This window comes from Artemia franciscana, chromosome 8, assembly GCF_032884065.1.
Source record: "Artemia franciscana chromosome 8, ASM3288406v1, whole genome shotgun sequence".
NCBI lineage: Eukaryota > Metazoa > Arthropoda > Branchiopoda > Anostraca > Artemiidae > Artemia > Artemia franciscana.
In genome coordinates this window covers 36,878,035-37,166,392 of record NC_088870.1, presented here as the reverse complement: position 1 = coordinate 37,166,392, position 288,358 = coordinate 36,878,035, and the positions used below count along the sequence as shown (strand labels likewise).

Here is a 288,358-nt window from a genome sequence, read left to right as displayed (position 1 = left end):
TCATCCCCAAGGGCTTAAGGAGTCCCTGGACCGTCTCCCTCTGGTTTCTGACTTCAATAGTTAGGATGCTCGGCATCCTCAAGAAGCTTAATACTAACTTACCGTTGTCCCTCCCTCTTTTGCGGAAAATAATTCCAGCTTCTCCCTACCTCCTTCATAAAGAGGTGTTCCCCCTCGTGGGAGCTGCTTGTCAGACTGAGAACAGTGTCACTATTTTGGATCACTCCCCTTCAACCCTCAACACCACCAACAAAAATTTATGCCCCCTGCTCATGAGAGGTATTACTTACTTGTCTGTTAAACGAAACACTCAAGAATTACGCTCTGTAAGATCTGTTAAATCTGCAAAAAACTGGTTTACTGTCTGTACTGACAATTAGCTTTGGCTCAGTGAAAAACGAAGATGTAGTATGATGATTCCAATGATTTTTTTTTTCGTCGTTTCCATAATTTTATTGATAAAGTATTATATTTTTCAACATATTTTGTATATTTCCGTAATATTTTGGTATATTTTATTAGGATTAAAAATGAGACAAATAGGTTTTGTCTTACAGACAAAACTCTTGCGTGTGTTTCGTTTAACAGACAATTACCATCATTTCCGGCCGAACCTTAATAATTTTTGTAAGAGACAACTTAACGTATCCAAATTCCTTTGTTAAAGACTTCGCATAACAGATGGAGATCTGATCTATGAAGCCTGAAATCCTCGAACCAGAGTCTGTACTGTGGCGTTTGGAATGAAAAAAAAAAAAAAAAACAAGCTAGAAGAGACTTTAAGCTAAATTCCGATAATTATTTTTAACCCCCTGTCTGTAATACAAAATCCTGATCTTCTTTTCCAGTTGGATATTTTTAGTATTTCTGATAGTCCTGATGACATTCCCTGTTCCTTTCACCTCGGTAAGCTGGATCCAAAAAATTGTGACGTCAATCCAGTGGAAGTTAGAGGTCCAGAAAGTACTCATCTGACTAAACAAACGATTGTTAAATTAGTGTAGCGGTAATGTTACTGAACGGATAAGCCGGAATAAAAATAATAACGGAATAAAATAAAAAATAACAATTATTTATAAACCGAAAGGCTAACATAGAACGTTTCTAATAATGACCAAAAGTGGATAAGCCCTGACCTTGGCAACAGTGACAGATCTCTAAAAGTTTGTACACAGTATTTAAGTCGGAAGTGTAAATCAGGGTCCTGGTATACGGATCAGCGATTAAATAATTCTTCCCTAGCATCTCAAAAGCCCCCTTTCTTTCACCAACTCAGACCCTCAGTGCCTAGACAAGAAGTATGTTCCCTGTTTGTGCGTTACAACCTGTGTCTTAGAAACCTTAATCCCCTTTCTACCTTCTCTTACCCATGGCTAACAATTCCCCTTCCTACCCCCCCACCTCTTCGTCCGTACAAAACTAATATGTTAATGCGAATACACAACATTCTTCACTGTCCCATTGTGTGTGCATATAAATAGATTGTCAGATTTACCGACTCTTGAACATGCAACATATAATTGTCCATGGGAAAAACAATCCGTATTCAGATATAGACCTCATGATTCTAATGATTGCCCTTGAGCTTTGTTGATGGTGATTGCTAATCGAACATTCCCTGTGTCGCCGCCGTTATTTATATATCCCCCTGTGCCCCCCGGCGTCCCCGTCGTAGTTGTGTCCCTGTGTCCCGGCCGTCATTTATATTCCCTGTGTCCCGGTCGTCATTTGTGTCCCGGTGTCCCAGTCTGTAATTTCTATTTTAGTGTCCCGGTCGTCATTTATATTCCCTGTGTCCCTGTGTCCCGGTCGTCATTTGTGTCCTGGTGTCCCGGTCTGTATATACATTCGTTTTTGAATTGGTCTTTTTTTTACTTTTTAGTTTTTTACCTTTTTTTTAGTTTTTTTTAGTTATATCTCGTGATTCTAATGATTGCCTTTGAGCTTTGTTGATGGTGATTGCTAATCGAACATTCCCTGCGTCCCTGTCGTCATTTATATACCCCCCTGTGCCCCCCGGCGTCCCCGTTGTAGTTGTTTCCCTGTATCCCGGTCGTCATTTATATTCCCTGTGTCCCGGTCGTCATTTGTGTCCCGGTCTGTATATACATTCGTTTTTGAATCGGTATATGATGAAATAAATTTTTGTGTTTTTCCCCTTTTTTTCTTTTTAGTTTTTTTTTGGTTTTTATCTTTTTTTAGTTTTTTTTTCTTTTTTCTTTTTAGTTTTTTTTTTGTGCTGCAGCTTCCTTTTTGGAAGCTTTTTTTTAGCAGTTTTTTTTTTAGCAGCTTCCTCGGCTTTTGCCATTGTAGGTTCTTCTGTCATTTTACAATTAAACATTTTTCCGTCACGATCTTCTTACAATTAAAAATTTGTCTTTGAACGATTTTCTTAAATACCTTTAATGACGTCATCGTCATAACAATGACGACAACTAACTTCATGACGACATGACATGATGACATGACGTCACTCGACAGACATACAGACAAACAACTTATTTTTATATATATAGATTTTTATTATGTATATCAGGGTGTTTGTCCCCTTGTTAATACCTCTCTCTTTTTCACTAAATCTTAAGTTTTATCCCAATTCTTTCATAATAACCCCTGAATAAGAATGCCGTAGAATAAATAGTTGAAATTACTATTACTTTATTATTATTTATTACTTTAGCATAAAGAGCGTGGTATTTATCTCCTCCTAAATACCTTGCTCTTTATGCTAAAGTATTTTTAGAACCTTTTATATGCGTAATAATCTCTGTTCGTTTTAAGTTTTAATGCTAATCCTTACTTTCAACTGAAAAAAACTATTTCATGTTTATTTTTTCATTGTTTTTTTTTATAGTAATGCTAGAAAATCCTGCGTCCTTTTCATTGAATTTCTCTTCCCCCATGACATATTCCTCCAAGGAAAGATCCTCCCACATAGCACCTCCCCTCAACCCCACCCCCACACTAAAAAAATCCCCCGGAGAACGTCTGTACACTTCCCAATAACCATTACTGTATGTAAACACTGGTCAAAGCTTGTAACTTCAGCCCCTCGCCCAGGGACTGTGGGGAGTAAGTCATCCCCAAAGACATAGTTATTATGGTTTTCGACTATGCGGAACAAAATGGCTATCTTAAAATTTTGATCCATTGACTTTGGGGAAAAATGAGCGTGGGAGGGGGCTAGGTGCCCTCAAATTTTTTGGTTACTTAAAAAGGGGACTAGAACTTTTCATTTCCGTTAGAATGAGCCCTCTTGCGACATTCTAGGACCACTTGATCGATGCGATGACCCCTGGGGAAAAAACAAACAAACACGCACCCGTAATCTGTCTTCTGGCCAAAAATACGAAATTCCACATTTTTGTATATAGGAGCTTGAAATTTTCGCTACATGGGTCTCTGATACGCTGAATGCGATGGTGTGACTTTCGCTAAGATTCTGTGACTTTTAGGAGGTGTTTACCCCTATTTTCCCAAATAAGGCAAATTTTCTCAGGCTCGTAACTTTTTGTGACAAAGACTAAATTTGATAAAACTTATATATTTAAAATCAGCATAAAAATTCAATTCTTTTGATGTATCTTTTAGCATCAAAATTCTCTTTTTTTTAGTTCTATTTACTATTGAGCCGGGTCGCTCCCTACTACAGTTCGTTACCACGAACTGTTTGAAAATAATTTACCGAAAGCTCTTAAGGGAACAATCAATGAATTTGATAATATAAGTGACTGAGGCGACTTAGTTCTTTCGTACTCAAAATTCGGCGACAACTTGATTTCATTTTTGAATTTGATAAGTGGAAAACAGAAGAGTAAAACAGAAACTCTATGCTTTAATAAACCAAATGGGTAAGCTCCCCAAAAAAGGAAGGTATAGCTTTGACCAAAGTTAGGGCCAAAAAGGGAACTCAAAAGATTTAATTGACAACTTAATTCAACACAGAAATAGGGCTTCTCGATTTAAACAAGTGACAAAAAGGTTTTACGTTAATATTTTAACTTTGTATTTAGAGATATTGATGCAAAGCAGGCGGTTGCCGTAGTTAGTTAAAGGAAGGTTAATTACTAAACTTCCTCTCTTTTCTAATCAGATCTCCTCACGAGACAACCCCAATCCCTTCACGATCTCTGTCTTTTAACTGTTTATCTTTTAATTGTGATCTGTTTAGAGATTGGTTTTTGGTCTATTCCTTCTATAAGTTTTAGCCAATCTCTAGCCTCTTGTTGAATAAGTAGGTTTTTTCCAGTATTTTGGGCCTTGCTTCTAAAAACTTGTAATGTCATAACATCTTACGATATTCAAATTATTCACTTAAAAAACTTGTCTGAACTGGGTCTTCAACTATTTATTACGGTTCAAATGTTTCAATAGTTTCTGTTCTCTGAAACAAGGAGAGGTCAAAACATTTTACGATTTGACAATTTATTATGGCCAATACAAAAAGAGAAGTTATATTCCAGCCAGGCTAATTTGAAATAGTCGGTTTATATCTGATTTATTGGAACAAAGGAAATTTCAACTTTTACCAAGAATTGAGTTACGAAAAAGAAGTAAAGTTATTAAGCATAATAATAAGGCATTCGTATAGTGCCAAATTAATAGTATATCAGAAAATTATTCGTTGCCCTCGTTTCTCTCAGGTCCTAAAAGTTGGGTCTTCTCCCCGAATCTCACGTTCCTCTCACTTGCAATTACCTCCTGCAAATAAAATAAATTAACCACTTATTTCAGTAATCACTTTGCTTTCTTAATGTCCTCCGTTACAAACAATGAAAGCCTTAGTTTTGACAAATTGCCTGAAATTGAGACCCACTCTCAGGTGCATAAAATTGACATAATTGCCATGACAGAGGTCCAAGCACAAAATCCTAGCCTACTGAAAATTAACAACCACTCCCCATTCATATAGCTTCGTCCTCGTGGCCATTGAGTGGGTAAAAAAGGTGGAGGAATATTTTTTTTTCTTGCACGCAATTATTTTTTTCCTAATTAAATTCGTGCTCACAACCTTTCAGATAACGAAGAAATCATTTGTGTAAGAATAGAACCCAAAGTCTTAACGAGTCCTTTGAATTTGATTGTGTTGTGCTGCTTCTATTGATTCCCAAATAAAAACACTGCACAAGGGCAGTAATACTACCAGCCATTACACAATGGTTCCAAATTTGTTGTCTGCAAATTCCCGAATGCCTGTATTTTTCTAGTAGATGATGCTAATGAATTTAAATTATTTATGCCATTCTCGTAAGCTAAAACTTATAATACCAGCAACCGTAAAAGAGGCAGGCCGACAATCAAATAAAACTCAGCCCTTGATGTGATTTGTGTAAAAATGTATGCTTCTTATAGCCCTCCAATTCCTTTGCTGTCTTTACGGGGAATGTATAATTTTTATTAATTATTAAAACTTCTTTCTGATTTTAATCAAACTTTTTTCTGTTACTGAATTCTCTTGTCTATCAATTTCCAATTATGGCCTCTCTGATTTGGGATCTTGGATTACAAGTGAAAAGTGGCTGACTCTCATAGAGAACAATGACGTTGATGATAAGGTCACTGGTTTTTGAAACCTGTTTTCCCTTAGAATAAAGCAAAAACATAATGGTAAACCTAATGGTAAACCATATATTAGTATTCAAATGAAAAAACTTCAAATTACTATTAAAATGATTCTTCTTAAATATGGTAAAACGTCTTAAGCTAATTCTCTGTGTAAAAAAAGAGATGCTTAAAGGTGCTTCTTTGTCTTGCAAAATAAGGTCAAGGATTTGTTTTCTACTAATCCAAATCAATGGTATAATGAAACATAAAAAAATGGGATAAAACCCAAGTAATCATTGATTTTTGTACTCAAGAAGAACCTTAACACAACAAATTATCAGAACAAATCCCTTTCCTCCATTTTAATTTCTACTCTTTCGTTTTTCCAGTCATTTTACCCTTGGGCGTAGAGGCCAGAATTGAGAACATGGAAAAGGGCAGATCTTGTCCACTAGACATTCCGATCGAGCTAATTAAAGGGTTCACTGACTTTACTTACTTACTTATAACATCATGCCAGAGTGACGTTGAGAGCTTTGGGGGGGGGGTTGCTACACATGGGATAGACTATCCCATGGGATTTAAACGAAACTTGTGTCATCCACTTGGACGCATCCAGTCTCTACTAGTTTGTTCAAAGTCGGGAAGAATCCAAGCCGGAGTGTCAGTAGGAAATCGCAAAAGATGTCCAAAGCAACGAAATGTCCGCTTGGTAACTAGGTGTGACAAAGGTGACTGGGAAGTCATACTACATAGGCGGTCATTGCTGACAAATTCCGTCCATCGTATTTCCTTGATTTTCCGAAGCCACTTAAATTGAAGAGTGTTGAGACGGTGCTGAACCCTTGCAGTTGTAGGCAAAGTTTCAGCTCCGTATAGCAGGAATGCTTAAACTGACCCTCCAAGACTTTCATTTTGGTGGCTGGTTTGATCATTGGCTTCTTCCAAATATGGTTCAGTCTACCAAAGACGGCAGAGACCTTGGCCGTGTGGGCAGCAACTTCTTGGTCGATGCAGCCATCCTATGATATTATAGAACCATGATAAGTGAAGTGGTTAACCACTTCGATTTGGTGTCTGGCGACCAAGTAATTAGAATTATCGGTCTCTGACTTTGGCAATACTACCATGCCTTTTGTATTCTTCCAGTTAATGAATAGTCCTGTCCTTGCAGCTTCACCCAAAGTCGTGTTTAAAACTATAAGCAGCTGTGACTTGAAGTTGGTGCTTAGTGCTATGTCATCAGCAAAGAATCTATCAGTGGCAACTCTATCCCATTGCTTGAGTTCAAAGCTCAACTTTCGGGTTGTACAAGTCATAACATGATCAATAATACACTTAAATAGTCTAGGAGCAACTGAACAACCCTGCCTGACTCCTGTTCTTACTGGAAAGAAAGCGCTACGGCTACCATTCACTTGCAAACAGCTTTCAGTCTCTCGATGCATGGCCCTGAGTAGGTGGACACATTTTGACGGGAGGCCAGTATTAGAAAGGATATTTCATAGAGAATCACGATCAACTGAGTCGAATACTACCTTGAAATTGACATAAGCAATGAAAGCGTGCTGGTAGAACTTATTTGCCTTCTCTATGATTTGCCTTATAGAAAATATCTGCTCTGTCATTAATTGGCCAGGCATACAACCAACCTGCTCTACTTTGTACTTTCGTCGGATGTTTTCAAATCATCGCTGCATCGAAACCAAGGAAAAGAGCTTGCCTGGTAGCGAAAGGAGCGTTATCTCTCTATAGTCCTTTCGCTCCCTCCTGGAAAATTTTCTTTTCCACAGTGCTAGGATAAATCCCGTACACCAGTCTTTCTAGAGGATCTCTGCGTCCTGTGTTTCATCGAATAGTATTTGGAGCCAAAGCAGGATAGTGCCACTGCCGATTTTAAGCAGCTCCAAGGAGATTCCACAGATGCCAGGAGATTTATGGTTTTTCAATTTTTTCACAGAATTTTGAGTTTCTACCACTGAGAACGGCTTATTGTTAATGTCAACATTAACGAGGTTATTATAAATAACAGGTTGGGTATGATAGGAGTTGCTACACATGGAGAGAGAGGGGACGTATTAAGCACGAAAAGTGCTTGTTCCACCTTGAAAGGTTTATGACTTCAAGGAGCACTCAGCCCACAGATAGTACGTTTTCTATTTGTTGAGCACACTGGCTCGAGAAATCACGTCAATGTTGTTACGCAGCTCCAACGTTCTTCCTCGTGACAGCTTCTTGTAGCTTTGGCTTTGGCGTCAACGAAAGACTATAGATCTCTACGTATCAATTTGTTCCTGGCGCAATTTACGTGTCGATATGTCTTTATATCCCCCCCCCCCGCAGTCTGGCCTGCCTTTGGAGTGTAATAATGTCCCCAGCCTCCTGTGACAGCCAAGGCTTTTTGACTTGAACTTGCAAGCTATGAGGTGTTCTAGCTAAGTCGGTGACTCCTATTTTTAAACGAGCTGACAGTCTTTGAAAAGTTTTATCCTTAATTTTAATGAAATTACTTCTACCAGTGAGTTCCCAATTTGTTCGGAATTAGGTTTTAATGCTCCTGCAAAAAAGGTAACAAGCAAGATTTTAATGGTCTTCGGCCATTTTAAAATAATAAAATACCTATTTGTCGAGTTCTAGGATAGAAGGAATATTTCGATGATCTAACCGTCGTAGAGACATGTTTCAGAAGTTTCAAGAGTAGCTTAATGTATATTACTTGGATTACTTGACTAAGTCCCATATATCCTCAATAGGTATTTATTGGGCACTTTTTCCACCAGTCTATTGAAGCAACTCGTATATGAACTTCTATCTTTTGTCAGGCTGAAAAGGAACGGCATTTTCAATGATGAAAAATAATCTTCCCATCACCTTGGGGGGGAGTGTGTTCTAAGGCAAGAATCATATGTAAGGCCTTCAAAGGCTATATTAGGGAGCCGAGTGCTTTCTACACGCTTGGTTCGTCTATCGTTTTATTCGGTTTCGATCAAATATTGTACGTTTCACTTTCAATTTGTTTAAATCTTGGTGTTGAATATTCTATCATGGTTAGTAGTCTCAGCAACAGGTCGCGGTGATTTTTTTTTTTCAAAGGTGTCAAGGTGACCCTGATCATCTGTTTCAAAATTCCAAGTTTCACACGCTGAAACTGCCTCGCTTTAAGCATTGTTGATACATTATTATTCATCCAGATTTGCATCAGAGTCTTAAAACTGGAGTTTGCAAGAGTCAAGTGTCTTTTGATGTTTTTGGAGTGGTTATTTTTAGATGTGAATAAGCTACCGAAATTGGTAAATTCATCAACCTACTCTATATAATCACCTCGAAGCGAGAGGCTGGGATTTCTTAGGGAAATGGATTTAGCAACCCATGGCTTTCAGTTTCAAGGTGTTGATGGTCATTCCGAAAAGGTTGGTGCTCGTGTGAACGATATCAGCATGAGATTGGAGATCAAGGAAAAACTAAGAAATTAGGTATATATCATCATAGTAAGCGAGTTTGTTTATCATTTTTCCTTCTAAAAGAGATCCAAACGAACTGTCTGTGAGTGAAAGGACTGCATTAAAAATGAGATTGAAGCGCTCCGGTGATCAAAGGCAGCTTTGCAGAACACCAGTCGACGTTTCAAAGCTTTCAGCAACTTCTTCTTTAATCATAACATTTGCTTCTGAGCCGAATGTACATGCCTCTAATTAAGGAAACCAAGCTGGTATGGATACCAAAGCGAATAAGAGTGTGCAATATAACTTATCTCCAGATGTGGTTGAACACCTGTTTTGAGTCTGCAAGGTGTTGGTAGATATTGTGGTAAAATTAATATTCCGCACTCTTATGATAACTTAGATATTTTAGATATTGGCATTCAAGGTTGTAGTTGAGATATTTGAACGATTATTGGTCTTTTAATCGCTGGCTGTCTCAAACGCAATAGCTTCTAACGTATGGCCTTACTTGGTTACCCCGGAGGCGGTAGGTCACGTCTCTCTTTCCCTAGCAGGGGCAATTATATCTACTGCCCGTAACATCAGTGATTTTATCCCTTACTGGGGAGGGTTTTATACTGGCTGGTTATTTCCATGCAACCATGGGTTCTTCCCAGTGCTAATTAGAGACACCTTTCACTTCCTCCATCTGAATTTAGGACCCCCAGATTAGGGTTCTTTTGCCATATTTCAAGAGCTGCAGACAATGGGTCTCCTATTGTTCCGTTCCTCTTTACCCCAGATTTAATCCACATATCTGCAGGACGTTCCACTATCCATCACCTTGGTGCTCGCTGAGTGGCCAGGATAGAGTGATTTTATTGCTAAATTTCTAGTATTGGTGCTTACTGTGTCTTGTAAACTTTGGCTGTACTGAGCCAAATTCATATATTTAATTTCTTATTTTCATTCATTTATTTTCAGCAGCTGAGCCAGTAATGCAAGTCTCTCCAATAGTTGGTACTATCATTGGGAGTGTTTTTGCCCTGGTTCTTCTAACACTAGGAATTGCCATCTCAATTCATGTCCGGCGTCAACAAGGTAATGAACTAGTTGACAGAGGTTCTGGAGATGCTACTAAAGTAGAATTAAAAGTGTCAAACTGTCAAAATAGTCCAGACCTGATAATTGGAAGCAATTACAGAAATATGGAAGGTACGTTCCACCGTAGCACCTTTCTTTCTGACAGCATACTTACTAAGGTAGTGCCTGGAGTGGGTTGGGGGGGGGAACTCAGTTTTTTATTTCATCTCCTTTGCAAACTTCCTGTAATTACAAGACTACTTTATATTTTTCTTTTCAGGTATTGTCATTTTTGTTCTGCAGGGTAATATCTAAACGAGCAATTATTAAAAATTCCTTCCGCCACCCTTTTCTTCTTCATCCCAGATGCTTCAACGAAACCTTTCTTTTTATGAACTAAGTTCCGATTTCTTCGGATATATTTGGAACATGTGAACATATGCTTAAATAGTATTAGAAAGCATTATGTGTAGCATTAGAAAGATGTGGCATCGGTTCATAAAAATTTATTTGCTTATCAGTTGAATATTTGGGTTTTTGCTCAAAATAGACAGAACACCAAATCAAGTAAGATGCACGCAAAATAATGAAAACTTGTGGACAGATAAAACAAATATTTGGATTTTTCAGAGGGGAAAGTGCAACTGATACTTAAAATAACCGTTTTCTCCAGTTTTGTAGCTGTTCAGTGAGTTTTTCTTCGATTTTAGGGATTACAAACCTCAAACTGATTATGGAGAACTTTAATATTAAAAAACAATGCGGTACATGGAATTTTAACACTATCGTATTTTAATTTGAAAGGCTAGTAAAAACTGTTTTCCCTTTAATTTTGAACATGTGCTAAGCCGAGATAGAGATACAGGAAAAGATATAGAGGAATATGAAAAAATCTGTGATGCCTTGGATATGAATGAAAATTTGTTTCGTGAGGAAGATTTAGCGACAGTACTAAACGGATTAAAAAATAATAAGGCTCCAGGTACTGTAGTAAAATAATTTCTTAAATATGGTGGCTATGGGGTAGAAATAAGTTTCTGAAGATTATGAATGTGATTTTGAAAAGGGGAAGTACCTAGCAAATTTAGAAAAAGGCTTAATTAAATCACCGTACAAGGAAGGTGATAAGAGTGAGTATGGTAATTATCGAGATATTAGTCTTGTCTCTATACATAGCAAATTACTTAGCAATATGATACTTTTTAGACCGAGAGATGCTGCAGACAAAATTATAAAAGAAGGACAGCGCGGTTTTAAATAAGGTAGAGGATGTATCGACCAAATTCCCACCCTTAGGTTAATGAATGGGAAGTGCCTGAGTTACCAAACACCTTTGGTCCTTGTTTTATAGATTGTGAGCAAGTGTTTGATTCTGTTGATAGAAGAGCTTTAGCAAAGGTCTTACCTTCGTATGGTATACCAGACAGATACATTAAAGTGATTAGTGCTATGAAGGAGAATAGCATTGCTGCTGTTAAGGTAGGAAATGAGGTTAGCAATTGGTTTCGTGTTAAATCAGGATTTAAGCAGAGTTGTGTTCTATCTTCCTTTATGTGGATCATTATGATGGACTTTGTCTTAAGGAATATACGAAAGGCAATCAGTTAAAAGAAAAGTTTTGGAAGAATAGAACTATGCTAACAAAGATTAGAATATTGGAACCCACATTGATGATAGTGGTCGAGTAAGGCTCTGAACCATGGGCACTCCTCAAAGTGGATGAAGATATGCTAGATGCTTTCCAGAGAAATTGGCTATAGATTATTCTTAGTACCCAGATAACTGGCCGTATTTCAAACAATAGGCTGTATGAAAAGTGTGGTTCAATCCCGCTTTCTAGGGCTATAGTGAGAGAAAGGTTGAGATGTCGTGGGCACGTTCTGTGGATTGAGTACGACAGCTTGCCAAAGATTGTCCTTTTCAGCTAGCCCTCCAGGGCTAACCTGGAAGCAGTTCTTCCGCAGTTAGGGTGGGAGGATCTCATAAAGAAACACTTAAAGGAAATGCTAACTTCCTGGGAGGGTTTGAAGAGAGAAACTCTGAATAGGCTGGGATGGAGGAGGAGCGTGCGTAGTTGTGTAAACCTCAGTGTCCTGGTGCTGCGGTAAGGCGTTAGTAGTACTTTTCATGAAAAATTTTATTTCAAGTGTTTTAACTTCCGCAGTAAGTTTTTTAGTCTCTAGTGGCGTCAATGATAGAAAAAGTTAAATTGACGGGAATTGTCTGGTTAATGCCTTCGTCCTTCCAGATGGACAAACGGCTATGAGTTCTGGCTAGGTAGCAGATTGTACTCGAGCCATCTAATTGCCACGACTTGGTACTTATTGCACAAGCAGTTTCCATCCAACTCTTTGACATTGCACAAGATATGTCGCACAAAATAAGATTTATTTTGATCATCTCCTCACGCTTGGTGAAAATTTACAATGACATTCGCAAGAAATTTCAGCCTTTAAAAGTGTCATTTAAAACTGATTGACGGGAAATGGAGTGCCACCTCTCTATTAAACTAAGTAAGCCACACCGTATCCCATGGATAGTGAAAAGATGATGAGAATTTAAGGAACCTCTCCCCTTAATAGAAGTTGGTTTGAGGCCGGACACCATAAAACACAGCTTTCACTGGTATCGAACTAGTTTATGTCATTTTGGGAATGTCATAGATGAACTCCAGCAGAAAATAAAGCACTTTTCTCCTCTGCTGGTATGGATATTGCTATCATCTTCAAGTCACCTTTATCATCGTTAAAATACACCCTGTCTCATCTATATAGGTTCCTCATTCATCTTGCAACTTTATGACGTAGATGACGATTGGTATGATCAGAGAGCTTGATCTAAGTTTCTATATAAGCCTTTACTACTCTCTAGGATCTTCATCACCAAACATATTACACTTTTGCAAAAAAAAATATCTCACCTTTTTATTTGTTTCTTTCACTATATGAAGCAGTGCATTTCCTTTAGACAAAACAGTAGCTATTGCTGTGAAGTCAAAATTAATTCGTTACTGCAACAAAACAAGGCCATGAATCTGTTGACTCGTCAATTTTCTCAGCTATATGATAGGATGAAAAGATCACATTCTAGGTTTTGCTACAAGTTGTTGACATTACATATTCATAATTTTGCCACTATTTGCAAAATCCACCTACAGAAGAGAGCCTGACAGGCAAATTCAGACTCTTCAATACAGTTTAGAGATAAAAATAACTCAAATCGTAAAATGGAATTACAGTCATGTCTTTTGACAGGAACCCTTCTGAGCTTATTAAACTTATTAAACTTTTTAAACTTTTTAGCTTATTAAACTCTACTCCCAACTAAATTTACCTGAGATACATCATACCGTTGTAAGCTATTGTTCTGATTGCGGGTGTTTAGAGAGATAACTTTGGTCTGATTCTTTTCCCAAAAGAGAGAAATAATACATTAGGTCTTAGTTAATACTAATTTTCATTAAGATGCAACATCCCCTTCTGGTAAACATACTTTTCCTACCTTACAAAGGTGGAACTTAGTTTGAATACCCAGAAAATATATTTTTAACCTATTTCTTACTTTTCACCAAGATTTTTCAATATGTAACAACTGTTTCTTGTAACAATCCTGGTGATTGGAATTTAGGGATTTTTTACCCATAGCCATGAACGGATATAAATTCCCAATAGACATAACCAGGATCCTTGCGTTGGATCACTGTTTCTACTAGATGGTTTAGTAATAATAATTCAGTGGCTTGTCCCCTTACCTCGTCTACAAACGTTTGATCAAATCCTCCAAAAGTATACAAGCGTTTGACTACAACATCAAATATTTGACTCCAAAAGTATAACTAATCCACTAATCTTTTTTTTTGTCCATTGAATTTCATCAAGATTCAGCAGCCCAATATAACAAAATCCTGTTTTTGCCCAACCGGTTTTTTTATTTGTCCAGCACCCTCGTCAATTTTCTACGATCAATGGTTTTGTATGATCACCCTGTCATAAAAAAGGACCTTCGTGAAATATACAAATGAGTTTTCACGACTGAATCAATTGACTAATGTGTTTTTGTGTGAAGTAAAAAAATTAACAGCATAAATTGTTGCAGCTACCTCTGCAACCACAATAGTTTCTGATATTTTAGAATTTCAGGTTGTTTAGGCTTTAAGCGTTGATGTGACTAGTTTCAATAAATATTTTCACTTTGACTCAATATTTTTTTTTAAACGAAAGTAATTTATGGCCCTATTTCAGGGATCCTACCTTTCTGTCGTTCAAATATTTTTTTATGTAACCAAACGATCTAGACGACCTTCCAAAAAATATACAAACTAAAGTTTATACGTGTTATTCGAAATTTTGGAATCCATCACCCTCTCCCACAAAAATGGGTCTTCTAAATGGGTTCAAGCATATTTAAATTTTTGAATAATCATTTTCATTTTTTGGGGGTATTTGGTAATGGAGTGCACCAAGTGACAGCTGCCGCTAGGAGTCGACAACTATAGGACCGTCACTGAGTTCATTATAAACAGTCAGATCCTACCAAAGAAATCTCACGTATTTTTCATTGGTCTGAGAAATAATTAACTCTAGAATGAAACAGAATTTATCTGAAAGTTAATGTTACCTCTGGAATGATTCAAATGGTCCTGTTTGTATATAAAGTGAATTAAACCTTTAGCTTATCTCACCAACAGATACAGACGTGACAAAATCAGTAAAGCACATGAGCTAGTCTCGCAGCAACAGAAAACGAAACCAGTGTCTGGAGCAGAATCGTGCTTGAACTTAAATGTTCCTACTGTTTATATGAATTTGTAGTCGCAGGCAACTGTCTGTCTTATGTTTGATAAATACTACTGAACACATAAATAGAAGAAACCAGAGGTTAAGTATATTTGCCTTATAAATATTAGTGATAGTTGTTTGCAATTCCTTTAGTATATAATATAAAAGAGGTTTTCCTTGGAAAAAAAGCTTAAAAAGAGAGAGATAACAATCAAAACACAAGAGTAAAAGGTCCACTGATTACAAGAGAGCATTACGAGTTTTTACTAATCATCACTGCTACTACTGATACTACAGCTACTACTAACAACTCTCTCCAGCACCAAGCCACTTGCGATCAATACAGCTGCGCATGCACTTTCTCTACCCCAATCTACACAAAGTCTCACTTTTTACCTCTTCGAATAAAATGCCGATTTCCTCTAAATCCTATCTTATGGCCTTTTCCCACCAAATTTGGGGCTCACCTGCTTTTGTTCGGTCCCGTATTGGTGTCTAAAAAGCACAATAGGATAGTGAAATCATGAGTGATGACTTATATAACAAAAAAAAAATCAAATTAAAAAAAAAATATGAAACAGATAAATTATTTCAGCTTTGCGCAATAACTGGTTGAAAAAAGAGGTAAAGATTAAAGGATACAGCATTAGACTTTACAGTCCCTACCGGCGGTGCTGATCTCCGTTTCTTGGCCCTTCAGCCAGGAAGTGCATCGGGGGGGGGCAGCCATCCTTTGCTTTCGCACACCCTTCCTGTTTACCTTCCTCAGATTTCTCCAGGTACCCAGATGGGTTGACTCTGGCTAAGCTTACAGAGTCACGCCACTGACCCCCGTCCCAATTTGAAGAATTGGGTACACCGGGATTTGAACCCGCGTCCTCCCAAACAAAGGATCCCCAATCCAGCGCACCAACCCACTCAGCCAGGACGGCTGAAATAACTGGTCACACAACTTAAAAGAAAACCAATAATTTCATTAGAAAAACAACATCTAAATATAATGCAAAGATTTTCTATACTTTCATTAATTTCGGAACTTTAGAATTCTACATCCAGTCCATATTTTAATTAGGGGAGAAACTTAAACAAGTGAAGATAGAGAGGGCAGATTTTCTTGGTGTTTCTTTGATGAGAAAAATTGCCAAAAAAGAGCCAATAAAAGAGCCAGAATTTTAGTGGGAGCGAATCGAATAGCAATAATAACGATCTTTTGAGATCAAAAACAAGAAATAGTATTTTCAAAGGGTGACTGAATGTACTATTTCATTTAACCTCATACTAGTGTTCAAAGAAATTCATCCTGTATGCAGATTGTCAGGCATCTGTAGAATGTCATCGAAGCAATAGCGTGACTTGAGTCTACGTCATGCCAGCATTACAGAGGTAAAATGTGTCAATAAAAGCAGAATTAATCACAATTTCAGGGCTATTTCTGCATTCCGTGTGTAATTTAGTGAGTTGGGCTATGTTCAATTTCCAAGCGTAATTTCTGTGATTGACCAATTGAAGTGAAAATTGAAGGAAAACATTTTTGAAATGAAAATAGGTGGGAGCTAAGAACAACAATTATTCTATATGCATTTGGGATACCGATAAAGAGCATACAAAGGGGCCCACCTACCGAGCCATCCTCATCATATGACTCCCAATGCCCCACAAAGTGGCACCTGATTTGTACACAATTGCATCAAACACTCAAGGGCTCTTCAAGGTAGGTTCAGCTTCAATAAACGTTCTTTCAATATAGTACTTCAAAGGGGTTGTAAAAACTTATAATGCTATATATCTCTTAAACACTTAGCCAAGCCCGAATATTCTAGTCCAGAAGGTGCAATTCAAACATCCAAGGACTGAGATGTGGTGTGATGTTGCTCATATGACGTTGATAAAACGACATAATCTAAAGTACTACCCTGTTTTACATCATGACCGTGGCGAATACTATTGCTAATCTGGCTCCCAGACACTATTCATCTCGATACCACTTCTATAAACATGAAAAAGTCGAGGAGTTTAATCCACTACTTAAAAAAGACAAATGTAGTTGTTCCAAACAGAGTCCATGGAAAGGGAGACTTGACAAATTGGGGAGGGATTTGAAATGCACTTTAAAGAAAGCCAAATCTTCTGGGAAAATATAGGCAACTCCAGGGAAAATCTTCAAAATTGTGAGTATGCAGGTGTGGATTCAACCTTTCTCCAGGTTCTTGAGAATGTTGAAGGGATCCAAACGTCTTTTAAATAAGAATGTGGAGGCTTTTTTTTATTGTTTTTGGTGATAAAGAAACAGACGAACAAAACCTTGCTGTAGTTTTGAATCCAGTGCTGCCACCATCATCAGAATTTCAACTTTTCCCATAGTGAAGACTCCTTTCAGAAAAATCCCTTATAACCTGCATGTAACATGTCTGAATTCCTACCAAAAAGGGTTTGTAAAAATTTTATTTAGATGCTATCAGCATTAATTATTTCGGTTCGAGGATCACATTTTAAAAGGGGAAAGGAGTTAGTAGCTCTGATTATATTACTATCAACTTCAGCTTTTTATATAAAAGTATTTGGTAGCTTGGAAAAAGTCAGCAGCTATTCTTTGGACAGTCCTGCAGAATTTGGAATACTTGACTATCATGCTCAATGTTTTATTTTAAACGTAATTTTGCTATTTGCTTTAGTTTTAGATCTATAGATTTTCGTTCATGGCCAAAAGGCTCATAAATACAATTTTATGATTATAATTTAGGATTGTTGCGTCAAATAGCTCGGGATTCTGTAGTTGTCTCTTTCGACATTTATTTTAACTTAATTATTAATCTTTTTAGAGATTTTCAAATGAATTTGTCATATTTATATATCTAGAATGTGTTTTATTGACATAATAGAAACCACCTAAAAAGTTTTGTTTGCTTTTACTAACATCCAAAAAGCCTTTCTATATTTCCATGTCCTAGGTTATGTTTTCCTTAACTAGTGAATTTATCCGCTAATATTTTATAAGGGCTAATCAGTCCCAGGACCATTTGCAAGTCTTTGCTTTCGATTAACTACTACTACTACTAACTACTAATAACTCACTGCAGCACCAAGCCGCCTGAGGCCAACACAGCTACGCACGCTCCTCCTCCAACCTAATCTATTTAAAGCCTCCCTCTTTACACCCTCCCAGGAAGTTCCCATTTCCTTTAAATCCTTATTTATGACATCCTCCCAACCCAGACAAGGACGACCTGCTTTCCGTGTAGCCCCAGACGGTTGGCCAAAAAGGACAATCTTCGGTAATCTGTCATCCTTCATCCGTAGAACGTGGCCTAGCCATCTCAACCTTTCTTTCATTATAGCCCCAGAAAGCGGGATTGAACCACACTTTTCGTACAACCTACTGTTTGAAATACGGTCAGTCAGCCGGGTACCCAGAACAATCCGTAGGCAATTTCTCTGGAAAACATCTAGTAAATTTTCATCTGCTTTTCGGAGTGTCCATGCTTCAGAGCCATATTTGACCACTGTCATCACTGTAGCTTCCAATATTCTAATCTTGGTTTGTAGGCTTATCTTTCTATTCTTCCAAACTTTTTTTAACTGTGAAAAAACACCCTGAGCTTTAGCTATTCTACTTTTAACATCTTCACTGCTCCCACCATCTTTACTAATAATACTACCAAGGTAACTGAAGCTCCCAACCCGATCAATCTTTTCGTTACCTAAGGTCACCTGTTCATCTTCACTTATTCCTAACCTTCATAATTCTTGTATTTTCCGAAAGAAATAGCTGATGCTTATCCTTGTGCTGGAACCTACAGTGTGTTATCTGGGGTATGAACTGGGATAAAAAAAATAATAAAAACTCCTCTGATTTCTTTAGTAATTAGAAAATATTTATGCAATACTGGAGACATCCAGAGAGAGCTTGAGACTCCTAGCATTCCCTTGATACGCCCCTGCTTCTTATACATCATTTTGGCTTAGAAAATCCATAAGGCCCTCTGAATTTCCAGTCACCCACTGACGAATTATTTGTGTTGCAGATAATCAAGGGTCCTCCAAGGACCTGAATTAGTTTCAGAAATACGAATTGTAAACGCATAATAACAATACTACTTATAATATGGCTTAATTGGGGTACTATTAACCGGCAAGAAGAGACAAATAACATTGGAAATAATCTCAATGCAATAATTTCCATTACTAATAATAAAAACGTTATAATTTATTTTCCGTAAAACGCATTTGAAGTATTCTCACTTGATGTTTGCCTATTAGGTTTTATTTAATTATCCATGGTTGCCAGCTTTTGCTAGAAAAGCTGCCATATTTCTACCAGACGTTACAGGATTTAGTACTGTATATAAGGCGTTAATTTTCTGCGAGGAAGTTTGATGAAACCCCTCCCCTTTATATCTGTTTCTCATTTGGGCCCATTTAACCTTATCCATTGTCAACTAGACGTAAATGAAATAGCGGAATAATTTATCCATCCATCTTGTTCATTTCAAGGAAGAGAAGAGCAGTACCCACACGGTATTTCTTTAGTTACTAATGAAATGGAAAGATGGGACTCTTCGCAGCTAAATAACCAACCAAATGCCAGTAAATATTTGAAACCGAAGCATGGTTGTGACACTGGAAAGTTACAAAAGGTAAGGATATACATTACATCATTCTTGAGTCATTTTTTTACCATAATTATGTATAAATTTAAATTACACACGATTGTGGCACCAGTAATGTATCCTATGCACAGCTTAGTGAGAGAGACAGTGTTCAAATTTCAATTGTAGTTCTAATGCTTGGCCAACTCACCTAGAATGAAGATTTAAGCCATAATTCTTTAACGTCAAGAAAGTGGAGAGCTTAGAACAGCTGTTTTTCTATCTATATGATGAATGTGACAAAATAAGCAAAGACCAGTAGTAGAGAATGGCGTGGGAACAAACTACTGACGATGTAAGCTTTTCAAGGCGAGTTCTTGTCATTCCAATTTTCTGCATCTTAGGGGTAAGAGTGGCGTGAAAATTAACGAACAAAACATGTTTTTGATAAATCTTGTCTTTTTCTATTAATTGTGACTCTATTAAGGATCCAATGTTTGGATCCTTTATACAAGCTTAAAAAATCTAAATTCAACGATATTTTTATTTGAACTGCGGGAGTTAGCATTTCATTGTTAGATTCTGATAGCACAAGGCAAATTACACCACTTAGAATTTAAAACTTTTCTTGAATGAACCTTCTCATTCTTGAATGATAAGTATTATCAGTCCTATGACATTTTTCAGATATTTTCTTAATAAAATTATGCTTAGAGTTCATTGATTCATTTCATTGTTAGATTGTGATAGCACAAGGCAAATTACACCACTTAGAATTTAAAACATTTCTTGAATGAACCTTCTCATTCTTGAATGATAAGTATTATCAGTCCTATGACATTTTTCAGATATTTTCTTAATAAAATTATGCTTAGAGTTCATTGATTTGTATTTTCGTAAGCAAACCCTTTCCTGGTGACCCCAAAACACTTCACAGCTCCAAGGCACTATGCAGCTGCCCCCATGGCACCTGTCATCATATCTAAGGCATTTTCATGCTTCTCCCACAAAAATAAGCTTATAAATCTAAAATTGAACACTGTTTTTATTTGAGCAGCGGGACTTAGCATTTCATTGTTAGATTCTGATAGTGTAAGGCAAATCACATCACTTAGAATTTAAAAAAATTTCTTGAATGAGCCTTCTCCTAATTTCCAAAGATTTTATAAAAAATTGGTTGCACGGTAACACCCTGTGCCACCCGTCATCGTCATATAAGCGTGACGCTTTAATACCCCAATAGATATATTTTTCAGTTTTTGCTGATATTATTTTCCAAAAATTCCCAACTTGTATCACACTTTGGATGGAACACGGCACTATCCGCCCCCTTCCCTACAACGTGATGGCCCAACACGCGAATTCATGCCACCATGCCAATATGTGGATGCCCCGTGACAAACCTATGATATGCATTATTATTCCTATGACATTTTCCAGATATTTTTTATTAAAACCATGTTTTGAGTCCATTGATTCGTGTTTTCACAAGCAAACCTTTAGTGATGCCCTAAAACTCTTCACGCCATCTTGGCATTACGCAGATGCCTTTATGGCTTCCGTCATCATGTCTTAGGCATTTTCAACCTTTTCCCCACAGAAAAAATAAGCTTAGAATTCTAAAATTTAACACTTTTTTTAATTGAAAAGTGGGATTTAGCATTTCGTTGTCTGAATGTGATAGTCCAAGGCACATTACACCACTAAGAATTAAAAAAATTTCTTGAACGAGCCTTCTCCTTATTCCCAGTGGTTTTATAAAAATTGGTTGCATGGTAACACCCTGCGGTACCCGTCATTTAAGCGTTTTCTGACGCTTGAATATCCCAATAGATATACTTCCTGTTTTTGCTGCTATTATTTTCCGACAATTCCCAACCCGTGTCACACTATGGATGGCACACAGCACCATCCGCCCCCCTCAATTTTGATAGCTTCAAATACCAATTCAAGGCACCATGGCAATACTTGGCTGCCTCGTGACAACTCTGTGATAGACATTATTATTCTTAAGAGTTTTTAAGATATTTTCTTAATAAGATTATGCTTAGAGTCCATTGATTCATGTTTTTGTAAACAAACCCTATCGTGATACCCCCAAAACTTTTTAGAACTGCACGAAATTACACAGCTATCCCCCGTGGCATCCGTCATCATCTTTAAGGCATTTTCAACCTTTTCCGACATAAAGGAGTTTATAAACTAATATGAGACACTGTTCTTTTTTATTTGAACAGCAGAACTTAGCACTTCGTTGTTATAATGTGATAGTCCAAGACCATTCATATCACTTAGAATTTAAAATATTTCTAGAATAAGTCTTCTCCTTATTTTCAATGGTTTTATAAAAATTGGTTGTATCGTGGCACCCGGTGGCACCTTTAATCATTATTTAAGCGTTTCTGACGCTTGAATACCCCAATAAATGTATTTTTTATTTTTGTTGCTTTTATTTTCTGACAAATCCCAACCTGTGTCACACTATGACTAGCCCCCGGCACCTCTTCATCATCTCTAAGACACTTTTAGACATTTCTCATAAAAAAAATGCATTAAAGCCAATGGCTCATATTTTCGCAAGCGAACACTCCATGATATCCCATGCCAATTTTCGTCACTGTACCACACTATTAATGTCCCCTCTATTTTCCTTTAACACCCCTCTTAACATTCCTAAGGCGGTTTCCAGGTATATTCTCGCTAAACATCATAAATTAAATCAAAAAGTTCATGTTTTTGTAAGCAAATACTCTGTAACACCCCATGTCAATTCTCGTCACCATGCCACACTACTACGGCCCACTCTAGCGCCCTCTAACACCCTCTCATCAATATTTAGACATTTTCCAGATATTTTCCTGTTGAAAATCTGATTTAAATCCAAGCCAGCTCTCCGCAAGCCAAAAAATCAAGTTAAAAATCACGCATTAACTCTAACGGTTCATGTTTTAGCAATCCACACCCAGACATGGTGACCCCATGATGATTCATGCCACTGTTGCAAACTACGAATAGTGGATAACACCATTTGGCGCACATTATCAAAAGTAAGGTATTTTTAGGTATTTTCCTGCAAAAAATCGTTTACACAAGAATCTATTGTTGAGACTTAATGAAAAGTCCCCAATAGAATTTTTTTCTGATATTCTTTGCATTTGAAGTCCGCGTGAGAAAAGTTACCACATCCAACGAAACCATCCTGGCGCATATTATCAGAGCTAAGGGTTTTTGAATATTTTCTCGCAAAATAAATGTATAAATTATAAAACGACCATTGTTTTTAATTTAACTGGTTGCATGTTGATTTTTTTTGTTCATTGAATTTGTTGCGTGCTGATTTTTTGTTCGTGGAACTTCTTGCATGTTGATTTTTATTTCCGTGAAACTTTTACATTGATTTGTTCTCCTCACAAAGCATATTTTATCCCTGGTACTTCTTGCGTATTGATTTCTTCGTAGAACTTATTGCGAGCTGATTTTTTTTTGTTCGTGAAACTTCTTGTATGTTGATTCTTTCTTTTCGCAAAACTTGTAAATTTTTTTTTCTCCTCACGAAACAGATTTTGTTTATGGAACCTCTAGTGTGTTTGATTTTTTTAATGTAGAACTTGTTGTGTGCTTATTTTTTTGTTCGTGAAACTTCTTGTATATTGATTTTGTCTTCGTGAAACCTTTACATTGATTTATTTTCTCATCGTGAAACTGATTATTGCTTATGGAACTTAATATATGCTGATTTCAGTTCATGGAACTTGTCATGTGCTGACTTTAATTCGTGAAACTTGTTGCATGTTGATTTTTCTGTACGTGAAACTTGTACATTTATTTTCTCCTCGTGACACTGGTTTTGCTCATGGAACTTGTTGTGTGCTGATTTATGTGCGTGAAACTTGTTGCATGTTGATTTTTATCTTCTTAAACTTGCACGTTGATTTTTCTCCTCATGAAACTGTTTTTGTTCAAGGAACTTGTTGCATGTTGATTTTGTTCATGGAATTTGTTGCGGGCTGATTTTTGTTTTTGAGAGTTGTTGCATGTAGATTTTTCTTCTCGTGAAATTCTCACATTTAATTTTTTCCTCGTAAAACCACTTTTGTTCATGGGTATATGCTGCTTGCTGATTTTTTGTTCGTAGAACTTGCAGCCTGCTGATTTTTTTTGTGTTCACGAAACTTGTTGCATATCAATTTTTTCTTTTTCGTGAAAAAAGTACATTGATTTTTTTTTACCTTCTGAAACTGATTTTATTAATGAAACAATTTACGTACTGATTTTTGTTCATGGACCTTGCGACGTGCTGGTTTTTGTTCGTAAAACTTGTTCTATGTACAAATTTCTATTCATGAATCTTTTATACTGATTTTTTCTCCTCGTGGAACTGATTTTTGTTTATAGAATTTACTGTAGGCTGATTTTTGTTCATGGAACATATTGTGTTTCTGCTTTTTTTCTTGAAACCTTTACATTGATTTTTATCCTCATGAAACTGATTTTGTTCATTGAACTTGAATTCGGTTAGACTAGGTTTTGGGGACTGTAACAAGTGTAACGGAACTATGCTAGGTTTTGGGGACTGTAACAAGTGTGACGGAACGTATATCTAACCTACCATGTGTCGGTTATGTGTAGGCTCCTTGACGCTTGGTACAGTCCCCCAAAACTTAGTAAAATTTCAATGAACAAAATCAGTTTCACGAGGAGAAACATCAATGTACAAGTTTCAGCAAGAGAAAAATTAACATGCAACAAATTTTACGAACAAAAATCAGGATGCAGCAAGTACCACGAACAAAAATTAGCATTTAATAAGCTTTACGAGCCGAGTGAGTTTTACGGGGTGAAAAAATCAAAGTACAATTTTTGTGAAAAGAAAAATCGATGTGCAACAATTTTCACGAACAAATAAACAGCAGGCAGCAAGTTTCACGATTAAAAAACCAGCACGCAAAATGTCCCGTGAACAAAATTTGTTTTACGAGGAGAAAGATCAGTGTGCGAGTTTTATGAGGAGAAAAATCAACATGCAACAAGTTTCACAAACAAAAATCAGCACGTAAGAAGTTCCATGAAAAAATTCAACATGCAACAAGTTCCATGAACAAAATCAGTTTCATTGAGAGAAAAAAACAGTTTCACGCGTAGAATCAGTATATAAGTTTCGCGAAGAGAAAAATCAACATACAGCAAGTTTCACGATCAAAAATCTGCATACAACAAGTTCCAAAAACAAAAATCAGCATGCAACAGGCTCCGTGAACAAACTCAGTTCCACGAGGAGTAAAAAAAAAAACTTAACACTTTCACGAAGAGAAAAATTAACATGCAACAAGTTTCAAGAGCAAAAATAAGCACGCAACAAGTTCAGTGAACAACAATCATCACGCAGCGACTTCCTTGCAGTTTCACGAGGAGAAAAACTAATGTACAAGTTACCTGAAGATAAAACTCAACATGCACTAAGTTTCACGAACAAAAATCAGCACGCAACGAGTTCCATGAGCAATCAGTTTCACGAGGAGAAAAATCAATATACAAGTTACAGGTTGAGAGAGTCAAGATGCAACAATTTTCACGAACAAAATCAGCCGCAACAAGTTCCACAAACAAAAATCAGCTTGCAAAAAATTCTATGAACAAACTCAACTTCACTAGGAGAAAAATCTATGTATAAGTTTTACGATGAGAGAAAATCAATATGCAAGAAGTTTCAAGAACAAAAACTAGCAAGCAGCAAGTCCTATGAACAAAAATCAACAAGCAAGAGTTTTATGAACAGAATCACTTTCACGAGGAGTGAAATTCAATCTAGAAGATTCATGAAAGAGAAAAATCAACATGCAATTAATTTCACGAACAAGAATCATAACACAGCAAGTTCAATGAATATAAAACCAACACGCGACAAGCTCCAAGAACAAAATCAGTCTCACGAGGAGAAAAATCAGTGTACAAGTTCTACGAAGAGAAAAATCAACATGTACAAAGTTTCACGAACAAAAATCAGCATTCAATGGGTTCCGTGAACAGAAATAATTTCACGAGGAGGAAAAATCAATGTACAAGTTTCACCAAGTGAAAAATCAACGTGTACTTAGTTTAACGAACAAGAAAAATCAGAGACTAATAAGTTCCAGGAAGAAAAATCAGCACGCAACATGTTCCATGAACAAAATTAGTTTCGTGACGAGAAAAATCAATGTAAAAGTTTCACTAGGAGAAATATCATTGTCCAAGTTTCAGGAAAAGGAAAATCAACATGCAACAAGTTTCATGAAAAAAAAAATTAGGACGCAGCAAGTTTCACGAACAAGAAAACTCGGCATGGAAAAAGCTTCAAAAAGAAAATCCCTTTCACGAAGAAGAAAAATCAATGTGCAAGTTTCACAAAGTGAAAAATGAATATGCAATTAGTTTCACGAACCAAAAAAGCGCACAATAAGCTCCACGAAGAGAAATCAGCCCGCAACAAGCTCCATAAGCAAATCAATTCAATGTAAACCAATAAAGCGCACAATAAGCTCCATGAAGAGAAATCAGCCCGCAACAAGCTCCATAAGCAAATCAATTCAATGTACAAATTTTAAAAGGAGAAAAATCAACATACAAGCTACAGGAAGAGAAAAATTAACATGCAGCAAGTTTCATGACCAAAAATTAGCACGAAACAAGTTCCTTGAATAAAAATCAGCCCGTAACAAGTTCCACGAGCAAAATCGGTTTCATGAAGAGAATAATCAACGCATAATTTTCACGAAGAGAAAAATCAACATGCAACAAGTTTCACGAATAAAAATTGGCACAAGACAAAATCCATGAGCAAAAATTAGCATGCAACAAATTCAATGGGCCAAAATCAGCTTAAGTAGAAGAAAAAATAAACGCACAAGTTTCACAAAGATGAAAATAAATATGCAGGAAGTTTCACGAACAAAAAAATCAGCAAAGACAAGTTCTTGGAAGAAAAAAGCAATACGCTAGAAGTTCCAAGAACAAAATCTGTTTTTCAAGCAGAAAAAATCAATTTACAAATTTTATGAAGAGAAAAAATCAACGTGCAAGAAGTTTCACGAAAAGATAAATGAGTACGCAATAAGCTCCAGGAAGTAAAAAATTTACACGCAACAAGTTCAAACAAAAACAATGTTGTATTTTATTTTATAAATTTATTTTTAGAGGAAAATGTGAAAACCATTAGGTGTGACAATCTGCGGAATAATGGTGTCAACGGCAGTTGTACATTGTGCCACACTGACTTCAAACGCTAGAAGGCATCAGAAGAGACGATATCAGGGATTTTTCATCAAGTTTAAAGGATCTATTCTAATGTATACGAATTGTTTTGCAGGAAAATGCCTGAAAATGCCATATGTGTAATAATAAGCGCCAGATGGTGTTGTGTGCCATTTTTAGTTTTCCACAGTGGCGTGAATTGTAGACTCTTAGCATAATTTCATTAAGAAAATATCTAAAAATGTCTTGGGAATGATAATGCTTATCATAGGCTTGTCACGGGGTAGGCACATATTGCCTTCGTGGCGTGAATTGACGTGTGAGGCCGTCACATTTACGTGGGGATACCGTTTACCATCCATATTAGTTACCCCAAGCCCCCCCGCGCGCTTAAGCCGTTACGCGCCATATTAGTTACGCGCCATTGTAGTTGTGTCCCTGTGTCCCACCTGTGAATATAGAGATGTATATATATATATATATATATATATATATATATATATATATATATATATATATATATATATATATGTGTGTGTGTGTGTGTGTGTGTGTGTGTGTGTGTGTGTGTGTGTGTTTTTAACTACGTAAAACTTGCGAATATACAACATTCTTCGCTGTCCCATTGTCTGTGCATATAAATAGATTGTCAGGTTTACCGACTCTTGAACATTCAACATATAATTGTCCATGGGAGAACAATCCGTATTCAGATCTATACCTCATGATTCTAATGATTGCCCTTGAGCTTTGTTGATGGTGATTGCTAATCGAACATTCCCTGCATCCCTGTCGTCATTTATATATCCCCCTGTGCCCCCCAGCGTCCCCGTTGTAGTTGTGTCCCTGTGTCCCGGTCGTCATTTATATTCCCTGTATCCTGGTCGTCATTTGTGTCCCGGTGTCCCTTTCTGTATATACATTCGTTTTTGAATTGGTATATGATGAAATAAATTTTTTCTTTTTCCCCTTTTTTCTTTTTAGTTTTTTTTTGGTTTTTGCTTTTTTTTAGTTTTTTTTTAGTTTTTTTCTTTTTTCTTTTTAGTTTTTTTTTGGTAGTTTTTACCTTTTTAGTTTGTTTTTATTTTATTTTTACTTTTCTAGTTTTGTTTTTCTCCTTTATTTTTTCAGTTTTTTCCTTTTTTTTTTTTAGTTATTTAGCTTTTTTAGTTTTTTTTATTAGTTTTTAGTTTTTTTCTTTTTAGTTTTTTTGTAGTTTTTACCTTTTTTGGTTTTTTAGTTTTTTTCACTTAAGTCCTGGTCGTCATTTATATTCCCTGTGTCCCGGTCGTCATTCGTGTCCCGGTGCTTTGTTGATGGTGATTGCTAATCGAACATATGACGTCACTCGACACACAGACAACTTATTTTTATATATATAGATGTCTAGAAATGTCTTAAGAGTAATAATTCGTATCATAGGGTTGTCACGTGGCATCCATATATTGCCACAGTGGCGTAAATTGCTTGGACTAAGATACTATACACCTTAAAGTTATGGTGTATAATGTTAAAGGAATTAATCTGCGATGGAGGGGGGGCTGAAATCTAACACTTAATTAAAAGAATTGACTGACTTATGAGGTCGTCTCAAAAACACCTCTTAATATTGCTTTAATCTATCTCTAATAGCATTGCTTCCCCTCTGTAATTGTTTGCTAAGGTTGTCTAGCCACATATTGTCACTATAGTTTGAATATCAATAGTCTTGGTCCAAAGAAACGCGGTATGTTCATTAAAAGGTCTCAGAAATGGCTCCTTATATGAATTAAATTTATCTTTAATAACAAAACAACCACCCTGTCACCCCTTTGGAATTTGTTGCTAGGACCACAACCGTTCTTTAATTCAATGTTGTTTTTGGTTACATCTTATCCTATGTCAGGTTTTTTTAGGTTTTATTTTTTCCGTTGTTGAATATTAACTGCTTTTTCTCCATTAATAAAATTTGAATGTACAAAAGATGCCCCCTCTGAAACTTGTCGCCACGACCCCCCCCCCCCCCGTTGGATTTTCTGGACATGGGTGTGTGTCAGCCATTGAGTGTCATAGGTTGAAAATTGAGAGAAAATGATACCAAGAAAAATTAATAAAATATAGAATTAAGTTAGATGTCTTGTGCCCCCATTTTCCTATATTTTGAGCAAACTTAGATCATTCTCTAAGAACACAGCTCTGAACATTTTCTAAGAGAGAGTATTTTCCTATGTTTTGAACGAATTAATATCGTTCTCCAAGAAAGCTCTCTAGTAATTGTCTAAGAAGGACCCTCCAAAGTGCTGGGATCATATCGATAAGAAGTGAAGAATCTCTTTTTGGGTTTGTAATATCCTTCTAAAGCACAACTCAGCAGGCAGGTGTACTTGAAATACAACCTAACACTAGCAGTCGACTTTTCATCCTGCATGTCAGTTATTGCAGTCATAGGAAACACATAGTGAATAGATTAATCGTTATAGTATGCGTAAACAGGGGATTCTTCTTGCGTGCAACAGGTTAGTTCGTAGAATCAAGCTCCTAAAACGTAATATTAGAAATGTTTTCGTAATCCAGCTGTCAAGGGCACTATTCCTTTGGATGGAAACGCCCTTTGGAATCCTAATGGTGGCAACAATCTTTAGAATATGAAGGTTGCCTGAGAAAACGCATTTAAAGAAAAAACACCTTGAATGAAAAGAAATCTTGAAGAAAAAACGCTTCCAAAGAAATCCTGAAGAAAATTTAACCTCTTAAAGTATTATGTAACATCCCACGTGTACATTGTCATTACTTAACATCCCACTTGTGCGTTGTCATTACGTAGCTTCCCATGTGTAAGATTGCGTCTCATCTTTGGTTTGCGCTGTTACTTCATAAAAACGACGTGTGCGCTGTCATTACGTAACACCCAAGCGTGCCCCCGGCATTATGTAAAACCCTTGTGTGCACCGTCATTATGTGACGCCCACGTGTGTGCCCTCCTCAGTTATAAGTGAAAATTGCTCAGTTACAAGCTAGTATGTCATGCGGGATTGCGTCATCTTTACCATAAGAAAACCTTTCCTTATTACATAAAAACTAAAGAAATCATAATAAAAAACGCCTTGAAGAAATAACGCTTTAATAAAAAGTCTTGAAATGTCTTGAAATTTCTTGAAACATTTCTTGTAGAAAAATGTCTTATAAACTCTTGAAATGTCTTGAAACGCCTTGAAAAACGTCTTTTATAAAAATGTCATAAAAAACTTCTTGAAATGACTTGAAAAAACCTCTTGAAGAAAAAGTGTCTTAAAAAACTTCCCTGCTTGACTAGCTGACTCTAACAAACCCTATTACGTAGCACCCTCATATTTACCGTGCTCAGTTACCGGTGGAGGTTCCCCGCGGGTCCCCTGAAGTCTAGCATGTCACGCAAGATTGAATCTCTCCCCATAAATCTACCAAGTCACACAAGATTAAGTGACCCTCAAATCCTATGACGAAAAAGACAGGTGTAGTATACAAGCGCGCTATTGCATTAGGTGTGTTGAGGCATAATAGCGTCTTGAGGGTCTAGTAGCTCTAATAGTTTACACCCTAAGGGCGTGCTCAAAACCATCTTGGGAATACTACTAACATATGTCAAATATTAATCTCTCCAGTATAATAACATACGCCAGCGTACTTATCACGTTTGAAAACAGTTGCTGATAGTAACTTCTATGCAATACCTGAGGATCCCAAGCTCTAAGAGGAAGGTCTATGTGTTTACTTATTTTTAAACCAGCGCCAGATTCAACATGAATAAGAGTGGTCGTAATGGTCTGTTTAATTAAAAACATTTTTTATAGTTATAAAGATGAACATAAAAACAAAATTTGAGATTCCCACCTCAGGACACTAAAAGGTCTCAGAACTACTCTAAATTCTTCAGACAAGTACGATTATTATTTCTTAGCTGGATTGTTAAATTAGGAGGTCACGTATCTAATCTCCTGAAGTTATTAAGATATGCTCCAAATACTATGCAGATCTAAGTTGTAAAAGAAGCTTAAAGCTCTTAGCATACAAAGATTACGCATATGGACAGAGTTGCTAGGGAATCACTGATCTGTCTACTTTCTTGAAAAACACTATTTAAATAATATTTTCCTAGAAAGTAAACATACGAAACAGCAAGGAAACATTTAGATTGAGACACAGTTTTCCTGGTTTATGGTTAAAACAAAAAACAAGTGGAAGGAATTGTACTTTTAGGATTGTAGTTGCACGTAGCCGTTTCCGTAGTAGTATATATATATATATATATATATATATATATATATATATATATATATATATATATATATATATATATATATATATATATATATATATATATATATATATATATATATATGTATATATATATATATATATATATATATTGATAATTTTTTGTTATCATAAAAAGTGACAATTTTTGATAATTTACTGAGGCCAAATAAAGTATGTCTCACCTCACCTAAGAGTTATGACCTATGTCCACCTGATTTGTCAGGTAAATCTAATGAACCGGAAAGGTCAAGGAGATTTGCTTCCGCTGTCGGATTGAAAAAAATAAGAGCAATAAACTATGTGTAATTAGTTTATTTGGTATAAATTTTGTTTGTTTTTATTTATGTCTTTTAGTTTTACTGCTGATGATGAACACTGCATATGTATTCGAAATATCCAGCTAAAAATTTTATATCTGTTCACTGTCGATTAAAAGGTTTCATCCCTATTTTGAACTGTTATACTAACTTCAATAAATTTTTCAAAGGTGTACTAGTGGCAGAGGTTTTTCTAGGGGGGGGTAGAGGGGCACACTTGCCCCGGGTGCAGACATTTTAGGGGCACAAAAACGTTCGAAATATCCAGTTAAAAATTTTTATATCTGTTCACTGTCAATTAAAAGTTTCCATCCCTATTTTGAACTGTTATTCTAACTTCAATAAATTTTTCAAAGGTTTGCTATCGGCAGAGGTTGTTTTAGGGGGGTAGAGGGGCACTTGCCCCGGGTGCAGATATTTGGGGGCACAAAATTTCAAATAAAAAGTCTAACAGTTATAATCATTCTGATCATTGAATTAAAATCAAGTAGTTGTGTGAATCAAGCCATGCCTAATTGTAGAAAAAGCCAAGTCAGATAGTCCGGTTGAGTGAGAGGCAAATTTGGCGGCATAAGCTCTTATTAGGATTGTATAAAAATGATGTCAGTTCATTTGTTAATAGGTAAGTTATATAGCATCCGTCCATGCATCATTCCTGGGGCAGAAGAACTAAGGTAGATAGTTATAGAAGTAAGACAGTCATAGAACCAATAGTTTCCCAAGTGTTTGGTTAATTGGCACGGGTAAATGGCGGGTTACGTATGACACTCTTTTTGGACCAATACTTGTTTGTTAGCTTTTAGAAAGGCGTGCCCGCCTAGAGTCTCAGACAGGTTGACCGAGAATTTATAATTGACACAGGGCCGTTAATTTTGCGTGTAATGACAGGCAAACAAGCGCCTAAAGTCAAATTGGGCCCATCCACAAACGAGTGTCAGGCAAGGCGATGGATTCAATTCATAAAATTAGAAATTTGCACTAAAAATAACTTATTTCAATGCTAGTTAACTAACAAGTTGACTGGACTTACAGGGGAATAAGCATTCAAAGCCTAAAAGGGCCTGTCTGCCTAGAGCGTTAGGCGAGTAAACCAATTTATAAACTAGAACAGTTGGGCTAACAAAAAAAAATGAATCAATTATTTGATGACCAATATTTAGTTGACTGCGATTGACTGTGATTTTAAAATTTTTATTATTATTTAAATACAGTTGAGGACATTGAAGTATAAGCATATTAAATAAAAAAAAATCATTTTTCCTTTATATTTGTCCCATATGAATAGTAAAATTCAGATTTAAATTAATGAAAATTTTATTAATGAATGAAAATCTTGTTAGTAAATGAAAACTGTATTAAATTTGACCTGAAATTTCTTGTCGACAGGAGGGGGGTTTCAATGTCGTCCTTGGTGCAAGAGAGACACAAACCGCTACTGACTGTTGGAAAAGTTACCACCAGCATATTAAAATAACACACGCACGAATAAACAGTTATTAGGATGCTAAGAATATAGTTTTATCTCCTCAAGGTGCTTTAGAGACTCTATGTCACGATGATTAAATTGAAATCGTGAACGTTCGAAAAAATTGTTTCCTAACTGGTATTTTCAGGTTTTATCACAGATATCAATTTCTGAAACATTTTCCTGGGAATCCTGTGACGGAAGAGTAAAGGCCTAAACAGATTGCCGTTCCTAACAGTGAAAACTATTTATTGGACTCGAGAATACAAAGGGATGCTGACAGAATACAAAGTAGGATGTAAAAGTAGATATCACCACTTCTTATTGAAGACAAGGCTAAATAACAGATTTAGCAAAAAGAAGACTACCATTCCCAATCGGAAGATTGACGTATCAAAGCCAAAAGCAGATGAGTATCCTTGAGTATTTGTCCTTGATATCTCGGACTGATTCACCGCCCTTAAAGAGACCTTCGAAGAGATGAGATTCACAATCCCCTAAAGCCAAGATTGAGAAGAATCGGAAAAAAAAAAATATCACATCAATGGAGCCGCCAGGAATATACTTGGGTTTGTCAAGCGGAAATAACCACTTTTTTTTTATCCTAGAAATAACCACTCAATCTCTCTATCAAGAAGAAAGATATAGCCAACAATAAGTACAGCACACAAAGTTCTGCGACAAGAATAACACGAATCACCAAGAGCCGACAAAAAAGTTTACTGGTCTAACATTGCCACTGATATTGAATGAGCTGCATTCCGAACGATACATGAAGTTTCAATTGAAAGTTCAAGAAGATAACGACTGTCCTCTTGCTTAGAAGGAATAACTGGAAAATGCTCTTAAGCACTGAGGAATGTATCGAGAGGTGGTAAGTGCGTCTCCTAGAGCTTTTAAGACCAGGAGGCACTAATAACTCAAACCAACCACCAAAAGCAATTGAAAATTCTTAAAACCAACAGGCTTATGAGAGTGTATGTAAGAACCCACCATGCATGGGTAAAATAACAAAGGCATTCTAAGTCATGTAAACCAAAATGTCTGGAAAACGTGGTCAAGCCACTGAAAGCTCTTCCCGAGTCGGCAGTTCATCAGCTTCACAGTTTGATGGTTGAAGTATGGGACATATTCGTTTCCTGAAGTACTCGTAACCGACACCAACCACCATGAAAATTCTCCAAACCAACAGCCTTACAAGAATGCATGTAAGGACCTACCTTCCAAGGATGAAATAGCCAAGGCAGATCTCGAAAACTAAAAAGTGTGGGAATCCCTGTCAAGCGAATGAAAGTTCCTCCCGAGTTGGCAGTTGACGAGCTTCGTAGTTTGACCGTCGATGAATGGGATAACGAACACATTGCTGGTGAGTAAAACACTTTTATAGTTGTCCCAGTCTTTAAAAAAGGAGATCGAATGGATTATGTAGACTACAAAGCTATATCCCATTGCCACTTAGCTGTTTACAATCGCATTTTGATCAGATTCAGAGACAACAGAAGCACCCGGACGTTGCCAAACAAAGCACTATTCAGGCTGGGTTTGGGCTGCTCTGACCAGATCCTTAGCTTGCGCTGGATTCTCGAACACCCTTTAAAAAGCAACAGGGTATTCTGGAACAAAGGCCCGTGAAAAAATTGATGGCCAATATCTTAGATCTGATGCTGATTGAGGATGGTGTACGTGAGGGCTGTCTCCCTACACCAATCTTGTTCAATTTTAACATCGATTGGATCCTGAATGTCCTTGACAAGTACTAAGGTGCCGTAGTCATTCCTTCACTTTCGGTCACGAATCTTGACTATACAGATGATTTCAATATTCTTTCTGGATCTGTTCCAGACACATCTGTTTTCATTGTCTAATAAAAGGACTTATCCCTATTTGAACTTAAATTTGTTCGCCATAGAAAGGCAGTGTGGTCTTCAGAAAAATACCTGCGTCATACAATATGGGGATGATGTGACCAAATAAGTGTAAAACTGTAAATTCAGCTACATTTCTGTTGCAATTGAACAAAGAAAATGATTGTGTCATCTTCATTAAAATTTCAACTAACATTTAGGCGATACTAAAGGAGAAAAGTTTACAACTCAAGATTTTTTAATGAGCCATGTTAATGAACCTTCTGAGACGAGTGTAGCCAATAAACTTAAAACTATTTGTGACCTGGAAGTAATTATTTTGTTCTGTATAAATATTGTTTGTTTTAATTGTAATGCTTAAATTTACCTGCTGATGACAATCACTGTTGTATGTGATCAAAATAGCCAGAATTTTTTATATCTGTTTTCACTTTCTAATGAGAGGACTTATCCCTATTTGAATTTCATTTGTTTATTTTTCTCCAACTATAGGAAGAGTCTGATTATTTGCTCCCAACCACATATTGCACTGCCGGCCAAAGGCAGAGAATCAGGAGATTGGTATCTGTACTACGCAGACCTTTTGGTCAGCATGCGAAAAAGTTTTTTTTTTCTTAACTACTGGGATCCCTCTGGAAGTGGAGCGAAAATATAAAATATATAAAGTCATTAAACATTTTGGACTACGATTTTACGTACCCAAGAAAACTCCTAGGAATCTTCCTCAAGAAGCCCTTAAGAATTTTACTTTGAAATTATTCCAAAAAAATTATGGTCAGTATTACATTTAAAGGTGATTTTTAAGATAATATTCATCCTGAGGATTCACTCATCTCTCTATTCATGTTTCCAATGGATACGAGCAAATTCAGCCTTTTGCCTTTTTTTTCTCATATATTTAGTGCTTGTCCTGACCTAAGTTTCTAAGTTCGAATCTTTTGTACTGGAATCTTTGTATGTAGATTGGCTTTTCCGGTGTATTTGAGAGGAAGAGAAGAAACTTCCTCAAGCCGCCCTTAAGAATTTCCTTTTAAATTACTTCAAATTTAAAATTAAAAAATGTTTTTTTTTTCTTGTAGAATTGGCAGCACCTTAACGTAGAAGAGCTTCCATCCTAATAGAATAAAATAAACTGGGCTTGAAATAATTGAAGACAGTATATTAAATAATAGTTTTAAACAGCATATTTGAAATAGAATAATTTAAAACAGTGGTAATTGATTGTTTTATATAAAGTAATTTTAAAAACAAGTCGTCTTCATTTTACTTAGCAGGACTGATAGAAAAATAATAATTTTGGTAAATTTTTGGTCTATGCTGATTCAAATTATTCCAAGAGTGGTAACTCTGTTCCGGCTGAACTGACAGAAAAAACAATTTACCTGTCTGTTAAAACATAATTGATAATCCAAATATTCATCAAGACTAAGTAATTTTACCGGCTTAATCAAGGAAAGACACCAAGGGAGAGAAACAAATTCCTATTTCCCTCTTGTCATCCTGTTATACTTGGTTGCATCCTATATTAATTTCCTCTACATTTAGAGTGCAAGTTTTCTTTTAGACTAGCGTGAAAATAAGGTTAGTTACTCTTGGGTAGGATCATCGAAAGGAAAGTCTTTTTATAAAGTCTTCTAGTGTTTTCATAATTGACATTCCATAAATGAGCGACTTGACGTATGAGTGTAAAACGGTGTATGATACATCAGCTAAAAATAATCCACCAGTCAGAGACAACTTTTGTTTTTGAGGACCAGCGTGCACCAGTCAGATACAAGTTTATATTTGTAAGTAGGCCTACCAGTGTACTGTGAGGCCGTGCGATAGATATACCTAGCCATGTTAAACTACTATTATGCAAGAAAGTATGATTTTGTGGCATGGTTTTGATAGTAGCTGTGTCTTAGTAGTGGCTGTGGAGGATAGTAGTTGTTACGGCTTATTTATGGATGATATTAGGTTATCTCAGGCTTAATAAGGTAGAAATTCTGAAGTTCCAATCACGGCTGAAACGTTATTGATGCTGTAGTCGTGCATAATTTTGTTTGTATCGACCAGTAGGACTACAATTTGACCCGGGCATATCATATAAGCACAACACAGACAATTGAATGCACATGCAAATATAAAGTTATGCTCCTACTGTACGTGAATTATGTGTGATATAGACAAAAATAAGAATACGAGCCCTTAAAAATCTCCGTATGCTTAAGCCAGATTTGAATTTATTGAGTCTAGTCACGCCTTTGCGAATTTTCCAGATGCTCGAGGGACTATATTTCTTCTAAACAAGCTAGAAAGTCCTTTAAGATAAATTATGCAAAAGCACAAACTAGTAACAAACTAGCAATTTCTAAAGCAAGATTGACTCACTTAACAGATTTGTTGATTTTAGCTAAAACATAAAAAAGGCTGTAAACACTGAAGGACGAATATTAAAAATCTTGTGAATATTTACCAATACTGAACAGTCTTCAGTCATTCGTAGGAGCAACCAATTTTGAGAAACGTGAGGGCAATAAATATGACAATATGATCAATAAAAATAATAATTAAAATGACAATTAAAAATATCATACAACAATAAAGTAGCGAGATATTAATAAAACGACACACGGGAATTTTATTTTACTTTCTTCATTTTTTCCTCTGTTCTTTTGTTTTAACCCTGGCTGTATTATCAAGGATTAACATCTACATGTGTTTTCTTAAATAAAAAGCTGTTTAAAGGTAACTCGTTTTACAGATTTGTTGACTATAGCTGTGCAATAAAAGTTTATAATCTCTGAACGACAAGTAAAGACGCTCTAAAATTAGTTCAGGCTCTTAATATGGATTTTGTATTATTTAACATAATTTCAAAATAGCAACTTTCCTATAAAAAAAAGTTGTTTTTTTCAAGACAATCCTTGAAATAGTTCTAATTTCGATCCATGAAATTAGTCGTTTCCACAAAACAAAGCAGAACAGCTTTAAAATCGTGGTTTTTGCCTGGATTACTAGTTTGCCGTTTTGTTTCACTCTCTCCCGTTTATCCTGCGTTTTGTAGCAATAAGTCTGGGTGTAGCCACAGAGAAAAGGAGATTTACATCTTGAATATTATGTGAGTCAAACAGGTGTTTGACTCACAAACATCCTTGAAAATTTGCGGAGAAGGGATTCTTTTTGAAATCTTAAAAAAAAAAAATTCTAAAGCTAAAGGATAGCATTTTTTTAAATTTGTTCATTGATTTAGTGAAAAAAAAAAATATATTTTTCGAAATCTAGAGAGGGCAATTACAAACTTCATCCCCCACCAACTCCAACCAAATCGGGTCTCCTGATCTCAGAAACTTCTCATTATTCTTATTAGCTGGAAATTTAGGATAACACCACTGGTTAATAAGGAAGGGGTCATTGGGCTTCCCTCTCTGACATACGCTTAAAAATTAAAGTGAGTGACTTATAAACATATGTCAAAAAATAAAATCTATGGAATTCGTGTACACTTTTATGACACAGAAGAATAGCCTACGGCAAAGGCTATTTAGTTAGGTATAGGTTATGTGTATGTATTGTTGTATTCTAACACACCCTCTCTTACTAATTAAGAACAACTAATACTTTCTTCACAATAAACTAATTGGCTTATGAGCTTAATTTTCCACTTATACAAATAGGCAAGGTCATATTCAGGTGAAATACCTTATTTGAACCTCACATCACCTCAAAATGATTGTTCGACTCTTAAATTGGTCTTGGAAGAGCAGGGAAAAAAGGGTTTGAAATGAGAATCCTAAAGCTGTTACTTTTCATAGGTCATAGGTTGCGTGACGTTTAATGAGATCACCACGAATATTACAGCATACAACTCACTGCAGCACGGAAACTGACTGAGGCCAATACAACTAGGCGAACTCCTCCTCCATCCCAACATATTTAAAGTATCCGTCACCACAGCCTCCCAAGAAGTTCCCAATTTCCTCAAATCTTTACTTACAACATCCTCGCACCCATTCAGGGACGACCTTTTATTCACTTGACCCAAGATCTTTGCTCAACAATACAATCTTGGGCAATCCGTCACCCTTCATCCACAGAACGTGTCCTAGCCATTTCAGTCTTATTCTCTTAATAGCCCTAGAAAGTGAGATTTACTCACATTTTTCGTACAGATTAGTACGTCAGTCTGGTCAGCTACGGTCAGCCAGTCTGGTACCCTAAATAATCCGTGGCTAATTTCTCTGGAAAATACGTAGCAAATCCTCCTCCGTTTTTTATAGTCCTCACACTTCAGAAACGTACTTGACCACTGCCATCACTGTAGCTTACAATATTGTAATCTTGATGCGCTGACTTATCTGTCTATTCTTCCAAACTTTTTTCAACGGTAGAAATGGCGCTTGAACACGTTAAATCAATGAAATCACACTTAATATACAATTGAAACGAGCAAAAACGAAGAGGTTACAACATTGGTTGTTCAGTCAGTTAAGTTAATGACTTTGTTAAGTGAGTATGAATAAAAGGAAATTGCGACATATCCCTTTTTTGTGCCCAAGCAAACCTAAATATCTGATGTTAACCTTAGGAAATCCTCTGCGGATTGTTTCTTAAGCCTCTATAAACATTTTACTTAACGTACATGTGTGATCTTCTTCTAAGGTTCTAAACGATATTTTTCGTGTTTTAAATAGACCTTCAGCACTTAACACAATTTTTTAACTATTCCTACTATAGAGGCCTTGAACTTTGAAAACCTCTTATCCTTTTTTTAAAAGATAGGAAGCACAATTGGAAATTTCAATTGAGTCTGCTGAGTTCTGCTTCTGAGATCACTGCTTTTTACAGATTCTGTGTTCTTTTTTCAATCCAAACAGCTTACAGAAGTAACCATCAAGACCTGTGTCGCCATGTCTGCAAGCCTTTGAAAACTGGGACGATGTAATCGGATGTTGTACAAGTCATCAGTAAACACAGCTTCATAAAACTACAAAGCTGCAGACAATGTCATTTTTATTTCAGTGGAGAGGAAGGATAGTATCGTCAATCAGTTAGACACGGCAAGGAAAATGCAAGTCGAGGAAAAATGTCAAAAACTGAATCCAGTGTTTGAAGTCATAACATTTTCTAGAAGTAAAAGCTTGGCCTTTGGATTGACAAAAGATTCTGATTCGATTTTAATCCAGGGACAGAGCCCTTTTGCAACAATGGCAACTTCCAAGCTCTTTTGTAGGTTAAGGAAGTTAATTTAACGAAATGTCTTCTTTTGGTGGCTGAAAATGCCATATATAGATGATAAGAATGTTCTTATTATGGAGTCCAACGAACTTCTTCAGGAATTGGTTGTCAAAAAAATAAACTCGGTTCTTGTATTTCGGTCCCGGTTGACGAAAAGATGAGTTTTTCGAGCAGTCATCTGTTTGCACCAGCGAGGTCTCCACTGGGACCCTCCATGAAATTTCTAGGTTTTGTGTCGGTCACTAACTTAACAACGCAGTTTCTTCCTTCCTCAGTTCTACAGTTTCCTGAAAAGTTTGAACTAGGTCTGAAAAAGATGGTTTTAGGGGTTATGGGGTAACCCCTCTATACTTAAACAGTGCCTCAAAGCACTTCATGTGCACTTTAGTAGTAAATATTTTTGAACTTTGTCATTTCTTTAATCTTTACAGCCTTTACGCCTTTCTTTAAATATGGTCACAAGTCTACATCTTTTACAGGGCTTCATCTTTCAGAACCCTGTCTTAACAAAAAAAAAATAATGATAATAAAATAAAATTAAAAAAAATGAAGAACGTCTACCGGATTTTAAAAAACGGAGTACGACTGGAATCTGTGTAATAAAATAGGTTGAGCGGTACAGATCAATTATGGGTTTTCCCAGCTCTATCAACCTTTCTGCGATCTCCTGGGCTGTGTCTTCTCTTTAAGCTTACAACTTCAGCTTTTCCAAATATATATTTCTTCTTGCTCATGTTCTTGCAACGTTACCTGCAACCATTGTTACTCCAGAAGGAAGCTTCTCTAGGCTCAAAAGGGTAAAAGCTTGTGCTATGAAGTTCAGCTGGATAAGAAGAGCTGGGTGGTATACTTTTATTTGCTATCCATAGAAAAATTTATTTCTACATCAAAAGGGTATTAGCCATTTTTACGGCAAAGAAGAATCATCGTTTAGACTCTCTTTTGTTAGCACTAATTATATTGAATTTGATGAAACATGACTTCGCAACACTCGCCTTTCAAAAGAAAAAAAATACCTAAATATTCAACAATAGGCCTAGTAGACATGTCCGCAAGAAATAGAAGTGACGGCTCGAGCTAAGAGCATACGTTTTAACTTATTTGAAGCCGTTTAACAAAGTCCATGAGCAAGAAACTCATTCTACTTCATTCTTATGCTGACAACCCCCCACACCCCCACCCCACACCCCCGAACGACAGTCCTGAGTGTGGACCTGCTTTTATCTTTTTCGAACTAAAAATATGCATTTAATGTATTCAGTAGCCTGTAACAGGAAAAGGGGGACACCAAGAATTTGAAAAAAATTGGACTCTCTTCAGAAAGAAAACTTTGAAAATGATCCCCTTCCTCCTGTTAAGAGAATTAGAAAGCCAGGGGATAAAATAAAACTTTTCTAGAGACTACCTTTTCTAAAAATAAACCTTTTTCTAGTACGTCTTCATAATAATTCTTACACAGATCCTCCCCACTTCTCTCCCTCTCCCAAACTTAAGCATTATGTCAGACCAGTGCAAAGCGTTACGTACATCTTGGAAAAGAGATTTAAGGAGAGTGGTCTAATCATAAGTTAAAGAATATTCACGTTATGTACATTTTATTGTTTGTAAGGGGAGTGGGGATGCACTCTGGGTGGCTACAAGATTTCTAACTTGAAATCTTTTTTGAAACATCACTCATTAATTTGAACCCAAATACTGCATATCTAAATACGTATTTAAATACGTGCCTTATTGCAGACATTTTGTTTCAGCTATGTATTTGAATGTATATTCTGAGTCCAGTAGATAAGCATGGTGGCTTTTAGATTACCCCTCTCCCAATGTCTGAAGATCCTTAGTAATTCTTTAGCACTTTTTAATATTTTTAATTTTTTCAAAATGTGTCGTATAATTCAGATGCTTTTTGTATTTTCCGTTATTTATTTACCTGTTCCTAGAATCTGGGTATTTGACAGGAACAGAAACTAATTAGAAGGAGTGTGGGAGAGAAGGAGTGTTGGAGGAATCTGGGTATTTGACACGAACAGAAACTAATTAGAAGAAGTGTTGGAGAGAAGGAGTGTTGGAGGAATCTGGATATTTGACACGAACAGAAACTAATTAGAAGGATTGTGGGAGAGAAGGAGTGTTGGAGGAATCTGGGTATTTGATACGAACAGAAACTAATTAGAAGGAGCATTAGAAGGAGTGTTGCAACCGTCATTACTCACTCTTTTAAGCCTCGAAGAATATAATTCACTCTTTACTTGAGACGCAAAGGGATTGAAAGCATTCAAAATGACTAAATTTTTATGCCGTAAATCCTTATCAACTTTTTTTTTTACTGTTGAGGTTTTCAGGAAATGGAAAAATATATCCCAGCATGATTAGTTAAAGCCAACAAATTTGAGCGTTTTAAGGTGTCTCAGCCTCTTGCATAAAATCGTTTTATACTTTTAACTTAAACTACTTGCATTGAAAAACTAAATTTTTCATCTATTTATTCTAGAGCCCCTGCTAGAGTTCTGCTATAGACTTACTCAAAATAAAAGCGAGAACACAAGGAAACTAGCAAGTTTTACCACCATTACCGTCAAAAACTTAATTAGAATTATATGCCCCAAGAACCTAAGACATCCCCCTAAAAATACTGGGAAAAAATAAGACTTTTGTGGAAATCCAACGCATCGAGACTTCTATTTATTTTTAAGAAAAGGAAAGCTGATAGCTCACTAATTCTTCTGAAAAACTACTCTTTTTCTTTTTTTTTAGGGGGGATCATTGGATTTGAAGCTACATTTTCCGAGAAACACTGCTTTTAAAAAATCAGCTTTATTTTCTTTTGAACTTCCATTCTTCCTTCTCTTACAGTACCTTGCAGAAATAAAAATAGGGAGAAAATGAGAATTTTTCATTTGACAGTTAACTTTTGTTGGAAAAGTCGAGCACTTCTGTTTTAGTTCCAATTTTTGTTTTATCATCATTTGAGGTTTTTTTGTGGTTAAAATAAATTAGTTCTAACACAAAAAGTAAGTGAGTTCTGACCCTTTTGGTTTTTCACTCTGCCTTTTCTAAATTCATTCGTTATCCTAGGATATTTTTTTCCTTGCTGCAGCGGTGATAGCTGTGTTGTTTTTTTTTTTTTTATTATTATTTTTTTTTTTACTGGCCGATGAATTGGAAGAATTAAAATTCAGAGAAATCAAAAACCATTATCATTGCACCATAGTCCATTTCAATCATAGGCGATGGAAGCATTATAAAAAAAACATGTTTTCACAGGCTTATCAATTAATAGAGACACTGGTAATGTAAACATTGATCCTATTTACGATATTATTTTAAAAAGGAACCCATATTCAAAAACGAAGCCTTGAAAAATGTCCAAGGGATTAGATCAAGTAACTGACCTAAACCACTGGCAACATCAACAAATTTTCATAAAATTATGTCGGAATAATATAATCTATTTTGTTTGTTATTTAAAATTTTTTAATCCAGATACTTTTCTGGTTTCATGAAGGTAGATGCCAATTGTAGATGTGAATATGTATATTATATATTTTATGCAAGTCTATTTTAGTTTTAAATATTTTTTCAGTTATTTTTTTCGTTTCAGTTTCTGTTTTTTTGTTCTTTTAAGTCGAAGACGCTTTGTTGTATACGGACGAAATATTCATTTGATTTTTTGCTCTCTTCTTTTTCATTCACTGGTCATAGACCCGTTTGTCATCTTTATATTCCTTTGTTTTTGTCATGGCTGGCCACTTCGGCTTTAGATCTTTTATTTTCACAAGACTTACCTTCAAGGCATAATAACTTGTAACACGGATGAACAGGTTATCAAACAGTTCACAAGAGTTATAGTTTGAAAAACTAATTTTTAAAGCAAACTCAGCTAAAAATGGTCAAATTCTTGGGCCCGGCCAAAAAATTAGCCTTTTGTAGCAGTAGTGTGCAACATCGCTGCCAAAGTAAAGAGTGACGTGAGCTCTATGTATTATGTATTTTTTTTTCTTTTCTTCAGAGAGCTGCGAATGGGAGAAGTTGTTTTAGAAACTTTGGAAGGGGCTTATTGGATGACAATTGAAAGCTCCATTTTTTTTTAACAGTCAAAAGTGATTGAAGTGAAATAAGCATTCCTCTAGCCTGTTTTCCTCCCAAAGTCCTTAGATCATAATTTTGAGACTGTCATTTTGTTCACCATAGTTGAAAGATTCAATAACTGTACCTTTGGGGATGAAAATCCCCCTACAACCCTTGTAGCGAGGGCTGTAAGCTGTTCAATGCTCCTATTGTCTACAATAGTATTTGTTATCAGGAAAGGGGGCTATGTTTGACCCTTTGTGTTGCATGGAGCCAAAGGTATTTAGATTAAGCTTTTAGCAAGTGTTTAGGGGAGTGTTGAACTAAATAAAATCAAAGTCTGTGTATAAAATTTGTCAAAAGGGTTTGTCTCCTGAATGACTTTCGATATTCAGTTGGAACTTTCAGGGAAGGATAAGGGAGATAACCAATTGACTAAAAGACCATATTTGTGTGCTACTTCTCCTTCTTCTACTGCTACTACTACTACTACAGTTACTACTGCTACTATTACTGCTTCTACTACTACTACTACTACTACTGCTACTACTACTGCTACTATTACTACTACTACTGCTACTACTACTACTACTACTACTGCTACTACTACTACTACTACTACTACTACTACTACTACTACTACTACTACTACTACTACTACTACTACTACTACTACACTACTGTTGCTGCTGCTATTCCCTCTGCTGCTTCAACTAGTACTAATGCTAAAGGCTTGGATATTAAGGTGCAAATTTTAGGGAATGTTGATGCGATGTTGAACTAAATCAAAACGTACTATATACAAGTAGATTCTCAAAAGGACGTATCAGCAAAATCCCAGGAACGTCTTAGGGTATCAAGTTCAAACATTCAGGGCATTTTGAGGGAGATGTTTAGCTAACTAAAAGGCACGATGTGCATATTACTACTACGGCTACTACGTTTATTGCTACTATTGATGTTAATAATATTAAGGTAAAACTTCCAGGGAATGCTTAGGGACAATCTGATCAAAATCAAAACATTCTGCATGCATTCCGGTTATCAAAAGGGCGTACCTCATAAATAGCTTAGGATATTAAGTAGGAGCTTTCAGGGAGCGGTGAAGGGGATGGTCAATTGACCAAAAGGCATAAGCAAACGTCACTACTACTACTGGTATCAATACTACTAATTTTTGTTGCTACTACTACTCCTACTACGACTACTACTGCTACTACTACTACAACTACTACTAGTACTATGGCTACTACCGCTACAGGTAAAACTAATACTACCACTACTACTTCTAATGCAAATACTACTACTACTACAACTATAAATACCACCTCCGCTACAACTAATACTAAAGCTAATGGTAATAAGGTGAAAATTTCCCAGAAGGCTAAAAGGAAAGTTAAACTCAATCAAAACACACTATGTGTACACAGATTGTCAAAAGAGCGTATGAGCAATATCTTAGGAACTGCTAAGATTATTGAAATAAAGCTCTAGAGATATGATGGAGAGGATTTTCAACTGACCAAAAGATAACATATGTATACTATTACTGCCACTACTACTACTTTTGTGACTGTTCAAAATATCAAATTCGCTTTACATACGTTAAGGCGCTAATCAGTATACGAGACAGGTTATCTTGCATTGTTATTCTTTCCAGATTTATACAGCTGATCCTCATCTTTTGAAGGAAGTTTCTTTTGGTGTTCTTATTGGAGAATCCGAATTTAGAAGTTCACAGACTCAAAAAAGCTTTTCTAATCGCAATCTTGGTAAAGAGAACTCACATCAGAACGAAAGTTCAGTCTGAAAATTAGTACGAAAAACTTTATTGAATCACAAAGTGCAATTAATCTGGAAGTTTGCTTTGATTTCCTGAGATACTTGAAGTGTTGAAGAAAATTGATTGTGTTTTTTTCTTATAAAGGGTCAATAAACTCGTTTTTGTTGTATCTACTTATTAACATTAGTCATAGATAGCTCAGAAGTTTGAAGTTCTGAGATTTGAAGTCAGAAGTTCTCATCACAGACGAGAAAAAAATCTTTTAAAATAGTACGAAAAATTGGACACATGCAATTTTTTTAAGCATTGAACGAATTTGGTTCCATTTTTGTTATTCGTTTTAAGTCATCAAAATTCTTCAGTCCCCACTTTTAAAAGAAACGGTTAGCTTTAGATATTGAAAAAAAATAATCGTTCTTGCAGTGCTAACTACACACTGAAAGACGAATACGTCCCGTAGTAACAAAAAAAGTCAAAAACCCCCTAGAAATTTTGCCCGAAGGATCCACAAGGTAAACCATTGGAACCATCTTGGCCGAAAACCCTATGGAGGAAACTTATTGTCGCACGTCTTCAACAACAAGATAAGATAAAGTATATTCATCCTGAAATATACATACAATATTACATTTTTCTACTCTCGCAAAGGCTCATTCGCCTGTAAAGAAGGGGGGAGACGAGTCACTTACTCAGAGAAAAAAATAATCACTTACTCAAGAGCAAAAGGAGAAAAAATAACACAAATAAAATAAAAACCACAGAATATAAAAGTAAACACATCGGATAGACTAAATTAATTAAGTAGGTTAAACAGACTCTGGTAAAATAATAACACATATGAAAAATAAGTAAGTAAATAGATAAAATAATTTTATTAAAAATAAGAAGCCAAAGTGTTTTTAACAATTTTTTGAACAACTTGAGGGAGTGGCACCATCGGCCTGATTCGGGTATCTTATTATTAACTATCATCTTAACCTGACCTTACAAAAGGAAGCTGAATATGATATTTAGCATGCCGAAGATTATAATTATTCTGATCAGAGATAAAAGCTGGCGGAACACTTAGGGGTTGGGGGAGGTTATTATGAAGCTGAAAAAAAAGTAAAACTTGCACACGAAAGAATATACAGTGATTCGAGATCGAGTAAAGGGGTAACTCCTGGACAATTAGTTTCTCGAATGAAGTTTTTGTATTTATTGTAAACCTTAGAAAGTGGTTTTATCAGAAAATGAAAGGTTGAAATCAACACTGTTGGACACTAAGAAACGTAAGATTGAATCGAGCAGTGAAAAAGGATTTTCAAGTTCAGTAAATGAACTTGAATAAAACGGTTCTCTCAACTGGGAATCATTTTCTTGCCTTAAGACAAACTCTTTTTCTTCTTCTTCTGGCCAATATAGTTTTGAGACATTTCAGTCATAAACAAATATAATTATCTTTGCTGCACCAGAAAATACGTGCAAAAAAATTAGTGACTGTCTTAGACGATATAATTTTACAAACTACATCATAACATCAAACAGTTCTTAGTAACTGACTGTAATTCAGGAGTATACGCTTAATAGGCGTTAAATAAAGCTTGAAATTTTGGATCAAGCCCTCTGTGCATAATCCTCCAGGAATCTCTAGATTTTTACAATTTTGTCATGGCTTTTTTTAATGTAATTTACCATTTTTCGCTGCTTTTTGTTTTTTCTAGTTTGAAAGGCAGGAAGTTCAGACAGATAATAACTAGTCTAAAAACCAGATTAAATGACGAATTTATTAAACTAGCCAGATCTGCAAAACCTTTAAACATTTTTATTTTTTAGTGTCGAATATTCAATTATTTACAGCAAATTTGACTTTAAACTTTAAAAAAGATTATTACCTCTCAGGCATTTATGGCGTTGGTAGACTTTAGCAAGAGATTTTTGGAATATTTTTTTAAGAATGGTTGAATGCGAAAATGGAGGTTTTATAACTTGATAATGCAAGTGATAAATAGAATAATTATATGAAAACAATGAAACAAAAAAGAATCTTTTAGAAAGAATGAGAAAATACTTTCAAATGAAATTAAAGAATAAAATTTAAAAAAAAAATAGAATTTACGTTACATATTAGGAGGGCTTTTTCACCTTGTTAATTACCTTTTTCCTATTAAATACAAAAAACACAAATGTCTGGATGGCTTATTCAAGGTCTCAGTCATTACATGCACCCATACAGTCTATCACCTCTGATAGAATTGTGTGTGCATAGTTGTCTGTCTGAATAAATAAGACTTTACTTAGATTTACTCTATGGTACTTCCTAAGAAGTTATACATGGAGAATTTCAAACCTTTTTTTTTTCCTAGAAGTTACACCACGTAATCCACACGTTTGCCTTTCTTTATGGGCCTGTATGGGTGTTTTCACTGTACCTCAATGTTGCTGCTTCCAAACAGTAAGAGACCCAGAGCTTCTTTTCCCACTTCAAACTCGCTCAGCTACCATTTGCAATCATACCAGGTCTTTTGCCGATCCTGATTTGACAATTAGTTTTGCTGTGAGTCTCAGTCCATTTGATAAGTCGTTCTCACATATTGTCCAGGTTTTGTCCATTGTTGATTCAGACGCACCTTACTTTGTCTACCCCCACAGTTCTCACAATACATCTAATGGTCTTCTGACATAATATCTGTAGATCAGCACAAATGGTAAGAAACCCTTTGAAGCCTCTTTTGTCTCCCTGTAAGTGAACAAAAGATATAGAAGATACAGATCTCAATTTTTGGTATAGCCTTTGACAAATTTTTTTAGTATAAGCACTATAGTTCCACTTAATTTATCAATTATTTATCTGTTTTTGGGTGAAAAACAATGGTGCGTAGGAGTTTAATGTCATGAGCCACTTAAATTTCCTGCAATGCTTGGTAAATAAGATTACTTATGTTAATGGTCAGGATCTTTGAAGGTATCCCCATTTGGGAGAAAAACTGCTTAATTGGTATGCTGCCTTCAGTGAATTGGTCGAGCGAAGTAGTAATGCCTCTGGATATCTGCATGGTCTCTTATCGCCAAGATTCATTTGAAAACTGTTTAACCATTCTCTAAAAGTCCCACCAGGTTAGTTATTATCTTATGGAAAGGAGTTTCAATTATTGGGAGTGGTTTCAATGCCACTTTCTCTGTGTGGTGTTTGCTGGGTGTGAAAACATTGTTGGACATACTTTGTCACGACTAAATAAATATTTGACCAGTAAAATCTTTCGAGAATCCTATCAGTAATTTGTTTTCTGTCCATATGCCCTCCCATAGATGACTTTTGGGTCAGTGTTAGTGCCTGTGTTCAATAGCTTGAAAGAAGCACTAAAAACTATTTCTGCTTGTTACGATTTTAGTCCTTGAAATCTGTAAGGGATTTCATCCTTTATCTTCTGCAACTAGGGAAAATCTTTTGCTCTCTGTACAGGCTCCATCAAAAACACCTCACCGTCTGACTTACTCTAAGACACAACTTATATTTCCATAGGTTTCTACTTCCGACTCTTCTGTGCTTTTCCTCCTCAAGAAAACATTGAGTCGTCGAAGTCAGACTGCGTTTCCTCCGAAATATCTGTTTGTGACTCAGCCTGCTTGTTTGCTTGGGCTTACGTTGTCATAAATATCTCAACTGGCCATTTCATCTTTATATCCGCTGTCACAGTAGGGTATCTGTGTGTCACCATATACGCATCTAATACTTCTAGACTATTCCCAGCACCACAACTCTTCTGATACTAACTCTGAGAGCAGGACTGTTTTGTCGGCTCCATTGTCCTAAAGCATCTTGACTTATCTTCCGTCTATACTACCATGAAACCCTACCACAGTCCTTGACAACTCCTGGTTATCTGACCTATTCAAGCACTATTCAGGGAAACCCTGTCGTATATTCTTCGGTTGCTGTTTTTTCTTAGGACAATTTTTCAGAAAGTGTAACGTGTAATCACACACAAAGAAAGTTCTTCTGTTTCCTGCTCGGTGACTCTCAAGCAAGGTTTCTTCCTTAGACTCAAGTCTCGCTTGAAAAGTGCGTTCTCCTTCTCCATGCTTGCCTTCAAAACTCCTCTCTACCATTACTTCCTTGCTCTGAAACTGAAATCGGTTTGCACCACTCTTCTTCAAACAAACTTTAGCTGTTTTATCTTTCTTGAGAGTTTTAAACTGTCTTTCATGAAAATTTACCTAAAGGTAGTACAGTGCTGCATTTGTAAACTGCTCCAGCCATAGAAGCTAAAAAATAATTTCTTGAATGGTAAAACCACTCTGGCTGGCCAGGTGTTTCTTGCTGACAGGCACTCTTCTTGTGCTCTCAACAAGGTCTTAGGACATCTAATGAAGTTGGTTGTCAGCTTCCGATTGAATTCCCCGTAGGACTAATTTTCTTTTTATTTCTTCAACTTAAAAAGCCTATACTAAGCTTTTCATTTGTGACAAAATATTTTTCAAGTAATTCCTCTCTTAACCATGTTCTAATAGAAAATATATCCAAAAATAGACTTGAAATCCTCTTCAATGCGGTATAAGAAAGAATTGTATAAAACTAAGTAGCCTGCTGTTCTCTAATCCGGTCACTTGACGGTCCAGTACTCTCAAAATTCTTAAAATTAGTTGTTGTTACTATCTGTAAGCTTCAAAAGCTTTTGCCTAATTGTGGCTTGTGCTACTGTAGGCTACTACTGATTTGCCAAGGGTTAGGCCACCAGACTTTTCGTCAGCACATTCGGTACTTTCGAAAGCTGGTCAAACTATGTTGTATCAATTGACATTGGGTGTGAGTCACAAAAGACTTAACTGCATACTGATACCTATGGTAATACTTCTATCGCTATATTTCCTTCTGCTTCCTCTGTCCTTGCCCTATTGTCTTCTGTGGAAGAAATAGCAACAAACAGAAACTTCAATTTCTGTCATCCTCGCTTTTTATCAAAATTTGTTGCATTATCTGCTGAGCTCCCAGCTCACTCTACCACCCCTGGTTAAATTTTAAATCTAAAGTTCTTAAAAGGGCTGATTTCACTTGTCCTAGTAGGAATCGCAGATACTCCGTAGTTTAGACTATTAGATAATTTTATATGAAATCGACCAATGAAATGAGCCTAGTCTGTCTCATAGGCTCAATAGGATTTTCGGGCATGCGACTTCACTCATATTTGGCTACAAAGATAAATTGTTCTAGGCTGAAAAATTTGCCAATAATCTCAACAAGATTCATGAAAATACTTTTTTCTTTATTACTTCAATTACCAGCGAAACTTCGCCCACATTTTTTCAAAGAAAAGAGAAACAGGAAAATTTGGTACTCGGGTTTGACAACTTAACCAACTGGAAAGCCTAGGTTTTTCTTAAAAGTCTAAGCACAACACTAAAATTAGCTACTGATACGAAAAAGTCACTGCAGCACCAAGCCACTTAAAGCCAAAACAGCTACGTGCACTCCTTTTCTATCCCAATATATTCAAAGCCATTCAAAATTACATATTCTAAGGAAGTTCTCATTTTCCTTAAACCTTTCTCAATTACATCCTCCAACCCCCAACCATGGACAACCTTCTTTCCGTTTAGCCCTTGACGGTTGACCAAAAAAGACAATCTTCGGCAATCTGCCATCCTTCATCCACAGCCATCTCAAACCTTCTATCATTATAGCCTTAGAAAGCATGATTGAACTGCTATTTTCCAACAAGGTATATGTTTGTGTAGACGATGTAGACATTTTGCCCCTTGACCACTGTTTGGCTTCCAAGCCAGATGTGTGTCTCGACACTAAGGAAAGTCTCATTGAGAGAAAAATTTTCAAAACTTTCCCCTGAGGGTAGGGTTAGGGTCTTGGGGGGACCTCGCTTCATGGAAAATTCCCTTCCTTGCGAAACATTTCTTAACAGAAAAATCCTCCCATGAGAAAACCATCCTCCACCAAAAAATCCATCATGAAAAATGTCTGCATACTTCCCAATAACAAATGCTACGCGTAAACAATGAGCAAAGTTAATAAGTAGTATATGACATTATACTTACTTTGCCCCTCTAAACCTTTGATATTAGTCCTTAGTCCCTCACTCCCAAGGTCAAGGTTATAGAGAAAACCCTTGGATGTTTTTGTCAAGAAAGGAAGACCTTGGGGAAACCCTAGTTACCTAACTATATTGTCAACAATGTAAGACTGTAAGACTTTGGGGAAAACACTTCTTTGAAACTTATTTAGTTATTTAGTTATTAAAACTTATTTAGTTATTGATTTAGAAGTGGGAAAATTGTAGAAAGGAACAATTGTAGAAAGGGACAATTGTAGCCTTGGAAGTGTCCTATATGAAGTGAGATATAGATATTGATGGATTATTTTAATAGAGTTTGACTAGTGTGGAATTGTGAGCCAAATAAATTCAGTTGATCAAACGTCCGAAAAAAGGAATTATAGTGATCTTTTGAGAATGTTGAGTTATATTTTATTTTTGCATTATTTTTAATGAATATAGAAGGAAGGAGATAACTTTTGTCTCAGTTTTGTTGTATTAAAACATATTTAAAAATCCTTTAGTTATTATGATGAATTTGTAAATATGTTTTATTTACAACTTCTTTGTATTACACGTTATTTATTTATTATGATGAATCCAAAAAAAACACTTCGTCGTACATACCAGCGGGACCTGAAGTTTATCAATTCGACAGTCCAACACCAATGGGCAGACGTCAGGGCAGCAACACATATGAGGGACGATTGACGGCTCTTTCTGGATGCCCTGGGTGGGTGCCTCTGGTGGCACAGGAGTAACTAAGGTCTAAGGTAAGGATTATGTTGAATTGCTAAGTTATAGACATTAAGATTACATAATATTTACTAGGGAAAAAAACCCCTCCCCGTTTGAATCATCTTTTTCATTAGCTTTTATTTTTGAAAATATAATTTCTGCCATTTCAGTTTTAATTTTAAGTCATATCAATAACTGGTCTTTTTCCACATTTTAGACTATCAAAGAAGCAATGAATTTTGTATTATTTTATTAAACTAGTAATTTAGTCTGGATAATAGAGTAAACTTAAAAGACAATTCAATGCACATATATAAGTCAGGATAAATATCTACACATTAAGAGAAGGGAGGGGGTGAGGGGTGTTGGGGTTCAGACATAAATAGATATTAAGCTTTAATTCTTACTCTTATATTAATTCCACGTGACAAAGATTTTTCTAACACTGATTTCACGGAAACAAATGAAAGGTAGGCCAAATTTAGCCGCCAAATAGAAGTACGTGAAAGAGACTCTTATGTGATAAACTCTGCAAAGTCAACAAGAGAGACACTCTAGCCCCTTGCAAAAAGAAATTATTCCACAGCCATTCCATCATGAATAACAAAGTTTTAATGCTTCAAAAGATGTAAAAGAGACCTTTCCTGAGACTGATAAAAATAAAAAACTGGGACAAAAAGACAAATAATTGGAGAAACAGCCAATCGTCGAGTAGTTTAAAATCTGTAATTTTTTTGTTTTGATTTTTGCTAAAAACTGCTTAGCAGATTTACATGGTTCCATGAAAAATGCGTTTTCTGCTCGACACTGTATTTTCCTTTGGACTGGAAGATTTGGCAAAAAATTTAAAAAATAAAAGCGTGGAAACTGAATCATAAATTAGGTAGTAAGTTATGAGCTTAATTCTGAACAAACGTGATAAGATCATAGTGCTTGACTCCTTTTGAAAAATATATTGATTTATTTTGTTTTAGCTTCTTATGACTGCTGTTTTAAGGCCTAGCATAAGCTAGCCTTGTAGGCCTAAGGATGGTGGATAGAGCAAAGATTTAGGCTAAGAAACAAAATGGCAATTCTTCAGGGCTTCTTTTGCAATTATAAATAGTTTCTAAGAATCAAAAGGTAAATTTAAACATAATAAAATTTTATTTTAGAGATTTCTTGTTAGCTCAGAAATTGGGCTAGTTGAATCAAGTTTTCAGGAATTTCTGTAATTTCAGCTGGAATTTAGGCCCTACAAAGGTTATTTCCATGGATTTTAGCAATAAGTTTGTAGATCATTTATACTTTACAAGTCAGGATTAAGCAACAGGATAAGCCTCAAAATGCTTTCCTTGTGCCTCATTTAAGGAGTAGGTCTATTTCTCAAGGTTTCAGTTTTACAATGTTAAGATTTTTAAAGGCTTGTGATCCTTTGATTAGAAATGGCTTGAGATATGTACTCCAAAAAATCTTTCTGAAGATCATTGATGTTCCTATTTCATTCCAGGAAGTTTTGTTTGCATGATTTGACTACAAATACTTGCACTACTAACAACTAATCACAACACCAAGTGGCCTGAGGCCAGAAAAGAAATGCTTGCTCCTCCCTCCATCCTATTCTATCTAAAGCCTTCCTCTTTTGGTTAATGTTCCTATTAAGCATATCATATATTAAATACAACAATGGTTAGGTTACATATTTAATATGTCCTATGCTTTACCCCCACCCCTCTGATGTGCAAATATATAGCCCAAATTTGTTTCTAAACTATTATAGATTTGTGATTTCAAATATCCAGTCAACAAAAATGGAAATGATTACAATTCTATATGTGTAAATACAGGATATTTGGGCTGGAGTAGCTCCACAATGGTGAGTTTATGGTAGTGTTGCAAGAGAGATAAGATGTTCAAAAAGTCAAAATGTGTCTATTAACAATAGTTTCAAGACCCTAAACAATTGTTCAGGTAATAGGAACATTGACCCCTCTTTATGCCCTGCTAGGAAGTTCCCATGCTCTTTAATTTTTTTTTGCAACATCCTACCACCTTAACCACAGATGACCTGCTTTCTGTTTAGCCCAGGACAGTTGGCCAAAAAGGACAATCTTTGGCAATTTCTCTGGAAAACATTTAGCAAATCATTGGCTATTTTTTGGTGCCCATGCTTAAGCACTATATATGGTGACTGTCATCACTGGAGCTTCTAATATTTTTCCAAACCTTTTTGACTGTGAAAAACACCTTGTGCTTTGACTATTCCACTTTTAATATTTTCACTGCTCCAACCATCTTAACTAATAATTCTACCAATGTAAGTGAAGCTGTCCACTTGATAAATCTTTTTGTTACTCAACATCACCTTTTCATCTTCACTGATTCCTAGACTCAGCAACTTAGTCTTCTAAACATTAATGTTCAAAACTAGGCTTGCACCTTGAACTTGTAAAACCTATAAAAGTCCATCCATTCTGCTCACACTTTCAATTAGGATGCTTAAATCATGAGCATAATAGAAGTCTAGGAAAGTTTTTCATCCCCATTTGATTCTGCATTCTCCCATTGCCTTTCCTGTGCTAAGACAAAGCCCATCAAAATGATCCATACAAATAGGGATAGAACACAACCTTTCTTAACTTCTGATTTAATACAAACCAGCTGCTAACCTCATTTCCTACCTTAAGTGCAGCAGTGTTATTCTTGTAGGGGTAAGTGGTCCATACTGAGTAGCTTTTTGAAAAATTGACTGTACTTGCAACCAGTTTCTATTTTGTAGCTTTGCTTGTACCTAACTGTAGCATATGGTTTTTATGAGAATATTTAAGAATTTTAACTGTTGCCCTAGCTGCCAAAAACTTCTCATGGATCACTACATACCAACTGATCAGGGGTAGTCCATATTGAGTCAGCCTATGGTCCATACTTGGCCACTGAAAGACATATACAAGTATAATTTGTTTAATTGGTTATAAGGCTGCAAAATTTCAAGTACAAATCAAAATATATAAACTGAGAGCCTCTTGCTGCATTACCAATCTTCAGAAGTAAAGAAAGAGGATGTTCTTGATGCTGTCCCTTTTGTTGGGGCTGGGTTTGAAATCTTCTTCAAAATATCCTTACAGGAATAGATTATGGAATCTTCCTTTTCAGGTCATTTCCACTTGTTTATTCCTGCTGTGCTTAACATGCATATTTTGGCTGAGTCATGGTTCTTTGCTTGGGCAACACTAGGGAAATATTCCCCTTGGTACACCACTTTCACAAAATCCCCCTTTGCAATAATGTCAAACACTCCTTCCTCTTCAAGCTGGTCATTTTCTTCTGGTCTTGGGTGAAGAGATGATTCATGACTATTGTCATTCAGTGAAAAACTATCATCACTCTCCTCATCATATTGCAGAATCTTTTTACCACTTCTTGCTGGACTGCTTTTGGCCTTGCAGCTTTCTCTCTGTTCCTGATTCTTGCTTTCTCCTCTGCTTCAATTTGTTGTTTAACTGGAGTATCTGTTGGTACCTTTGTTGAGCCACACTTCTTCCCCCTAGTAGATTGCTTTCAAGGAGTAGCTTTGGCAAAAGGTCTGACCTGCTCTGGAGTAACAATGAGAAGAGAAGGTTTTAACTGGGACTGTAGTACACTGTCAGTGAAGCATGTAGCTCCCACTTCCTGGCATGTATTCCTGTGCAGTCCTTGAGGTTCATCTTTATCACCTTCAGTTGGCATAGGATCAGGCAACATGTTTGGTCTGTCACTTACATATGAGGGCAAAAAATCTTCCTCAGTAAAGACATCAGGATTGAAAGGCCAAATGCCAGATTTGGCAAAACCACTCTGGATATTGGAAGGGGTGAAAGCACATGGGAAGGATGTACCAACCAATCCAGCTATATTGTAGATGGTAACTGTTTTTCCTGGATAGTTTAGCATCCAATTATCCATCACCCCATTGTAGTTAGCTTTGAATGGGAAAAAAATGCTGGCATCTAGTAGTTGTAGCCTGTGGCTATTATGAGGGGGGAATGGTAAGAAGGACAATGCCATTTTCCTTGGCTATGTTGACAGCATTTAGTGAAATGTGCAACTGATGATTATCCAGGATCAGCAGCTTCTTTTGCTCAGGCAAGGCACATGAATGCTTCACAAAATGCTGCAAGTACTCGCAGAACAAATCTTTTAATATCCATCCAGACAGGTTTGCTCCAGCAGCCAACCCATCAGGACTCCCATTTAACATGTGGGGCTTGCACTTCTTTCTCAGAAAGACAAAATAAGGCGTTAAGAAATTTGTACATACAGTTATGGCAACTCTTATCTTACCCACAAGAAGCTTTTGGTACAGAGCTCTGAGCTTGGCACCTCCTCCAAGCCCGCGCTCCAACGCGTAGATTGTGCTACAACACCAAAGGCAGGAACACAATTTTGTTTTGTTGCTTATACAGCTTAGATACCAATATTGGTTATCTAAGCTGTGCTGCCAGTTTCCTGTCTCCAGCCGCTAGCATTGCTAACTACCATGCACTGTGTCCCAAAAATAAATCAAGTTTTCATAACTGTATTGGTATCTAAGCTGTGTTCCAATCATTGTAACTAGAGTGCCTTTTTAGGCTGAAGTAACCTTGCCAACTATTTTTCTACCTTTTTCTGCAAAGACTTTAGGGGGCTTATGCACTGTTGCCTGTTTCATCTACATTATAGATATCAGATGCAGTGAAGTTGTTTTTTTCAAGAACAGAGGGCAAGTTTCCAAAAAAACTGGTTCACATTGTATGAATTGAAGCTGCTTGCCTGACTGAGGCTGGTTTCCTCTGGTTTCTTCAGCAATAATGTTGGGTTTCAATTGAAATTGATACATCCATTCTTTCTTAGCCTTTTCATATTCAATCCACACCTGAGTCACTTTTTTGCTGTTTGCCAAAACATATTGATAAACAAGTTTTCTTGCTTCCAGTTCAGTCAGACCATAGTACATGTTTGAAGCCATAATCAAGTAAATTGCCAAAGCAGCTTCTTCATTAGAAGAAAATGGCAATAAAGCCATGCTTTCTCTACAGGCGGGCTGAAAGCTTCTGATCATCACTCAAATTCTTGTAGTTATTATAACACTGGTGTAATGTTGCTCTGGGAATGCTGAACATAGCAGCAGTCTTCTTGACACTATGGCCTTCACACACTTTATTAAGGGCTTGTAGAGTACCCTCCTCCAATTCAGCTCTCTGCTCTACAGCATCTTTTCTATGCGCTTCCATCTGACTCCTAGGGACCCTTGGCATTTTGGGACTATCACTGATCTTTTCCTGGAAAAAATATAAGATTGAGAAGTGCACCAGCTTTTACAAGCGGTTACTTGAAAAATGCTATGGTACATAGTGAGCCAGTGGCCCACTATGTACCAGTTTATACTGGCTCAGTATGAACCACCTGGCTTCTAGTCACCAAAACAAAAATATGATGAAACTGGTGCGGTGAAAAAAAAAATGATGGCGCTACTTACAATGTCTTATCATCAAGGATTCGAACAAGCCAATAAGTATTTTCCTAGGGTTAATCAGCACAGAGATACATGAAAAAGTATGGGCACAAAATATTTTTCTGGGGTGTAGTAAAAACTTTCAAGAGAGTTTGGAAACAAACGAAGATTGTAACATACCTTTAAAAATGGATTAGGAAGTCGGCCACCTTGTAAACTATATCATATGGCTCATGGAACTTGTTTCCACTTAAATAGATGGCAGTTCAGTTCAATGGCTCACTATGTACCTATCCCAGTTTGGACTACTTACCCCTATATAGCACTAATTACTTTAATATCTTCATCTGGTATACTATACAAGGATAAGACCTTTGCTAAAGTTCTTCTATCAAGAGAATCAAATGCCTGCCAATACTCTAAGAAACTGAGGACTAAGGGTGTTTGATAACTCAGGCATTCTCTATTATTAACCTAAGAGTGATAATTTTCTCAACACACTCTCTACCCTTCCTAAAACTGTACTGTTCTCGTAAAACTTCGTTCACAACATCTCTCAGTCTAAAAAGTATCATATTACATTGTAATTTGCTACCTACAGAGACATGGCTAATGCTTCTATACTTAACACACTCTCTCTTATCACCTTTCTTATACGGTTGTTTAATTAGGGTTTTCCTAAAATTGATAGGTACTTCCCTTTTTTCAAAAATCGTATTTATAATCTTCAATAACTTATTTCTAACCTAAGAGCCATCAGATTTAAGAAACTTATTTAAGAACCACACTATGAGCAACTCGGCTGTCCTCCGACAAAACCTAGTTTCTACGTCTGATTAAGTTCCAAGAAAAACGCGAAAACGTTGTTTTTTAAAGCTGCTTCTTTATTTGTATGATTTTTAGAACTTTGTAGTCATTGAAAAATAGCAAATAATTCACTGATTTCAACTATACTAATTACAACGCCATAGTCTTTTTAAAACAAGTGAGAAGGCAGATACTAGGTTTTGTTGGCGTTTTTCCGGTGAGTTCAACTTGACTTCCCTCCAACAAAACCTAGTATGTACACTATTTGGAGTCTTAAAAAAATTGGTATTTAAAGTTCTTGCCTTAAGTAACATTACACATCCCTTTGAACTCAAGAACGATTGAACAACCATAAATCTGAAAATCTATTCTTCTTTGTATGGGTCATCTTCATTGATGGTCAAGTCAGGAACAGCTGGGACCGGAAGGTTTCGCTAAAATTGACGTCTGTTACATAGAATCATGGGGAATAGCTTTTTCACAGTGGTTTCCTTTTTCTTTAGAAATTCCCCTTGGTATCAAGTCGGGGTCTGGAATTTTTGTATGGTTGGATGACTTTTACAGAAAGTCTGAAAGCAGCACTTCATCACTGTCAAAGCTGGTGTTCTAAAACGTATTTCTTGATCCTTTCCGGAATCCAGCTTCAACAATAGCATTCAGGTGAGGTCGTGAGCATCAGGTCGATGTTCCCGTGAATTGAAGTCCAATTCCTGAAAGAATTGTCCATAGTGATGGTATTAACTCCTTTCCTGGATCCATTAACACAAGTTAAAAGAGCACCAAAGGCATGTATCTTGCCCATTTTTTTATTTTCACGTCGATGGTTCCGTGAATTCCGTCTGCTGTGTTATGGGTATGTCCTTTTGTGAGGTATCTCAGAATAATACGCTCCAGCCGAAAAACTTGGTTCACCATTTGTACAAGGTCTATGTATAAAACCCAGTTCTTGTTCTGGCCTGAACAATTGTCCATCCAGAATATGAATGACTTGACGTCTCTTTCACTTGTTGCACCGATCACTGAGAAGAGAGTCCACAATGCTTTCTGATCGTTCTGCCTTGCAACGCTTCATGCCATAGCACACAGAACGATTTTTCTGACCCAACAGATCCTGGATCTTTCGGGTGTACCTTTGCAAATGTCTCGTTAAATACTATCAAACGACTCAAGAAAATTGAGTCTTTATTCCCGGGAACACGGGAAGTAAGATCACCTTTTGAAGGTCAACTGCATACACTCTTTTGATCAGGACTGTCGTTTTCACTTGCATCTTCCTGATACTTGTGAGTAGCTTTCCTAGCCATGTCTATGTGCAGTAACCATTCGTCTCTCCATGAGCTGTCTAGTTCCTGACCAGGCTCTTCGAATTTTTTTTTTAATTTGATTGAAAAGACTGTTTGAAGTGATTAAAATCAGCCATTTTGAAAGGATGTTCGTTGTGACAGTGTTACCAGATGTACGATTATACTGCAGATGGAATAGCGAAAATGTGCCCGTAGCACCGACGTCATCATCATTATTTTTCTCTGAATATCTCTCATATGTGAGACAGGCATCGGACACCAGCATTCTCAAGGATATGTTTATGGTTTTCAAAATTCACCTCTACGATTTGACCGAGATAGTAACGTCTGGATTCATTTTCACGAAGTCATCAAACATAAGCTGGATTGTCAGCGAAGAAGGTAAGTACTTCACATCCAGAGCATTTTTTCTCTGGTAGTGGGGGGGTACAGGGCTTAAAACTGTTCATATGTGAAGTGACTTTTTCTCTGATTTCCACCGAAATCTTGTGCTGAGGGGCTCTTTTTCCCGGGGTTTTCACAAACACTCTGACTAACAATGCCACTTTTTATCTTTTCGCACAATTCAGTGATAAATTCATCAGTTTTTAAGCCAAGAGTGATCATAAATGTTTTTTGCACACTGAGATTTTTGTTGTGATTATTTTCCTCAACCTTTGGAAGAAAATACGGCCTCGATTCATTTTTCTTGAGTTTCTGTTCGGTGAATTCAACTGTTTGGCGGCTAAAGGGGGCCAACCTTACACAACTTGCAAGCCACTTAAGTCTCGACTCATACTGATCCTCCCAAAAGCTATTCCATATGGTAAAACGATTTCCTCTGGTAAGCTCTTTTCAGTGCTTCCTACAAAACTGTTCACACGGGGTTGAATCAATAAACGGATGTTTCCGCTTGTCTCGCGTCACCTATTGCTCTTCACTTTTGGCTCTTTTTCGTCCAGGATGAGACGCGAGGCTAGGGACCATCGGTGTGACAGCTGCTGCTTCACTGTTGTCACTAACATTAGGAAGACTTCCTAGCCTGTCGTTCTGTAGCTTCAATTACGGGCATTTCAGCAAGTGTGGTTGGCAAGTCAGCTGGTTCTGTATCTTCGTCTGTTATTACCAAAGCTGGAGTTATCTTGTTAAATATCTCCAAATCTATCTCGTCCAGAACAAGGGCTGCAACTAATGGAAGTTTTCTGTGCTATCGCTAACACAAGTTTCTAGCTGTACTTGAGGGAATTCCATTTCATGAACTTCCAGTGTGTCTTCCACTTCTTCCATCGCATGTGATGAGGCTGTACACTGAGCTTGAAGTTGTTGATCATTTTTTTTGCTTTCTCTAATATACAAATAATCTTTAATAGATGAAACATTATCTAACTCTCATTTTTTAAAATCCTCTTTCAACTTTGCTTCAATGGTATTTACTGGATTTATACCAGTCAGCGTACAGGTAGAACAGAACGCAAGAAAATAGTTTCTTGAAGGTTGAAATTCCTATAAAGTAAGTTTAGATATGATTCAAGCAATAATCCTGTTGAAATCAATTAGTAATAACAAAGAAAAAAGAAAGAAAGGTGGTAATATGGAAGGCGGTAATATTGCAGAAGTTAGTGAAACTCCTACTGTCATAGTTTTATTTCTTTTTCTGGGAAAAAGCACAATTAAAAACCGATTTGGCAGCCAATCTTCAGCCTACTGGTTTATTTCTATTTGTGTGTCTACTATTTACAAAAACAACCCAGTATACCCAGCCAGTGCCAAAGCTGTACCTACTGACTCAAATGATAGTAGCCATGACCTTACAAAAAAGTTTCACCTTTTATCTTCCAGCTCATCCTGTTCTTTTGCTCTCTTTCTAGCAAGAGCTATTTGTAATTTTCCTCTCTCCATTCAGATCTAGTGCAAATAGGTCAGTTAACTGAAATAACTGGATGACAGAGAAACTAGCAAAAACACATGTATTGTAGTTTTGTAAACAATAAAAGTGATGATGCTGATGATTTTTTTGCTGGTGGATCGCAGTTTGTCAGATACTAGGTTTTGGAGAAAAAGCAAATTTATAGTATGTATATACTAGGTAAAGCCCGAAAATAAAGCTGGCACCTTGTGTAGATACTAGGTGAGATCTATGAAACTAAGCTTTGGATAAATATTCCGAGTTGACCATTGGATTCCTCGTGGTCTGATTAAGTGGGTTCCACTCCTAACTCAAATATGAGTTTTTGTGTAGACACTAGGTTTTGTCGGAGGACAACCGAATTGGGGTCTTTCTGTTTTTTAATCCTTTCAGTACTTTTGCTAGTTCTTCCTCACAAAACAAATTTTACTTCACATCAAAGACATCACAAACTTTTTCATTTTCCTTAATATCTTTTTCTGAAATTCTATCCTGGTTTAGCATATTCTCAAAATGTACTGGCCATCTCTTTTTAGCACTTTCCTTATCACTAATTTTGGCCCCATTCCTATCTTTAACTGGGATAAGTGTTGAATGACTGCTCCCTCTCAATTTATTAACATGCCAGTACAGTATTTTACTAATATGCCATCTAGCTGCATCTTCCAGATCTTTGATAATTTTATCAATGGTCTCTACTTCAGATCGCCTTTGTTCATATTTTAATGCTTTCTTTACGTTCTTCTTATTTTCTAATGATCTATTACTCAGATAATTCTTGTATAAATCCCTTCTCCTCTCTATGAAAGATAAAGCTTCTTCACTTATTCCTATAAGCTTCTTATAGCTCTACTTATTACACATAGTACACATAAAGCTTCTTCATATATTCCTAGTTGTCCTTCTAACTTTTTTCGCTGGGGCACCATCAGCAACTTCACAACTTATTTCCCTAAAATTATTCCATCGATTTTCTACAGTGTCAAAATTTAAACTCTCCAGTTTAGTGTTCAGTTGTTCCTGGAAATTTTCTCTCAAATTCTCATATTGGAGTCTACTAACATCATAGTTTTTCAGAGGGTAGTTACCCTTACAGAATTTCAGCTTTAAATTAACCCTATATACTGCTAGATGATGATCTTTTCTATTATTATTAATAACTGCACTTCTATATACCCTAGTATCTTGTATTGATCCTGCCAGTCTTTGGTTTACAGTAACATAATCAATAAGGTTAGCTGTCTTATCCATCTGTGTAACACGTGTTCCTCTACAAGAAAATAGACATATCTGTTGAGTTGGAAACATCAGTACTTGTTGATCTGTGGAAATTAAAGAAACAAAGGCATGTCCATCCTTAAAATTTATTTATTTGTAATCAGTTTGTTTTTGTGTATTAGAATTCTGTAATAAATCAGTGTAAGTCTGGTAAGTTTGATATATTCTTAATTTAGCTTATGGGTCTGCATTTGTTGGACCACTTGACAATTTTGTTGGCACATTCTTTATACCTCCCCTCTAAACTGAAAACCCTAGCTGCAGCCCTGGCCATATTTACCTTGTGGTCACTATTACCAACTAGGTATCCCAGGAGACTTTTTACAATGCCTTAATAGACCCTAAATCAGTGATAAATTTTTATCCTCATTGACATGGAGCAAATTAAAAAAATTACAATTAATGTCTTTAGAAAGAATAGTAAAAGGTACACCCAGTAATATGTTAATCCTTTAGCTAACAAACTAATCGAGAGACAAAAAAATTACCAAGATCAGCTCAGCTGTAAAACTAAGGGTGAAGATTAAGGAGAGGGATATATTTGAAGAGGGATATCCAATAAAAATTCCGAAAAAACAAATTGAAACAATCATAAGTACTTAATTATTTAATTTTTAAACACTCATTTATTCATTTTACGCATCTCCCATTAATAGAGAATTGTATGGCTACTGCATTTTATAATAGAACAACCCTACTGTTCGAACCAATTGATTACCATTTTCATAAAATAATAAAGAAGAACAGACTCAAGCTATTATAAAATATAGTAGGAATATTTGTAAGATATTTTGCCTCATTAGGGAACTGGTGGTAGAATAAAGCAATGTGCTTTTAGGAATGAGATAAGTAAGATTTTACTACTCATTTTAGAGGAGCTTCAAAAAGTAGGCTAGAAATAAGTAGCATTAAAGTTGTTTTATCAAAATACGATTATGATGCTTAAAACCATGGTAATGACTGTAGTTAAGTGTAGGTCTGTAATGAGGATGCTTCAGGAGCTATGGGAGCTATTCTAGATAGATCTAGAAGAACTTTATAAAAATAGTGCCAGGTATTTCTCTGGGCGATTGCATACCAAATAAAACTAAGAACAATAAACTGGTAATAGTGATGTAATAAAACTTCAGGGTGGGAGACTTTTTTTTACAGATGAAGAATGATGTGCTGCTGATAAATGCAGTTTTGCATTTGAGTTTTGCAACTTTTCAGTTTTGCAACTGAGGACCTCTAAGATCTACTTGCATAATTGGCTATGTCTGTACCTGGTGAAAATATATTTGATTTTTATGCATAAAAACACCCAAGGTGTTAAACCATATAAGATGCTTGTACTACCTCAGCAACCAGAATACAAGATCAATACGGCTCTGATTTTTTTTTATCTATACCTCTACTTGCTGGCACAACAACAGGGTAAGACTGAAATATCTGTTTCTTTTTTCTTTTTTTACGAGCCTGGCCTCTCACAAGACTGAATTTCCTTGTCTTCCTTATCTTTTAAATAGGGTTATTTTACCTCTATTTTGTATATCCTAATAATAAACTGTCACTTATTAATAGAAGTTGGGATTTCTTCAAACACGACTTGGATTTTCACCTAGATCTCAGTCTCAGCTTGAAGATGAGTATCCTATAGACATTCAGGAGTGGGAGTTACTTGTCAAATTATCTTTAAAGTGTTAAAATAATAATGATTTACTTGTATAATTACTTTCGTCTTTTTCATTATTATTAGCAGTTAAGCCCTTCCATTTTTTTTTCTTCAGGAAATAGTTTATCTCTAATGTTCACAAAACAGTATAGGCTACTGTTATCTTTCATATACCTTTCGTCTGGCAGACTCTACTGCTAGTCTGCTATAATGACACAGTCTCCAACAGCATTTGGCAGCACAGTAACAACATTATTTTACAAATAATTGAGTGAGTTCCCTGTACTATATCAGCCTAACCAAACAAACAATATGAAAGTTCTATAGATGCTCCTGAGACAGTAATACTTTGGTATATGGCAATCTTTTTGTTCTTTCGTAACACGCAGTTCTTTCACTATCCCTTAAGTTTCTCGTATTTTGCCTAATTTTCCCATTTTCCAAAAAAAATGATTCCCCAAGTCCCTGAAAGTCAAGGTTCCAAAATTCAAAATTTTTATTAAGCGTTTTTGGCTGGTTATAGAAATTGGGCCTGTTAGTTTAATTTTGAAAAACAGCTGTGCAATTCCACCTTAAATATTTAGTAGTAATGGCTTACCTGTGTTTGTCTAATGTTAATTTTCCAAATTAGGTTGGGAAACCCTTTGCAAACCTGCTTTTTGACTAAGTCCCAACATGAAAAGGCTTAATTGGGTCAGTTGATTGCTTTTAGCTAAAATATAGAAGATCAGAATACTGTTTCTTTTGGTTTAATAATGTTTGGTTTGCAGAAGAAAACCCCATTTTCTGAAAACTAGCACCTCAACCTTAGATCAGACTTCTTTTAGCTTCTAAGGGTTTTTGGACAAATTCATTGCCTTTTAACTTTTTCTTTCCAGGCACGATTAGCCATAAGTGAAGTAGGCTACAGGATCTGGGTGACCATATTAAACTACATTATTATACCTGAATCCATGGATAATCTTCCAGAATAATCTCCTTTCTTTGTTGACAGTTTGATATCAGCAAATTATTCTTGCCATATATATATATATATATATATATATATATATATATATATATATATATATATATATATATATATATATATATATATATATATATATATATATATATATATATATATATATATATATATATATATATATATATATATATATATGTCTTAAGTCTTCTGTTGGCTGCCCAGGACAAACACTAGGAAAATTGTACAAACCAGGTTTCCAAAAATAGCATTCCTGTGCTTCTTAATTGTGTTTCTATGTTTGGTTAATTTTCGTAGATTGATAAGGTTCTTGCACACCTAATTGGTTGAAGATCCCTTTTTTGAACACAGGTACAAAATTTCACAATAAAATATTTAACGAATTAAGAACTTCATGGACCAAGAGTTGGCTAATTAGCGACAGCCTAGTTAAGCCCGCAGTATGCCAAAATCTGCTGCAGAGGAGTAGAGGAGGACTGTTTTCAGAAAATTTAGAGAATAACCGACTGAACAGCTCACTTTGGTCTGACCTGTAGGATGGATAACTTTAAAAAACGTATGATAGAAAAGGAATCAGCTTCTTTTGTTAAAATAAAAGAACCCCATATAAAGATCAATGCGTGGTCTGATTGAGCTCAACTGTGCAAACTAGAGCAACTACGATAGGGCAAAAGATTTGACAAGTTGTTATTCTGTACACAAAAGCTTTTATTGGTGCAAATTGTATTACTTAGCATTTCATGCCAACATGACTTGGAAAAGAATTTCCACACTATGTGGTATTTAATACCATTTATTTTAAGAAGAATCTCTGTGGCCTTTTAGAAACAGTCAATAAATGCATATCATTAAAAGTTTGAATTTTTTAATTATTTCGACTAACAAAAAAGGGACAAATAATTCATTTTGGAAATATCCAAAATCAAAGCATGTCAAGAACAACAAATAAGATATTGGAAATAAAATAGACTTGATAGATTTAACCATTTTAAAGATTCAGAGCAAAAGGCTCAGTTAAGCTCTTTTTCAACTTTTTCTAATAATTTTGAAAACAATGGAAGGAATGAAATCTGAAAAATGACTGCTTGCGTATCCACAATTTCTAATTTTTGGATCATATCTCCATGACCCTTGCGAAGTGGCATTCCTTGTAAATGAATCGTCTAATTGGTATGCTTGTTTTTACTGTTGTAACTACCAATTGGGAGGGGGGTCTGGATCTCTTACCTCCCTCTCTAGTGATGAGTGGGAAGCTTAAGATTTATCGTTTCCTGCATCTGGTATTTTCATTCTTTCATGAGTTATAATATTCAAGAGTTATATTCAGAATAGAAGTTTTTTTTTCTATTCTGAATAAAAGCTTTTTCAAATGAAAGGGGAGAGCTACAAAAAGAATTATAAAAATCATAAGTTATCCTTTATTTAAGCGGAGTTTCACCTCCTCCCTTCCCTCTTTAGAACGCTTCGTTTTTAATTTCCAGCTCCAAACTTTTGAAAGGTGATTAAATGAAATGCCTGTAATACCATCTGGATCTATTTCTTGCATTTTAAAAAGCCTCAGGAAGTATTTGTCAAACTTTGATGAAAAGAGTGGAGGGTGAGCGGTGTGGCTGCACCCCTCATACAATAGGTTGCTTCGTTTTAAGCCTGAACGCCACTTTTTAATTTCATTGGAAAAAACTTGTTTTCCTTTGTTTAATTAAAATAGGAATTGATTCTAAAACTGGTATTGGTGAGGATTACTCCGAGATTTCCGAGGGAAATTGGAAATCCTGTTTCTTTTTTTCCATTTCATTCTGATTTCCTTGACTGAAATTGAAGCAATACTAGGATTAGAAATTAATAGAATATGAGAAAGAAGATTATTTGATAGCTATTCTGAAAATGTAACTCCTGGGAAACCTCAATAAGGCCTGTTTGCGAGACATGTTAAGGGTGTTAATGCTGATAAGGATGTAGAGACTTGTATGAAGATTTACTGATGGAATACTGGATGTCTATATAGCAGGAAGATCTATGTGGTAAAGTTTTTTGACAGACAGTTGAATGTTTTGTCAGCGTTTCGTTAGTGTTTATTAGAATTTCCCATTGTGCTCTAGCACTGCTTAAGTAAGGAACAATATGGCTTCAGCGTGTTATTTATTATTACATATATATTTTTTTTGATCTGGTCACTTTGTACAGAAGGAGTAGTCGTAGAAACTGCAGAAAAATCTAAATCAACCAGAAATTAAAGGTTTTAGTGGTTTTGAATCGATTGTGATTGGAGGGCAACCAGCTACCAGCCCTTCTTTAGCTATTGTCTCCCTTAACCGTGAAGGATATCTGATCATCAAGACAGCTGTTTTGTCTCTATAGTCCAAAAATCAAAAAAAAAAAATATCCCTCCAGGGGGGAGCCCTGTGGCAAGGTATGTAAATTATACAAGTTGCCCATTGTCTTGATACAGCTAAAGGTATCAAGTTGAAATATTTAGGGAACACTGAACTAAATCAAAAGACAATATGCACGTACAGTTTGTCAAAAGGGCGTATATGCAATATCTCAGGAACAGCTAAGAATGTTAAGTTAAAACTTCTAGGCCATGTTGAACTAAATCAGAAGACACCATGTGCTTCCATGTCGTCAAAATGGTGTATCTGCAAAATCTCAGGAATTACTAAGCATATTAAGTTGAAACCTTTGGCGAATGTAGAGGGGGATGTCGGAATAAATCAAAAGACACTTTCTGCATCCAGGTTGTCAAAAGTGTGCATATTTAGTATCGCTGGAACAGCTAAGAGTATTAATTTGAAACTCAGCGAATTTCGAGGGGGATGGTGACCTAAATAAAAAACACCATGTGCATCCAGGCTGTCAAAGTGGCGTTTCTGTAACATCTCAGGAACGCCCAAGGGTTAATGATGAAACTTTCAGGGAATATTGGGGAGGGTGTTGAATCAAATCAAAAGAGACTAGAGACCTCCAGGTTGTCAAAAGCGTGTATCCGCAATATTTCAGGAACGAATAAGTGTTTTGGTTTTCAATTGACTAATCCCCTTCTAAGCTTGTTTGACCACCCCTTCCTCAAGAAGTGCCTGTGGGAAGACATAAATAAACAAATATTAATACATTGAACCCTTATGGGTCTTTAGCATAGGTAATGCAATACGATTGCCCTGACTTAAACAGGAGAGTAGATAATTCAATTTCCCTTCTTATGAAATTCCTGCAATTATCCAAGGGTAAACTAGGGGTTTTTTCCAGGAGGAGGAGGAAGGGTAATTACTGGCTCCCGGAGAAAAGACGTTATTAATACAAGATTTCTCTGAGATGCGAAATTTAAAATAAAAATGAGGATATTGATTATGCTTTGGCCCTCCACATTGTTGCAAATTCGGATCATGTGTTTGATGAGGCATCTTCAATATTTGAAGCAAATTACTTCCCAAAAAGGCAACTGAAATTTTAAAAAATCTATAAATAGAGACCTTGCTTTAAGTAGATATACTGGAGATATTCCTATAAGCCCAATTTACAATAACTTAAAATTAAAGGATTCAAATAACTTTGAATCCTAGGTTTAAGTTAAGATCGTCTGACCACATTTTTTATAAAAATAAGGTCAGTAGAGAAACTAAGTTAATTACTAAGCAGAGAACTCTTGCCAAATCAAATTTCTGAATAGTATTTCATTTATGCTGGCTTAGTTTTTTAGTTTGTTTGATTCAGTCCTTTCTGCTCAGTTACAATAAATCCAAAAGATTAATGTTCCTTCTTTTTGTTGAGCACCGAAAACGGTTGGGTAGTAGTCCCTGACGAAATATCAGCCTTTATCATTTTCGCTTTTTTGTTTTTTCTGGCTGACATTACCCTCATTTTCTCGACTATTTGATTTTTTTTTCTTGTTTGTCATGTGTCACTATTGGTTTTAGCCATTTTTGTCTTTGACAGTTCACAATACTAATGTAGTTTTATTTCAGCTAATATTTCACCATTTTAAAATTATAATTACTGGTACTATAATACCCTTTATCTTTCTGATAACAAGATACCTAAGTCAGACATACCGCCTTTTAAACATGGGAACATGGCTATACACAGAAGAGCATCGCCAAGCGTGGAAAACCATGCTGCGATCAAGATGGGCCAAGGATTGCACGAAGCCCCCATTCAACTGAAGGTCCCAGGGACTTCTTACTGTCCAGTTTTTAGCCGGCTTATGTGCTTCGTGTATACTTGATAAATATGTTAGTCCCCGTTCTGTACCGGTTCTTGGACCATCGCTTTTTCTGAAGACATAATCATTTTAAAGAATATGAAAATTGCAACTTGGAATGTTGCAAGTCAAGATGACAGCACAAACACACACCCAAAACGCTTGCTCTTAATTATTACCTAGATGATAAGCGTCTGGGAAAAAGCACTTGAGAAACAGCTTTGCTCTAAGTTGTGTATCATTCTTTTGCAACGTGCCCCTAAGAGGAATATCCTATCAAAGCGAACTGTTGATTCTTCTAAGTGGAGGCTGCTTAGATTTATATATAATTTTGGCATAACTTGGTGAACGCACAGCAAAATATTGGGCATTTTGAAGGTTCGTCAGGTAAACAGAAAATATCCATTAGATAAAGGACTATCAACGCATTGAAATAATCATGTTGAGATTTACATTTTTGGAGGGTTAAAAAGTAAATAGGGTTAAAAAGAAGCTATTAGAGTTACTTCAATGAGAACATCAGAGCAAAGTCAGTTGTTTTGATGTTCTCATTGAAGTAACTCTAATAATTTTTACAAGTCATTCGCTCTTTCCCTATGATTCAACCTCTAATGATAGAGGTTATCTGCAATAAAGGGTAGAAACGCTTTACCTTAGTGTCGGATCGCAGTGAAGCTACAATAACCCGCTAGTTGGTGCTTTTTCTTCCAAGTAAATTTACTATGATATAACTTCAATAGTGTTTATAAGTAAATAAATAGTTCAATAGAAGAGATTAGTATATTTTGGAAGATTTGTACTTGGCCAGGCCAGGAAATACCAATAGGCCCGGGCCTAGGGGCGCACAATGCCTCGGTGATAAGTTATCATCAAGTGATTTTTTTTCTTCTTAGAAACAAGATTGCTCTGATTTATTGTCAAAGTGCCGGATGCACTCCGCCACCACAATGCCTATCCACAGAAAAGTGATTTTAAAACAACACTGAAATTCCTTGGCCAATTAAACACTGTCAGATTTCTCCCTAGAATGGCAGCTAAGAGCTCGGTATCATCTCTCTCTTTCGTTACTACTAATTCATCAGTTGCGCTGTTCAGTACTTCCATTATCCCAAATTTTCGAGGATTTTCCAGAAAATTTCGCAAAAATGGAGTGGCAAAAACGTATCAACCTTGAAGCGTCAAAGTTTAAAATCTGGCCCTATACTTGGCTCTCAGTTTGAAATTTCACTTTGAAGTTTCAGTAGAACTTAATATTAAATGAAGGACTTAAAATAAAAGAGGTAGAAGTGTGTTATATATAGGCCAACCCAAACACGTTTTATTATTCGAAGTGCGATTCTCCTGCTATCTGTCATCACAAATATAGTGCCAGAAAACCAAAAAGTTTGGTTTTACGGTGTGATTCATTAGGTATATTTTTGTTCTTGAGAAAAACTGTTTGAATGTTTTAGCCTTACAGCCCAAGACATACGTTACTGCTTATTTATTTACATGTTTGTTTAATAGATCAAAATTACAACATAAAGGGCTAGGTTATTGTTTCCTTTTATATTTCTGCTAAGTTTTAGACCAATTTAATATTTAAATACTTTAAAAAAGAGATGGATTCTAGTCCATTGATAGATAGTCAGTCCATAGATTATTCATATGTTACTTGCCATTCAAGGATGGATTTAAAATTCTTGAACTCTTTGAAGAAAAGAAAATTCCACTAAAATCTAAACAATTTATTTTTATTTTTCTGTGAAAGTATAAAAGTTCAGGTGCATGTTTTGATTTATTGTACGAAAATCTTGAAATAACGCAGAAAATATCTAAAAATATTGAGAAATTATTAATCTTTGAGAAGATATAGATTAACATAGCATAGTAACTAGATTAATATTTTTATTTTTATTTGAACGTAAATTCAGACGCTCGTGCTATGATTTTGTTCCCAAGCTTGGATTCGAAAGGTCAGATTTTCATATTTCTGCCTACTTTCCTCTCTCATTTTACTAAAAAACGTCCTGTCCCAAAATCTTACAGGCTAATGGAACTCGACGCGGTTTTGCTAATGAAACTTCCCCTTCTTATTAGGTTTGGTGAGGATATGCTCTATAAGTTTGTAAAGTATTTTAGAACAAATTCATATGTCAACTGGAAGTTGCAGTTCTAAAGTACTGGAAAATCATTAGAGACACATTTCCTTGAAAGAAACATAATTTGCAGATTCTGGAATAGTGTTAATAACCATGCCACTGCGCCCAAATGATAAGCCATTGTCCAAAGAGTTTAGAAAGGTGGAAGGAGTGGATCCGTGGTTATTTTTACATGTACTTAATTGCAATCAAAAGCTGCGAGTGCCCCTGATCATGCAGTATTATCCATCAGAATTGGGAAAAATATCCAAAATACATTTGTTTTATTATTATTAAAGTTTGGATTTCACTGAAAGATCTTACCTTTTTTTCCAACCTTTAATTTTATGAAGCAAGTCAGATTTTCTTGTACTACTTCTACAAACGTTGTAGGGGGAGTGTGACACGTTGGAAACGCTTTTCTACCATCAGATCTTATTCAGAGCGTCTGGTTTTGCCAATACCCTACACATCCAAGTTTTGGTTTGAATACTTTTTACATATAACCTTACCCGTACATATTAAGAATAGGGAGAATGTTGAGATAAGAATTCAGCTTGCGGTATTCGGAAAATATGACCTAAAAGTTTTCCTATCCCCCAGTCTCTCACTTTTAAGGTTTAACCTGTAACTATTATTATATTTAGCTTCCTTGAACGAAAAAATGATTTTGAGTTTGGAGTACTCTTCTAACTGCAATGGAAAATTTTCCATTTCAGGGACAAAACAATGCCGAAGGTTATTATATAGACTTCAAATTTGAAACCAATCAAAACGTTCTTAGAAACAACATAGAGATGGGTCAATGTTGCTCTCAAGTGGAAGAAAGCCGTCCAGCGATTTCTCCAGACAGTCCTGTGGTAAGAAGTAAAGAAGAACTTTCACTTCTCCATATATTGCCTCCATCAGAAGTTCGCAAGATGAAGAAGCTCTATCCTTCTGTGAAGAAATGCATTCTAGAAGAGCTTCACACGGTTGAGACAGTGTCAGACCAGTAAGTGCTTAATAACAGTTCGGTAAATAAGATGTGTTGTAAAATTAAACGGTTAATAAGTGTATCTGAGCCAAGGGCCTATCCAGGGGGAGGATTGATGATTTGAAACCCCTCCCCCCGAAATATTTTTCTGACTCTTAAAAACGTAACAAAAATGCACATAAATGAATTTTTGGTTTGTTTTTTTAAGTTTTTGTTCCCCCCCTCCTCTGAACAAAAATTCTGGATACGGCCTTGATCTGAACTTTGTGGTAGTTATTTGCACCACAATTTAGATATCCAATTCCATTTGTAGTACAAGCAATAAAGCAGTAACAATAATCACAGGTAAAAAAGTAATAGTAACACATATCCAATGCGTTATATTGAATTTCTGTATTTTTTTTAACCTTCTCCATTTTTCTAACATCGCTTAAAAAATGATGTAATTATTTCTACTTTTTTGAAAATTCCCTAACCTTTTGGTCATTAGCCTTCCCATTGAGTATTAATATGTTTTTATACGTGAAGAACTAACAAAACTAAAACGAGCACAAATTAAAGTGTGTTATGAGGGAGGAGAGGTAGCTGCCAGCCCATCAAGCTCTGTTCTTGACGGGAAAATTTTCATCTTGCTTCTAAGTAAAATAATCACAATTCTTTTATTTTCAGACCCTGCACCTTTGGAGATACCCTCTGACTTTTTTACGAATGTATGACCGTGCAAATCTAAATTTCGTTGCATTCCTTCGCAGGGATCGTTTGCTTGAAAGTAAATCCTCTTAAGAACTATCTGACGTGTTCCAACAGTCAATAAAAGTTTGATAAAACTTTAAATGGCACTTGGGTTTAAATTACAACTCCAAGCATCAGAAACATCTAAAACCATTTCCTTTTTAGATTTGTTGTATCATCCCAGGCTACTTCTTTCTATACTTTTCAGTTTTGGTTTTCTCGTGTCGGAATTTCAGTCTACTGCGTTAATTCCAGTTTATTTTGTCAGTTTTAGTATATTTTTTTTTGCCATGTATTTTGTTCATGCACGGTGCAAAAGCTACTTTACTTGCAAATCTGATTTGTCTAGCTCTGTGTTAGTTCAAAGAGAAAAAAATGGTTTTAGTCCTTGTTCCTTTTCAGACTGAAATTGGAAAATTATCTTCATCGTTTAAATAAAAGGGAAAGCGAGGAATTTCAAATGAATCGAAGCTGTGCTGATTATTTTTTATTCTTAAAAAAAGGCTTAGAAGAGGAAGGCAGAATTTTTTTCTCATTTTAGTAAAGACAGCCAGAAATAATTTATTCAGGATTGGGATATGATAGGATCGTAGGATGAGTTCGAAATCTATAAAAATGGCATCTATAGACTAAACATGTAAAATATGGACATTCTCATTTATTGTCCGAAACTTTATTTTGGAAGATAGTTTGATTCCGGAACTTCATGGAATATTCAGTTTCTTCCAATATCTCCCGAAGTTTTTCTTCCATTCAATTGCCCTATTTTTTTGGGAATTTTGCCAAACTCAAAACTCTCACGGAAATACTTTTCTGCGTTCATACCTGACATTAGGTTTTGTAACTGGCAATTTTCAAACAATTTGTGGTTATGAACTGTAATTAAGGAACGACTAGGCCAATTAGTAACTTTAAGGCCAAGTAGTAGAAACTCTAGATACTAGATCTAGTAGTAGATACTCACAACAATTTATGCATCGAAAGAATCGACTATTTCTGTTGATTCCAAGTATATAAATTTTATGAAGTTATTGTTACCAGTCAAAAACTAACAGCTTGAGGAAGTTTGCCTGAGTTTTGAAAAAGGGGGAAATTAAAGCCAATTAGTCTTAACGAAAATCTAACTTTCAGATTTAGCATATCAGCGAACCCTACTGTAGAGGTTTCGAGCTCCTATCTACAAATTATGGAATTCTGTATTCTTTGCCAGAACAAAGACCATGGATGTGGGTTTATCTTTTTTTTTTCCAATGGTGATCATATCCAACCAGTGATCCTAAAACATCGAGAGAGGGCTCACTCGAACGAAATTAAAAAGTTCTAGTGCCCTTTTTAAGTGACCAAAAATTTTAGATTGCAACTAGCCTCTATTTCCCCAAAGATATCCGATCATAATTTTGAAATAGGTATATGATTCTGCTAAGTTAAAAGGTCTAACAACTATGCCTTTGGGGATGACCTGAACCTCCATAGTCTCTGGAGAAGGGCTGTAAGTTTTGCGATTTGTTCATTGTTGACAAATAGTATTTGTTGTTTGGAAATACACGGAGTTTTTATTTTGGTGGGAGAGGGGAGGTTAACACGGAGAATATTCCACAGAGAATAAAGTTTCCAGGAAAAGATTTCAGGGGAAATTTTACAAGAAGGGGGAGGGGGTAAAGGGAGTTGTATGGTATAATTGAAAAACTGTCAGGAGTTAAATAAAAAAAATCGAAGTTTTTCTCCTTAAACTAAGCAGCAACATTTAAACTCAAAGCGAAAAGAAATTATATGAGAGGAGCTGCCCTTCCCCCAACCCTCGCTCATTGCGCTTCAATTTGACTTTTGTCACAGTTCTTGAAGAAAGACTGCTCAAACATAAGGGCCGTCGAATTTGAATGAGAATTATTTTAAAATAATTTTAAGACCTTAGTGTAAAGAGCGAGGGTTGAGGAAAGGGCAGCCCTCTCTCATGTCTGAAATAATCTCTTTTCCTTTTAAGTTTTAATGTTGCTGCTTACTTTCAGCAGAAACACGTGTTTTTTTTTAGTTTAATCTATGGTAAAATCTCGCATGTCATAAAATCAAAAGTGGCTTCATAAAAATTGTTGAACTCTTAGTTTTGTGCAATAATTTATTAATACTATTTTTCTCTAAAAATTGGGTTACTTACTTACTTGTACTTGTACTTGGGTCACGTTCGAGCCTTGTCCAGGCTCATCGTGGCATCCAGAATTTGTCGACATGTGTCTCTCCATTGCTCTCTTTCAAGTGCGATTGGCTCGATCAACTGGATCCATTGTCTATTCCATCGGTGCCCGTGCTTCTTGAAACCTCTCATTGGCTCGAGGTCGGCTCTAATTGTTGATAACCATGTCTTTTTTTCTCCTCCAGGCTTTTTCTTCCAGTGCGCAAGGGGTTGGCATTTCAAGCACTGTTTGCTCAACGAGTCATCCGGTCGGCGCAGTCTATGCCCGAACCATCGTAGACGTCTCGCTTTGACAACATCAGAGACAAGTGGTATATCACCACATCTTCTTCTGATGACATCGTTAGGGACGCGGTCAGGGAGACGCAGGCTAAGAATACAGCGAAGACACTTGTGGTGGAAGACATTCAGGTTATTAGCTTCCCCAGCTCTGAGGGGCCACGTTTCGCAACCATAAAGAAGCACAGAGAGGACGAAAGCGTTATATATCCGGAGCTTTGTTCGAAGGGAGATTTCATTCGTAACCAGAGACACTTCCGAAGCTGGATGAATGCTGCCCAGGCTGCGGAGATGCGGCTTTGTATTTCGCTTAGAGCTTCGCCCTTGGGATTTATTAGGGAGCCTAGATATTTGAAATTCTGGACGTCCTCGATTGGAATGCCATTCAATGTGATTGGAGTTTCATCTAGCCCAGAGGTGCGCATCGATTTTGTTTTCGATTGGCTGATCTTTAGTCCTGTAGCAAGGGATCTAGCAGCAATGTCGTCTATCATGAGCTGTGCTTCTATTATCGACTCAGCCAAGATATCCACATCATCGGCGTAATCAAGGTCTGTTATTGATAGTGCTGGACTGATTGTCACACCTTTTTATTTGTCAAGAGTCTTCATGATCTGGTCAATGACAAAGTTAAATAAAATAGGCGATAAGGCACAACCCTGTCGCACTCCTTTGTCAATGTACGCAATAAAAATTGGCATAATATTTCGTTTTCGTTGGATCCTGACCTGCATCCTGTACACGAGCTTTAGTAAGAAGTATCTTAATTTACCTTCTTGTTGCAAAAATATTTTTTAAGTTCTGTTTGGCCTTAATTGCCAGTGTGTTAATGAATCACGTAAGGTAAGATTTATTCATAATGAAATATGCATATAATGCTACACTATCCTAATTCCTATACTATGCTACGTCTAGCTCATTTACAAAAAAAAAAGTATTAAAACTTTCAAACCGATTGAGAAAACAATTTTGCCTGTTTTCCGGGACGCACCTATCCCTAACCTAAAATTTGTTTTGTTCCTTTTTCCGGGATTTTGTGGATATAACTACCAGACACCGGGAAAAATCTTTTGTGGCTCTTTTTGGTCCCATTTCCATGAACACCAATTTTTTTCCATTCTTGTTGTCCATCGGGGCCCCCTTGGCCCAAGGAAATAGTAGTTTTAAGTCAATCTGAAAAAATATTTTTGGCCCGTTTTCAAGCCCATTTTCTTGGGGGAAGGGGCATGCCACCAACTTGAATTTATTTCGTACATTCATTTTCAGACCCTCTAACAGCCTCCTCCTCCCAGTAAAATTTTGGTCATCAATTTGTTTGTGCATTTTTTGGGGGGAGGGGGAGAAAGTACTGCTTGAGTCAAACTGTTTTTTGAAGCTTAAGGGGTAGGAAGTCACGGTATTTAATCAATGACAAAGAGAGAAAATGAAGGTGTTGGTCCCGAAATACTTTCGTCTGTAGTGCCGATGAAATCGATCAAACAAAGGTTACGGCAATACTTCACGTTGATCTTGTAACGCAAATCAATGTTTTTTCCTCTCCCAATTTCTCTGGAAGGATGGGTCGGACAAACTTGAAAGTCAGTAATTTGACTGAAAATTTAACTTCGACTAAACATTTAAAGTTTTATTGCCTTTACTAAGGATCGAAAGTAATTGGATGACAACTAGCCCCCTTTCATGTCCTTTGTTCCCCCCAAACACCCATGTTACCTCACAAACCGCCCCCCCCCACACGCACAAATTGCCATTGGATCAATATTTTCAGACAGACATTTTCTCAAAATAGTCGGAAATTCCAATAAATGCGCCTCCAATCATGAAACGAACCAAACAGCCTTAGGGTCAAGAGCCCTAAAATTATGCAAATTGTATACTATTTACAGACAGGGATTAGAAGTAAAGCTCGCGTAATCTTAGCTATCCAATTGGCTTGAAAATTTAAGGGGTCGTTCCTTGGTTCAGGAGGATTAGAAAGTGTTTGACAGGGGAAGGGGTCCAGAAATGAGCCAAACAACTTTTTTCTGCCCAACAACCTCTGCCCAATAAAAATAGAAAATATTTATTTCATCGACAATAGAGCCTGAAAAGGGACCAGAAGACTTTTTTCTGAACGGCTTGAAGCTTAAAACTACAACTCCCTAAGCCAAGGGATCCGTAACATACAAGAAATATTTTGTGTGAGTCAGAATTCTTTTCACCAAGGTATTTACCAGAAAAGGTACTCAGATTAAATCATAATTATTTGGGAATTACCAAGTTCTTGTTCAGATTTCATTCATGTTTTTTGTGCTTTTTTTAAGGTTTATTCCCAATCTTGTCTCTACAGGGATTGGTTAAGGGAGGGGGGCTAAAATCCTGTAATCAGGGCTTGTTTACCAGAATTGTATATTTCACCACTAATTTTTCGATAAGTATTTATTGGGTCTAACCCGTCCGACCTCTATAGAAGGAGGGGTTATCTGTAAATTCTTGTCATTGGTACTTGATCCGGAGATGTTATTGAATCTCAACCGAACTTGGCAAAAACATATCAGCTACTGTCCTATATGTGCCTTTTGGGAGCCAAGCATAAATATAATGACGGGACGAAGGCTCCTATATGCTATGGTAAAGCAATAGGCCTACCTATCAGGATTTTAATCAAAAGGGGTTGTCGCTTCTTAACCAAAGCCAGAAAGAAGTAACAGTTACTGCCCTTTTTATGCCTTTTGGGATGCTAAAAATGGTTTAACTCTGTTACAAACAAAATTGTGGCCCCCCTCAATAGCTTGCTGTGAGCGCATCTACCAGACGGAGACATCCAATTCCATAACCAAACCTAGAAGGTAAAAAGCTCTGTGCTGGCTATTGTGCCTTTTTAGTGTTTGTATCTGATCCTACCTCTTTAGCCTAATCACTAGGGATGGTAGTGATATTCCTTCAAAAAAGCTGCCTATGAGCTACAGTTATAGGTTGCGAGTCCATGCTCCATTCGATTCCTTCGAGGAAGATCCACATTATGCTCATCAGCGTCCAACAGAAGGACCGCATTTTCTTCATCCGCATTAACAGAAAGGCTGATCAGGTACGAGTAAAATTTGTTGGAATTAGGGGCTAGGGTGTTATTCGGGCCTTCTCAAGGAACGAAGTCGATCTGGAAGTTTGTAAAATCTCAGTTTCTACTATTTATCATGTCATTCCTTATATTTTTCTGTTTAATTTTACTTACTTTGTTTTGTGTTGCAACTTGTCCTTTGCCAAGAAATAAAATATATTGCATACCTACATAGCTGCTGCAGAGCTACAAACGAGCTAGCATTATTTAGAAGTGAGTAGAAGTGGTCCTTCAAGTGTTAAATACAGTAACCTTTATCAGAAAGAAGTGTCCCATCTCTTGATGGAACAGATCCTAAAGTGGGAGTTTTATAGTAATAGTGTAGTATAGCATAGAAGAAGATATTTCGGAAGGTTTAGAATGAACAGTGGTCCTTACAGTTGCCCGATTTGTGGAGAGTGGGAGGAAAATTTATTTCATTTTTTGGCGAAATGTGGAGGGTTAAGAGTTTTGAGAAAGGAAATTTTGGTTGTGGACGGGGGGGGGATGAGCTTTGGGTGGAAAAATTGCTGGGAAATAGGTGTCTTACTAGTATCAAGAATCTGGCGTGGTTTATTTGTGTAGGTATAACCACTCATGAGACTGCTGTGTAATGAATTTGTTTGTTTTTTTTTGCATTATTTTTTTTAATGCGTTTTCTGTGCTTTAATTGTTTTGAGCAAAAGTTTCAGTTGAATACTTTAACTGTATTTGTATGTTGTTAATTGTATTTTTATGTTTTTTGTTGTTGTTTTTCTTGTATGTTTTCTTGTGGCCACGGCCCTGCGGTTTTTTTGTGTGTGTCAAATATACTATGCTATACTACTATAACCAAAATTGTATCGGGTAATAATTTACTACCATCTTACACCCCGGTAGCCCAAGAAAGCAGTTAGCAATAGTTTTTAAAAGCCGGCATTACTGATCTCTGGGTAGCGTGGTTCATCCCAGATGTTCAACCCTCATTGTGGCACTTGGGTAGGATAGGGGAGATCAGTTTGCCCCATTCCTGCTAGGATTATCAAAATCCTTATGATTTTTGTTATAATTTCTTATGTATCTTAATGTAATTCGTGTAGTGTTTGTGTTTCTAAAATTGTGTCAGTTACTCTGCAGCACATTTCTACCAACGGTATATGTTGGCCCTAGGACGGTATAAAAATACGTACGTCTCTTGGAGGGGGTTAGGGGCTAGGTTGGGTTTGAAACCTCGTTTAAATTTAAAGCTGCTGTATTTTAGGGGGAGGGGCTTCCTAGCAATTCAGCATAGGTAAAATTCACTTCACCTAAGCCTCCTGTATTCCTTATCTGTACAAGGAGCAATTAAATTCTAAAATATATATCTTTTTATATAAGCCAAAGACCTTCTAAACCTCGTATATAAATATGCAAAAAAAAATAAGTAAAATACAATGGTAACCAGCAAATGTAAAAATCGTAAAAAGAGTAGAAAGAAAAGATTCAGCGCATGTTTAATTTCAAAACTTGTCACTTTATATTCCCTCCTCCTCTTTCATGGACTATCGTTGGTTCAAGCTGACGAACATAACCCAGTGTTATAAAGCTAATTATAAATCCCCGTTTTTATCTTTAACAAAGGAGCGAAGTTCAAGGTGATTTACGTCACATTTACGGCAAGTCCCTTTATTTCTTGGTAGAAAAAAGCATACTTAGGATGAATGGAATGCATTTCTATTAATAAAGAATGTTCCAACAGCTTTTATGGAAAGACAGAAGTCTCTTTAATATGGCTTATTAAAGATGTTGCCAAGTTCTAAAAGGATTTCTCATTGAATCTCTTTTGGGAATAATAAAAGATCTTGGACGTTTATTCTTGTTCTGGTGAAACTCGCATTTTGTAAAAAAAAAATTTAACCTAGCATGGTGTTGCCACATAGACCTATGTAACTTAGGAATAGTGTTTATCAGCATATATAAAGAAAGTAGTACTTTTAGCGCTTTCCGTTAGAATTTATAAATTAAATAGAGGAAACTTTGTTATCGGTCTGGAGAAATTAGCTCTTTGCCAACTTGTCCCCATAGCACAGGAGGGCCGCGGACTACACCTGGTAGAATAATGTAACTATGGAATAGTGACTTAATTTTCATCTAAAGAAAGTTGTACTCTTTAGTGTTTTCCGTTAAAATTAGTAAATTAAAAAAAAAAAGTTAACTTTCGCCAAAATTTTCATTCTTTTCGTCATTTATATATCCCCCTGTGCACCCCGGCGTCCCCTTTGTAGTTATGTCCCTGTGTCCCGGTCGTCATTTATATTCCCTGTGTCCCGGTCGTCATTTGTGTCCCGGTGTTCCAGTCTGTGATTTCTCTTTGAGTGTCCCGGGCGTCATTTATATTCCTTGTGTCCCGGTGTCCCGGTCGTCATTTATATCCCCCTGTGCCCCCCGGCGTCCCCATTGTAGTTGTGTCCCTGTGTCCCGGTCGTCATTTATATTCCCTGTGTCCCGGTCGTCATTTGTATCCCGGTGTCCCGGTCTGTATATACATTCGTTTTTTAGTTTTGTTTTTCTCCTTTATTTTTTTCCTTTTTTCTTTTTTTTCTTTTTTAGTTTATTTAGATTTTTAGATTTTTTAGTTTTTTTATTAGTTTTTAGTTTTTTTGTAGTTTTTACCATTTTTTTAGTTTTTTTTAGTTTTTTTTTTTACTTATGTCCTGGTCGTCATTTATACTCCCTGTGTCCCGGTCGTCATTTGTGTCTCGGTGCTTTGTTGATTGCTAATTTATATTATATTTATATTTATATTTTTTATATTTATTAATATTTTTTTAGTTTTCTTTTTCTCTTATTTTTCAGTTTTTTCCTTTTTTTTAGTTTTTTCTTTTTTAGTTTTTAGTTTTTTTTTGTTTTTTACCTTTTTTTAGTTTTTTTAGTTTTTTTAGTTTTTTAGCTTTTTTAGTTTTTTTATTAGTTTTTAGTTTTTTTTTAGTTTTTGCCTTTTTTTAGTTTTTTCAGTTTTTTTTAGTTTTTAGTTTTTTACCTTTTTTTAGTTTTTTTTTAGTTTTTTAGCTTTTTTAGTTTTTTTTCTTTTTAGTTTTTTTTGTAGTTTTTACCTTTTTTAGTTTTTTTTCTTCTTTTGTATTAGTGTGAAATAATTCAGACGTCATATGCGGACAAACACGACGTCACTCGACAGACAGACAGACAGACATAACCCACAAACAACTTATTTTTATATATATTTATTCATATTTTTTTAGTTTTCTTTTTCTCTTTTATTTTTCAGTTTTTTCCTTTTTTTTAGTTTTTTTCTTTTTTAGTTTTTAGTTTTTTTTAGTTTTTTACCTTTTTTTAGTTTTTTTTAGTTTTTTTAGTTTTTTAGCTTTTTTAGTTTTTTTATTAGTTTTTATTTTTTTTGTAGTTTTTGCCTTTTTTTATTTTTTTCAGTTTTTTTTAGTTATTAGATTTTTACCTTTTTTTAGTTTTTTTTAGTTTTTTAGCTTTTTTAGTTTTTTTTTCTTTTTAGTTTTTTTTGTAGTTTTTACCTTTTTTAGTTTTTTTCTTCTTTTGTATTAGTGTGAAATAATTCAGACGTCATATGCGGACAAACATGACGTCACCTGATCCACACACAGATCCACACACAGACAACTTATTTTTATATATATAGATATATATATATATATATATATATATATATATATATATATATATATATATATATATATATATATATATATATATATACATATATATATATGTATATATATATATATATATATATATATATATATATATATATATATATATATATATATATATATATATATATATATATATATATACTAGCTGTTGGGGTGGCGCTTCGTGCCACCCCAACACCTAGTTGATGGGGGCGCTTCGCGCCCCCAAGCTCCCCCCCCGCGCGTAAGTCGTTACGTGCCATATTAGTTATGCGCCATTGTAGTTGTGTCCCTGTGTACCACCTATGAATATAGATAGATATATATATGTGTTTTGAACTACGTAAAACTTGCGAATATACAACATTCTTGGCTTTCCCATTGTCTGTGGATATACAAAGCCTTATGTACTTATAATGACATCATATGCAAACGCTCTTTTTACAAACAAACAAACATGCATACACACAACTCGTTTTTATATAGATAGATAGATAGATAGATACAATACAAATTAACTGCGTAAAACCTGCGAATATACAACATTCTTCGCTGTCCAATTGACGCTGCATATAAATAGATTGTCAGGTTTACCGACCCTCGAACATGTAACGTACAATTGTACATGGGAAAAACAGTCAGTATTTAGATTTATACCACATTTTTCTAATGATTGAGCTTGAGCTTTGTTGATGGTGATTGCAAATGCTAATCGAATTGGGAATTGCAATCTTTTAAATTGAAAAGGCTGTTGGAATCATGGGAATGCGAGGAATAAGAACAGCCTCACCCTCAAAAGGCCCTGTCAAGATTGTGGCCTCTATTACGTTTTCCATTGTTTTTTTTTTTTTTTTTTTTTTTACGGCAAGTCGCGTGCCATTGAAAAGCTTTGGTGGGTTTATGTTACCTAACAATATTATTGGTACGCCTATTTTTAGTTGCAGCACGTGTGGTGGAAACCCTGAAAGATCCACGGAATTTAAAAATTCAGATGGATAATTAACCGCCTCATTTGGTTCCAAAACTGTGTCGACTGACTTGTAAAGGACTGCCTGGTCTCGAATCTTGGTTAAAACAATATTGTTGATTTCGTGGACGTCTCTATTTTTGGGTGCAAAAATCGCTCTTTCACGTAGCCATTTATTGTTTTTATAATTGTTTAGAATATTCGGAAATACTTTTTGAATCGATTCATTTTTGGACGTCACTAAATTACAGAATTCAGCAGGTAGTTGTATACGTCCTAAAATTGAGTACTGGGAGCTTTCCGTTTCAAATTGCCAGCAATTGATCTGAAAATGTTTTACCAGAGTCATCGCTTTGCAATCGGACACGCATATTTGTAGTTAATTTTAATGTCTTTACGTGTGCCCATAAATTAGAATTTTCAGGCAAGCATTCATTTCGTCTGCAGGGGTTGATCTAGGTATTATAGGTAATGTTTGCCTGAAATCTCCCGCAAGCAATATTAATGTGCTGCCAAAGGGTTTCGAATTCCCTCGCAAATCTTTCAAACATTGATCCAGAGCCTCGAGCGATTTTTTGTGTGCCATTGTGCACTCGTCCCAAATAATAAGTTTGCATTGCTGCAAGACTTTACCCATCCCAGATGATTTTTCAAATATTGCACGTGGGAGTTTCTGTAGATTGCAAATTCAGAGGCAATTTCAAAGCAGAATGAGGAGTTCTTCCACCAGGCAGCAACGTTGCGGCTATTCCGGACGACGCAATTGCCAACGCTATATCATTTTTTGATCGAATTGATGCCAAGAGTTTCAAAAAGAAAATATTCTCCAACGTTGTTATCGACACAATGCTTTATCGTATCATAAATGTCTTTTTGTTCCGACGTTAACTTGGAAACGTTATTTTGTACATACGACAATAGATCACTCGTACTTTAACTTTGTTCACGATCCAATTCTACACATGTCGAAACAGCAGCGGTACGATTATGTGAAGGCATTCCCAAATCCTGAAGAGGTTTGTTTGCCATACATACGCACAAATCTTCTATAATAACTAAAGTGTAGTTATAAATTTCTGATGTAAAATCAAAAGTCATTGGGATTTTGATGTAAAATCAAAAGTCTTCGGACATTTTCGATTTATATTTTTCCCATAACTCTGTAGAAGCTGAAGGAGAGCAAGTTGTTAGTATGATTCCAAACAATGCACGAATTTGACTTGGAGTTTGACGTTTCGCACGCGTCATTGATGCAGTTATCCCAGTGTTGGTCATTCTCCAATAAATTCAGAGCTTGGCTTGCACTACGGTAAGTGTCATGTATAGTACCGTTTACAGTTCTCAAATGCTCAAAGGACGTCGGACCGGGTACATTCACCAAAAGCAGGCGTAGAAAGAAGCATTCATGTTGATTGGGGTGAATGGTGTAGAGTCTTCCTATCGTGGTATCTTTGAAGATGGTAGGTTGGCCGTCGACTGACTTACCCTGTTTTCGACGTTCAAATACTTTATTTTTAGTATTCCACGTGTAATACGAAGACAGCAGTTTTTTTTTGCAAAAGAATCATTTTTGCATAGCGAAAAGAAAGCAGTTAACTTTGTATCCGGTGGATTCAGGGCTCTTTGTTGCACGTTGGATTCCGAAAAATAAACACGTTGACCATTTTGTAAATGTACCGCTAAGTGAACAACAGCTGGACTACGCTCATGTTTCGGAAATGAAAGAATTCGCCAAACAGCTTCATTACTGCTTATGTATCTTCCAGCCTGATATTGTACGATTTCGTCGATATCTTTGATTTCGGACTGCAAGCCAAAAACTGTCATGTCATTGCCTTTGTTGACGTATTTACATATGTATTTGATTGCCTTTATGGAGTTACAGTATTCAACATTTATGTGTGCATTAAATGTTTTTGATAATAATGGGAAATGTGGAACAACCCACTGGTTATCTACTTCGATGGTGGTACCGTTACGCTTCTTTATTATTGCTGTTTTACCGCCATCTTCAGTAGATCCTCTTGTATATTGTGGGTAACTATCATTGCCAGTAATTGTGTTGGGTACTAAAAGTCGAGGATACTGCTTTGTGCACCTTCCTTTGGCGATGCATGGTGAATTTTCGTTCAGTGCACCGCAAGGTCCATGTATCATATTTTTTACAACAATATCATATAACCCCTTATCGACATTTTAATCAGGTATTTCAGCGGAAATCACATCATCAATTTCGTTAGAAGTAATTTTATAATGTAGCCAGATTAGTATATGTGCGTGTGGCAATCCTCGTTTTTGCCATTCCGCTGAGTACATCCAGCATCGCACTGACCCAAACACTTCAAGTTTTACTATATAGTTTATCACTGATTTCAACTTTTGCCGGAAGACACGGGCCGTAATGTCATGTCTATGAACCGCCGATTGTCCTTGAAGTAAAAGCTACTGTATCTCGTCCCAAGATTGATTACATGTAAATGTAATAAATAAATCTGGACGACCATAGAGACGAACATACGCAATAGTATCTTGAGCGTATTCATGCATATGACGGGGACTTCTAGCATATGACGAAGGTAAAATCGTTAATCTTCCAACGTTTGTGGTATTACCGTCATTTACAACTGCATCTCGCAAATGAATGTATTGTTCAGAGCGGAGCTAGGTCTGATTCAGACCGACAAATAGCAAACGTTCTGATTCAATTTTTGATACATATCAACGATGTATTGGTGAAACAATTGACGGCATTTTAAAATGTAATTGTCTTCATCCTGCCGAACCATTAGTCTATAGGAATAATAATGCATTGCACTGCATTTCTTATTCATTTCTTTGTTAGTGTCTGGATTTATCGATTTAATATTAAAGTGATAGCCGTCGGCTCCATCCCAAAAACTGATAGGATATTGTAGGGCATCGTAGCATCGATGAGTTTCAGCAATTCTTTCCAACTGAGCGTTCTCGAGATAAAAACTGATCACCGACCATAACGATTGCCACTTCGTCGATAGTTGGAGCATTGTATCTACGCACATGTTGGCCAGGAGGCGTTTTGTCAGCGGAAATAACAATTTTAGGCGTACCAGTAGGCATCAAATCCATGGCTGTTTTGAACAGATGCACAAAATTATTATTTTCGTGGAAAAGATGTTGCAATTGGGAAACGATTGTCTTTTCAACGTCGGGAGAAATTTCGCAACGTGCATTCAATTCAGAATTTCTATCACTGATGAAGTACAATTGTAAAAATTTATGATTCTCCCCTGAGAATGTTAGAAGGGACCCTGCTCTATGGTAAATTTGCCCTTTTACTTTGAAAGTAGGCATAAATTGATCTGGATTTTCGATTTGGGCACCAAACGACGTCATCTGGAAACATGAGTTATTTTTCTGATTTTGATAAAAACGCTTAGATTATGACGTAGTTCCAGTAAGCAAAGTCTTCAATGGCTCGGGGGATGCAGCCAGTTGAGGAAGTTTGACTTTTCCTGAGGCGCAACACATTCCCATTGTTTCACCATTAAATTTCAAGGCCTTGCAGTAGGGACAAATTTTAGACATAGTCCCGATTTGAACACATCTACTATAATCATTGACTAGGCTGTACCTGAATGCAATACGATAATTTTCACGTTGCTCTTGTGATTCCTCGGCACGCCTTCCTTTTTCACTTTCTCTTTTAGCAGCAAGTCTGGTTTCGCGTTGCTCTGGTAGTTCCTCGACACGCCTTCGTTGACGGAAATTGCACATTCCTAATCTGGCATTATCTCTTGAAGCCGCTAGCCTGTTTTCATGTTGCTCTTGTGATTCCTCGGCACGCTTTCTGTTCTTACTTTCTCTATCAGCCGCAAGCCTGTTTTCTTGCTGTTCTTGTGATTCCTCGGCACGCTTTCTTTTCTTACTCTCTCTATCAGCAGCAGGTTTTTTGGCATAGACTCTTTGAGCAGCTTCCTCGACTGTTGCCATTGTAGGTTCTTCAGTCATTTTACAATTAAATATTTTTCCGTCCACGATCTTCTTACAATTAAAAATTTCTCTTTGAACGAATTTCTTAAATACCTTTAATGACGTCATCGTCATAACAAACATGGCGACAACTAACTTCATGACGACATGATGACATGACGTCACTCGACAGACATAACACACATACAACTTATTTTTATATATATATATATATATATATATATATATATATATATATATATATATATATATATATATATATATATATATATATATATATATATATCGTTCTCGTTCTCTCTCTAAAAGAAACCGTGGCAATTCCCACGAATAAGCTGTATTGTAAATTCATAATTTTTTATTTTTAAATATTCAATATTTTTCCTTTCAATTGATAACGTAGATGATGAGAATGGTGATCCAGCAGATTCATTAGAAAAGTAAGATCGTGGTTTTGATCGTGTATTTTGAAGGAATGTTGGTTTTGATGGATTATTGGCTTTGGATTACGGGCTTGTAAATTTTGCTCTTCCACAATTTGTAGTTCAATTGTCGATTTATATAAACCAGTTAAATTAACTTCTTTGTTAGATTGATAATTGCGAATCGTGTTTAAATAATCTTTTTTTCCAGTGGGGAAAGCCTGTAATTTAGGACCTACACTAACTGCATCTCGACCTGTATTCAACTAATTTTTGTTTAAATTTGAAGAAAAAGGCTGACCCACGAAACATTTCTCCTCTTCTGGGAAAGCACAGCTATAAAGAAGTTTTTAAAAGTGGCCAAATACTGAATTAGAAAATAAAGAACACAGAAATAGAAGATATTTAAAATAAAATTGTCTTATTACAATGAATTTAAACTGTGCAGACTGTAGGTCGCGTCATGCAAATATTTGGTTGACAGTGGGGTAGGCTTCAAAGTCATCCAATTCAGTTAAGCATTTCCAAGCTATCTAAAATCCAATTCAGTAAAAATATTATAAGCAATCCTCGAATGCGCATTATCAATTTCTTCTTGTAATTTTTGTTTATTATTCATTTCATGGTTCTATTGTCATCAGGCCTGTATTTACCAATAGGCCCACTAGGCCTGGGCCTGAGGGCACACAATGCCAGAGTGCACAATAAATTGTCAGCGAATTATTTTTTATTAAGGGAAACTGGACTGGTGGTATTTATAGTTAAAGTGCCTCGTGCATTCCCTCGCCGCGCTCACTCGTTCTAACCATTGACAGAAAAGGGATTTTAAAACAACATAGGAATTCTGTGCCCACTTATATACTGTACGGTATCACCTTTCTTTTTCATTACTTTTGGCTCATTACTTATATACTTGTCCCTGGCCACTTATATACTGTTCGGTATCACCTCTCTTTTTCATTGTGTTGCGAGAGCAACACTTTGGTTTTGTCCCGTTTTTTTTTTTTTTTTTCCTATGCCGCCGATCTCAGCTTATTCCTGGAAACTGGTAAGGGTCTAACCTGTGCGGTTTTTACGGAAAGTGTGGACCTCAGGCCGGATTGATGAATATGACATTACATTTTGGAAAGCTCCGTAGAACTCTTGCCTGGGGCCAAAAAGGATGGTTTTTGCTTGTCCTCGAGCCAGAGCCTATGGTGTGCGAAGTGAAGTGGAGTTATATAGCCTATGTCAGAGAAGAGTATCTGAAGTTGTGCAGCCAAGCTTTCGTTTCATCAAACCTTGTTTCTGCTTTCGAGTGGAAAGCTCCGTTCTAGCAGGCAAGCAGGCAGGCACCAGTTTCAAATTGAAGATGGACTAAAATCTATAAGTGTTAAATATATGCGGTAGTTCCCCGGCCCCACAGCCAATATATCTTCTTTGAGTGATAAATAGAAAAATTTACAGAAACAAAAAAGTGCGATTTTCCCACGGGTCCGAAAGTGCTGCCATCTATTGTTTCTAGCCATTTCTGTTCGTGATTTCAGCTGACTTTACCATTCTTTTTTTTCTACTTGGGATTGCAATAGAGAAATGGTATCAGATATACCTCTTAAACTTTAAAAGTTCTCTCATTGCTAAAGAAATTAGAGCTTATCCTTTGCTCCTTTCTAAGTGGTGGTGTTAGAAAGTTGGCCTCCGGCAAAAAAGTCAACTTTTGAACTAAGACAGATAGAATTTTTTTTTTCAATGACAATCGATAGACCTTGATGAGCTGATCAAAGTATATGTCATCCATTTTTTGTTAAAAAAATTCCTTCATGACATACACCAGTTTGAAAGTTTCAAGGGGTTGACAACTTCAGTGGTAAGGTACACACTTGAACCAAAAATAGGCCGATACCAATTGTGAGATATGTAGGGGACTTCCAAGCAACAGTCGATTATTAGCTTATAATCATCTTTGGCAATGAGGGGTTTGCAACTTTTGCTGATTGGTTTACCTATTATCTGTTTCTGGTGTAATTGATGGTAAGAACAACTTGGTTCCCGATTGTAAGACATGTAGGGGAGTTGTAAGTAATAATCGGCTGTTAGGCTACAATGACTTCAGCGACAAGGGGCTTGGAACTTTTGCTAGTTGGTGTACCCATTATTTGTTTCCGGTGAACTTGGATGTATATCCCGGGAGAGGGACTTGTAAGTAAGAATCGATTGCTAGAGGAGGCTCACGAGGGGCTACAAATCTGTGCAAATTGGTGCACATCTATCGAATCAGGGACCCATAAATTTCCTGTAATGACTCGCCATCCAATAATAAGCGATCCTGGATGGCGAGTCATTACAGGAAATTTATGGGTCCCTGATGGTATTTTGATCCTGAAAAGTTACAGATAGCTTTATAATACCAACTAGATTACATAAGATAATGTTCCAAGTTTCCTTCCGTCACGATGTCTACGATTGAAAAGGATAAAGTTCAACCGGCTGCAAAGTGACATTTAGGGGCCTAGTAAGTAATAATCGGCTGTTAGTGTGGACCTCGGGCCGGATTGATGAATATGACATTATATTTTGGAAAGCTCCGTACGACTCTTGCCTGGGGCCAAAAAAGATGGTTTTTGCTTGTCCTCGAGCCAGAGCCTATGGTGTGCAAAGGATAAAGTTCAACTGGCTGCAAAGTCAATTTAGTCCCTTCTTCCAATATTTTTTTTTTCCAACCCTGAGGAATAGCCTTTGATCATCTGATTACTGATTGTGTTATTCTTTGTCTCTCACGGAAGAGGGACTTGTAAGCAAGAATGGGTTGCTAGAGGAGGTTCATGAGGGGCTACAAATTTGTGCAAATTGGTGCACATCTATGGTATTTGATCCTGAAAAGTTACGGATACCTTTATAATACCAACTAGATTATATAAGATAATGTTCCAAGTTTCCATCCGTCACGATGTCTACGATTGAAAAGGATAAAGTTCAACTGGCTGCAAACTCAATTTAGTCCCTTTTTCCGATATTCTTTTGCTGTTGTTTTTTCAACGCTGAAGAATTTGATCATGTGATTACTGATTGTGTTCTTCTTTGAATATGCCGTTTTGAAAGCTTTGATAGTTTTGACAACTTCAGCATTTAACCGATAGCGAAGAAACAAAACCAAAGTGTTGCTCTCGCAACACTTTAATCGGCAAAGCCGGAAAAAGGTTGCCGCAACACTTCACGTTGCCCAGGCAACGTAGGTCTAGTTACTTTTGGCTCATTACCTATATACTTATCCGTGGTCACTTATATAATGTTCGATATCGCTTTTTTTTCATTACTTTTGGCTCATTACTTGTATACTTATCCGTGGCCACTTATATACTATTTGGTATCACCTCTGTTTCTCACTACTTTTGGTTCATCAGTTGCGTCCTGTTTAGGACTTCCACTATCCTCGAATTTTTGAGGATTTCTCCAGAAATCTTGCAAAAAAGGAGCAGCGAAAACGCTTGGATCTAGAAGCGTCTAAGCTATAAATCTGGCCCTGGTTGTCATATTTGGGTCATCTACATATACAAAAATGTACTGTCCGTTTGTCCGTCCGTCTGTCTGTCACTAAGTATGACGTCAATATATAAAAAAAACTAACTAAAAAAACTTAAAAAAAATTAAAAACTATCTTCTATAAAAAAAAACTGAAAAAAGAAAAAAACATAAAAAAAGGAAAAAAACTAAAAAGAAAAAATAAAAAATAAAAGAAAAACTAAAAAAAGGAAAAGCTAAAAAAAAAACAAAAAATGAAAGTAAAATGAAAAAAGAAAAAAAAACAAAAAAAGCTAAAAAAAAAACTAAAAAAAGAAAACACTAAAAAATAAAAAAATAAAAAACTAAAACAAAAGAAAAAAACTAAACAAGAAAAAGAAAACAAAAAGAAAAAAAGAAAAAAGAAAAAAAATTAAAAAGAAAAAACTAAAAAAGAAAAAACTAAAAAAGAAAAAAACTAAAATATGGCGTCAAAAAGTATATACAAAAAAAATAAAAAAGGAAAAAAACTGTAATAAAAGATAAAAATCTATAAATGACGGTGTGCAACGCGAAATCAGGCTTGCGGCCAATAGAGATAGTAAAAAAAGAAGGCGTGTCGCTGTATTATAAAAGCAATGCAAGTATAATTATCCTACAATGTCACCAAAAAGGGAACACCAGAGCAACGCAAAACCAGGCTTGCGGCTCAAAGAGAAAGGGCCAGATTAGGAATGTCCAATTTACGTCATCAATTCAATCCAAAAATGACATAGCGTTGCCGGGACCCAGAACACAAGAGACAATGAGAATCCATATATATAGAAGCCTGTCGCTTGCCATGCTGGGGCCTGGTGGTGAAGCCGCCGGGACCCATTTATTAATATTATAAAAGAAATCATCATCGAAGTAAACCAAATGGTTCGAAGTAAAATTTTTCGAAGTTCGAATTAAACATCGGAGTTAAGTTTTTCCCATAAACATATACCCCCCTCGATCGTTGTGGACTCGTATATCCAATGTTAGACGAAATATAACGGTTTTCATCCAATTTTTCTGTACAACAACAAGTATCTGCTTTTGAGCAGGCCTGCCAAATTTGTTTCAAGGAGTGTCATATTTTTACCGAAAATGTGCTTTTTGTGTCATCTCAGATTCCATAATGTTTTACAAAACGTGTCATATTTTTTCGCTACAAATGGTATCATTTTTAATTGTCAATTCTTTATTTGGAGTTTTGAATATATAATCTTTTCAGAATCAGTTCAAAAAGGTGAAAACTTAACCTTATCTTATTATCTTGGGATCGTGACGTTTTTATGACGTCATGAAAGAAATAGGAACTTTTTTTTTAGAAAACAATATTTTACAGAAGGAAATGCCTGTGTTCAACTGTTGATTATAGGGTTCTGTCCATCTAGTAGCCAAATTGGAACTATGTGCTTCAATGAAATTCTATGAAACTGGGTGCTTTTGAGCTGGTTCGGGTGCATGGGGAACCCCAGCAAGTGAGTTAGATGGGAAAGTGTGAATATGATCTTCAAGGTTATAGTCCAATAGACCTATTACTGCTGTAGAGCACAGACTTTTCCTCTTTACTATCAGTAAATTTTTGTAGGCAAGTTCAGCTGCTATTTTACATCTAAATTTACATTGAAAATCTTAATGAAATTTGATATTTAGAAGGATCTTGTGTTTTAGAGCTCTCATTTTAAATCCCGACCAAATCCGGCAACATTTAGGGATTTGGAGGGGAAGCCGGAATTCTTGGAAACGTGAAAATTGAGGTATCTTTATTATACGAATGGATGATCGGATCTTAAAGAAACCTGATATATAGAAGGATCTTATGTGTGAAATGCTCCATTTTCAATTCGAATCGGATCCGAAGACATAGGGGATTGGCGGGGGGAAACAGAAATCTTGGAAACTGGAAATCTTGGAAAATGCTTAGAGTGGAGTGATCGGGATGAAAATTGATGGGAAGAATAAGCACAAGTTATAGATACGTGATTGACATAATTGGAACGGATCCGTTCTCTTTGGGTGAGCAGGGGGGGGGTAATTTGGAAAAAGAAGGAACTCATGTCTCAGAGCTCTTATTTCATATCCCGGCCAGATCTTTTGACATTGGGAGAGTTGGAGGGGTAACTGGAAAGCTTGGAAAACGCTTAGAGTGGAAAAATTGGGATGAAACTTGGTGGGTAGAATAAGCAAATGTCGTAGATACAGAGTTGATGTAACCGTCCTGGATCCGCTCTCTTTGGGGGAGTTAGGGGGTGGGGTTTAGTGCTTTGGCGAGTTTGGCGCTTCTGGTTGTGCTAGGACGATGAAAATTGGTAGGCGTGTCAGGGAGCTGCACAAATTGACTTGATAAAGTCGTTTTCCCCGATTCGACCAGCCGGGGGGGGGGGTGAAGGAAGAGGAAAAATTAGAAAAACTTACGAGTGGGTGATCGGATCTTAATGAATTTTGATATTTAGAAGGACCTCGTGTCTCAGAGCTCTTAGTTTAAATACCGACCGGCACTAAGCTTCTGGTTTTCCTTTAAAACCAATCTATTGTTTCTTAGAATTTCGCTAGAGCTCATACCATTAGAGCTCTTGGCTCTTTTGGCCTCTTCACAATTGCCATATGAGCTCTTAGCTCTTGTTTTGTTTATTTAGTAATGAGTTGAATTGGCTTTTGATATGGCTTTGGATATTGAAAACGAAGTCCTTTGCTTTCTTGTGTTATTATTATCTTGAATTGCATTCTATGAAGTTTCTCAAACTTTTGATAGCACATTCCTTTGGGTCTCTAGTTTTTTACTGAGTAGAAAAATGACGTCATAATATTTTTGAAGCATTAATTTGGGTAGTGTTCTTGTGATTCGGTTTTATTTTAAATTATATTATTATAATAAATGAGATCTAGTTTTCTACGTATAAAAAATGTAGCACTAGGCTGAGTTCCCACCAGCGGGCAACTTGGACCCCCCTCCTCTCTTCTGTCTTGACTCTAATAAATAGATACATCTTTATTTTAGTAATGTTTCGTCCGATTCTATGCAAGTTTTGGAACAGATCGCATCAACTCCCAGTGGATGGTTTCTAGTGCTCTATTCTCTTGTTGAAGTCGTGCCTGCTGAATCTGAACTGGGACCTGCCGTGATAAGCCTCATAATTGAAAGTTGTCCCCTTCCATCTAAAGTAAGCCTGCCTTTTACTATGACAATGTTTTAGTTTATGTAGGCCATGTATATTGGAGAGAAATTGGGGGAAGGAAGTTGGTATTTATCAACTGTAAACTAGTGCAAAGTACAAACTATATTCGAATTTCCATGCTAGTTTTCAGAACAAAGATTTTTCTAATCATCCACTGAGGTGTTTTTATGACACAGCACAAAAATCTATATTTTGCCATCTTCATCTCAATTTTAGGGTTAATTATGCTCATGTATGGTAGAGCGTGGCGAAGGAGGGTGGTATGTGACTTTGCAGAGCGTTGCAGGGTGTCGTACATCAAGTGGCTGGGAATGGGTAGTATCTTGGCCTAGATATAGAAAATGTTTGCATCTTTGGACTGGCTAGATAGGTCTATCGGCTCGAATCACTAGCAAAATTATAAATACAGGATGTATTTTTACTATTACACTGTCAACCCTCTTTTCTTGAGCCTGGTAGTCGACCAAGAAGCAAAGAATCTGGATATTTTTACGTTCTTAACCAGAGATGTAATTTAGTTGGTTGTAAGCAAAAGTGGCATTATTCTTGTTTTTATTTCTACCAAAAAACGAGAAAAAAGAAAAAAACAGAAGAAAAAAATACGCATCTTCAAGTTTTGCAACCAACCTGTGAAGTCCATCGCGGTGGGTATGCTTATTGAGATCTATTGTAAATGGTTATCGTTACTGAAAATCAATTGCAATTGATTGAAATAACCTATCCAATAATTCCAATATTAAAACTTTTAAGTTTATGATTCAAATTTGTTCCTGATAATCATGAAATACTTAACAACCGGCCTACAAATACAACCTTCTTAAAAGAAGAAAAGAAGTAACCTTAGATAATTTTTTTTTTCTTTCTACTTTTTCTTTCTACTCCATCCAATTCTGTGTCCCTTTATATCACTCACTATAAACAACAGACCAACTAGCCCTGTCGTCTTTAGAACATTTCCTCGAATGTTCAGATTTGGTTGTGGGGTTACCTACTCTCAAAAATTGTGATGCCAGTTGGCACGTTGCCGCGCGACGGAGGGGCTTCCGGTGTGACTTCGGTGGTTAAAGTTTGTCAAGTATGGTGGAGCAAGTGGTGCTCCGAGATGTATGCCAGGTTGCAGAGGGTAGTCAAACCCTTTCACGCGGTATAAATCTCTACTAATTTCAGTCTTATTATGATAATTTTATTTCTCCATTAAATTTGTTGTAATGTATCTCCAGATTTTCATAGGATTTACTATGGGGTTTCATAATTGTAGGACGATAGAAGTTCTCTGAGTTTGGCAGTTGATCGGTTATCAATAGCCGTAACCCTTGTCATTCCCAGATTTAGTATCATATGGTTATCAGAACTTCATTTTCTACCTCATTGCTACCCAGCCCCTATTTCGAACTTCTATTTCTATTAAATAAAGTATTTACTAGCATTGAGTAGTAAGTGAGCTAAAATCACATGGGAGTAAAAACTTGGTCAAATTAATTTAATTGACAATAAGTCAGAATTTTCAACTGACAAATATTGACATTTTCTAGCGGATTTCATGAAATATCCTGCTGGTACGAGTAAATAAGAATAAAAACTTTACTTTACTCTTGAATTAAACACAGAATTAAGTTTTTGAAATTAGAATGAAGAGTGATATTAAAACTTGAAGCAAAGCGAATTATCATATGTCTTAGGAGGCTTCGGTCCCTTTAACCCTGTCCGTAATTTTTACCTTAAAGTTTTATAATCGTTTTCCTGTGAACGTTTTCCAGTGTAACAAATATAGGCTCTTGGTAATTGCAAGCGTTATATTTACCACTTGCCTTTCAAAGTACTTGATCTTTTTTTTATTGTTAAAAATATCTCATTGTTTAAAAGTTTTGAAAACATAAAAAATAAAACTTTAAATTAAATTAAGTTTTATTAATGATTAATTCAAATCTTTTTAATGTTTATACGTTAATTTAAATGCAATTTGATGTTATAATTATGTTTAATTTTAGGTTAAATATTTTTCATTTTTTTTGTTCCCATGCATCTATAGTGAATGTTTCAACGATTACTTAAGCATAGTTTATTGTTATGTTTCATTTAATTGTTAGTTTGAATGTCTAATTAAATTGGAATTAGATTTTTTTAATTAAATAAAAAAATTGTTAAAGATCTCTTTTGTTTAAGAAAATACTATTAAACAAGCCCTTAGGCATATGATGTATTGTGACAAACAATTTGTTTTATTCTCTAAATATGTCTCAGCGTATTCAATCTTGAAGTTTTGAGAAAAAAGTCAAACTTTAGTATGTGGCCCCCACCCAACCATCCTCAAGCTTACATGTTAATGTTACTATTTGTTTTCTTTTGAAAATGATAATGTCTTTTAAACTAGTTTCTATTTTTATTTATATCATTATCAGGTTTTTTTTTTTTTTTAATAAGAAAAGGGCTATTGCCTCCTCGCCCCTTCACTCTATGCTAAATTCTCTATTTAAATTCAATCAATTAAATTACGGCTTATATTATAAGTTTAAATTTTCTAATACAATGCTTCTGGAATCAAGACTAATTTAGATTTATTTAATTTACAAAATAAAATCAGATTTTCAGAAATATTAGGAAGACTGTTGCCTCCATTAAACTCACGGTCTCCAATCTTAATTCAACTTTTCACTACAGTGCATTAAGAGGATGCTAATATACCCATTTGTACGCTTAGTCCAAATATACTCTTCGAAAATAAAGAACGTCGTGGATTAGTTCCTCCTACACATTTCTTAGAATGACCTCTCATGGCAAGTTTAAGAATTCGGGCCTAAACATGCAGTATTTGTGGCCTTAGGTTCCCCCTCTCTGCCAAGGAAATCCCACCTAAAATCTTTTGCATACGTATGTAATGTGGTACTTGTTGTTTAAAAACACATTAGAATTTTCCCATTTGAATGAATCTTCTCCCGACTTTTTAAGCCCAACGGTTCAGTATGATCACCCAGGCGGGACAAATCAAACAATTAAACACATACTCATGAAAAATGTTTCTGGTAAAATTTCAAAGTGTATATTTTTATTGATGGGAGCTTCAAATGTCCATCAATGTTCATGTAAATCTCGTGGCGTAGTTTTCGTTACTACTATAAGTTTTTGGTACAAGAATTGGCCTTCTGCATTTATCAGGCATTTATCAAGAACAAACTGCTTCCAGTTCGCCTGGGCGAAAATCAAGCAAGTTAACACACATTCCTGGCAAATGTTCACGGAAGAATTAAAAATTGCTCATGTATATTGATAGGAGCTTGAAATGCTCATCAGTCTTCATCTCAATCTCATGACCTAATTTTCGTCACGATTATACGTTTCTGGTACCAGAAGTGGCACTATGCGTTTAAAAAGCATTTATCAAGAACGAAATGGTTCTTTTTTATTAGCTTTCGCTAATAGCGATGTATGTTTCACTAATAGTCAAGGGCGCCGGCAGAAAATTTTCAAGAGGGGGGGGGGGGGGGGGGCAAACGCCAAAATATCAATGGTGGTTGGTTGACAGGGAATATATTTCAGGACATTTTTTGTAAGGAATAAGTTTATTTTCAATTACTTTTAGGAAAAAAACTCTCAAATACAAAGAGCAATTAAATTGCATGGAAAATGAAACAAAATATAGTAAATTTTAAACGACAAGGACTCCTAGTAAAGGGATCAATTTATTTCGTCAATAATATATTTAATTATTATGCATTTAATCTTAAAAGAAAATCAAACTCAAGCTAAAATTACAGGAAGATTTATTACTTTAAGATTTATTACGTACATCATAGCAGACGTAGAATTGTCTTCATGCAGTTGTCTACTCCTTAGAATAGTTTACAGAAGGAGTAGAGATACTCAAAATAATTCTGTCTGCATAGATACCACGTTTTGATTTTATAATGGCCATGTAAAATGTATCTCTTTCAAAACAGGACAATTCCCCCCCTCTCGAACATAAATTCCTTATATATATTCAGACACTAAAAAAATAGAATAGTGAAAGAGAAAAAAAAATTTAAACTTACTACCCAACTGTTAAATTAACTCTCTTTGCTTTTATTGTCCTATTCAACTAAATTAAAACTAGACCTACGTTGCCTGAGATCACATGCTAAAAGGCTATTCCTCAGTGTTGAAAAAACAACAAAGACTAAAGAATATCGAACGGAGGGACTAAATTGACTTCGCAGCCAGTTGAACTTTATCCTTTTCAATCGTAGATATCGTGACGGATCAAGACTTGGAACAATATCTTATATAATCTAGTTGGTATTATAAAGCTATCTGTAACTTTTTACAGATAGGATCAAAATACCATAGATGACACTATTAATTATTACGAAATTGCCTCGTTGTTTTACGTTATCGTTTGTACCCGTTGCGTAAACAATTAATTCTAGGTTACAGTGAGTATGGGTAGGCTACACAAACTAGCAAAAGTTACAAACCCTTCTTCACTAAAAATGATTGTAGCCTAACAGACGATTATTACTTACAAGTCCCCTACATGTCTTACCACTGGAACCAACTCGGTTTTACCATCAAATACACTGGAAACAAATAATAGGTACACTAAATAGCAAAATTTGCAAACCACTCACTGCCGAAGATGATTATGAGCTAACAGCCGACCTTTCCTTACAAGTCCCCTACATGTCTCACAATTGGTATCGGCTTATTTTTGGGTTCCGTGTGTACCCTACTACTGAAGTTGTCAACCCCTTGAAATTTTCAAACTAGTATATCTCATGAAGAAATTTTTGTACCAAAAAATGGATGACATATGCTTCGATCAGCTCATCAAGAGATATCGATTGCCGTCGAAAAAAATTCTATCCGTCTTAGTTCAAAAGTTGATTTTTTTTTGCCGTAGGCCAACCTTCTAACGTGACCACTTAGAAAGGAGCAAAGGATAAGCTCCAATTTCTTTAGCAATGACAGAACTTTTAAAGTTTAAGAGGTACATCTGATAACATTTCTCTACCTCAATCCCAAGTCCGAAAAAACAAATGATAAACCCAGCCAAAATCACGGCAGTACTTTCGGACCCGTGGGAAAATGCCGTTTTTTCGCTTCTGTAAAATTTTCTATTTATCACTCAAAGAAGATATATTGGCTGTGGAGCCGGGTAACTGCCTCATATATTTAACACTTATAGATTTTAGTCCATCTTCAATTTGAAAGTGGTACCTGCCTGCGTGCCTGCTAGAACGGAGCCTTCCATTCGAAAGCAGAAACATGGTTTGATGAAACGAAAGCTTGGCTGCACAACTTCAGATACTCCTCTCTGACAAAGGCTATATAGCTCCACTTCACTTCGCACACCATAGGCTCTGGCTCGTGGACAAGCAAAAACCATCCTTTTTGGCCCCAGGCAAGAGTTCTGTGGAGCTTTCCAAAATATAATGTCATATTCATCAATCCGGCCTGAGGTCCACACTTTCCGTAAAAACCGCACAGGTTAGACCCTTACCAGTTTCCAGGAATAAGCTGAGATCGGTGGCATAGGAAAAAAAAGGGACATAACCAAAGTGTTGCTCTCGCAGCACAATGAACAGACTCAGCAAAAATTTCGTCATAAGAAAATCTTATCAAATAGTTTGTGAAAAAAAAAACTGGAAGTAGAAAAGTGACCAATATTCACCAAAACTAAATACGGAATTCTCATGACAATTGTTACATCGGCAGTATTGGCTTTTTATGCTGATTCTAAATATATAAAATTCTTTCAGTTTATTGTTACTAAAAAACCAAAAATCGGAGAAAATGAGCCTGATTTTTGAAAAAAAATGGGAAACACCCCCAAAAAAGCAAGCGATCTTTTTGACAATCTGTTTATTAGATACATCATATCAGAGAACCTTACCATAGAGGTTTCAAGCTCTAATCTTCAAAGTGTGGATTTGCGCTTTTTTTTTCAGAAGAAATATCGTCGATGCATGTTTATTTGTTTTGTATTTTTCCAAGGGGTGATTGTATCAAATCGAAGGTCCGAGATAATCGGGAGGGAGCTCATTAAAACGTGAATCTAAAGCTATTCTTTAAGTGACTATTCAGACTAGGTCAGGAGAAAGTCTTGTTCTCTGCCATTTTAGGGTACCAAACTACGACTTTATCCCAAAGAGAACGAATTTGGAATCAATTTAAAATTCCGAGAAGCTAATTGATTTACAAGTATCAATATATTTTAGGCTTCCCAGTTGCAAATTAAGTAATGAAGTAATGCCACACAGTCGCAGTACTGGATTCAACCGAGTTGATTTGCTTTATTTGTAATGAAATTAGGCTACGTTTGGTGATTATAATTGTTTATCAGGTATAATGAGAGGGGGTGAGTAATTTTTTATGGTAAGGGTAGGGTAGATTCCTAAAAAGAACAGTTTAATGGACAAACTGCTTACTCTTCATGAGGTTTCAATTAAATATTGAAAGAGGTAGGGCGGGACTAGGAATCAATTAAATTATCTCTCTACAGCTAAACTGTTACACTCCCATCTACCAGTGCAGAGGTGGAAAATGCAAGGCAGGTCATCATCAGCTCCGCCAGGAAACTTCTTTGGGATGGCAAATACTACTGATAACTTAGTTTTCAGAAATTTTAAATGGTGTTATTTTTCTTTTTCTATTTGTATGAAGTACTTTAATATATTTAAAGAGATGTATTTAATGTATATATCGATAAGAAAATCCTCTTGTAGAGGCTGTGATGGCTTCAGTTATGTACAAGATCCAAAGATTCATAGAATTTCCATCAATACTAACAATAATACTTCTTTTCATCCAACCAAAATTATTTAATAGTAATATTAACAAAAAAATTTACAAAAGTCACTTTTCACAGCCAATTTTTTAAGTATATTCAAATTTTATTCAAAATTGATATTGCAAATTTAAACGTAGGACGGTTCGAATCAACGTAAAATTACTGATTTATACATTTTAAAAGCATTTAATCAGGAATTAAAGGGACCCGTACTTCAAATTATATCTTGGTTAAGCCCGGGTATGATTTGGGAAACATTCATAAATTAAATAAGAAAAGAGCAGATACGAGCTTGAAAACTGTACAGTAGCGTTCTTTGATTCGCTAAATCTGATGGTACGATTTTTCCTAAGATTCCATCGCTTCTATGGGGATTTTCTCCCTTTTTTCAAAAATCAGAAAAAATCAGGCTCGTAGCTTTCAAGTTTCAAAGCAATGTTCCATTTTAGAGTTAAAATTCGGTTTTGGTTATCATAACTTTCTCTAGCTTTTATAAGTCTTTTACTTGCTTTGTAACTACAGAGCTATCAGTGACTTCGATTCATCAGTTAATGGGGGAAAACATATTAATAAATCAATCAGTAAATATATCTGTAAATATCACCACAGTATCAATAAATAGCAAAGGTCTGTTAGGTCTATCTTAAGGTTTCTTAGAAAGACGGGACTTATAGATTGGACGAAGGCTTTCTTTTTTTCCACATTTCTAACAAACCAGTAGAACGAGTTAATCAGGCAAAAAGTACGAAAGCTTTTGTGCGTTAGCTTTTAGTTGGCAAATTAGCTTTAGTTAACATGCACGTACTTTAGTTTCGTATTTTACTTTAGCTTTAAAATTTATTTAGTTGTACATGAGCTAATCTTTTCTCCATTTATTGATGCATGCATTGCCAATGAAAGCTAAATAGTTGTTTGGCAAATCAATAAAAAGACTTAGAAATCGCGCATGTCATAAATTACAAGGCGTATAAAAAGACTCGTATGTCGTTAAACAACGCCGAATTTTCACCCTTAATTCCATAAGGGTAAAAAGCTATTGGCAGGCAGCCAATAATGGGGCAGCACACATTTTTTCCATGGTTTTTCCCTGTTCAGCTCTTTTTTCTATGGTTTCCTTATAATTACTTTATAGCCCAAGTTTCCAGGGTGGGCCAACAACACCGAATTTTCACCCTTTACTCCATGAAACCTCTCCTGTGTTAATATGCTGTTAAAGTTTACGCTAGAGACCAGTCCAAATGGTCTAGTTTATTAGCAGATAACTCATCTTATTTCATAGGAAGTTATAATTCGTAGTAAGTCAAGTCTATTTCTGATTTTAGTATGCATAAAAGCATTTATCAAGAACGAATTGCGTCCTTATTTTTTTTTATTGGTTAACAATAGCCTAGAATACTATTCCGGCATAAGTTTTTCTACTGCCAGTTTGTAGCAGTAGCCATCTGAAATACATTTCCGATCCAAGTTTTTCCGGCTCTTTCATTTCCTTTTTATTTTGAATAAGCTAGATAATGACCCATATTAGCTTTTTCTTTTTCTTCTGTGGAGCATTAGATATTTATAGGTAGAAAACATTTTGAAGGAAGTAATTATAGTTTTCTTTTTTTGTACGTCTCTTTGACAATTTTTGTTTGGAATTCTTTGAAATGCTTTCTGAAACTCATACAAAATACTTATTTCCTTTGGCCATAGAACGCGACAATTTTCCGCTTAATAATATTCCGTTGGGTTCATTAATGATAACAAGAATAACAATGAAATGTGTTTCGGTACAAGCCTAGAATTGAAACTATTGAGAAGGAAACATTAATAAAACGATTCTTACTTCATAATGAACTGAGAATTTTAGTTAACCATTTTTTTTTTATTCCAGTATTTTTTTTAGTTCTAGCATGCATCCTTTTGAGTTATTCTAGACCTTTACCTTCTGTCTTAATTCAAATAGTGAAGAACCAGAAGTATTTCACGATTAGACAATTAGTCTAGTTCTAAGTATTAGCCAATCCCAATGATCTAAACCCATATAAACAATGTCCAAAATTATGAGCCTGCTGTCTTTGTTTAGGAAATATACTGGTATAAGCCCAGAGCCTGGGACTTTTGAGATGGAAATATGTTAGGAAAACAATTCTTACTTCATAATATGGAGAAAAATTGTAGTTGACAAATGTTGAAAGCGATTTCACTACACTTCACCCCCAAATGTGAAAGTATATATATAGCCCCAAATTTTATATTTTCCATTTGTTTTTCTGAGGTTTTGGGCCATACGTAGTATGGAGAAAAATTGTAGTTGACTAATGTTGAAAGCAATGCCAGTATACTTTACCTCCAAATGTGAAAGTATATATATATATATATATATATATATATATATATATATATATATATATATATATATATATATATATATATATATATATATATATATATATATATATATATATATATATATATATAAACTAGCTTCGCGCCCCCCAAGCCCCCCGCGCGCGTAAGTCGTTACGCGCCATATTAGTTACGCGCCATTGTAGTTGTGTCTCTGTGTCCCACCTGTGAATATAGATATATGTATATATATATATATATATATATATATATATATATATATATATATATATATATATATATATATATATATATATATATATATATATATATATATATATATATATATAGCTATATATGTATAAAAATAAGTTGTCAGTGTGTGTGTGGGTCTTTCGGGTGACGTCATGTTTGTGTGTTGACTGACGTCATGTTTTCGACTGACGAAATTACAGACCGGGACACCGGGACACAAATGACGACCAGGACACCGGCACATCTATCTATCTATCTTCTATATATATAAAAATAAGTTGTCTGTAGATGTGTGGGTCTGTCTGTCGGGTGACGTCATGTTTGTGTGTTGACTGACGTCATGAAGTTAGTTGTCGTCATTTTTGTTATGACGGTGATGTCATTAAAGATATTTAAGACATGCGTTCACGTAGAAATCTATTAATGTTTAACTGTAAAATGACTGATGAACTTACAATGGCAACAGCTGAGGAAGATGCTCAAAGAGTCTATGCCAAAAAACTTGCTGCTGATAGAGAAAGTAAGAAAGGAAAGCGTGCCGAGGAATCAAAAGAACAGCAAGGAAACAGGCTTGAGGCTGATAGAGAAAGTAAGAAAAGAAAGCGTGCCGAGGAATCAAAAGAACAGCAAGGAAACAGGCTTGAGGCTGATAGAGAAAGAAAGAACAGAAAGCGTGCCGAGGAACTACCAGAGCAACGCGAAACCAGACTTGCTGCTAAAAGAGAAAGTGAAAAAAGAAGGCGTGCCGAGGAACTACCAGAGCAACATGAAACCAGACTTGCTGCTAAAAGAGAAACTGAAAAAAGAAGGTATGCCGAGGAACTACCAGAGCAACATGAAACCAGACTTGCTGCTAAAAGAGAAAGTGAAAAAAGAAGGTGTGCCGGGGAATCACAAGAACAGCAAGAAATCAGGCTTGCTGCTGATAGAGAAAGTAAGAAAAGAAAGCGTGCCGAGGATTCAGAGCAACCTGAAAGTTATCGCCTGGCATTCAGGTACAGCCCAGTCGATGATTATAGCTTGAGTAGATGTGTTCAAATCGGGACTATGTCTAAAATTTGTCCCTATTGCAAGGCCTGGAAATTCAATGGTGAAACAATGGGAATGTGTTGCGCATCAGGAAAAGTTAAACTTCCTCTATTGGCTGCACCACCAGAGCCATTATGACTTTCCTTACTGGAACTACGTCAGAATCTAATCGTTTTTGTCACAAATCAGAAAATATAACTCATGTTTCCAAATGATGTCGTTTGGAGCCCAAATTGAAAATCCAGATCAATTTATGTCTACTTTCAAAGTAAAAGGGCAAATTTATCATAGAGCAGGGTCCCTTCTACCATTCTCAGGCGAGAATCCTAAATTTTTACAATTGTACTTCATCAGTGATAGAAATTCTGAATTGAATGCACGTTGCGAAATTTCTCCCAACGTTGAAAGGACAATCGTTTCCCAATTGTAACATCTTTTCCACGAAAATAATAATTTAGTGCGTCTGTTCAAAACAGCCATCGATTTGATGCCTACTGATACGAATAAAATTGTTATTTTCGCTGACAAAACGCCTCCTGGCCAACATGTGCGTAGATACAATGCTCCAACTATCGACGAAGTGGCAATCGTTATGGTCGGTGATCAGTTTTTACCTCGAGATATTATTCTTCATAAGCGAAACGCTCAGTTGTTAAGAATTGCTGAAACTCATCGATGCTACGATGCCCTACAAAATCCTATCATTTTTTGGGATGGAGCCGACGGCTATCACTTTAATATTAAATTGACGAATCCAGCCACTAACAAAGAAATGAATAAGAAATGCAGTGCAATGCATTATTATTCCTATAGACTAATGATTCGGCAGGATGAAGAAAATTATATTTTAAAGTGCCGTCAATTGTTTCACCAATTTGTCGTTGATATGTATGCTAAAATTGAATCAGAACGTTTGCTATATATCCGCCTGAATCAGACCAAGCTCCGCTCTGAACAATACATTCATTTGCGAGATGCAGTTATAAATGACGGTAATACCACAAACGTTGGAAGATTAACAATTTTACCTTCGTCATATGCTGGCAGTCCCCGTCATATGCATGAATATGCTCAAGATGCTATTGCGTATGTTCGTCTCTATGGTCGTCCAGATTTATTTATTACATTTACATGTAATCAATCTTGGGACGAGATACTGCAGCTTTTACTTCAAGGACAATCGGCGGTTCATAGACATGAACTTACGGCCCGTGTCTTCCGGCAAAAGTTGAAATCACTGATAAACTACATAGTAAATTTTGAAGTGTTTGGGTCAGTGCGATGCTGGATGTACTCAGTGGAATGGCAAAAACGAGGTTTGCCACACGCACATATACTAATCTGGCTACATAAAAAAATTACTTCGAACGAAATTGATGATGTGATTTCCGCTCAAATACCTGATGAAAATGTCGATTCTTTCATTTCCGATACATGAACGTAGTCCAGCTGTTGTTCATTTAGCGGTACATTTACAGAATGGTCAACGTGTTTATTTCTTGGAAACCAACGTGCAACAAAGAGCCCTGAATCCACCGGATACAAAGTTAACCGGTTTCTTTTCGCTTTGCAAAAATGATTCTTTTGCAAAAAAACTGCTGTATACTGAAGTGCCTTCGTATTACACGTGGAATACTAAAAATAAAGTATTTGAACGTCGAAAACAGGGTAAGTCAGTCGACGGCCAACCTACCATCTTCAAAGATACCACGATAGGAAGGCTCTACACCATTCACCCCAATCAACATGAATGCTTCTTTCTACGCCTGCTTTTTGTGAATATACCTTGTCCGACATCCTTTGAGTATTTGAGAACTGTAAACGGTACTATACATGACACTTACCGTAGTGCATGCCAAGCTCTGAATTTATTGGAGAATGACCAACACTGGGATAACTGCATCAATGACGCGTGCGAAACGTCAACTCCAAGTCAAATTCGTGCATTGTTTGGCATCATTTAACAACTTGCTCTCCATCAGCTCCTACAGAGTTATGGGAAAAATATAAGTCAAAAATGTCCGAAGATATACTCCATCGAAAACAGTTAGAGACGTCAGATATGACTTTTGATTTTACATCAGAAATTTATAACTACACTTTAGTTATTATAGAAGATTTGTGCGTACGTATGGCAAACAAACCTCTTCAGGATTTGGGAATGCCTTCACCTAACCGTATCGCTGCTGTTTCAACATGTGTAGAATTGGATCATGAACAAAGTTACAGTACGAGTGATCTATTGTCGTATGTACAAAATAACATTTCCAAGTTAACGTCGGAACAAAAAGACATTTATGATACGATAATGCATTGTGTCGATAACAACGTTGGAGAAATTTTCTTTTTGGATGCGCCAGGAGGTACTGGTAAAACGTTTGTGATAAAACTGATTCTGGCATCAATTCGATCAAAAAATGATATACCGTTGGCAATTGCGTCTTCCGGAATAGCCGCAACATTGTTGCCTGGTGGAATAACTGCTCATTCTGCTTTGAAATTGCCTCTGAATTTACATTCTACAGAAACTCCCACGTGCAGTATTTCCAAATTATCTGGGATGGGTAAAGTATTGCAGCAATGCAAACTTATTATTTGGGATGAGTGCACAATGGCACACAAAAAATCGCTCAAGGCTCTGGATCAATGCTGCTTTTGGTGAATGTACCCGGTCCGACATCCTTTGAGTATTTGAGAACTGTAAACGGTACTATACATGACACTTACCGTAGTGCATGCCAAGCTCTGAATTTATTGGAGAATGACCAACACTGGGATAACTGCATCAATGACGCGTGCGAAACGTCAACTCCAATTCAAATTCGTGCATTGTTTGGCATCATTTTAACAACTTGCTCTCCATCAGCTCCTACAGAGTTATGGGAAAAATATAAGTCAAAAATGTCCGAAGATATACTCCATCGAAAACAGTTAGAGACGTCAGATATGACTTTTGATTTTACATCAGAAATTTATAACTACACTTTAGTTATTATAGAAGATTTGTGCGTACGTATGGCAAACAAACCTCTTCAGGATTTGGGAATGCCTTCACCTAACCGTATTGCTGCTGTTTCAACATGTGTAGAATTGGATCGTGAACAAAGTTACAGTACGAGTGATCTATTGTCGTATGTACAAAATAACGTTTCCAAGTTAACGTCGGAACAAAAAGACATTTATGATACTATAAAGCCTTGTGTCGATAACAACGTTGGAGAAATTTTCTTTTTGAAACTGTTGGCATCAATTCGATCAAAAAATGATATAGCGTTGGCAATTGCGTCGTCCGGAATAGCCGCAACGTTGCTGCCTGGTGGAAAAACTGCTCATTCCACTTTGAAATTGCCTCTGAATTTGCATTCTACAGAAACTCCCACGTGCAGTATTTCCAAATTATCTGGGATGGGTAAAGTATTGCAGCAATGCAAACTTATTATTTGGGATGAGTGCACAATGGCACACAAAAAATCGCTCAAGGCTCTGGATCAATGCTTGAAAGATTTGCGAGGGAAGTCGAAACCCTTTGGCAGCACATTAATATTGCTTGCGGGAGATTTCAGGCAAACATTACCTATAATACCTAGATCAACTCTTGCAGACGAAATGAATGCTTGCCTGAAAAATTCTAATTTATGGGCACACGTAAAAACATTAAAATTAACTACAAATATGCGTGTCCAATTGCAAAACGATGACTCTGGTCAAACATTTTCATATCAATAGCTGGCAATTGGAAACGGAAAGCTCCCAGTAGACTCAATTTCAGGACGTATACAACTACCTGCTGATTTCCGTAATTTAGTGACGTCCAAAAATGAATTGATTGAAAAAGTATTTCCGAATATTCTAAACAATTATAAAAATAATAAAGGGTTAGGTGAAAGAGCGATTCTCGCACCCAAAAATATAGACGTCCACGAAATCAACAATATTGTTTTGACCAAGATTCGAGACCAGGCAGTCCTTTACAAGTCAGTCGACACAGTTTTGGAACCAAATGAAGCGGTTAATTATCCATCTGAATTTTTAAATTCCGTGGATCTTTCAGGGTTTCCACCACACGTGCTACAGCTGACAATAGGCGTACCAATAATATTTTTAAGAAATATCAACCCACCAAAGCTTTGCAATGGCACCCGGCTTGCCGTAAAAAAAACAATTGAAAACCTAATAGAGGCCACAATCTTGACAGGGCCTTTTGAGGGTGAGGCTGTTCTTATTCCTCGCATTCCCATGATTCCAACGGATCTGCCTTTTTAATTTAAAAGATTGCAATTCCCAATTCGATTAGCATTTGCAATCACCATTAACAAAGCTCAAGGTCAATCATTAGAAAAATGTGGTAAAGATCTTAATACTGATTGTTTTTCCCATGGACAATTGTACGTTGCATGTTCGAGGGTCGGTAAACCTGACAATCTATTTATATGCAGCGACAATTGGACAGCGAAGAATGTTGTATATTCGCAAGTTTTACGCAGTTAATTTGTATTGTATCTATCTATCTATCTATCTATATAAAAACGAGTTGTGTGTATGCCTGTTTGTTTGTTTGTAAAAAGAGCGTTTGTATATGACGTCATTATTAGTACATAAGGCTTTGTATATGCACAGACAATGGGAAAGCCAAGAATGTTGTATATTCGCAAGTTTTACGTAGTTTGAAACACATATATAAATCTATCTATATTCACAGGTGGGACACAGGGACACAACTACAATGGCGCGTAACTAATATGGCGCGTAAGGACTAACGCGCGTGGGAGGCTTGGGGGGGCGCGAAGCGCCCCACCAACTAGGTGTTGGGGTGGCGCCAAGCGCCACCCCAACAGCTAGTAGGGAATATAAATGACGACCGGGACACTCAAAGAGAAAGCGACTGGGACACAAGGAATGTTCGATTAGCAATCACCATCAACAAAGCCCTGGGACACAAATGACGACCGGGACACAGGGAGTATAAATGACGACCAGGACATAAGTAAAAAAAACAAAAAAACTAAAAAAAGGTAAAAACTACAAAAAAACTAAAAAGAAAAAAAAACTAAAAACTAGTAAAAAAACTAAAAAAGCTAAAAAACTAGAAAAGAAAAAAAAAGAAAAAAAAAGAAAAATAAAGAAAAATAAAGGAGAAAAACAAAACTAAAAAAAATAAAAATAAAAAAACTAAAAAAAAGGGGAAAAATATAAAAATTTATTTCATCATATACCATTTCAAAAACGAATGTATATACAGACCGGGACACCGGGATACAAATGACGACCGGGACACAGGGAATATAAATGACGACCGGGACACAGGGACACAACTACAACGGGGACGCCGGGGGGCACAGGGGGATATATAAATGACGACGGGGACACAGGGAATGTTCGATTAGCAATCACCATCAACAATGCTCAAGGGCAATCATTAGAATCATGAGGTATAACTAAAAAAACTAAAAAAAAGGTAAAAAACTAAAAACTAAAAAAAGACCAATTCATAAACGAATGTATATACAGACCGGGATACCGAGATTCAAATGACGACCGGGACACCGGGACACAAGAAATATAAATGACGCCCGGGACACTCAAAGAGAAATCACAGACTGGGACACCGGGACACAAATGACGACCGGGACACAGGGAATATAAATGACGACCGGGACACAGGGACACAACTACAACGGGGACGCCGGGGGGCACAGGGGGATATACAAATGACGACGGCGACACAGGGAATGGTCGATTAGCAATTACCATCAACAAAGCTCAAGGGCAATCATTAGAATCATGATGTATAGATCTGAATACGGATTGTTTTACCATGGACCATTATATGTTGCATGTTCAAGAGTCGGTAAACCTGACAATCTATTTATATGCACAGACAATGGGACAGCAAAGAATGTTGTATATTCGCAAGTTTTACGTAATTAAAAACATATATATATATATATATATATATATATATATATATATATATATATATATATATATATATATATATATATATATATATATATATATATATATATATATATATATATATATATATATATATATATATCACAGGTGGGACATAGGGACACAACTACAATGGCGCGTAACGATTTATGCTCGCGGGGGGGGGGGGGGGCTTAATATATATCCCAACAGCTAGTATATATATAAAAATAAGTTGTCTGTTTGTCTATTGAGTGACGTCATGTTTGTGTGTCGACTGACGTCATATTTGTCGACTGACGAAATTACAGACCGGGACATCGGGACACAAATGACGACCGGGACACCGAGACATAGGGAATATAAATGAAGACCGGGACACTCAAAGAGAAAGCGACCAGGACAAAAGGAATGTTCGATTAGCAATCACCATCAACAAAGCACCGGGACACAAATGCCGACCGGGACACAGGGAATAGATATGACGACCAGGATACTCAAAGAGAAATTACAGACCGGGACACCGGAACACAAATGACGACCGGGACAAAAATGACGACCGGGACACCGGGACACAGGGAATAGAAATGACGACCGCGACACTCAAAGAGAAATTACAGACTGGGACACCGGGACACAAATGACGACCGGGACACAGGGAAACAACAGCAACGGGGACGCCGGGGGGCACAGGGGGATATATAAATGACGACGGGGATACAGGGAATGTTCGATTAGCAATCACCATAAACAAAGCTCAAGGGCAATCATTAGACTAATGAGGTATAGATCTGAATACAGATTGTTTTTCCCATGAACCATTATATGTTGCATGTTCAAGAGTCGGTAAACCAGACAATCTATTTATATACACAGACAATGGGACAGCCATGAATGTTGTATATTCGCAAGTTTTACGTAGTTAAAAATATATATATATATATATATATATATATATATATATATATATATATATCTATCTATATTTACAGGTGGGACACAGGGACACAACTACAATGGCGCGTAACTAATATGGCGTTTAACGACTTACGCGTGCGGGGGGCTTGGGGGGGCGAAGCGCCCCCACCAACTAGGTGTTGGGGTGGCGCAAAGCGCCACCCCAACAGCTAGTATATATATATTTTTAACTGCGTAAAAGTTGCGAATATACAACATTCTTGGCTGTCCCATTGTCTGTGCCTATAAATAGATTTTCAGGTTTACCGAATCTTGAGCATGTAAGACATAATTGTCCATGGGACAAAACAATCTGTATTCAGATCTATACCTCATTATTCTAATAATTGCCCTTGAGCTTTGTTGATGGTGATTGCTAATTTGTCCCGGTCGTCATTTGTGTTCCGGTGTCCCGGTCTCTAATTTCTCTTTGAGTGTCCCGGTCGTTATTTATATTCCCTATGTCCCGGTGTCCTGGTCGTCATTTGTGTCCCAATGCCCCGGTTTGTAATTTCGTCAGTTGACAAACATGACGTCAGTCGAGACACAAACATGACGTCACTCGACACACACACAGACAACTTATTTTCATATACTAGCTAGTAACCTAGCTAGTAACATATAAAACTAGTAACCTAGTTTTCTATATACTAGCAACACCTAGTTGGTGGGGCGCTTCGCGCCCCCCAAGCCCCCCCGCACGCGTAAGTCGTTACGTGCCATATTAGTTACGCGCCATTGTAGTTGTGTCCCTGTGTCCCACCTGTGAATATAGATAGATTTATATATGTGTTTCAAACTACGTAAAAATTGCGAATATACAACATTTTTGGCTTTCCCACTACTGGGAGCTTTCCGTTTCCAATTGCCAGCAATTGATCTGAAAATGTTTGACCAGAGTCATCGTTTTGCAATCGGACACGCATATTTGTAGTTAATTTTAATATTTTTACGTGTGCCCATAAATTAGAATTTTTCAGGCAAGCATTCATTTCGTCTGCAGGAGTTAAACTACGTAAAAATTGCGAATATACAACATTCTTGGCTTTCCCATTGTCTGTGCATATACAAAGCCGTATGTACTAATAATGACGTCATATGCAAACGCTCTTTTTACAAACAAACAAACATGTATACACACAACTCGTTTTTATATAGATAGATAGATATATAGATACAATACAAATTAACTGCGTAAAACTTGCGAATATACAACATTCTTCGCTGTCCAATTGTTGCTGCATATAAATAGATTGTCAGGTTTACCGACCCTCGAACATGCAACGTACAATTGTCCATGGGAAAAACAATCAGTATTAAGATCTATACCACATTTTTCTAATGATTGACCTTGAGCTTTGTTAATGATGATTGCAAATTCTAATCGAATTGGGAATTGCAATCTTTTAAAATGAAAAGGCAGATCCGTTGGAATCATGGGAATGCGAGGAATAAGAACAGCCTCATCCTCAAAAGGCCCTGTCAAGATTGTGGCCTCTATTAGGTTTTCCATTGTTTTTTTTTACGGCAAGTCGCGTGCCATTGCAAAGCTTTGGTGGGTTGATATTTCTTAAAAGTATTATTGGTAAGCCTATTTTTAGTTGTAGCACGTGTGGTGGAAACCCTGAAAGATCTATGGAATTTAAAAATTCAGATGGATAATTAACCGCTTCATTTGGTTCCAAAACTGTGTCGACTGACTTGTAAAGGACTGCCTGGTCTCGAATCTTGGTCAAAACAATATTGTTGATTTCGTGGACGTCTATATTTTTGGGTGCGAGAATCGCTCTTTCACTTAGCCATTTATTATTTTTATAATTTTTTTGAATATTCGGAAATACTTTTTCAATCAATTCATTTTTGGACGTCACTAAATTGCAGAAATCAGCAGGTAGTTGTATACGTTCTGAAATTGAGTCTACTGGGAGCTTTCCGTTTCCTATTGCCAGCAATTGATCTGAAAATGTTTGAACAGAGTCATCGTTTTGCAATCGGACACGCATATTTGTTGCTGTTTTTGTGATTCCTCGGCACGCCTTCTTTTTTCACTTTCTCTTTTAGCAGCAAGTCTGCTTTCGCATTGCTCTGGTAGTTCCTCGGCACGCTTTCTGTTCTTTCTTTCTCTATCAGCCTCAAGCCTGTTTCCTTCCTGTTCTTTTGATTCCTCGGCACGCTTTCTTTTCTGACTTTCTCTATCAGCAGCAAGTTTTTTGGCATAGACTCTTTGAGCATCTTCATCGGCTTTTTGTCTTTGAACGATATTCTTAAATACCTGTGTCCTGGTCGTCATTTATATTCCCTCTGTCCCGGTCGTCATTTTTGTCCCGGTCTGTAATTTCTCTTTGAGTGTTTTTTCTTTTTAGTATTTTTTAGTTTTTTACATTTTTTCTTTTTTCAGTTTTCTTTTTCTTCTTTATTTTTCAGCTTCACTATGAAATACATATCGCCGAACCTTTGTTTTTTAACTAAAATCTGGTAGGCATTGATGACCTTATCCAAGTCAAAATCCCAAACCCAATCATCATCGCTATCATTTTCAGTTTTGATATGTTTTGACTCTCGCTGTCCATGTGGATCTTCATCTAACTGCGCGGTTTTGCGTTCTTTAGCCTCAAGCCTGTTTCCTTGCTGTTCTTTTGATTCCTCGGCACGCTTTCTTTTCTGACTTTCTCTATCAGCAGCAAGTTTTTTGGCATAGACTCTTTGAGCATCTTCATCGGCTTTTGCATTGTAAGTTCATCAGTCATTTTAAATTTAAACATTAATAGATTTCTACGTGAACATATATGTCTTAAATATCTTTAATGACGTCACCGTCATAGCAAAAATGACGACAACTAACTTCATGACGTCAGTCGACACAGAAACATGACGTCACCTGACACACAGATAGACAACTTATTTTTATATATATAGATAGATTCGTGCTACCCCAACACCTAGTTGGTGGGGGCGCTTCGCGCCCCCCGCGCGCGCAAGTCGTTACGCGCCATATTAGTTACGCGCCATTGTAGTTGTGTCCCTGTGTCCCACCTGTGAATATATATATATATATATATATATATATATTATATATATATATATATATATATATACTAGCTGTTGGGGTGGCGCTTCGCGCCACCCCAACACCTAGTTGGTGGGGGCGCTTCGCGCCCCCCCCAAGCCCCCCCGCGCGCGTAAGTCGTTACGCGCCATAATAGTTACGCGCCATTGTAGTTGTGTCCCTATGTCCCACCTGTGAATATAGATATATATATATATATATGGTTTTAACTACGTAAAACTTGCGAATATACAACATTCTTTGCTGTCCCATTGTCTTTGCATATAAATAGATTGTCAGGTTATCCCCCTGTTTCCCCCGGTGTCCCCGTTGTAGTTGTGTCCCTGTGTCCCGGTCGTCATTTATATTCCCTGTGTCCCGGGTCCCGGTCATCATTTGTATCCCGGTGTCCCGGTCTGTATATACATTCGTTTTTAGTTTTGTTTTTCTCCTTTATTTTTTTCCTTTTTTTTTCTTTTTTAGCTTATTTAGATTTTTAGATTTTTTAGTTTTTTTTATTAGTTTTAGTTTTTATTTCTTTTTAGTTTTTTTTGTCCCGGTCGTCATTTATATCCCCCTGTTTCCCCCGGTGTCCCCGTTGTAGTTGTGTCCCTGTGTCCCGGTCGTTATTTATATTCCCTGTGTCCCGGTCGTCATTTGTATCCCGGTGTACCGGTCTGTATATACATTCGTTTTTTACAGTGCTTCCCGGTGCTTTGTTGATTGCTAATCGAACATTCCTTTTGTCCTGGTCGCTTTCTCTTTGAGTTTCGTCATTTATTTTTTTTCTTTTTTAGTTCTTTTAGTTTTTACCTTTTTTAGTTTTTTTTAGTTTTTTAGATGAAAATTTTTTTTAGTTTTTCCTTTTTTTCTTTTTAGTTTTTTATTGGTTTTTACCTTTATTTTAGCTTATTTTTCAGTTTTTTCCTTTTTTTTAGTTTTTTTTTATTTTTTATTTTTTTTAGTTTTTTACCTTTTTTTAGTTTTTTTAGTTTTTTTAGTTTTTTAGCTTTTTTACTTTTTTTATTAGTTTTTAGTTTTTTTTGTAGTTTTTGCCTTTTTTTAGTTTTTTCAGTTTTTTTTTTTTAGTTTTTTAGTTTTTTTTTGTAGTTTTTGCCTTTTTTAGTTTTTTTAGTTTTTTAGCTTTTTTATTTTTTTTATTAGTTTTTAGTTTTTTTTGTAGTTTTTGCCTTTTTTAGTTTTTTCAGTTTTGACGTCACCTGATCCAGTTTTTTCAGGTGACGTCACCTGACACATCCATCCACACATCCATCCACACATCCACAGACAGACAACTTATTTTTATATATATAGATATATATATATATATATTTAACTACGTAAAACTTGCGAATGTACAACATTCTTGGCTGTCCCATTGTCTGTGCATATAAATAGGTTGTCAGGTTTACCGACTCTTGAACATGCAACATATAATTGTCCATGGGAAAAACAATCTGTATTCAGATCTATACTTCATTATTCTAATGATTGCCCTTGAGCTTTTTTGATGGTGTTTGCTCTTCGAACATTCCCTGTGTCCCTGTCGTCATTTATATATCTCCCTGTGCCCCTCAGCATCCCCGTTGTTGTTTTATCCCTGTGTCCCGGTCGTCATTTGTGTCCCGGTGTCCCAGTCTGTAATTTCTCTTTGAATGTCGCGGTCGTCATTTATATTCCCTGTGTCGCGGTGTCCCGGTCGTCATTTTGTCCCGGTCGTCATTTGTGTTCTGGTGTCCTGGTCTGTAATTTCTCTTTGAGTGTCCCGGTCGTCATTTATATCTCCCGGTCGTTATATATATATATATATTCATATATATATATATATATTCCCTACTCTGTTCAACTAAGTAAGCCGCATTGACATAGGGTGCATTCCAAATTCGACAAAAGGCTACTAAAGATAAGAGCTAAGAACTCATATGGTACCTGTGACGAGGTCGGAAGAGCCAACAGCCGAGAGCTCATATGGAAATAGCTCTAGCGAAATTCTAAGAATCAACATATTGATTTAAAAGTAAAATCAGAGGCTTAATGACGGTCGGGATTTAAAATAAGAGTTCTGAGACACAAGGTCCTTCTAAATATCAAAATTCATAAACATCTGATCACCCACTCGTAAGTTAAAAATACCTCTTTTTTCTAATTTTTTATCTCCTTTCTTCCCCCCGGATGGTCGAATCGGGGGAAACAACTTTATCAAGTTAATTTGTAGAGGTGCCAGACACGTGGACCACCCTTACTCCCCCAAAGAGATTGGATCCATTCCGGTTACGTCAATCACGTATCTACGACATTTGCTTATTCTACCCAACAAGTTTCATCCCGATCTCTCCATTCTAAGCGTTTTCCAAGATTTCTGGTTTCTCCCTCCAACTCCCCCCAAAGTCACCAGTTCTTGTCATAGGTCGCAAAAATACATCAAACTTACTGCCTGTGCTTGACAATTCCATAAAAAGGACAGAAAAAAGAGGAATAACACGATTCCCCCTTCACTGCCCGTGTCAAAACATTCCCCCAGTCTTGACACTCTTGCCCCGAGAGACAACCTAAGATCCATTACCCAGACAATGGGGTTAGGTTGACCTAGCCCCGGTTTGTAATTTCGTCAGTTGACAAACATGACGTCAGTCGAGACACAAACATGACGTCACTCGACACACACACAAACAACTTATTTTCATATATATAGATTCGCGCCACCCCAACAGCTAGTTGGTTGGGGCGCTTCGCGTCCCCCCAAGCCCCCCCCCCCCCCCGCGCGCGTAAGTCGTGAAGCGAGCCCCCCTCGCCAAGCCCCGCGCGCGCAAGTCGTTACGCGCCATATTAGTTACGCGCCATTGTAGTTGTGTCCCTGTGTCCCTTCTGTGAATATATATATATATATATATATATATATATATATATATATATATATATATATATATATATATATATATATATATATATATATATATATATATATATATATATATATATATTTAACTACGTAAAACTTGCGAATGTACAACATTCTTGGCTGTCCCATTGTCTGTGCATATAAATAGATTGTCAGGTTTACCGACTCTTGAACATGCAACATATAATTGTCCATGGGAAAAACAATCTGTATTCAGATCTATACCTCATTATTCTAATGATTGCCCTTGAGCTTTGTTGATGGTGATTGCTAATCGAACATTCCCTGTGTCCCTGTCGTCATTTATATATCTCCCTGTGCCCCTCGGCATCCCCGTTGTTGTTTTTTCCCTTTGTCCCGGTCGTCGTTTGTGTCCCGATGTTCCAGTCTGTAATTTCTCTTTGAGTGTCGCGGTTGTCATTTATATTCCCTGTGTCGCGGTGTCCCGGATGTCATTTTGTCCCGGTCGTCATTCGTGTTCCGGTGTCCCGGTCTGTAATTTCTCTTTGAGTGTCCTGGTCGTCATTTATATTCCCTTTGTCCCGGTCGTCATTTGTGTCCCGGTGCTTTGTTGATGGTGATTGCTAATCGGAAATTCCTTGTGTCCCGGTCGCTTTCTCTTTGAGTATCCCGGTCGTCATTTATATTCCCTATGTCCCGGTCGTCATTTGTGTCCCGATGTCCCGGTGTGTAATTTCATCAATCAACAAACGTGACGTCAGTCGACACACAAACATGACGTCACTCGACACACACACATACAACTTATTTTATATATATAGACTAGATGTTGGGGTGGCGCTTCGCGCCACCCCAACAGCTAGTTCGAACAGAATCGAACAGAATTCGGATTTATATTAAAACGTTTTAGCATGTTCTTTTTTCCTGCCTAATTGGCCATGAAAACGCAGTGTGGCAATTTTTCGTCTTTGTGTCTTTGTCAATGAAACAAAACCAGTTATTGGTGCCACAGACATATCGAAGCTTGAGGAGGTTTTGGGCCGTTCATGCTTAAAGCTGATATATGTGAGCAAGATAGTGAAGCCGGTTTGGGTTTTCATAAGATATTTGGGGATATCTGATCCCCAAATGTCAGGTGCTGATAGTGTGGTAAATGAGTTTCTTAAATATGGAGGCTCTGAGGTTAGAAATACACTACTGAAGATGATGAATATGATTTTGAAAAAGGGAAACTACCCAGTGATTTTATAAAAACCCTAATCAATCCACTCTATAAAAAAGGTGATAAGATTGAGTGTGGTAAATGTCGAGGCATTAGTCCGGTCTCTGTAGGTAGCAAATTACTTAGTAATATGATACTTTTTTGACTGAGCGATACTGTAGACTAGATTTTAAGAGAAGAACAGCACGGTTTTGGAAAAGGTAGAAAAAAGGTTCATTCTTAGGTTAATAACTGAGAAGTGCCTGAGTTATCGAACACCTTTGGTCCTCAGCTTTATAGATTATGAGCAAGCGTCCGATTGTGTTGATAGAAGAGCTTTAGGTTTTATCCTTATATCGTATACCAGACAAATACATTAAAGTGATTATATCTATATACGAGAATAACATTGCTGCGGTTAATGTAGGAAATGAGGTTAACAGTCAATTATGTATTAAATCAGGTGTTAAGCAAGGTTGTGTTTTATATGGATCATTTTGATGGGTTTTGGCTTGAGAAGCACAGGGAAGGCAATAGGAGACCACGGAATCAAATGGGGCGGAAAATTTTCCTGGACTTAGATATTGTTGATAATTTAAGCATCCTAGATGAAAGTCTGAGCAAAATGAACGAACTTTCAGAAGTTTTGTGAGTTCAGGGTGCTAGAATAGTTTTGAAAATAAATGTTAAAGAGACTAAGTCACTAAGGCTAGGAATAAGTGAAGAGGAAAAGTTGACGTTGCGCAACTAAATGATTGATTAGGTGGACAGCTTCAATTACCTTGGTAGTATTGTTAGTAAAGCAGGTGGGAGCAGTGAAGATGTTAAAAGTGGAATAGCCAGGGCTCAGGGTGTTTTCTCACAGGTAAAAAAAAGTTTGAAAGAATTGGAAGGTAAGTCTGAAAACGAAAATTATATTGAAAGCTATAGTTATAATAGTGATCAAGTATGGCTCTGAACCATGGGCACTTGGGAAGACGGAAGTGGATTTATAAGACGTTTTTCGAAAGGATTGTCTACAGGTGGTTTCGGATCATCATTTGGTCGACCGTATTTCAAACAGTCAGCTGCATAAAAAATGTGGGTCTATCAGGCTTTCCGCTTGCTAGGGTTATAACGAGAGAAAGGTTGAGATGACTGGACACAATTTGCGGATGAATAATCGTAGATTTTTTAAAAATGGTCCTTTCCGGCCATCCATCAAGGGAAAAAAGAAAAAGCTGGTCGTCCCAAAATGCGGTGGGAAGAGATCGTAAGAAAGGATTTAAAGAGAAATTGGCTATCTACTTTTTACATTTTAATTCTGCATACTATCATTACTATCAATACTATCCTTGAAAATGAAATTATCCCTTTGACCGATCTTCTCGTTACCAAACATGACCTATTCAGCTTCCCTTATTCCCAGTCTAAGAGATTTAATCTTCTTAACATCATTTTTCAAACCTATTCTTTCACTCCGAACTCCTAAAACCTCCAAAAAATCATTGATTTTGCTAACGTTTTATCTAGTACACTTAAATCATCTGCATAATGTAAGTCTAGGAGAGTTTCATCTTCCCATTTCGTTCCTTACGCTCCCGTAGTCTTTATCATGTTCCTTGGGATAAAGTCCATCAAAAAGGTCTATATAAAGGGGGATAGAACGCAACCCTGCTTCGCCCGTGATAAAATATCTGCTACTAACTAGATCCATGATAAGCAAAGAGTACCATTTCATTTCTACGAGGTAAACTCAGGTTCTAGTGAGCCAGAGATCCGTCTTCAGTCTGATATGGTCCAATAACCGCATTGAAACAGTATGATGGAGTCTTTGACCCCATTGTGCAGCTTGATAACTTGCATGTAAAGTTGTCGTCGAAAGAAGTTTGTCACCCTTAGAGTGGCTTACATTTTCGAAAAATCTCGTTCATTTCGGTTTTTAGTTTGAGCATATTTACTCCTGTTTTTGTATGAATAGAATTTATTTGCGCTAAAAGCCCATAGGCTATGACAAAAAAAAATATATAAAACAATAAGTGATTATTCAGAAATTGCACGAATCCTAACTTAATCCTTAAAAATCCTAAATTAATCCTTAAAAATCCTAACTCTATGATACATCGCAAGACAAACGAGTCTTAACAAACTCTGACTTCTATAAAACACTTACATACACTCTCACACACACTCTCACCAACCACTCGCAATCAAAACCTCCCTACCACCACTTCTAACCTCCAGTCACTCAGCTCCTCACATTCACAAATCTAGTGATGTACACTCTCATTTAAACCTCCACACATAGGACAAAAATATGGACCAGCCTTTGACCTTTCCCTCCCGATAAACTTTCTTCTTTGTCCCAGTGGCAAACTATCAGCCCTCATTTCAATTAATAACTTCATTTTTATTCAAACCCACTTTTAAAAAATAAAGCCTCGTTCCAAATCATATTTAACCGACAATAAAGAGCCAGTGAATTTGAATGTGTGCGCTGGGCCTGACATCCCTGTATTTTCTGGTCCTGTAAAGTCCTTTCAGCTAATCCAGTTAATTGGTCCGTCTTATCCTTGAGTTTTAAAGCAGCCCCCTTATATGACAAGCCGCCTTTATCACCTGCACTCTAGGCATCACTATTCTTTCCCAAAGCCTAACCATGTTAATTAACCTACGACTTCTTAAAGAAAATACGCATAAATCCCCCCTAACTGCTAAACTATTTGTATGCTTACTTACCCCTAGCCCCCTCTTAAAATATTCTAATTGCACTGTTTCTAGCCTATCTTCTATAGGCTAGAGACAGTATGAACGTTTGCCTTTTTGCTATACTCCCTTCGCCATGTCTTGCGTTTTTGACGGGTTATAAAATACATTCATTCGTCCATTCGTTATTCTAAAAATTGTTGATAAGAATTTTTTTTATAATTTATAGCTGTTATGTTATTACTATTTGTGGGATTTACTGTTAAGTTTTACAGCTTTCAGTGTTGAATTTCATTTTTCTTTTAAATTCAGGATTCCATTGGTCGGGTACCCGAATTATTTTGGTTATCCGCACGACGTCCGAAACCAGGAAAACATGAAAATAGGCGACATAAGAATATAGCCATAGTCCTTGGGGCTTTAGCTGAAAGACTGGCTGGTCCCAATAGCGTTGTGCTTCTGTCTGATTCGGCTCTAGATTACTTGATTGCAAATTTAGTAAGTGCCTTTTGCCATAATTCTAGTTGCTAGTTAATAATACGTAACTTTATACTAGATTAGCAGTATTTATTGGATTAATAACTGCTTTTTTTTGTAGTTTTTGTTTTGTTTCTGCTATATCACAAATGAAAGTTTAATACTAAGATAGGGGAGCAGAAAAATGAAATGGGATATAAAAAGTAACATATTCTAAACAAAGATTTCCTCACCGGCATGTCAATATAATTTAGCCGTAGAATATACTATAACAAAGAATTAAGAATATAATATGATAGAATAAAATTTAGAATAAACATAAAAAAAATTAATTTGTTAAATTAAAATTTATAAAACTAGAAAATTATAAATTACAGGAAATAAAATTAGAAAAATAAAATTTTAAGATTAGAAAAAATAAAATTAGAATAAAATTAGAATTTAGATTGGAAAAATAGAATAAAAAAAAAAAAAAGTAGAATAAAATATGCTACAAAAAAATTTGGACATATAATTTAGACGTAAAATATACTATAACAAAAAAATTTATAACAATTTTCTCGTTTTTTATCATATAATGACAAAGAAACTAAAAATAAAAAAAAACTACTTTTGAAGTTTTATCCATACATTTTTATCTACCCATATGAATTATTCCTGGATATATGTAGCATGTAATGATGGTGAATGAAAAGGAGATTGATAGAGAGATAAATATATCTATCTATATATATCTATACCCCCCCCCCTTCCTAGTTACTTTTAACAAGATGACAAAAATAATAATATCCTGACATTTAATAGTCTTTTCTCTAAGTAATAGTGTCAGTGTAAATGATTCCCCTCGTTTAAGCTATGGTCAGGGAGTTTTTTTTCCTACCGTAAACCGGAGGCTGCTTCTTGAGAATTAACACTTGAATTAATGCCATATAAGTGGAACCAATGTTTTTGGGAAACTGAAAAGAAACTCAAGGTCGTTTATGAAAATGATAGTAAAAAACCAATGCCATCTAATGTTACCATGCAAAATTTATTCTATCTAGATAAAATTATCACTTTTATATGTTATATTATCGCTTTTCCTAATTTTGGCTTAATATTGCCCCAGAGGAAAAATTTTCGTTTCAGTGACGCACGCGTATTTAGGTTGTTTTTTTTTTGTTTTTTTTTTGATGAACTACTGTGCGAATCTGCATGCTAACGTAGACCTTATAAACATTGAAAAATAGCTTTAAAAATATGGCTTTGTCAGAAATAAAGGCTCCAAATAAACTTACATCTTTAACTGGTATCTAAGACTAGCCAAATTAGACTTTAGTTACCGTACTTAATTAAGGGCTGCTGGGTGACTGTGCACTACCAGTTGTTCTAGTAGTTTGCATTCATTCTAGAGTACCAAAGTTAGTGTAAGAGTACCAATTAGAGTACCAAAGTAATTAAAGTTAACTAAGCAAATCCTAGCTGCTCTTAAAGTGACGACCTAAATCCAGTAAAGTATGACCGCTTGAAGAAGATATCAGTTCTAAATCGACGTAAGCCTTTAACTGGCATCATAATTAAAAAAAAAACTTTTATGTCGTAACTTTTTTGCCTACGAAATCCTATCTTTTTTTAATTTCTGGACAAGTTATTCAAATTGTCAAGCAAAATCTGCTAGTTTTTTCCCGTCCCCCTCCCCCCCCAAAAAAAAGAAGAAAGTATGTTATATGCTAGTGCTATAGCGCAAAATAATTTTACTCATAAAAAATGTGCGTGGTTACAGAAAACATAAGGCTCTAAATAGATCTACACCTTTATACCTTTAACTTGTGTCCAAGCTTTAAAAAAGAAGAAGAAAGTTTGTTTTGCATCTTATTTGTAGTGCCCAGCAGAGTCCTAACAATTTTCTAATTTTTGGACAAATTATTGAAATTATTACATAATTTGTTTGTTTTTTTTTTTTTGCCCTTCCTCTGGAAAAAATTGACCTGTGCAGTTAACTGGTATTCATGTTTAAATAAAAGAAAAAACGTAAAACCTGTTTTGCATCATTATCGAATGAAATTTGCTTTTAGTTATCCCCCCCCCTAACACTGCTAACATGCCTAAGTCGGCAAATACTAGCTATTTTTAGCTAGCCGGCGTAATTTTTAGGGTACTTATTCCATTGGTCCTAGAATGTCACAAGAGGGATCATTCTAAAGAAAATAAAAAATTCTAGTTCTCTCTTTAAGTTATCCAAAAAATTGCAGGGCACCTAGGCCCCCTCCCACACTCATTTTTTACCAAAGTCACCGGACCAAAATTCTGAGATAGCCATTTTATTCAGCAACCTAATAACTATTTTTTGACGAAAAACCTAATAACTATGTCTTTGGGGACGACTTACTCCCCCACAGTTCCCATAGGAGGGGCTGCAAGTTACAAACTTTGATCAGTGTTTACATATAGTAATGGTTACTGGGAAGTGTACAGACATTTTCAGGGGGATTTTTTGGTTGGAATTTGTTTTGGAGGAAGGGTCGAGGGGAGGGCGCTAGGTGAGGGATCTTTCCATGGAGGAATTTGTCACTGGGGAAGAGAGTTTACATGAAGGTGGCGCAGGATTTAATAGCATTATTTAAAAAAAAGCAATAAAAAGATAAATATGATAAAGTTTTTTCAACTGAAAGTAAGGAGCAGCATTAAAACTTGAGACAAACAGTAATTATTAAGCATATGAGGGACTCACCTCCTCCAAATACCTCGCTCTTTACGCTAAATTATTTTTAGTAATTTCAACTATTTTTTCTACGGCCTTTGTGATTCAGGGGTCATTCTTGAGGAATTGGGATGAAATTTAAGCTTAAGTGTAAAGAGCGAGGTATTAACGAGGGGGGGACCCCCTCATATACGTAATAAAAGCATACGAATATAGAAGTTCGTTAGGTAAGTTAATTTTTAAGTTATGTTTGTTTTTTACTAATAACAACGTTCGTAAAAAATTAAAAGTTTTAGTTGCCTTCTTAAGTAACCAACAAATCGGAGGGCAACTAGGCTTAATAAACAACAAAGAGAGATAAAACTCCGCAAAAAAAATAACTCAAACGAGACTGCGGCCAGTAGAGAGGAAAGACTAAAATAACGCGGATATTTCGCCTTTATCCAAACTAGGCGTCCTCAGCACAAGATAAAATACTAAACTAAAAACAAATAAAACCACCACAAATAATAATAAATACAATTGTCGCTACTGATCCACATAGGGAAAAGAAGCTATTAGAGTTACTTCAATGAGAACATCAAAGCAACTGAGGAAAATTATGAAAATTGAAACTTAGTTAACTATTCTAGTGCGAAATAATCCTCAAGAAATAGGCCTCCTCCCCCGCTCCTTTTCTCTCAAAATCATCTGATCAAAACTATAAGAAAACCATTAAGCAAAAAAAAGCTAATATGCAAATTTCCTTTTAATTATTCATGTGCAGAGAGCCAAAATCAATCCATGTATTAAATCATAAACGTTTAGAAATTAAATTAAAAAAAAAAAACAAGTTTATTTTAACTGAAAGTAAGGAACGAGATTAAAACGTTAAAACGAACAGAAATTACTCCGTATATGAAAGGGGCTGTTCCCTCCTCAACGTCCCGCTCTTTACGCTGAAGTCACTTACTGTTTCAAAAAGTAGAGTTGAGAGAAAGAGTCAAATTTAACTATTTAGCTTTCATTGATATTGCATGCATCAATAAATGGAGCAAAAATTAGCTCACGTACAAAAGCTAACTAAATCTTAAAGCGAAGCTAACGTAACGTACAAAACGAAACTAAAGTACGTTCATGTTAACTAAAGCTAAGTTGCCAACTAAAAGCTAACGCAGAAAAGCTTTCGTACTTTTTGCCTGATTAAATCGTTCTACTAGTTTGTTATGTGAAAAAAAGAAGAAAAGCTTCGTTCCATCTGTAAGTCGCGTCTTTTTAAGAAGCCTTAAGAAAGACCTAGCAGACCTTGGCTATTTATTGATACTGTGGCAATATTTACTGATACAATTACTGATTGATTTATTAATACATTTTTTTCCCCATTAACTGATGCATCGAACTCAATGAAAGCTCTGTAGTTACAAAGCAAGAAGAAGACTTGTAAAAGCTAGAGCAAGTCAGTTATTCCGTATATAAAAGGGGCTGTCCCCTCCTCAACGCTTCACTCTTTATGCTAAAGGTTGACTTTCTCACTCTACTTTTTAAAACAATAAAAAACTTTAGCGTAAAGAGCGAGGTGTTGACAAGGGGACAACCCCTTTCATATACGGAATAATTTCTGTTCATTTTAAGTTTTAATGTTGCTCTTTACTTGCAGTTAAAAAAAAAACCTGTGTTTTTGTAAGATATAATTGAAGATTTGACGAATAAAAAGGCGCGTCAAAATGCAATGTAAGCATAATTTAATTTATATACAGATTATGTTGAATAAAAGAATAAATTGACATTGAATTATTTTGTTTATATTGATTTTTTTGCTACAATAATAATAAAATTACTCATATAATTTACTAAATCAATGAACATTGACTAGCAAAAATAATTAGTAAAACTAAACCTTTACCTTCACAAGGATTTCGTAATTGACATTCATATCACTAACAGGCAGAAGGTGTTATTATTTATTACTTATACTTGTCTATTATTAACTTTACAAAGACATTTAACAAACCTTAAAGTTACTATTTCCTTAATAACAAGTTATTTTTAATATGATTGTAAAAATGGATTAGATTTGTAAAGGCAAGTAGAGCGACAAAATTGAAATAGCCTACTGGCGGTAAATACTTAAATCTGCCACTGGTTTTAGGGGATTTCCTTACAAAGGGATTATTCCGTGGTTTATTCTTTCTGGTGATGTCAGCCCAGCTCTAATCATTGCTTAACATGGGATACCGTAGTAATCTTGAGTAGTTTCTCTGGTAGGAAGAATATATATGGTGCTATATAATTGGAAAAAGCAGGGACATATTCTAAAGTTTCATAAACACCCACTCTAGTCAAAATTAAACCTTCAAAAATATTTTGGGCTATAATATGGGTAGGACAAATACTTGCTATCGTGCTGTCATCTATGCTGCTAATGTTACCTATTGCTTACCCTTGAAACTACTCTTAGTCTTGAAACTATCGTATTTAGTCACGTTAAAGTTAGATAACCATTAGTATAAAATTGAAATTACCCTAAAATTTACTAATACAATGTTATAAGCTTCGGACCTTGTCCATTATAGTTGAATTAATTATCAGAAAAACTATAATCTTTGCTGTATATATGCTCTGAATTTAATTATTAAATGTAAAATTTCCTTTTTTTACTGAACAATTGGACTGCCTAATAACAACAAGTTGTATGGAGCAAAAGGCGAAATTTGACGAATCTTAGCTCGACTTGTTAATATCCGTATCTACTGGTTGAAAGTGAATGCAAATCAAATGGATTAGGTTTTCGGAGATGCAAAGCTATATTTGAAGTTGCACTTACAGGGACATCAATAAACAAAAATATTGGGGAGGGGGCAAAATTTATGTGTCAAAACCTAGGGATTCAATGGTATTTTTTTTTTTTTTTTCATTGAAAATATTAGGAAAATGTATCTTCAGTGAAAATAGGAAGCAAGGTACTTTTCAAAATTTAGAGGGGAAATTATCCATCTGTTACCCACCCTGCCCCCTTCCTTACTCGAAAATCGTCGGTTTTACGCTTTCATTAATATTTTCTACATTGGTCATATCGGTTTCTTTGCCTGATTTTTTTTTCTCGTGAATTTCTTTGAATTTGAATGCCGAACCTTCAAACGTTTGTGATGGATCACGTTTCGGTTATATCGCTGTGTTTTCGAGAACGTGTCCATGCTATGTGGTGCATTTTCCTTTCCTAAAGTTTTGACTTGAAACCGATCTTTTGGGACATTTTCCCGTTCTTCATGACATTTTTATGAACATTTAAACCATTGGAGAGTTTGTCAACTTTCGCTTTTCCTTTCTTTTTATGGCAACTTAGGTTCCAATTTAAAGTTAATTGTTCAAAGGATGCCTACGCATAACGACTCTTCTATCTGTATTTGACTCACCCTCCTGCTAAGTGAAATCCTGGTTGTTCTTTTTAGACCAAGTGTGTTGAATGTTCTTGTGCTTTTGCAGAATTAACTCTTAGATATCTATTTTGAAGAAATTAAGACGTCAGAAGAAATAGATAATTATGTTTATGGAAATTGTGTTTTTGTAAATTTCTGGAAACTCATCTTGAATTTCACAGCTAATATTTAAATTTGATATATTTAGTTTGATAAATAAAGTGTAATATATATTTGTCTTTACAAGTAGACTTTAACTTGTATATGCATTTATTTTACTTACTTAGTAATTTCTTCATAACAGAAGCCTAGAGTTCTATTTTCCATTCCAAAGCCTAGGGTTCTATTTTCCATTTTGAAGAATAGTGTATCAGAAGTAGCTGGTGGTATCATCAGAAACAATAATGTTGAAGCTGGTAGAAATCTAAGTCTAACTTGAAGAATATAAGCAGTGGTAGAAGGGGGCGCGCATCCAAAGGTTCCTACCTTATGTACGTTCCTGTCTCAACTGATTCTGTTTGGTTTAGACCCTTAGACGAGATAGGGGATAATTAATCACACCTATGTAAAAACTAATCATTTGACATTTCACGACGTATGTTCTTTTTTTTCCCATGTTCTTTCTACTTATGTCCTTTCGCATTTATAGAAAATAAGCAGTGATTGTTTTCTAAATTTAAATTCATTTCATTATTCAGCCTAAAAGTTTATACATTTTTGCTTATGTTTTGCCATTTAATTTTGATATAAAAGAATGTACTAGAATGCAAGATATAATTATTCTTGTCGGCTCATCTTTTGACTCTGTTTTATGAAAACTATTTTTCTCAAGAACATGGATGAATATTTTTTTTTTATTTTAATAATAGTTTTTTGGGTTCCAACTATTACTCTACGATTTTGATTATAATACAGCAATGGTCAAGTGGGAAAAATCATGAGTTTTTGTGTTTCTTTTATTGTGCTTGTGTGTAGACAACCATCAACGTAGTTCTTGAAGGTGCATTTATTCATGCATGTATTCCGTGGCGGTGTCAAAAAAGAAAAAAGACAAAGAAAACATGTGAATGAAATGTATTAATAATAAAAACAATAACAATGAGTTTTAAGCGAAGGTAACGACGGCCGTGCCTCGACCCTCTAGGCGAGGATCGTCTAAAGCTTTATGAGAGTAATTCATATAGAATAAGTTTTTTAAATTAGTTTGTAATCGGGTGTTAATTAGGATTCATGTGTATTCAGGCACTAACGTAGTAATTCGTTTCGAAGGGGCACAACGCTTGTTTTGGGGGAAGGGCTCAGATTAAAAAAAAACTGCAATAACTAGGCAAATCACACGAAAGCTATAAGAGATTATTGCAAAAATTGTAATTATCTCCTCATGGTGATGTAGAGGGGGCACGAACCCGAAGGTTTCTATCATGTGTACGTGCCTGTCTCAATTGTTTCTCTTAGGTATATACACTTAGCTGAAATAGGGAATAATTAATCACACCTATCTAAAACCAATCATTTGACATCTGAAATGCACTATCTTTGTAGAGTCTCTGAAAGAGAATAATCCGGAGACAGAAATGAGATCTTAGCAAAAGACCAATTCACAGAGACAAAATCTGGTCTTTCTGTTTGCTTTGTAAGCAATTAATCTCTTTCCCTGTTTTACCGAAGCATCATGTTGTAAAACTTACTAATTGCAGCTTAACTTATAAAGACCAATTGATTGATGTTTTCACTTGTACATGCTGGCAATGTTTTCTCATTTATGACGAGATCAAGTAGGAGTCTAATGTGGACTAATCTATGGAGACAGGGTAAATCATTAGCCTAAGTATAATCAAGAAAAAGACGGGGGACAGGTCGTATAAAAACTGTTGAATTCAAATAAAAGTGATCGTTACTCGTTCTGGCAGGAGATCTGTGGGGGAAGACTGTAGAGAGATTTAGTCTTCACTGGGATTTCTGGTCGTCACTAAGTACCAGATTCGAAAGTTTAACGTTGACACTAATTTGGGCCAAAGCTCCCTCTAATGATGCCTTTACCAGTCTGGTGATCTTTTTGTAGCGCTCTTCTCGCTCTTAGTCATCCGTATGGAGTCTCAAAGAATATAATCTTTGGCAGTAATTAATCCAGCGAGCATTTGGGTTGAATCCTCCTTGTGTTTGAAACCCTGCTCTAGGATCTGCTACGGACTAAAGATTTTATCACAACATCCCAAGATCGGCCTAAACAGTACTTGGTTGGATCGTGCTCGAAAGTTTTAGCGTCTCGACATTTATTTAGAAGTATGCTTGCGGATAGTTCGGCAGCAATTGAAATGAGGTGCCTCAGTAGTTTATATGTTCAATCCGGTTTCCGTTTTTGAAAACAAGTACACTTACTAATGTCTTTTACACAGCGGGAGTTCATTCACTGACTCAGCTATCCGTAATAAGTTCACGAAGCTCATCTATGGCTGACTCAGGCAGAGATTTCAGTAGCATACATTCTTATAAGAATGTATATGTAGTGGATTGAGTCTGCCTATAGGGCAGAAGTCTCCGTTATAAGTAACCCCTGTCGTCAGAAATTCTCGAAAGTATGCTTGCTATATTTTAATGTGTTTTACTTCTTTCTCTTGAGTGATTTTTTGTCTTTTGCCTTGAAAAAGGGGACTGCAAATTAACTCTTCTTCTTCGTACACTAACCAAGAGTCTAGTAAAGTTTTCTTTTATCATTTTTTGAGGCGGATTTCTTCTTCTCGTCAGCCTTTTTTGGCCCGCGTGCATTTATATCGGCTCTAACAGATATATGACAGCCGTGACGCAGTTAACCACCGTTGGTTTTACTTTTTTAATAATATTGTCTTCCAGGAAGCCTATATGCTACCTTTGATATAAGCTTTTGCAAATATAACTTTGGGGATATTTAGAAATCCCTATATCCAGAAAAATGTAAATATGGCATTCCCAGTAAGCGAAGCTCACATTATAATAATAATGATAATAATAATTTGTTTATACCCTCTATGACAAAACTATAAAAATTCTGAAAAGAAGAGTAAATTGGAGAGAGAGAGAAAAAAAAGAAAAAAAGACACACATAACACAGACTGGAAAATACAAAAGTAGAAAAATACGAGAAATGAACCAAGAAAAATTAAAACAAACACAATTATAAAAAGAGTAATGAATACAAACAAATTCAGCACACTATAAAATATCTTCTAGAAGGACATGACAGGTGGTAGACTTATCCAATTAACGATACCATTTGGAAAGTAAGGAATTTAACTTTGCAAATTGAAAATACACTGAATTAATGTATCTTTTCCGACTGGAGAAAAATGAACACACGGGGGTCAAAAAGAAAATATGCGGGCCAAAAAATGCATTATAAAGGTGGCCTAGTGTATGTCGGTTGAACTGACCTCCGACTCGGGAAAGTGCCCCATATGTCTTTTTTTTTCTTTGAGACTATGGATTGTGAGGTGTTTTGTATCACGAAAAGTTTTACCACAAAAAAGGCCAATATATACCAAAGACTTTTCTTCTGGAACTATGGTTCTATCTATATTAATAAAGAGGACCTCTAACCTGTCGGTTAATACCAAAAATTAAAAACTTAGTTTTGGAAGGTGCAATGGTTAACCCTATAGAATTGAAACTCCTAGATATTGAGGTCACAGCTTCCTGCAATCCAGATAAATTCTCATCAAACAGTTCATGGTAACGAACTGTAGTAAGGAGCGACCCGGCTCAATAGTAACCAAAACTCTAAAAAAATGGAATTTTGATACCAATAGCTACATCAAAAAATCGCATTTTAATGCTGATTTCAAATATATAACTTTCATCAAGATTAGTCTGACCTATCAAAAGTTACGAGCCTGAGAAAATTTGCCTCATTTTAGAAAATAGGGGAAAACATCCCCTAAAAGTCATACAATTTTAAAGAAAATCACACCATCAGATTCAGCGTATCAGAGAACCTTGTTGTAGAAGTTTCAAGCTCCTATCTACAAAAATGTGGAATTTCGCATTTTTTGCCAGAAGACAAATCACGGATGCGTGTATAGTTGTTGTTTTTTTTTTTTCAGGGGTGATCGTATTGACTGAGTGGTCCTAGAATGTCGCGAGAGGGCTCATTCTAACGGAAATGAAAAGTTCATTTCCGTTAGAATCACTGTCCCTTGTTTAACCCCTCTGCTAATGGGTATCCAGCTCGAAATGAAACGGCCAACTCTGATTCGAGTGGTAGGATTTTGGTACCAGATTAAAGATACTTGCAAATGAATGGATTCACCCCAGATTTCAAGAGAGATAAAATGGATTGGGAATGCAATATGGAGTCAAATCCTCCAGATATGTCGAGTGCACAAGCGACCAATTCTTTCTTGGAGAGCTCATACTGACGAAGAATTGAAAGAAGTGTTCCGCGAGTATTCGGAACACCAAGACCTCTGCAGAATCCGAACTAATTGTCCCCTATATTTGCTCTATCATACCCCTGGTCAAAAATAAAATCTGGCAGCTTTCCAAGAGTCGAACAAATTGTAATAGACCCGTAAGAAGAGCAAAAAGTACAGGTTTCTACCTCGTTTTTGAATACAAGAAGTTAGGCCCTCACAGGATGATTTTGGTACATAGTTCTGAGACAGAGCAGCTTGAAATAATAAAGAAAGATGTAAGAAAAGCCTGGGAGAGTCATACTTCAAACGTTCGGACATGATCCCATCAAGAACCACAGACTTACCAGATTTCAGAATTCGTACCCCGGTTTTTTAATATCAGAAGGTGAGACTGTAATAAAATCCCTATGGGTATTTATACACGGGAGTGATTTAAATAATAGTTTTGTTTTAAAGACGGTGTGTTAAGGACGGTCAGTTGCAAAAACTTTGGAAAAATGTTTCGTCCAATCGTCCATTGAAATAACATCTGGAGGAGAGGGTGGAAGGTATGTCAATTGAGACACGTGGCTCCATAAATGGGAAGGTGTATTACTGAGATTAAATGGTTGCTCAGTGATTTGATGCTTTACGGAATTTATTCTTTGTTTACTTACGGAATTTATTTTTTGTATACTTACGGAATGTATTATTTGTATACTTTGTAAGATGGATGGACAGTGGGTTATCAACCTCAACTAACACAGTACGCCAAAACACTGACGTTCTTTTGCCTCTTTAAGACCTGGATGCGTAGACTGGCCAATTTCCCTAGTATCCATTCTTATTCTTTCAAGAGGAACGGAAGCAGTAGCTGTAACTTTTAGAGTTTGAACTATTTGGGTCAGATAAAGCTCAAGGACTAAATGATCGGATGTTGGAGAAGTAGCTAGAAGATGGAAGGGAACTCTAATTTTATCTAGTAGAGAATCTAGAGTAAGCTGATAATAATGTAGATAAATTTGATTCTAATTCAGTTGCATTATCTATTTGGGCACGGGGTTAGTAGGCGAGCATGAAGGGTCGATAGGGACTAGTAGCTCTAGACGAGAATCGTCCCTTAAATCAAGTTCATCGGAGACGACCGCCGACTGAGACTGTATCTCAGATATATTGGTCAATGCAAAGTCTATATTAGAAAGGTTTCCAGAAAAATGTGTGCATGTGAAAGAACGTGTTTTGTCAATAATAAATAAGTCACTGGGCAAAGAAGATAACATTTTTGAACGGGGTAGGGAAATGTCAGTATTAAAGTCACTCAAAGCTAAAATTAATTTATTACTGGCCTTAATTTTGTTAATAACTTAGAAAATGAAATACATGCTTCCGCAAATCTCTGATCTGCGTGAATATTGCGGTAATTTGTTGGTAAATAAACACAAATAATAACAATTTTCCCTAATCAACAGCCAGAAAAAATTTCGAAAGCTCAAATAAAGAGCTGCAAAACCTATTCCTAACTGCGATCAAAATACCAATAGACGGGCGATGTCTAGTACTCTTGGCGCGCTGTATGTAATAACTAAGTTACAAAAAAAAACTAAGCTGTAAGTTACAAAAAAAATATTTAAGGCCTGGCAATTTGATGGTAGTAATAGATGTTCAGAAATACAAAAAATATCAAATTCACTGTGTGTTATACCTGTTAGGTCCAGCTTCTCTTCAGGACCCTGTACATTCTGAAAAAAAAATGCGACTAGTTAGAGTCATAGTCAGAAAAGAGAAACAGTATTGAAAAGTTATGTGATTTTGCTTGCTGCTTTCTTAAGTAGGATACAACGAAAACTGAAACTAGTGTGATTGTCACCACAATTAAACGCTGTGGCGGGTCTTCTTTTTTGAAGAGCAATGGTCTCCCGCATATCTTGCCTTTCGAAGGTGTTTTTTTTTGAAGAGCAATGGTCTCCCGCATATCTTGCCTCTCGAAGGTGTTCGTTTTTAAGAGCAATGGTCTCCCGCAAATCTTGAGCATTTAGCTGTTTTAGTGCACTCAGAGGCTGTGTGACCAAGCGATTGACAGTTATAACACCAAAGGGAGTCTCTCTATCCGCCTTTAAATATAGTTGATTTTAATTCCGTATTTTGATGCACAATCGAAGAACTCACCGTGTTGAAAAGACAATAGAACAGTTTTAGAGATACCAAAACGCTTAGGAATCATGATATCACTACATGTACCTGGAATAGTTCCCACATCAAAATCATTTTCGACATAAACAATCCCTAATAACCCTTTTTGAACACTTTGCTTTTTATTTTCACAGGCATTGCTCTAACAGCTGCCGCCGCAGAGCACTCGTCCTTCATGTAGATGATTGTCTTATCTTTTTTGTTGATAATTCTCTCTATACTATCAGCTTTTAGATTTTTAATAAATTTACTCTGTTTACTTGGATTGCCATTCTTTAGTTCGGGAGGTGGATTAGATATGATAACGGGAATTTTGTTTCTTTTTCTGGCTTTGAAGGCCAAACCAGTGGACTAAACTGGAAAATGCTGGATTTGCTTTTTTCAACTAAAAAATCCAGTAAATCTTGATGCAATAGCTCAATTAACGTCATTTAATAAATCAGGATCTTCATTGGGCTCAGTTATTACGAAATATAGAATAGACTGATCATCACTCAAACGAGAACAAACTAAATCATACATTTTACCCAGAAATGAAGCTGGTGGGTGGCTGCCCCTACGACCATGAAGTAGATCAGTGTTAAATTCACTTTTGCAAGTATTGATAGCGTTCTTTAAGTCTTCTTTGATGAAGAATTTTGCATGTTTCAAAATTTCGTGTCTTTTTATATTTTTCTTAATGGATCTTTGGAGAAAGTTCCATATGGGGCTGATAACCAACCGTACCTCCATTTTTAATTTCGGTCCATGGTTTATGTTCCAACCCCGTGCAATATTTAATAATCAACTTAGTGGGTTAGTGATGTGGGTCAAAAATTACCGCAAACCAAAGTCACTAGCAAAAGGTTTCACTAGTAATCCAAGAACTTCACTTTAAATGTTGTTTGTTTGAACCGGGCAACGTTATAAAGAAAGTGAAAATGAAATATAATCCGATTAGTTAGACGTTGAAACCTTGAAAACTTGTTCAGAAACTAGTTCAGTACAGACTGGTCATATTACTACAGTTCCTACAGCTCCTTACTACAGTTCATTACCACGAACTGTTTGAATATCTGAGTTGCCTAGACTCTTGGCGAGCGTGCCTTTCTAAAAGCTAACAAACAAGTATTGGTTCAATAAGAGAGTTATACTTACTCCCGCCGTTTACCCATGCCGTTTAACCAAACACTTGGAAAACTATAGGTTATATGATTATCTTGGTTCTATGACTATCTACCTTAATTCGTTTGCCGTAGGAATGAAGCATGGACGGATGATAGATAGACTAATCTATTAACAAATAAACTGACATTATTTTTATACAATTCTAAGGGCTTATGCAAGCTTTGCCTCTCACTCAATCGGACTATCTGTCTTGGCTTTTTCTACAGCTAGCCATGGCCTAATGCCCGTAACTACTTGATTTTAATTCAACTAGTTCACCAGTTCAGTACAGATTGTTCATAATACGAACAATCTGAGTTTCTCAGTTGCCTGCAAGTCTTTTGGACATGGTCAGTTATAAATCTTTGAATATATTTCTTTTTATAGTTATAAATCAGAACTGATACACTATTTGAATTATCCTTACTCTATGCCTACCTTCCTCAGTTTCGCCCTAGGATAGATGATCAACTATCTATCAACAAATGAAATGAATCATTTTTAAATTATTTTTAGTCCATTTTACTTTTGTACGTGAAAAATGAGAGAATACCACATATTGAGCAAAATAAAGCAGAAACTGCAATATGCTTTTAGAGTCAGATAAGACAAGAGAATATAGATGAATAAATAGACTTATCGTATCGATAGAGCCAAAAATTGATAATATAGACTTAAAAAATTGATAGAACTTGTTCGGTAGGACGGTATTTTATATAATGTGTCTCATAATGCCTTTTAGATTAGGATAGTTGACCAGTCAAGAAATTAACGTGGCTTTGTGTTGCTGTGTTTACCTAAGGTTGCCATATGATCTGCCCCCCCCCCATGCTCTGGTGGTCCCACATGTAGCCCTGATAATATATTTGTCTTTTGTTCTACATCTTGTGATGAGTTCTGTCTTCTTTTTTTAATGTTTTTCCCCCCCAAAATTTTCCGCTAGAGATTTCAGTATAGCTGTTGGATAGAAATTTTATTTTAGATGATTTAAAAATGTGGATTAAATAGAAGGGAATATAATAATCTGATTAATATAAACATGCGGCAATTATGAACCAATGTTTCGCTGTTGTAGTGTTCTCTTTTCGTTTTTTTATATCCTAGGGCTATATATTAGACCATCAAGGGCGGAGTGAAATGTCAGAAAAGTGACCGCTCTATATGGAAATATATTAGTGACCGCTCTTAAGCATCGCTCGACTGATAGTAATTTATCAGTAATTTTTGTCTTTAAATCCAAAAACTTGGCTCCGCTGATACTACGACTGATACTACTCAGTCGAGCACCGCTCGACTGATACTACTTTAATTTTATTACCACGTTCCCTTTGAATATGGTCATCCACAACAGGTTTATCCTTCAACCTAATTTAATTTAGTTTAGCCTATCGAAGGGTCTGAATTGAATTTGGGTTGATTTAAATGGGGGCTGAGTTACATGGGGCTGATTTCAATGTGGCCGACTTAAATGAGGATTGAATTGCACGATGACTGAGCCTACTAACGGTTTGATTTTCACGGGGACTGATTTAAAAGGGGTCTAAGTTGAACGAGGATTGGGTTAAGCGGATTCGGCCGGGTGGGGTTGAGTTAAATGGGAACTGTCAAAATTTTAACGCGAAAAAGACTGATTCTTGTTTTTTTGTTGTTGTTCTTTTTTTGTAAATACATAATACTCATTAAGTTCTGGTGCAAAAATTTAAGTAAAAAAATTTAGCTTTCATTTATCAGTAATTTTTGTCTTTAAATCCAAAAACTTGGCTCCGCTTGCTTACTGCAGAAATATTAAAAAAGACGAATGTTGCTTATGCTGACCTACTAGAATTGGGTTTTGTTTATTCTTTTGGAACTGTGTGGATCATCTTTCTACCAAGTCTGAAATATCATATTTTCCTCTTCTTTTTTTTTAGCCAAATCTTTCTTTGTTGATTTACTCTCTTTTAGAAAAGTCGTAAATAAGCCTCCCATTATTTTTTTTTCTAGTAGCTTAATGAATGCTTTCAGAAGAGTAATTCACTTCGGTCAGAAATAGATTTTCCCAACGTGTGGAAAGTTCGATTGATCTTCGTCAGCAAAGGGAGTTTTTTCCCTTTTAGTTCTTCTTTTTTTTCTTATAGTAGATTTGTTTATAGAAGAATTTGGATAAAACATGGCAACATGTTTTTAATACACTCTAGGACTTGTCTAATCGTCTGTAGTGTTGCCAAAAGCTACGTGAATCTAGCCATAAGAAAAAGAAAAAAAAAGAGAAGGATGGACAGGAATAGGTGCTTGTAGTATGTCTTGTTTTAATTATTGACGAAACATGACGAGGAAATACTCGTTCATAGCGTTGGAATTTACTTGAAAGGAGAAAAGATATGGTCTTTCCTAATCATGTTGTATGTAATAAAAAAGAGACTGAAGTTTGGTCTCTTATAGTCATCTTATGCTCGAACTAGGCGTAATCTCCTCTCTGCAATTTGTGTAAGAATTTCCTTAAAATAATTTCCTTAACGAACTGTAGAATTGCATTTGTATGCTCAAGTTTCATCAAGTTGAATCCTACCCATCAAAAGTTACGAGCCTGAGAAAATTTGCACTATTTTAGAAAATCATCAGATTCAGATTCAGAGCATCAAAGAACCCCACTGTAGAAGTTTCAAGCTCCTCTCTACAAAAATGCGGAATTTGTCGGTGTTTTTTCGTTAAGATCAACTTGAATTTCCACCGACAAAACATTGTGTCTACACTATTTGGAATCTTGAAAAAATCGGTATTTAAAGTTCTAGCCTTAAGTAACATTATCAAATCACTTTGAACTCAAGAACGATTGAACAGCCATAAATATGAAAATCTATTTTTCTTCGTATGGGTCATTTTTATTGATGGTCAAGTCAGGAACGGCTGTGACCGGAAGTTTTGGCCAAAATTGACGTCTGTTACATAGAATCATGAGGCATAGCTTTTTCACAATGGCTTTTTTCTTTAGGAATGCCCCTTGGTATCGAGTCAGGGTCTGGAATTTTCGTATGGTTAAATGACTTTTGCAGAAAATCTGAAAGCAGCACTTCATCACTGTCAAAGCTGATGTGGTAAAACTTATTTCTTGATCCTTTTCGGAATTCAGCTTCAACAATAGGATTTAGGTGAGGCAACTTCACCTTTTTTGTGCAGGCCTTCTTCTCTGAAGTCCAATTTCTGAAAGAATTATCCATCGTGATAGTATCAACTCCTTTCCTGGATCCATTAACACAAGTTAAAAGATCACCAAAGTCATGTATCTTGCCTATTTTTTCATTTTCACCTTGAAGTTCCCGTGAATTCCTCTGCTGCATTATGGGTATGTCCCTTTGTGAGGTATCTCAAAATAATACGCTCCGGCCCAAAAACTTGGTTCACTATTTGTACAAGGGCTGTGAATAAGACCCTGTTCTTGTTCTGGCCCGAACAATTGTCCATCCAGAATATGAATGACTTGACGTCTCTGTCACTTGATGCAGTGATCACTGAGAACAGAGAGAGTCCACAATGTTCTCCGCTACTGTGTCTCGCAACGCTTCATGCCATAGCACACATAATGAGCTTTCTGACCCAACAGATCCTGGATCTTTCGGGTGTACCTTTGCAAATGTCTCATTAAAGACTATCAAACGACTCAAGAAAATTGAGTCTTTATTCCCCGGCAACTCGAGAAGCAAGATCACCTTATGAAGGTCAAGTGTATACACTCTTTTATCAGCACTGTCGTTTTCACTTGCATCTTCCTGATACTTGTGAGTAGCTTTCCTAGCCATGTCTATGTGCAGTAACCATTCGTCTCTCCATGAGCTGTCTTGTTCCTGACCAGGCTCTTCATCATTTACATCATCATCATTATTTATCTCTGAATATCTCTCATATGTGGGACAGGCATCAGACACCGGCATTCTCAAGGATATGTCATGGTTTTCAAAATTCGCCTTTACGATTCGACTGAGATAGTAACATCTGGATTCTTTTAAGCGAAATCATCAAATATAAACTGGATTGTCAGCGAAGAAGGCAAGTACTTCACATTCGGAGCATTTTTTTCTCCGGTATTGTAGGGTACAGGGCTTAAAACTGTTATGTGGAGTGACTTTTTCTCTGATTTCCACCGAAATCTTGTGCTGAGGCGCCCTTTTCCCACGGTTTTCACAAACATTCTGACCAACAATGCCACTTTTTATCTTTTTCCACAGTTCAATGATAAGTCCATCAGTTTTCAAGCCAAGAGTGATCATAAAAGTTTTTTTGCACACTGGTATTTTTGTTTTGAGATGTTCCACAACCTTTGGAAGAAAATACAGCCTCGATTCATTTTTCTGGAATTTCTGTTCGGTGAATTCAACTGTTCGGTGGTTGACGGGGGTCAACCTTACACGACTTGCAGGCCACTTAGGCCTCGACTCATACTGCTCTTCCCAAAAGCTATTCCATATGGTAAAACGATTTTCTCTGGTAAGCTCTTTACAGTGCTTCCTACAAAACTGTTCACTCGGGGTTGAATCATTAAACGGATGTTTCTGCTTGTCTCGCGTCACCTTTTGTTCTCCACTTTTTGCTCTTTTTCGTCCAGGGTGGGATGCAAGACTAGGGACCATCGGTGTGACAGCTGCTGCTTCACAAGTCACTAACATTAGAAAGACTTCCTAGCCTGTCGTGTTCTGCAGCTTCAATTAAGGGCATTTCAGCAAGTGCCGTTGGCAAGTCAGCTGGTTCTGTATCTTAGTTTGTTATTATCATAGCTGCAGTTATCTCGTTTAATATCTCCTCATCTATTTCGTCCAGAACAAGGGGCTGCATCAAATGGAAGTTTTCTGTGCTATCGCTAACACAAGTTTCTAGCTGTACTTGAGAGAATTTCTTTTCGTGAACTTCCAGTGCATCTTTCACTTCTTCTATTGCATGTGACGAGGCTATACACTCAGCTTGAAGTTCTTGGTCCTTTTTTGTTTCTAGAATATAAAAATAGATTTTAATAGATGAAACATCATCTAACCCTACTTTTTTAAATCCTCTTTCAACTTTGATTCCTTGGTATATTGGATTTACACCAGTCATCGTACAGGTAGAACAGGACGCAAGAAAATAGTATCTTGAAGGTCGCAATTCCTATAAAGTAAGTTCAGATATGATTTAAGCACTAATCCTGCTGAAATAAATTAGTACAAACAAAGAAAAAAAAAAGGAAGGTGGTGATACTGCAGAATTTACTGAAACTCCTACTGTCGTAGTTGTTGTTTCTTTTTTTGGACACAGTACAATTTAAAACCGATTCGGCAGCTAATCTTCAGCCTACTGGTTTATTTCTATTGGTTTGTCTACTGTTTACAAAAACAACCCAGTATACCCAGACAGTGCCAAAGCTGCACCTACTGACTCATATGATAGTAGCCATGACCTTGACCTTTTATCTTCCTGTTCATCCTGTTCTTTTGCTCTCTGTCTAGCAAGAGCTATCAGTAATTTTCCTCTCTCCATTCAGATCCAGTGCAAATAGGTCAGTTAACTGGGATAAGTGAATGACTGAGAAATTAGCAAAAAAACGCATGTATTGTAGTTTTGTAAACAATAAAAGTGATGATGCAGATGATTTTATTGCGGGTGGGTTGCAGTTTGTCAGATACTAGGTTTTGGTGAAAAAGCAAATTTATGGTATGCACATACTAGGTAAAGCCCGAAAATAAAGCTGAGACCTTGTGTAGATACTAGGTGAGATATATGAAACTAAGCCTTGGATGAATATTCCGAGCTCACCATTGGATTCCTCGTGGTCTGATTAGGTGGGTTCCACTCTTGGCTCAAATTTGATTTTTTGTGTAGATACTAGGTTTTGTTGGAGGACAGCCGAGATCAAGGATACGTGTTTTTTTTTTCTTTTCCATAGGTATTTTCGCATCGATCCAGTGTTTCGCGAGAGGGTTAATTCTTACGGAAATTAAAAGTTCTAGTCTTATTATATCGTCTACGCTTATTTTATTCCCAAAGTTACCGGATGAAAATTTTGAGATAGCCATTTTATTCAGCATAGTAGAAAAACTTAATAAATCAATCGTATTAAAAATAGTGATTGCCAAAACTGTATCATTGTTGCTGCTAACATCACGAATTTTACTTCTGAAAAAAGAGAAGACAGTATCAAACCCCACAAATTTTTTATTTGTCTCCAACCAGCTGAACTTCCTTCCCCCTGCATTAAGCTTACTGAACAAAAAGCTTCTTGAAGTTCTATTCTTTTTACATTCTCCGGAGTTGGAATTTCGTGGTGAACTGGAATGCTGAAATTTCCCGAATCTTTGTAACATCAAATGACTTCTCGTCTATGATAGCTTTTCAATGCTTTCTGGAAGTATCAATTTGAAAATTGGGGACCTTAAATTAAGGAAGTTTAACGGGATTTAAAGTATAATAAACGTTCAAGTTGGATCTAACGCACTAACACGCTTTCTTTTACTTTAATCTTGATAAAAGCGTTTCAATGGATACGTTAGAAAGCTTTTGAGAATTTTATTTGAGCTTTGTATTAGAAAATTACGTAAATTGTAACACATAATTCTAAAAGTAGAAATAGGAAGATCATTAATTAGTATCATAATATGACAGAAAAACATCTTCTGATTTAGCTTCTAATACAAATTCTAAATTCCGCTTATAGTGAAATAAAATTTCTCTAGTGTTATTCCGGCACACTGAAAAGTGCAGTGACGGATATCCCCCAAAGAATCCGTCACAGAAACTCCCAAATTATTCTTCCGGGGGACATTCTTTACAAATATCTCGTTTTTTAAGACTTCTGGGAAAGCTATTCGATCTCTTCTAAAAATTTTAGCTGTGTTTACACATGATTAATTCAAAAAATTTCCACAAAATCAGTTTTTCAAGGAAAGGTAAAGAACTACATTAAACGAAAAGGAGCAAAAATAGAATAAAATAATCTACCAAGCGTAAGAATAGCACAAATCAGCATCAACAAGTAAATGAAACCCAGAGCGAACAGAAACTACAATAAATAGCCGAGTCAAACTCAAAATGAGCAGAAACTAACAAGATTGGGGCTCACAAACCCTATCCCTTCTCAAGGCCAGAGTATAATTTGCACTTTTCTGAAAAAAATTCAAGTGAATGTGTATTGTCAGTTAGTATACATATGCTGATACTAATTCTTTACAATCTTAATAATCTTTTTATTTGTTAAAGTTGTAAAAAAAACATTAAAAGAAATTTGTTGCAAATTATGCTCGGGCCCTGAGAAGGCGTAGGGGTTTTGAGCTCTGTATCATCTTAATTTTTGCTCACTTTGAGTTTGGTTCGGATATTTATTGTAACTTCTGTTCGTTTTGGGTTTCATTTATTTATTGATGCTGGTTTTTTATCTTACAAAGTGATGGAACACTTTGGTCAGTAGAAAGCTTCATTTTCTTAGCCTTGCCCCTTTCTGGGATGGCAAACAGTCGCTTGTTTAGAATTCTACTAATCAATCTTTTATAGGTTATCAGTTTAGTCGGGGGCTCCCTCAGGTCCCTCAGCGCCTCGTCAGGTGGGGATAGGGGAACGCCCTGCAGATATGTAGGCTACCTCCATAGGAGGTACGGACTAAGGGGGGACCTTGTCCTTGGGGGTCCATAATAGAAACTGGGGTACCCTCACTTGTGGCCATTAATTCTGGTGGGGAAGGAAGAAGGCACCTCAAATGTACACTCAACAGGGCCCACCGGCGTGTTTACACGTCCCATGAGTTGCAAACCTTATCCCAGTAATGGGTTAAATTGCATGGTGACACAGAACACCATCGTGGGAGGATCCTCTATAGGAGGAAAACTGCGGCTGGGCGTAAGATCCAGATCTATGGACAACGGACTCTGCAAAGGGCTGCCTTGACCCTTTCGAGCTACCTGCAAGACTGGGAACCTTGCGGTCAACTATTTCCAATTGAGGAGTGGCGCCCCTCGAGGAAATTATAGCCTAGTAAACGACACAGCGTTCGCACGGGATTCTGATTAATGGATAATTCTTCTGTGCTTGGTCTATTTGAAGGAAGTTTTGGGGCTGAAAAACCTCTTCCTAGTTAATTTATCTACTATTGGTTGCCTCCCGTCGTAACATAATATTTGTAGGCATGATAATATAATGAATCGGAGGTAATATGCTTAGGACTGTCTGTGCAGGATTTTTGGTCTTGTTGATTGAAGAGCATCGCCAAGTGCTGAAAACCATGTTATGACCAAGATGTTCCCAGGATTGCACAAAACCTCTATTCATACTGGAGGTCCCTGGTACTTCTTGCTATCCGGTTCCAAGCCGTCTTAAGCGCTTCGGTGTAGACGTGAGAAGATATGTTGATCCCTGTCCTGCACTGATATCCGGGATTATTGCTTTTCCTGAGGCCAAAATAATTTCAATGATTTAAAGAACATGAATATTGAAACTTAGAATGTTGTGACATTAAAAATATGACTATCGTTCCGACATTTTGACTGACAAATTCAGACGATTCGAACTGGACTTATTAGAAGTTACAGGAACTCATATCCCAGGGGTAGGAAGCATGCAACAAGGTGATTTAGAATTTTTTTACTCAGGCAAGAAGGAAAGGGTAATAGACAGGAAGTAGGGTTCAGGGTGAATAAGGCAGCTGCTAAGTCTTGCTTAGGCTGGGAAGGTATTAATAATAGAATACTATTTGTTTATTTTATGACTAAAAAATTTAGGGTATCAGTTATAGTAGTATATGCTCCTATCGAACTGACTGACGGAGATATCAGAGACTCAGATGAATTTTACTTACAGTTACAGGAGCAAATAGGAAAGGTCCCAGGTAGAAATATGGTGTTTCTACTAGGAGATTTTAACGACCAGGCTGGTAGAAATAGGGATAGATGGTATCCTAACCTAGGGAAATTTGGTGTTGAAAAGAAAACGGTAATGGCTGAAAACTTTTGCAATTGTGTAGGTATAACAATCTAGTTATAACCAATGCGGTTTTTGGCCATCAAATGGCCCATAAGTTGACATGGTATTCATGTGACGGTAAGCCAGCACATATTATTGATTATGTTATAGTAAGCCGAAGACTGGCAGGACCAAGACAAGATACTAGGGTATATAGTAGTGCTGTCATTGAAATTAAAAGTGAAGATCATCATCTAGTAGTGTTTAGTGTCAATTTATATGGAAATTTCGGACGAGTAACTACCTCCCGGGAAGTTATGATGCTGGTAGACTCCAGGATGAGAAATTGAAAGTAACTTTCCAGGAACAGTTGAATACTAAACTCGAGAGTTTAAAGTTTGACAATGTGGAAGATGGTTGGAATAATTATAGAAAAATAATTTTTGAAGTTGCTGATGGTGTCTTGATGAAGAAAGATAAGACTGCAGCTAGGAATATTAGTGAAAAAGCTTTTTTTAATATAGAAGAGAAGGGGTTTGTACAAGAATTATCTGAGTGATAGATCATATGAAAACAAAGACATGTAAAGAAGGTGGAGAAAGAATTAAATATGAAGTAAGGAGGTATGAAGTGGAGGCCATGGAAAAAATTTCCGAGGATCTGAAAAATGAAGCTAGACGGCATAGTAGTAAAATATTGTGCTGGTATGCTAATAAATTGAGAGGGAGTAGTCGAGAGGGAGTAGTCAATCCAGACTTGTCCCAGTCAAAGATAGGAACGGGGCCACAATTAGCCATAAGGAAAGAATTAAAGAGAGATGGGTGGAACATTTTGAGAATGCGCTAATTTGAGATACACTTGCAGGAAAAGATTCAGCAGGAAATTTACACTTGCATACACTTGCAGGAAATTTTTCATGAAAATGAAAAATTTGTGATAACTTGGATGTGAAGGAAGATTTGTTTTGTAAGGAAGAATTAGTGACAGTACTAAAAGGATTAAAAAATGACAAGGCTCCAGATGCTGATAGTGTCGTAAATGAGTGTCTCAAATATGGTGACTCTGAGGTTAGAAATAAGTTACTGAAGATATAAATGTGGTTCCGAAAAAGGGAAAGTACCTAACGATTTTAGGAAAACCTTGACTAAACCACTGTTTAAGAAAGGTGATAAGACTGAGTGTCGTAATCATCGATGCATTAATTTGATCTCAGTAGGTAGCAAATTACTTAATACCATGATACTTTTTAGACTAAAAGATACTGTAGACAAAGTTTTAAGAGAAAAGCAGCGTGGCTTTAGAAAAAGTAGAGGATGTGCCGACCAAATTTTCACTGTTAGGTTAATAATTGTGAAGTGCCTCGGTTGTCAAACACCTTTGGTACTCGGTTTTATAGATTATGAGCAAGCGTTTGATTCTGTTGATGGAAGAGCTTTAGCAAAGGTCTTATTGTTGTATGGTATATCAGACAAATACATTAATGTGATTGGTGGTATGTACGAGAATAACACTGCTGCGGTTAAGGTAGGAAATGAAGTTAGCAGCTGGTTTTGTATTACATCAGGAGTTAAGAAGGATTGTGTTATATCCCCCTTTATATGGATCATTTTGATGGACCTTGTCTTAAGGAGCACAGGAAAGGTTAATGGGAGACACGGAATTAAATAAGGAGGAAAACCTCTTCTGGATTACGCCGATGATTTAAACATCCTGGATGAAAGTGTGAACCAAATGAATGAACTTTTGCGAGAGATTTTAGAGGTTTTGCGAGTTCAGGGTGCTAGAATAGGTTTGAAAATTAATGTTAAGAAGACTAAGTCAATAAGGCTGGGAAAAAGTGAAGATGAAAAGGTGACGTTAGGTAACGAAAAGATTGATCAGGTGGGCAGCTTCACTTACCTTGGTAGTATTATTAGTAAAGACGGGGGGAGCAGTTAATATGTTAAAAGTAGAATAGCTAAGGCTGAGGGTGTTTTTCACAGTTCAAAAAAGTTTGAAAGAATAGGAAGATAAGTCGGTAAATCAAGATTAGAATATTGGAAGTTACAGTCATGACAGTGGTCAAATATGGCTCTGAAGCATGGGCGCTCCGAAAAGCGGATGAAAATTTACTAGATGTTTTCAAGAGAATTTGTCTACGGATTTTTCTTGGTACCCGGCTGACTCACCGTATTTCAAACAGTAGGCTGTACGAAAAATCTGGTTCAATCCCGCTTTATAGATCTATAATGATAGAGAGGTTGAGATGGCTAGGCCACTTTCTGCAGATGAAGGATGACAGATTGCCGACGATTGTCCTTTTCGGCCAACCGTCTAGGGCTAGATTATATTTTTGCTCATTTTGATTTAATGGAGCTCTTCACTTTTCCTAGAAAAACATATTTTGTGTAAAAAGTTTTTTTTCAATTAATTTCTGTTCGTTTTAGATTGACATAGTCTTTTTCGGGGAAGCAGAATTGGAAAGCTGATTGCCCTCCGATCACTTTTGACTCTTAAAAAGAGACCAGAACTGTTAATTTCCAATTAAATTAGCTCCTTTAAAATATCAAACAGCTTACTAGTTGGAATAGAGCAATGCTGCCAGTGATATTGTTTATATGCCATTTTAATACTGGCATGTATATGATTTTTTCGTTTAATTTAACTCCACCTAAGCGTTCTCTAAAGATTACAGCTTATTTTCCTTAGCGTCGTTAGTTACAGTGATCGTAGAAGTAGTATTAAAAGTACGCGCTTAGTGTTTTCTGGCTAGTTCAAAATCCACCACAACTTACCCTGAAAGGTCTAATCTAATAATGTAAGCTGTCATTGTGAATTGCTTTATCAACCTTTTGACATTCTCCATGATCATAGTTCTTTTTGATTCAGTTTCTCTAAATATTCCTTGAAAACTTCATTTTAATACCCTTAGCTTGTGTATTATCAATAGTTCGATTGGCAGTAGTAGCATTATTAGCAGTATGCACTTATCACCTTTGTTGTTTTTTTTTTCAACATCTCCTTTAACACCCGATGTTCAAGCTTAATACACAAATCAATTCTTAGACTACGCTCTTTTGACAATTTAAATGCACATAGTGTCTTTTGTTAGTTTGAATTTGCCATCAATATTCTCTTAAACTTTACCTTCATAGAATTATTCTTAATAGCACTAGTGTCACAGTAGTTGCGTTAGTAGTAAGAAAAGTAGTTGCAGTGTTAATGTTGTATTAGTAGTAGTAGTAGTAGCAGTAGTAGCAGCAGTATTAATAGTGCTAGTAGCATGTACAACTTGCCTTTTGGTTAGTTGAATCTCATTTTCATGATGCCCCGGAAGTTTCACCTTGGCACAGGAAGCCGTTCCAAAAATGTTTCTGATTTGATTTTTTTTTTTTTTTTTACCCCTTTTGACGCCCTTTTCATCTTATTGCTCTAAGCGTCACAAGTTGTTGCAATCGAAGTAGTAGTTGGAGTAATTTAGTAGTAGTAGTAGTAATATTAGTAAAAGTAGCAGTGGTAGTAGTGCTAGTAGTGACATGCATATTATTACGTTTTTGCCAATTGACTTTCCCCTGAAAGTTCTCTGAAAGTTACAACATAATACCCAAATCCATTCTTGAGATACACCCTTTTTGCAATTTGCATGCACAGTTTTTCTTGATTAGTTCATACTCCCCCTAAATATTCTGCCAAATTTTCAACTTCATACGCTTAGCCTTAATTCTACTAGTATCATAGTAGTATTGGTAGTAGTAGGAAGAGTAGTAGCAGTAACAGTGTATTATTACTGATAGTAGTGACACTAGTAGCAGCAGTATTGATAGCAGTAGTAGCAGGTAGGGCCTACATTTCGCCTTTTGGTCAATTGAATATCACACTCATGATACCCTTTAAATTTCCTTTTGATACAATAATCTTTTCTAAAAATATTGCTGAAACGCTTGTATCAGTAATCTGTATGCACATAAAATACTTTGATTTAGTTCAACGTTTCCCCTCAACACTTTCCCAGATTTTTATTTCAATATCCTTAGCCTTAGTAGTACCCGCTACTGAAGTCGTAGTTTTAGTGATAGCAGTGGTAGTAGTAGTAGTAGTTGTGGTAGCCGTAGAAGCAGTGGTAGTTGTAGTAGTAGTAGCTTGCAAATTTTGCCTTTTTGGTCAAATAATCATCTCCCTTATCATTTCCTGAAAGTACCAAATTAATATATTCATTCCTTCCTGAGTTACCCCTTTTGACAGCCCATATACGCATTACACGCTTTGATTTAGTTCAACAATCACCTCATTATTCCTTGAAAGACTCATAATCTCCAAACTTATAGTTTTGGCACGAGGTCTTTGGGGGGAGGGGGAGGTGACGCCCCCAAAAGCTTAATTACTGCATCTTTCAACAAAGCTAAAAAAATAGTTTCTCAAGATTTTGTTTGGATGTTAAAATTTTGGACGTTTGATTGGACGTTTGGACGTTTGCTTCTTGTTAAAAATGGTCATTTTCATAGCAAGGAGCTTTTTTCAACCCTCAACGCATTGTCAAAATTTTCCTGGGGTAAAAACTTCATTCTCAAAGTGTTTTACGGGTGAAGAGATTGAACGAAAAATGCATAGGGAGGGGAAGAAGCTGTGAAAAAAAACCTTGCTTTCCCAGGAAATGCGCTGCGTTTGCTTCTTGTTAAAAATGGTCATTTTCACAGCAAAGAGCGTTTTTTAACCCTCTACACATGGTCAAAATTATTCTGGGATGAAAACTTCATTCTCAAAGTTTTTTACGGGTGAAGAGACTGAACGAAAAATGCGTAGGGAAAATCTCAACACTATCACTTTTGTGGAGAAAAGAAACTTGCGTTCCCAGAAATTTTTGTTGCATGTGCGGGTTGTTGAAAAGCTTCATAACAAGGATAGTTCTTTAACCCCCATCGCAAAAAAAAAGAAGACATGACGTTAGGCCTATAGGCGAAACTTCCTGTCTTTTGGAAATTTGTTTTCCATTGATCGGAGAGATGATAAGTGGATCCAGTGTATTTAGTGTACGGAAGTGGCGTATGCCTCTTAATTTCGTAAACCGTGATACTTTCTGTATTACCCATTCTAAATGGACTTTATCTAGCTAAACCAAACTTTTTGTTCCGAAAAAAGATTCATATGAAATTATAGCACCCATGGGAATATTGCAGCTTCTTTTGTCTGGTTATGGAGAACCGTTTTTTGCTAATGAAAATGGAATGCTATTAACAGCGTACGACCGAGGCAAAAATAGCTTCCGCTTTCGGAAAATTTAGTTAATAAATATGCTCAAATAAGACAACATCAATTTAAAAGTGGATGTTTCCGTTTTTATTTTAATTATGTCCAAAATATTGTTGATGTCAAAGGCGCATCCAGGATTTTTGGTCAGGGGGTATTTTTTTGGAATGGATTACAAAAAAAGGATATATTAAAACCGGATCAAAAATTTGTTTACATTCATTTTTGTTACGTTTTTACGGCTAAAACCGAGTAGCCTCCCCCCTCCCTCCTGGGTGGATATGGTCTGTTATAAATCTTTGAAAACCTTTTAGCTTGGCTTTCCAATCGCCTTCCAATGACTCATAGAAACTCATAGACTATTTGAATTACCCTTTTTCCATGACTATCTACCATATTTGTGCCTTAGGATGGATGGATGGATGATAGACTATCTACCAACAAGTGAAATGACATCATTTTTACACAATTCTGAAAAAGGCTTATGCCACCTTTGCCTCTCACTCAGACTACCTGTCTTGGGTTTTCTCCAATTAGCCATGTCTCTTTACTTTTTCATCACAGTCCACCAACTTGATTTTAGTCAAAAAAATTGAATTAAAAACATGTGAAGAATAAATTATAAGCCATGGCTAATTGAAGAAAAGTCAAGATAGATAGTCTGAGTGAGAGGCAAAGCTGGCATAAGCCTTTTTCAGAAAATAAAAAGAAAACTAGTTTTTTTAACGGAAAGTGAAGAGCGACATTTAAACTTAAAACGAACAGAAATTACTTCGTATATGAAAGGAGATGCTTCTTCATCGACGCCCCGCTCTTTACGCTAAAGTTTGACTCTTTCTCTTAACTCTACTTTTTAAAACAGTAAAAAACTTTAGCGTAAAGAGCGGGGCGTTGATGAGGAAGCATCTACTTTCATATACGAAGTAATTTCCGTTCGTTTTAAGTTTTAATGTCAACATATTCCCCTCTTCTCAACTCCTCCCCCAACCTAAAAATCCCCCTGAAAACGTCTGTACACTTTCAAATAACCATTACTATATGTAAGCACTGGTCAAAGTTTGTAACTTGTGGCCCCTCCCACAGGGACTACGACCCACGGGTCGATACGATCACCCCTGGGAAAAAGAAAAAAGAAAAAAAAAACAAACAAATAAACACGCATCCGTGATCTGCCTTCTGGCAAAAAATACAAAATTCCACATTTTTGTAGATAGGAGCTTGAAACCTCTACAGTAGGGTTCTCTGATACGCTGAATCTGATGGTGTAATTTTCGTTAAGATTCTATGACTTTTAGGGGTTGTTTTCCCCTATTTTCTAAAATCAGGCAAATTTTCTCAGGATCCTAACTTTTGATGAGTAAGACTAAACTTGATTAAAATTATATATTTAAAATCAGCATTAAAATGTGATTCTTTTGATGTAGCTATTGATATCAAAATTCCACCTTTTAGAGTTTTGGTTACTATTGAGCCGGGTCGCTCCTTACTACAGATCGTTACCATGAGCTGTTTGAAATGTCCAAAAATTTTGACTTAAAATCAAGTTGCAATCAAGCTATGGCTAATTGGAAAAAAAGTCAAGACATACAGTCTGAGTGAGAGGCAAAGCTGAAGCCTTTTTCAGATTAGTGTAAAAATGATTTCTTTTCACTTGTTGATAGGTAGTCTATCATCCATTCATCCTAGGGCCGAGCTGGTAGATTAAATAGAAAAAAAAACAAGTTTTTTTAAATGAAAGTAAGGAGCAACATTAAAACTTAAAACGAACAGAAATTACTCCTTATATGAAAGGGGATTTTCCTCCTCAACGCCCCGCTCTTTACGGTAAAGTTTCTTACTGTTTTAAAAATAGAGTTAAGAGAAAGAGTCAAACTTTAGCGTAAAGAGCGGGGCGTTGAGGAGGAAAAACCTCTTTCACATAGGGAGTAATTTCTGTTCGTTTTAAGTTTTAATGTTGCTCCTTACTTTCATTTAAAAAAACTTGTTTTTTTTTTCTATTTAATTTCTGGACGTTTGTGAATTAATGTATATTTTGATCTTGGCTCTCCGCACAAATAATTAAAATAAAATTTGCATATTAATTAATTGCAATTATCGGAAGACTTTGAGAAAAAAGGAGTGAAGGAGGAGGCCTAGTTCCCCTCCAATTTGTTGATTACTTAAAAAGGCAAGTAGAACTTTTAATTTTTTTTTACAAACGTTCTCATTTGTAAATATTATATGTAACTTACGAATTAACTTACGTAACGAACTTCTATGTTCGTATGTTTTTATTGCGTATATGAGGGGGTACAACCCTCGTCGATACCTTGCTCTTTACACTAAAGCTTAAATGTCCCAATTCCTTAAGAATGACCTCTGAATCACAAAGGCCGTAGAATAAATAGTTGAAATTACTAAAAATACTTTAGCGTAAAGAGTGAGGTATAACGAGGAGGTAAACCCCTCATATGCGTAATAATTTTTGTTCTTTTTAAGTTTTAATGCTGCTCCTTACTTTCAGTAGAAAAAACTTTTCATATTTATTTTTTCATTTTTTTTTCAAATAATGCTAGAAAATCCCGCGCTCCCTTCATTGAAATTCTCTTCCCCAATGAAAAGTTCATCCATGGAAATAACCTCCGACGTAACCCCTTCCCTCAACTCTCCCCCCTAAGCCAAAAAGTCCCCCTGAAAACGACTGTACACTTCCCAGTAACCATTACTCTATGTAAACACAGGTCAAAGTTTGTAACTTGCAGCCCCTCCCACTGGGACTGTGTGGGAGTAAGTTGTCCCTAAAGACATAGTTATTAGGTTTTTAGACTATGGTGAATAAAATGGCTATCTCAGAATTTTGATCCGGTGACTTTTGGGAAAAAATGAGCGTGGGAAAGGGCCTAGGTGCCCTCCAATTTTTTTGGTCACTTAAAAAGGGCACTAGAACTTTTCATTTCCGTTAGAATGAGCCCTCTCGCGACATTCTAGGACCACTCAGTCAATACGATCACCCCTTGGAAAAAAAAACAAAAAAAAAAACAAATAAACACGCATCCGTGATCTGTCTTCTGGCAAAAAATGTGAAATTCCACATTTTTGTAGATAGGAGCTTGAAACTTCTACAACAAGGTTCTCTGATACGATGAATCTGATGGTGTGATTATCGTTAAGATTATATGACTTTTAGGGGGTGTTTCCCCCTATTTTCTAAAATGAGGCAAATTTTCTCAGGCTCGTAACTTTCGATAGGTATAACTGATCTTGATGAAACATATATATTTAAAATCAGCATTAAAATGCAATTCTTTTGATGTAACTATCGGTACCAAAATTCCATTTTTTAGAGTTTCGGTTACTATTGAGCCGGGTCGCTCCTTACTACAGTTCGTTACCACGAACTGTTTGATATGTCATGGAATTTTGGATAGTCTATAAATTTTTATGAGCCATTTGAAGGCAATTGGAGACCGCAAAGTAAGGTTTTCCAAAATTTATTGTTGACCATGTCCACAGTACTTTCAAGACAGTTGTGCAACTGACATTCTTCTCATTATATGAGCTTTGTCTACTGAAAAAGCCTACTGGAATTGCAATTGGGATGATCGAGATTTTTTAGTTGACGGCATTGTTTAATGCTATGATCAATCTCACTTGCGATTAGATTACTTTTTATTGCGAATTGGAAGTTTATAGCAAAACATCTTACGCATACAGAATTTCATTCCGAAGGACGGTGAAAAGGAGAGTAGAAGACGTACGAATATAGCGTGGAAATTACCAATTCGTATCAAAACTTCCCAAGATAATTCGCATGATTGTAGTAATCTTAAGATTTATGGGGGGTATGGGTCCGGAGACCCCCCTCCCCCAGTATACATTCCTGTCATTATTTACTAATATTACGCCCCTTTATTTTCTTATCTTAGTTTATCTATTGCATTACTTGGGCCCGAAGCGTATCGTTTAGGTGTGGGAGCTCAATCGGTAGGTTTTTTGGACATCTACACTTCATTAAAATGGTCAATGATTAAAACAACTTAAAGTATTCTTGTGACTCTGAAATTATGTTCTTAATAATATGGTATCCTCTTTCAAGATAAGTAGGAGAGTTAAAGTTCTTGGTATCCCCTTACCAGATCAGATTTATAAGAAGTATTCGTTAATGGACTTCGTTTCCACTGTAAATAAAAAAAAAAAAAAAAATGATAATTCAGAATTCTGAACTCTATCTTGGCTTTTTTGGGAAGGAAAGAAGGGAGGGGGCTGTTTTATTAGATTCTAGATAGCTATAATTTATCACCAAAGTGTAATCAGTTGGTTAATTAATTTTTTCTTAACTATCTTTCTTATTATCCCGCTGTGTATGCAATGTTTATTCATCAGGGTTAAATGCAAATAATAGGTGCTGAACAAAAACAATTTAAGCACTTCTCTGACAACTATATGCCCATATGCTAATTGATATCTTCTCTATTTTAGGATGTTCGGAACAGCCCTAACCTTATTTTATTTTCGATCATAGCCCTTGAAAAATTTGCCAAAACAAGTAAGTCTTTTTACCTAAATAAGTCCTTTGTGATTTAATTACAAGCATATTCTTTCTTCCCAATGCATGGGTGTTGATTTGCCAACACCCTTTCATAACAATGAAATCTTTATCCAATAGAGAAAATCTATTTTACCTGTTCTCACTTCTATAACTCACTATATCATTAAATAATATGATGCCAACACAGCTGTGCACGCTCCTCCTAAACCCCAGGATGTTCAAAATTTCACCCTTTGCTCCTCCCATGAATTTTAAGTTCAGTTCAATTCCTTCCTTATGATTTCTTCCCTACCCATCCGGGAACGACCTGATTTGTTTTGGCCCCCAATGGATGGTCAAAAGTACAATCTTTGGCCACCTTCCATCTCTCATCCATAAAACCTGATCTAGGTATCTTAACGTTTCTTTCAGTATAGCCCTAGAAAATTAGGATCGAACCATATTTATCCTACAGTTTTGTGTTTATACAATGTCAGTCAAACGAGTACCTAAGCCTGTATTTGTGACCTATTGAAGCTGCCAAGTTTTCTACCCTCTTTTAGTTCCCCGACAAATATGTTACGACTACATTAAAAAAGAATGCCCAATACGTTTGTAATTTATTTATTTAATCCTTCTGATATGATGAGGAGGTAACATCGTTCAGCTGTTAGTCGCTTTTATGGACAGCTGTTTGCCAGAAACTACCAATAGATTAAAAGAACTGATAAAACATTACCATGCAATAACAAATTTAGTCGACACACCTAGAACAGATATCATTCCTACTATTAAAATTAGAATACGCAAAATTTAGATATATTGTCGCTGTTTTGGTTTTGCAAGGATAAGTAACGCTTCATTTCTGCTTCTCCAAGTATTCTTCTAACATCTGTCAGATTCTGCTTTGTATAACTTAAGGATTTGCGTCTAGACTGTTGTCTAAGAGAGATTGTTCTAGGAGGGCATGACATTAACTACAAAAAATTTGTGGCGTCGCCATTTCTGACAAGACGGAAGGCTTAGTCTTTTGCCTCATACTCTTATTTGAAAAATTTCCCTATTGAAAACGGTAATCGGGACATTTGTCAGCGTTGTGAATTAGGACTTAAGAATAAACATATATTCTATTCTAAGGAGTATATATAGATTCATATTTTTATTTTCATTGAGAATAAAATAATTGCTAGTGCTGCGAGTAGCCTTCTCTCTTCAATCAGTAGTGTTCGCAGGGTTTGAATTCGAAAGTAATGAGATAAAAAAATCAGTTAGATGAATTATCTTGCATAGGACGGAGGTTGTCGTGCAATAATTCGTTTTTTACGCTAACGGTTACCTTAACTCATTAATCACCCTCAGACAAATAATAATTTATGATCGTTCTAAGTTCTTCCTGGGATATTGTAAATGTGCAATTTTGATAACCGAGACCCATAGTATCTTTCAACTTACCTCTGACCTCTCCCGCTCGTCAAAATCTGAGGTCCATTTACTCCACTCCCTGTAAACATTCTCTGAAAGTTTCGACTCGATCCCTTTGGCCATTCCTGGGATATTGGGGATAAAATATTTTGAAAATTCAGATGCACATAACGGCTTTTGAATTCTTTGGTACGCATGTTGTTTCAAGAGTATGCCTTTGGGAAACTCTGGAAAATCTTGGTCCAGAGAACAATCCATAAGAGTTTTAAGCTGATGGGGTAATCAACACCAAACAAGTCAGACTTTTCGACTAAAAACTATTTGTGAGTAGTAAGTAATTAGGAGAATATAGGATCATTTCCCCTGGGGTAGTGGGGTTGCGTTTGCCTCTAGAAGATACACATTAGACTTCGAAACTACTCTTAACAAAATGGCTTTTAAAAAGTTTTGTCTGATACCATAGGTGACTGTGAACTGCTCTGAACAAAATGGCTTTTAAAAAGTTTTGTCTGATACCATAGGGGGCTGTACGGGGCGCCTGGGGCCAAAAAAGGCACCAAAGTGGGGATGGCTGCCGTATAATCATGCTCTACCCTCAAAAGGGCATTAGAACATTTAGCCTCTGATTAAATGTGCCCTTTTGACAACCGGTATGCACATAGTGTTTTTTGATTTAGTTCAACCTCGCCGTCAACCGGTCAACCTTTTGACAACCGGTATGCACATGGTGTGTGTTGATTTAGTTCAACATCATCTCACTGAGTTTCCTGAAATTTTCACCGTAATATCCTTCGCCTTTGTAGTAGTTACAATAGAAATAGTTGCTGTAGTTGCAGTAGTGGTTGTGTTGGTGGTAGGAATAGTAGTAGGAGTAATGGCGATAGTAGTAGTAGTAGCGTGCACATATTTGCATTTTGGTCAATCGATTATACCCTCATCATTTACTGAAAGTACAAAATTATTGCTCTAAGTCACTCCTGAGATACGCTCTTTTGACGACCGCATGCAGATAGTGTGTTTTGATTTAGTTCAATGCCCCCCTTAACATTCCTTGAGAGATTTACCTGAATGCTTTTGGCCTTTTTGTACAAAAGGTCAACCATTCTCCTCTCCCGATAACAAATACTATGTATAAATAATGAGCGAATTGCATAAAATACAGCCCTTATTCCAAGGCCTTCCGGTGGATTACCATCCCCTGAGACATAGCTATTAGGCCTTTCAACTATGCTGATGAAGATTGCGATCTTGAAATTTTTTTCGGATGTCTTTTTGAGATGAAGGGTGCGTGGGAGGTCGGCTGGTTGCTCTCCAATCACTTTTGACTCTTAAAAAGGACTCTATAGAACGCTCAATTTCCAATCGAATGAGCCCCTTCCAAAGTTCTTACGACAACTCTTTCCCTAAGAGATGGCTTTGTGAAAAAAAAACTAGGAAAAATTTGAATAATACATTGTGCCCACTTCGCTCTTTACTTAGGCAGCTATTGCGCTCTCTGTGGAATTGATGGAACAAAGCTGCAAAACCAAATATCGATTATTGCTGGCTCAGACCTTCTGATTTTGAAATCATCGTTTTGGGCCCGAGATAAAATTTTTTAAAGACTATATCGACTTTCATAAAATTTTGCTTTTGTGGGACGAAAAACTCAAAAGTGCTGGTAAGTCTACCCTGTTTTTGTCTTACGGCTGGGTGATCAACTAGGAATTTCCGATGGCCGTTTTGCGTAGGGAATGGGGTAAGGAGTCTTTGAATTTTGTGTAGAGAGGAGGAACGATTTTCCTCGATTCTCCCGAAACAATATGCGATGCGGTTTGTTTTCTCCTCTTTTTTACTCTAGTCCGACAAGCTTCACTTCTATTTGGGTGTATAAAGTTTGAAAAACCTTCAATTAGCATTTTAGATATACCTCTTCGCCGATTTCTTTCTTAGCTTGATAGTGGCATTTTTGCTTTGCCCTAGCCAATTTATTACTATCGCTTTAGTCTCAACGCTAGAACATGTATAAAGAAAATTGAAAGGACATATAGAATGAAGTTTTGAAAATTATGGATGCAATTTTCCAAGTCTAATCTTGTGTAGTAGAGTTCTTTTATTCTGTTAGGTGATAATAACCCCTCAAGAGACTCATAAAAAACTTCTGCTCCCCTTTAGAAGAAAGAAAACTTAGAAAAAAAAATCAGCCGTTGCTTTTGTCTTGGTGAAAAAGTTGCAAAAAGTTTTTTTCATAAGAAGATAAGAAAAATAAAAAATGAAACTGGAGAAATTTCTGTTTTATTGCTTACATAGATTATGCCCCTAAATCAAGTAAACTTTTAAAGTTGTTTGTCCTGAATTCCCATGAGGTCAGAGGAACAGATGTAGGGTATAACTCTGGTTCTTAGAGACCCCTTTTGTTTATCCTCTTTTCTTTTTTCTGGGAATACATTGCCAAGAGGAAAGTAACAGGTAGAGGTCCGGCATGTAATTGGGGTGCCAGTGCTAGCATTGACTGGTGACACTTTTATCTATCTATTGATAAAGTGAAATGCAAATTGCTCGTTGCTGCAAAATATATAAGCAAGGATTATAATTATAAAAAATACCAAGAAATACAACTATAAAGAGCGGTGTATATATATTTTTTTTCTGTCTGGTTTCTACCCTGAAAATGAGGCAGTCATTATCTTATCATCGGTCCCTACTCTGTTCAACTAAGTAAGCCGCATTGACATAGGGTGCATTCCAAATTTGACAAAAGGCTACTAAAGATAAGAGCTAAGAACTCATATGGTACCTCTGACGAGGTCGGAAGAGCCAACAGCCGAGAGCTCATATGGAAATAGCTCTAGCGAAATTCTAAGAATCAACAGATTGATTTAAAAGTAAAATCAGAGGCTTAATGACGGTCGGGATTTAAAATAAGAGTTCTGAGACACAAGGTCCTTCTAAATATCAAAATTCATAAAGATCTGATCACCCACTCGTAAGTTAAAAATACCTCTTTTTTCTAATTTTTTCTCACCTTTCTTCCCCCCCGGATGGTCGAATCGGGGGAAACAACTTTATCAAGTTAATTTGTACAGGTGCCAGACACGTGGACCCCCCTTACTCCCCCAAAGAGATTGGATCCATTCCGGTTACGTCAATCACGTATCTACGACATTTGCTTATTCTACCCAACAAGTTTCATCCCGATCTCTCCATTCTAAGCGTTTTCCAAGATTTCTGGTTTCTCCCTCCAACTCCCCCCAAAGTCACCAGTTCTGGTCGAAAATTAAAACAAGAGCTCTGAGACATGAGCTCGTTCTAAATATCAAATTTCATTAGGATCTGGTCACCCGTTCTTAAAAAAATACCTTAATTTTTCTAATTTTTCCGAATTAACCCCCCCCCCAACTCCCTCAAAGAGAGCGGATCCGTTCCAGTTGGGTCACTCACGTATCTAGAACTTGTGCTTATTCTTCCCATCAAGTTTCATCCCGATCTCTCTACTCTAAGTGTTTTCTAAGATTTCCTGTTTCCAAGATCTCTGTTTCCCCCCTCCAACCCCCGATGTCCCTGGATCCAATTCGAATTGAAAATGGAGCATCTGAGACATGCGATATTCCTATACATCAAGTTCCATTAAGATCCGGTTACCATTCGTAAGATAAAGATACCTCAATATTCACGTTTTCCCCCTCAAACTCCTCCCAATGTCACTGGATCTGGTCGGAATTTAAAATTAGAGCTCTGAAGCACAACATCCTTCTAAATATCAAATTACATTAGGATCTGATTACCCGTTCGTAAGTTACAAATACCTCATTTTTTCTAATTTTTCTGAATTACCACCCCCCCCAGAGAGAGTGGATCCAGTCCGGTCTTATCAGTCATGTATCTTGTACTTGGGCTTATTCTTCCCACCAAGTTTCATCTTTACCTTTCCACTCTAAGTCTTTTCCAAGATTTCCGATCCCCCTCCCCCAACTCCTCCCAGTGACGCTGGATCCGGTTGGGGTTTAAAATAAGAGATCTGAATTACGAGATCCTTCTAAATATGAAATTTGATTAAGATCCGATCACTTCTTCGTAAGTTAAAAATACCTCATTTTTTCTAATTTTTCAAAAGTAACCCTCCCCCCAACTCCCCCAAAGAGAACAGATCCGTTCCGGTTGTGTCAAGCACGGATCTGGGACTTTTTCTTAGTTTTCCACCAAGTTTCAACCCGATCACTCCACTCTAAGCGTTTTCCAAGATTTTAGGTTTCCCCCTCCAACTCCCCCCAATGTCACCAAATCCGGTCGGGATTCAAAATAAGAGCTCTGATACACGATATCCTTCTATAATTCAAATTTCATTAAGATCGGATCACCCCTTTGTAAGATAAAAATACCTCATTTTTTCATTTTTTTCAAATTATCCGTCCTCCCTCTCCTCCTCAGATGTCGAATTGGGGAAACGACTACTCCTAATTTAATCTGGTTTGGTCTCTGATACGCCTGCCAAATTTCGTCATCCTAACTTATCTAGAAGTGCCTAAACTAGCAAAACCGGGACCGACTGACAGACCGACAGAATTTGCGATCGCTATATGTCACTTGGTTAATATGAAGTGCCACAACTAGGTTTTTCGTTCTAGCTCATGCTGCCATAGCTGGAACGACAGAAAAGCAGCTTTGAATTTACTTTTGTAGTGAACGGTCGAAAGCAGTTAATGGGCAATTAGAAATAGGTAATGGGCTTCTTTAGCGAGGTAAAATTTCAACATTGTCACTGTTGGTATTACAATCAGATTGAAACGTATTGAAAATAGTATGAGAGTGAAATGAAGATGGGTACAATTGAATCTTTTGAAGATTATGCCCTTATAAGCCCTTAGTTACTTCAAAACAATTCCAGGTGGATGTTATCTTTAAGTGATCTCTGTAGTTCATGCAAAGTTAGTACAGTTTACAACCTGGAATAGAGCCATAAATAGCGGGCCTGAAATAACATCTTTAATTCAAGCACTCCTTCCAGATAATGTATCTCCTACTTGCACAGGCCTATGTTTGCTTTGTCAGAGCTTCGTAAGTTCCAAATGGTCAAACCTAAGCCAAGATTAGCATACCGTACCTATAAAGACTCATGCGTTATTTTTGTCTTAGAACAAGAAACCATCGAAAAATATAAAGAAATGGCATTGGAAAAATAAAACTATGTTTAATTACCGAAAAAAAATCAATTTTATGATTTGTTGAATTTAAGAGTATTGTTTTAGTCTCTGAAAACAGGTGTTCCGGGACCGTCTTGCTGAGAATAATGGTCCAAAATAGAGAGAAATATTACGTGAAAGCGAGCTGTAGTCCACGTTACAATACGTTAGACAAAAGACTTCTCAGCCTCTGCAATTTATATCTATCAAATTAGTTCAAATAAACTTATTGACTTTATTTCCTATACTCTTAGGATTATCGAAAATTGGCGCTTTACTGAAAACACAAAATATTATTATATTTCTGTGCAGTATAAATAAGAAGTGTTTTAGGCATGGTTTTAGAGTACCTTAGGAAAATAAAAGAATTTGGGATGTTTTATTTAGCATGAATTAGCACAACTCAGTACGCTTTTTTTTAAAATGAGACTAAGTCTAATCCCATGAATGACTATCTTTTGGTTTTAAAACAAATATTTGATTATTATTTTATTTGTTGGTAGAGTTACAATAATAGACCAACTCCATAAGTTTGCATCAAGATTTGGAATTCTTCGCACTATTTTGAAACATCTGAATCTTTGGGGTTTATAATATGGATTACTATTTCCTGATTTCGATCGATTCTCGAATATCTTTTTACAGTTGAGAATTCATATTACTAGCTATTGATATCAAACAGTTCGTGATAATGAACTGTAGCTAAGTAAGGAGCGACTCGGCTTAATGCTTACAGAAACTCTAAAAAACGAAAGTTTGATGCCAATAGATATATATTAAAAGACTTGGCTTATTATGCCGATTCCAAATATGCAAGTTTCATTACGTTTAGTCTTACCCATCAAAAGCTGCGAACCTGAGAAAATTTGTCTGATTTTTGAAAAAATGAGGAAAGACCCGCTAGAAGTCATAGAATTTTAACGAAAATTATCCATCAGATTCAGCATATCACAGAACGCAAATGCAGAGGTTTCGAGCTCCTATCTGCCAAAATTTGGAATTTTATAATTTTTGCCAAAAGAAAGATCACGGATGCGTGTTTATTTGTTGTTTTTTTCTAGGCCTAAAACGGTGGGAGAGGGCTCATTCTAACAGAAGTGAAACGTTGTAGTGCCCTATTTAAGTGAACAAAATCTTGGAGGGCAACTAGGCCCCCTCCCATGCCATTTGTTTCCCCAGTATCGTCCGATCAAAATTTTGTGATAGCTCTTTTGTTCAGCATAGTTGAAAAGCCTAATAAGTATGTCTTTGGAGATGAAATAGCCCCCACTGCCCATGAGAAAAGGTCTTCATGTTGTAAAATTTGCCCATTGTCTCCGTACAATATTTGTTATTGGGAAGTATGCATACATTTTTCAGGTGGGAAGGGGAGATTTTGCCTTGGAGAGGGATGTTTCCAGGGGATGAACTTTTCAGGGGGGATTTTACAGTGGGGGAATTTGCCAGTATTCTCATAAGAAATTTCTTTGTATGTCTTATTTTCTCTTTACCGATTCAATTTCAATGTATGGAGATTTTAAGGGTAATTGTCCTGGTCGTCAGTATTGGTTTGTCCAGAGGATATTTCCGTGTGGAGGGGGATTTTTCTGTGGAGGTAGAACCAGATATCCTGGCGTTATGTAAAAATAACGACCCGAATTTAAACAAACAAGAGCCAAAAGCTCATATGGCACTTGTGACGGGGTTGGAAGAGCGAAGAGCTCATATGGCACCTAACTCGCTAAAGCGCTGGAAATCCACCCAAATCCCCCCTCCCCAAAGAGATCGGATTTGGTCCGCGTATATCAATCAGGTATTGTGCTTATTCTTTCCACCAAGTTTCATCCCGATTTCTCCACTCTAAGCGTTTCCCAAGATTTCCGGTCTCCCCCTCCAGCTCCCCCAAATGTCACCGTATCTGGCCGGGATTTAAAATAAGAGGTCTGGGACACGAGGTCTTTCCAAATGTCAAATTTCGTTAAGATCCGATAGCCTCTTCGTAAATTAAAAATACCTCATTTTTTCTAATTTTTCCGAACTAACTGTCCTTCCACCCCCAAATCGCAATTAGCATCAGAAGTATATACTGTTGATTTATATGTTAATAATAAAAAAAATTATGGTTGTAGAGTTTTTGAACTATTTTGAAACATCCCTATTTTGAACTGTTTTACTTTGATCATTTAGATGTGATTCGTAAGGTAATGTTAGTCGGACGAGGCATTGCTGTCAGATGGGGAACATTTGAGCTTTTGGTGCTTTATTCATGTGGTGACGCGTTGAATTCTTAAAAGCAGTGTATTTTTTGAAAGTAAATATGTCTGAAAATCATACGCTCTTACTTCAATAAGTGCATGAACGGACTACTGTGCAGTGAAATGCATCTTCAAAAAATCGACGATAATTAGGATTTTCTGTTAGCCTCCGTATTAGACCAGCCTCTTTATCCAATTATCGTCGACCTTAGATTAGATAGTCACACTCAGATTTACTGTAAAGAAAAGACGGGTGAAAATATCAAAATTGATTTATTTACTAAAAGGAATTTCCAAGTAAGGTTACTTTTCTACATGGATACATTGACGATAATATCCCCTATAATTTATAACATACCCTCAAAATATCGCTGCCAATCATTTTAAGTGAGTTGTGATGGTTTCTTTTAGCTCCTATTCAGTTTGGAAATGCTGCTTCATCCGAAACTGCTTCTTAAACTCAGAGAAAAGATGATAGTGATTTGGTGTTAAGGTGAGATTATATGGTGGGTATATCCAAAAATGCTCCATTTGAATTGCCAAGGAGCTGTTGGGCTTCATGAGCACTGTGAAGACGGGCAATGTCATTAGTCAGAAAAACTCCACCAGCCAACAAGCCTTTTTTCTGTTTTGGATAGCCCTCTGTAGATATTGTACAGTATAGCAATAAAAATAGAGTAATTTTTGTTTCAATCTGCATAAAATCCTCTTTAAAATCCTTTTTTTGGGTCCCAAAAAACGGATCTCATAAACTTGTGGATGCTGAACGTTTGAATTTTTTATGTTGGTTTGGAGAATTTTGCGCTTCGATTGTTGTAACCGTTTCGTTTTGTGCGTCTTATGCGTTTTGTGCGTTTTTGATCAATGAAGCAGCCATGGATCTTATGCCCTGTGCTTTCCTTTTTGTACGATGTTCTTCTGCTGTATCGTGTGCCATTGATATGAAATGTTTTCTCTAAGAACAAATAGTTCCCGCTGTTACTTTTCGTAATGTTATCTTAGAAAAATGGGATAAATGGGGTTAAACAATATCTTTCTCTCATTTCTGATCGCCACGTTAGCCGTTCGTTTCGTTTAGGTCGGTAATATCCTCACTGGATACAGGTCTGGATCTACATCTAGCGCGGGTAAAAGAGTAGAAGGAGGTTCCTGTGGGGGTTCATGGTCTTGGTTCTAAACGAAGGAAAAAACCTGAGGGTTACTAAATTATCTGAAAATTATGCTCCAATGAAAGACAATTTGTGAATTTTGCTCCTATGCCGATCAGATGCTATTGCAAATATGAATACCGTCTTGAGAGTAAAATCTTTCATGCTGATGTTCGACCAGTCAAGAACTCTTGGGGATTTTAGGAACTTTAGGAAATGGTCCATGTCCCAGGCAGGAACATCTTATTAAGTTCGTTGGGACATGCAAGAATTTTTTTATTATTTTCGTCAAACAAGTGTCTTTACTGATATCTTTTCCTGTAGGTAGAGCAAGTGTTTCACATACTGCTGCTTTATAACCTTCTATTGTTGATGGTGCAAGGTTTCGACTATGCCTTAGATGTATCATGAATACTGCTACTGTCTGAGCATTGGCTTCGAGTGGATTAGTCTTACTTTCGCTACACAAACCCAGAAAAACTTGCCGCTTTATATTATATAGTTCCATTGTAGATCGTCACTGGGGCCTTGCGATTGTACTGGCTAATCCCTGAGAAGACCATTTGTTTTCGAGCCCACGCTCGATAACTTCCAGCCGTGTAAATTTAGATTTCTTAGTGTTGGGTAGTGCAGTCGAGCTTGCCGGAGGAGATCGGCCTGATCTCCGACGGGGATAGGCAAGTCTATTAGCCAGTTGAGATGATCCGTGAGCTATGCTTTGCGAGGCTATTTTGGAGCAATTAGTGTTATTTCGCAGTTCATAGGTTTATAAGCGTTTTCTAGAACCTTTGGGATCAGGGCAAATGGAGGAAATCGCAAGAGAATGTAGAACTTGTGAGAAATGTGCGTCGATCCCCCGGTTCAATTGACTTCTTGTAATCCTTACTATTTTGACAGTGCTCTGAAGACACTCTCGCTGAGACTCCATCCCGTGGGCAGACCTTTTCCTTCTCGTGACGATGTGTCTGCCAATAGGTTGAGTGCGATGTATCTTTCCCTCAACTGAATGTTCAGGGTCATAGTAATCTTGAGGAGATTTTATGGATTCCTTTTCAGGGCGAAGGAATGGGTTCTGCCCTCTTTGTCTATGTAGTTGACTACTGTCGAGGTGTCTGTAACTACCATGAATACCTCGTTTATTAGCTCTTCTGCAAAGACTTCAATCGTTTTAACTATAGCTCTCATCTCGAGGCAGTTTATGTGAAGAGATTTTCTATTCTGGGGACCAAGTCCCAGAAGTGTCCTGATGTGAATTCTCTAGATATCCCGCCAACCCGTAAGTTAAGCTATCGGTGAATCTTGTTTTGGAAGCACCAGGACTTGAGAGGAAGGCCTTGACTCAGTCAATTTTCGTTGAGCCACGGTAAAAATGCCTCTTCCATTTCTGTCGTAATCGGGTGTTTAAATCAATGCTGTTCCACGACCTATCCTTCAACCGGAGCATCGGTAACTAACCTTTTCTGAGATGCAGTCTGTTGAGAGGAATTGCTCTTGAGTTAGCGTTGATGATTCTCATCTGCTTCATCAGCTGTGTCACTGAGGTATACATTTTTTTTATAGCTTTTTTGATTGTATAGATCAAGTCCTGAATCTTTTCCGGGGGAGGTACACCCTCTATACCTCCAGGTCTACCAGGCATCCGAAAAATCTCATCCTTTGCCTAGATTGCAATTCTGACTTCTCGGTGAGCATGAACCTAAGTCTGTGTAGGAGAATCGAGAATCATAATGGTCCTTACATTGTTCTGTAGTAATGAATTTGGGTAATTGCGCAGAAGCCTCTTGCCCATTTAATCATGCAGTTGGATGGTTTGAGGGAGGCCATAGCTCACGGTGGAACTTTGAACGGGGGGCACTTTGAACTGATAAGTTTTTGTTTTTGAAGTTGAACCCTAACCTCAGTCTGTGAGTTAGGTCCTTAAAGTCGGTAGAAAATAAGAAATACTTTCCAAAGATGACGATCTCTATTTATTTTCAAACTCCTGAGCGAAGTCAGGAATTGATTTCGAGACAGTATCTCTTTTTATAAACATCAATCTTAAGTAGTAGGCTCTAGAAAGCATATTTGAAAGATGTTGCTGACATGTATTGACAGATTTGAAGAACTTTACCAGTTTTCGGGATAGTTTACTGTATGATTCATGCTTAGAGCCACTCCTGTAGAAAACTCTAAGGCCAAGAATGACTCTCTGTCAACTAATATGAACTTTCTGCCTTCTACATGTCCAGATGTTGACAACAAAATGAACTTTAGGTTCACTTGTGGTGACTGTAAAGCTACAAATGCATCGTAATATTATGCGCTTCACTCGTTCCTGGATGCCAAGAGGGTCAAAGAAAATACCGTGTCTTAAAATGACTTATAACTAGACGCTGGAAGTAAATTCAGCTGTATTAACCAAAACCACTTACCTCATGCCAGAGCAGACCTATAGGCCAACACTGTAGTCATTACAATACTATGCAATGACGCTCTCTACGTCCAAGGTGTCAAGACCTTGTGTAATGGCGGCCTGTATTCCTGAGACGTTATGACCTTATGTAATGATGGTCTATACGCCCAATTGGTTCTGACCTTAGGCAATGGCGGCCTGTACATCCAAGGTGTTATGACCTCATGTAACGGCAGTTTCTATGCCCAAGATTTTATGACCTTATGCAATGACAGCATGTACACCCAAGGTGCTATGACCTTATGTAATGACAGCCTGTACACCCAAGATTTTATGACCTTACGTAATGGTGGCGTGTACACCCAATGGTGTTATGACCTTTTGTAACGCCGGTCTGTACGGCTAAGGTGTTATGACTTTATATAACGATGGCCTGTACACCCTAAGTGTTATGACCTTATGTAATGAGCATTATTCCACACCATAAATATTCGGTTCACCGCACCCAAATGATTAAAATATAATTAAGACACAAAAAATTCACCTCTTTACTGTTTTGGTTCATGTTTTTAGCATACCACCAGGGATGCCAGTAACCAATCTCTAGAAAGGGTTAGAAATCAAGGCAAAAGATGGAACCTTTACTTAAAGAGTACAAGTCCAAAACAAAGAATTGTGCGCGCGGCGAAGGCCTATTCTGACCACTTACACCACACTAAAAAAATGGGGTACCAAAGTAGCAGACTACATGGCAATTTTTAAATTTACATATAAAAATATATACTCAAAGAAAACTAATAAACACTAGCTGTGCTACTAAAGTGTCTACAGTTTTTGGATTTTTAAATGAACCTCTAAATAATGAGTAAAATAATAAATTCCGTTCTCTTGATAACTAAGTATAAATTCTTTAATAGAAAAATACATAGGTTAAAATCACCTCCAAAATTTCCCAAATTGAACTTTAGCTGACTTCACTGTTGCAAAATCAAATACCCTAACGTAGCAGCCAAAATTGCTGAACACATTTTTTAATTTGATTAAACAAATACAATATTTCGCAGCAAAATATAGCTTACCCCAAACAAGGGCTACTATTTTTGCGAGAAACAAATCTATAAGTCAACGTCGTAGATATTACATCCTTGTGTAATGATATTCTGTATGCCACAGGGCAAAATAACCTTAAATAATGACAGCCTCTACGCTCTAGGCGTTATGACTTTTCTGTTATGATTGGTTTGATATGACCTTATGTTACGAGGATCAATAGGTCATCGCCGCCATGACCTTGTGTCACACACTCAATTCATACCATGCGCGCAATTATATGAAAAGTTACAAACAATTGCAATTACTACTTATGGGTTGCAGTAGCCAATCAATTAAACGAGATAATTCGCAATTTGAACATTAACCAAATTTAATGTGAGTTGGTCATTAACCTTTAAATATTTTCTCTACCTTATTAAGGGTTTATGTCCATCAAATACAGACATACATGAGCCATCGGAATTTAAGGGCTTTAAAGATGGCTTTAACTAATCTGTAGGCCAAAAGTTCAGCCATATGTAAAGGTAATATTCCATTTTACCATACCAAAATCGTTAAAAAAAAGATAGTTTATATGCCTACCAACACAAACAAAACTACAATTAGAATTGAAATCCGAAGAAATTATTCCAAAGAAATCACCTTGAGTAGGTTTTTATCCGTTCAACTCTGACCCTCACAAATAAAACAAAAACTAATTTTGATTTAAATTTGTGTTTGGAATTGTCTTGTCGTGGATATGTTTTTGCAGAATTCTTATGAGCGTGGAACTCCGGCTTCGTGTTACGAAACCGAAAAATTTTTTGTTAATAAGTTAACAATGTAAGGTAAGTGGTGACGCCAAATACTATAAATGTACGAAAAGTGTGGTTCAATCCCGCTTTCTAGGGCTATAATGAGAGAAAGGTTCAGGTGGTTAGGGCACGTTCTGTAGATGAAGGATGACAGATTGCCAAATTTATCCTTTTCAGCCAACTGTCTAGGGCTAAACGGAAAGCAGGTTGTCCGCGGTAGGGGAGGAAGAATGTCAAAGAAAAGTTTAAAGGAAATGAGAACTTCCCTAGAGGGTGTAAAGAGGGATACTTGGAATAGATTGGTATGGAGGAGGAGCGTGCGTAGCTGTGTTAGCCTCATGCGGCTAGTTGTTGTGGTGAGTTGCTAGTAGAAAGCACAGGATGGCTGGCCCCCAACCCCCCATTGCACTTCCTGGCTGAAGGGCCAAGAAACGGAGATCAGCACCGCCGGTACGGACTGTAAAGTCTAATGCCGTATCCTTCACCTTTTTTTTTTAGTAGCATTCTTACTTTCGCTTGTTTTCTAATGACAGTCATTTGTGCTTCATTTTCGTTAAATAGCCTCTTAAATATTTTTTTCATGCATTTTGCTTTAGCTTTTTGGATACGTCTTGTCACATTTGATGGTTCAGGCTGTTGGACAAAATTCCTTCTTGTTTTTCAAATGATGTGTCTTTTCCAACCGATGAAAGTTAAATCATGTCTTGCTGTATGTACTCGGTTTAAGCAAATGGACCTTAGATTAGAAGTAGTGCCTTTGTAAAATTACTTTGCAATTTGGTTACTTAGTGTTTCGGTTACTGTTGGCCCGATCTCTATGTCTTTTGGTACTGGATGTGGTTTTATCACCTTCTGCTTCAGACGTCTTTTAATCGCAGTGGCGCCAGGCCCTGGTACGGCTATGCGGAAAGTTTGTATATATTGATTCTCATTTTCATTTGTCTTCTAACCGCAGCCTTTCTTAAAGTCATGACGTTACCATAGATTTGATATAACCACCCTGGGAAAAATTTTTAACTCTCCCTTAAGTTGTGACCTATTTAGTTCGTTTTCGTGGCCAGAAAAAATCAATATGCCAGTTTCAAAAAAAAAATTATAGCCAATTTTGAAGTCTGGCCCCGCCACGGCTACGCGGCATGCTTGTATATATTGATTCCCGTTGCCGCTTGTCTTCCAAACCCAGACAATGTGAGCCTCTTCTTGATGTCATGAAGTAACCATAGTTCGATGCACCCCTTGTGAAAAATGCAAATTCTTCTTTAAAGTTTGAACCTTTTTAGATCGTTTTTGTGGCGAGGAATTTCAATATGCCAGTTTTAAGAAAAAGCCTATTAAAAAAAACCTATTAGCTGATTTCGATGCCGGGCCCTTAGCTTGGGTAGAAATGGACGGGGCTTAAATGACCCAACAATAACTGTTTCAGCAACCAATAAGGGTATGCTATTCCATTGTTCAGTTTGATTATCCTTTGCCAAAACCTAGTATCTACAGAAAATGGGATTTTCAGTTGCTGATTGGCCTCCCCTAATTTCAGTACGTGTCCAATGGCGTCCCTAGAATTGTTCTATCTAATGTACTTTCGTAGATACAACCTAGCACCTAGAGGAGTAAAAACAGATTTTACCGACTTTCCGGAGCCAAATCCTAGTATGGACATACTAGATTGACAAAACCAGGTATCTGAGACAAGCAGAATAGGGAGTGGAGAAGACGGTAAAAAATAGGCTTCGGGAAAAACTCATTGACAAAACTTCGTACCTTCATATATTTTTTCTGTTTAAATATAGAAAACTATATTATTTTGTAATTATCTTGAAAACGTGAGGAGTGCAGATATTAGGTTTTGGGAGAGGACGGCCGAATTATCTGGCAAAAAAACGAATATTCCTGTTTTTTTTCTTTGGGTTTTCGACATCATCTTAAACGGGTGTTGTTATGTTTAATGATAGCGAGTGATAATGAAAAGGTTAGCTAAAAAAGCTGAATAATATGTATTCTAAAGGGCATTGTTAACTAAACGACTTTTTGCAGGTGATAACATGAAAGTGATCAAAAGAAGATTAAATGCGATTGAATTGAGCCCTCTTGTGTCGTTGGAAAAATGGAGGCGCGATAAGGAATTTTTGAAGCGTCATGTTGGTTTTTGCGCTGAGTGGTGTCTCGATAATATCTGTAAGTTTTATTACTTTCTCGGATTTATTTCATATCAGATCCACTCTCACTATTAAAGTTTTTACGCGTATTCAAAATTTGATAATTTTACAGGGTGGTTAAAATCTTACGAAGGGTGTCATTATAGTTACAGATTATGTAGTCGATATATATAATCGATTAACAAACCCAAGACTAGTTTATCGCTACACCCGGTTCACTGCAATAAAAAACTTAATAGTGGAACATAGTTTGAAAAGGCAGTACCATCACTAGTTGTATACTGCATATTTACTCCAATTACAAACGTAAAACTCTGTAGAATACAAAATGACAATGAAAAATATTCCAAAAAGCTAAATGGTTTCAATAAAAGAAGAGCAAAGTGAAAAGAAAAGAAAAAACTTTCCTTATGGATACTACAGTATATAGCATTTGTATTAGGACCTTTGCACTGTATTTTCAGACAACTAATTTTCTTCAGTTTTTTTCAGACCCGGAAAAAAGAGAGAGAAAAAAAATACTGACAACAAATTTTACTTGCCATCTTATATTCATACTTGGTCGCTTATTTAGTAACAAGAAGTGAGAACGAGAAATTTAGGGAGAATCTCTCCTTCAATCAATTAATGAAAACTAGTTTTATTGCTTTTATTTTGATTATGTAGTTAAGACATTATTCAGGGGTAAATTTTGGCAATAGCTCACCTAGGTAACTTAATAGTCTTGGAAAACTGTCATCTCAGACTCTAATTTTGCTGCTACATTTCTGAGCATTGTAAAACTTGAATACTTTTTTCCAAAGCAACATTTGTTGAATACACTTATTCTGTTCCTATTGCTAATTTCTTCTCGTCGCACCTGGCAATCTAACAAAAAAATAGTTACTTCAGTTTTAATGGTAGTTGGTGCGGTTATTAAGCAAATTACGAATATAGCAAACTACGAATACAAATTACGAAAATACGAATATAGCAAATTTCTTGTTTGGGACTAGTTTGACGTTGCATGGGTAAAGTGAAGGATTCTGGTAACCATTGGTTAGCTTGGTTGACAAAAAAATTTTCGGTCTCGTTTTTTTTGCCATGGATTGAATCCTACAGTTGATGATCTATCAATACCTTAAAATGGGATTTTCAGCGAAGAATGTTCTTTTAAGAAAATAAAGTCGTTCCCTAGAGAAGATCTGAAATTAGACAGTTTCTGCTCAAAGCCAACGTTACTCTCCATTTCTCGATTCCAAATCAATTTTGCTCCTTATAAAATGTTCAGTGCATATAAAAAAATTTCATGTTACTTTTCCCCAAAACATAAAGCCTAACCTAATTTTTTCATATTTTCAAAAAAAATCAGAATGTGGAAGTTGAAACCACGTTTCACTTTGATGAAGAAATTAGCGCCTATTATGTTTTTCCAATGTATTTCTGGTAATTATGCCTATCACCGAGTTATTGTCACATGAGTACTTGAGCAATAACTGCAAGACTACATCATTGTGACACTATACAATTTATAATCGTTGCCTATGCATGGTATTGCGAAAGTCAAATTTTTCTTGCATAGAATATACTGGAAGCGAATAAAATAATGGGTCAATTATCATAATTGTGTAAACCTTTACTCATCAAGATTAACATGCTCTACTGTTCTTGGTTTCAATTCGATCTTCGGGAAACGAAAAACTCGAACAGTAAAACTTAATGTCTGGAGTGTGGAGGTCAGTGGTTCAAAATTTTGTATTTCTAGTCCCATTGTTCTGTAAGCACCTGTCTAAAATATTTCAGGTAAATGTGGACGCTTTAACGCTGAAGCTAGGTGAAGGTTTGTTCACTCCCTCTCTCCTTAGCCTAAGTTAATTGTCCAATAAATTTTAAAATAGATCTAAGCACTTTCCTGCTAAAGTTGGTTGAAGCGGCGAGGTGGGAAATGCCTTGGGAAATCACAATTTCCATGCCTTATTTTATCAACCTACTTGCTCCCCTAAATTCAAGCCTACTCTATCAGTGTTAAAAGTTCTGACAAATGTTCCTCTGAAAAGCTTGTACTGGGGTGGAATTGGAGGGGCCAAACGCTCTCTTTGTGCCCCCAATAGTACTCTTTGAACATCCTAGTATGATTTCACTCCAAGCAAAGTGCAACATGCATACGCGTCTGTTCAAAGCTGTTGGATATCGACCAATGGGTATTTAAATCTTATGGGAGATGTATGCGTTAAATTACGAATATCATTAATGCTTTGAAAGTAATTTTTCTTATATCGCCGTTATCTTGGAAAAAGAAATACTTAATCGAAATTTATCTTTAAATCAGAAATTCTCGTGTTTTGTAAATTAATTTAATACTGATTCGATCAACAATTTTTTCTGGAGCTCAATGTTGGAACGACAAGAAAACCCTATAAATGTTGTTATTGCTTACTGCCATCTGTAAAGTAATATACCCGTCACCGCACCTAAGAAAATAGTTTTTACTTCGAGATAAAGATAAGTAGGTTTGCTTGATACCTTTATAGTTAGATAGGAAAGCTGCAAAAATCCAAAACAGAAAAGCATCTTCAGGTGAGTGCACTTGATATTTGAAAGCATAGCTTTACAAATAAACAACCTTTTTGTGTAATTTGAATTGCCGTAAAGTAGATGCCCTCAGTTAACCGACTACCGATAAAACTTCGCCTAGACCCCTATACATTCTGTTAATTAATTACGATATTTTATCAATAACTAATGATACTGCGAAATAGCAGCCAGCCGAAAGCGGGTATATTATCTTACTATGACATCCAAAACAAGAGCTAAGAGCTCATATGGAACTTGTGACGAGCTCGGAAAAGCCAAAAGCCAAGAGCTCATATGGCATGAGCTCTAGAAAAATTCTAAGAATCAATAGATTGATTTAAAAGGAAGATCAGGAGGCTAATCCTGGTCGGGATTTGAAATAAGAGCTCTGAGAAAACGACTCATTTGAATTAATTCATTTGAATCATTTGAACTCATTTTTGAATCGGGGAAAACGACTTTATCAAATCAATTTGTGCAGGTCCCTGACACGCCTATCAATTTTCATCGTCCTAGAATTTCTAGAACAACCGAACTCTCCAAAGCAATGGACCTTCCCGTGACTCCCCAAAGAGAGTGGATACAGTCCGGTTGCGTTAATCACGTATCTACGACATTCGTTTATTCTACCCACCAAGATTAATTCCGATCTCTCCACTCTAAGCGTTTTCCAAGATATCCGGTTTCCTCCTCCAACTCCCTTCCCCTTCCCAATGTCACCAGATCTGGCTGGGATTTAAAATAAGAGCTCTGAGATATGGGTTTCTTCTAAATATCCAATTTAAGAATACCTTGCGAACGGTCACCCGTTCTTAAGTTCAAAATGCCTCAATTTTTCTAATTTTTCCGAATTAACCCCCCCTCCAACTCCCCCAAAGAGAGCGGATTCAGTCCGGTTATGTCAACCACGTATCTAGGACTTTTGCTTATTTTTCCCACCAAGTTTCATGCCGATGTCTCCACTCTAAGCGTATTCCGTGATTTTAGGTGCCCCCAACTCCCCCCAATGTCACTGGATGCGTTCGGGATTTTAAATAAGAGATCTGAGATATGAGATCCTTCTAAATATTAATTTCATTAAGAACCGATCACCGGTTCGTAAGTTAAAATACCTCATTTTTCTAATTTTTTCCGGATTAACCGTCCCCCACTCCCCCAGATGGTTGAATCAGGGAAACGACTCTTTTGAATTTAATCTGGTCTGGTTCCTGATACGCCTGCCAAATTTCATCGCCCTAGCTTATCTGGAAGTGCCTAAACTAGCAAAACCGGGACCGACAAACCGACAGAATTTCCTATTGCTATACGTCACTTGGTAAATACCAAGTGCCATAAAAACCTTAATATGCCAACTTAATGATACCTTACTATGATAAAATAAAAATAAAACAAGTTTTTGTTTTAACTGAAAGTAAGGAGCGACATTAAAACATAAACGAATAGAAATTACCCCGTATATGAAAGGGGCTGTTCCCTCCTCAACGCCTCGCCCTTTACGCTAAAGTTTGACTCTTTCTCTCAACTCTACTTTTTAAAATAGTAAAAACTTTTATTTTTTATTACTATTTTTTAAAATAGTTAAATAGTAAAATGCTTAATTTTTATGGACGAAAAGTGTTGTCAAATTTGAGTAGTCAGTTTTGCTCATTTATTTTCAAAGTTCAATGGGCAACACTGACAGTAATATCCAACTGTGCTGCAAAATTGATGATTTTTGAAACAACTAAATGTAATATCTCAGAAAAGCACGGTCTACAGGATGAATAGAGCTGAGATAGGTCCATTGGGAGGGGGGACGAAAATGTTAGTATTTTGCTGTATTTGGTACTTTAAGAAACGTCTGAATAATATCTAAGTCGCTTATATTTTGTTCGTTTAATGTTAATGTTAGGCTCTGAATGTGCTACTTTTTGGATATGGTCTGGAAATGCTAAAATTTAGTTTGCAGTACATGACCTTTTTCTGTTAATCTTTTCACAAAGAAAATCATTAAGGTAACGTATCTAAGAAGAAAATGTCATCAAAAGTTCACTGGTTATCTTGATGATATACACTGGAGCATTGCAAAGGCTTTCCTTGGGCAAAACCCAAAGTTAGTCTGGATTTTCTCTTTACTAACTTGTCAAAAAACATGTTTCCACAAAAAAACACACCTGAACTTAAAAGGAACCGTCAAGAAAACTTGCTCCGGGATTAACATTTTAAATTATTTTGGCTTTTCTAATTAACTTCTAACAAAGAACTATTGAACCTTCGATAACAAATCTCACAACAAGGAATTATTATTAATATGTTTGAAATGATTTTACCAATTAGCATATTCTCGCTCATCTTTATAGTTTGTGACGTGTGCAACCTAGGAGGATTTGAGAAGAAGCAGGGTGTACGCATATTTACATTTGGAAACATAAGAATTTTGACACGGTGCGACTAGAATCTTATAGTTTTTTTTTTTAGTTATGTATATTGAAAATTTAGTAGAATCTTTGCCCATGACTAAAGCAGATCTAGCTTTTGTTCTCTTTAAACTGGTCTTAGCTTCACTTACATAGATAGAATTACTTGCCAACATAAGGAAGGTGGATTTTTTGGTTTTGTAAGATGGAAAATTTAGTATTATCTTTGCCAATGACTAAAGCAGATATAGCTTTGTTCTCTCTAAACTGGTCTTAGCTTCACTTACGTAGATATAATTACTTACAAACATAAGGAAGGTGGATTCTTTGGTTTTGTAAGGTGAAAACTTTGTAGAATCTTTGCCCATGACTAAAGCAGATGTAGCTTTTGTTCTCTCTTAACTGGTCTTACTTTCACTTACAAAGATAGAATTATTTACTTACAAACATAAGGAAGGTGGATTCTTTGGTTTTGTAAGGTAGAAAATTTAGTAGAATCTTCGCCCATGATTAAAGCAGATCAAGCTTTTTTCTCTCTAAACTAGTCTTAGCTTCACTTACATATAAAGAATTACTTACCAACATAAAGAAAGTGGATTCTTTTGTTTTTTCAGATTGAACATTTATTAGAATTTTTGCACATGACTAAAGTAGATCTGGCTTTTATTCTCTCTAAACTGGTCTTAGCTTCACTTACGTAGATAGAATTACTTACAAACATAAGGAAGGAGGATTTTTTGGTTTTGTAAGATGTAAAATTTAGTAGAATCTTTGCCTATGACTAAAGCAGATCTAGCTTTCGTTCTCTTTAAACTGGTCTTAGCTTCACTTACATAGATAGAATTACTTACGAACCTAAGGAAGGTGGATTCTTTTGTTTTGTAAGGTGGAACATTTAGTAGAATTTTCGCCCATGACTAACGCAGACCTAGCTTCCATTTTCTTTAAACTAGTCTTAGCTTCACTTACATAAATAGAAGTGCTTACTAACATAAGGAAAGTGGATTCTTTGGTTTTGTAAGGTGGAACATTTATTACAGTTTTTGCCCATGACTAAAGTAGATCTGGCTTTTGTTCTCTCTAAACTGGTCTTAGCTTCACTTACGTAGATAGAATTGCTTACAAACATAAGGAAGGTGGATTCTTTAGTTTTGTAAGGTGAAAAGTTAGTAGAATCTTTGCCCATGACTAAAGCAGATCTAGCTTCTGTTCTCTCTAAATTGTTCTTAGCTTTGCCTACATAGATAGGATTACTTACGAACTTAAGGAAGGTGGATTATTTGGTTTTGTAAGGTGTAAAATTTAGTAGAATCTTCGCCTATGACTAAAGCAGATCTTGCATTCATTCTCTCTAAATTGGTCTTAGCTTCACACACATAGATAGAATTAATTACCAACATAAGGAAGGTGGATTCTTTGGTTTTGTAAGGTGGAAAATATAGTAGAATCTTTGCCCATGACTAAAGAAGATCTAGCATCCGGTCTCTCTAAACTGGTCTTAGCTTCACTTACATAGATAGAATTACTTACGAACCTAAGGAATGTGGATTCTTTTGTTTTTTAAGGTGGAACATTTAGTAGATTTTTTGCCCATGACTTAAGCAGATCTAGCTTCTGTTCTCTCTAAACTGGTCTTAACTTCACTTACATAGATAGAATTACTTATCAACATAAGAAAGGTGGATTCTTTGGTTCTAGAAGATGGAAAATATAGTAGAATCTTTTCCCACAACTAAAGCAGATCTAGCTTTCGTTCTCTTTAAACTGGTCTTAGCTTCACTTACATAGATAGAATTACTTACGAACCTAAGGAAGGTGGATTCTTTTGTTTTTTAAGGTGGAACATTTAGTAGAATTTTTGCCCATGACTTAAACAGATCTAGCTTCTGTTCTATCTAAACTGGTCTTAGCTTCACTTACATAGATAGAATTACTTACCAACATAAGGAAGGTGGATTTTTTTGTTTTGTAAGGTGGAAAATATAGTAGAATCTTTGCCCATGACTAAAGCAGATCTAGCTTTCGTTCTCTCTAAACTGGTCTTAGCTTCACTTACTTAGATAGAATTACTTACGAACCTAAAGAAGGTGGATTCTTTTGTTTTTTAAGGTGGAACATTTTGTAGAATTTTTGCCCATGACTTAAGCAGATCTAGCTTCTATTCTCTCTAAACTGGTCTTAGCTTCACTTACATAGATAGAATTACTTATACACATAAGGAAGGTGGATTCTTTGCTTTTGTAAGGTGGAAAATTTAGTAGAATTTTCGCCCATGATTAAATCAGATCTAGCTTTTTTCTCTCTAAACTGGTCTTAGCTTCACTTGCATAAATAGAATTACTTACCAGGATAGGGAAGGTGGATTCTTTGGTTTTGTAAGGTGGAACATTTATTAGAATTTTTGCCTATGACTAAAGTAGATCTAGTTGTTGTTCTCTCTAAACTGGTTTTAGCCTCACTTACATAAATAGAATTACTTACCAACATAAGTAAGGTGGATTCTTTGGTTTTGTAAGGTGGAAAATTTTGTAGAATATTCGCCCATGAATAAAGCAGATCCAGCTTTTTTTCTCTCTAAACTGGTGTTAGCTTCACTTACATAAATAGAATTACTTACCAATATAAGAATGGTTGATTCTTTGTTTTGTAAGGTGGAAAATTTAGCAGAATCTTTGCCCATTACTAAAGCAGATCTAGCTTTTGTTCTCTCTAAACTGGTCTTAGATTCACTTACATAGATAGAATTACTTACAAACACAAGGAAGGTGGATTCTACGATATCGTAGTAGTGCAGCAGATTTGATCTCAGCTTGGTAACACGGATCAAGAGTCTGAACCTAGCTTTAGCAGCACTATCGATCATGAACCTTGAAAAGTTGTTTTTTTGAAAACTTTTGAAAACTCCTATTTATGAAAACTAATTGAATTTTCCTTTTAAAGCAATCTATTGATTCTTAGAATTTTGCTAGAGCTCATACCATATGAGCTCCTGACTCTTGGCTCTTTTGACCTCGTCACAAGTGCCATATTTATTTATTTATTTTCTTTATTTCCCTCAAAAATGAGGAGTAGGCTACAATATAATATAAAGAAAAGATAAATGATAACGCTTACAATAAAAAAATATCAAATATTGATCAAACACTAAAAAAGAGAAAAAAAATATACAAAAACACTTGCTAAATAATCTAGCCTATAAATCATCAAGACCCAGAACCGTTACTAAAAAACGGAAATAAATTGTGGCCTTAAAGGCCACATATGAGCTCTTGGTTTATTTTATTTTTCCCCCAAGGATATTTTTATTGACCCAGTGGTCCTAGAATATTGTGAGATGGCTCCTTCAAGCGAAAATTAAAAGTTCTAGTGTCCTTTTTAAGTGACCAAAAAGATTGGAGGGTAACTAGTCCCCCCTCCCCTCTTTTCCCCCAAACCGCCTGATTAAAATTTTTAGATAGCCATTTTGTTCATCATTGTTGAAAGGCTCAATAAATATGGCTTTAGATATACATTGACCCCCTCCCCCTCCACAGCCCCATGGGAAAATCGTTTTTCTCAAAATCGCCTGATTAAAATTTCTATCTTATGTATTTCGGGAAAATACGAGTGTCGGCAGGGGTCACCCACCTTTCGATCACTCAGAGTTTTAAAAAGGTCACTAGAACATCTGATTAACGATCTAATGAGACCACTCCAAAGTTTATACGGTCACGCTTTCTATAAAAAAAAACCTTATATGCCCCCTGGCATAACCTACAACCCTTGCTTTTAGGGCGGTAGGGGAGGGGCGATGTAATCCCCTAAGACATAATTTTTGGACCTTTCAGTTACGTTGAACAAAATGGCTATCTCATATTTTTGATTGGATATGTTGGGGGAAATGGTGGGCACTGGTCCTTTCAATTTCCAATCGAATGAGCTGTTTTCGAAGTTTCTACGACAACAAATGGTCATCCCAAAGTTTCTATCAGATACATTTCGGGAAAACACGATGTTTGGAGGAGGTTATCCACCCTCTGACCACTCTGAATCTTAAAAGTGGCACTAGAACTTGTGACTGCCAATCAAATGAGCCCCCTCTAACGTTTATATGACCACTCTTTATATATATATATATATATATATATATATATATATATATATATATATATATATATATATATATATATATATATATATATATATATATATATATATAATTCGTATATAATTTATGTATATAATTTACATATATACATAGTATATAATTTACTAGGGCATAATTTACAACCCTTGTCCCCAGAGGGTTTTTGGAGGGTTGTCATCTTCAAAGATGTAATTACCGGATCTTTCAATTACGTTGAACAAAATGGTTATTTCAAAATACCAATTCTGGGCGTGGGAGAGGCATTAGTTGACCGCCAGTCACTTTTGTTTATTAAAAAGGGCAATAGCCCTTTCAGTTTCCAATCGAATGAGCTTTTTTTGAAGTTTCTAAGGCAGAAAATGGTCATCTCAAAACTCCTATCAGATGCATTTCGGGAAAATACGAGGTGTGTGGGGAGGGGCTATCTACCTTAAAGTCACTCTGAATCTCGAAAAGGGCACTTAAACTTCTAATTAGCAATCTAATTAGCACCTTCCGAAGTTTATATGATCATACTTTCTATAAAAACCTTACATTCCCCCAGGATGCAGCTTATAACCCTTTCCCCGATGGCTGTTGGGGGGTGGTTTCATCCTCAAATACATGATTTCCGGACCTTTCAACTACGTTAAACATAATAGCTAGTTGCCCTCCGATCACTTTTGACTGTTAGAAAGGGCACTAACCCCTTCAATTTCAAATTGAATGAGTCCTTTTTGAAATTTCTACTACAACTCCTTCGATACAAAATGCCCTGGTAAAAAAAAATACATTGTGCCCACATCGCTTCTTTCTATGCGTTTAGTTTAAAACGATGTTAATGGTAGGGAATTAACGGGTTATGTGTTCAATATTTGAATCAAATATTTTGAATGTTTAAATGAAAAACATTTTTTTTCAAATGACAGTAAAGAGCGACAACATAAATCCATCAAAAGTATCCCGTAAATGAAGGGCTACCCCTTCCTCAGCCTCTAGATCCTTAGGATGAATTTTTACGCATCAATTTACAAATTTACAAATAAGAATTGAAAGTAAATCACGAGCAACTAAATATGAATTTAATATTTCTAATCGCCATAAATACCTGATTCTTTTTCTGTATAATGATTATTAAAACTTCTTTTAGAGTTACAGCTTTTGTTTATATGAGTCGCTCTTTACTTATACATCTCTACTGACAACTGTTTGATTAAAAATAAGAAGATAGAAAATGTTCAGCGTATTGGATTCTCCCGTATTTCTCTCTCCCCCCTAGACTAAAAATGAAACAGCTCGGTGGATTGTAACAAATTTCATAACTACTCAAGTACTCTTGTGACATCGTATCCTTCAATATGAGCACACAGAACCTGTCACAATGCTCACCTAGAAGCACAGATGAGTTCTCCTGTCATTAGCACCTTTTATTTTTTGTCACAAAAATTTTAGTTTTTCTGAGTAACATGACAAAAAATTTAGTTTTTAATCTGTAATACATTTGGAGTTAAAAGTCTGCCAATTAAAAAGTGTTTTGAATATTTTTCTCAAAGTTGACATTCCAGGAAGTTATAATAATCTCGGTTTCAATTTAGATAAAATATGAATTACTCTTATTTGGCTCTGGTGCTCTGGTTTATCTCTATCGAATCTAAACTTCCAACCAGACGGGGTAGAATTTTGCGGTTCCTATAATTTCTTTAAATTAATACATATAATGTTCCATTTATTGTGTGTTTTTTTTTCTTCTTGGTTTTTCTTTAATTTTTACCCTCTCCCGAAAATGTCTGAATGGCCGATGTGAAATTGTCTGCTTCATGTCTTGTTTTTGACAATCGAATCTTAACGTAAAAAATGTCTTATAGTAATCGTTCTCTTGCTACTAAAATGCAAATTGTTCGTAGTGGAAAAAAGAAAGAAAACCTGACTATTTGAACAAAATCGCAAGTTATTGTACTTGTGTTCTTCCAGTTCTTAAATGCTTCTTTTCTAAGATTCTTTATTTCTTCTTTTCTTCGCTTATCCTAACGTACGTTTAGGATTTTTTTGTACAATCCTAACATGGAGATATGAGCCTTTTGGTAAAAGTTCTTGTGCAAAACGGAATTTGCTCCAACGTATCTTTGTGAAGAACTTTACGGACTGTAAAAAAAGAAAACTAAACTGCAATTAAATTAACTTTTTTTTATGTGAGGTCGCCAGCTCTCGGCCATTTGGTTTAGGTTACATCTCAGAATCCCATTTGTTGTGCCATACATAGCACACACGTGCCACGTGACTCCTCTTGCTGTGTTTCTGTCATGTGTGGCGAAAATACACTTTTTTCTCGAAAAAAATCGCTATTATCTGGACTTAGGCTTTTTTGAACTAATATTTTCGGCCAGCTTTTTTCCTTTTATTTCTTGCTTGTTCTTGGATGACAGTGCGACTAAAAGTTTACTTTTTAATCAGTTAATATATATCTAAAGTAGTGCAAAATAATTCCTCTTGGTGAAAAGTTGGATTGAATTCCATCTCAACTGTCTTTACCATAGCCTTTCCACTGAGGATTTAAAGGAATTAAGTTTTGCTAACCTCGAAAACCTTAGAGATTCAACTTCTGAAACTATAAATGTATTTTGACCCTTAATGTAACGAAGCTAATTCTTCTCTGCCTGCTACGTGACTCCTCCATTTGATCTCAACTTCTGCCACCGTGTCTGTTGGTAAATTAAATACAATAAAAACAAGTTTTTAAACAGAAAAGTAAGAGCAATATTAAAGCTCAAAACGAACAGAAATTAGTCCATATATGAAAGAGGATGTCCCCTCGTCAGCACCTCACTCTTTACGCTAAGGTTTGACTCTGTCGCAATTCTACTTTTAGAGTAATTGAAAACTTTAGCGTAAAGAGCGAGGTGTTGAGGACATCCACTTTCGTACACAGAATAATTTCTGTTCGTTTTGAATTTTATGTTGCTCCTTACTTTGAATAAAAACAAAAACTTTTTTGTTATTTAATTTCTGATGGTTTTTCAAGTAATGTCGGTAAATCTGGCTCACCTTTCATGAAATATCTCCTCCCCCTCACGGAAAAACTGCTTCGTGGAAGTTTCATTCCATGTAAAGTGCACTCCCCTCCCTACCAAATTTCCCCCTGCCCCTTGCAAAATTTCTTGGGAAAATTCAGCCTGAAAAATTTTTCTTACTATACTTTTATTTTTCGGTTTCTCAATCACTTTTGAAATGCCCCCTTCCGTGGACATTTTTCCCGGAAATCGAAACACAAGATAAGATAAGATTCATTCATCATGAAATACGCATACAATATTACATTTTACTATTCGCCCAAAGGTTCTTTGGCCTTTAAAGAAGGGGGAAGACAAACGAGTCACTCACTCAAAGAAGAAAAAAAACAAAAAAATTAAAATAATCACTTACTCACAGAGAGAAGAGCAAAAAGGAGAACAAAAGAAGATATAATTAAAATAAAACTATAGAAAACAAAACTAAATAGATTAAATAGACTAAATTAATTAAGCAGATTAGTAGATTAATTAGACTTCAATGAAATAATAATAATAATGTATATATATATATATATATATATATATATATATATATATATATATATATATATATATATAGGCTTTTTTTTAAATGACTTTTAAGAAGCCAAAGAATTAAAAAAACTTCGAGCTGATCCGGGCAACTTATTCCACACAGTATGACTCGCAATTAAAGGATTCAAGTATGACATTACACAAGAAGTAAAAGGAACTTGAATATGGTTTTTGGTATTGCGAAGATTATAAATAATCTCTGATCAGTGAACGATTAGTGAACTAACTCCTGAACGATTAATTTCCTTAATGAGGTTTCTAGCTTTATTGTAAACTTTAGAAATTGGTTTTAACCGTGAAGGAAAGGTTTACATCCATGCTATTGGACAGTAAGAAACGTAAGATGGGATCAAGCAGTGAAAAATTGCAGTCAAAAGCAGTCAAAATTGAACCAGGAAAAGTATGTTGAAGTTTCCTTAGAATATTGAGACTCCTGTATATCTTCATTTTAATCAAATCTATGTATCGTTTGAAAAACGAGTTTTCATCTACAAGAATGCCAAAAAAACGGACATATCGACCTTTAGATCTATGAACTTCCCCATTTCGCTGGCGAATTTTGGACATCTGGGGATAATTCTGAGAAACATTCGAAAATATCAAAAAACTGGACTTGGAAAAATTTAGGGTAAGATAATTAGCATCAAGCAATAAAATTATTCTCTCAAACAGATTTTCCAAATTAAATCGAAGCTCTGATAGGCAATTTTGATGAAAGTGTGCTTTCATCAGGAATACAACGAGGACATCAGAAGATGGCGAACTTTAGTTGGCACTATGGGCAAGGGAACGCTTAGGATAACAAGGTCTACAGCAATTACTAAGTTTCTGCTTTTTACTACATGAAAAAGATCATTTATATAAATCAAAAATAGCATAGGCCCCAAAACTGATCCCAGAGGGATGTCAAAAATCACCTGTCAGGGTGAGCGGAAAAGTGGACCAAGAGAATATCACCTATCAATCAGATAAGACTGAAACCAAGAAAATAGTTTACCCTAATGCCAAAATGAGACATCTTCGCACCAGCTGGTAGCCGTCATAATCACTTGACCGTTTTCTGACGTGTGAATACCGCGATAGATGTTTTCATTTCAACTGCGTGAAAATACCCTTTTATTTTTTGAACGTGATAATCCAAGGCAATTCACATCGTGGCGGCACTCAGTGGTGGCAGTCGTGGCGGCACCTAAAGGATTTTCAAATATTTTCCTTCATAATAACTTTTTACACTAGAATTGATCGTTTAAACTTGAAAGATTCCCAATAGTGCTCCTTCTTATGACTTGTGGCAGTTGACGCCAGAGTGGCACAGTATGCTTGCCTATTGGAACCCTGCGGTACCCGTCATCATCACTTGAGATTTTTCTGACGTTTGAAAACCGCGATAAATATTATATTTGAACTGCGGGAACATCCTACTTCGTTGCTAAAACTTGATAGTCCAAGGCATTTCACCCCACCCTGGCATTCACTGGCTTACTTATGGCACCTCTTGGCACGCCCACACACCTAAAGCCTTTTCGGGTATTTTCCTACAAAATAAACGTATATACTAGAATTGATCCTTTTGACTTATAGGAAAATTCCCAATGGTGTTTCTTCAGATGACTCGTGAAAATTGACGCCAGAGTGGCACTATGCGCCTGCCTAGTGAAATTCTCTGGTACCTCTCATCATCTCTTGAGCGTTTTTTGACGTTTGAATACCTCGATAGATAATCTTCATTTCGACTGCGGGAACATATCATGTCATTGCTAGAACGTGATAGTACAAGGCGATTCACGCCGCCGTGGAACTCAACGGCTGGCTCATGACACCCTTTGGCGTGCTTTATCACACCTAAAGCATTTTGAGGAATTTTTTCTACAAAATAACTGTACACAAACTTAATTGAAAATTCCTATTATTCAGATGACTCGTGGCAATCGATGACAGCTTGGCACAATATGCCTGCCTAGTGGCACCCTCTGGTACCCGTCATCATCACTTGATCGTTTCATGACCTTTAAATATCCCAATATATATTTTGTTTGAACTGCGACAATTCAATCGTAGCTCACGACAATTCTCGCCACCGTGACACTCAATGGCTGGCTCGTGGTACCCTCTGTTACGCATTATCACGCCTAAAGCATTTTCAGACATTTTTCTACAGAAATCAGTATCTACACTAAAATCGATCGTTAAACTCAAAGGAAAATTCCCGTGGTTCCACAGATTGTGGTTCCAGTTCCGGTTGACCTGGTTTCCACCCCGGTTCAACCCGTTTGAGTTCCACTATGCTCACTCCATAACCTCCGTGTCCTCCGCTTCTGTCCCCCCATTCCACAGTTCTGATTCCATCAATGGAGCTCCAAATCCCGCCGATTCCAGGTTTTTATGGTGCTTTGTATTTACCAAGTGACATATAGCGATCGTAATTTCTGTCCGTCTGTCTGTCTGTCTGTCTGTCGGTCCCAGTTTTACTAGTTCAGGCACTTCCAGATAAGCTAGGACGATGAAAGTTGGCAGGCGTATATGGGACTAGACCGGATAAAAATTAGAAATAGTCTCTTCCCGATTGACCATCGATAGTTTAACTTCTCAACGAGATAATTGAGAAGAATTTTGTTTGCTGATAAAACAAATGACTCTTGCTCTTAAATGTAGCTTGCTGGGCTAGCGGAATGATTTTCGCTTAGGTGCGAGAGGTCTCAGAGAATACCAGGCTACCTCAATTTTTGCATGGAGAAGATCCGAAACTGGATACGTGATAAATACAGCGATCGCTGAAAGTTGGCAGGCATATCAGGGACCGGACCAGAGTAAATTAGAAATAGTCGTGTCCCTGATTCTACCATCTGGGGGGGGGGGGGGTGAGTGGAAGGAAGGTTGATTCGGAAAAACTAGAAAAAAGAGATATTTTTAACTTACAAACCGGTGATTGGATCTTAATGAAATTTGATTTTTAGGGGGAACTCGTCTCTCAGAGCTCTTATTTAAAATCCCGACTGGATCTGGTGACATTGGGGGGAGCTGGAGGGGCAAGCTGCAAATCTTTGAAAACACTTAGAGTGGAGAGATTGGGATGAAATTTGGTGGGAAGAATAAGCACAAGTTCTAGATATATCATTGACATATCTGGACCGGATCCAACCTCTATGGGGGAGTTGGGCGGGGGGATATCTAGCGCCTTACGGAGTTTGGTGCTTTTTTACGTGCTAGGACGATGAAGATCGGTATGCGTGTCATTGACCTGCACAAATTGACTTGATAACAGTCTTTTTCCCGATTTGACCATCTGGGGGGGGGTTAGAGTGGGGATAAATCTTGAAAAATGGGGTATGTTTATCTCATGAATGGGTGATTGGATCTTAATGAAACTTGATAAATAGAAAGATTTCATGTCTCAGACGCTCTATTTTCAATTCGGATCGGATCTGGGGACGTTTGGGCTGAAGAGGAGAGGGAAAATTTTGGAAACCGAAATTTTGGAAAACGCTTAGAGTGGAGAGATCGGAATGAAACTTGATAGGAAGAATAAGCACAGGTTCTAGATACTGTATTGCTAAAATTGGACCTGATGCGATCTCTTTGGGGGAGTTGGGGTGATTTCTAGTGATTTGACGAGATCGAGAATAAGCGCAAGTTCTAGACGCTTGATTGACATAACCGGACCGGATCTGATCTCTCGTCACAAGTGCCATATGAGCTCTTAGCTCTTGTTGTATCTGGCTGCCACCGTGGTAATCTATGGCTGAGGAATCGACAATAACAAGTATATTTTACGTTTTGAACAGTATTACTTGTACACTGGAAGGAAGAACACTGACATTGTATTTAAAAGGTGAAGATTAAATATTTCAAGAAAGTCTGTGTTCATGATAAGGTTGTGGTAGAATTAACTTCTGATAAAAAGAAATATTTCAACTATGAAGCAAGCCTTAATGGGGATCTGATTGGAAAGGCATGCTTACGTTGTCAGTTCATTGAGGGGTTAAATTTCTTTTTGAGTGTCCAAGAATTTTCATCTTCAGTATGGTGGATATACTAGAGTACCATTTCCAGAGATCACAGTGCTCAAAGAGAATGCGAAAATAAAACTTTTAGTTGATTACGAAGGCCAACTTCTTGCTTTTGATGCTGGTAAAACATTACCCCTTGATAGATCCCATCACCATTTTTCTGGCATTAGCATTTAAAAGATGACTGGAAGAAGACAAGCCTACTACAATACCAGCGTTATAACACATGTATTATCCAGGTGCCAAAACTGCAACCTGACTGACATTATCACCAAGGAAATATAAAGATGAACTGATGAAAAATAAGCCACTGGCACCATCGTTACTACTACCATCATGGTTTTGCAGTTACAGTCAATGGACCTGATAATATCAATGATGAAATGTATGACAAGGTTGGTAAAAGTTATGTGTGACCTCAAAATAGAAAATGGGACATCTCAAGGGAAAACACGATGAAATATTTTTTGAATGAATTCTAAGCAATATTTTTCTGATGATGAAATTCCGCATGTCATTATTTCAGTAACGATATTTTATGGCATTACATGGCGATATGTTATGTTTCCGTTATTTTTAGGGTACGCTAACAACTCCAACGTTTATAATGTGTATTCAAAAGTTAGTGATACAAGAAAAGGAATTTTGAGAGAATTAAAAATAGATAACCTATTATAGAAATTACAATAGATAACCTAGTCAAAGTCAAAACGAGCAAAAATTTAAAGGAGTAGGGCTGACAACCCCCGTATTTATTCAAGACCTGAACATAATCTGGACTTAACTAAAAAAAAATAATAACCGCGAATTGAGAGTTTCATAGTACCCTTGCAAAAAAGGGATTTTCCTATTTGTTCAAGCTAGGGACGAAAAATTTCCGATTAGCCATCGGGATTCCAATGGTTTGCTTTTGTTTCGATCTAACACTATTTTTTAGGAGATTTGGGCTATTTTCAATAATCCCTGAATTCGTTACGAATGACAAGTGGTTTTCACTAGCCAGTTTTTTTTTTTTGTAAACGCGCTTTTAATTTTTGGCTACTATGAATCTTGGTTCGTTCTTTACGAGGTTTCAGCCACCACTGCAACCATCGTTAACAGCCTTCACAACGTAGAACATCATGGTTACAGCGGTAACTGCAACCTAATAAAGAGCAAACCACAACCCAATGCAACCAACAGCTAAGAAACGGACTTTGAAAAACGCTGCTTAGTGAGAAAAAAGTATAAGTTTATTGCGAAAAGAAATTTATGGTAGTTTTGAAAGAAAGCCTGAAACCTCTAGAAGATGGCATCAGATTGAAATCGTTAGAATCAGTAGGGTTGAAAACCTTGAATTAGGGAACTACAGTCCCCCACCTTGAACAGCAAGGAAAGTCACTTTTTTGTATCGGTAACCCCAATGTTCCTTTTTTTTTTTCATGGCTAGAGGGTTACCAGAACATCATAGAGAGATGTTTAACGGATCATTTAAAAGCTATTTCTCCATATTTTGTGTTTTTATAAATCTCACCATGTGCAAGTGCCGTAAGGCATTAAAAATGGCCTTTTTTGTCCTTTTTGTCAAAATTTGAGGTTAGCGGGCTACCAGAACATAATAGACGAATGTTTAATAGCTTATATACAAGCTATTGCGTATATCTACGTTCTTCCTATAAATTCCGCCGTCAGAAATGCACTTGGTGTCATGTTTCAAACGAAAATGTGGGGATAGTGGGCTACCAGAAGTTCATAGAGAGATGTTTAGTAGCTCATTTGAAAGCTATTGCTCATATATACACCCTTTCTAATAATTCTACCTTCCATTTATTCCATATAGCACTAAAAAAGGGACTTTTGGTACCACTTCTGAAGTTGAAAAGTTCAAAGTTATAAAATTGTACCAATTCTAATAATAATCGTCTAAAACCCATAACCGGAGGTTTACAAGAACCCCTTCCGTATACTCCCCCTCCCAGTCCCCTTAGTAAGCTTCATAAATCGTCTGCTCGGATGCAAACAACTGCAACATTCTTGGGACTAGCAGATTACCAGAACATCATAGAAAGATGTTTAATTGCTCATTCAAACGAAAATGAAAATTTTTAGTGCCCATTTTAAGTGACCAAACAGATTGGAGAGCAGCTAACCCCCCCTCTCTCTATGCCCCTTCCTCCAAAAATCGTCCGACCAAAATTTTGAGATAGCCAATCTGTTTAACATAGTTCAAAGATCCAATAAATATGCTTTCGGTGCTGATATGAACCTCCTGAGTCCCTGGTGAAAAGGCTGTACGCGGTATTGGGCTTGTATCAGGTTTTTTTTTTTTTTTTTTAATCCTGGTTTTTTGTCTTCTATATTATTTCTTATTAAAAACGAGTAAAGAATAATTTGAAAAAGTAAATTTTTGGTAGGAAAGTAAAGAGCGAAGTTGAAATTTAAAACAAACAAAAGTTATTATTTCACACTCTATCTAGTAGATACTGATAGAACTAGTGCAAATAAACCAACTGGTTGTATTTCCCTATGTTTATAGGATTATAGAAAACTAGTGCTTTATTGAAAACACAAAAGCCAAGCGTAAAAATTAAGAATGTAAAAACAAGAGGAGTCTCAAGTGAGTATGTAGCCTCACAAGAACAAATGACATAGTTCAAAGATCCAATAAATATGCTTTCGGTGCTGATATGAACCTCCTGAGTCCCTGGTGAAAAGGCTGTACGCGGTATTGGGCTTGTATCAGGTTTTTTTTTTTTTTTTAATCCTGGTTTTTTGTCCTCTATATTATTTCTTATTAAAAACGAGTAAAGAATAATTTGAAAAAGTAAATTTTTGGTAGGAAAGTAAAGAGCGAAGTTGAAATTTAAAACAAACAAAAGTTATTATTTCACACTCTATCTAGTAGATACTGATAAAACTAGTGCAAATAAACCAACTGGTTGTATTTCCCTATGTTTATAGGATTATAGAAAACTAGTGCTTTATTGAAAACACAAAAGCCAAGCGTAAAAATTAAGAATGTAAAAACAAGAGGAGTCTCAAGTGAGTATGTAGCCTCACAAGAACAAATGAGTGTACAGCGCTTTTCATAGCCTTACACGAGCTGTAATAGCAATAACTATCAGTATACAATTAAAAATATCTTAAAAACTTAGACATAAAAAAAATATTGTTTTAGTAAGTGCAAAGTCATTAAACAGCTTACAAAAGTAATGGATTGACTTATCAGGTAACATCTTGGTCTTACATATTATTACCCAAAATGGAGAACAAATAAACCATAACATGAACTCTGGACATATGGTTATTTCTCTCTATACTAAGAAGAATTTCAAGTTATGATGCAAATTCAAAAGTGAGTCTGTAATCTTAATATCATCAATATTGCTTTACTTCAAACTTAAATCGTGAAATGTCATTTTCAGATTCAAAAAGATAGTCAATCATTGGACTGAGCTCATTGTGCAGAATTGATGCCAAATTAAACGGAAAAAAATTAAGCAACGATACTTAAGTCTTTTATTTTTATACTGTTTAAAAGTGTGCTTTGATGGTTTGCTTTTACTGTACCAGAACTTCTATACTGTTTTGGGTTTTCAGCAAAGCACTAGTTTTCTATAATTCTACAAACATCGGGAAACATCACCAGTTTGCTTATTCGCATTAACTTTATCGATAGGCTATATGTTAGATAGGCTGTGAAGAAATAATTTTTGTTCATTTTGGGTTTCAACCTCGCTCATTACTTTCCTCAGAAAAACTTCATTTTTTTTAATTAATAGCAATGAAGAATGCACCCAGTCATCGCATCATTGAAAGCGACTTGTACCACAGGAGTACATTAGTGCTTCCACACATAAATAGTGCCTAGATGGCAAGAAAAAATAGTTTGTGACGATAAAACAGTTTTCCATCATAAAAGTTTGTTTTGTGCTACTAAAATATACTGTTAAAGCGACTTTTTTCCACCCACTCGTAGTAGGAACTGGATCTGATTATTCGTATTCTGTCCTCCTTCGGGAAGACAGGTACTAAAATTGGAATGATACAGAGAAGATTAGCATGACCCTTGCGCAAGGATGACACGCTAAATCGTGAACCGTTCCACATTTGTTTTTCCTTGATTGTTTGCTATTTATTTATATTTTTGTGTGTATTTGGCCAATGGGCTTACTCAACTGCTAGGTTCTCTTTCTTTTGTTTTGTTAGTGATGGATATTTTCATAATATGCTCCTATTGCATCTCAACCGACTGTGATTTTGGTCCCCCAGGTACGACAATGCTGTTTAAACATTTTTTTCCTTTTTTAGTTTTATCGTAATATTTTTAGTGAATCTGTAGCTTTTGCTTCTTTTTTTATATTTAAATTCCATATTTTGTGCAGCAGTCTCCTGTTACGTCTTGAACCAGTTCCAATTCCAGCCTTATTACGGCACTTGCTAAATTGTATTTGCGTAATCCGATAAGTTGAACTATGTCCCAATCAGAGTGAAAATTAAGGATTTTTCGTATTATTAAAAATTCGAAGGCCTAGAACCGCTGTTATTCTATCTATGTGATGAGTTTGGCAGAAGTTGGCATGAGCTTTTAATATTTATATAAGCTTTTAAAATAATTTCTTTCTGTTTCAATTCTCCCCTTCTGTTGTACATTGACGTTCAAATCAATCAAATAAGTTCTTTTTTTAACAAGAGTGAAGTACTTCGATGTGTCTCTCGAACATGACACTCCGTTATATACACTGAAAGATATCATAGCCATAAATAAAACTTCCAAGGACACAAATACAAAGTTTATATGACGTATATTCGTTTACATTTTTCCTTGTAAGATTTAAGGATCAAATACTGGGTGTTTTATCTATATCCATAAAATAAATTTTAAAATGATCTTTTTTTTATCAACATTCTTCAGAAGTTTCCATCGATTATTTATTGTGGATGTTAGACATAAATCACATAATTACGACACATTTTTCGATTTTATCGGTGTTACTTTATGGGACAAGCCTATTTTACAGTCTGATACTAGGATCTATGCCTATAGAAATCTATGAGAAATAAAAAGATAAGGGAAATAAATATATTTAAGCCATATGTAATAAATTTGCTAATATCCTATCAATTGTAAATGTGATGATAGCAAGAATGAAAGGAGTCCCTTTCCTCATGAAGGGTTGATATGCAGGCCCTAAAAAAGCAGCTATATGACAGTGAGCCTTTTACTACTTTTTAACAAGTTTTGCTAAGTTCTGACAACCCATCCTGGTGGACGTCATGATGAGAAAAAATCGGATGCCCTTAGCAGAGCTTGGATAGTGTCTAGTCTCAAAAAAAGAACAGTTAGAGAACCGATTCTTGCTTTCCTTCAAGTTTGGCTAAGGTCTGATATCCCCTTTGTGTAGCTGTGTGTAGCTGAGGAAAAAAAAATACTGCCGCCCTTACCCTGCCATTCACATGGGTCAGAACGAGCCCCTTAGTCCCGGAAGACACAGTTGTGATAGTGTTACAGTGCTTGTCCTTGTGTAAGGTGTCTCAACTACTTCTGATTGCTATCTCTACCCCTCCCTCTCCCAACAGAGGCTGAATTACTTCAAAAACAGTTTAAATTTGGAAGCTACTTCTGGTTAATGTTCTAATGATACGCACTGAAGTTCTGACTACATGTTCCGCCATGGAATTTGTATTTTTTCCAGACCTCCAAAAGCACTAACTTGGATATAAGCTCTTGCTTTCCAACTACTTTTGTTAAGATTTATCAACCATTTCTGGTAACTGGCCTGATGCAAGAATCTTTGGAACCCCTCGCCCTGAATAAGTTGGATCTCGTACGTCTTCCTAACGGAAAAACTGGGACTCTCACTCTTAATGTCCACCAAGTTTGACTGATATTCGAAAACCTGTTCTGGTAAGTATACTAGGGACAGGAATTAAAGGCTCTTCTTTCATCTGGCATAGGCTGATTAGAGTACGAACTTCCAAAGGACACAACTAGGACATTAGCTCTTGCTTCGCATCCAATTTAGATGAGCACCGATTACCTGTTCTGGTAGATGTCGTAGTAAAGAGAACTCTTGTACTCCCTTTTTACAAAAAAAGTCAGGCAAGACGGACCTTTTGTCCTTACTTGACTTCAGCGTTACCTTTTTTATCACTTGAGCTACACACAACGGCCGTCTAGCGACAAGTTTCGGAGCAAAGTTTGAGAGTTGAGTTCAATCTGGTCTTCGAGAAAAATATATTTGTTTGTTTTCATATTTTCGAAACTGGCTTTAGAGGTTAATATTTTTTTTTCTGGTGTTTGTTAGGTTTTCTTTTATGGCGTGGTGGATTCTATTACAAAAATGGGGGTCTAAGAGAGTATGTGAGACATGAAGTTTTTCATGCAACGCCGTCTTCTTTTGAAATTTCGAACTATTCCGAAAGAGTAGGCTTAGGGTCAGTTGGACCACAGAAACAGCGGGTGAGACGGACTGGTCCGCCTTGTCACCTATCATCTGGGATCTTTTTCAAAGTTAGAATTTGCTACGTATTTTGTGAACATAGTGTTGCATTTATTGTTTCCGTATGTCAATTGTCAATTAGAAGTTGTCTCTCTTTTTACAGAATGTGAAAGTATACTAGGAAAATCACCTGCGGTCTCCATGACCAGCACTTACTGAGCTCAGCTGCTATGCGAGTTAGATTTAGTTCAATGCTTCGCAAAGTTTCGAAAGAGCATGGTTCTCCACGAAACACAGTACGAAGAGCAGTTGCAAAACTGGACGCAGCAGAAGATCCCTTATCAGTGGAGTTGGCAACAGCCTTCAACTTTAAAAGTGTGTCTTCACGAAACGAAGATACACTTCTGAAGGAATATATGATCACGGCTTAGTAAATGCATCCTGGACTTTCGAAAAAATAAGCGGGTCAGCTAGCTTATGGATAAGCCCAGGCCAAAAGGAAAAAGATGTTGAAGAACTGGACTGAAAATAAGTGAGTAGGAAAAGACTGGATGAATAGCTTTATGAGCCATGTTGGGATTTTCCTAAGGTCCTTTGAAGCCACTAGCCCCAGCTTCAACAGGACAAAGGTCTGTGAATACCTCTATAATTTAGTAGAGTTTCTTCGCAAGTACAAGTAACTGCAGAATAGAATATATAGTCTTGACGTGACTGGAGTAGCCACCATCCAGGAGACTCTAAAGGTGGTTGCAGAAAAGGGATCATAACAAGTTGGATACATTACATCGGCTGATCGAGGGATCCTAGTGACAGTCGTAGGGTGTATCGATGCAGCTGGCTAGTCTATAGCCCCATTTTCTGTCTTTAAACGAGTGAACTGGCTTCAAAGTTTCACAGCCAAAATTTTCCCGGATAAAAAACGCCATCTGATCTCCCAAACCAGAGGCTCGCCCCCAAATCGGCATCTGCTGATTATGGATAACCGTTATTCGCATGTATCATTGAGTAAAATTAATCTTTTTAGAGAAAATGGCATTGACGTTTTGACGCCTCCGCCGCATTACAGTCACAAGATGCAGCCTCTCGATGTTTATATTTATGGGTCAAGAGAAGTCATTTAATCATGGAAAACATACTAAGAGGATTAAAAAAAAAACGAGAATATTCTCTTTTGATAGGAAAGTTTTCAAAGTCATGACTTTCTCAGTGCTTTTGTGACAAACCAACAAGCATCGTTCCCCATGACAGGCCAATCTGAAGCCGCCCTCGTGATAATAGCTTTGATAACGAATTGCTGCCGACTACTAGTTGCTCAGTGACTTCTGCGACTTTGCAAATGACTCCAGAGTTTGCTTGTCCTCAACCTAAGACGAATTTCTATTCAAGAGACGGAAAAACGTTCAGGAAAAGAACAAAATCCAAAATTCTGACAAACACGCTTGAAAAAAACACAGTGGAAGAAGAATTTGAGTTGAAAAGAAAATAAATCACGACAGAAGGCTCAAAATAAATGGCCTGAAAAGAGAACCTCTCCAAACAGCTTGAGAACGGGGAAGATAGCTTCGATGAAAAATTTGTGCTGGATGATGAAAGTGATGACAGCTTGCATTTGGATGAGTCAGAGGAGGAGATGTTCCTTTATGGAACCGAACCAAAAGATGATGATTTCTCGGTGATGAAAGGACCGATAAAGGAGAGCTTCAGGAATTATCGTGGAGTTGTGTGACTGTGAATTTGATGCTTTCCCAAGTTCAGTTTTGAAAGCGATTAGCTCCATCGAGTAAATTCACGACAACTGAAGAGGTAAGCTTCATGCCAAATGCAGAGGTCATCGTGAAGATGCCAAAACAAACTCATTCAGGCAAAATCACGAGACAGTCGGCTCAGTTCGCTTTTCACGTAGATTTGGTCTCGTACAGTGTTTAAATATAGTTATAACTAGCTTTTTTACTTTTTTAGTTTCTACTAGTATTTTAAGTATACGAAATGAGACTGTTTGGAGACAATCAATCTCTTTGAGTTGTCGGGCTGTTCAGACATCCTAACGGCCCAGCTGGAACAATCACTCTTACTTCTAACAGAGTTTGATTGAAATCCGATAACCCCTTTTTTATGTTTGTATGATAATAATCTAGTCTCCCTCCCATCCCTGCACAAGGAAACTCCAAAAATCCAGAAAGTACAGCTAGAAACCCTGCTTTTATTTTCTACTTACACTATTGGTTAAATGTACTGATGTGTGAATTTTATCGATCCTTTCTTTACAGTATACAGTCCTCCAGTGGAGCCCTGATACACTAAAATCTAACTTGAACATTAGCTGCTACTTCCCATCCAGTTGTGTCAAGATCTGATAATCTTTTCTTATAGTTTTCCTGGCAAACATAATTTGAAAATGGCTCCTCCCCCAAGTCCCTCATAGAGATTGAGTCGTGTCCACTGTTTCTATACAACCCAAAAGCATGACTAGGTCACTCCGTCGCTCTTTCTTCATATGACGTTTGGTTAAAATACGGCAAATTCTTCTGGTGCACATGCAAATGACAAAATTCTGAAAACCCTCCTCGTTCTTCACATGAGTCGGGCTGAGGCTAGACTTCTCTCAGTCTAATTGTTGGCCTAAAGTTTAAATACATGTATAATCTCAGGACTTTCTATAAAATAATTTTTTTTTAATGCAGAAATAGTGATAGCTGGATTGGCCTTCCAGAATGATTTCCTAGAAACCTAGAACTAATATATAATTGTCAAGATCTTTACTCGAAAAGATAATTTTCTGGATAAAACGTGTCCGAAATTAAATCATTACTTTCGGGACTGGGGAAGTATCCTTTCGCCTTTTTCTATACTTTTTTTAGTAGGCTACAACTTTTTATTTTTTTATTTTTGAAAGTTATCGCAAGCTACTTCTCCGTTAACTTTACTTCTAAACTTTACTTTCTAGACGTTACTTTTCCGTTTCTCTGTTTCCTTTTTTTTTCATTTTTCATCGATACCGAGCTACAGTTTGCTGATCATAATAACAAGAAAAGCAACACTAGCGTTGACCTGCACCATAGCTAGAAATTAAACAACCTTTTGGTGCAAACGGAATACAAAAAAGATTCCTTAATGCATTGGGCTCACCTGACTTATCGGAAATATCATATTTGAATCCGTCACTTTCAAAATACTTGTAGCTATCACCCATGAGAAAAAATTTACCCTTTGTAAAGCAAATACTCTCAGAGGTAAAGGCTGTAATATTTTACCTCATCACTCAGTCGTTGTATGATTACTAATGTGATAAATAATTAATTAAATCAAAGGCAGGATCTGTATGGCATTGTATGTTCAGTTACGCTTGTATCCTTTTGTTTTATGTTATACTACTGATAAACACTATGGGAACATCTTAGCAAATCATTTTTGGTAATTACTCCAGACGTGTGAAAATTGCAAATATGATTTTTAGGTGTAACAACAACAATATATATACACACACACACATATATATATATATATATACTAGCTGTTGGGGTGGCGCTTCGCGCCACCCCAACACCTAGTTGGTGGGGGCGCTTCGCGCCCCCCCCCAAGCCCCCCCGCGCGCGTAAGTCGTTACGCGCCATAATAGTTACGCGCCATTGTAGTTGTGTCCCTATGTCCCACCTGTGAATATAGATATATATATATATATATGGTTTTAACTACGTAAAACTTGCGAATATACAACATTCTTTGCTGTCCCATTGTCTTTGCATATAAATAGATTGTCAGGTTATCCCCCTGTTTCCCCCGGTGTCCCCGTTGTAGTTGTGTCCCTGTGTCCCGGTCGTCATTTATATTCCCTGTGTCCCGGGTCCCGGTCATCATTTGTATCCCGGTGTCCCGGTCTGTATATACATTCGTTTTTTAGTTTTGTTTTTCTCCTTTATTTTTTTCCTTTTTTTTTCTTTTTTAGCTTATTTAGATTTTTAGATTTTTTAGTTTTTTTTATTAGTTTTTAGTTTTTATTTCTTTTTAGTTTTTTTGTCCCGGTCGTCATTTATATCCCCCTGTTTCCCCCGGTGTCCCCGTTGTAGTTGTGTCCCTGTGTCCCGGTCGTTATTTATATTCCCTGTGTCCCGGTCGTCATTTGTATCCCGGTGTACCGGTCTGTATATACATTCGTTTTTTAGTTTTGTTTTTCTCCTTTATTTTTTTCCTTTTTTTTTCTTTTTTAGTTTATTTAGATTTTTAGATTTTTTAGTTTTTTTATTAGTTTTTAGTTTTTTTTTCTTTTTAGTTTTTTTGTAGTTTTTACCTTCTTTTTAGTTTTGTTAATTTTTTTTTTTACTTGTGTCCTGGTCGTCATTTATACTCCCTGTGTCCCGGTGCTTTGTTGATTGCTAATCGAACATTCCTTTTGTCCTGGTCGCTTTCTCTTTGAGTGTCGTCATTTATTTTTTTCTTTTTTAGTTCTTTTAGTTTTTACCTTTTTTAGTTTTTTTTTAGTTTTTAGTTTTTTTAGTTTTTTACCTTTTTTTAGTTTTTTTAGTTTTTTAGCTTTTTTATTTTTTTTATTAGTTTTTAGTTTTTTTGTAGTTTTTGCCTTTTTTTTTAGTTTTTTGTCCTGGTCGCTTTCTCTTTGAGTGTCGTCATTTATTAGTTTTTTCCTTTTTTTTTTTAGTTTTTTATTGGTTTTTACCTTTATTTTAGCTTATTTTTCAGTTTTTTCCTTTTTTTTAGTTTTTTTTTATTTTTTATTTTTTTTAGTTTTTTACCTTTTTTTAGTTTTTTTAGTTTTTTTAGTTTTTTAGCTTTTTTACTTTTTTTATTAGTTTTTAGTTTTTTTTTGTAGTTTTTGCCTTTTTTTAGTTTTTTCAGTTTTTTTTTTAGTTTTTTATTGGTTTTTACCTTTATAGTTTTTTTAGTTTTTTAGCTTTTTTATTTTTTTTATTAGTTTTTAGTTTTTTTTGTAGTTTTTGCCTTTTTTTAGTTTTTTCAGTTTTGACGTCACCTAATCCAGTTTTTTCAGGTGACGTCACCTGACACATCCATCCACACATCCATCCACACATCCACAGACAGACAACTTATTTTTATATATATAGATATATATATATATATATATATATATATATATATATATATATATATATATATATATATATATATATATATATTTTGAAACTCAGTTTGTAATAATTAACTTGGTTTTCTTGCATGTACCTGAGAATGTTTTCCATGTAAAGAAAGGCTGTATTGTCAAACTTAAGTTTATAGAAAATCACTTATAGAGATTGTGCTTTGGAAATCATGAAGACACTTATCGCTCTACTTTCTTACTCGTGCTAGTGCTTGAACCATGACACAGCGTTAGCTTTCCCTAGCGTCCAACGGCTTTATCGTGGTAATATACCATTTGTTTCTGTCTATCGTGAGCAGCTTAACCAATTCAAGCAAAGACTTTTGTCTTCTCCTCGCATACGTTCTGAGTCCATTGAGCGGTTCCAGAATGAACCTCCTTCGTGTTTTCTTCTGCTAACCTTGTTTAGAGCGCATCCGAACCTGTTGTCGCTGGCCGTGAATGCAAACTCAACTGTATTAATTTTGTGTTTGCTTATTTTTCAGTTGTACCAGAACATAGAGTTTTCACGTACATTCAGCAAGATATGAGCAACATTAACGCCATATTAAATTCAAGTGACGTTGGTGAATATCTAAAGCTGTCAGCAGATGGACTAGAGGTTTTTTTTTATCATTTGTTTTTTTTCATAGCTTTGCCATTGTATGTTTTTTTTTCGAAGTATTTTATTGACTAATAAGTTTGCGAAAAAAAGAGGGTATTCACCATAAATAGTGCCAGAAAAAGGGCCAACAAACTTTTCAAACTTTTTTCTTTTTGATCGTTTTAAACTTTATATTGTAAATTACGAGGCCAGGAGAATCCTAATTCAAAAATGGATTAGGGGGTATGGGGTCCCCCCTCCAAAATAAAGCCCGAACGCTTTTATCCCGATTGGGTTAAATCTTATATTTGAAAGTCCTTGGGGGAAGGAAACCCCAATGCGCAAAATTGTGTCGAAAATATTCTCAAAAATGTCTTGTACTTAACTAGTTATATTGAACGTCCTCCGCCCAAGAAGATCCTAATGAACAAAGAAGATCAAAAAATTAAAAGATACTAAAAAAAAATTGTCTCAAAATATATTTAACAGCTATTACATAAAGGTACTCTTGAACAGTTCTGTAATGAGATGACCGCCCAAGCCTTCACTTTTAGTCTTAAGAAATTTTAATTTTTCCTGGTAGTATTTATTTGCTAGCTTTTTGTGTATTATGAGACAAGCGTGTAGAACCTGTTTTTAACTCTATTTAACTTTTCATGTTACCCTATTTAGTTTTGGGTAATTATTTTAATCGTCTCTCATGGGTGATCATCCTTAGTGTCTGTTTTAGCATTACTCTATTGGTACTCCAGCGTTCCGATTTACCAGACCGATTTGCGTGCAAATATCGACTGTTGAAACCAGACCTTGCAAATACAAGTATTTATCGACTGACTTTACTAACCTCTAATAACTTTTTCATATTTCTTTGAGTAAAGTTAGACTTGTGTATTTCCTTATTAAATTCGATGAAAATCTTTATACAATTGTCATTTTGAAATATCGATAGATGTTTTGTGAGAATTGTTTTAATCGTAAGCTCCCTAGATTTTCGGAGGCTGGGCTTGCTGAGGGAAACCAATGCCTCCTATGCTAAACCAAAGGATTGGTGATCCTAAGGTTCGAACCCCCGTCCCGAAGACTATACGTTTGTAAGAACATTTCTGTTTCATACACTTTCACTTAATCGTAGGGTCTTCGAACTTACGAAGTTCGGGCTTGCAGAGTCATACCAAGGACCCCCCGATCAAAAGGATTGGTAACTCAAGGATTCTGAATCCAGTACAATGGCTATGGGTGAAAGCCACATTTACAGTTATTTTGGGTTTCAGCTATGGTGGCAAATGGTGGGAATAGTCAATCTGGACTTGTCCCTGTTAAAGGTATGAACGGGGCCACAATTAGTGATAACGAAAGAATTAAAGAGAGGTGGACAGAAATATTTGAGAATGGGCTAAACTGTTCTAATTTACAGGAAATAATATAGAAAGCATTAAAAAAGTTTGTAAAACTTTAGATGTGAAGGAAGATGTATTCTGCGAGGAAGAATTTGTGACACTGTTTAAGGATTAAAAAAATAACAGAGTCCCAGGCGCTGATAGTGTGGTAAATAAGTTTCTTAAATATTACGGTTGTGAAGTTGAAGTTTGAGTGTTCTAGATGAAAATGTTAGCAAAATAAATGACTTTTGGAGGTTTTGAAATATCGGGTGCAAGAGAAGGTTTGTAAATTAGCACAAAGAAGGCCAACTCTACTTACTTGGGTAATATTATCAGTAAAAATTGTGGATACATTGAAGATATTAAAAGTAGAATACCCAAGACCAAGGGTGTATTTTCATGGTTATAAAAAAGTTCGGAAGAATAAGAAAAAGTATACGAATCAAGATTAGAATATTGGAAGCCACAGCAATGACGGTTGGCAAGTATGGCTGCAAAAATTGGGTGCTTCAAAAGACAGAGAAGGATTTATAGACGTTTTCCAGAAGAATTCTGTGTGGATCCTTTTGGTTACCTGTCCGACTGACCGTATTTCAAACATTAAGCTGTCGAAAACATGGACAATCTGCTTCTAGAGCTATAGTGAGAGAAAGGTTGAGATGGCTAAGACACGTTCTGCGGATGAAGGATGACAGATTGCTAACGAACTTCCTTTTCGGCCAATCAGCTGGGGCCAAACGAAGTAGTGGTTCTCCCTTGAATAGGATGGGTGGAGGACGTAGGGAAGAATTTAAGGGGAGGCATAACTTCTTGGGATGGCATAAAGAGGGCGGCTCTTAATAGATTTGGACGGAGGAAAAGCGAGCGTGGCTATGTTGGCCTCAGGCAGTTAGGTGCTGCAGTGAGTTGTTAGTAGTTATAGTAGTATGGTGGACAATTGGTAGTTTTAAGCCTTTGATATTTAATGTAATGGGCATCATAAGTTGATGTCCACAGCTAGTTGAAATAAAATGTGGCTCTGTAAAATTTAACTTGATGTTCCCAGAGACTCCATAAATTTATTTTTTGGATTAGTTATTAATTCCTTTGACCACATTGGCCTTCTATAAATAAAATGAAGACATAGAAATACTTTATGATATTTTCTTGTAAGTTTCAGTTGTTCAATCTTGTTTTTGTTGGTAAACGGATGTGAAGCCGAAATATTCATGCTTGTTTCTAGTTTATTTTATTCACTGCCTTCATTAAAAATCTACCTGCTACTTGCATGTTTCCAAATGTTCATTTTGTTTGAATAGTTGCTTTATTTTCCCAATAATAAAGGAAACAGCTTAATTTCTATGCAATATTTGAAAAACTTGTTACACATACATGATTACTAAGATTACTAACAGTATTATTATTCCTAAAAGCCTAAAGAGTATCTTCAGAAGTGATAGAGAGAGGATAGTTTGTTCCAATAATATTAAGGGTCAGGATTTTAACGGAAGACGTAGCAACTATTACCTCATGTGTATCCAGTAGCTACTGCATCATCAGAAGATAGAAGCTTCATGCAGAGCAGCTATAGAGATACTGCATGATAGCACCTGCTACATCTGTATCTTCGTTTGTCTGCTAAAGCTCATTATTTGGCTGGTAAGAGGTGTACTGAATTTCCAGGACAAAAATGCGTTTTTTGAAATGAAAATGAGACGTACATAGTTTCATTTCAATTATGTATGATTTATGAAGGGTTACTACGGAAATGTGTGTAATAAGCAGTGCCACAAAGAAAAAGAGAGTTTATTTGTAAAACATATCATGTCTCAAACACTTTTAAAATTTTAACTCAAGACCTATCAGCCACCGCATTTGTATTATACAGTGTGTATTTTTCAAAGAATTAGCAATTGATTTGCCTGGATAGTGTTGTATAGAATGGTATAAAAAACCGTTGTATGGCATGGAATTCAGACATAAAAAATTCAGTTCAACTATGTACGCTGTATGAATGTTTACTACGGAAATTTGTGTAATTAGTTGTGCCACAGAGATACAGTGAGTTTTTTGTATAAAACATCTCGTGACTCAGTTTCATGCCTAACGACCAATCAGACGGATTTTTACTTTTCGTTCTTATTGCTGGCAGCATTATTGCATTTCACACAGGAACCAATCAGGTTTTTCAAAGTGGAAGGAGTGGCTTTCCTCTCTGGCACACGTTAAGGAGTAATATGTTTAACCTATGGAAATATATTACAGACGTAAATCAAAGGAAATAAACCCCACTTTTTGCCATGTAATTATAGGAAAATAATCTCACCTTTTTAAAGTTAAAAAAATCTTAGGGTTTTGGTTCGGAGAAGGAGTATTAGCCCAGAGTAAGAGGTCCCATCCCCTAGCAAACAGATGTTGAAGCAAACATACAGCTCTACCACAACCGAGAATCGAAATTCAATGACCCAGTATTTCTTCGGTTTCATTATCTTTTTATTATACAGAAGAGTAGAAATAAGTTGTTTACGGTAACGGAAAGAAAATAGTGAAGCAGCGAAAGGTCTAACTATTGCATAAAATGTTACAATTCTAATTTCATCTTCTAAAACTGTAGACTTTCATTCTACACTGGAAACAAATTAGCTGTACTGTAAAATCCTTAGGATGGCCTAAATTGTTTTTTTTTTTTTCTATCAAGTCTGTTATTTCAGTGTAAGTATTTCATTAGTCAAGTCTTTTCTCTCAATAAAAAAAATTCTCTTCCAAAAAAATAGATTTCGCTTTCTCGTGCCTTTGTAGTTCACACATTCAGCGTTTAGATCAAATTTTCTGAACGAGGTCAGACCCCGCTAAAGTACGGCCGAGGATAGCCTTTACCGAGTCGTATTTAATTTCCCAGTAAACCCTTCGATAAGTAGTAGCAAGGGGGTGGTTAAGCTATGAAGATATGTTTTCGAAAGGTGATTAATATTTGCGGAGGAAAACCAAAAGCATCAAAAGTTCATTTTTAGGTAGGAATTTTCCAGCGTACTTCGAGAAGACCTTTCCGTCAGTCTGTGGACGGGAGATATGTGACCTTACATCTCTTTATTTGATGAAGTATGGACGTTGGTACTAAGCATTTTCAGCCCGAAAACGCCCACCAAAACAGTTCAAGCCCATAACAGTTATCAATTAATTAGAATCCCGTGCAAAAGCTGCATCGTTTACTAGGCTATAATCTACTCGAGGGGCGCCACTCCTCAATGGGGTATAAAGCTGACCGCAAGGTCCCCAGTCTTTCGGTTGCCCCGACAGGGTCGAGGCATATATCTGGACCTTAAGCCCTTCCACAGTTTTCCTCCGTTAGAAGATCCTCCCATACTTATGTTCTGCGTCACCATGCTATTTAACCCATTGCTGGGAGAAGGTATGTAACTCGTGGGACGTGTGCATACGCTGGTGTGTCCTTCTGAGTGTACATTCGATGTTCCTACAGTTGGCGCCTATGGAAGTGCCCTACATATCTGTAGGGCGTTCCCTTATCCACCACGTGGGGACGCGCCGAGTGGCCTGGGGGAGGCCTCGTAAAGTAAGACTTAAGTGCAATGAAAACTTCCTGGAAGAGTTTAAAGAGACAGGCTTTGAATAAATTGGGATGGAGGAGGAGTGTGCGTCGCTTTATTGGCCTCAGGGGACTTAATGTTGCGGCGAGTTGCTAGTAGTTGTAGTAGGTTCTAAGCATACAATGGGAGTGCTGAGGAATTGGTAACTGTGCTCCTATTGCTAAAATGTTTTGAATGTAAAATAGGGAATTAATTTCATGAGGTTTAAGGAGGTGTTCTCTTAAACTTATTCTCTGCTGACTTTTAGAAGGAACAGTGGTAAGGAAAGGTGGTTAAGTTTTTTTTTCTATGTGATTCAGTGTACAATGTCACAATTCTACTGTGATCTTTTGAATGTCAGGTTTTCGCTTTGCAACAAAAGTAAATAAAATCAATCAGTTTAGATTTATTTTTCTCGACAACTCCTCGCTTTAGAGCCGGAAGAAACCTAAATCTAGGCCCTTTGAACTTCTACTATCTTTTCTTAGTCAATATTTACTTCCTTGGTATTTCCGTGATTGTCTTTTCCAAGAAGGAAGGAAAATGCGACAAAGAAGGTTAATTCTACGCGCTTTCACAATTTCCACCCTTTCTCAATTGGATGCTTTTGTGTCTGATAACACGAAACATTGTTTCGGTTTACGACCTCCATTTTGGGTAAAAATGGTAGGATTTTTATTGCACAAAAGTCTCAGAGGTATGACAATAAATAACTGTGAATGTAAGCCAGGTCTTGCAATGTATGTCAGAAACATGGGGAGGGGGCATTGGATGACTCCCCTCGAAAGCCCAAAATCAAAGATTTTTTTTTGCCACTATTTTCCAAGCCCGTTACTGTACTCAGGTGTAGAAATCTTCTGTATTCTTAGACTTTTTAATTTTTTTCTCATGAGAGACCCTGCAGGAACCCCTAAGTACAAATAAACAAATTTTACACGTGCCTGTTTTTGGACTTACTGATATGATTAACTTAAAAAGAATTAGCTGAGTTGAATTCCTTGCAAAACCTCTGATTATCGACGAAATAAGAATATTGCCGTGACAAAGTGAAAAGTACATGTTGTGTTATATCTGTTCCCAGAATTCGCGGGTTATGCATTTTTTTTAAAAAGTGGGGGGGATTTTTTGTATCTGCCTTTTCATTGAAGAATACCCAAAAAGTTTTTAAATGGAAATACCAGGAAGTAATATTCTTCAAAACCTAGGGAGGAGGGATAATTGCCCCTACTTTCCCACCGATTGATGGGCAAAAATGACGTGTAAAGGCTCAAATTTACCACCTTGGAATCTAGCTTGTGTTTTAGTTTAATTTAGTTTGTATGTGAAGATTTGTTGGTAAATTGGACGATTTAGTCGGCATATTCTTTATATTCCCTCCCTTACTCAAAACCCAAGCTGCGCCTCTGTCTATTGGCAACGCTAAGGTAACATTTATACCTTAAAAAAATGAAAATGTTTTGACAGTTTTGTCGAAAATTTGGGATATTACAAAAATCAATAAACCCTCAATATCGCCAACAAGTAGAACTTGGGTGTTGTGAGCACAAGTTTCCTTACTAAGTTAGTTTTGTGTGTTTTAGGTTCCAATGTTTAGGTTTGATTTTTATTTCAACAAATCTGTTTTTTATTTTTATGCTTCAAAACTAATGAGGTCCTTGAAAAATCCGTACAAAAATTGTCTTATTTTAATAGACGACTTTTATGGTCTCTTCTATGTTGTCTCAATCTTTTGGTTTTCATCTAACTTTAATTATTTGATTTTACAAGAGTAAATATAATCTTTGTAATTGTAGCATACGGAATAATCTACAAGAAATAAAATTATTATATTATTAATATTTTTCGTTTTTATTACAAGACTGTACTTTCAGCTGGTTTTATTTATTTTTCCGTCTTTTATTGATGCCTTGAAATTGTTTTTGTATAAATGTGGCTCATAACAAGAAATAGTAAATATGACAATCGAGATGTTGCTTCTATCGACCTAAAGTTTTTCCTGTAATAACTATATAACAATCTTAATAAATTTCTATAAGCAGCATTTATAATATAACAAAAAGTTTCGTAGCGAACATTTTTGCTTGAAATATGGCTCATAGCAAGAGATAGTCAACTCGGTATCCGAATCATTAAGCAATTCCATGAAGTTTTTGTTTATGAAATTTTTTATATCTCTAATATACTTCGAAAAACCAGCGGTATGCAATGTACTTAAAAGATTTGTTCAATAAAGCTTATTACCATTAAATACTGCCCAGCTAAATGGGTACTTGGGCAATATAAGTTAAAATATATAGAGACAACATTGCTTCTGTAAATCTGCTCGTTACATTTATATGAATAAGGATACATCATATGTTTTTGGCTAAATGAAAAATAATATCTATTAAACGTTGATTGCCCAATCTTGTTATATAGAACTTTTTGAATTATATATAAATCTCTTTTCGCTCATTTTGATTTTTGTTATTCTTTATCCTTTTAAGTGTCATGCTTTAATAGAAGCTAGAGGAGGGGGATAGACTAATATTGAGACTCATCCTTTACACTCAAGTAAAATAACCATTACCGCCTTATACGCTTTATCAAGTAAATACATTACCGCTTTTATAGTCATTTCCTTATGACCTACCAAATTGTCTATGGGGGGGGGAATTTCCTTGGAATCTCCTTGGATGTCTCTATTTTCATTTCACTCCAGATCTCTGCGCTAGAACCGGGGGGGGGAACCTTTCAGTATCACCAAACAGTAATCTATATATATAAAAATAAGTTGTCTGTGTGTGGATCTGTGGATCAGGTGACGTCATGTTTCTGTGTAGACTGACGTCATGAAATTAGTTGTCGTCATTTTTGTTATGACGATGCTTAGTATATTGTAAAAACACATTAATTTGGTTAATAATATACCATTTAAAACACCAAAATGAACATGCTGAGTAGTCACTCGGTGAGAGAGGGTGTCAGAACGGAGAATGAAGGTCCCAGGTTCAAATCCTGGTTAGGCTAAAAAAGGTAAAAAACTAAAAACTAAAAAAAAAAACTGAAAAAACTAAAAAAAGGCAAAAACTACAAAAAAAACTAAAAACTAATAAAAAAAATAAAAAAGCCGAAAACTAAAAAAACAAAAGAAACTAAAAAAAGGAAAAAAACTTAAAAAACTAAAAACTAAAAAAAACTAAAAAAAGGAAAAAACTGAAAAATAGAAGAGAAAAGAAAACTAATAAAATTAAGAATAAAATAAAAAAATAAAAAAGATAAAAACTAAAAAAAAAGTAAAAAGAAAAAACGAAAAAAAACTAAAAAAGCTAAAAAAAGGTAAAAACCAATAAAAAACTAAAAAGAAAAAAGGTAAAAAACTAAAAAAAAATTCATCTAAAAACTAAAAAAAACTAAAAAAGGTAAAAACTAAAAGAACTAAAAAAGAAAAAAACTAAAAAAGGAAAAAAACTGAAAATAAAGGAGAAAAAGATATAAAAGGGGATATAAATGACGACCGGGACACAGGAATATAAATGACGCCGGGACGCTCAAAGAGAAATCACAGACTGGGACACCGGGACACAAATGACGACCGGGACACAGGGAATATAAATGACGACCGGGACACAGGGACATAACTACAAAGGGGACGCCGGGTGCACAGGGGAATATATAAATGACGATGGCGACTCAGGAATGGTCGATTAGCAATCACCATCAACAAAGCTCAAGGGCAATCATTAGAATCATGAGGTATAGATCTGAATACGGATTGTTTTCCCATGGACCATTATATGTTGCATGTTCAAGAGTTGGTAAACCTGACAATCTATTTTTATGCACAGACAATGGGACAGCAAAGAATGTTGTATATTCGCAAGTTTTACGTAGTTAAAAACATATATATATATATATATATATATATATATATATATATATATATATATATATATATATATATCTCTATCTATATTCACAGGTGGGACATAGGGACACAACTACAATGGCGCGTACTAATATGGCGCGTAACGACTTACGCGCGCGGGGGGGCTTGGGGGGGCGCGAAGCGCCCCCACCAACTAGGTGTTGGGGTGGCGCGAAGCGCCACCCCAACAGCTAGTATTATATATACTTTAAAAACTTGCTCAATGTTTAGCTCAATCTCTCTAGTAGAAGATATCTCAATAACATAAAAGTATCACCTCTATAAAAGATCGTATTATTTCCCATTGGCGAGAAAGTATAGGCACTTCAAAGGGGTAAGAAACTTACTATTCGTCTACTTCAAGTAAAAAACAAGAACTGATTTGGAAAAGACAAAATAAAAAAAAAAAATTGGCTAACACTGGTTGGGTTCTGAGTCAACTAAGCGACGGCGGTGGGTGCAAGCTCATCGCTCTGCCCTCCAAATGAAAGGATCCCTGTGGACCCCCTTCTCGGACGGTTGAAAGCATCCCCTGGGGTTAGAGCGATGACTCATTGTCATTTTGGGCACTTGTCCTTCTTTCCAGACGTCTAAGAAATCATAGCCAAAAAATTAAATATTAAAAGGGAGGAGATATAAAAGCACAGTAAGACATTAAATTAATAGCTAGGGCCATTGCTGAAACAATGGATCTAGATGAATCTGAAGAGGGGATAATACTAAACTTACGAAAAAGACATTTACCTGATAATTAAGGCCAGGTAAACAACTACTTCTGTATGTTTTATTCCACAAATCATACGTTATATGATGGTAAGTGTCCGTAAAACCTTGCCCATCACATGAGATTATACGATGGGTAATTGGAGCCAGTACTTCCCCATAGTAGTCTTACGGTCCTCGTGTATTTGGTTGAAATAATCATAAGTAAATCCTGCGTAGTCTTATGGCTAGGATATCCATTTGAATATATTAGGAATACTTTTTAGGGGGGGTCTTTGAAATTTTTTTGTTTGGGGGAAAGGGACAGTTGTTGTTTATTTGTTTGTCATAAAGGAGAATACGCTGCGGTTTTGCTTGGCTCTTGTATGCCTGTCGTCTGACAGGCTTTTTGGTGATTTAAATAGATTTTGTCCTTTAAATACTTTAATGCAACTCAATAAGAAAATTAATCAGATTCATTATTATCAATCTTCCAAGTTTCATTGTATTTCTAGGCTTTTTTCTAATTCTGATTTTATTTGTTGATCCACCAAAATTATTTTCACTCGTGTGGTTTTTTCTACTTCATTTCACTCTAGCGTTACATTCTCGGTTATGAATGCCAACTTTTTTTGCCCTTTTTCCTGGATATTTTTTTCCAGAATAAAGGAGAATTTACTATGAAATCATGACCGCTACTAATAGACGACAATTCCCCTATGATAATTCAAAAGGTGTTAGGCTACGAAAATAAATTGTAAGAAAGAGAGAGCAAAGTGAAATTACTTTCGAGCGGTTTGGTCTTTGATTATAGCCCACTTTTCTTAAGAGGAAAGTTTTCTTTCAGACATTACTTTTTTTACAATTTGTTAACAAATTAATTCTTGAGGCATTTCCTAGACGCAAATTTTGGCATCATATGCTTCACTTTCTAAATTTTTTGCAAATACCGCACTAAAAAAAAATAATAAAAATAAATAAATAACTAAATGAGGTTTTTCTGACGGAGTCGGGGAAAGCTTAATACATTTAAGGCTTCAATAAAAAATGAAGTTTAGAATTGGGACCGGAGTTAGTAGTAATTTACTGCTAAAGGAGGCGGAAGTGTCTGAAATTTAGATTTTGAGCTGAAGTTGGAAGAATAACTTAGTACATTTAGGTGTCAAAGTTGGCCAAAAAATACGAATTTCCAATCCGAGTCCATAGCGATTTGAAGTAAAGGAGTCAGTGGTTGAAATTCAAGTTTTGAGGTCGAGTTGGACGCAAAGGCTAGCAATTCAGGAGTTGGACTTCGCGAAAAAATAAGGTTTAGAAATAAGTCAGATCCCATAGTAGTTTACTGCTAAAAGCGTCGTATATTTATGAAATACTGATTTTCAAAGTGGAATCATGGTCAAGATTTTGCTTTTCTAGGGGGTTTGAGTCAGTGGAAACATAATATATTTTAGTCAGAGTTTGTAGCAGGGTCGTATCCATTTTTTTTTTTGGGGGGGGGGGGGTATAAAAGGATTTTTGGGGGTGGGGGAGGGCTTACAAAAAAACTTCCAAAAACGCATGAAAAATTTGTTAATAATCATTTTTGATTGTTTTTACGAATCGGAAAAACATTTTGGAGGGAGTGGGTGGAAGGAGTTGATGATTCAAATTCCTTACCCCCCTGGATACGGCCTTGAGTTGTAGTATTTTGCTGAAAAAGGAGCCATATATGCTTGAAATTCATGCTGTTGAGTTGAATTGGGAACATATTGCATATACGCTAAGTTTATGATCTGGTAGCAAACAGCATCTTTTGACTGGCGTCGTTACTTTACTGGAAATGTATTTTAAATCTCCCAGGGGCGTATAGCACAAAAATGGTTAAGTTGATCGAACACACAACTATTTTAGCTCCCCCCCCCCTCAGCTATGAATTTCAAGTTAAATTGCTCGCCTTCCTTCCCTCAGCACTATCTGAAGCTTTCGGTCTATCCTTCAAGCCATTCCCGAGATATTGCAGATGTACTATCTTGAAGTCCACTGACCTATTCCCCTTGACACTCCCTAAAAGTTTCAAGTCTATCCAACTTGCAATTCTTGATAAATTGCAGATAACAGATATGGAAAATGTGGGTTAACATAACATGTTTTGACTTACTCCGATACCATTGTCGTTTTAGGATTCTACCCTTCGAATTTTCTTGGAAACTTGGCCTAGCTAACAATCTCTATAATTCCGAAGCTTATTGACGACCAAGACCTCGCATACCCGTCTTTTCTACTAAATTCCATCTATAAATAACTGGTAAATTAAAATAATTTAATGCCATTGCACCTAAGGCTGTTTGTAGACCCCAGGACCATACTTATTAGACCTTTCGGCTGCCTTTAACGAAATGACTCCAAATTTTTGTCTGATATCATTGGGGCTAGGGGGGGGGGCAAAAAGACCAAGTGACGGGATCTGGTTACCCTTCAAACCTTTACCCTTGAAATGGCATTAAAACTTTCAGTTTTTTCGTGGAATGAGCTTCCTCCCAGCTCTTTACGATCTCTCTTTTCATATGAAGCGATTAGAAAATTTCCACATTTCCTTCCACGAGCCAGCTTTCATTAGAATAGTTTGAAAGCTTTTTACTATTCTTTAAAAGAACTTTTTGCAGAAAAAAGTCTTTAAATGAACATAAGAAAAGAAAGACCCTTCCAAATTACTGAAAATAAAACTAATCTTGAAGAAAAAGAAGGAAAAAAAGTGAAAAAGCTGACGCATTGCGATTAAGAAAGCAAAAATATAACTGATAATCAAACCATAAAAGAAACGATTATCCACAAATTAGAATGGACATGGAGGCTATTGCTTCGTTAATATTGTATATATACGATTTTTTAATGCGAAGGAATATGCTTTGAGTCTCTTTTTATCAGTTTATCATAAATGGGACTTAATAAAATATCCCCAGTATCTCAGTTTAAAGGAAGTTCTTTACGTATATTTTTAAACAATTGCATAACCATTTATTGTGGAAACTAAGTTTACCTCATCAAGAAAAAGTAAATAGCCTGGGTTTTCAAAAGTGTGGAGTGCCAGAGCTGAATCAAAATCATAATTTGTCACTTTTCGATTTCAGGGGTTTATAATAATAATAATAATAATATGTATTACCCACAAACATACAAAAGTGTAAACAGTGGAGTACAGAGAAAAAATTAATAAACAAAGCAAAACGAAAGTACACGTAACTAAACAATAGCAAGCACAATAAAGCTAATATAACAAAGAAAAACAGTATAATAAAATAGACTAACGGATCAGTAGAACAGACGAAGTAAAGCTGCATTGATAACTAGAAATATTTACAAACACCATATATACCGCCGCTCATGTTTCGAATTCATCATGATCATCGTTTATTTTTAACCCACAAAGATAACACTATGGAGGAAAGAAAAAGCAAACACAGAACACAAAAGATACATAAATATCAAGAGAAAATATAACTTAACTAGAAAGATAACTTATAAGAAGAAGATTATGGCAGCGTCAATGTATTGGAATTTTATGTTTGTGTAGGCTGTCTTCCAACTGTTGACGGACTCTGAAGATACAAGGTTTGCCATGGGCAAACGTGACTGTATTTACGCCACTACCCAGGATAGGATTGGTTTTGTCCATCCTGGATTTAAAAAAGGTTCAGCCTTAAATTTGTTTTTGAAGGAAATGGAAAAATTATGTCTCCATAAATTATTTCCAAGTTTGTTGCTAAGTCTAGGAATTTATGGTAAAATTATGTAAATTTTCTTTTCTTTTCAAAGGCTTTCTGAAGAGTTAGAGATGAGTTCGTTATTGTCTTTTTTTTCCTTACTAGTCTTTTTTTGTGGTCTGCTGCAGAAGCTCAATGGGTTAACCATTACAGAATAAAATATCTTCTGTATAATTTAGTTCAGAGACTACATGACTGTATGAACAAATTTTAAGCTCTATCAACTAAAGGATTGACGGCGTCTCTTTTCACAGGAGGGGGTGGTTCGAAGACAAATTTAAATGCTGACCATTGTGAATCGAGTTCCTATTTATAGAAATTCAAGGATGGAAACCCCTTTTAGAATCAGGAGATGCAGGAAAGGAAGCTTCTTTAGATCTTCGGCTTCTAGTGCAACCCGTGGGCTGGTATAAAAACTGTACCAAGAATTCATTCAGAAAAGTATATCCATGGCTCCAAATGGACAAAACAGTATCAACAAACGGACCAGAAAGAACGTTTCTATGAAGAAAGAACTATTCAATTAGAATTTTTCACATAATTGGTATAGAAACTTGCCAAGTAAGGAAATAGAGATATTCTCATTGTTGAACCCATAATCTAAAGGAAAGGCTTGCGTCTGATCTTAAAAATAATAACAAAGAAACAAAACAGACAGCGAAAACAATTCTAAGCAAGTGAATAGCGAAATAAAGCAGATAGTTTGGCCAGAACCTCCGCCAAGCCATCTTCAGTGCCAAGAAAATTGTATAATGAAAAAAATAAAGGAATATTTCAAAGGCTGAAAGTTATCCTCGTTGTTTTTTTTTGTTTTTTTTCAGGGTTGCCAACTTTTTGGTCCATGATTGTGTCCATCTTGAAATCTCAAAAAACTGAAATATTTTTTTTTGCTAGTTGTATCATTGACCAAAAGATGCTTTGTAAACCTCGTTCTAAGTGGCCAGTTATTATTATTATTTAAGAATTAACGACGCTTCTTGACTACTAAGGTCCTTGCGCCGGCCCTACAGTGCATTACTGCAGCGTGATTCGATCTCTGGGTCCCGTATTACCAAGCTAAGGTCAAATCCGCTGCGCCACCATAGGACCTAAGTGGCCAGTTAATAAAATATTCATACAAAATGACTTACTGTAAGAGAACGAAAGTTATATAAACCTGTAAATCCCTTACTTTGGAGAAAAGCTGTTAGCTGGTAAAATCTGGATGCTCAAAAAATAACGAAAAAAAGCATTTTTTTTGAACAGTGGGTTTTTTATTCAAAATATATATCCAGTTGGAAAATTTCTCGTTTTATTTCATAAATCTGTAAAATTAGTCCTATTTTGTGCTTTTATGTCCCAAATTTCTGAAATGTGTCACTTGTTTCCTCTTTTATTTCATTGCATCCCGGCACATGGGAATGTGTCCTTTTGACATAAAATGTGTCCAGTTGGTAACTCTGTTTGCTTTGCCTTTTTGTTTTTGTTTTTTATCCTTTGTTATTGTTTTGTTGCATACCTGTTGCATGTATACCAGTGTGGTACTAAAATCTTTTTTTCTCGGGCATATATTTGGAATTTTGCTCGGTGAAAACTCTCGCTAGAACACTTTTGTGAAATCATTAGCGACTCATTAACGTATAATACGATATTGTATATTATGTAAGTATGCACATACATTGGAATCATCTGAGTGAATTAATGAGAATTAAAAGTATGCATATAACTTATAATAATTATTTAATTTTTTAATATGTTTTTATATCATATTTTGTCATCTGAAACTATTTATAGTTTGAAATCTTGTGAATTTTTTGATTTGATATTATTTTTATATCAATAAATTTGTCTGTTCTAAAATGGCAACGCCAATGAAAAATTGCAAATAAAAACCTGGCGTTGTCAGTTTTTATTTCACTTCCGTACTTGACCTTTTGTCCTTCATTTTAGCAGTTGAAAATGGTAGTATAAAAATGATTGATTTAAGTGTTATAAAAATTAAAATGAAAAACTGTGTCTAATAGTGAAGTGTACTTTTGTTTAACATTAACTAAATTCATGTTAATTTAGGGGATTAATGAGCAAATTGGGAGATCATTTAAGTTGAACAGACAAATTATGGAAGAAAAAACATTTTGCTGAATTAGCAATTTTGACACCATCGTGGAAAGAGTGCCCTATAACGAAGGCTACCTTGTAAAATGGCTGGAAAGATGTTAGGCAGACCTACTTGTCTTAAAATGTCTAAGAATCAAATCTGTATAGTTTCACTGCTTCTATTTTAGAACCAATCCATGTCTGGTAATGTTTTATAAGTGTTAGTAGTATATAAGCGTTTACGTCTTAGTGGCATATAGTGGTATATAATGGTATATGAGGTATACAAGTGGTATATCTTTTAGCTGGCTTCAGAGATGAGTTAGAGTTTTAAATATGTTTTTAAGTCTGGGAAAGGCAAAACAAATCCTGTACACAAAGTTTTGTGTTCATGGGGTAAATCTTTTTATGGTAGAACAGTTAACATCAGAGTAACATCATCGTCGTTTTGTAATCAGGTAATAACATAATTTTGATGGTTACATCATCGGGTAAAAGAAAGCTTCGCAAATATAAACTGAAAATAAATAAAAAACTCCAAGGTCTAAAAGTACGCAAGGATAATTCTGATTGCATTCCGGCACACCACGCTTTTGGAAATCCAGATCCTTTAGTTCTCTCTGATGAGCTAAGTTTAATATCCATAACTAATGGTAAGTTTGAATCTTTTAGGGAAGCGGTTGAGGGAGAAAAAACACAGAAGGATAAACAAAAGAAAAATGTATGCACAGGGGAATTCTTTTGAACAGAGATGCTGGGGATATATTACAAATCCCATTGATAATATTCTAATTAATAAATTCATTGCATATTTTATCAGTTTCTAACAAATGATCAATTAATAAAGTTCATTCAAAACAAAGTAATAGACATGTTGCGGCAGTAGCTATGGATAGAATTCGTCCTTAATCAAATTTTTGAATGGTCATTCCTTTTTATTTTTCTATTTTTGGATTAGTCCCCAGTTTGCTCCCTGTCAACGACTGATTGAATATTGTTCTGTTTTCTCCTTTTTATTCTTCTTCTTCTTTCTTCATTCATATCACAAAACCAGTGGGGTCTTAGAACTTATTCACAAAGTTTAATATGCATATTAACTGATGATCTCATTGGTGTTGTCGAAAAACATTCATTCTTGAACCACTGGGAGAAAAAGAAGTTATTTCAGCCGAAAGAGTGAGAGGCTGGGGAGGTACAGCCTCCCTATTACATTGGATAATGTCTAATTTTTAGTTTTGATGTTGTTCTTTTTTAGTTGAAAAACCGTTTTTTTAGATTCTAATTTACATTTATTTATAACATGATATTTAGTGTATTCTAAGTATTAGGGGATCCTGCACAGCGGAAAAAAACACGCAAAAATACAGGGCCATTGCTACAAACAAGATAATAAAACTATAGAATAAATGAATACCTTATCAACACAAATAGATTTAAAAAAAAAAAAAAGCTAGCCGACAATGCCCATTGCACATTGCACATTTTCAACGTGCTCCATGCATATCCTGAGGAAGCTCCCGAGCAGCCTAATAGTATCCATGTAAATATAATATTTTACTTCACACTAAAAATATTTCTGCAGTAATAGGGAATTCACTCTCTTTTTAGTATCCATAATAGATGGTTAGTCTGTTCTTCCAAAATAGAGGGTGCTAGAGGTTAATCAATTCTGTCAGTATTGAGTAATTCAAACTTCACTTCTGATGAAGTTTTCTTTTTCGTTTGATGTGTTTTAAAGAAGATTCAGTTAGCTCTTTCTTATGATTACTCAAACGATGCATTGTTGTATAAAAAAGGCTGAACCCAAGGGGGGACGGGGATTACGGACTTGGAATCCTCCCAAGGAATTTGTTTCCCACTCATAAAAACGTAACAAAATCCATATAAACAAATTTTTGATCCCTTTTTTAAATATTGTTGTACCAACTCTCCCCTCCCCCCCCCCGAAAAAAAAATCCTGGATGAACTCTTGTGTATAAATACAGAAAACCAGAAACAATGAATTTACGAATAGATCGATTTTTAGTAAAAAGAAGAATTTCAATTGTTGCGATAATCATTTTAGTTAGTTAGTTTAAAGTACTAAATAACTATAGTGTGTAAATAATTATAATTAGTGTAAAACGCACACATAGGATATCCCAAGAAACCACTACATCAGTACAAATGATGTGTTATCATGGTCAATCACTCTATTTTCCTTTCTTCGTTCTTTTCTGTTATTTTGTTATGACTGTTATTCTTCATTGCAATTTTTTTAGGCGAGAAACGACGTTGTTTCTTTTGAAAGTGCCCGTTGCACGTTTGCTGTTAACGAAGGTCGTTGGTTTTATGAAGTTGAGGTACTTACTGGTGGAATAATGCAAATCGGCTGGGCAACGCTGGAGGCCAAGTTTTTGAATCATGTAAGGGTCTTCTTGTCATCTTTCTTGTCTTTTCTTTATTTCTTTGATTTGATTTAGGTGGTTAACTTTTTTATGCTGAAATGGGTTTTGTTGTGTGGTTTTGTTCTATGGGTTTTTTATTTTCTTTTTCTCGTTTTCTTTCGGGTTTAAATCTTCGCTTTCATGAGGTCGACATATTTACTGGTGGAATAATGCAAAAAGATAGGGCAAAAATGGAGACAAGGCCGTATACCAAGGGGCAGTTGGTTACCGGGTGTAAGCCCCCCCCCTCCCCACTGGGATTTTTGTCTGACTCATAAAAATGGATCACAAATGCATTTAAACACATTTTTAATGCGTTTTTAATGTTTTTAACCCCCCTCCCCCACTGAGTAAAAATCCTGGGTATGACCTTGGATGGAGACCAAGTTTTTTAACCATGTAAGGAATTTTGAATCATCTTTCTTTTCTTCTTTAGTTCTTCGTTTTTTGGTTTAAGTGTCTGGTTTTACGAAGCTGACATGGGTTTCGTTGTATGGTTTTGTTCTATGGGATTTTGTACCACCTTTTTACCATATTACCATATTATATTGCTTTTGTACCATATTACTATTTTTTTATTTTTTTTTATGAAGTTCAGATAATTACTGGTGGAATAACGAAAATCGTTGGGTTGCCAAGGAGATCAAGTTGCTTGTGTAGGGGTTTAATACCAACTTTCTTATTAAAGATTTTCTAGCCCTGAAGTTTACACAATAAAAGTATAGAGTCTGTTTTTTCTCAAAAGAGGGGGCAAACCAATGTAGCAGGTAACAGACCCCGGAAGATTATTTAAGGTTTCTACCCCTATCTCTTCGTTACTTGTAAATTTCTGATGTTCTATACCTGTCTTTGCTTGAAAAGTTTAATTTATAGAGTAATATTTTCTAAAAGCTTTCTTTGAACAAATGTTTTAAACCAGGTTTAGAGCTTGCAAGTTTATTTACAAATATGGACAATATGGATGTGAAGTGACTGAGACAGCAATGTAGGTAAATACTAAACCGAAATTTTTGCACAAACTCAAACTCAGAGACTGAAAGCCTGTCCGATTTCAGCTTGTAGCATGTCTATATATATATATATATATATATATATATATAGTACCTTCGGTATTCCCACGGTTGAAGGACATGAAACATGAAGACCTGAGCCTTAATGGCAATTATATAAGACGAATAATTTTAATTTCTTAGTTCACATTAATGCGTCATTACACATGTTAGAACTATATTAACATATGTATCTTACTATCTTGGAATAAGCTCTTTGCTCTTAGCTCTTCTTGCCTCGTCACAAGTGCCATATGAGCTCTTAGCTCTTGGCTTTTTCTACAATTGGGCCATGACTTGACTTTTCCCACAACCATTCCCTTTTCAATTCAAACAAATCTAATGCTAAACATACCTAATCTAGAAAAATTAGGTATTTATAACTTACGAGTGGGTGATCGGATCTTAAAGAATTTTGATATTTAGAAGGACCTCGTGTCTCAGAGCACTTATTTTAAATCTCGACCGGCATTAAGCCTCTGATTTTCCTTTTAAATCAATCTATTGGTTCTTAGAATTTTGTTAGAGCTCATACCATATGAGCTCTTGGCTCTTAGCCCTTCTTGCCTCGTCACAAGTGCCATATGAGCTCTTAGCTCTCGGCTTTTTCTACAATTGGGCCATGACTTGACTTTTCCCACAACGATTCCCTTTTCAATTCAAACAAACCTAATGCTAAACATACCTAATCTTAAAAATGCACTCGTATTTACGCTTATTAAAGAAATAATTGGCCATTTGAAGAAATATATTGACTAAGAAATATTGGACGAAGAACCAAGACAGAATCGAGAAAAATGAAAAAAAAAACACAAATATATAACAACACGAAAACACTGAAACTGTTTGCCTTTTGAAGCAAAAATGGTTTGGTAAAACGTCTTGCTGGTTTTATCTGCGATTTGAATTGCTTGATGCGAATTCTCCATGCACGTTTTATTTGATGGCTGAAGTGCTAAGTGCATGTCGGTCTTGGATTGTAAATTAGAAGTATGGGGAACAGAGACCCGGCAGATACCCGGCAGACCCGGCCGCTTTATTATCGCAGGACGAGTAGGTATTCCTGTAGCTGATGTCAGTATAGAAAAGCACACTTTTTGTTGTTTCTTCTACAGATGTTGAATCACCAATAAGCAATTAAAAAGTCTCTTGATGTTTTTTGCTACTTGCACCTTATTTTGGTGATGTTTGTTCACATAGCTTTTCGATTTGCTCTACAAGGAAGCTTCTTTTGTCTACTTATGAAACACTATAATGGCTTTTCAGTACTTACTATTGTAGTGTGTTCGACTGGTTTTCAAATTGAATGCACATTAAAGTTCTTAAGGGGCAGAGAAGAGAACAAAAGCCGTAATGAGAAAAAAGTCAAAGCCTTTATTTCTGTTACAACTATGCAGAGAGTGAATTCTATAAATGTAGTGCTATTTTTCTTTAAAGTAGCTTTAAACCAAGATGCTACGGCTTAGAGCCCATACCCTTCTTTTTCAGGCTTTTAATGCTATGTTAGACTTTCATGCCGTTTTATAACTCTCAAGGGACATACGGTGATGACTAGGAGACTGAGTCTCCTTTCTCACATCCGCCGTATGTATATGGGTTAATATTGTACCGTACGTTGGTGCCGTATGTGTCAATTTCACTTAGTTAGTTTCATATGTTTTTTTTCTAACTTTCTAAAAATAATCTATATAATGTATATAAACGTACTTCAGTGGGGTGTTTAAATTTTCTCAAAAGGTCGTTTTGACTCTGGGGTACCGGATTTTCGGTAATAGAAATGGCTCTATTTAAGTTTATGCATATTCTATAATTTCTATACGTCATGGAAAATAACTTAAAATATTTTCTCCAAAAGACACGCCCCACCCACATTCCCCTCGTCTTGGGCTTTTTCTCCGCCTATTCCTACTTGGTCCATTGTTTGCCGATTTCCATATAATTTTGTGCAGTTTGAATTCTATACAGTCAAAATACATTTTGATTCCTATTCAATTAGAGAATGTTACACCTATTTGTTGGAAATCGACCAACTCTATTGGAAATCAAGCCCTAAGTGTGTACTTATCGCTGGCTACTTATTGCCTTTTGGCTTAGGACACTTGCTTGATCACTTAAGAATATTCTCTACGATTTCTGAATATTCACGAGTCGAAAGAGGTCCAACGTATTCATATTTGTGAGATTGCGTAGTAATATGAGGGTTTAAGCCAAAAGCCCACTTTAGGTTTTTCACTGATGCTCTATAAAGATCCCTGAGGTGTCAGATGCCGGAAGAGATGTGACAGTGTCTGTAAGATGAAGCTGAAAAAGGCTCGACGGATATGTGATCTACTGTTGGTTCTCCAATCATGCAGACCCAAGACTTTACTGAGCAAAACATCCTTTCGTTTTTCCATGGAGACAGGTGGCCAGTACGTGAAACTATTATTTATCGTTTTTTTGTTTATGGCAGCGATCCTATCATTTAACTCCATTCTCAAATGGATCCCGGAATTTTCACAAGTCGAAAAATCTGCAACATGCCTTTAGTTATGAAGCTGGGGGAACATGCATGTAGTTATAAAGCTGGGGGAATGGAAAAGTCATGGCTTCCGCGAATATGCAGGCTAAAACCCTTGCATTGTCGTGATTTCAATAATGCATAGCACACCCTTAATTTAACTAAGTTGTGTGTATGAAGCTCTTGCTTTTAATAGGCTGTGTAAAACATCTGCAGCCCGTATCCTGAGATATTGAAGCAAGTATGTGGCTAAATTCGCAATTTTTGTTGGTAAGTTTTACTCACCCTTCCCGTGGGTTGTAAAGATGAAATTTACTATCAAGGTACATTGAGGGGACCTAAAATCGTTCTTCTGAAAATGGCTTTCTTGAAATTTTAGTCTGATGCCATGTAGGGCTATGAGAGTGCCTGGGTGTACAAAGGGTGTTTGGAATAAATTGCAATATTGCTTCTTCGTAAAAACCTTTATTTGTATTTTTGTTGTTTTGTCTGGTTTACAGCCTCTGAACTTGACACCTGGAAAACTTTATTTAAAACCATGCCCGTCAAAATAATAAAGGACAAAAATCATAAAGATTTGACGTCCGAAAAAGAACTTTTTCTAAACTTATCCATTTGTTTCGCTTTGCTTCCCCTGCAGACATCCGCTGAAACTCCTACAATTTTTTTTTCGATTGCATTTCTCATAGCCCTAGGTTTTTCCATACCTTTTCTGAAAAATGATTTTATTCTACTCACTATAGAAACAAAATACGACACTTTCCAAAATTTGATTCTCTAGGGATTCTTCTAATTCTCTCCATGCCTGAGTTATCTTTAAACAACTTTATTCATATTTATACAACATTTTCTTTTTTCTTTAGTTGTGAAAGCTTTGTATTCGGGGTAAATTGTATTTATTATCTATAAGTTTTATATGTGTCATAGCTAATTATTATGTTGATTAGGCTATTGAATTTGCAGTGTTGTCATGGCAGAAGCCAAGAAAGTGTTCATTTGTTTCCATTTGTTTCGACAGACAGTGTTCCACAGATTTCCCGAAGGAGAAAACCCTTGGTTCCTAATAATTTTTAATCCAAAGAGTTGGGGCTTTATCTGTTATACTTTGTTTTCATTCTCTGGGATTCCAGTGGATATACGGGCAACTGACGTTCTTTTTCTAATAAAATCAATTAGAAAACATTCTCGACTGTGAGGATTACCAAATTGCTTGTGGAAAAAACTCTATTATTTGTTTGAGTTGAGAAAAACGGGATCCCTGTAGGTTTAAGGAAAGAGAAAAAGAGATATTACTCTCCTATGATTCCAAGATTAATACTGTGGTTTAATTTCATTTGTTTACACCTGTTGCGTATTTTTGTGCCATAATTACATAATTTATTATTTCTGCAGAGACAAATAAACCTCCCTTTCAAAAATTTGATTGGTTTTAAAACCTCTGTTGTGAAGTTTTGTGTCAATATAAAAGAATAAAATTCGTTCTGATTTTTGGTAATTTAGAAAAGGTTTAGCCAGTAAAGTCACTGCGGCCGATTCCTGTTTACACCATACTTTACACAAGTTACTCCAATAACCGTTAAATATCAACTTCGGTTAAATTGAGACACCATATATGAGTAACGTGTCTTTGTTCAAAACGGTCGTTTGATAATTTCATAAATCAACTCTCTGAAGTTCAATCCCTATATGGTCTCAGACGCACAAGGAATCGAAAGAGGAGATTCAAAATCTATGCAAGACGAAGGGGGAGCGTGTTTTTGGCCCCAGTACCCTGCTCTTGGCTCTCCATTTACACAGACAAAAAACTACTTCTATACAATTGTGGCTAAACTTAGAAGCCAAATATTTAAACAAAAACATACTGTGTTTCGTTTGGGATGCCCATGTTACAATTTTGGCCCCATGTTCAAAATTAATGATGTCAAATATAGTTAATGGCAACATTGATCAAAATTTAACACCACTTTTAAAATAGAGACTTATCCCATAATGTTTTCGGAAAGTCTCTGATTCTTTAAGCTGGCTCTCTAAATAATCCATGACTGATGTGAGTCGAAAGAGGGGAAACACGTACGTATTTACACAGTTTTGGAGAGGCAGGTTGAAGGGAGTTTGGGCCCAGGGCTCTTTATTAGTGACTTCAACTATACAAAACTAAATTAGTCAGCTAATTTAGTGCTGACAGTACCCTGCCAGGAGCAGGGTACTGGGGCCAAAAACACGCTCTCCCTTCGTCTTTCGTAGATTTTGAATCTCCTCTTTCGATTCCTCGTGCATCTGAGACCATATAGGGATTGAACTTCAGAGAGTTGATTTATGAAATTATCAAACGACCGTTTTGAACAAAGACACGTTACTCATATGTGGTGTCTCAATTTAACCGAAGTTGATATTTAACGGTTATTGGCGTAACTTGTGTAAAATATGGTGTAAACAGGAATCGGCCGCAGTCACTTTTTTCGCTTTTTGTCACTTTTTTCAGGACATTATCACTTTTTGTGACTTTTTCACTGAATTTGTCACTAAAGTCACCTGTTTGTTCGTGCTTTGAGCTTTTTCTTTCCCAGCAATTTATAGAACTAACGGAAGGTTGGAGATTCAAGTTCCTAGAAGAGGTAAGTTCACTCTTGATTAATAATTCTCCCATAGCTGCTCAGAGGCCTCCGTTCACCAAGTATCCACCCAAACTGGCTCCTTAGAAGATGGGTATCTTAGCCCAGATTCTTAAGCTATGTTTTCAGTATTTGCCTCTCTTTTTCTGTTTGGCCGTTGTCTTTAGAGGGTACAAATTAAGACTCATAAGTTTAGAGGACGTCAAAACGTAAGAAGAAATAAGCATCTTTCATTGGCCTTATGAATTTTTACTTTCTGCATAAATATATTAGCTGGTGACAAGGCTTTCTAAATCCCTTCTAATACCTGTTCTTTTTCAGGTCATTTTGGGTGATTGGTAAGGCGAAATTTTCGGACAACTGGTTTCGTAGGGAAGACGAGACTGGACACATAGTGCAACGGTGGTGTTTCAAGAGTAGTAATGATGACAGTTCATTTTACTGCAAAATATATAAAAAGACCCTCAGCTGTCAAAAAGGGTTTCGAGCCCTCCCTTAGCATGCTGCCAAAAAGGTACACAAGATGAACGCGTCTACTGTGATAAACCCATTTCAACTTAGACTCACTGAATCAACTTCAACCAAAGAAGTTTGACATGTTCTGCGAGAGAGATGCGGCTTCAAAGGCAGAAATAATATGGGTCTTAAGGACCATAGCCAGTTCTTTTAATGCATCATCGTGTGATGGTGTTGCATCATCGTGTCCTGGTGGCTCTTGTTTCTTCGAAAGTGACTCAGATAGATATGATTTTTTTCCTAATTGTTAAGGAAGCACGTCAAAGCTGCTGTACAGTATTTGTTGGCAGACTGGCCTCTGAACAACGAGTTTTTATGAAGCCGTATCTGCTTCGGCCTTCCCAAGCCAGATTCCCATCCGATGGGTCGCAGTGATGCTCTCTACGTCGCAAGGGAACCAGTGTTTGAGCTAACATAGAGAGGGTTCAGGGAGAATGGGTATTATTACAGCCGGACCTTGTGTTATCACCCACGAACAGTACATGAATCGATAGCTATTGGCAAAAGATCCTAGAACTGAAGACACCAGGTGGTGCTTTGAAATATTAGGCTTTGGGTCGAGTAATTAGAGCAGCTCTTTGTTCTGCCATGGAAACGCAGATCGTAAAGCTAGGATTTTTTCGCTCAGCTCAGTTGATGACTAGCATGTGAGCCCGTACAGTGGAGACGACCCTAAACGCTGAAGATTTTTTGATAATGCTCTGTGCAACTATGGGAACAAACCCGAGCTAGGGCTGATCACAAAGAAGCTGCTGTGTTTGGCCAAATCAGCTAGATCTAGCCGTGGACTTTACCTTATTGGTTGAAAACAGGATGAATTAAAAAAAAAAAGTTTTAAGCTCAAAAGAAAGATGATGAATTGGCAGTCCAAGACCTGGTCTAAAGGGAGTAGATAATAGCGGAGCTAGATAATAAAAAGAGATGGCGAAACGGAAGAAAGAAATCGGTGATACTATTCTGAAAGAAGCAGGAGAACGTCTGAAGAAAGCAGTAGAGGAGAAGGACTTTTTGAAAATTGGTCTGGCTCAAAGGACAAATGATGCTGAATCTGTGGAAGTATTTGTTTTGAAGAAGAAATCAAAACTGATCGACTGCCTTTCAAAAAAGCCTAAGAAGTGATGACGATAATTACGTTAAGTGTGATTCTACCAGGGATTTGTTACACCACTCATGGATACCAGTCTCATGGTTTAGTCCTGTTCGTACACATTCAAAATTTCTGCTTTACTAAGTTGTTTGTTCCTTGTACCTTAATGGAAGTTTTTCTTTCATTAAAGTTCTCTTTTGTATGAGAAAATAAATTAATCTAAGATAATTTAAGATTCCAGTCTTCTTTTCCTTAACCTCGCGGGCCTGCAGAGGGTGATGAATGTCATAAGGCAGTAACTAGGACTTATGTAGTTCATTTACCTGTGCTCTTGAGTGCCTCTTGGTAGTCACTTTTTTTAGTTGTGAAATTACTAAAGTCTCTTTTTCGGGAGCATTGTTGCGGCCAACCCCTGTGTAAAATTGCAACATGCTTGTTTCAAAAAAAAAACAAAAAAAAACGTGTTCTGTTGCACTGTTCCACACGCATGTGTTTAATCATGTAGCGCGTATTTAAGCTAAAAGTTTCTACTTTCAGTTACAGCTTCTAGTGACGGAATGTTTTTTCTGCATGCTTAAAGTGCCCAAAAAATGCCCCTCTCCCTTCTAAATTTTTGTAAGAATGAATAGCACTCTTTACATTAAGTCGAACGGATATTTTTTTTATTTGTTTACGGTACAAGTATTGCTTTGAAAAATATATATCTAAAATAAAGGTTATCATTTGCTTTTTTAGAGACTTGAGCCCTAGTAAGAATTCAACCATTGTTTCATATTAATTTTGAGAATGTAGGAAGGTAGCTGATTTGAATGGAAATTGAAAGCTCTACTCCCTTTATTGAGTAACAAAAAGAGTATTTTTCACAGAGAATTACCGATTCTACTCATTCTTTTTGTCACAAAACAAGACTTTTGGCACAAATGAGGCCAAGATGCTATCAAGTGAAAATTTTGGTACAGCCATTCGTGTCAGCACAAAATATTGGATTTCCAGGAAAGTTTATAAGTGTTGCAGAAATTATAGGGACATAAGTGAACGTTCTTATGTTTTATTTTCGACACTTGTATCAAAATATTGCAAATCAAACCATTTTTAAAGAAATTATTTGTATATAGGAGAATCTTTCGAATTGCGACTTTTATTATTTTCAATTTTATGTCCGTCTCTGCATCTTGCTATCCTCCTATTTGAAACTGAGCCATGTCGCTTTGCAAATCAATTTTCCAAATATTCAAGAAATACGTTCAATAAACCGACCTTCTTTAATGTAAATTTAGTTATATATTTCTTTTCTTTGACGGCATTAATAACGTTTCAGAGTCATTATTGAAAAAGAATTGATTTTAGAAATTCATCTAAGAAAGCTTCAAAAAGGAAAAGATAACAGCAAATACTGACAATCTTATTAAAGCATAATAGGTAGATGGATCGATCGTTTTAATAATGGGAAAGCATAGCGAATTTTAAATAAGTTTCCAAAGACCTCATTAGACAGAGCTGGCCTACACAAGAGACTTCATGAGCACAAAGACTTTTAGAAAATCAACCTGGAAAGACGGTTATTTCTTGTAGTCTGCTTAATTGAGTGGAAAATTAAAAGCTCGAATTTTTTAATTCAACTGTGGCGTCAGTTCATGGCTGCAATGGAAGTCCAATATTGCTTTGTGGATCATAGCATTCGGTAAAAACTGCTTCGTAGTATTATCACTTCTACGGACAGCATACATATATATATATATATATATATATATATATATATATATATATATATATATATATATATATATATATATATATATATATATATATATATATACATATATATATATATATATATATATATATATATATATATATATATATATATATATATATATATATAATACTAGGGCGTATAAAAGTGTGGTTATCAAACAGTTCGCGGTAACGAACTGTAGTAAGGAGCGACCCGGCTCAATAGTAACCAAAACTCTAAAAAATGGAATTTTGATACCAATAGCTACATCAAAAAGAATCGCATTTTAATGCTTATTTTAAATATAGAAGTTTCATCAAGTTTAGTCTTACCCATCAAAAGTTACGAGACTGAGAAAATTTGCGTTATTTTAGAAAATAGGGGGAAACACCCCCTAAGAAACACCCCCGTAGAATCTTAACGAAAATCACATCATCAGATTCAGCGTATTAGAGAACCCTACTGTAGAAGTTTCAAGCTCCTATCTACAAAAATGTGGAATTCACGGGTATGTGTTTATTTGTTTGTTCACGGATCACGGATGTGTGTCTATTTGTTTGTTTTTTTTGTTTGTTTTTTTCCGAGGGGTGATCGTATCGACCCAGTTGTCCTAGAATTTTGTGAGAGGGCTCATTCTAACGGAAATGAAAAGTTCTAGTGCCCTTTTTAAGTGACCAAAAAACTGGAGGGCACCTAGGCCCTCCTAGCGTGGGAGGGGTCCCACACTAATTAGTTTTCCAAAGTCAACAGATCAAAATTCTGAGATAGCCATTTTATTCAACGTAGTCGTAAAACCTAATAACTATGTCTTTGGGGATGACTTACTCCCCGGCAGTCCCCGTGGGAGGGGCTACAAGTTACAAACTTTGACCAGTGCTTACATATAGTAATGGTTATTGGGAAGTTTACAGGCGTTTTCAGGAGGATTTTTTGGTTGGGGATGGGTTGAGAAGAGGGGGATATGCTGAGGGAACTTTCCATCGAGGAGTTTGTCTTGGGGGAAGAATATTTCCATGAAGGGAGCGCAGGATTTACTTGCATTATTTAAAAAAAAAACAATGAAAAAATAATATGAATTTTTTTTTCAGCTGGAAGTAAGGAGGAGCATTAAAACTTAAAACGAACAGAACTATTACCCGCTAAACTATTTTTAATAATTTCAACTATATATTCTAAAGTTTTTGTGATTCAGGGGTCATTCTTAATGAATTGGGACAAAATTTAAGCTTTAGTGTAAAGAGCGAGGTACTGACGAGGGGGTGAACCCCCTCATATATTTAATAAAAACATGAGAATACAAAAGTTTTTTACGTAAGCTGATTTATAAGTTACGTATATCTTTTACTAATAAAAAGATTCGTAAAAAATTTAAAGTTCTAGTTGCCTTTTTAATTAACCAAAAAATCGGAGGGCAACTAGGCTTCCTCCCCCGCTCTTTGTTTTCTAAAAATCATTCGATCAAAATTATGAGAAAGCCATTAAGCCAAAAAAAATAAATATGCTTTGTTTTAATTATTACTCTGCGGAGAGCCAAAATCAAAACATACATTGATTCAAAAATGTTCGGAAATTAAATATAAAAAAAACAAGTTTTTTTAACTGAAAGTAAGGAGCGACATTAAAACTTAAAACGAACAGAAATTGCTTCGTATATGAATTGGGCTGCTTCCTCATCAACGCCCCGCTCTTTACGCTAAAGTTTTTTACTGTTTTAGAAAGAAGAGTTGAGAGAAAGAATCAAACTTTAGCGTAAAGAGCGGGGCGTTGATGAGGAAGCAGCCCCTTTCATATACGAATTAATTTCTGTTCGTTTTAAGTTTTAATGCCGCTCCTTACTTTCAGTTAAAAAACTTGTTTTTTTTTATTTAATTACTGTTAAAATTACAGACATCATCTAGTAGTTTCTGGGGTCAATTTAAAGCTTAATTTAGAAAGAATAACTCCGGTCCGGGAAGCTATGACGCTGGTAGACACCAAGATGAGAATTTGATAGAATCCAGGAATAGGTGAATACTAAACTGGATGGTTTCATATTTGACAATTTAGAAAAATGATGGAATAATTTTAGGAATATAGTTTGTGAAGAAGCTTATTATGTCTTAGACGAGAAAGTTAAAAACGTAGCTATGATTTTTAGTGAAAATGCTTTGTGTTTGAAAGAAAGGAGGACTGTATTCTATAAGAATTGTTTGAGTGATAGATCATATGAAAATAAGAGGGATGTAAAAAAAAGTGGAGAACATTTTATCATTTTGTCTTAGACGAGAAAGTTAAAAACGTAGCTATGATTTTTAGTGAAAATGCTTTATGTTTGAAAGAAAGGAGGACTGGATTCTAGAAGAATTGTTTGAGTGATAGATCATATGAAAATAAGAGGGGTGTAAAAAAAAGTGGAGAACATTTTGGCTAAGGAGATGTGAAGTGGAGGCTATGGATGAAATTATCGAAGATCTGGTAGATGCAGCCAGACAGCATAATAGTAATTTATTGTACTGGCATGTTAATAAATTGAGAAGGAATAGTCAATCGAAACTTGTCCCAGTCAAAGATAGGAACGGGACCACAATTAGTGATAACGAAAGGGTTCAAGAGTGATGAGTAGTATATTTTGAAAATGTGCTCAATGGTGATAAGAGTTACAGGAAAAAATGAAAAAGTTTGTGACACGCTAAATGTGAAGGAAGGCTTATTTCGTGAGGAAGAATTAGTGACATTATTAAAATGATTAAAAAATAATAAGGTTCTAGAGAGTGAGTTTCTTAAATATGGTGGTTGTGAGATTAAAAATAAGCTACTGAATATCGTTAATATGATTTTTGAAAAAAGGGAAGTGCCTAGTGATTTTAAGAAAACTTTAATTAAACCACTCGATAAGAAAGGGTTAAGAATGAGTGTGGGAATTATAGAGGCATTAGCCTGGTTTCTGTGGTTAGCAAATTACTTAGTAAGACGGTGCTTTTTGAGTCTTTGAGATGCTTTATATTTTAAGAGAAAAACAATGTAGTCTTAGGAAGGGTAGAGGATGTGTCGACCAATTTTCATTCTTAGATTAGTAATTGAGAAGTGCCTGAGTTATTTAACGCCTCTAGTCTTCAATTTTGTAGATTATGAGCAAGCGTTTGATTCAGCTGATAGAAGAGGTTTACCGAAGGTTTTATCCTTGTATGGTATGCCAGACAAATACATTAAACGAGAAAAACGTCGCTGCGGTTAGGGTAGGAAATGAGCTTAGTTGCTGCTTTCGTATTGAAATCAGGAGTTAAGCAGGGTTGCGGTCCATCACCATTTATATGAATCTTTCTGATAGACCTTGTTTTAAGAAGCGCAGCAAAGGTAATGGGAGAACACGAGATAAAACGGGGAAGTAAAACTCCATGATCTTGATTATGCGGATGATTTTTAGCATTCTAGATTAAGCGTGTTTGAAAAATGAATGAACTTTTATAGGTTTTGCGAGTTCAGGGCAAAAGAATAAGTTTGAAGATTAATGTTAAGAAGACTAAGTCGCTAAGACTAGAAATAAGTGAAGGTGAAAAGGTGATTTTGCGTAATAAGAAGGTCGATCTAGCGGATAGCTTCACTTACCGGGGTAGTATTACTAGGAAACACGGAGGTTGCAGTGAAGATGTTAAAGTAGAATATCCTTGGCCCAGGGTATTTTTTCACAGTTGAAAAAAATTTGTTATCCAAAAATATGTTTTCCAGCGAAATTGCTTACGGATTGTTTGGGTACCCGACTGAATGACCTTATCTTAAACAGTGGATTGTACAAAAAGGGTGGTTCAGTCCCTCTTTCTAGAGCTATAATGAGAGAAATTTTGAGATGGCTAAGGCACGTTCTGTGGATGAAGGATGACAAATTGCCAAAGATTGTTCTCGTCAGCCAACCGTCTAGGGGCAAACATAGTAAGTCGTCCCTGGCTAGGGTGGGGATGTAAGGAAAGACTTGAGGTATATGGGAACTTCCTGGGAGGGTGTATAGATGGAGGCTTTGAATAGATTGGATTGGAGGAGGAGCATGTGAAGCTGTGTTGGCCTTAGGCGGGATAATGCTGCAGTGAGGTAATGCAGAGTTAAAATTTTAGCCCGTTGCAATTTGAAGTTATCAGGGTAGAAAAACATTTGTCTGCAAAACAGTCAAAACTTGTAGAATTAACTTTTAAGCTACCATACTAAAGACAAGAAAAAGAAAAGAGATAAAAAAAAACATTATGAAAAATCACCAACTTCAACCAGAGGAAGAATTTACAAACTACAGCAGAGCGCAAAAAGATGAGGGAGACGCTAACCAACTTTAAAAAGAAAGAACAGGTCAGAAAATACTAGATCGCCCTTATTAAGTATTGAATTGCTGAAAACTAAAAAGAGACTCGTAGCTGCTTACTGTAAGTCAGCTATCAATCCAGCTGAGCAGACAATTACGTATAGTATAGTAATTAGAGTTTGAAACCAGCAGTTATTTTAGAGATGACTATTAAAGCTTGGCGTTGATGCTAAAAACTAGGATCAATTTAATTTTGTTTCTCTGTAAAACGATTTCTTTGGCTTCGAACAAGAACCTATTGCCACACTACTTCACAAAATTCAAGACATCTGTACATCAAAATTACATAAGGTACATATGCAGAGCTCTTCATGCCTGTCAGAAAGTATAAATGCCTTGCCAAACAATTCTAACAATATAAGGAATCAACAATCTGCACAGCTAAGCGGATAAGCATATATAGGGTTGGGAGATAATTTTGGGAACCAACAGTTGTTTTTTGATATGATGCTTAAAATGGGGTGCCGTTGCTAAAAATGAAAAAAAAATAATCATTTTCTTGCAGAAATATCTTTTGGGCTCCAAATAATCAAAATGGTTTGGAATGCTGCCTTCTAAAATTCAAGACATCTTTGTATGTGAAATTCAATATTATGCGTATTCAGAACCTGGTCTCTCAGAATTCATAAATGATTCATTAAGCAATTTTATAATTTTTTGACATCAAAAATCTATGCATGTGAAGATAACCTGGCAGAAAAGTGGATTTTGGAACCAACAGTTGTTATTGAGATGATGCTTAAAATGGGGTGCAGTTGCTAAAAATGAAAAAAAAAACTAATCATTTTCTTACAAAAATATCTTTTGGGCGCTAAATGAAATAATGGTTTGGAATGATGCCTTCCAAAATTCAAGACATCTTTATATTTGGAATTAAATATTATGCAAATTCAAAACTTAGACCATCAGAAATTATAAATGAATCACCAAGCAATTTTATAGCTTTTAGAAATAAACAATCTATGCATGTGAAGATAACCTGGCAGAAAAGTAGATTTTTGGAACCAAGAGTTATTTCTGTGATGACAATCATAAAGGGATTCGGGTGCTAAGAATCCGGATTATTTTACGAACCTTATAAGAAAAACATTGTTTAGGCTCTGGAAAAAAAGAATAGTTTGACATGTTGCCTTCTAAAACTTAAAACATCTAAGCATTTGAACTTCTATAAGCTACTAATTTTGAACTATAGATGTTCGTCAGAAAATAGCCTGCCAATCAATTTTATCTCCGCTGAATCTAATTTCACTCGGAATCAGTATCATCTAAGTTTGTTTTTTGGACACCACTTAACCAACTGGCTTTGAGAATGTTCCTCCAAAATGGGTTGTGTTGACTTGTGTATGACAGTAATTGGATATGTAATTGGACAGAGTGGGTAATCGACGAATAACAAACTAACTATTTTCAGTTATTTTTCTTTCTTTCTAATTATGTTAGCCAAGCTATAAGTATTTTAATTTGGAAAATGAATGCCAATCCTTAGAAACCGCGATGTAACAATTGAATATATATCCAGCTAAAAAAATATCAGTTCTGCACAAAGTATTTTTATTTATGATATTTGATGCTCTTTTGTGTTAACCAAATTGGTTAATTTGGATTACCAGGGTAATTTCTGAGCTAACCAGTCTCTGAATGCCTGTTTCTATAGGTCATTTTTCTTTTTTCCAAATAGGATGGCTATGGAACCGGTGACGATGAAAACTCAATTGCTTTTGACGGATCTCGTAAGCTAATTTGGTATAACGCTCTTCCTGCAAGCCATAGCCTGGATAGATGGAAGCCAGGGGACATTGTCGGTTGTTTCCTTGACCTTGAATCCCAAGAGATAGATTTTGCTTTGAATGGAAAGTGGACGGGACCGCAAAAAGAATTTTTCAACAAGCCAAGGTACGCTCAATTTCTGCTCCTTAATTAACTTTTAGGATTCAAAACCCCTAGTCGGGGTTTTGGTGCTGTTTGTTATGTTCATACAATTGTACATTGTTTTTTTTTTAACTACAAACTTTTTTTTGCTGAAGAAAGAGTTTAATGGAAAAGAGTTTCATAATTGTCTTGTTATAAAACCAGTGCATATCATATTTTTTGCAAAAATAATTTTCGCTATTAAGATACTTCAAAGATTATACCAAAAAAAAGGATCTTTCAATAAAATTTGAAAAAATATTGTTTGTAAAGACGCGAGACTAATATAGTTTAAATACGACTATGTAGAAGGCACATTTTTTTGTTAAAAAAAAAATATCAACAGTTAAACAAAAAAGAAAGTCAGAAAATTCTTAACAAAATGATAATTAAAACGCGTTTATGCTCAAGGTCGTCCACAGGATGGCTTCAGCCCAGTAGAAGGTCAAGAATCATGCAGATGTTCAATTTCTCTGATAGAAAACCCAGCCGTAATTTTTAAGTATATATACTGTAAATAATTATCACAAAAAAAAACCTGCAGAAGACTGGAGATCCCCATTAAATAATAGTATTTTGCCAAAAAAAAAAAAAATTAAATCGCAATCCAAAATATTAGCTCTTAAGTAGATTAAGTTTTAAAAGCATGTTTTCTCAACTGAAAGCAAGGAGCAACATTAAAACTTAAAATGAAAAGAAATTGTTACGTATATGAAGGAGTTTGACATCTCCTCAATATCTCGCTCCTCATACTAAAGTTTTTTAGCGCCTTAAAGAATCTTTTTATTGTTCTAATTGAACAATAAAAGAACTCTCATTATAAAGAACTGGGACAAAATTCAAGCATTAGAGTGAAGACCGAGGTGTTGAGTATGGGGTAACCCCCTCCATAAACGTAACAATTTCTGTTAATTTTAAGTTGCTCCTTACTTTCAGTTGAAAAAAAAATGTTTTTTAAATTTAATTTCTGATGTTTTTCTTTGATAATCCCGAGGAATTCGGTTCCACCTCCAGGGGAAAGTCCCCCCAACCGACGTAAAGATACCCAAGATGATTCAATTCCGGTGAAAATATACCCTGGACAATTACCCTTAGCATATCCACGCGTAAAATTGAGTCGGCAAAGAGAAAGTAAGGCAAATAAAAAGAATTTCCAATAGGAATTTTGTCATATTCCCCCAGTGTAAGATTTCCACTGAATAGCTCACTCGCCAGAAACTCCCTCCCATGGATAATATTCCCCGCGGGAAATATTTCCAGAAAAAAAAATCACCTAAAAAGTGTATGCAAACTACCCAATAAAAAATACCATACACAAACAATGGGCAAGTTTTATAACTTAAAGAACTTTCCTCAGGGGCTTTGGGGGGGAGGGTCATGCTATCATAAAAGGTGTTTTTTTGGCCTTTCATCTATGCAGAAACAATGGCTATCTCAATTTTAATCGGACTTTTTGGGGGGAAAAATGGCGTGCTTGGGAGACAAGTTGCTCTCCAATCTTTTTGGTCACTGAAAAAGGACACTCGAACTTTCATTGTTCGTTCAAATGAGCTCTTTCCCGATGCTCTAGGATACTACTGGTTCGATATGATCATGGCTGGGAAAAAGAAAGCAGAAAAAAACAAAAAAACACGCATCCGTGATCTTACTTCTGGCAAAAAAAAACTAAATTCCACATTTTTGCAGATAGGAGCTTGAAACCTCTACAATAAGATTTTTTGGTACGCTGAATCTGGTAGTGTGATTTTCATTGAGATTTTTGACTTTTAGGGGGGTGATCTCCCCTCCTTTTCGAGAATCAGGCAAATTATCTCAGGCTCGTAGCCTTTGATAGGTAACACTAAGATTATATATTTGGAATCAACATAATAAGCCAATTCTTTCCATATATGTATTGATATAAAAAGTCTCTTTTTTAGACTCTCGGTTAATATCGAGCCGCGTCGCTCCTTACTTACAGTTCGTTACCACGAACTGTTTGAAAAGCTTAAAGAACTTAACGAATGGGATGTTAAAATCTGAAAAGGATAGCCCAAAAATAAGGTAATGTAAAATATGAAACAGAAAATACTATGAATAAATAAGTAATTGCAAAACGAGCTAAAATAAAAGAAATAATCAAAACAAACTCAAAACAGACAGAAATTACTATGAATAAATAAGTGAAACTTATATTGATCTTTACAAAACATTCATGCTTAAAACGAACCAAAATTATCACGAATGTGAATGGAACTAACGTACTACCATCAAGCCTCCTAAAGGCGTCATATCTGTTTTACTGAAAACAATATGTATTGCAAATCGTGGAAAGCTGTCATAATATCAGCAGTAACAAAAATTATATATATATATGGTAATCACTTTTGACAGGAAACAAAGGTACTTGTATGATAAACCCACTACCACTTAAGTTGTTCATTCATTGACGCATTATAGAACCGGTTTTTTTTTCGTTATTTTCTTTCCACTTAGCTTGAGACAAGGCAAAGAGAAGTGACAGAATAGATGGAATGTATATAATTTGAGCTATATGTGTGAACGGTAGGTGGTTGAGGTAAAGTATTTGGACAGTGTGAATTAAGAAAGCAATTTTTACTACATTTTATGCAGAATAATTGTACCTAACACTTTAAGCATGCAGACACGCTATACTTTATTGTTGATCAAACAGTTCGTGGTAACGAACTGTAGTAAGGAGCGACCCGGCTCAATAGTAACCAAAACTCTAAAAAATGGAATTTTGATACCAATAGTTACATCAAAAGAATTGCATTTTAATGCTGATTTTAAATATATATTTCATCAAGATTAGTTATACCCATCAAAAGTTACGAGCCTGAGAAAATTTGCCTCATTTTAGAAAATAGGGGTAAACACCCCCTAAAAATCATAGAATCTTAACGAAAACACACCATCAGATTCAGCGTATCAGAGAACCCTATTGTAGAAGTTTCAAGCTCCTATCTACAAAAATGTAGAATTTTGTAGTTTTTGCCAGAATGCAGATCACGGATGCGTGTTTATTTGTTTTTTGTTTTTCCAGGGGTGATCGTATTGACGCAGTAGTCCTAAAATGTTGCGATAGGACTCATTCTAACGGAAATGAAAAGTTCTAGTGCCCTTTTTAAGTGACCAAAAAAATTGGAGGGCACCTAGTCCCCCTCCCACGCTAATTGTTTTTCCAAAGTCAACGGCTCAAAATTCTGAGATAGCCATTTTATTCAGCGTAGTCAAAAAACCTTATAACTATGTCTTTGGGGACGACTTACTCCCCCGCAGTCCCCGTGGGAGTGGCTACAAGTTACAAACTTTGACCAGTGCTTACATATAGTAATGGTTATTGGGAAGTATAAAGATGTTTTCAGGGGGATTTTTTGGCTGGGAGGAGGGGTTGAGAAGAGGGGGATATGTTGGGGGAACTTTCTGTCGAGGAATTTGTCATGGGGGAAGAAAATTTCTATGAAGGGAGCGCTGAATTTTCTAGCATTATTTAAAAAAAAAACAATGAAAAAATAAATATGAAAAAGTTTTTTCAACTGGAAGTAAGGAGCAGCATTAAAACTTAAAACGAACAGAAATTATTACGTATATGAGGGGCTCACCTCCTCCTAATACCTCGCTCTTTACGCTAAAGTATTTTTATTAATTTCAACTATTTATTCTACGGCTTTTGTTATTCAGGGGTCATTCTTAATGAATTGGGACAAAATTTAAGCTTTAGTGTAATGAGCGAGGTACTGACGAGGGGGTGAACCCCTCATATATGTAATAAAAACATGAGAATACAAAAGTTCGTTACGTAAGCTAATTTATAAGTTACGTATATCTTTTGCTAATAAAAACATTCGTAAAAAATTAAAAGTTCTAGTTGCCTTTTTAAGTAACCAAAAAATCGGAGGGCAGCTGGGCTTCCTCCCCTGCTTCTTTTATTCTCAAAATCATTTGATCAAAACCATGAGAAAGTCATTTAGCCAAAAAAAAATAAATATACAAATTTTGTTTTAATTATTCCTCTACGGAGAGCCAAAGTCAAAACATGCATTGATTCAAAAACGTTCAGAAATTAAATAAAAAAAAAAATAAGTTTTTTAACTGAAAGTAAGGAGTGACATTAAAACTTAAAACGAACAGAAATTGCTTCGTATATGAAAAGGGTTGCTTCCTCATCAACGCCCCGCTCTTTACGCTAAAGTTTTTTACTGTTTTAAAAAGAAGAGTTAAGAGAAAAAGTCAAACTTTAGCGTAAAGAGCCGGGCGTTGATGAGGAAGCAGCTCCTTTCATATACGAAGTAATTTCTGTTCGTTTTAAGTTTAATGCCGCTCCTTTCACTTAAAAAACTTGTTTTATTATTTAATTTACGATTAAAATCAAGTAAGTGTGGGCATCAAGCCATGGCTAATTGTAGAAAAAGCCAAGACAGATAGTCCGATTGAGTGAGAGGAAATTCTGGCATTAAACCCTTTTATTAGGATTGCTTAAAAATGATGTTAGTTCATTTGTTAATAGATAAGTATATCTATTATCCGTCCACGCGTCATCCCTAGGGCAGAAGAGCTAAAGTAGATAATCATAGAACTAAAATAGTTATAGAACCTATAATTTTCCAAGTGTTTTTTAAATGGCACAGGTAAACGACGGCAGGAAAGAGCAAGATATCGAGGAGTGGGCAATCTTTCATATATTTATATTAATATATTTATTCGTGTATTTATTCAACAAAGAGTGATAAAACTAAAAAAAAAAAACTTAAGAAAAACCTCAAACGAGGCTTATTAAATAAATATAGAATACAGACCTCGCCCGCTACCCGCGGGGCTCATGGACTAATACGCTTCGCTCTATAGGTAATGTTACCTGTAAGCAAGCCCACTTTACGCATTTTTAGTTTGCCCCATGGAGGAGTAGGGTCAACCAGAAATGGATGCACTTCTCTAATAATGACCAAGAAACAATATGCGATCATCAGAATCTTGCTATATGCAGTAATACTTTAGAGCACTTGGAACGAAAGTAAACATTTACCAAAAGTTTTTGTACGAGTATAACTAGGCATTGCAAAATATATAGGCATTGACTGTTATGTAACAATCAAAGGAAATGTCAGGATCTGTGATTAGAAAATCACGGTTTTCAGGTATAAATTGACCTAAAATTAGCCCAGGGGGCAAAAAGTGTATCTAGTTTGACGTCCTGTCAAACTAGCCACCTGCCAGTTTACGCCACCTGCCAGTTTACGTTATTATCTACCGTAACTAGTCAAAGGAATTATATTGTTTTGACTGATGCTTCGTATTGCTCTAACGCATCGGCTATTCGAACACGACTGAACTCTTTTAGGAAAGCTAGAAAGCTGTTTTAGAAATCCTAAGGCATGCTTTGATTTGCCAGATTTAAGTATGAAAAATGATTTTTCTTAAACGAACCTCCCGTTGTTCCTTGTTTATACGTTGATTTTAGTAACATCCCATATCCTAGCTTTGATTTGGGGGGTTTCTTCTCCCAAAATAATAGTAGTCTCTTATAGAAACTTCAATTTAGTAAACTTGTTTCTTCGTGTTTCTCAAGATTTGGAGTGTTAGATTGTCAGAAGTGTAGGCATTGGATAAGTAAATCTCACACGTTTTTTTTTTCAAAAGTGATGCAACTTGAAGTTTAAATGTTTAGAAAAGCGGAAAATTGTTTTGGACAGTAGAACATTGCGCCATCAACATAGATAGTTTTTTTTTTTGCTGCAAGCAGTCCATTTTTCGTTTTACATTATGAAAATAAGTTTTTTTTTTGTTAGAATTTTATACATTAAGTGAAAATATATTGATGTGCAAATAAAGGGGGTAAAAATTAAAAAGTAAATTTAACGCCCTTTTTTGGCTTTGCGTCTAGGTGCCTTGCAAACAAAAACAAAGGAGAAAACGGAAAAATTAGACTAAACAGCTAAAACCTACAAAATAAATTTAAATGTGATAAAATTCAATACAACAATTTTTATTTATTTATATATAGATGTTATATTTACTATTTATAAATGAAAGGGTGGTATGGTCGATGAAATCATTTAATAATATTAAGATTTTTCCATCATTGGAATTTAAAAATTTGACTTAGTTGTTAAAAGAATTTAGCGAGCATTCATAAAACTTAGGGAATTTCATACCTTAAAATCATTTTACGAGGATCAGTGTCGGCTAACCGTCTCAAAGACAAAGAATCTGTTAGCGAGTTCTCTAAGGGGACTAGCTACCATCGAGAGCTGTGGTTTGACTATGAAATTTGATTGAAAAGACAACGAAATTTTATAGACCTTGTGTCGCCAAGGTGTTCATTCAAAGTGGGTTGCATCATAGGGGGCTCCGAAAGCTGCTAATTTCCTCAAATGATATTTACTTTTAGCTGAATTTTAGCATTTTCCTACCATGCATGCTAGAACTTTTTTAGGGACTGCGTTTTCTTGAACTTGAAAGCAAGTGTCCTACTTCGTTTAATTGGGAAACAACATGTACCTTTTCTAATGATGTAAGTTTAACTAGAACTGAATACGGTAAGACCGCCAAATCAATTCTACATATTTTGGTCACAAAAACTAAATAAGTTTATAATGGACGAAATAGGATAATCCATTAAAGTACTGAATCCTTTAAACATGGCAATTCATTTTTGAAAATCATTGATACTGAAAATAAGGCAACCTAGTGACAATCGAAGACTTTCAAAATAATACGCTTTCCTGTAATCTGTACATGCCTGATCACAGAGTTTTTTATGGCACTTGGTATCTACCAAGTGACATATAGCGATCGCAAATTCTGTCGGTCGGTCTGTCTGTCTCTCTGTCTGTCCCAGTTTTGCTAGTTTAGGCACTTCCAGATACGCTAGGACGATGGAATTTGGCAGGCGTATCAGGGACCGGACCAGATTAAATTATAAATAGTCGTTTTCCCGATCTGACCATCTGGGGGAGTGGAGGGCCGGTTAATTCGGAAAAATGGAAAAAATGAAGTATTTTTAACTTACGAACGGTTGATCAGATCTTAATGAAATTTGATTTCTGGAAGGATATTGTGTCTCAGAGCTCTTATTTTAAATCTTGACCGGATCTTGTGACATTGGGGGGAGTTGGGAGGGGGGAACCTAAAATCTTAGAAAACACTTAGAGGGGAGGGATCGGGATGAAACTTGGTTTGGAAAAATAAGCTGAAGTCCTAGGTACGTGATTGACATAACCGGAACGGATCCGGTCTATTTGGGGGAGTTGGGGGGATGAAGTTTAATTCTGAAAAATCAGAAAAAATGAGATATTTTTAACTTACGAAGGAGTGATCAAATCTTAATGAAATCTCATATTTTGAAAGACCTCGTAACTCAGATCTCTTATTTCAAATCCCGACCGGATCCAGCGTCATTGGGGAGGGGGAGTCGGGGGGACTGGAAATCTTGGAAAACGCTTAAAGCGGAGAGATCAGGATGAAACTTGGTGGGAAGAATAAGCACAAGTTTAAGATACGTGACTGACATAACCATGCCGGATTTGCTCTCTTTGGCGGAGTTGAGGGGGGGAAGTAATTCGGAAAAATTAGAAAAATCAGGTATTTGTAACTTAAGAACGGGTTATCAGATCTTAATGAAATTTGATATTTAGAGGGATCTTGCGCTTTAGAGCTCTCATTTAAATCCCGGCTAGATCCGATGACATTGGGGGGAGTTGGATGGGGAAACCGGAATTCTTGGAAAACGTGAAAATTGAGGTATCTTTATCGTAGGAATGGGTGATTGGATCTTAATGAAACTTGATATATAGAAGGATCTTATGTCCCAGATGCTCCATTTTCATTTCGAATTGGATCCGGGGACATAGGGGCTGGAGGGGGAAAACAGAAATCTTGGAAACCGGAAATCTTGGAAAACTCTTAGAGTGGAGAGATCGAGATGAAACTTGATGGGAAGAAGAAGCACAAGTTCCAGATACGTTATTGACATAATTGTAACGGATCCGTTCTCTTTGGGGGAGCTGTGGGTGTTAATTTGGAAAGATTAGAAAAATTGAGGCATTTTTAATTTAGGAACGGGCAACCGGATCTTAATGAAATTTGAAATTTAGAATAAACTCATGTTTCAGAGCTCTTATTTCAAATCCCAACCAGATCTGCTGACATTGGGGGGAGCTGTAGGGGGAAACCGGGAATCTTGGAAAACGCTTAGAGTGGAGAAATCGGGATGAAACTTGGTGGGTAGGATCAGCAAATGTCGTAGATACGTGATTGACGTCACCGGATCCGCTCTCTTTGGGGAGTTAGGGGGTGGGGTTCAGTGCTTTGTCGAGTTTGGTGCTTCTGGACGTGCTAGGACGATGAAAATTGGTAGGCGTGTCAGGGAGCTGGACAAACTGACTTGATAAAGTCGGTTTCCCCGATTCGACCATATGGGGACTGAAGGGAGATCCTAATGAATTTTGATATTTAAAAGGACCTCGTGACTCAGAGCTCTTATTAAATCCCGACCGGCATTAAGCCTCAGATTTTCCTTTTAAATCAATCAATTGATTCTTAGAATTTTGCTAGAGGTCATACCATATGAGCTCTTGGCTCTTGGCTCTTCTGGCCTCGTCACAAGTGCCATATGAGCTCTTAACTCTTGTTTTTCTCTTTTTTTTTCTTTTTTTTACTAATAACATTTATTCAAGAGCCAGTCACTACTCTCAAATTTATTTATTTTCTTTTTTTCTGTGAAATATGTATTGCCTGTCTTGTGTATTTGTTAGAAAACTTTTCTCAAATATATTTTGTTTTAGACACTTCTGTTAGCTTCTTTGGGTCATCTAGGGAAGCACCATAAGTTGTGTTTGAAGAAGCTTAGAATCATCTTCAAGAAATAGAAATCATAAATAAATGGTAGAAAAAAACCAGACTGCTGAATAATTGGAATTTTTTTTTATAAAATTACAACACACGAGCTCTTATGAGCCAAAGGTTTCTTAGCACGTATTTTGAATTTCTATAACAAAATAAAAGATTGTTATTCAAAATATTTTACGGAAATATTGGGAAGATTTGCTATCAAAGAATTCAAGGTCATCTAGCGACCATCCCCTATTCATCTGTGCTTTTTAATAATTGTAAACACCAGAAATTCCTCTAACAAGACGTGTACCAAAAGAGGCTAAAAATATCTTCCAGCAATACCGTTATTTTAAATGTGACCCAAAAGCCGTTTTTGAGAAATTTTGGCGAAATTTTGAAGTAAGCGGAATTTCCAATTCCATCTGTATTCTGATGCGTGCATTTTCAAGTATATCGTTTACATCATAACACTTTTGTTGCTTGGAAGGACAAGCAAGGTTATTATCCTCAGCTAATTAAAACAAGACTCATTGCACGCTACTCAACACACAAGAAACTAAATTGCTGAAGGAAGAAAGGAAAACAGAGAAAGAGGAAAAGACAAGAAGAAGGTAGAAAACAAAAAAATTAACAGCAAAGAAAATCAGGAAAATGCCTTGAATAGAATGACAACCCGGAGCGGGCTTCACATCAAAATCACTCACGAGAAAAGTCACAGGCAAATTTCTTTGCCCGTGATTTGGGAGCCGGAAGACTAGGCGTATTTTTCACACCCTCGGGCAATATATTCCACACATGGGGACCATAATGGCAAATCACAAAAATGCCCGAATGGTAACCCTAAAGTCATGAGTTAAGTTTTCAGCTTTTCTTGTATTATGATCATGACGGTCTCTATTAAAAGTAGAAAGATTTTCAAAAGCATGTGATTCAAATATTTATACAGGGAAATCGCGACTTGGTAATCTCGAATTCGGGTACATCCATTAACTTATTCTTTTTAAGTTGCTCATAAACAGGAACCTCATCAGAATCATTTCTTTCCGATCATAATTTTACAGCTCTATTATGAAGTTTTTGCACTATTTTCAAATTTTTCTACAAAATTAGTTGCCCACATAGACCATTCGTAGCTAATGTATGGACAAAATATAAAATAATAAATCATTTTTAGAATCTTTTTGTGGACTAAATTTTGAATTCTTCGCATCACCCCAAGATCTCTGCTTAATTTTTCAGCTATTGCACTTGAATGGTTTTTCCACGACAGGTTCTCAGTAATTATAAACCCCAAATACTTCATTTTTGCTACTCTTTTCATCACATTTCCTTGAACCGTGATTTGATCATTTCCAGCACTTGACGAAAACCTAGAAAATATCACGAAGAAATTTTTGGAAAAGCTTAGGGCTAACAGATTTTCTTGAAAAAAAGATAGAGATTCAGAAACTGCATTTTGGATTTTATTATGCAAAACATCAATTGAAGGTGCTACCAAGAAGAGCAAAGTCTCATCTGCAAACAGGATGACACCAGCCTCCGACAGGTAATGCTTCACTCGATCAATGAAAATGATGAAAAGGAGGGGTCCAAGGATTGACCCTGGGACTTCGCACTCTATTTTCTTTGTTGAAAATAAAAATGATCCATTCTTAACTGTCTGATACCGGTTGTGTAGATCCGATGAAAACCACTCTAGGCTTGAACCCTTCACCTCAATCAAGTCAAGAGCTTGAATAAGCTCTGAGTGGTCCGCCGTATCAAACGCTTTTTTCATATCCAAAAAGACATCTGCGGTTACGAGACCAGATGCATCACTAACCCAATCGAACAATTTCAGAACTGCCATATTTGTGGATAGCCCTTCTCTGAATCTAAATTGGTTTTCCATTAGAATTGTATTCTTCTCAATATAATAGCTTAACTGGGTATGTACCGCTTTCTCATATAACTTCATGCATCATCTTCGATTTCATGGGTCATCTTTTCCCCTCCTTTATGAAGAGGAACCACTCTTGCAATCTTTAGTGCTTCCGGGAAAACTCCAAGATCCAGGAATCATACCGCTTTCCGTTCTGAATATCTTGCAAACTCAAAGGATTTTTCTCTTGTAGGCTGCCTCTCAAAAACAGATCCAAAACTTGCAGATGTGTGTATGTTAGTCCGAGCTTGATCGCAAAGTCTTTCTCCTTTATTTGCAATATAACCACAAAGAAATTAAGCCATGTATTGAGAATCAGTAAGACGAAATCCCCACAAAGGTGGCATGGACTGTAAAGAGGGTGATCATGAAACAAAGTTTTTTATCATTAAACTATTACGCATTTAAACACATAATAATTAAGACATTTACCCATCAAAATAGAAAAAAAGAGATAGGAAATAGAGAAAGAGAGTTCATTTAAATATGAGAAAACCTACAACTGAAATCAGGCGATGCAGGACTTCACAGACCTGGCGAAAGAAAAGTAATAGTAAAAGCAAATTCAAAAAGATCCACATTTAACAAACAACAGATTGAAATTAATCTATAGAAAATGTGATTATCAAACAATAATAATATGATGATGACAGATAAGATGAAATGATCAAAATGCTTCTCTGATTCAATGCACAATAATTTAGATAGTGTTAAAAATGATTTGTAGTGCGATTTTGGCGGCACAGCGGCTTTAACATTGAATGGCATAAGGATGTAGTTGATGATTTCGAATATTGTGACACGAATATTGTACAATGTTGACGACGGTGGGAGTATGATTTATCATTACCTCCACAAAAATTATATTTTTGCATTAGGTACTGATGTTTTAAAACCCGTGGTTGACTCTTCAATGCATATACCAAAGTATTTCAACTAGTTTAATCCTTTATTTTCTCTGCTGCTTGAATTGTGATCTGTTGTTGTGGTCCTTCGCTAAGCCTTCAGCTAGTTGGAACGAACAGCTGTCTCAAGGCCCACCTAATTTCCCCAAGACCCTGAGGTCATTTTTCCCAATGCTTAAGCAATAGTCTTACTTTTTTACTCGTGCTTGTGGTGACAATCTGCCGTACCCATTCCTGCCATCAAGGATCTCAGATGCTTGTTGTGTCCATGCTGAACGCTTTGCTGCCGTCTGCTCTGCGAGTGAAACCCACTGGTTTGATTCCATTAGTTGCCTGGTCGCTTTTGTCATTCTGGAACAGGGTTTTCGGATAGGGGATACGGGAAACTTTATGGCCCATCTCCCTCCTCTGTCCCTAGGGTACCTGTGTTGAGAACTTATTCCAAGTACATGATCAACTCAACGCAATCTAGGCTTGAAAAAAAAAACAGATTTAATAATAACCAATAGATCAATGTTTCACCTTTTGGTTACATAACCAAACCAATAGACTTTCTCATTTGATTATCCCATTTTCTCAATAGATTATCCCATGTCAATGTTACATTGGGTCCTATATAGTTCATACGCAGACAGCTACAATATTAAAGTCAACAAGGAATAATTGATTGATAAAGCAAAATGCATTACGATTATAAGCTAAACCTCCCAGGTCAGAAAGAAAAATGTCTCTAAAGGAAACGCTTTTATTCCAATTGGTTGAAGGCTATTACTTATATCTGGCAATTTGATAACCAGGAAAGCATAACTCCTAAAGAGATTATATTAAGGTTAAGCTTGGGTAATTCAAATTCTGTTTTATAGCTCTCAAAAAAGTAGTATGTCGACTTTGTTTGAGCTTTGAGTTTGAAAAGGAGGCAAAGTTTTCATTGAAAAGCTAAGAGCGGAAATAAGTCGGGGCGAGCGGAAAATGTTATGAATTAAGTAATGAAACATAAAACTAACATAATTAACACAAATAAGTGCTATATTGCCACCCCTTAAACCTCCTGAAAGAATGAGTAATATTATTGCTGTACTAAAAATAGATTGTTTCAATCAAAATTCTGTTTAATCAGTGGATTTTCTGTGGGTTTTAAAGGAACACCTTTAAAAGGAAGAAGAAAGTGACAAAAATAAGGGCTTATTTAATTTTCTGAACTAGAATAATTACCTATTATACTGATAGAATTACATAGGTTGTTACAAGCATGGATTTGCACAGAGGGGGGCTCGGAGCCCAGGCCTCACCCTGAAATCCTTAATTTTAATAAATTTCTGAGTGTTTCTTCATCAAAATTTCAAATAAGATTTTATGTATTATTACCCTCCACCCCCTCGAAAAAAATCCTGCCTTAGTGCCAGGTTACATGTAAACTAAGTGGAAAAAAGAATTCTGGAAGTATAAGCAATCTTTACTGTAAGCTTTCTGATAGTGTTAATAATATGATAAGAACAAAAACCCTAAAAATACCTCTTTGTTTTTAACAAAGTGCATATGACACTATTCTTTTGGGGGATTTGAGGACGGTAACACAACACTTTTTGCCGTAATTTCTGTTCGTTTAAAGCCTTGCTTTATTGTTCATAGCTATTTAACTTCCTTTTAAGTTTCGTTTCTTTTTTCATAGTAATTTCTCCCCGTTTGAAGTTTTAAGTTCAGTTTTACTTTTTCAGGCACCAACTCTCTTTTATGCAGCTATTTTCTATATATATATATATATATATATATATATATATATATATATATATATATATATATATATATATATATATATATATATATATATACATATATATATATATATATATATATATTTATAATACATACTAAATAAAGAGGTAAAGGATGTGGCACTCGACACTTAAGGTCTGAACTGGTGGTGATGATCTTCGTCTCAAGGCCCTTCAGCTCTGAAGTGCAATGGGGGGATAAGGACCAGCCATCCTGTGAAAAAGACTATTTAATTAATTACTTAAATTTCAGTTTTTAAACTACATTTCTTTACTTGTGCATGAAGAACTTGGGGCAGCCTTCCTCATATCTAGGGCAATTTCTATTCTTTTTAAGATTTAGCCTTAGTCTTCCCATTTATCTAAAAATTCTACTATTTTTTATCAAATATAAAAGATTTAGGGTTGAACTATCTTTCGTTTTCTTTTCCTTGTGCTTCAATCATCTGTTTTCTGGCTGGTTGACTCTATTGTCAACTTGGAATCTCAAGGGTAAATGTAGTAGCTCTTAATGAAGAGTCCTTCAATTCTTCCGATTTTGTGAAATCGAAAATTTTCCTGATAGGCATTGCTTTAGCATTGATAGCTTTTCTTAGGGTCAATCTTTCAGAAATTTCTTGTTCAGTTTCTAAGTTGGTACTAGATCTCCATTTGAAAAGAATTTTTATCGACCAATCTGTTCTTCTCCACTCTTATTAACTAATCATTCCCTGTGAATTGATTTGAATAGGAAGCTTGCTGGCTATACAGGTATTTAAACCATTATCTGGTAGAAATTTTATGAAAATTTTATTCAGTTTTCTGCATAGTTCCCTGTTTTATTGTATCACCCTACCAATGCCTTTGTAGCTGGGAAATACCGTCAACGAAGAATTATAATTGACAGCTCTTCAACCAACTCTAGAGGAATTCTCCTGATCATTAGTTTAATGATCAGGCATCCCTGTGTGCACAGTCGCCATCTGTAAATGAAAAACAAAACAGAAATAACTTTTTGTCCAAAATTGGAGTGATTTTTTTAATTTCGGTGGTTTTTTTTTTTTTTAATCTCTATTAAACTTAGTCTAGCTAGTAATTTTTTTATGCCAAGGTCCTATCTGAATGTACAGAATTATAATATTTTTTCATATTTTTCCTTTAGTTGGTCATTTTTTTAGGGGGGATTGACGACCTTAGTCCTTACCCCTAGAATGCAAGGCCTTGTTAACCTTCCAACTACTAGTAGCCTTTCAAGAAGTAACACACATTTTGATGTCGATCGAAGTTAATTAATGCCCTATATTTTATTTAATAAATTGCGATGTCGAATTAAATATGTCAATTTATAAGTATCTACAAAACAATTCAATGGGGCAACGTCCTGAATTCCTGTGAAACCCGGGGCCGAACAATTTTTCTATCCATGCTCCCATCTCCTGTCTTCTTGGTCCTAGCTAATTCACCTTCTAGTTTTTTTTTTATAGAGTCCAGCATAAATTATGGAAAGAGGTAATAAGAAATAGAAAACACCATATTGGGACTAATTTTAGTTTTGTATCGTCTCTATTGAATTTGCATTGGCTCGTTTCACAGCTAGACTAAATAATAGAGAAAATGTGTAATTTTTTCGAAGGGTGTGGGATAGTTTGAGGACGTAACCACCCTCAAGACGATCCTTGAAATGCCGAAACTTAAAATGATTCTATAGGGCCTTAAATTTTCACTTTTAATAAACCAGAACTGAGGCTCAGCAAATATTATGAGCCCTTTCCCAGTAGTCTTCTAAACACTTCTACCTAGAAATGAATGTTTCAGAGGCTATTTCTGCTCAACTCTGCAAAACAAACAACGGAGACAATTCGTAAAGAATGCTCTTCATGTTCTGGTTTTAATGTACCCGAGGAAATAATCCCTTGTGAAGGAATTTTCAATGATATTTTAGAGTTTGCTTACAAACTTGGTTGTAGAGAATTTACTCAAATAATATGGTAATGTTGGCAGAATTTACATCTAAAACATTATTTAGTATTCGATCTCAATTGGCTTGATAACAAAATAATTTAGTTTGCTAAAAATAATTTTAATTTAATAAAAAAATAATAATTATAAAAAATAATGACAAAAGGGATTATATATATAATAATATATATTAAATATAAATAATAATAATGAAATAATTTACAAAAAATAATTTAATAAAAAATAAGTCATTTAAAAACAATTTTAACATTTTCTGTCTACTTTTAGTACTAGTCCTTATTTTAAAGGGAGTCTTACAACAGAAACTGGAGGATTAAAGCTAAAATATGTTTAGAATCATAAAACTTCGACTGAGCCATATTGGCTTCTCACAGATTAAAATTAAGTTTTCCGAAACAAAATTCCTTATTGGACCAGAGTGTCAAAAATAAAATAAAAGAATGAATCAAATTGATCTTACAAGAGGAGAAAACATTGACTCCATCGAATTTTGAATCATTTAAAGTTTGTTTTTCTGGAAAAAAAAATTTGCCCTGTGTTTTCTCTCTCTCTCCTCTCTCTCTCTCTTTTTCTCTCCACTCTCTCTCTCCTCTCTCTCTTTTTCTCTCCTCTCTCTCTCTCCTCTCTCTCTCTCTCTCTCTCACGATTAGAATCTTAAAACTTGCGATAAAGTCCCTCTCTCTCACGATTAAAATATGTACCATTCGGTTTCATATATATTTTGCATGCCTTGTACTCATCTGTTATAACTTTTCTTAAAGTCAAAATAGTCCGGTTAATTTCCGCTGCATTTTTCTTCTTTTTATCAGATATTATGTTTACGTATTCCATTTCTATCTTCCTTTACCTGCATAGATTTTTTTTTCAAATGAACAGTGCAATCCCACTAAAGATAAAAAACTGAGTTTAAATCCGGCTTTTATGTGACAATTCTAGGAGTTTTCTCAAATAAATTATGTTTCCAGGACGGAAGTTTTTGCGGCTGTAAGTCTAATGGCATATCAACAGGCTGTTTTTAATTTTGGTGACAAGAAATTTAGCTATCCTCCAGACAGCAAATCATTCAAGACTTTCAATGCCTCTGCAATTCTAGAACCAAATGAAAAACTTATTTTACCAAGGTAGGTAACCATTAAGATAGGTAGCCCAAAGTAGGTAATCCTTAAAACCGAAAAGAGGCGAAAAAACAGTTGTTGTTTTATGAGTGTAAAAATTAAAAAAAAATAAGTTTTTCAAATGAAAGTAAAGAGTGACGTTAAATTGAAAACGAACGGAATTATCCCGTCTATCGTGTGTATTTAAAAAAACAAGTTTTCCAAATCAACACGTCCAAAGAGCTTGTCGCTTGAGATAAAGTCTTTCAAACAAGTACCTTAAACGGCCACTAGGACAATTCCTCTTCAAATCAAAATAAAGAGCCACATTGAAATTGAAAACTAACAAAAATTATCCTGTGTATTTAAAAAAACAAGTTTTTCAAATGAAAGTAAAGAGCGACGTTAATACAGTTTAAATACTCCAGTTTCTTCAATGATACTTTTTATGTTCGAAAGGGTAGGTGGCACAAACGCCACTAGGGCATTCATTAAAATAAAGAATGACGTCTTAAGATTTTTTCGCTTGTATTATTCCAAGAGCTTGACGCTTGAGATAAAGTCTTTCAAAAAAAATACCTTTAAAGGTCATTAGGACGATTCCTGTTCAAAACAAAGTAAAGAGCGACGTTAAAACTGAAAACGAACAGAAACTATCTTGTGTATTTAAAAAAAGAAGTTTTTCAAATGAAAGTAAAGAGCGACGTTAAAACTGAAAACGAACAGTATTATCCTGTATATTTTAAAAAACAAGTTTTTCAAATCAAAGTAAAGAGCGATTTCAAAGCTGAAAACGAACAGAAATTATCCTGTGTATTTAAAAAAAAAAAACAAATTTTTCATATGAAAGTAAAGAGTGACGTTAAAACTACAGTTTAAATACCACAGTTTCCTAAACATACTTTTAATATTCCAAAAGGGTAGGTGGCACAAACGCCGCCAGGACATTTGTAAAAGTAAAGAGCGACGTCTCAAGAGCTTTTTGCTTGAGATTAAGTCTTTCAAACAAGTACCTCAAACGGTAATTAGGGTATATATTACTTGCGAACCTGTTGTAGAGTTCAGTTATTATTGGTACTTGCTGCTCTTCTCTTATAGTTGATTACCACAAACTGTTTAATAAGTAATTTGCTAATATTAGATAAGACCCATTGGTTTTGTTTTAGTATCCCCATTTTTTGTTAGAAAATGAAATAAAATTCTAGAAACTAGGCTACTTTAAATCATTCTAAATACTTATGTATTCCTAACTGTGGCGTGCTTCATTTCAACCCCCTCCCTAATGGACAATTGTATAGCCTAAATTGTATACACTTAATGAATTTCAATATTGCGAGTCTTTTCTTCCCGTCACTTGTTTACCGTTTGTCGTTAAATTAATAAGAAGAAAAGAATGGCGCTGTTGAAAATTCAATGAGTGCATATAATTTGAGCTACATGTTTGTCCATTAGGGAAGGTGGAGTGGTCTGTATATAGAAATGACATAAGTAAGTATTTTTAAAGTAGTGTCCAGAATTTTACTGTTTCCTTATAAAGAATGAGATTACTAAACCCATACCGAATTATTCCCAAAAAATGAATTGGCTGAAAAACTCCCAAAAAAGCTCAAATGGGCTGAAATCAAACTACACGGTAAAGCTTAAAAACACAACAAAAAAATGATTATTATAAGATTTGAAAAATAATACTTGGTTATATGTTACGATTACATAAAAAAAAAACTAGTTTTTCTAACTGAAAGTAACGAGCGACATTAAAACTTAAAACGAACAGAAATTACTCCATTGGGTTGTCCCCTCCGCAATCCCTCGCTCTTTATTCTAACGCTTTTAATTGTTTTAAAAAGCAGAATTGTGGTAAAGAGTCAAACTTCAGCGTAAAGAGCGAAGGATTGCGGAGGGGACAACCCATTTCATATACGGAGTAATTTCTGTTCGTTTTAAGTTTTAATGTCGCTCCTTACTTTCAGTTAGAAAAACTAGTTTTTTTTTATGTAATTTCTGAACGTTTTTGAATTAATGCATGTTTGATTTTGGCTCTCCACACATAAATTATTAAAATGAAATTTACATTTTAATTCCTTTTTTGGCTAAATGGCTTTCTCTTAGTTCTGATCAGACAATTTTGAGAAATAAGGGATGGGGAAGGAGGCCTAGTTGCCATGCAATTTTTCGGTTACACAAAAAGGCAACTATAAATTTTAATTTTTAACGAATTTTCTTATTAGTAAAAAATATACGTAACTTAAGAATTAACTTACGTAACAAACTTTTATATTCTTAAATTTTTATTATGTATATGAGGGGGTTTGTACCCTCGTTAATACCTCGCTCTCTACACTAAATCGTAAGTTTTGGTCCGATTCTTTAAGAATGACCCCTGAATCAGAAAGGCCGTAGAATAAATAGTTGAAATTACTAAAATACTATAGCATAAAGAGCGAGGTATTTATCTCCTCCTAAATACCTCGCTCTTTATGCTAAAGTATTTTGAGAACCCCTCATATGCGTAATAATCTCTGTTCGTTTTAAGTATCAATGCTACTCCTTACTTTCAATTGAAAAAATTATCCATGTTTATTTTTTCATTGTTTTTTTTATAGTAATTTTAGAAAATCCTGCGCCCTTTTCATTGAATTTTTCTTCCCCCATGACATATTTCTCCAAGGAAAGCTCCTCCCACATAGCCCCCTCCCCTCAACCCCACCCCCAAAACAAAAAAAAAACCCTAAAAACGACTGTACACTTCCCAATAACCATTATTATATGTAAACACTGGTCGAAGTTTGTAACTTGTAGCCCCTCCCCCAGGGACTGTGGGGGAGTAAGTCATTCCCAAAGACATAGTTATTATGGTTTTTGACTATGTGGAACAAAATGGCTATGTCAAAGTTTTGATCTGTTGACTTTGGAGAAAAAATGAGCGTTGGAGGGGGCCTAGGTGCCCTCCAATTTTTTGGTCGCTTAAAAAGAGCACTAGGACTTTTCATTTCCGTTAGAATCAGCCCTCTTGCAACATTCTAGGACCACTTGGTCGATACGATGACCCCTGGGGAAAAGAGAAAAAAAAACAACAAACAAATAAACACGCACCTGTGATTTGTCTTCTGGCAAAAAATACGAAATTCCACATTTTTGTAGATAGGAGCTTGAAAATTTTGCTACAGGGTTCTCTGATACGCCGAATGCAATGGTGTAATTTTCGATTCTGTGACTTTTATGGGGTGTTTTCCCCTATTTTTTAAAATAAGACAAATTTTCTCAGGCTTGGAACTTTTGATGACAACGACCAAATTTAATGAAACTTATATATTTAAAATCAGCATGAAAATCCGATTCTTTTGATGTATATTTTAGCATCAAAATTTCGTTATTTAGAGTTTCGTTTACTATTGAGTCGGGTCGCTCCTTACTACAGTTCGTTACCACGAACTGTTTGATGTTGGTTTTCTTTAATTTTCAGCGTATTATTGAGGTACAGAGGTGTCGGTTGAGGAAGGGCTTTGGAGGTTATCCTCCCCTCAATGTTCAAAATATATTGCATTGTGCGTAAAGAATGGTTAGAACAGGAGATCGGAGTAAAAGGGGCGTTGACCTGCCAAAAATTGTCGATTATTACAGATCCCTCCTCCTCTGAAAATGGAGTAAAATGAAGCTGTAAATCTGCTAAGTTATTGTATTCTTATAATAAGATATATTAAACAAGATATTTCTTATTACCTTGATTGGGCACAATATTCAGTTACTTACAACTTCAGGCTCTTAAAAATATACAACTCTAATTATACATAAAGTGGAATACTTGAATTTATGAGATAAGACGTTTCAAGTCAGATTGAAGCAACCTCTCTTTCTTGTATTTATTTGAATCTTTAAAACTGACTCTATTCAAAATCGTCTTTTCATAAGCAGTTTTTTGTAAGAATTGTACTATTCTTGATCATTAATAGACCCAACTGCTTTCTATATCTCTATCTTTCTCTCTTTCTCTCTCTCTCTCTCTCTCTCTCTCTCTTTCTCTCTCTCTCTATCTTTTTCTACACATGCTTATACGTATATATATATATATATATATATATATATATATATATATATATGTATATATATACATTTATATTTCTATCAATGAGAGATACCCTTTGTATCATCCATGGTTCATTTCCGTAACTGTGGCACATGCCACCTGTTGCTTACAACTTTGTTGTAACTTGTTTTGCCTCAAGGACTTGTTTTAGTTTTGATAAGATTGATGTTTTATTAAGTATTGTTAACTTATTATAAATATATTTATATTCTTTCAAATAAAATAATATTATTGGGTAAAAAAGATAGAGAAAGAAGTTTCTTTACGTTTGCCGATCTCTCTTTACATCTTTCGGAACTTAACAATTGCAATAGAGATTAAAGAATGCTTGTGTATATGCAATTTTCTGCACGTTAACTTGTCTTTTCTAAATACAAATAGTGTCTTTAAAAGAATGTAGGTTTGGTTTCCTCAGTGCTTCCTTAATGAATTAATTAAAAATTACAAGTAAGAGCTTAAAATACTATTGTGTTTACCAAGGCTAAAATTATTCAACTCTTTAATTTTCAGATAATTAAAATCTTTGCTTATTTACTTTGCGTCTAAAAATACAATTTTGTTCCGAAATGTTTTTGCATCAAATTAAAACAGACTTTATTGAATTACAACGTTAGTTTTCAAATAAAATAGGAAAAACTTTAAGCAATTTTAAAAAGAGCCTAACAAAGTTAGACATATAACTGAGATGCCATAAAAGATAAAAACAAATCATTTGAAAATTGAAAAGACTCAGGAAAGAAGAAAAGTAGACTGTATTTTGTATTTAATAAATATTATACAGTTTATAATTTGCATATGATTTTGACTTTATAAACTACTCTAAGGTTAAATAATTTATTAATACTTAGATTTAAAATCTTAAATTCTTAAGCTTCAAACGTTGAGGGAAAAATGGCAAGGCTGGTTTGGAAGGTGTTTTGCCAAAAGAGTTTTATTATTCTCCTTATCAAATATTGCATTTTTTTTTGGGGGGAGGGGACATATTTTTCTGCTTTGATCTCCCTTGTAGGTCCCTTTACCTGCTTATTATTGAATTAAATATCTATAAATCGATTTTGTTTTGTTAGTAATCTTTTTTTTTTTAATTGGTGCAAACCTCTTAGGTCTTGGCAAAAACTTATATCTAATAATTTCGTAAAGTGCTGTAAATTCAAGAACATTTAATAAATAAAATTGATTCTCTATCTACCACCATGTTTCTCTACTACATTGGTATTACTTTAAACTAGGTAAAATCATAGGCAGCGCTATAACACTGCCTAAGTAAAGAGCGATGTGGGCACAATGTATTATTTGTTACTATGGCACTTCGTATAGAAGGACTTGTCGTAAAAACTTCGGAAGGAGCTCGTTCGATGGAAATTGGACGTTCTGGCACCCTTTTTAAGAGTCAAAAGTGATCGAAAGACAACTAGCCTCTCTCCCAGGTCTTCTTTTTTTCGGATAATGAATCCGAACAAAATTTTGAAAAAGCTATTTTGTTTAAAATAGTAATATAACTATGCCTCCAGGGTTGACAAAATCCCCCAGAGCTTGGGCATAAGGGTTGTAAGTTGTGCCTGGGGGTATATAAGGTTTTTTATAGAATGGTTGGTCGTATAAACTTTGAAGGAGACTCATTTGATTGAAAATTAAAAGTTCTGGTCCTCTTTTTAAGATTCGAAAGTGATCAGAGGGGAAATAGTACCGCGTCCTCTTTTCCACAAATGCATCCGATCAAAATTTCGAGATAGTAATTTTGTTCGAAATAGTCCAAAGTTCATTTAACGGTGCTTTGACGCAAACCCCCGGAGGCCGGGACAGGGGTTGTAATTCATGCCCCGGTGGCATATAAGTCTTTATTAAAATTGAAAGTTTTAGTGCCATTTTTAAGATTCAAAAGCGATTGGGGGGAAACCAGCCCCTCCTCCACACCCATCATTCCCCGAAACACATTCAATCAAAATTCTGAGACAGCTTTTTGTTCAGCATAACTGAAAGGTCTAGTAATTATGTCTTTGGGGATGTCAACCCCACCACAGCTCTAAGGGCAAGGGCTGTAATTGAGGCAAATCCTCCATTGTTGACATATTTCATATGTTATTGAGAAAGATGGGCAGGTTTTACTTTTACTTTCCAAAAAGACGAAACACATTCAGGTGAACCTTTAAGAGAATATTGAGGAGAGTGTTGAACTAAATTAAAACAGGTTATGTATATATCAGCTGCCATAAGGGCGTGACTCAGGAACGACTGAGTATATTAATTTGGAACTTTCAGGAATGATAAGGGAGATAATCAATTGACCAAAAAGGAAGTATCTGTACGCTACTACTACTATTACAATTACTACTACTGCTAATACTACTACTACTACCACTCCTACCAGGAAAACTACTGCTTCTCTAGAGATTACCACCATGGCTAAGGATATCGAAATGAACGTATGAGGAAATGTTGAGGAGAAAGTTGAGCTAAATCAGTCCATACTATGTGCTTACAGATTGTCAAAAGGGTGTATCAGCAGTATTTTTAGAATGGCTTACTACATCAACTTGAAACTTCCAGGGCATCATGAGGGGGATGTTCAACTGACCAAAAGGCAACATGAACATGCTAATACTGCTAGTATGACTGCCGCTGTTATTGTTACTACTACTACTACTATTATTACTTCTGCTACTAAAACTAAGGTTATTAAAGCGAAAAACTTGAGGAATATTGAAAGACTATTGAACTAAATCGAAACATACTATGCGCATACAGGTTGTACAGAGGGTATATTAGCAATACTTCAAAAACGGTTTATGGTATTAAGTTGAAACTTTCAGCGTGTGTTGAGGGGGATATTGAATAAAACCAGTAGTGCCTTGTGCATGGTTTTACTAGTGCTACAACTGCTACTACAACTATTGCTGCTGCACGAGATAAGTTTATTAAGGTGAAGCTTTCAAGAAATATTTAGGTGGATGTTAAACTAAATCAAAACTAACTATGAGCATGTAGATTGTCAAGTGGGTGATAGCAATAGCTCAAGGACAGCTTATATTATTAAGTTGGACCTTTCAGGGTAGGCTGTGGAGGATTTTGAACTAGCCACAACGCACTATCTCTATACTTTTAATGCTGCTACGATGGTTGCTGTAACTAAGGACACTAGGGGTCTTTATATTCTCAAAAGGGTGTATCTTTTTAAAATTGTTTTCTCCGACATACAAATAACAAGCAAAACTATGGATTCTTATAGAAAAGGCAAAAAGACTTAAAATATTATTTTCTTTTTCAGGGAAAACGACTATGTCAGTAAAAAACAAACAGAAATTAACTTAAGAAACTTTTTTCACAAAATGAGTTTTTCAAAAAAAGTAAAGAGCTCCATTAAACCCAAAATGAACAGAAATAAAGTTAAATAATCTTCCAAGCGCAAAATACCACAAATCACTATCACAAAATAAATGAAACCCAAAACGAACAGAAATCACAATAAATAACCGACTCAAACTCAAAACGAGCAACATGGCCTGACACCTTCTTATGCCTTCTGAAGTCCAAAACATAATTTACGCTTCACTGAAAAAAATGAATATGGATTGGCAGTTTAATATGCATATAGTGATATTTATCCTTGATGTCTTAATAATTTATTAAAGTTAATAAAAGTGAAAATGTTTAAAATGTGTTTAGTTTTCAGTAAAATGCAAATTATGTTTATACATCCGTAAATAAATAGTTAAACTTAATCTAGATACTTTTATTAAAGAGTGGAATGAAGAGACAAGGATCATTAGCTAGGAGATTCGCTTCGAGACGTCTTCTCTTTTATTTGCTGAAGCACGTTCTCCTTTTCCCTATTTATTTTATTTATTCTTATTCCATTCTATTATTTCTATTATCCTATTTCTTTTATTTATTTTATTTTCTTCTATAATATTCTCGCTTTTACAATATATTCTATAATGTCTTTAATTATATTTCTTTTATAATTTTCAAGGGTATAATATATAATGGAGTGCGTTTTAAGACCTTAGAATATTATAGACACCAAATTACATTCTTTAATCAATTTCTATGTGCCTTTTCTTTGTGGGCAGAATATGTTTTATTTAGCCGATATAGCCTTTATATTTCTCTATGGCAGATTTGTGTAGAATAGAAAGATTGAACAGGGATCATTAACTAAGAGATTCTCTGCAAATAAATAGTTAGAATAGTTTACTATTTTAGTTTTTCTCCAAACAAAAACTAGAAGGGGGATAGAAGATGCAAGCCTATAAGTAGCTTCAGTTTTGTTTTTTAGGCCAATCAAACTTGAATTAATTCGTAACGCTACCGTACCTGAGGATTGTTGTGCTTTGTGCTGCGAAAGAAAAGCAGATACGCTGCTTAGTCCGTGTTTGCACAGGTAAGTTATTGTTACCTTCAGAGTTGTACATATGCTGAATTACTCATTATTTATACATGTATAGAGAAATCTAAGGAGGTACAAAAAAAATACAATTTTTTGTTTTTTATTTTTTTTTAAATACAAAAGAAGTAAATTACTACTTTATTTTAAAAAAAAATACTAACTTAAAAAACTGTTTCTACAAAATGAGTTTTTCAAAGAAAATTAAATAGATCCATTAAACCAAAAATGAGCCGAAATAAAGTCAAATAATCTTCCAAGCGTAAAATACCACAAATCAGCGTCAACAATTAAATGAAACCCAAACGAGAAATCACAATAAATAATCGACTCAAACTCAAAACGAGCAAACATTAACATGAGTAGGCCTGGTACCTCCTTAGGATTTCTGAAGACCAAAACATAATTTGACTTTACTGAAAAAAATTAATATGGATTGGCAGTTTGATATACATATACTGATATTTATTCTTAAATAATTAAATAATATTAAAATAATATTTTAAGTCTTAATAATTTGTTAAAGTTAAAAAAGTGAAAACGTTTAAAATGTACTTTGTTTTCAGTAAAATACCAATTTTGTTTATATATACTTAAATAAATAGTTTAACTTATTTTAAATACTTTTATGAAAGAGCAGAATGAAGAGACAAGGGTCATTAACTAGGACATTCACTTGTGTTTTTTGTATTTTTGCTTTAAAATAATACAAAAGTACATAAGAACAAATTCTCCTAACCCCCCCCCCCCTTATATAAATTTTTTTTGTATCTTCATTGAAAAAGACTCTATCCTTCAACCCCCCCTACAATTCCGTGAGCTCGAGCCACTGAACATGAGGGTATCACCGTAATTGCTTCAAATCGGTATCATTCCTGTATTTTTTGTGTCCCATGCTATTTTGTGATAATACTGATTTCTGGAAAATATTTCATACGCATACACCACCTAGAGTTATAACTTTGTCCAGGGGACATAGTTCTTCGGGTTATATTTCTTCTTATAACAAAGAAGGGGCATGTCAAGGCATTAGAGTAGGGAATTTGGAGTAGACCTCCTCCTCTTACGTTCCTTTTTTGGAGGAAAGAGTACTCAAATATTATAAAGGTGTAGGTTGTATAACTAATTAAATGCAAAGAACTACACCTACAAAATTTCTACTTTTTTTCTACAATTACATTTAAAGGGCTCGTTGACTTCCTGAGTTCATTAATTCCGAATCTACTCGAAGTTCACCGGGACAGAAAATGGAGGCTAATTGTCCTAAGATTATATGGTGCTATGGGAACGAATAGTACGTGCTTGACTGCAATATTATTAAGACTTCTATTCAGTTGGCTAATAAGTCATAATAAAAGTCTGAAGAAGCTAATTTTTGGAGTATAGACAAATTAAGGAATATTAAAAATATCTAAGGTAGACTTCCGCCATTAAAGAAAAACTTGCACTTGGCTCTTTAGAGCGTTGGCCCAATGCTCATCTCTTATCCTCCTTTTCTCCTTGTCCATCCTCCTTAAGCGCGACGTGATAAAACGGGCTAATCCTGTTTTACTATAGTCATTATTATGTCATTATAATATATTATATTATATTATACTATAGTCATTATTATTATAGTATTATTTATTATTATTTTTTATTATTTTTATTATTTTATTATTATTATTATTTATTATTATTATTATTTATTAATATGTCATTATAGTCATTATTATGACTATACTAGCTGTTGGGGTGGCGCTTCGCCACCCCAACACCTAGTTGGTGAGGGCGCTACGCTACCCCAACACCTAGTTGGTGGGTGCGCTTCGCCCCCCCAACCCCCAAGCCCCCCCGCGCGCGTAAGTCGTTACGCGCCATATTAGTTATGCGCCATTGTAGTTGTGTCCCTGTGTACCACCTATGAATATAGATAGATTTATATATGTGTTTAGAACTATGTAAAACTTGCGAATATACAACATTCTTCGCTTTCCCATTGTCTGTGCATATACAAAGCCTTATGTACTTATAATGACGTCATATACAAACGCTCTTTTTAAAAACAAACAAACATGCATACACACAACTCGTTTTTATATAGATAAATAGATAGATAGATACAATACAAATTAACTGCGTAAAACTTGCGAATATACAACATTCTTCGTTGTCCAATTGTCGCTGCATATAAATAGATTGTCAGGTTTACCGACCCTCGACCATGCAACGTACAATTGTCCATGGGAAAAACAATCAGTATTAAGATCTATACCACATTTTTCTAATGATTGACCTTGAGCTTTGTTGATGGTGATTGCAAATGCTAACGAATTAGGAATTGCAATCTTTTAAATTGAAAAGGCAGATCCGTTGGAATCATGGGAATGCGAGGAATAAGAACAGCCTCACCCTCAAAAGGCCCTGTCAAGATTGTGGCCTCTATTACGTTTTCCATTGTTTTTTTTTACGGCGAGTCACGTGCCATTGCAAAGCTTTGGTAGGTTGATATTTCTTAACAGTATTATTGGTACGCCTATTTTTAGTTGTAGGACGTGTGGTGGAAACTCTGAAAGATCCACGGAATTTAAAAATTCAGCTGGATAATTAACCGCCTCACTTGGTTCCAAAACTGTGTCGACTGACTTGTAAAGGACTGCCTGGTCCCGAATCTTGGTTAAAACAATATTGTTGATTTCGTGGCCGTCTATATTTTTGGGTGCAAGAATCGCTCTTTCACTTAGCCATTTATTATTTATATAATTGTTTAGAATATTCGGAAATACTTTTTCAATCAATTCATTTTTGGACGTCACTAAATTACAGAATTCAGCAGGTAGTTTTGTGCGTCCTGAAATTGAGTCTACTGGGAGCTTTCTGTTTCCAATTGCCAGCAATTGATCTAAAAATATTTGACCAGAGTCATCGTTTTGCAATCGGACACGCATATTTGTAGTTAATTTTAATGTTTTTACGTGTGCCCATAAATTAGAATTTTTCAGGCAAGCATTCATTTCGTCAGCAGGGGTTGATCTAGGTATTATAGGTAATGTTTGCCTGAAATCTCCCGCAAGCAATATTAATGTGCTGCCAAAGGGTTTCGAATACCCTCGCAAATTTTTCAAACATTGATCCTGAGCCTCGAGCGATTTTGTGTGTGCCATTATGCACTCGTCTCAAATAATAAGTTTGCATTGCTGCAATACTTTACCCATCCCAGATGATTTGGAAATATTGCACGTGGGAGTTTCTGTAGAATGCAAATTCAGAGGCAATTTCAAAGCACAATGAGCAGTTCTTCCACCAGGCAGCAACGTTGCGGCTATTCCGGACGACGCAATTGCCAACGCTATATCATTTTTTGATCGAATTGATGCCAGAATCAGTTTTATCACAAACGTTTTACCAGTACCTCCTGGCGCATCCAAAAAGAAAATTTCTCCAACGTTGTTATCGACACAATGCATTATCGTATCATAAATGTCTTTTTGTTCCGACGTTAACTTGGAAATGTTATTTTGTACATACGATAATAGATCACTCGTACTGTAACTTTGTTCACAATCCAATTCTACACATGTCGAAACAGCAGCGGTGCGATTAGGTGAAGGCATTTCCAAATCCTGAAGAGGATTGTTTGCCATACATACGCACAAATCTTCTATAATAACTAAAGTGTAGTTATAAATTTCTGATGTAAAATCAAAAGTCATATCTGACGTCTCTAACCGTTTTCGATGGAGTATATCTTCGGACTTTTTTTATTTATATTTTCCCCATAACTCTGTAGGAGCTGAATGAGAGCAAGTTGTTAGAATGATTCCAAAAAATGCACGAATTTGACTTGGAGTTGACGTTTCGCACGCTTCATTGATGCAGTTATCCCAGTGTAGGTCATTCTCCAATAAATTCAGAGCTCGGCATGCACTACGGTAAGTGTCATGTATAGTACCATTCGCCAAACAGCTTCATTACTGCTTATGTATCTTCCAGCCTGATATTGTACGATTTTGTCGATATCTTTGATTTCGGACTGCAAGCCCAAAACTGCCATGTCGCTGCCTTTGTTGACGTATTTACATATGTATTTGATTGCCTTTACGGAGTTACAGTATTCAACATTTATGTGTGCATTAAATGTTTTTGATAATAATGGGGAATATGGAACAACCCACTGGTTATCTACTTCGATGGTGGTACCGTTACGCTTCTTTATTATTGCTGTTTTACCGCCATCTTCAGTAGATCTTCTTCTATATTGTGGGTAACCATCATTGCCAGTAATTGTGTTGGGTACTCAAAGTCGAGGATATTGCTTTGTGCACCTTCCTTTGGCCATGCATGGTGAATTTTCGTTCAGTGCACCGCAAGGTCCATGTATCATATTTTTTACAACAATATCATATAACCCCTTATCGACATTTTCATCAGGTATTTCAGCGGAAATCACATCATCAATTTCGTTAGAAGTAATTTTATAATGTAGCCAGAATAGTATATGTGCGTGTGGCAATCATCGTTTTTGCCATTCCACTGAGTACATCCAGCATCGCACTGACCCAAACACTTCAAGTTTTACTTTGTAGTTTATCAGTGATTTCAACTTTAGCCGGAAGACACGGGCCGTAATGTCATGTGTATGAGCCGCCGATTGTCCTTGAAGTAAAAGCTGCTGTATCTCGTCCCCAGATTGATTACATGTAAATGTAATAAATAAATCTGGACAACCATAGAGACGAACATACGCAATAGCATCTTGAGCATATTCATGCATATGACGGGGACTGCCAGCATATGACGAAGGTAAAATCGTTCATCTTCCAACGTTTGTAGTATTACCGTCATTTACAACTGCATCTCGCAAATGAATGTATTGTTCAGAGCGGAGGTTGGTCTGATTCAGACAGATAAATAGCAAACGTTCTGATTCAATTTTTGCATACATATCAACGACGTATTGGTGAAACAATTGACGGCATTTTAAAATATAATTGTCTTCATCCTGCCGAATCATTAGTCTATAGGAAAAATAATGCATTGCACTGCATTTCTTATTCATTTCTTTGTTAGTGGCTGGATTTATCAATTTAATATTAAAGTGATAGCCGTCGGCTCCATCCCAAAAAATGATAGAATATTGTAGGGCATCGTAGCATCGATGAGTTTCAGAAATTCTTACCAACTGAGCGTTTCGCTTATGAAGAATAATATCTCGAGGTAAAAACTGATCACCGACCATAACGATTGCCACTTCGTCGATAGTTGGAGCATTGTATCTACGCACATGTTGGCCAGGAGGCGTTTCGTCAGCGGAAATAACAATTTTATGCGTATCAGTAGGGATCAAATCGATGGCTGTTTTGAACAGACGCACTAAATTATTATTTTCGTGGAAAAGATGTTGCAATTGGGAAACGATTGTCCTTTCAACGTCGGGAGAAATTTCGCAACGTGCATTCAATTCACAATTTCTATCACTGATGAAGTACAATTGTAAAAATCTATGATTCTTGCCTGAGAATGGTAGTAGGGACCCTGCTCTATGATAAATTTGCCCTTTTACTTTGAAAGTAGGCATAAATTGATCTGGATTTTCGATTTGGGCACCAAACGACGTCATTTGGAAACATGAGTTATGTTTTCTGATCTGCAATAAAAAACTTTTAGATTCTGACGTAGTTCCAGTAAGCAAAGTCTTCAATGGCTCTGGTGGTGCAGCCAGTAGAGGAAGTTTAACTTTTCCTGAGGCGCAACACATTCTTATTGTTTCACCATTAAATTTCAAGGCCTTGCAATAGGGACAAATTTTAGACTTAGTCCCGATTTGAACAGATCTACTCAAGCTATAATCATCGACTGGGCTGTACCTGAATGCTAGGCGAAAATTTTCAGGTTGCTCTTGTGAATCCTCGGCACACTGTCTTTTGGTGATTTCTCTTTGAGACGCAAGCCTAATTTCACGCTGTTGTTGTGATTCCTCGGCACGCTTTCTTTACTTACTTTCTCTATCAGCTGCAAGCCTGTTTTCTTGCTGTTCTTGTGATTCCTCGGCAAGCCTTCTTTTTTCACTTTCTCTTTTAGCAGCAAGTCTGGTTTTGCCTTGCTCTGGTAGTTCCTCGGCACGCTTTCTGTTTTTACTTTCTCTATCAGCCGCAAGCCTGTTTTCTTGCTGTTCTTGTGATTCCTCGGCACGCTTTCTTTTCTTAATTTCTCTATCAGCAGCAAGTTTTTTGGCATAGACTCTTTGAGCAGCTTCCTCGGCTGTTGCCATTGTAGGTTCTTTAGTCATTTTACAATTAAACACTTTTCCGTGAACGAGTGTCTTAAATACCTTTAATGACGTCATTGTCATAACGAACATGACGACAACTAACTTCATGACGACATGACATGATGACATGACATCACTCGACAGACACACAGACAACTTATTTATATATATATATATATATATATATATATATATATATATATATATATATATATATATATATATATATATATATATATATATATATATAAGTTAGCTGTTCGGATCGCGCCACCCCAGCACCTAGTTAGTGGGGGCGCTTCGCGCCCCCCCCCTAAGCCCCCCGCGCGCGCGTAAGCCTTTACGCGCCATATTAGTTACGCGCCATTGTAGTTGTGTCCCTGTGTCCCAACTTGCGAATATGCAACATTCTTCGCTGTCCCATTGTTTGTGCATATAAATAGATTGTCAGGTTTACCGACTCTTGAACATGAAACATATAATTGTCCATGGGAAAAACAATCCGTATTCAGATCTATACCTCATGATTCTAATGATTGCCCTTGAGCTTTGTTGATGGTGATTGCTAATCGAACATTTCCTGTGTCGCCGTCGTCATTTATATATCCCCCTGTGCCCCCGGCGTCCCCGTTGTAGTTGTGTCCCTGTGTCCCGGTCGTCATTTATATTCCCTGTGTCCCGGTCGTCATTTATATTCCCTGTGTCTCGGTTGTCATTTGTTTCCCGGTATCCCGGTCTGTATATACATTCGTTTTTGAATTGGTCTATTTTTTAGTTTTTAGTTTTTTACCTTTTTTTAGTTTTTTTAGTTATACCTCATGATTCTAATGATTGCCCTTGAGCTTTGTTGATGGTGATTGCTGATCGAACATTTCCTGTGTCCCCGTCGTCATTTATATATCCCCCTGTGCCACCCCGAATTTTTTAGCTTTGTTTTTCTCCTTTATTTTTCAGTTTTTTCCTTTTTTTATTCTTCCTCGGCACGCTTTCTTTTCTTACTTTCTCTATCAGCCGCAAGTTTTTTGGCATAGAATCTTTGAGCAGATTCCTCGGCTGTTGCCATTGTAGGTTCTTCAGTCATTTTACAATTAAACATGTTTCCGTCCACGATCTTCTTGCAATTAAAATTTGTCTTTTGAGCAGCTTCCTCGGCTGTTGCCATTGTAGGTTCTTCTGTCATTTTACAATTAAACATTTTTCCGTCCACGATCTTCTTACAATTAAAAATTTTTCTTTGAACGATTTTCTTAAATACCTTTAATGACGTCATCGTCATAACAAACATGACGACAACTAACTTCATGACGACATGACATGATGAAATGACGTCAGTAGACAGACACACAGACGAACAACTTATCTATATATACTGGCTGTTGGGCTGGCGCTTCGCGCTACCCCAACACCTAGTTGGTGGGGGCGCTTCGCACCCTCCCCCCCAAGCCCCGCCACGCGCGTAAGTCGTTACGCGCCATATTAGTTACGCGCCATTGTAGTTGTGTCCCTATGTCCCACCTGTGAATATGCTGTGGCGCCGGGGGGGCACAGGGATATATATAAATGACAACGGGGACACAGGGAATGTTCGATTAGCAATCACCATCAACAAAGCTCAAGGGCAATCGTTAGAATAATGAGGTATAGATCTGAATACGGATTGTTTTTCCCATGGACAATTTTATGTTGCATGTTCAAGAGTCGGTAAACCTAACAATCTATTTATATGCACAGACAATGGGACATCGAAGAATGTTGTATATTCACAAGTTTTACGTAGTTAAAAACATATATATCTATAGCGAAAAGAGAAATCTTTTCTCTTTTATCTATTTTCACTGGTGGGACACAGGGACACAACTACAATGGTGCGTAACTAATATGACGCGGAACGACTTACGCGCGCGGGGGGGCTTGGGGGCGCAAAGCGCCCCCACCAACTAGGTGTTAGGGTGGCGCAAAGCGCCACCCCAACAGCTAGTATATAGATGTAAAAATAAGTTGTTTGTCTTTGTGTCTGTCTACTGACGTCATGTTTGTGTGTTGACTGACGTCATGTTTGTCGACTGACGAAATTACAGACCGGGACATCGGGACACAAATGACGACCGGGACACCGGGACATAGGGAATATAAATGACGACCGGGACACTCAAAGAGAAAGTGACCGGGACACAAGGAATGTTCGATTAGTAATCACTATCAACAAAGCACCGGGACACAAATGACGAACGGGACACAGGGAATATAAATGACGACTAGGACACTCAAAGAGAAATTACAGACCGTGTTGGGGTGGCGCGAAGCGCCACCCCAACAGCTAGTTTTTATATATAGATAGATACATCAGTTGACAAACATGACGTCAGTCGACACACAAACATGACGTCAGTATACAGACACACAGACAAACAACTTATTTTTATATATATATAGATGTACACATACATTCAATGTTTTCCCTTATGACGTGGGATTGTAACCCCTCTAACTGCTCTAACGTGAAATTTCGACTAATAACCTTTAGAGCAACAGAAGAGACATTTTTCAAGCTTTATAAAAATCTTTATGTGTGCTATAGCTACCCCTCATAGTAGAAAAAGTAAAAACATTTCCCGCAAGTCCTCGTTGTTCTATTTTCAAATTTTAACTCTAAAATATACCATTTAACGCATTATCCATGTCTTTATAATGTCCTTTCCTGTCACAAGATATTAGATTTTATTCCTGAACTTTTGATGATGGGACAACTGTTTATGTTAAACATTACTTTTACAAACTGTATGAAATTTGCACATTATTATTTTTCAATATACTAGATTTTTTTTTTACTTTGGGATTTTGTGTAAGTGAATCTTGTGTTTTTGTAAATTCTCAGCAATTATGAAATCTCAGCTGGGCCCTTAAGACATGGTTAATTCATTATTACCGTATATTTTTGCGCATAAAACATGTCTAAAAAAAACATTTCCTGGTAGACTGCATGGGAATTATTCCTCTAAAATAAACTGGACTAGCTCTGAAGTGGATTTCTGGCGTTGTTCTTTTTATTATTTTCGTTTTTTCTTCTTACTTCTTTTACTTAAATTTTGTTCTCAGACTGACTTCAATATTCTACTTTGAACTCTAATTATAGTGGCTTTTGTCAAATCTGTGCCGGGGTATTGGATTTGTGTCCCCTTTGTCGTTTACCCATTGCTGGAAGAGAATCCGTTCCCAAATTGGATGACTGCCAAGCTGTAACTGCCTTGATTATGAGTACAACTTTTTCAGAACATATCAACGTAGAGAATATTGCTTAAGAGGAGTTAAACTGTAAAGGTGAGAAAATAAGGTGATATTTAAGAATTAGACCAAATACACCAAATATAGTCTGAAAAGTACTTATCCATATGAATAAAAACCATATTGTGGGCTATATTGGATTTAAAGTTTCTATGAGTTAACCCTCAATTTTTCAAAAAAATGTATTAGCAGGAACAATATTCATATACAGAAGGCGTTACTGAACACATTTAACAAACTGAGACGAAATTACTCTTCACGTCCTTTTGACACTCCAGTGTAACTCTCAATAGTTCTAACTCCTTTTTTTACTTTGTTATAACCGTCTTGTATCAGCGCTAAATGTTAACACAAGAGGAAATAATATCACTAGATGAATAGATAAAGGTGTTGGAAATCAAAGGATATTAAGAGGGATACAAAACTGAACAGTGTATTGCACTGGGAGACAAAAATACCGATTATGAAATTTTTTTTCTTTTAGTGAACACTTATCTGATAGATATTTGTGTCTATTTAATTATGTGTTAGTCTGGAGCTCTCTACAAGACATCTCAGGTCATTGCTTTTTCTCTCTGTAATATCGACGTTTTTTTAAATTAATCTGTCATTGCTATATTTTATTAGAATATATTGATATGTGACATTAATTACGAAGTTGTAACCTCTTGAAAAAAAAATTATAGATACCAGCTCGCAGCATATTCAAAGTCGTATAAATTGTTAGCATTTTCATCGGATTTGGCACAAACCCTTTCTTTTGTTAAATGTATCGTGTTAAATGTAATGTAAGGTTTAAAGAGTATGGATAATATTTAAGAGTGGAAATTGGTGCTGGTGCCTAAGAAAAAAAAATCACCATCCCCAACTGTTGTCTGGTGTTTCTTGACGTTTTTTTAGTGCAAAAATAATGCAAAATTAGTGTATTTGGCAAAATTGGTGTATTAATAAGTGTTTGATCTGAGTTTGTGGAAAAGACACAGCTGTGAAATTTTGAATAATTGACCAAAATAGGTCAAAGACTAGAGGGCGTGGGTGATTTTCTCCTTGACACCAGCGCCATTTTTCACTCTTAAGTTATCCATACTTTACAGATTGGTAAGCAATTTAAGGAACTATCTATATTTTCATTACTGATCCTGGTAGCTTAGACGCTTCCTGGAGGAATTTTGGATCTCTAATGAGAAACTATAAATGAAGTAAGCTGTTTTCTCAACTCTAATTGGAGTTTTGTTCGATAATTCCGTTGAGAATATGCACTGTAAGGTCGCTAGCACCCCCAAAACACGCATTGTGGCAGTGTCTACTATGTACTATACATTATTTATTTTATTGGGGTGGAAAGAGACTTTTTGCCATGAAACTCAATAAATTTGTAATTTTTGACGGTTAAAGTTTGATTCTAATGTGTAGGACATATATTATGATGTCACAATAGCTTTGTCCATTTTGAAATTTTTAGTCATGCTGAGAGAATTAAAAAAATGCTACAACTATTCTTTCTTAGTGACCCTCCTAGGTTTTTATGCATAAACACAGAATCGGATATGTCTTATGGTGATTTAATTTGGTTCATTTCCCTCTCAGAAATTTGCTTCATAGTAATAGTAAAATAAAAAACTAAATTGAAAATAAGATGTACTTGGATCGAAGAATCTCAATTTGAATATTTTTTAGAAAGAAGTCTCAAACAAAAACGTTGTATTTTTCCTATGGGGTCCATATCTGTTACAGTTTATACTACTGTAATTTGCAATTGAGAAGTTTTCTACCCTGGAATCTGGGGTGCCAGTTAAAAGGGTGGAGGGCAGTTGTCCCTCTTGTATATTTTTGAAACGCTTTTTTCTGTATCTTCATCGAAAAAAAATGAGAATCCTTTTCCCTTCCTTACATTTTCATGAACTACCCCCTCTTTTAGATTTTGAAAAATACCTTCTCTTTTTCTCCATCTTTTTTTTTAATGAAAATAAATCCTTGCCCTCTCCGTATATTTTCGCCAATTGGTGCCACTGCGTACTTGTAGTTCCAAATTTTGGAATTCTAAAGAAATTCATTCCGTTGTTCCAAAACTTATACTAAACTCAATGTGCTACCAACGGACGTACTACACCCTTCATTAAATTTTTTCTAAAAGTTACCCTTGTGTCCATATACCGTAGCAATGGCTAAGGCTACTGTAATGGCTAATTAACCAACTCCTAATTAACCAACTCCCAATTAACTAACAACTAACCACTGCAGACTAGAACTAATTAACCAATGCTAACAATCACTACTTAACCGAGTAGTAATATATTAAGTACTGATTAGCCTGTCTTTATCCATCGGTTCTGCTTAAAATTTCTCCTTCTCTTTTCACACCCTACTTGATATTGCATTTAGCCCCCTTGTATATTCCGTATCTCATTTTCTATGCGGTCTGAAAAGTGAGAGTCAAATTGAGCAATTAATGAGATTTTCTCAGTAAGTCTAATTTATCTCGAGAAATGTTGGTGTATGGAATATTTAAGCTGGAATTTTGAGAGGTTATTTTCGCTTTACGTTGGAATAAATCCAGGGATTAGTAAATAAGTAAAGTTTATTTCGTGAGGGTGAGAAATTTGCTGAAAGCATGGAATTAATTTTCAATGAGATATTTGTGGAGATCTATACAGAACATTCTACAAATAAAACAAGTGAAAATATGGAAAAATGGGTATAATATTACAATTAAAACAGTGGGAAAAAGAAACTTTTAATAAATATAAAGGTCTGAATTTTTGGCTGCACCTTCGGAAGCCTTTATCAACGGGAAGAAAAACTAAATTCAAGAGGACATTTAAAGGCGAGGAAAAAAAAAACTAAACTAAATTAACGAGAACTTTTAAAGCAAGGAAAAAACAAAAAACACAAACGAATTAAAAAAGAACTTACATCGTAATAACGTCCAATATGGCAAATGTTCACCAATTCAAATAGCAACAAATCAAACAAATCAGGGAAATTTATGCTGTCTTTCTGGAGTATCACAATAAAGCAACAGAATGGACACGGTTGCATGGACACTCTTAAGCATAAATATAGGTTAAAAGACTACATATAGGCCCCACTTTAAAAGAACTTTGTTTGTTTCCTTGTCTTCACATATTTTTTTTTCCTTGTTTTTTTTTTTTTTTTTGTTTTTGTTTTTTCGACAAAGGCTTCCGAAAATGAAGCCAAAATATTCGGATCTTTATTTGAATACACTGTCATCTTTATTGTCACCTTCGGGCCTTTATTTGAATACACTGTCATGTTTGAATACTGTTTTTTTCCATTGTTTTATTTGTAAATAGAAAGACGGTGTGGTCTAAGAATCTATGAACTTTCTACAGTTATGCCAAGTTACAGATCTAAGCTTGACGAGATTACCATTATCCCGTCATAGGGAGTAAATCGGGGGGGGGGGATTGTTCCAATCAAATTATTTGTCCTGCTATATTTTGTTGCTTCCCTCTCGCCCATAGATTTTGAAAATTTCCTATTTCTGGTATTTTCATTGAAAAAAAAAATCAAAAGAAAAATTCCCCCTCTCTTAGATTTTGAAAAATACCTTCTTTTGTATCTTCATTCGAAAAAATAAAACAATTTCCCACCCTCTTCCCTGAATTTTCGTCAATTGGTGCCCGGTTCATGTTCCAAGCTTGCTTTTTCTGTTATGAATTTTAATTGGTTCACTCTTCATTTTAGAAATCACTCTTTCATTCATTTTACGCTTAATGACTACCAAAGTGTTTGATTGAGTTTCCATTAACTCTGGATTTTATATCAGACTGAGTTAATTTTCATGAATATCACTTATATCTGTTATGCCGAAATTTCGCTTAGATATTACTAATAACTGCTAAATTGGAATATGTTTTAACATATATGAAGAAATATCGGTAACTTTACTTTCAAAAATAAAACTCTAAGAGGCTATTTTCACTCTGGAAGGATATCATCGTCTGTAAATTTAATTTTGATTTGAGAGAATAAGAATTTTTTCAGAGAAAAAAAAAAATCAACTAGATATAATATGTCAAATGAGAGCCCTTGAAAGTCTCGTATTGAAGTCAAAATTTAAAAAAAATAAATAAAAAAAAAAAAAAAATGAGGTGTACGATGTAGGGCAATTTCGCACAAGATTGCTTGCAATAGGGGAAATCCCGCGCTGAGTAGTTGAAGAGCAGCTTTGTAAAACGCTGCACTTTTAGCGGAGGTTATCCCTGGAAACCCGTTTGTTTATTCCTTTGAAAGTAGGTTTAGAAGACCCAACTCTAGGGAGGAAACTTGGGGAAAAGATCGACTTGTAACATATGAAGCTTTAAGTCTCATATGGCCTTGTGCCGTAAAAAACGCCAGCAAAAAAGCGATGCGGCATTAATTTGTCAGGGAACCTCTCCTCCCCTGTCAGTTGTTTCAGGAAAGAGGTGCACAATATTTTGTAGAAGAAGAATAAGGCAAATGCTCAAGCTAACCTTTCTCCTCCATTTTTGTTCACACCCGCTATTGGGAACCCTCGGTAATTCTGATACGGATCTAGAGACAGTGATTTAAATATGCTTAAAATGAAAGCTATGGGGTTTAATTTCACTTTAGGTGAAAACAGAGATAAGGATACGTAAATAAAGAAGCTTTGATTGGAAAGGGTGAGAAATTTGTTGACAGAAAGGGAAGTTTTTCAGTGATTTATATTGAAGAGAAAATCAGATGGAAAATAGAGAGAATTATCTCTACGTGACATTATGGCGTACATACATATTATTTCTTGATGCATATTCGAAAAGAATAATGCTGGTGTGCTTATAATGGAATCCAGGGGTTAATTTACTTTATATGACAATAACCACAATGATAGATAAAGAAATGTCGATCTGATAGGGTAAGATATTTGTTTGCATAAAGTGAGTAATTTTCAATGAGATTACTTCAATAGAAAATCTAAGAGATTTCTGGATTTCCGTATAATCAGAGTAGTGAAATGGGGTATTGGAATGCTGATATTATATTAATTCATCTCTAGCATTGTCGGTATTTGTAAATGTAACATGAACTTTTGAGGCACAGTATTCACTTTGAGGTGGAAAGAAACTAAAAGGAAGACTGTGTTGTAAAACAAGAGAGTAGATGAAAGAAAATTCAAATAATTTTATTTACATATAATCCCAGAGGTCTTCAGTCTTAGACTGAGCTATTTTCAGAATCACGTCTCAAGTACATGTTGATATACGAGCTCCATATATTTTAACGATTGTCTACCGTTCTGGTGAATTTAGCTGCCAGCTGCCACACTTGAGTAGTTGCCACACTCTGTGTCTATATTAGCACAGGTTGAAAATCCCTGTGTAGTTCCGCTTTAAACAGAGTACAACGTGTCTATCACCCCTTAGTAAGCCTTCTAGATGTTTATATGTCTGATATTTCAAAAAACTTTTATTAAGTTTAACACATGTATCTATGGTCTGCTTGAAAGGTTTTCCCTAATTCAATAATAGCTTCAAGTATCCTGAAAGCTTACCTCTAAGTGCTATTTTAAAGGCTACAAAAGGTAAGCTTTACAGGCTTACCTCGAAGGGCTAATTAAAGGCTATCAGTAGGGTTGTCTAAAGTAGTATAACATACAATCTGCTGGTCACTTTTTGCCTAGTAGTAGTCTTGCTGCAACCTAATGAAACCTTTTTAAGAAGTAGCAAACTATTTTTTAAGTTATGTTAAAAACTTAAATTGGTTAGTGAAGTGTTATACTGTTTCTTTGGTTTAGTTTTTTCTTTTTACAGAAAGTTAATAAAAGAATATATTTGGATCTTTCTCCAGTGTTTTTTTACCCGTTTATAATTTTTTCTCGGTTCAGAAATAAGAAAAGCCACAGCTTTTGACATTTTTTCAATGCTCTGTTGAATGCAGTGAATACGAATCAAAAATTAGGAAAAACCTTTTAGCTAAAATTCACCAAAGCTCTATTCATATGTACTGGGGACAATAGCTTGATGAAAACCTATTTTTAAATTTAAGGTTGGTTCGCAGGAAGTTCTTAATTGATTTGAACTTTGTGTCGTTTAGCTGAACTGCTTGTACTACCGAAAGCCTTTGAAAACGTTTTTAGAAGTTTTAACTTGACTTGACTCTTAAACAAGAAACGATATACATAAATATTATACAAAGGAGACAGGGAGGCAACTCGTTTTGTCTCCTTTAACAATAGAGAGAGAAGAAGAAGGAGGAATTACACCTCAATAGCTCACACGGAGTACACAAAAAAGAGATAGAGAGAAAGAGAGAGAGAGAGAAGAAGCGGAAAAAATCGACTCATGGAGACACGGGTGGAACTTATAAACTAATTTACACTTTACATTCAGTCCCCGCTACTATAGGCAGAAAGAACTATCTCTTTCAATTGTATGTATAGAGTGAATTGTATGTATAGATATGTATAGAGTGATAGTGACTCACTTATTAAATCAAGTAGTTTATATTTATTGGCAATCTCAGGAAGTTGATATCTTAAACTTAGTCTTGATCTCTCATTTTTAATAAAAGGAAAAATAAACTTATTCCTTGTTGTTGATAAATGGCTATGTTTATTTTCAACCAAGGGTTTCATTCTATTGAAAAAATTATCCCTACGTTGGATTTCTAAAAACCATATGCCTATATTAAGGTGAGAAATTGGTTGTAAATGAAGAGTATCAAGAAATACAAATGATGTTTTAGTTTCAGATAATTCTTTTGTCTTCCTATGGTGTATTAACAGGTGAATGTTTGGACTATAGGTGCCGGCAAAATATTTTCCAGGGGGGGGGGCAGACACCAGACTAGCAGCGGTAACTGGGTAACAGGGGATATATCTCCTCTTTCATAACAGGATAATTCTCCTCCTTGAGCTCAAATCGTTTATATATTCAGCCATTACAAAAAATAGAATAGCGAAAGAAAAACAAAAATTTAAATTCAACTATCCAGCTGTCAAATTGAACATTTTTCTTTTTATTTTCCTATTCAATTAAATAAAATGAACAGTTTCAAGAATAATTTCGTCAAAAGAGAATTTTATCAAATGGTTTGTGATAAAAAAAAAAACTGGGAGTAAAAAGTGACTTGGGCCAGTATTCACCAAAACTAAAATGGGTTTCTCATGACAATTGCTACACCGGCAGTATCGGCTTTTTTGCTACTTTAAATATATAAAATTCTATCAGTTTATTGTTACCCACCCAAAACCAAAAATATGAGAAAAGTTGTCTGATTTTTCAGAAGAGGGGAAACACCCCCAATAAATCAAGAGATCTTATTGAATATCTCTTTGTTAGATACATCATATCAGAGAACCCTACCGTAGAGGTTTCAAGCTTTTTTAAGAAGAACCATCGTCATGAATGTTTATTCGTTTTTTTTTTCCCAGGGTGATTACATCAAACCGAAGATCCAAGATAATTGGGAGGGAGCTCATTCAAACGTAAAATTAAAGCTCTTTTTTAAGTGATCATGAAGATTATCTCTGGGAAAAGTCTTATTTTCTTTCATTTTAGGGCACCAAACTACGACTTTTCCTCAAAGAAGACGAATTTTCAATCAATTTTAAATTCTGAAAAGCTAATTGATTTAAAAGTATCAATAACTATATTTTAGACTTCCCAGTCGCAAAAGAAGTAATGCCAAACTGTGGCAGTACTGGATTCAACCAAGTTGATTCGCTTTATTTGTAATGAAATTAAACTATGTTTGGTGATCTGTAATGGCATATCAGCTATAATGAGTGGGGTTGAGTCATTGTTTTGGTTAGTGGAGGGTAGGTTCCAAAAAAATTAATTTTAATGGACAATTTGCTCACTATTCATGAGGCTTCAGACAAAAGTTGAAAAGATTAGGGGGGGATTTAATTGAAATGTTTCTGTATACAGCTAAAATGTTAAATTCCCATATCTACCCGCAAAGAGGTGGAAAAGGCAAGGCAGGTCATCTCCAACCCCGCCATGAAATTTTTTGGGGGTGGTAAGTACTGCTAAGGAATATAGTTTTCAGCAATTTTAAATGGTAGTTGTTTTCTTTTTCTATTTATATGAAGTACTTCAATGTATTTAAACAAATGTATGTAATGTAGGCTATTTATCGATAAGAATATGCTATTGTGGAGTTTGTGATGGCTTCAGTTATGCGGAAGATCAAAAGTCTCACAGAATTTCCATCTACACAAACGATAATACTCCTTTTCATCCAACCAAAATTCTTTAGTAGTCCTATTATCAACGACATTTTACTAAAATTACTATTCATCGCTAATTTTTTAGATATATTGAAATTTACCCAAAATTAAAATTGAAACTTTAAACGTAGGGCGGTACTAATCAACGTATAATTATTGATTTGCATATTCTAAAAGCATATTTACCAGGGATTTAAGGGACCGGTACCTCAAATTATATCTTGGTTAGGCGCCGGTATGATTTGGAAAACAATCAGAAATTAAATTTTAAAAAAAGAAGTTTTTAAACTGAAGGCAAGGAACACATTTGAAACCTATTTGAATAAATTATTCTTTATATGAAAGGGGATGTCTCCTTCTGGGCTCCTTACGCTTTACTGTGAAGTTCGGCTTTTGTCCAAATTACTTAAGAAAATTTGCAATTGGAAAAAAAAAATTCAAAGCACTAAAAAACTTTTGCTTAGTGAGCAAGATGTTGAGAAGGGGGCAGTCCACATTATATACAGCGTAATTTCAGTTTGTTTTAAGTTTTTAACTTGCTCCTTACTTTAGTTGATAGCCTCTTCTATTTGTTTGATTACATTTCATGGATTTTTAAGGTTTTATGAATACAATACTTTTAGTAACGCAGAAAAATCGATAAATATTTCAATGATCTCTGTTTGGATTTTGATGGGCAATGAAACAGTTCGTGGTAACGAACTGTAAGTAAGGAGCGACACGGCTCAGTAGTAACCGAAACTCTAAGAAACGGAATTTTAATACCAATAGATATATCCAAAGAATTGCCTTATTATGTTGATTCCAAATGTATAAGTTTCATTAAGTTTAGTCTTACCCATCAAAAGCTACGCCTGATTTGTCTTATTTTTTTTTTAAAGGGAAAGTCCCCTTAGAAGCTATAGAGTTTTAGTGAAAATTGTACCATCAGATTTAGTGAATCAAAGAATTCTACTGTACAGTTTTCAAGTTCGTATCTGCAAAAATGTGGAATTGTCATTTATTTATGCCAGAAGAAAGATCAAGGATGCATGTTTAGACATTAGTTTATAATTAGAATGTGCTAAAGTCAAACGCCATTAATGATTATTAAATATTTTATTGCTCATATTTAAAGCAAAATAAATGTGACCCATTCTACCCATTCTGTGGTTATGTTTTTTGCCAAATCACTTTAGCAATATTTAACAACCCATTCTTTCACATATTTCTTTCACCCGCCCACCCCCCAAAAAAAACTTCATAAAAAAATATTTACGTATACTGCTCTTTAGGGACCTTGCCCGAGCCACTCAGCGTGTCCACAGGTGGCGATAGGGGAACGCCCTACAGATATGTAGGATACAGCCACAGGAGGCACGGGGCTAAGGGAGGACCTTGTCCCAATGGGTCCATAATAGAAAATGGAGCACCCTCGTCCGGGCCATAAATACTGGTGGAGGAGGAAGAAGGTCTCTCAAATGTACACTCAACAGGGCCCATTGGCGTATCCACATGTCTCGTTAGCTACAAATTTTCTCCCAGTAATAGATTGAATTGTATGGTGACGCAGACCACTATAGTGGGAGGATTCTTTTCAGGAGGACGACTGTGGTAGGGCATAAGATCCAGATCTATGGAGAACGGCCTCTACAAAGGGCTGTTTCGACCCTTTCAGGGTACCTGCAAGACTGGGGAGCTTGTGGTCAACTCTATATCCACTTGACGAGTGGCGCCTCTCGACGATTTTATAGCCTAGTAAACGACACAGCATTCGCAAGGGATCTTGACTAATGGATTATTCTTCTGGGTTTGGTCTATTTTGAAAGACATTTTCGGCCTGAAAAACCTCTTCCCAGCTAATTTATCTACTATGGGCTGCCTCACCGTAGTAGCATAATATTTGTAGGCATGAATATTTAATGAGTAGGAGGTAATAGACTTGGGACCGCCTGTGCAGGATTTCGACTCTTGTTGATAGAAGAGCATCGCAAAGTGCTGAAAACCATGTTGTGACCAAGATGGGCCAAGGATTGCACAAAGCTTCCTTTCATACTGGAGGTCCCCAAGGACTTCTTGCTGCCCGGTTATAAGCCGGCTTAAGCGCTTCAGTGTAGACTTGAGAAGATATGTTGATCCTCGTTCTCCAGAATCATTGCTTTTCCTGGGGCCAAAATAATTTCAATGATTTAAAGAACATAAAAATTGGAACTTGGAATGTTACGACGTTAAAAAATGATTATCGTATTGATAATTTGACTGACGAATTCAGACGATTCAAACCAGACTTATTAGGAGTTTCAGAATTTCTGAATCCCAGAGTTAGGAAGCATGAATTTAGTTGATATAGAATTTGTTTACTCATCCAGGAAGGATGGGGTACATAGACAGGGGTAGGGCTAATGATGAATGGTTAGACTGGGAAAGTATTAATAATAGAATACTAATTGCTCATTTTATGACTAAAAAGTTCAGGGTATCAATTATAGTAGTGTAACTCCTATAATACCTCCTCAGCACCTCTATCTTCACGCTAAAGTTTCAGTTTTGTCCCAATTTGCAAAACGACTCCTGAAACACATGGGTCGTTTAGTTAGAACAGTAATTAACTTTTTAAAGTGCCAAAAAACTGTAACATGAAGAGCAATGTGTTGAAGAGGAAGTACCCCCCCCCCTCATATACGTAATAATTTCTGGTTTTTTTTTAAGCTATAATGTTGCTCCTTACTTTCAGTTGAAATTCTTTTTTAATTCAATGAAGTTTAGAGACAAACATTTTTCTAAAAGCACTTGAAAAAGTATGCCAATGAAAGTAAAAGCATATAAAAATGAAAAAAGTGAATAATTACAAAAAATACACAAAATAATAGCCTTATTTGCAAAAACTAATACATAAACTCCCATTATTTAGTTCTGTTGAGGAATGCCGAAACTCTGGATGGATATTTTTAATGGTATCGACAGTTTTGAACTTGGTTATCTAACACCAAAATATTTAATGCTTTAGACTCAGTTTTGCAAAGAGTAGCGCAATATCAAAATAGTTTGCTCAAAGTACGACATTAAAACTAAAATTAAGAAAATCAAATAAAATTTTATATTTTTATAAATATTATTTTTATAAAAATTATGAATACAGAAAATCAATATCCTTTATGCTTCATAACTGCAAAAATTAAATATTTTTCAAAATGACAACTAGGTAAATGAAATCGCTTCTAGAAAAATCATAAATAAATGACTATAAAACACAAAAAACTTATCTGTCAAGGGTGAAAATACAGAAATTACCTGCATTCTGTTCGGGCGAATCGCTTCTGGTTATAGTGGCTTAGTATATCAGCTCATGGGTACTCTTGCAATGCAAGCAAAAGTTGACAGCATATTTTTACCGAAATCGCCTTTTATTAATTTGTTTTTCTTGTGTTTTCTATAATTATACGAACTTTCTTGTGTACTAATAACTGCACTAATTACTAATAAACCAATACATATTTAGGATCGCCATAAAAAGCTGATTCTTTGATTGAATGTTATCAATAGCTAGGCTGTTGTAATTTCTTTATTGACAAGGATTCTTATTTACTTACCATTAATTACTATGAAAAATTTGATTTTTTTTTTGTTACTCCAACCAACTCATATAAAAAAAAAAATATTTGTGGAAAACTGGAAAAGGGTCACTTAGTCACAAACTAGATTCGATATTTTTCTTATTAAGGGTCAAAATCTATCGGCAAGCAGCCAACAATGGGACAGCACACATTTTTCTATGGTTTTCCCCTATTTTGCTCTCTTTCCTTTGTTTTTTTTATAATTACTTTATAGTCCAAGATTTCCGGGGGGACCATAGCGCTCCCCCTTGCCGACGCTCATGGCGCGAAGGTTCCTCTATGAAAAATAAAAGCATATCATACTCCAAATGCAAAACTGTAACGAAGAAAAAAGCGAGGGTAATTCGATCCAGTCAAAAAAAAGAAGAATAGTAGAAAATATATAGGTTGAGACCTTTGCTCCACTGTCCTCGGTGCGAAATGCATGCGATGAGTAGAAAAAGCAGACTAAAGTCCTCAGGACAAAAGAAAATCTTAGAAGGTAATGCTAACATAAAATACGCCCTTTCCAAGTAACGGGGAAAGGGCGATTGTATTTACAGAATCGCACGTTGAAAGGCTATTTAAACAAGGGAATTTACTTTCTGTAAGGATTTTTCTAAAGCTAAACGTCCCCGCCGCCAACGATTTCAGTGTTGAATTTTGCTATACGACATCTGTTATTTTACATTTAATAGATGGTGCTGAACAAACAAAAAAGATCCAAATCTATCTGAGACAGACGCCATACAAATAACTCATGTAAATTGACATTTTCTTCATCATCATTACAATTAAATCTCAAATTTTTTATTGATATTTTTACCCAAAGACATAGTTTATTTATAGAACGTTAGACATTAATCTTTCTTTTATAAAGATAAATTTTCTTGTTATTATTATCTATAGAATGTAAAAATCACCTCAAGAAATTTTGAATTATTCATATTTTTAGAACCACATCTACAACCCAGACTGCAAGATAATGTTCGAAGGGTTGGTAACAACTTGGAAACGAAATAAAAGGCGGAGTATTTCCTTCAACAAAATAGGTAAATGTACCGGAAGGACTACACCAGGCTAACGAGTATTAGTGCTAGAAAATGTGTGCTCATTACGGTTATTTATGAAAGTCATTACTGTTTATTTACACTTTTTGTTATTTTATCGTATTATTATTAATTTTATTTTATTATTGTTTTATTTATTATTACTTACACCTTTGAGACTTCATCAATCTGGGGGTAAATTTTCTTGCAGGAAAAGTGCACGGTAAGATGTTATAGGATTCAGCAACAAATCCATAATCCAACCAAATATTTTTCCCTAGTAGGAGAAGTAGAGCGAACAAAATCCTTGGAAAAACAGAAAGATAAAGCAAACGCACTTGGTCACTGACACCACTAAAACCACCACATTATTCAATAAATAAACAAAAAAAAAAAAAAATTCTGGAAACTGTATATGGTCATAATTACTCAAAAATCTTATTTTACATAAAATCAACTCAAATTTTACAAAAAAAAAATATAAGTCCTTGGTCACTTTTATAAATAAACGGGAATGTCAGTACTTTATCTTCGGAATTGTTTCTGAGAAACGTCTTTTATATATATATATATATATATATATATATATATATATATATATATATATATTTTTTTTTTTTTTTTTTTTTTTTTTTTTTTTTTTTTTTTTTTTTAGTAGTAGTAGTAGGCCTAAACACTTTTTTGTGAAGACTTGTCACTCTGTCTAGCAGCTCTAATAACATCGTTTTCGCCCCTTTTTTCTATCATTGTTTCTTGTTCATGTGTGTTTGCCTTTTTTTATCTATTGATCCATTTTTCGTCATGGGAAATAAATAAATATTATTATTTTTATAGCGTGTCTGAAATTTAAACAAATTATATTCTTAGTCTTACTTAACTATCTTTTGCTTCTTTCTCGTATTTTCCTTAACCTTCTACTTATAACTATAGCTATACTTCTTCCAGTAATTAATTTAAGAAAAGTTTTTTTTTTCAAAGAAAAGTAAAAGTGATTTCCAAAATTAAAGCAAGCATATATAAAGCTAAACGTAAGACCGTAGTTGTTTGGCATGAATAAATGGAACGTACATGAAACGAATAGAAGTTACAATTAGCAATGAATGCAGACTTAAAGTGAATATTGACTAACACAGATAAGGGCAATGTGGTTGCCCTTCAAAACATAAGGGCTAGAGTGCCCTTTGTGGTCAACTGAAGGCAAAATAAATTTTAAACAGTCTTTCTTTTTTGTAATATTAATCAAATTAAACACTATTCCATTAGTATAATAAGCAACAAATTTTCATATAGGTTTTCTTCCTTTAAATTTATTCTTTTCAAATATAAAAAAAACTAGTCTTTTTCAACTGAAAGTAAGGAAGAACATTAAACTTAAAACGAACAGAAACTATTGTGTTTATGATGGGAGTTGCCCCCTCCTCAACACCTTGCTCTTTAAAGTGTTTTAGCACTTTAAAAAAAGTTTATCATTGTTCTAATTAGACGAACCTTGTGTTTCAGGAGTCGCTCTTAAAGGATTGTTACAAAATTCAAATTTTAGCGTAAAGAGCGAGGGTTAAGGAGGAGGCAACCTCGCTCGTATACCTTATAACTTATGTTCGTTTTAAGTTTTAATGTTGCTCCTTACTTTCAGTTTTAAAAAACTTGTCTTTTTATTTAAGTTCTGATTGTTTTTTAAAGAATGCCAGAAAATTTGGCTCCACCTCAGAAAAAATTTCTACTTTCCACAAAAATATATTCTAAATAATTCAATCTCAGTGATAATTTACCCTGGACAATTACCATTTTTATCTCCACGCTTTAAATTGAGCTGGAAAAAAAAAGCAAGACATAAAAAGAATTTCGTGTTGAAATTCTGGGAAATTCCCCGACCGCAAAATTTCCCCTGAAAAGTTCACTTCCTGGAAACTTCCTCACAAAAAATTCTCCCCTCGTAATATCCCCCAGCGGAAATTTTCCTCCTCCCCCCCCCCTTATTCGAAAAATGTATGCATACTTCTCAATAGCAAATACTATACATAAACAATGGGCAAATTTTATAACTTAAAAACCTTTCCCGACAGGCTGTGTAGAGTCATGTTATCTACAAAGGCTTAGTTGCTGGGTGTTTCAATTATGCTGAACAATATGGCTATCTAAATTTTGACCGGAAGATTTTGGGGAAGAGGGCGTTGGAGGGGGCCTAGTTGCCCTCTAATCTTTTTGGTCACTTAAGAAGGGCACTAGAACTTTTAATTTTCGTTTGAATTAGTCTTATCCGTATACCCTAGGACCAATAGAATGATATGATCATCTCGGGGGAAAACAAAGAAACAAAAAGAAAAAAAAAGGATCCGAGATCTTTCTTCCCGCAAAAAAAACAAAAATTCCATATTTTTGCAGATAGGGCTTGAAACCTTGGCAACAGGTGTCTCTGATACGCCGAATATGGTGGTGTAATTTTCATCAAGATTCTATGAATTTTATGGGGTGTTTCCCCTCTTTTTCGAAAATCTAGTCAATTTTCTCAGACTCTTAGCCTTTGATGGGTAACACTAAACTTAGTGAAAACTATATATTTGATTTTGGCATAAAAAGCCAATTCTTTTGATATATTTATTCGTATCAAAATTCCATTTTTAAAAATTTTGTTACTATTGAGTAACTGTTTCATATAGAATACAAATTTTCAAAACACTGCTTCAACAAAGTAAACAGATTACTAAAAAAAAAAAATCACTAGTTGGCGTTTTAAAGCTTTATTTAGGCATCAATTTTCTACACTTATGGATAAAATGGAAAAATAGAGATCTTGTTGCAACACTAAAGAAAAATAGTAACTATCGCTAATGTCTTCTACCACTAGAAGAAAAAATAGTAAAAAACAATTTTTTTCCTTTCAAAAGAGTAAAACTAGTTGGATAGTAACCTAACTGATAGCAACCGAACAAGTGATTTTTTTTCTAAGAACTGCCTCTTTTCCTCTCACCTTAACTAGTTCTTTTCAAACAACACACTGTTAAAAATAATGCTCTACTTTTTGGAATTTGAAGGGGTGACAACCGCGGAGGATACTATCACCGCGGAGGTGATAATATCTATTCATTTTATTCACTTACAATAATTTTTTTGCGCTTGATTTTGAACTGATTGTTCATTTTAATTCATCTTCGTCCTATTCATTGATGCAAGGTGTTTTCTTTTCCTTTTACTTCTTACTTATTACATTGATCTTATTTCTAGTAATTGGTTTTATTTTGTATCGTTCTACTATATGGCAAATCGTATATAAATTTAGTATGAAGAACATTTTTTAACTTTGGGCCATTTGTGATTAAGAGCAAGAACATTGAGGAGCTACAAATTGAACGAAAACAACGCCGGACAATGAAAACTGAAGGAGAACTATTGAATATAAAGTTGGTTCTCACTTTGAATGGTAAATTTTGAATTCTGATAGGGTTGCTTGGAAGTGTTTGATCAAACCATCTTTACTAGTGTCATTTTGAGAATAATGATGATAGGTTTCGGGAAATTTAAATAATGGGTAAAAAATGGAAGTGACTGCGATCAAAAAAAGGCAAAACAGTTGTAAAATAGAATGGAATAGAATAGTACTTTATTATCAAGCAAACTGTCACAACATAAAAACTGCCGAACTTGTAGCCTGCAGTCAGCTAGGCTACATTGTATACAAAAAAAAAATAGGTACATAAGTGGAATATTAATACATTGCCTGTAGCGATGAACCAAACTGGCCTATCAATTAAAATGATTACAATGAATAAAATGAATAAAAATGAGTTCTTAAGTCCGCAAATATAACTACATAAGTAAATTGTGAGTAAAATAAGTAAAAGTAAGTAATATAAGTAAAATGAATAAGAATGAGTGTATAAGTAAAAACTTAAGTACGTTATAAAAAACATACAGTGATGAATCCAACTGACCTATCAAATGAAAATGATACAAAAAACTAACACATTAAGAATACAAATGATACATTAACATTTCATTTATTTATGATTTCAACAAACGCTGGCACTCTTTCTGCAACGATCAGTTCTTGCATTAATAGGATTTAAAACCGGTATTTTTTGTGCTGTGATCGGGTTAAATAGGTTTTTGGGGGCAATAAGGGGCTGGGAATATACAGTGAAAGCGTGGGTTACGACGCAAATTATTTCCAAAATTGGTACAAAGAGTAACACGTTCGGCTGCCAAGGTAGAAAGGCGGAATTCCTTGAGGAGGAGAGTGTAAGGCACTTTTATTTTCCTTGATAGGGATATCTGTTTATGTCGCGATTCTTAAATTTCACTTCGTAATATGCGCGTTTGCGCAAAAAATAGCGTATAAATTGTTCAAGGGGGGAGTCCTCACAGCCAGCTTCCCGGTTCAGATCTTTGCACTCAAGCCGAATTGGATGGATTAGTCCGTGTTCCCAACAAGAATATATGTAATGTTTGAGGAAAATGAAGTCACAGTCTTGCAAAAACGAAACAACACATAAAGAAGGATCTGTAAGGTTGGATAAGTGCAGGCTGGACTGCTCATAGCCCTTTTCTGCCATAAAAGAATAAATTTCGTCGAAAACCTCACTATCGCCTTAAATAAGCTTTGAAGCACACGTCGGACACTTGTGCAAAGTGAGCAGCATCTTAGCAACAAAACCAAAGATATATGTTAAAGTATAATTTTCAAGACTGCCATACACTTCATTGAAGTGTTCATTCTCTTCTTCCAACGGAAGCTCATCGCTTTGGTGAACCGTGGTAAGCCCAGTCAGCCTCACCTATGTCACTTTTTTTCTGTGAAAGGAAGTCTAACAAAAAATTTCCCTGGTCAGGAATTAGCTTGAAGTTACCTGTAATTTTGATGGTAATTGTTGGTAATTTTGCAGCTACTAACCAACAATTACCAGATAATTAACCAACTATTATTCAGTGACTAATAAATATACACTGGATCTTTGATGGGAGATTAAATGGGAAGAGCTTTTGATACGTGCCGAGAATGTAGTAGCCAAATATTATTGAGTACGACCCTACTGGTTAATTTATCTACAGTGAGCGTGCAAAAAGAATTTGACGCACTTTCCAAAACATGAAATTTTAAATTTTTATTACGATGTAAGACAGAAAAATTACCCAATTAGTAGAACTTGCCTATTTTAGGGAATGTGGCAAAAAATTGTTTCGTGTTTTACAAAAATGTCACACAAATACCTTTAGAATAACTGCAGCTGATTTTGGTTTGCTCCAATGTCTGAAAGATTTTCTGTGATTTAGTTATACCTACTTAGTTTTCAATCACAGACCAATGTAAAGGCGTAGGATCGTAATATGTCTTGCCTGTGATGCCGAACATCCCCGTTATTGCATTTGGCATTTTAATAGATTCTCTTCAAAAGAATTGTCACAGATACAGCCATATTGGGAACCATCAGGAGCTCATATTGCATTTCTATCGGGCTTTCATTGTTTAGACCAGTGATTCCCTAAGTGGTCCATGTGGACCCCCAGGGGTCTATGGGAGATTTGACATGGGTGTACGTTGACATAAAAAAAAAAGAAAAAAAAGGTTTACAATAGCCTACGAGAATTTATATGGTTTTGGTAGTGAAGAACTGAAATATTGGCTTGATTTCACCCGTCAATACTACTACTATTACTCCTATTAACAACTCGCTTCAGCATCACGCCGCCTGAGGCCAATACATCTACATACGCTTCTCCTCCATCCTAATCAATCCAAAACCTCCCTCTTGACTCTCTCCTGAGACATTCTAATTGACCTAAAATTTTCCTTACGACCTCCTCCCGTCCCACTCAGGGACAACCTGATTTTCGTTTGGTCCTAAATGGTTGGCTGAAAAGGATGGTCTTTGGCAATCTGTCATCTTTCATCCGCAGAATATTACCGAGCCATCTCAACCTTTCTCTCATCATAGCCCTAGAAAGTGGGGTTAGGTCACATTTATCGTACAGCTTACTGTGTGAGAAACAGCTAGTCAGACGAGTACCCAAAACAATACGTAGGCAATTTCTCTGGAAAACATCTAGCAAATCCACCTCTTTTTTGAATCACCCACTCCTCAGAATCATACTTGACCACTGTCATCACTGTAGTTTCCAATATTCTAATCTTGGTTCGCAGACGTGTCTTCCTATTCTTCCAAACCTTTTCAACTACAAAAAGCACCTTTATCCTTGGCTATTCAATTTTTAACATTTTCGCCACATCCACTGTCATCACTATTAATTACATTGAAAAGTTTCAACTAAAAGCAAGGATTAACATTAGAAATCAAATCGCTGTTCAGTCCTTCCCTTTTTATGTTAGGTTTTTTTGTACTTCTAAAAAAGGTTTTTATTCTAATTAAATCAGTCTTGTGTTTTTTGAGGCATTCTCAAAGAATTGGGATAAAAAGTCAAACTTTAGTTTAAAGAACGAGGTATCGAAGAGAGGGATACCCCCATATATACAGAATAATTCATGTTCGTTTTAAGTTTTAATGTTTCTTCTTACTTTCTGTTGAAAAGGACTAAATTTTTTATTTAATTTCTCATCATTTTTTGAATAATGCCAGGCTCCCCATACACGGAAAATTCCTCTATGGAAAGTTCTTCTCATGTAAAATTTACCCCCCGCATCCCGTTTAAAGATTTCCCCCCCCCCAGAAAATTCCATCCTCGCTGAATATTCCCCAAGGAATTTTTTTTGCGGATGATTATGCCTTAAAAATTCTCCTTAGCATGCTTTCATCCTAAAAAGACTTTTGATTCTGATCGTTTTTCAAATCCTGCGGGAAATCCCCCCTCCCCGTGAAGAGTGCCTCCCATGGGAAAAACCCCTACGGAGAATTCCCCCCATCGAAAACTCCTCCATGGAGAATTTATCCCATATAAAATCCCCCCTCACGAAAAAATTCGCCAGACATTCCTAACCCGCTGAAAATTCCTCCTCCCCCCCGGGACATACACACAGGTAAAATTTACTTGGTAAAGGGAAGGGGAAAATAGGATAAATTAAAAGAACTTCATATAGGGGATCTGACAAACTTCTCCAAAGTAAAATATACCCTGGAAAGTTTATCCCCCACCCCGGAAGCTTCCCTCCCCATAGAAAATGCCCTCACCCGAAATATATCTGTATACTTCCCAATAAATATATGCTATGCGCATTTAATGGATAAATTTCACAACTTAGAGTCCTTTCCCAAGGGGTTTGGAGGACCTGTTATTCCCAAAAGTCTAGTTTTTGGACCTTTCAATTATACTGAACAAAATAGTTGTCTCATAATTTTGATCAGATGACTTTGGGAAAAAGGGACGTTGTAAGGGGTTTGTTGCCTTCCAATCATTTTGGTAACTTTAAAGAGCACTAAAACTTTTAATTTCGGTTCGAATGAGCCCTCTCTTCAAATTTTAGAATCATTGGTTAATACAATCACCCTTTGGGGAAACAAAATC

General features: G+C 35.9%; 2 protein-coding genes and 1 non-coding gene across 8 annotated transcripts in view; all 3 read left to right on the top strand.

The window, feature by feature from the left end:
* Positions 1 to 45,802, top strand: part of LOC136030372 (protein turtle-like) — a 370,614-nt gene extending 324,812 nt beyond the window's left edge. For 2 of the 5 annotated variants that reach the window (XM_065709290.1, XM_065709292.1), the window contains 3 exons: positions 9,951 to 10,181; positions 19,319 to 19,461; positions 45,511 to 45,802. In XM_065709290.1, coding sequence (XP_065565362.1) covers positions 9,951 to 10,181; positions 19,319 to 19,461; positions 45,511 to 45,660 — 524 coding nt within the window. In that variant the 3' untranslated portion in view covers positions 45,661 to 45,802. The remainder of the gene's footprint in view (positions 1 to 9,950; positions 10,182 to 19,318; positions 19,462 to 45,510) is intronic. The other 3 variants (XM_065709291.1, XM_065709293.1, XM_065709294.1) reach the window with 3 other exon arrangements.
* Positions 45,803 to 53,209: 7,407 nt separating this feature from the next.
* On the top strand, positions 53,210 to 281,052 carry LOC136030373 (RING finger and SPRY domain-containing protein 1-like). Of its 2 annotated transcripts, none has more exons than XM_065709295.1 (13): positions 53,210 to 53,280; positions 72,797 to 73,071; positions 94,830 to 94,992; positions 122,381 to 122,566; positions 154,897 to 154,963; positions 171,179 to 171,319; positions 199,981 to 200,096; positions 217,704 to 217,847; positions 233,370 to 233,584; positions 249,957 to 250,112; positions 258,446 to 258,550; positions 267,937 to 268,121; positions 280,813 to 281,052. In XM_065709295.1, the coding sequence occupies exons 2-12, from the start codon at positions 72,875 to 72,877 to the stop codon at positions 268,100 to 268,102; spliced, it is 1,656 nt and encodes a 551-aa protein (XP_065565367.1). In that variant the 5' UTR covers positions 53,210 to 53,280; positions 72,797 to 72,874; the 3' UTR covers positions 268,103 to 268,121; positions 280,813 to 281,052. The 2 variants fall into 2 exon arrangements, with proteins under 2 accessions (XP_065565367.1, XP_065565368.1); XM_065709296.1 differs by having other exon boundaries at positions 53,237 to 53,283.
* Positions 191,951 to 192,056, top strand: LOC136030740 (U6 spliceosomal RNA). The gene has a single exon (XR_010618358.1). It is a non-coding gene; the product is annotated as a U6 spliceosomal RNA (small nuclear RNA).
* Positions 281,053 to 288,358: the final 7,306 nt, after the last annotated feature.

What these genes read in the sequence shown, in the direction of transcription:
- LOC136030373 (XM_065709295.1), top strand. Translation starts at nt 72,875, where the DNA reads ATGGGTCAATGTTGCTCTCAAGTGGAAGAAAGCCGTCCAGCGATTTCT. An exon ending in ATTACTTGATTGCAAATTTA is followed by an intron (nt 122,567 to 154,896) that starts GTAAGTGCCTTT and finishes TCTCTATTTTAG; the next exon opens with GATGTTCGGAACAGCCCTAA. An exon ending in CTTAGTCCGTGTTTGCACAG is followed by an intron (nt 258,551 to 267,936) that starts GTAAGTTATTGT and finishes CTCTAATTATAG; the next exon opens with TGGCTTTTGTCAAATCTGTG.